At 37.1% G+C, this 216,387-nt stretch overlaps 9 protein-coding genes across 14 annotated transcripts in view; 5 read left to right on the top strand and 4 right to left on the bottom strand.

Annotated features, from left to right (window-relative positions):
• Window positions 1-30,879, bottom strand: part of LOC131427547 (protein neuralized) — a 96,065-nt gene extending 65,186 nt beyond the window's left edge. Inside the window, exon 1 of the mRNA XM_058590835.1 lies at window positions 30,506-30,879. Coding sequence (XP_058446818.1) covers window positions 30,506-30,530 — 25 coding nt within the window. The 5' untranslated portion in view covers window positions 30,531-30,879. The remainder of the gene's footprint in view (window positions 1-30,505) is intronic.
• Window positions 30,880-33,940: 3,061 nt separating this feature from the next.
• LOC131429536 (small ribosomal subunit protein uS10m) lies at window positions 33,941-34,929 on the top strand. Of its 2 annotated transcripts, none has more exons than XM_058593721.1 (3): window positions 33,941-34,052; window positions 34,106-34,350; window positions 34,634-34,929. In XM_058593721.1, exons 1-3 carry the CDS (start codon window positions 34,044-34,046, stop codon window positions 34,881-34,883), a joined length of 504 nt encoding a protein of 167 aa, XP_058449704.1. In that variant the 5' UTR covers window positions 33,941-34,043; the 3' UTR covers window positions 34,884-34,929. The 2 variants fall into 2 exon arrangements, with proteins under 2 accessions (XP_058449704.1, XP_058449705.1); XM_058593722.1 differs by having other exon boundaries at window positions 33,950-34,052; window positions 34,121-34,350.
• A 12,972-nt stretch (window positions 34,930-47,901) lies between these two features.
• On the top strand, window positions 47,902-49,485 carry LOC131430043 (interleukin enhancer-binding factor 2 homolog). Its single transcript, XM_058594661.1, has 2 exons — window positions 47,902-48,058; window positions 48,163-49,485. Exon 2 carries the CDS (start codon window positions 48,170-48,172, stop codon window positions 49,361-49,363), a length of 1,194 nt encoding a protein of 397 aa, XP_058450644.1. The 5' UTR covers window positions 47,902-48,058; window positions 48,163-48,169; the 3' UTR covers window positions 49,364-49,485.
• A 395-nt stretch (window positions 49,486-49,880) lies between these two features.
• Window positions 49,881-51,122, top strand: LOC131430044 (beta-sarcoglycan). The gene is made up of 3 exons (XM_058594662.1): window positions 49,881-49,983; window positions 50,039-50,330; window positions 50,388-51,122. Exons 1-3 carry the CDS (start codon window positions 49,978-49,980, stop codon window positions 50,957-50,959), a joined length of 870 nt encoding a protein of 289 aa, XP_058450645.1. The 5' UTR covers window positions 49,881-49,977; the 3' UTR covers window positions 50,960-51,122.
• A 96-nt stretch (window positions 51,123-51,218) lies between these two features.
• LOC131432264 (proteasome subunit alpha type-2) lies at window positions 51,219-52,248 on the bottom strand. The gene is made up of 3 exons (XM_058598426.1): window positions 52,087-52,248; window positions 51,694-52,026; window positions 51,219-51,625 (listed from the first exon to the last, which is right to left on the bottom strand). Exons 1-3 carry the CDS (start codon window positions 52,125-52,127, stop codon window positions 51,295-51,297), a joined length of 705 nt encoding a protein of 234 aa, XP_058454409.1. The 5' UTR covers window positions 52,128-52,248; the 3' UTR covers window positions 51,219-51,294.
• A 6,565-nt stretch (window positions 52,249-58,813) lies between these two features.
• LOC131428031 (RNA-binding protein Musashi homolog Rbp6) lies at window positions 58,814-178,098 on the top strand. Of its 4 annotated transcripts, none has more exons than XM_058591667.1 (8): window positions 58,814-59,330; window positions 78,601-78,829; window positions 79,344-79,667; window positions 124,649-124,669; window positions 168,810-169,308; window positions 169,457-170,109; window positions 170,176-170,484; window positions 172,984-178,098. In XM_058591667.1, exons 3-8 carry the CDS (start codon window positions 79,570-79,572, stop codon window positions 173,006-173,008), a joined length of 1,605 nt encoding a protein of 534 aa, XP_058447650.1. In that variant the 5' UTR covers window positions 58,814-59,330; window positions 78,601-78,829; window positions 79,344-79,569; the 3' UTR covers window positions 173,009-178,098. The 4 variants fall into 4 exon arrangements, with proteins under 4 accessions (XP_058447650.1, XP_058447649.1, XP_058447651.1 ...); XM_058591668.1 differs by lacking the exon at window positions 78,601-78,829 and having other exon boundaries at window positions 58,815-59,330; window positions 168,810-168,929; window positions 169,014-169,308; XM_058591666.1 differs by lacking the exon at window positions 78,601-78,829.
• LOC131428034 (uncharacterized) lies at window positions 68,284-73,275 on the bottom strand. 2 transcript variants are annotated; one of them, XR_009229333.1, is made up of 2 exons: window positions 72,920-73,275; window positions 68,284-68,933 (listed from the first exon to the last, which is right to left on the bottom strand). XR_009229333.1 is itself a non-coding variant. In XM_058591671.1 (2 exons), the coding sequence occupies exons 1-2, from the start codon at window positions 72,314-72,316 to the stop codon at window positions 68,887-68,889; spliced, it is 522 nt and encodes a 173-aa protein (XP_058447654.1). In that variant the 5' UTR covers window positions 72,317-72,637; the 3' UTR covers window positions 68,284-68,886. The 2 variants fall into 2 exon arrangements, 1 of the variants encoding a protein (XP_058447654.1); XM_058591671.1 differs by lacking the exon at window positions 72,920-73,275 and adding an exon at window positions 71,842-72,637.
• LOC131428035 (normal mucosa of esophagus-specific gene 1 protein-like) lies at window positions 137,533-211,400 on the bottom strand. Its single transcript, XM_058591672.1, has 6 exons — window positions 210,947-211,400; window positions 188,432-188,537; window positions 188,276-188,359; window positions 168,625-168,713; window positions 168,481-168,541; window positions 137,533-138,280 (listed from the first exon to the last, which is right to left on the bottom strand). Exons 2-6 carry the CDS (start codon window positions 188,492-188,494, stop codon window positions 138,182-138,184), a joined length of 396 nt encoding a protein of 131 aa, XP_058447655.1. The 5' UTR covers window positions 188,495-188,537; window positions 210,947-211,400; the 3' UTR covers window positions 137,533-138,181.
• Window positions 184,102-188,389, top strand: LOC131428032 (glycine receptor subunit alpha-2-like). The gene is made up of 2 exons (XM_058591670.1): window positions 184,102-185,354; window positions 187,722-188,389. Exons 1-2 carry the CDS (start codon window positions 185,081-185,083, stop codon window positions 188,087-188,089), a joined length of 642 nt encoding a protein of 213 aa, XP_058447653.1. The 5' UTR covers window positions 184,102-185,080; the 3' UTR covers window positions 188,090-188,389.
• Window positions 211,401-216,387: the final 4,987 nt, after the last annotated feature.

The raw sequence follows: 216,387 nt of genomic DNA, 5'->3' as shown, positions 1-216,387 counted from the left end.
ATACAAAACCCATTGAATTGTTTGTGCACAAACTTCCTAATTTACAAAATCGCATTAAATAAATGTTAGTTTCGTTTTTTTTTTTCCTTTTTGAATCATTTCTTCTTTGGACATAAGACTTTTTGGTTTCTTCTGTTCGAATACAAAATACGGAGAATAAAACCGTACAAACAAATTGGTCAAGTTTTAAATATCTACTGCTCAACCAGTTTGGTTCGGTTTTTCAACGACATTATACTCAATGCTTGGAAACATTTCTACGCATCCCTTCAAATTGATAAAATTATGTATTTTAGATCTTGGTGGTCGAAACGTCAGCACTTTCCGTCGCCAACAAAGTAAATGGCCCTTTTCAGGGCATTTAAAATTTTGAGAGAATTGTATCAAAACAAACCATTTCGCAAAGATATAAAACAGTTTAGGTAAAACACAAAAAATAACTGCTGCCTAAATATTCTAGACTAATTTCATTCGTGATTTTGATTTTGTGTAGTCATACAGTTCTAACAATCCTATGTCCTTTGTATTTTTTATTTAATTTTTACAGTTTATTTTTTTTTTTCTTAGAAAAACATTCAACATTTTTCCAGTCTGCATATTTTTATACAGACTATTCCTACGGTTTCCAAGTAACAACGATTTGAAGAAATCGGATGAAAAAAAATCACAAAAATCAAAGGCCTCTTTTAAAAATCAGCCTCTAATTCTACTTGTCATCCCCCAATATCAGCATCGGATATTGGAAGGAAACGCGTTATTTCTATCCACTATCCACATCGTTATTCTATCCACTCACTTTTCTTAAGCTGTCCAACGTTTCGGCCAGTTTTGAAGATTTTCTCCAAGGCAAATTTATTCCTGCCGTTTTCGTCTGAGACACTGATAGCCCATAATTCGATAGATTTAGACTGTGTACCTCCGTCATGTAGTCTTTAATACGAACTGGTATTCAAAGCTATGTTTCCAACAAAATATACCTCATTTGTCAAAATTATCGTTTGAATCTTAGTAAGAACTTACTTAGTAAAACAGAATGTTCACAAATGAAAAATGGATTGTAAAATAATCAGTCAAATTATGTAGGAATCAATTTCAACCTCTACATCAGGTAACCAAAGTTACCCCGTCTCACGGTTTCATGTTTCATGTTTCCCACGAACGATTTAGATTGGAAACTACATTTTACTGAACCGAAAAACATTCTCATGGGTAGGATGACGCTCACACTTTGAGATTAGTTTTGTGTTAGCACAAAAAGTGATTTTCAGTAGGACCATAAGTAAAAATCATAACATTAGTAATCAGAATGACTTCATCGATATCAAATCGCCAGTAAGATTTTTATTATAAAATTGCCCGCAAAAAAGCATACATTAAAACATGTGCCTATTTCAGTGCAAACCCATGCTTCCGTATCATCATCTGCTGCTGCTGCTGCATCCAGGTATCAAATTTTCATGTTTTTTGGCCTCTCTTTTCAGCTTCCTTCTGGTGTCCGACTTTTGTTCTGTTCGCACCCACGAGCATCCTTGTGGCATTCGATATCATCAGCTACAAACAAGCAGATATGCATATGCCAAAAAAGACACCATACGTAGATCCGCACTCGATCCTGCGATGCGATGATGAAAACCGTTTCCAATTCCTCCGATGCCCATCCCATGCCATCACAGCAGACGGACTCGGATGAGGTAGCAGCGTGAAAAACGAGTTCGACGAGCATACGGCAGAAGCGAATGGGAAGAAAAGAAACGCCAACTTCCGTTCCGTACGCGTGCCATCCGTTTATTTACGATCGCGTTTTGGGCTATATTCTTGTTGTTGTCATATACGTTATACATATACAGTTGCGCACTGCTACTGCTTTCCTACTGAAATGCCCGCTGAACCATATGCGGTTCCTTTTAGAGCTCAGCGTATTCCTGAAGGCAAAGAAGAAAAAACAGCAACAACAGATTGGGCCGCCAGAACAGAAGCGTGCCTGATGTCAGCTTTGTAGTTTGCGATGATCTGATCGCAGTGGTATACTGTCTTATACCCCGCCGTTGGCAGCTCCTCCTGGTTAGGATAGACAATTCTTTCTCCCCCTTCTTGGTAACTACGCGTTGTAGCATAGAACGTCACGGTCACGACAAACTGTGTGTTCCAGCGGAAATACTGAGCTGATTGCATCGCGATATGCTTTACCGGTAGTGCGTGACAAAGAAAAACATTATGAGTTTCATACACAGGAAAGACTTTTTTAATGGAAACGGAAAACTGTCTGCGGGGCAAAGATGTCTAAAACATCACTACCATGGTTAGGTGATCGTTACAGTCAGAGACTTTAATGGTTGGTAGAACAGTGTTCGGAGGAAACTCATTCATCATAATGTCCAGTAAGCATCATGAGCTCCACAAGTTTGTTCCATGAGGCCGCAGTTTTTTCCCTTTTCCTCCAATGACACTGATTCGTTATTCACTTTAGAGATTTCGCTAGAATTCTCTGAAGGTTCAATTCAATATCCAGAAATCCACTGAGTAAACATGCTTCTGATACAATGATCAAATAAGTGTTTTGATTAAAGTAAGTAAAATTTTACTTTCCAATCACATTTCTAGCTAATTGTGCGCTTCACCATTAACTCTAATCATACCAACACTAAATATATATTTGCCCGGTCAAATGACCGGACTTCGACCCTTATTAAATGTATGTTAGAGGTGAAATAATAAAAAAAGTTGTTATTGAAAAAACAGCATATTAATTATTTCAATTTTGAATCCACCTATTAGTGTGAACCTTTGTCATTTCATTCGAATAATCTCATAATTTCATATATTTTTATTTATCGAACCAATATTCAACACAAATTTGATAAGGAACAATAATTTCTATGTTGGTTTGTATAATGCACAAAATTGTGCTTTAACACTAAATATACAAACACTTAAGGGAGAACTCTAGTGTGACGGCCGTTTTCAAATGCTTTTGAGGATTTTTTTGTTTAAAAAAAAACGTGAGAACAAAAACAATTACTAAACAATCTTTGGAAAATTTTTAAAGCGTTCTCACGGGATATTTTCGGAGGTACACAGATCAACAGGAACAAATAGAAAAGTAGAGGTGCTTCACTGCTGTCATGCTCTGATTATCAGAAATACAAAAATAAACATACGTTATTTTATTCGCGACGCTTTAGTCTTTGCACAGAACTAAAAACGAGAAAAAGTTATTTTAATCCGCCTAGTTGTGTAATGATACCTTTCTCATTAATGTTTATATGATGAATCGATGCGATTTTCATTTCAATTTTTTTTTTCATCATTGGCTTCGGTACCTTCAAAACCAGAAATCGAGGCCCGATATAGTTGAAGTTGGTAGGTATGACCATCAACTAACAAGGTTGGAATTGGAATAATTTTGAGATCAGTTTTGAATATTTTTCCCATTTCTGGCATCGTTACTCTACAATACAGTTTGAAATTTTAAGCACTCATCCTTTAATCCCGGAACCGGTAGTAGGATCCGAATGAAATTAAATAGCAATATGTGAGACCTTAATACCTTCTATTCTAATCAACAAATTTGTGAAAATCGGCTTATCCGTCTCTGAAAAATCGATGTGAGCTCCGATTTGAAAGTTTTTGAACACTGTAGTCAGGAAGATCTAATAATTTCCATTCTGATTCGGGTAATTCACAGACCTGCTCTTTAACGCGAGTGCAGTTTGTGATCTCGTTAATTGGAGTGGAATTGTGTATAACACTAGGAAGCTTCTTGACTCCGATCGAAAGTCAGTTTTCGCAGTAAATCTATATTCTTTCTTAAGAGCAAGGCAAAAATATTCTTCCGGTCAAATGACCGGATGTGGTAAGAATCGGTATACGACATGTATTAATCAAAATATACAAATCACAAAAACATATAATAAAGAATATTAACTATTATATATTAATTAGTTAGAAAAGGTCAAGAAATAAAATTAGCGAAAACAGTTAGTTGATACGTGCATTTTCAATGCTGAACTTCAAACCCGGTCATGGTATGTTTAGTGTTAATAGTACCTGCAACAAATCTCAGCTCGAGAATAGTGACAAAAAGGAACCATAAGGATTGAAAACTAACAAAAATAATAATAATAATAAATTAATAACAATAATTAATTTATAATCATAAATTAAAAGAAAATGGTGCCATTCAATATCACTGTTCTTACTGATGACTTCCTAATAAATTGTAAAGCAATAATTCATTTCATTCCGTTTGTTGTGACTTGAAATCGTTATACTTTCATTTGAACTTCTAACCAATACTAAACTTACATAGAGATGAAATTGCGATTTAGGTTCCCCCGGAGGCTAATTTTAAATCTCGGAGCTTCTTCTAATTCGCGGGAATGCTTCACCATTGAACTACCCAGGAGATGCTGGATAACCACATCTCCGAAGTACACTGAGGTCTTTTTAATCGTTCTTTAAAGCGGTTTAATTCTACACTGTTTTTTAAGATTTCTGAAATTACGCGGATTTTTACGCGTATTTTCGAAGTTACGCGTTTTCATGGATTTTTTTCAAGTTCTGCGATCTATTTGCTTTGTCTTAGAAATGCATGAAGCGTTGTGATTTTATGTTATCCTGATCACTTTAGAAAAAATGGAAATTTTCCATTTTTTAAAATATTTTTTTTAGATTACACTTGATCTTGACGTTTCATGCATTTCTAAGACATTTGGCAGTACAAAAATTCAATCTCCGATATCTCAAAAAAATTTCAAGTTCCGAAGTCAATTTTTTTTCAAACAATTTTTTTGTTTCATGAAAAAATTTGGCAGTTAAATTTTTTTTCTATAATTTTGTTCTTTTTTTATTACGTGAACTTCCGAAGTTACACGCTTTTTTACGCGTATTTCCGTATTCGTATTTGTAATCCAAACGACCCGGACCGTGCGTGGTCAATAAAAATCATTTTTTTACCCGTCTACTGTCCTATTAACTATAAACAGCCTTAGATCCAAATTTTTCTTATTATTCACAAGAGAAGAAGCATGTATGATTTAGATTGTCTTCTATACTGCTTGAGTATTATCATATTCTTTAACTTGATAAGTAACAGATTGTTTACAATCTAGACGATGCCTAATAGAAAAACAAACCAACTGATTAACTGATAATTCCTAATTGAACAAATAGATGAATTACAAATTCATTATAATAGCTTCAACTACTTATTTTTACGATTCATCTTCGACTCACCAGTGCATTAGAAGTTTATGTACGCAAATTTAATTTTATTTAACTAAAACTCTCTATGCAGTCAAGTGCCATGTCTTCACTGAAGTGCCGAAAGAATGAAACTTAGCGACGACTTCGTGTTGTTCGTGGTGTTAAAAAAATAGCAATTATTGGGGAGTCTTGAAACTGCATGGGTGTCCCGGTGCACATAACATCAAATTTACGTCTGCTTGGCATTTTATGTTGGAAAATTAGTTAGCGTTGGCAGTTCAACATAAACTGCTAATGTACTGATGAGTCGAAGACGAAACGTAGAAAAAATAAAATAGTTATGTGCGTTTAGCCGGTACCCAAAACCCTTTGGGAAATTAAATACTTCTTAATGACTAAATTTTGTTACTGTTATCCAAGCTAAGAGAATAAATAAACGAATATATATATTTCAAGAAAGTATAAGAACATAAGAATGACCTCGAAATTATTTTCTATTGTGAAACTTGAACTTCTGCTTTCAACAGACGTAGAATGTTTGGTTCTGTTATTTTCTGTTCAGTTGTGGCATCGAAGTAAGAGGAGTATCTCATCAAAATTTTGCTCGCACACGTAAAAAATCCGAGCTACTTGCACATCCAGTTGATGAAACTATTGTACGTAGCCAAATCAACTGTCACCAATGTAAAAAAATTCGGAAAACGATTCTCAACAGCCTGGAATACGAAAGTCAGACTTCGCAAAAAAAACATCGTCCGAAATGTCATCGTGCATCAAGCTATAAAACGAACCGGACTAAACTCTCCAGGACTCGAATATAACACGGTAACTGGAAGAAGAAAGGTAGCGAAGATTTTTCGAAAACATTAGACAGTCGAAAATCACAAAGAAACACTTCGTGCGACAAAGTGGCTGGAAAGGGGGCATCATTGCCATCGTAACAGGTACTAGGGAACGCCTGGAAAAAAAACGTCTATTGCGTTTTCGAAATCTACTATCTATTCTTTTCTCAAAAATTGCTTTTACGAGCGGTTAGTGGAATGAACTAAAGCCAGAGATTTTTTAATATAGTGGAATTGAATAGAATTTATTTTCTTCTAAAGAGGTACTCTGTTCTGTTTTGGTTGAATTCGGCAATTTTCTTTTAGGAAAGTATACCATGAAATGGTATGCAGTATAGATGGGCAATTCGTTCGCGAACGGGTCAAAAGAACTAGTTCTTCGATAAGAAAGTGACGAGCTGTTAAAAAAAATGATAGTTTCTTATTCACATTTTTCATAGAATTTGGCATTGTAAACCTTTAAAAAGTAAGTTATTAACACGAATTAATGCAAATTAGTCACTGGAACAAAGTAAAGTACAGTGTAGTAATTCATGGCTCTCAAACTTTATTTTTCGAAGGAACATGCAAAATTGTAAAAGAACAAAAAAACTGCTGAACAGAAATAGTTCTTTTGGTAGAACTATCAAGTTCTGAGCGGTTCCTTAAAACGAGCGATTTGGCCTATCTCTGATATCAAGAACAATCTAACAGTTTATATGGAAGATAATTCTATAGAAGTGTGTGTGTGCATGATCTCATTTATCAGGCGCTAACGGAATGTTAGTAACACTTTGTCGCGGTACGGAGACATTCATGCTATCGAAAAGGAATTTTAGAAGAATTTTTCCCCAGGAATCTTCAATGGCTTACGGCTTACGCTTACGTTTATTACGCGTTTAAAGAAGACTATACCTTGTTATGTGACGTTCGGTCGAGACACAGATTATGTGTAAATCACTTGTCACCTACAACCATTAAGTGACCACATGTCAATATTGACCAAAACTATGGAGTACCGTTCACAATGGTAAGCATTGCGAGACACTGTACAAGAGATTATCTACACTCAATGACAACGGTACCTCTTCTACTCCGACCCCGAATTATCCGAACTATCTCGATATTTCCGGAACTCTGAATCTCTGTGGGAGTGGAACTAAAGTAAGTTTATATAGACATTTGTATTGGAAAAGTTTCAATAATATACATTTTATGCATTGGCAATCTACAATCTAGAATGTTATTGAATTTATTTGGTCTTCTACAAACTAGATAAATTTAATTTTACGGAAAACTATTACGATTTTAAGGAAAACTATTACGAATTTAAGGTCAGATTCAAATTAATTTCAGGGTTTTTATTAGATCTTAATTTCAATCATTTGAGTCTTAGGTTATGAAAATTGGTATAGTCATCTCGAGATAATTGAGTGCATATTTTTCTCATTTCATGTACACATCACCGCACAGTGATGCCAAGGTGGCAGAAATCCAAAAAATAAATTTATTTTTTTCCTGCACTGTATTATTTTTTCAGAATTCTCAGATAAGTGAAGGATTACAGTTTAAAGTATAAAAATTTTTGAATAAGAAATAATCTCTCCATATTCTCTCAAAGATTGGGTATTGTAAACTTTCTTTTCATCCTTCCATACAACATATATGGCGCAATGACGATGTTTTGCGATTAGAATTCTATATAGGTAGGAAAGGGCTGCCACTGTTCAAAAGTATTTGATTTTATAGCATTTTTTCTCTGCTTTTCATAAAACACTATGCGATCCTGCACATTTCTGCACCTTATAGGTTGTTTTCAATAGTTTGCGGGGTCGACAATAAAAATCACAGAAACAAGGGCCAGACTTTTGTAACTGAAGTCGGTGTCAGTAAAATTTAAATAAACGGCTTTATGATAAAAAAATCAGAATATTCATAACATACATAACATAAAACACCTATATAAATGTCGTTATATAAATCTATTTATAATATATCAGGCGTTGGAATAAACTATTAAAGTTTCATGATTTTTAGTGAGAGTATCATTGCAAAGTATAGTCCATCGTTATATACTACCACTAAGACTCGGATACCACGTTTGAAAAATTCCTTTTCCTCAGATTCGACAAATTACTCGATCCAATTTTTGGTAGTGTCGTAGCTTTTGAAGCTGACCTGACAAGTTATGCGCCATGGATTGGAGCAAATGGCAACCGTATGGAACAATGCCAGATAAAAAATGGCGGCTTGGGTAGAACTTTTCATTGAAGCGATTAAAAAAATAAGCTTTTACAACTTTCGAAGCATGGAGTCTTGCATTGTCATGAAGCAAAAATACTATGCTATTAAGATCTTCATATTGCGTCCGCTTTTCATGCAATGCTCTGTCCATGCTCATAATAAATAGCGCCCAGTTGATCCCACCACATTCTCTTTTTCTTTCGGAACTTTCTTGTAGTCCATATAAAAATTCCCAAATTCGAACCACGAAAACCACTTTACGCATGTTTGCTCAGCATAATTTTTTTCGTCATTTTTCATTTTACGTAGTTTAATAAGATACTTTAACATAATAAAAATCAATTATTATTAGTAAAGCGGTAGTGTTCAACCAAATTTTATTGTGTTTGTGTTCTTTCATAAAGTCGAAAAACTTAAAAAATGCCAAATGCAGAGAATTTTCCAAAAATTAATATTTTTGTTATAAATAAAAAAAACACTTTTTGATTGTTACTCTCCCATCTTCAATCACAGTGCAATAAACTACATCAGTCGTATGTTACAACATATCAGAAAATAAAAATATTAAGATATGCACCTCTGGAGAAAATTGATGTTTTCAAGATATAAGGAAAAGTTTTTTTTTCTCTGTGTATACATTTTCCACACAGGTTTAATCATTATTTGAAACATTAGTTAAAGCTCCTAATCAATCATAAAAATACGCAAGTTAATTTATTTAAAAAAGTCGTCATTTTCCGGTCCATAGCGAACGGTGCATCGTGTCACTTTTAGGTGAATCGAATATTTTTCATACATTATCAAGATGGAAATATATTCAGAGATTTCAAATTATTAATAAAAAATCATCCAGCTGACGTTTATCGACGTATTTTTCGTTTTTGCCAACTTTTGTATGGAGAGGCATCACTGTGCACCGTGTGCTTCCAGAACCAGAAGTCTAGATGGAAATCTTAAATACTCTTTGCGACATTCATACGAATCTAAGTTTATAGGAATCAAATCAGTCGTCTGTAGGAAAATTTGCGTTACACGTTGTACCTTGCCGTGGCTTCTCATCATTTTCCTGATGGAAAGGGAAGAATAAAAGGAATATGGAAGAAAAATGTAAAGTGGGTGAGATGAGAAAGCACAAAACAAAAAAAAAATAAATCGTTCTGCATCCAAGAAAGGATTCTGAACGATCTGCAGGTGCCAAAAGGCACATTTAATAAAACCTCCAACCTCTGAGAGGATTTTGAGATTTTTAAAAAGTGACACCATTTTGCTTTCCTGGAAGGATGCAGAACGATTCGCAATATGTATGAACAGAAGTGAATTCGGCACTCCATAAGTGATTCAAAACAATCTGCTAAAACCTTTTAGGGTAGAAACAGAAGGGATTCATTCACTCCAGGAAAAACGATGAACCCCTCTGACTATTGCTCCTTACCATATTGGATGAGAAACGAAGTAATATCCTTTAATTTTAACTCACTATACACAGATTCAACCATGTATGGAGAACCAATAACCCGGATACGTAGTTGTGTCAATGCGGGACAGTTACATATCATTCGCTCTGAAGTACGCAATCGCACTTCAACAAATCACAAAAAATATACTCAGCACGTTGAATAGTAGCCATGTGATAGATTGCAATGTCCAGTCAGGGCTTCGACCAGAATCCTGCAATGATGCTTGGAAAAATGCAATAGATATTTTGACAGTTTCAGATTCAAATCGGGTAAAAATGCTGTTGTCTAAGCGCAAGTTTGCAAGCTGCGCCAATAGCTGGCATGTTTGGATGCAGCCCAAGAAAGAATCCTATGCTCTATCCAACTAATTGATAGTGATAATGGAAGATCCATTCGTGGTACTGGCAAACTCGTCCGAGATAGTTGATGACTGACAATGTACAGCATCCGAATTTTCAACGGCGGGTGAAATCCCAACAGCATCATCCATCTTATGAGGTTCTGTCTCGTAGAATGAAGATGCATTAGTTACATCATCCCGTATTTGAAACTCAGATATTTGAGTGAATTACGCAGCCATCTCAACAAGCCTTACCAAAAACATTTTGTTATGCAGAACCAACAAACGACCCGTAATTGATAATAAAGATTATGTAGTATATCACACTTCGCTTGGTAGCGCGATGAACTAACACTATAAACAACTACGTATTGTATGAGAGCAAATAAATAGTAATGTGTTTACTATTGATGGCCCTAACTCCACTTGAATTCGTATAATATGAACAATATGAAGTCATCGCTCAGCGAAGACATATTTTCTGTCTATGCCTTCAATTAGTCAGTCTAACTGTGACACGGAGTTTTGAGCTCCTCGAGGGCAAAGCCCACAAATGTTTCGTTTACGACTGCCTTTTTTGGGCTTCTACAGTCATTCAGTCATCGGCACGAAAATACACCTTGACTTGCGAGCTCCCGTTTTAGTGGCATTTTACGACATGGAACAGGAAACCAGTAGATCAATTCTTGGTTAAAATAATTCCGCCAGATGCCACACGGCTTATCTGTTCGGTGGACTTATAACACCTTAGTTATTCTTAACCAGTTGAGGCCGACACTACACGGCTACCTTGGCTGCTCAGAAAGAGAAGTTGACATTGAAGATCAATTTCTATTGGTGGCGGAACAACCGGTGAAAAAAAAACACAAATAAACACACCCAGATATTATGCTATTTTGACGAACTGATTCGAAGAGTATATGACACTCGGCTCTGCAGGTCTCTGTTTAAAAGTCAGGTCTCAAAGTGAATGCAAGCGAAACTTAATATTTTTTATCGAATGTTCTGATGAACGAAAGAACGATTATTTCGTAAGGAGTATCTAGTTCGAAATAAACTGTTTCTAGTCTATCTCTATTATGCTGCGAACAACTAGTTGATGGCGCCCAAGAACATGGACCCTCGAACAAAAGTATTACAACAATTCTCTATTCAAAATTAATTTATTCGATGCGTTTGGCAACACGTTTGGGTACGAAAAGGACGAGTGTTAAATTTTCACACACAATTACAACTTTATACAAGATTTTAGTATTTCGACAATCCTTTAATGTTTCCAATAATGAATTAAATTTCACTACGCTTGAAAAAGCAAAATAAATCTAAAGCAATCTAAATGATAGAATTTGTACTATAAAAATATATCACCTAACAGTCACGTACCCAGAGGGGGGGCCCAAGGGGCCCGGGCCCCTCCCGAAATCAAAAACAGATATAGAATTATTAAGAAGGTCTCAGACAATAATGTAATTCAATAACAGTTCCAGTGGGGAGTTTAAAGTGTACGTTAAAAACACTCGTAAAAGGCACACTGAGAATTAGCTACAGAAGCAATCTTCAGTAACATTATTTTTTTATATTTGGGCCCCTCCCGAAACGAAATCCTGGGTACGGGCCTGTCACCTAAATCAATTAACCGTAGCTATGAAAACCAACTATATTCACACTGGTACAAACTATCATAGCTACCGAGTAATGGTAATATTAGACTATATTTTGAAATTTCTATAAATAAACTTTTGTACATTACGTTAAATCGCAATGCCAACGTCACTAATTTTGGCAAACGCCGTCATATCGATACGCCATCGCACGTTTTGAAAAACATCCCAATGATACCGATGTCAATATTTTAGATCGAAGCACAAATCCAGCGTCTTCAATCGCTCAATCAGTATGAAAAATAACCCCGTTAAGTCTTGATATACACAAATACCAAACAGCTGCATCTTTATTTATAGCGAAACTTATTCGAACAGCATGAATGTGTCGCAGCTGCGAATACTTAGTGGGACTCCTTTTTTCTGATTTTTTTTTGTATACTAAGGATCAGTTTGAGTTATTCCGACACAAAGAAAGTGTTGAAACAAATTTAGCAAACCGAGCACCCCACAGAGTTTCGCGCGTCTTTGAACAAAGTCAAATGTGGTACAAAAAAAACGCAACCAGCGAAACGCCGCGCCACGCGTGTGTTTCTTCTCGAGAATCGAATGTGTCATGTTTGGTCTTTATTTTTTTGCCGCCATTGTATACCCCACGTTGTGTGAAGCAATTCCGGGCAACGCGAGGTGGAGGAATGTTTTCAACTGTTGCACATGAGGAAACGTGCCCGTCGTCAGCCAACCATCAAATAAACTTCAAAAAAGTAATGAATGGTTAATTATTACCGTCTTACAACAAACGGAGGTAGTGCGTGCCTTCACCGGATGTTGCTGCAAACTGCTTTCGTTTAAAAGATAGTGTGTGGTTAGAATGCCGAATCCGTGAACTATGGGTTAAACAGTGGAATTGAAAAGCAGATTTGTTATTGTTCTGCCGCTTTAGCTGATCAAGTGTTTTCCATTGAAAAAAATATTGTTATCAAATAAACATTTCCGTCCACCCCTTTGTGTTAGCACAAGAGGGAACAATTGTTTGATAAAATGATTAGTTTAAAAAATCCGTGCACCTAATTTATCAAACAACTCATTTTCAGCATTCAGGGTGTTTTCTCAAAGAATGTTGAAATTTCCCTGAACTAAAGGAAACATCCGATTACACTACTTCCCATTCTACTGTCAAGTTTTGTCCGACCTATCCCAATTACGGCTGTCACTTGTCACAATTGACTTTAATTTGTCAACAAATACGCACCATCTGACCCACAGTGCTACGCGATGGGGGGAAACGGTTCCGAACACGTGCCATACGCCGGGACGCGGTTCTTGGCCCCGCGTGCCGTTTCGATTCAATGAATTCGGTAAGTACTCGCCGGCACGAGCTGATGAACTCGTCGATCGTCCATTCTGATGTGATTAATTAGTTTCTTTTATTGTCTTTATTGCCCATTGTGGAAGTTTTCAAAACAATTTTTTACAGATGTGTTGAGAAAAAAATGATTTGCATAATTACGAAATGATTTCATTATTCGGACAGGTAGTGTGGAAAATAGGAGAAATAGCTCATACACACTCATATTTAAGTTTTAAGCACTGTTCTTCACATAAGGTGTAGAATAATTATCCAATGTTTCGGTATGAAGACTCGTCAATTCAGCTCAAGTTTATCACGGGTCTAGCTTGGTAGTCAACTTGAGACTAACACGAATGAATCGTGTTACTTTATGGGGTTACATACCTTCCTGTGCGAGAAAAGGAGTCAATATTTTTCGTTTAATCTAGTAGACACTGATAAATAATGACTTTAAAAACTCTAAATCGATTTACAACAAAAAGCCATTTTTGATTTTGTCTCAACATAGATAATTATGTTCCTTGTCAACCTTCCGTATGTAGCAAGATGCGCATTTTCAAGGATAAAAAGTTTTTCTAACAAAAAACTTTTCATATTCAGCACTGATACTGTTTGCTGATATCGGGCAACTAGCAATAGGGTATTCGTTGTAATTTTCTCACAAACTTAGTTTCGTTGGATGAAAATGACTTTCTGTTGGATGAAAATGACTTTCTAGTTATCGATCAAAAAAACTTTTTTAATCCTCCTACTGGTGTAATGATGCCTTTCTTATATTACTTATATTTTCAGATAACACATGGATCAATAAGTCCCGAGACTAAAGCAGAGATGGCGCTCGTAGTAAACCAGTAACCACGTCTTTCTAGAGTACTAACCTTTGCTTGAAATGGGTCAAAATTTTAAGTCGATCCGACCAGAAACAGCTGAGTTATCGAGGTTGGAGCAAAGTCGTTTTCTAGTTTGTTTAAAAAATGAAAAAAAAAACGAGTTTCGTGTTTTGATAAAACATTGTTTTTTAATGGATAAAAACACCGTGCAAGCGAAACAATGGATTGAAAAATGTTATCCGGACTCTTGTCCATCAAAAGCCACGATTTATCGGTGGTTGGCCGAGTATAAACGTGGTCGTACCGACACAAATGACGCGGAACGCTCGGGTAGACCTGTGGAAGCCGTTACACCGGAAAATGTGAGTGAAGTGACAAAAATTATAATGAAAGATCGTGAAGTGAAGCTCCGTGAGATTTCTGAGATGACACAGATATCATATGGAAGTGTATTTACTATCCTTCATGAAAAATTGAGCATGAAAAAGGTTTTTTCCAAGTGGGTGCCGCGATTGCTTTCGATGGAACAAAAACAGCAACGAATCGATGATTCAGAAAGCAGTTTATCGCTATTTACTCGCAACAAAAAAGATTTCTTGCGTCGTTACGTGACCATGGACGAAACATGGATACATCACTACACTCCAGAGTCGTAGCGGCAGTCATCTGAGTGGCGCACAGCTGGCGAAAGCCGTCCGAAGCGTCCGAAAACGCAGCAGTCAGCTGGCAAAGTCATGGCGTCAGTTTTTACGCATGGCGTGATTTTCATTGACTACCTCGAAAAAGGTAAATCGATCAACAATGATTATTATAAAAAACGACCGCACATGCAGAGAAAAAAAATCCTTTTTCATCAAGCCAATGAACCCTGCCACAAGTCGATGAAAACAATGGCGAAATTTAACGAATTGGGCTTTGATCTGCTTCCCCACCCCCCATACTCGCCAGATTTAGCCCCCAGTGACTACTGGCTCTTTGCTGATCTTAAAAAAATGCTCCAGAGAAAAAGATTTGGCTCAAATGAGGAGGTCATCGCTGAAACTGAAGCTTATTTTGAAGTGAAAGATAATTTTTTTTATAAACATGGTATTGAAAAATTGGAAAAACGTTGGAACCATTGTATCACCCTAAAAGGTGATTATGTTGATGAATAAAAAAAATTTTGCAAAAAAAAAGTTGTTTCCATTGTTAGTCTCGGGACTTATTGATCCATGTGTTACATCTCTAGAAGATTCTGCCAAGATTTTTTCTTTCAAACTTGAATAAAATCAAAAAAAAATTCTTCGGGTATAAACTACCATAACCTTTTTCAATTTTCAACAGATATGTCAAGTTAATATAGGTTTAAATGTGGCAACCGTGCACGCTATACAAAATTGAAAAAAGCACGCTGTGTGATAGGCGGGTGCGTTTTCTTCTTCCGTACCAGCACGTACCGATTTTGTTTGACAGTTTGAAAGTTTTGATACTCATTGCCCTACAATTTCTCGGAACCGGAAGTCGGATCTGTATAAAATTGCACAGTATCTTTTAAGACAATGAGAGCTTTAATTTGAATCATGATTTGTGAAAATCGTTTTAACCGTTGCTGAGAAATCGAAGTGAGGTCCGTTTTTGGAGCTTTCCTTCACTATTACCGGTGCGTCCGAAAGCGGAAACCGGGCACTAGTAGTCCCTAAGTAGATTTATGTATCCACCAGCTAAAAAGGTCTGCCAACTAGATGAATTTACCAGTAAATTTTATGAAAATGTGCACCTCGTTTTGCCATCGCTTGTGAAAAAATTCTCATGAAATTGAAAATTTTCACTAATCTCACTGTAATACCGAAACCGGAAGAATCTTAAGACCTTTCATTTGCATCTTAGTTTGTAAAAATCGGTTGAGAAATTTCTGAGAAAATTGAATGCGCTTTTTCTCATAGATTTGCACATATTGCGTTGTAATTCCGGAACCGGAAGTCGGATAGAGATAAAATTAAATTGCGATCTATGGGACTATAAGGCCTTTCACTTGAATCTAAGTTTGTGAAAATCGGTCACGCAATCTCTGAGAAAAGTGAGTGACAATTTTGTTCATTTTTTTGGTACATATCACTCTGTAATTCCGGAACCGGAAGTCAGATCGGGATAGAATTCAATAGCGATCTATGGGATCGTAAGAACTTTCAATTGAATCTGAGTTTGTGAAAATCGGTTCTGCCATCTTTGAGAAAATCGAGTGACTTTATTTGTCACATACACATACAGACATTTTGTGATCTCAATTATTTGAGTCGACTGGTATATGGCGCTCGGCTCTCCAGGACTCAAAACAATTTGAATAAGAAATGGATTTTGTAAAAAAAATTCTTTGAAAGTTCTCATGTTTCAATGTATAAACGGTTGGTATGGAACATAATAGGTTTCTTGTTGTTGTAAATCGAATTTTAGATTTTTGAAGTCAATTTGTATCAGTGTAGGATACAAATTGACTTCAAATTTTTTTTTTTTCGAAGTATTTTTTTCATTATTTTTACTCGACTGATTTTGTGAAAATTACTAGTACAACACTTTTTTGTAGGATTCGACGCTTTTCCACACATAAATATCCTAAAAAAATAGGTTAAAATAAGTTTGACCCTGGTTCCTTGACTGGATTTTGGAATGGATTCATTTTCTGAATCTATATTCGAGATTCCAACAGAGAATTCTGATCTAGGATTTTATTCTCAAAACTCATGTACAAAATTCAGGATGTGAATCAATTAATCTCAGAATTCAGTTTCAGAGTTTAATTATTTTTTGTTTTATATCGTTTATTTAGACAATATTTAACTATTAAATTCAGTTTCAGAATCAATTTCCAAAATTCAGACTCTGCATTCTAGACCTAAGTTCAGAACATGGGTTTTGAAAATAAACTTTGGAATTGAATTCAGTTCCTTTATTTCGGTTCGGAATTCAAGTTTAGAGCTCAGTTCTAGAGCTAATTTCGGATTCTAAAAATGAGTTCAGTTCCATAATTCTATAACTAAATTTATGGCCAGATTTCTTGATCTGAATTTGAAACCTGTTTAAGTTTTCGAATTTAGGTGTCGAATCCAATTCCTGAATTCAAGAATCAAATAAAATGATTACAAAAAAGACTCAACAGTTGTAAACATTGAATAAATTCCGCGAATCGGTTCTTTTCAGAACCATTGAAATATTCCCAAACGGTTATGCGAAATTTACCTCGACTGTGTAAATCTACAAAAAAGTATTTGTTTCGTGTTATTTAATTGTTTGGTAGAATATGTTTGTCATCAATAAAGCATCCCTTAGACTAGATGCACCATTACAATTCTAGAAGCGATTTTGATTTTGAAGTTACTAAAACACTAATGGTTTAGAATGAAAACAATCAAACTACAAAAAAATGCTAAAGATTCAATTGCGTTTAGGAGTAATTATGCATTATGCATGTGACACTCAAAAATGAACTTGAACACCAGCCTTGCAGTCCCAATTCAACTGGTGAGTTGCAGTGACAATTAAACTTAAACAGCTAAACACGGAAGAGTTGAAGACGAAGGAAATGAAGGAAATTATTTTTATTTGGCATAAAACAGTTGCAATAAACCATTACCGCCAAATAATCATTGAAAATTTTAATAAGTTGTTTTGTGTTTTATGACGTTAAAACCGCCTCTTTTTACGTCTTACAACGGCCAATGAAAAATGATTATTCTTCTGCTAGTAGGATACAATTGAAGCCTGTGAAAAGTTTTACATGACTTCTAGGAAATGTTATCATTCTGTTAAAAAACCTGTTTTAATCCACCTAGTGGTGTAATGATGCCTTTCTCATATCAATCATACCATCATATATAATACTGTGGTAATCTTCAGAATAATTTTCTTCGATTCCTAAAAAGAATAACCGAAATCGGGTTGTTTGACCGTCTACTGATAAAAACTATTAATTGGAGAAAATTTGATCGATCGAGGTCGATTTAGAAAACTTTTTACGGTTTTTCGCCCTTTTCAGTGATAGTATACAATTTTTAACACACTTTACCTTATATTTCCGGATCCGGAAGTCGGATCCAGATGAAATTCGGGAATTGCGTATGGGACAGGACCTTTCATTTGAACCTAAGTTTATGAAAATCGGTCGCGCCATCTATGAGAAAAGCTAGAAAACATATTTTCATTTTTTGCACATTTTACCCCATAACTCCGGAACCGGAAGTCGGATCCAAACAATATTCAGGAATTTTGTATGGGACTAGAAGACCTTTCATTTGAACCCAAGTTTGTGAAAATCGGTTCAACCATCTCTGTGAAAAGTTAGTGCACTTATTTTCACATTTTTTTTTGCACATTTTACCCCATAATTCCAGAACCGGAAGTCGGATTCAAATAATTTTCAGGAATTTTGTATGGGACTACAAGACCTTTCATTTGAATCTAAGTTTGTGAAAATCGGTTCCGTCATCTCAGAGAAAAGTGAGTGACATTATTTTCACAATTTTGGTGCATATCACCCTGTAGATCCGGAACCGGAAGTCGGATCCAAATGAAATTCAGTAACTTTGTATGGAGCCAGGAGACCTTTCATTTGAATCTAAGCTTGTGAAAGTGGCAATATTTGCCACACACACACACACACACACACACACACACACACACACACACACACACACACACACACACACACACACACACACACACACACACACACACACACACACACACACACACACACACACACACACACACACACACCCACACACACACACACACACACACACACACACACACACACACACACACACACACACACACACACACACACACACACACACACACACACACACACACCAAACACACACACACAGGGAGGAGAGCGAGAGAGAGAAAGAGAGAAAGAGAGAGAAAGAAAGAAAGAGAGAGAAAGAGATATTTGCTCTGTTCGTCGAGCTGAGTCGAATGGTATATGACATTCGGCCCTCCGGGCCTCAGTTCAAAAGTCGGTTTTTGCAGTGATTGTATAGCCTTTCTGTATGAGAAAGGCGAACATTAATTAAATTTAAGTTACTGCTATTTGTTACAATCATCGAGAAATAATCTGTGATAAAAAAACATTTTAAGCAAGCATTAAATTAAAGCAGGGTTTGTCGAGGGAACGATAAACTGCGAACTCGTCAGAATTACTTGGAGGAAACAATTTCATATGTACCAATCTAGCTCAAGTTATTTGTTATAAATGCGACTACAGTAATAGTAAGTCATGTTTCAATTATGATTTTAATAAATCATTTTGATTGAAACTATCTTAAGAAATTCGTTCTAGATTGGTGATTCTGATCTCTCAACTGATGAATCAACTACGAAGTCTCTGGAACTAGAAGGTCAAGTGTCGCTTCGAAATTTAATAGCCTGGCATTAATTTTTAACATTTAGAATTTGAAAAAACTTTAAGAGTAGAAGTCAGTGTCCAGCCTTTTTTTTGCATGATACGAAAAAATAATGACATAATTTTTATTGTCATGAATGTCTTATCTTTGACGCATTAGTGTTTTATATTTATTTGTTTTTACTATAAGTATTCATGCTTTTTTCACAGAAAACCACTGATCACCACAGACTGAGTCAATCATTCATACGTAGGAATTACATTTTGTTTTTACTATTCATAGAACTCATATTATTCACATATGAAATCACGCGCTCAATAAATCCTTTTCAGATTTCCCAGGAAATCTTTCGCTGTCCCGCGTCAGCTCTAAAAACAAAAGCAACAATAAAACAGAGCCTCAGCAATGCTCTGCTAGTCCTGAAACACTACGATGACATCTGGTACCGATGGGATCACTGCTGGTCGAAGCATTAATTATTTTTGTTTTCCACTAGCTTTCTACTCAGCAAACGCTACCTGCCAGCATAGGAAAAAGTACACCTCGAAGAACGTACGGCAGTGTAGCAGCTTGCGCTTGCTCGGGATCCTTTGCAGCAAAGTGTATAACGTTTCAGCTGTTGTCTGCCGATAATGGACCCAAGGGTGCACAACAGCGGCAGCAGCATGGTGCACGGTTTCGAATCGTCTTTCGACGGGACCAAGCTTTACATATGCTCATTCGAGTTTTATGGTCAACTGGGCTATTGATGCGGTCAAGATGCACATGGCCCTGCACTGCCCGCTGGTCTTCTCTCCCTCTGATGGTCGAATGGTGATAAACGTTAACTGATAAACTTTATCAGTGCGAGCAAAAAAAAAACTGCAGTCTTGCTGGGTGCTGGATGGTGCACATGTTCCTGTGTCACCAAACGGAAGAACGGAAGAAGCGAAAATATTATTTTAATCACAACGGCGTTCTCATTTTGCTTTTTGGGACAATCTGCCTCTATTTACTTGCTACATCTTCTGAATGGTTTCTACATAGTGAAGTTTTCAGCTGTTAAATTTGGCGAACGCATTGTTTCATACTAACAACACGTTTTTGGACGACTATTATTTACATCCGAATACGCATATCAAGTAGCTATTAAAAATTACCAAAGTTCTAATCGAAGCAAAATTACGCTCAAGTGACTACCAAGTTACAAAGCAAAAGCAAAAAAAAACTAACTTCTATATAACGATTGAAATATTATACATTCACAAAAACCCGGTCAAATTTTTCAATTCTTCGGAGTTTTTAACGCTTTTGTACTAGTGATGGGCAGAACCGTTCATTTAAAAAAACCGTTCAGCCACTGTAGCACTTCTCCTATGTAGTGACTGAATGCCAAACAGGTCACAACTTGACAGGACCATTGTAAAGATTAATGTAGTGATGGGCAAAACCGTTCATTTTGAAAGAACCGTTCAGAACTAAACAGTTAAATCAAAAGAACTAGCGAAAAAACGAAAGAACTAGTTCTTTAGATTTAACTGTTTAGTTCTGAACGGTTCTTTCGAAATGAACGGTTTTGCCCATCACTACATTAATCCTTACAATGGTCCTGTCAAGTTGTGACCTGTTTGGCATTCAGTCACTACATAGGAGAAGTGCTACAGTGGCTGAACGGTTATTTTAAATGAACGGTTCTGCCCATCACTATTTTGTACAATCCTTCATAAGTTGTGGAATAGTTTTAATTTGCGGGTTGCAAATTTTATTCCTATCAAAGATGCCTCTCGGTACGTGACGCTTACGATTAAATTTTAATATCTACTTAGGGGAGTGCGGGGCAAACCAGAAAGTTGTCACGCACTACAGAGTTGTGGAACCATGATGCTAGTCTATACTAAATGCTTCGCTTGTTATTAAGGCATAGGTAAATTATCGCACTATTTATATGGTGTCGAAGTGAATTTCTCACAGGATAAATGTTACTTAAAACCGATCTGTTTATACTGAATCCTGATCAAATAATTTATATTTAAAACGCAGATATGCATTTGTGGCAAAGTGGGGAAGTTCAAAGCAAAGACAAAAATTCTGTGACAAATATTGTAACTTAACTTATCTAACCTAGAAACCTAACCTAAAGGGGGCCGAAACAGGTCAACACTCAATGCTCCGTTGGTTACCAAAAGAGATCTAAATAAACCTCCAAAATATCGCTCGTCAAATCTGATTCAGACTTAAGAATAAGTTTCTTTTTTTTCATCTATAACTACATCTTAATACCTACCATTCATTTGGAATCTAGAGAGACAACAGTAAATGACTTTTAACCACATTGTCCATGTTTTTTTTTTCAAAGACCCCACTTGGCCCCACCCTTAAGGCAATACGGGAAGAAATGCAAATTTAGTTCACGGTATGTAATATTAGGAGACTATCGAATTTTGCCCCCATTAAATTTTGTATTAATGAAGAGTAATACATTTTTAATGCCAAAAATCGACCCAACATTTGCTAAATACATGGGATATTTCAAAAGAACCGGTAACCTCGCTGATTCGGTTGTCTTTTTAGCAACACTGATTTTTTTCTGTGTTTTTTTTAAACCAAATCTTAAGATAATAAAACCATGAGCACTTTGGCGACGTGAGGCCGAGCATTGTCGTGTTGGAGGATGACTTTGTCATGTCGCTCTTGATATTGTGGCCGCTTTTCTTTTAGCGCGCGACTAAGGCGCATCAGTTGCGTTCGGTAGCGATCTTCTGTGATGGTTTCACCCGGTTTTAAGAGCTCGTAGTAAATCACACCGAGCAGATCCCACCAAATACAAATCATAACCTTGGCGCCGTGAATATTTGGTTTTGCCTTCGAAGAAGTAGCATACCCGAGCTTTCTCCATGATTTTCTGCGTTTAGGATTATCGTATCGAACCACCGGTTACGATTCGATGTGAAAACCCCTTACGATTTTGTCTTTGAAGCAGTTGCTCACATACAAACAGACGGCGTTCGATGTCCCTCGGTTTCGACTCGTACGGCACCCAGTTTCTTTCTTTCTGAATCATGTCCAGGGGCTTGAGACGTTTTGAAATCGCTTGCTGACTCACTCCCAACGATTCGGCAAGCTCTTCTTGGGTTTGGTACGAATCTTCATCAAGCAATGCTTCTAGTTGTTCATCTTCGAAGGTTTTTTCTCTTCCACCACCATGTTTGTCTTCGACATCGAAATCACCATTTTTAAAACGTTGAAACCACTCCCGACACGTTCTTTTACTCAGAGCAGAATCACAGTAATTTTCTGAGAGCATTCGATGCGCTTCAGCTGCATTTCTTTCGAATTGTAACAGAAAAGTAAAACTTCCCGCAAATGGCGAGAATTGGGCACATATACAGACATTTTCGAGCGTGAATAATACGAAAACAAGAACAACTGTCACTGAAACGGCGATGACAATTTGTTAGGCACTGTACACACTCACTTTGAAGGCATTATCATCTATGTATTTTGACCAGCCTCAGCCGGTACCGCCACCTATTAGAAAACGGCGGCAAAGTTGTACACCAGATATAATAAACGTTTTACTTAAATTTATAGTAAATCTGAATAAGTGATATAAAGTAGAATAATTAACAATAAAGGTATAAATATTTAGATACGTTTCAAGAATTTTTGAATGGATTTGATATCATGCCACTACACGAAATCGGCAATTTTAAAGGTAATCTAGGGGTTATAAAAATGTTTGAAGGGCAAGCTCCGGAAAACAGCAAATGCCTTAAAAAACTACAAGGATTTGAAGCAATAGTGGATGAAAGTGTGTTAAAAAGAAGGCGCAATTGTTACACAATATTAATTTGGTAGTCCAAGGTGTGGGCATTTACCCAACCATATTTATTCCCTGAGAGTGCCAAAAATATCCGACTGAAAATAAATTTTTGATATTTATTTTTATCTGTTGCATCGCGTCAGACAGTCTTCAAATGCGGTCTTATCGATAAAATTTGGTCCATATGGACACATAAAACTAAGCGAATTACATGACAATTTTATTTAGTTTGGTTAATTGATATTCTTGTAATAATTCCATCAAAATAATAAACCATTCTAAGCCTTAACAAAAAGTGGTGCATACATTTTTTAGAACTCATACTTATACAACTATTGAACATTTAGTTTTGAGTCCGAATTCGGAAATTCTTCGCCAAATCGTCAGATTTCAGATGAATTTAACGGTGAAAGCAAAATTGCGAAAATAAAAAGTATGAAATAAACAATAACCTGTTCGAAAGTTAAAAGAAAGCGTAGTTTGTCGGTTAGATCACTTATTCCATCAAACATTCAGAATTGTAAGTGTATGCCTTATGACTTGACTTGACAGAAGATTGCTAACGAGTCTAAGATTGTCAGTCTTCTCCAAGAAAAAAAGCAGATAGAAATACTGCAGTGTAATTCGAAATATTAGTAGAAATATTGAAACGGCATTGTGACATTGATAGTTCAGCATAAACTACTAATGCGCTGATTATTCGAAGACGAAATATAATTAAAAAATAAAATTAGTCATTAGTACCCTTAGCACAAAACCGAAGCGAATATGGGACGAAGCTCAACGGATCGGTTAGTTCAAATGAGCAGTTTTCTTCAGAAAAAAAATTATGATGTTATTATATTTCAATATTATTTGAAATATTTGAATTCTAATATGTGAAAAGTGGACCTAAAATGACGAATTGCAAATCATGATTGGTTTACCTGACGATCACAGAAATAGATATTTTTTCAGATATTGGAATAATTATTCTATCTTTGAAGTACCTTATTAGCAAATAAGGATTTCATTTTTTCGGTTCGAACAAGCAATGATATCTTTATCCACTACAGAGTTTAAAACCATTTGATAGTTTGATAAACAAAAATGTCGAATGAAACAATATTCAGTTCTCTACTGCTTGCTAGTCTAACTAGAAAAGCTTATAATAAACTTAAATAGCAACATTCAAATATAATTGCAAATATGGGTCACCATAAATGCATTTTCTGTATCGTTTTTTTTTCTCTGAACGACCCTGAATATATCGTCCTATGAAAAGTATACATGCTATTATAACACCAGTAGGACATATGCCAGCACTCGTTTTGCGTTTATTCCTCTTCCTTCATCTCGTCTTACGGTTTTTGATCTTAAAGACATTTGGAAAATCGATTTATCTACGCAATCTGCTATACATATTCTTGCTTACGAAACGACCTCTTGTTTCTCTGCTTCTTTCACCTTCGTCTTTACCGTTGCCCTCGGGAGTCCGATTGCTAGGACAGCTGGCACTCTTGACTAGTTCGTTTCGTACGTACGTAAACCATGGGATGTCAGACAGAGACCTGAGACCAGCAGAAGCGTGCCAAATAATGCGCAAAATCAATTCCACTCAGCTTCGTTTGGACCCGTACGGTGCATTATAGAGGAAAAGGAACCGCCAAAGGGTCCGGACTGAGCCTATTGTGACTGTCTAATGATGTCACCATACAGAAATCGTCACGGTTCGTAGTGTTGCGGGCATGCAAGTGAACAGTCGATGGGAAAATATCTCCGAAGATTTTTCTCCCCAAAGCGGACAGAGCGATATGCAGTGGCATGTGTTTAGCTTAACAATGGACGCCTGCATAGCCGGGTCTATTGTTGCGTTAGTTAGAGGTCCTGCTAGGTGGAAAATCCTGCAGGTTTTTTCCTCCTACATTCCTTTGAGGTGTGATGACCACGTGAAGTCACAGGTGAGTACGCCGGTTCCTAATGAAACCGAGATGGTAAAAAGCACGTTCCAGGTGTTCGGCATGAAGCAGGAATTTTTCGGTAATCGACATCCAAGGATGAATTGTTAGAAGCACATATGAACAGCATTTCAAGTGTCTGCTAAATTTAACAAATGCACCAAAGCACAATACCTGTTCTGATGGCTCGGACGGGACTTCTGACCATCTGAATCGGCCAGTATTAGCCGAAACTTGTTTTCGTCCGGCACGTCAGGAAAGACTTAGCACTTCGGTGCTTATTATAAGTGTGTTGCAAATAGCAATAACTTTACGTCTGCTTGTCAGTTCAAATTGAACTGTTTAAGTTTGCAGTAAGCAGTTCAATTTGAACTGCTCTGCACTGGCGAGTCTAAGACGAAACGTAAATATAGTGAAAGTGGTTATGTGCCCTAGCACAAAATAAGGTTAACCCTTAAAAGAATAAACAGGCTTACTATACAAACATTTTCGGGTCGGGGTACAGTATATTTTTACATCAGGGTTTTGAGAATTTGTGTAAAATACGTAAAAAGGGATTTTCAAAAATTAAGTATTTTAAAGGGGGGTTTTCAATGAAAAATTATTTGATCATCGTCAGTTGAAGCGATTGAGTGAGCATTGACCAACTTAAATGAGAACATGAAGTCAGTAGGAAAATATGTGCCCTAATCATTGAAGGGAAAGTGAATCTGAATCTAAATGAAAACAGTTCGTCCAGTGACATGGAATATTTCTTTTTAATTTCATATGAAACCTGCAATTAATGAAAATAAAGCTTTTTAAACAGATCAAATGCATATCAACGTGAAAAAGTGGCAGAAATTCAAATAAACCGAGCTAAAAACACTACATTATGTAGTTTTTCTTATGAGCACCATACAGTAAAATTCACCGCTTAAAACTATAATGTGTATATTGTGCGGCGAATGACCAGAAACGGTTAAAGTCGCTAAAAAAATAAAATAAACAAACAAACAATAATGTGTATAGTGTTGACCGTGAAAACACTAGATACGTGGTCCCAGTGTACGCCAAAGTGCCATTTGGCCTTCATTGTGACACCACTACTAAAAATACAAGGCATATTCGAAAAATAAGGGCAGATCGCTAATATTTCAAAATCCTTAAAATCGTAACACGATTAAACATGTGTACATTTGTATGTGCACTCGTGCAGCTTATTGAGATGTTCACCCTCATTCTTGTTTACGGCCGTATACGATACGTTCGAAAGTATGTCACATTTGTATTACCGTTTACGTTCGAATCAATCACACTGTCAAATATCGTACATGCATAAGAACAACGCCAAACTAACTTTAAACCATCAGTTCTGGTACAGACTTAAGTTGTAATGAAAAACGTTTGATATCATTTGTTATTTGGCTTTTTTTTGCTAATTTTGTATCATCATGCTTGTTCACGTCCGTCGACGTCCGACTATTCTGACACTAACGTTCGAATGAATGCGAACAAGCAATTCTTGTTTTCACTCGAATGTGTACGAACGAAATTCCTGTGCAAAAGAAGGATCGGCATCGCACGTATTTTTTAGGAAGATTCCAAGCATAAAAAAGTGACGAATGCTACATAATAAATAAATGTCGTACGCAAGAATAATTTTATTCAAGTCAGCAAATAAAAAATTGTAAATTTAATTTCGTGCAAAGTAAAAAAAAACATTGAAAATTGTCATATCTACATATTTATTACATTGGTGAAATCATGCATTTAATATAAAGAAAAACATGTTTACCCATGGCGTAGTTTCCATAAAGTACCAAATAAATATGGTAAAACTTGATTCGTAAAAACTTGGAACCGCCCATATATTCGAAGGCTCGCCAGGAAAAAAAACAAGCATTTTACTTTGACTGCTATGCTTTCCAAAGGTTTTATTCAAAAACGTTCTTAATCCACCTAGCAGTGAGATGATACTTTTTTATCAATCAACATGTGTTTTTCGCGTGAATATTTTTCGTTGTGTTTAGTTCTCAAGAAATTATTTAAATGACCGTCTTTTTTAAATGAATTGTAATTAAAATTTTGGAAATGCAAGACGAATCGAACACAGAAAATTTATGAAACCTTAAAATTATTCCTTTCAATCTAACCGTGTGACAATCGATTAAGCCTTCCATGAGTTGTAGAAGTGGGTTCCTCTTTAAAGTGTCATTATTTATGGTACTTCCAAAAACGGTATTTAGAGACCAGCATAACACAAAATAGTTCGTATGTCCATGAATTAGTATGACGAATAAATTGAAATAGTTTTGAGCCCAACTTTGAAGATTTTTTAGTATAGTCATCTTCTATGACGGTTTTAAAAACTCTTAACCCTGTAATTTCAAAATTGGAAGTCGTAACCGGATAAAATTCACCAATTTTGCATGGGACCATACATTCATTTTAATTTTAATTTTTGTTTTATAAATTCATTTCGGCTTAGCTTCTCTATTCTCGATACTTTCGGAAACCGGTGTTGCCGAGGTCAGTTGAATTATCCATTAGGCGAATTTGTTGTTAAGCATTTCATTAGACTCGAAATTTTTGAAAATCAGTGGTGCGCTCACATAAATTTTTTGGGTGCCGAATAACGTTAAAACTGAAATAAGTTTATTTGGTCATCGACTCTCCAAATCTGTGAACCCGATAAACCCGATAAATTTATGTGAAATTTTTACACTAATCACCCTGTATCTCGAACCGGAAGTCGACCCTGATTAAAAAACAAGCAGTTTTTATGGGACCTCAAGATCTTTTATTGGAATGTTAAATTGACGAAATCGGTTCAGCCATCTACTAGCAAAATGAGTGACATTGTTTTAATTTTATTACATATATCATCCTGTAGTTCCGGAACCAGAAGTTGGATCCAAATGAAATTCAGAAACCATATATGAGAGCATAGGGCTGTTCACATGATAAACAGGCTTGCATACGAACTGTGTGTGAAATATTGAATGAGATGCCTGGGAAGAACTTGCGAAATCAATTTTTAGTTAGATGACAGATTCAAACAACATGGGGAAACAATCAGAGTTCTACACTTGTAAAAATCGTGTGAAAAGCGTTCCAATAGTTTGAGTGGGAAAACTTCTGTGTGATTATAAGGTAACATATTCATGAGAAATAAGTAATAAAAATGAATTGAAATTAATAACGTAGAGAAATAAGAGATTAGTATCTCGATTTTGTTTTCGCGTTTCAATGTTAATAACTTATTTGCTGAATTTTCTTCCTGAGCGTAACAAATCTCATATATATGTGCTCAAGGGTTGTATCTTCATGACAGAGTAAACCGTTCATCAGAAAGTCTAACCAGAATTACTACAGAAATTCCGAAAGCAAAACTCGGCCAATGAACCCCGGCTATCGCCCAATGTTTTTTTACTTGGTATTACATTTCTTTTGTGAAATTTAACCTTCTGTTTCAACAAACTTCACAGCACAGAAAGAGAGTTAGAAACACACGGCCCTCTTCGAAACTTTTTGCAGGAATACAGATAATTCTGATTATTTTTGCTATTCTATAAGTCACATACACAGCCATTTCTGCGCAATCTGCTTACGGTGTCGAACGTTTTATTATGTAGGCAGCACAAATAAATAGCCGATGGATCTTTCAAGGATGATACATTTTCTCCAAGCAGAAAAACAACTCAAGTTACAAAAATCCTACACATTGAATGATGTTGGATTAAGTTACTTGAATCTTCGAAATTAATAATTGGTAATAATGAAACACAGATATTGAACATCTTAGTTTCGCGAAAAGTACGGAATTACTTTTCACACTAAACTTATACCATACTAATACATTGTGTTTACTGTCTTTAGAATAAATCAACCATCCTGCAGTTGCTAGCATTGCTCAACACTCGAAATACATGTATCAGCTGAGCAACACACAAGATGCAAGGTGTAAAGGCCGTTGCCGTTACTCCACTTCTCATTTCTGATCCTGAAGATCGGAACCTTTCGCCCGATGAAATGCACTTGTTTCGTGGTTTTACTTTTCATTTACCTCTGCTTCGCTTCCAACATTGTTCTTTCGACTTTCATGCCTATTGAAACAGGTGGAAAGTACATTAAACTGAACGAAACACGCAGGATGCTAAGGACAGCATGCGTAGATGGCCGATGCATCCTGCTTAAAACGATGGGATGATACAAAGAAAATCGATTAACCAATATCCTGCTAGTATTGATATGCAACTTCCGTTGAAAAATTTTGAAGAATAGTATCTATAGGAAAAAGGTTTATTTGATATTAATGTTGATAGCGATAACTTCTTCGAAATTTACTTTTTTGCTTACATATTACTAAAGATCCAATTTTCTAAAAATTATATTTTTGAAATAAATTCTAGTTGATCTAATTTTAACACACACCAAAAAAAAGGCAACCAAGAGTTTCATAAGACCAAGGTAAAAATCAATTATAGTAAGAGGTATAGATTAAAACCAACTGTTAAAATTTATTTTGGAATAGATTTTTTGCAAAGCCGTCATACACATTTCAGTAATTTTATTTTAATTAGGTCGAAAATATAGCTTGCATTTCTTAATCATAAGAACCAAGAGTTGTTCAAATCCCAAATATATGGGATGTGACTTGTTATTAGTTTGGGATTGATTTATACTGATCCTATTTTCAAAATGTTTTTTATCAGTTGAAACATGAAACGTTTGAAAAACAAGTTCCGATTTAGAATACGGAAATTAATTATATTACAAAATGATTACAATGAAGGTTACGACCTATGAAATTCATTCAAACAGTTTTTTGTGAATTTCATAAAACTATCTTACGAATATTTGAAGTCTATTTTGATCTGACTGGAGTAAAACGAAACATACAGAAAAATGAGAATAGTCGTGAGTCCTTAGTACAAACAGATTATCTATAACCAGAACCCCTAAATACCCACTATTTTTAATCCGTCAGCAGGAACAAACTTCAGGTCCTAATGTTATAATTGGAAAATAATACAACTGATTTTTGCTAAATCTAGGGAAAAATACAACGCTATCGTATACGTCTGCTCGATGGTTTAAGTGGAACGGCTAACTTTGTACTAGCAGTTCAATTTGAGCTGTCATCCGCTAATTTAAAGACGAAACGTAAGATGAAAAATTGCTTCTATGCTACCATGTTATAAAAAAATGATTTTCTACTTATTTTCTATATTATACATTTGCAATGTTGAACAAACATAGAAATCGCACAAATATCTCAACCACATTCCATTCCCCAAATTCTACCCAACACCCCAGGGGCAGTTTGACGTGTTAAAATGCGTTCGCTTAAAGCGTTCGATCTGAAGTGGATTAAAGCGCGCGTACGATAACATGTTTATACATTAAATCATTAAATGAGCATTGATTCCCATCAACTGGTGCCAGACATAAAAAATCAGAATTTCACCGCCCGGGATGCTGCACCATTATGTAAGCTACAGGCTATCAGCTGTCCGGGAGATTTTCCAATCAGAATGAGGCTACCACTTACCAGAATTGCTGATCGTCTGTCCCATGGTGTTCTCATCAGAATCGGCTAAATTTGAGCGGTTGCTGGCCAAGTGTAAACACGCCCAGCAAGAAAATACCTTTACTTTCACTCTTCAGACAGAACTGCATTCCATATACCACATTCCAGTTAGAACAATTCGCATTGGCTACACCGCGCACTACTCGTTATTTTTTTTATTGCTGCACTAAATCCCGTAAAATATTGCTCTAGCATTTGATACGAATCTTGCTGCGATTATTTAGTAATATCAGTGTTGTAAAATAGTTTAAGGATAATAGCGTTATACAAATCCACTTGATCCTTAGCTCATAGCGGTTGTCAAAGAATCAGAAATAAAACCAATAAGAAAAGCCAAAGAGCATGCAAAGCTTACTGTCATCTGATTCAGAAAAACAGGGGTTGGAATACAGGGTAACACAAAACATTGAACACGTGATTGCGATGTTTTATGTTACAGCTTTTTGTTCATACACTGAGAAATGATTGATAGTTGCAGACCCTACCAGCTAAGAAAGAAATCAGTCTTCAGTTATTAGCTGTTAGCAAATATGAGGCAATTTCGCTCGAGTCATAATCAAACTACAACAAGTCTTCAAATCAGCTACGCCATCGCACGGCTTCTAATTAAAAATATCATGTCAATTCTATGTGTGTGCATTATTGCTATTTTGGTGCGCAAGAATTTGACATTTCTCACACCTACAGCTTACGAATTGTTGATAACATGATGCTTTTAATAGTAGATAACGAATAGAATCGTAATATTTTTCAAAATCACCTTGGAGATCTCAAATTGTGGTAAACTTTTCATATTTTTCTCGAAAACTTTCAATAATGTTAACATTCAAAATCATTCAAAATTTATTGCCGCGAGGTTAATATCCATGTTCGTCCTTGTGCTCTCCGTAGCAACGCCTTTCTTCGACTAATTCTACGCCGCACCAACTATGGAATGACCAGTGCGTCAAAGGCTTGCAAAGATTCTTCAATCGAGTATCATCTCCAATAAGAATTCGTGGGCTATATAAAATAAATATTTTATATATTTAGACACCCGATCATAGAGAATTGTTATGACCGAATCTCAGCTTATACCGAAGCTTTATCTCCTTGCTGTACCTTAGTGTTGTTAAATTTTCTCTGGAAGGATCGTGGGTATCTTTCACAAATGACCTCAAGATCTACCATGTTATTCATAGCACAAAAGATTTCTTCAGTAACAATTAGTAATCTTTGCAGATTGGTACAAATTAAATCACATGACCGTAAATGCAGACGTATACACGATCAAAACGTTTAAGCGAAAAAAGTTTCTTTCAATTTCGAATACTATATTGCCAAGTCGTCTAGACACACTGCTATTAAGACGGAGGCTGTCGTGTGCTTTAATTATAGCAGATGTTTTGAACGACAGGGTCATCCTCGAGCGCTTTTTCAACCTATAACGCACCAAATACGAAATAAACGGTACCACTGTTTATTGGTTTTACAATTAATCAAACAAATAAATGAAATATTGAAAAAACGCGATCAATTTTCTCCTAAATGTTCTAGAAAAAAGCATGTATCGTAACGTCACAATTTTTCCAACAAATACACAGTCTGGTCCTAAATGTAAAAAATTTGATACCTACGTTTATATGCACTCGTGACATGGAATCTTGACGTTGTGGACGACGCATTTTTTTTTCTTTTTTCTAAAATTTCCGAAAATTTTACAATCGCATTACACTAAAACCCAAAGTCCGCATCGAAACTCACACATACAAGTTGGTGAGAGAAATGTCAAAATTATGTGCGTCGAAATAGCAGCACTGTGCACCCGTACAATTCGGTGTATTGTGCTGTAGGGGCTGTAGGCCTAAAAAGGCTGAAAGTAACGAAGAATAATGCTCATTACTCGAGTTACATATTGTGCATAGTTTCGTAGATTGGGTTTCTATCTACGAGATTATATTCACTAACATGTAGGCCTAAAAAGGCTGAAAGTAACGAAGAATAATGCTTATTACTCGAGTTACATATTGTGCATAGTTTCGTAGATTGGGTTTCTATCTACGAGATTATATCCACTAACATGTTAGTGCCGAATTGACATGATATGTTCAATGTAATAACGTACGATGGCGTAGCTGAACTGACGACTGATTTCTCTCTATAAGCTGACAGGATCTGCAAAATAATAATCATGTTATAGTTACGTGAAAAGTTATGTGAATATTTTCCACCCTACTTTTCATGTAGATTTTAATGGACTGACATTTAAAAGCTGTTTAATGCATAATCCAGTAAAAGTTACGTGTTTCATAGGTAAAATGTAATGGACTGCTCATATCACATTTACCTATCAGTTCATATCAAATTTAGATACCAGAGAATTATTATTTTATATATTGATTAAAGCAGACCCTGTCAGCTTGGCGCGATCTCAATCTTCAGTTCAGCAACGCCATCGCACGGCATCACATACAACATATCATGTCAATTGTATGGATGCGCAGTGCTGCTGTTTTGGCGCGCACGAATTTGACATCTCTCTCCCCTACTTCTATGTACGAGATTCGATGCGAACTCGCCTGAGGGCACCATGCTCACAAAAAAAGATGTTGCCAATGATTTGTTCGGGAAATGTGAGAGCTGGATATCTTGTTAATATAATGTCTTTGATTAAAGTCAAAAGGGAGATTTCAGATTCTTATATAAATCTAGGAAATGAAAAATAAAACATTTATTTCAGAAAATTAGCATAGAATTTTAATGGATGAAATAACGTGGGATCTCGAATCGGCAAGCCTTCAGAAATCGTATTGTCACTGCCATCCAACCGAAGCCGAAGTCGAGATACGAGAACTCCCACAACACTACCGATGCAGGTTGAAGTCGCAATACATGGCTCCAGTGTCTCTAGCTTCATACCGATTTTGAACTCGTTTTTCGGTGGACCAACGACATGTTTGAAGCATTCGTAAGGAGCGGCAAACTTCCGAACTCACGCAGGCACTCGGTCCAGTTAAACACATGGAAACTTTCATACTGGAATGGTCCGGTCGATGTAGTAAAAAATTGTAATTAGATAACATTTCTCGCAAATATTTACACTACTTACAATTTGAGAGCCACTGTTCGCCATTTTCAAAATCGAGTTTTTCACACTGGAAATTCACGTAGATTGTTTGACGTTTGGTCAATTCACGTAAACCTTATGTGATGACTGTATTCATTTTAGTGGATGTTCGTATAACATTCATTTTCGTCACGGAAAATATTCAATTTGACATTTGAAACCAATTTACGTGATTTTTTAAGTGAATCGAACGTGAATTTTTATTTGAGTGTACAACCCACCTTCTTCCCATTATTTTGCGCTTCGCCCTTTTGTCGAAAAAGCACCTGGAAAACATCGCTTAAAATGTCAAAGCTCTTCTGCTATGTTTCTTTTATTTCCATATGAGATTTTGTTTACATCATAGCTGTTAGCGGAACATTTTATGAGAATTTATTATTCGAATTAACCGGAATGCTACAGGTAAAAATTTAAAAAAAACTTTACATCATTGTTTAAATCTATTACATCCATAGACATTCAATTTGCAGAGACGTTTGGCATCGGTCGTGCCTACATGGGTAACCACTGCAAGGTTTTACTCGACCGACACTCCCACAGTTGCAAACAGTTCCAGTAGCATTGCATTAAATACGGTACCAGATAAATTGTACAGCCGAGTCGAACTAGAAATGAAAGGGATCGATCCGGAAGTGATGAAAAGCTATGCTTATTTTGCTCAAACTGCTGCCGGGCATTTGAACATTGAAGTCGGAAAACAGTAAGTTGAGCCACCTTCGCACACACAAAAAGTTATAAGCGTGAAATGACATGTTCCTGAAAGAGTAATATGTGTGATGAATAACCCTAAGGTCACAAACTATAATTTAGGCAAATAACGTCAGTGGTTCGTTTATGGTTTGGGCGTTTATAGACGATTATCGATTAGAAAAAATTTAAACATTCCGATCACCATAAAAATGTGTCACTTCACCTGAATAACTTGTATGCACATGACATTCCTTAATGTACCAAGTTAATCATCTAATGCAATTTATTTTCAGCTGGGCTCTGCGAAAGGCTATCAAGGATCGTTTAACACTACTGAAATCAGTTCACATCCACAAAAAGCATCGAGTACAATATGAAATTCGAAACTATTATCGATTTATGCACTTCCATAAACTGACCGGTTCAACTTTAGACACATTTTTGGAATACATTGAGCGAAATTTACCCGAAGGAGTAGCCCTAAAAGTTACCAAAGTAGAAATACAACAAATACCAGAGCATTTGAGATCAGCAGAAATGTAAACAATTTATATTGTTATAGTAATAAAAATTTTATAATGATATAAAAGCTGAGATGAACATTCAAACCGAAATATAAATCGACACTAACAAATACCGGTTGGTCGGTGTAATAAGATCTACAAATCGATTTCGGATCTAACGGTACCGGAAGAACCGGAAATAGTGGTCGAAAGCTCAAAAACGGATCTCTTCTTTTTCTCAGAAACAGCTGAGTCGATTTTCACAAGTTTAGACTCAAATAAAAGAGTCAACGTCTATAAAAATATACTAATTTTGTCCTATGTTCTGATCTCGATTCCGGTTCCGGAACAACAGGTTGAGATTTTTTTTTAAACCTAAACCATCATTTAGAGCGAAAATGCAAAAAAACGAAGAGTTCTTATTAACTTGGGTCAAAACTAATAAAAATTGAAAAGGTTATGCCCAAACAAACTTTTTTGTTCTTATTCAATATTTAAAGAAAGTCGTTTGAAGAATCTCTTAGTAATATTAATGAAAACATGAGTTATGTGAGAAAGGCAGTATAGCACCACTAGGTGGATTAAAACAGCTTTTTCAAATATCATATACTTAAGTTAAGTTCACAGGTAATGTTGAAAAATAAAATCACAGAGCTAAAGAAATAGAAAAAAATGTAAAACTGTTAACACTGCGTAATCAAGGATGTCAGGTCATTTTTTCAAATATCTGTGAATAGGGATGTCGCGTTTTTTGAAATACTCGATTAGTAAATAATCGAATACAACTTTTCAAACTAATCGATTTGCTTGATTAATCGTACAGAATTACTCGATTAATCGATTAGCTTGCGATTAAGCATGACTAAATTTGATGGGCGATCTAACGTTGTGTTTCACTGCTAGATGCGTACGTGTGCGAGGATAATGATTGCAATATTAGCTGTCAAAATACAAGGGAAAACCGAATTTTCACTTGTAAAATCCTTTATAACTTACATACAACGTCATTTTTTCAAGTGAAAAGTTAATTTTAGTGTGAGAAAAATCAATTTCTACCTATGTTATTGTAGCAGCACCCAAGATTCTGTTTTAAACCAGGCATATTTTCAGATCTGATCTTAGCATGCGAGAAAAGGTTATGTTGATAACTTGGAATGATTTTATTCGTTGCGTACATTATAAAATATTACTTGAAAGACCGCACAGATGCGCAAACCTAAGCGAATATGCGATATTATGATGAGGAATAGTTTTTTACTAAGAACTAATTCCGGATCTCGATATTGATCAACATATCATCTTATAAAAACAAAAATGATTACACGAAACGAAAGAAAATAAATTTTCTTACATTTTAAAATAAACAGTTCTTATAACAAGTTCTAGAATTCTACAAAATAATTGAAATTATATAAGAAAAAATCAATCTTAAGAAAGGTTCAAATAATGAAACATAGATGGCGGGTCAGGTGAAATTAGTTCTACGTTCGATTGTCAATTTTGTTTAAGTCGATTTGTTGTTTCAAGTGGTGACAGATTGTTTTCGAAACAACTTACTTATTTCACGCACAAAAATTAAACAAATGTCTAGTAATTAGAATGAATAGATATTCTAATTTGAATCAAATATTGGTCTCGTTTTTATAAACACCATTAAGTCACATGGCAAAATTTTCTTTGAAGAAATGCAGGCGAATTATTCAAAATAGAGCATATTTTTAACAACCAAAAAAAATTTTCTTCTTCGATTACTGTTATGATATACACTCAGCCAGTACATAACAGATCTTCAAGTAAGTGGCAGGGTGCTTAGTGACTTTAAAACAAACACGACATATTTTTGTAATAATCACAATTTGTTTGGAGCCACCATGAAGTAATAACATTCGAGTTTGAATCTATTGATTTGATGTTTGATGAGCAACTAACCGTTTCATCGTTTTCATTATACTGTTTTTTCTGAATGAAGTTTAAATTACTTAATTAAGCTCTCGGTCCTCGCACACTAAGATTACTAGAAATCAATAAATCAATTTGAGGTATATAAACTCAAAAACTAGTAATATAAACTAGTAAATATGTGTATAATAGCTTTTAATCAAAATATGTCTCTTTCAAACAAGAACAAGCTAAGAAAAACAAAAAATCACGCGAAACAATATACATTTGTTTGTTTGTTGCGAATGATATCCTATGTAGCAAACCTAATTTACTATTCTCATCGTTTGAATAGTAAAATACTGTTGAAATCATAGTAACGCAAAGGTTTATGTGACAAATCATAGCCTTCGAAAAGGTGAATGTGAGAGCATGGAACTAAAGCTTTCAGAATGTCAATTCAGGAAACTTGAATTATCTCAGGTTTAAAATTTTTAAGCAGACGATTTATAGGTAAAAGATTCAAAACAATTTTGGTTTAATTTTATTAAAAATATTGTGCGATTAGTAATATAAATAAAGAAATGTCAATATTTTTGATAGAAAAGCAGTGTAAATATTTTTGATGAACCAGAGATTATCTATTAGAATAAAAAAAAGGCGGGTGGGTAATGTCAGCGACATAACTGGATGTCGTGAATACGAGAACAACTGACATGTTCCTTAACACTTCCGAATATCAATTGTATGAATTATGCAAGTATTCCCCTTTTTCAAATTTTTCGCAAAAACAAAGAAGGCTTTACTTGATCTCGATTACTGTGAATTTCACACAGCGAAAAGTGCACAAATCTAACCAAATTGTTCTTGATTTGCACTAAACTGAGGATAATTACCTTCGATTTGCGAAAAACAAATCCTAATAGTTCTTTAGAAAACTTTTAGAGCCATTAGAACGGCTGATATTGTGTAATGCTCTCCACCGTTGTTTTTTTCCAATGCTAATGACTGGCAGCTGTGACGTAATCGCTCTTGTCGAAAGCGAAACTAGCTGTGCAGACGACAAAAAATACATCTGCTCGCAGTGGCGATAGAAACCAAACTGATTCAAATTTTGTTAAGAGATTCCCTTTTTTGTTATTTCGTTTGTAGCTTTTTCAATAATGGGCGGTCCTGACGGCTATAAAAATAGCCGCATACAGAATTTTAATGTCGATTATTTCATTTCGGATTTGCATAATTTATTGAAAGAAACTATCAATATGCTGTAGGGATTCGTTTCTAGCATTCAGAAGGACCAAATTGAGGAACTCACTACGATATTCACAACTTTTTGGAACCTTTTTTTAGAACGATTTGTTGTACAGCAGCAGATATTTTGTTCTCTTCCTCAGAACGCGTTCTGATTGGCTGGTGTTGACATGGGTCAAATGAGATAGGTTTTTCAATAGTGTACTATTGAAATACTTCAATGCTTTTGCTATACACGTTTAAGTTGAAAAATTTCGATTCTATTGGTAGTTAGATTATATAAATCCTTCCATAGATCACTGAGCTATGAGCTTTCAAAATACGAGAAAGGCAAACGCGCCTTATGAATTATCCTCTTTGATACTCGTTTATACCAAACATTATGCCACACAACTGAAAATTTTATCATAAAATTGTGATTATATTTCCGATGGCATGTAGCAAAAATTATGTTGATTCGTTAGATACAACAAGAGATATTCACGATCAAAAACTTATCACTCTCTCAGAGGGTAAATATTGAAAAGGCACCCCATAGTAAAGTAAGTCGTATTCACGACAAAATCAACAGAATTTTGTGCAGTTTTTGATAACATTGAAACTTCTCAACTCATTGACAAAATGAAACGAAACCAAATTTGAGGAATACAATTGAGAAGATTATAATGAACATAAGTGAAACTGGAGTCATTTCTTTCATTTTATTGTATTGTAATTTTCACTGGTGGTAAGATTACTGTCTGAAAAAACTTCGAAAACCTCTAAAAAGTCTGCAAAACTGCATAGTTTGCTAAAAAAGAAAATTCATCAAATTCACATAAAATCTGCAACTTGGTATCTGTGATTCTGACGCTCATTATTTCGCAATTCTGCGACGATTCCGTCGCATTCTATGCTAAGCTGAAATTCGCAATACTAATCGAACCAATAATCGTAGGAAATTATTCGATTACTGCGATTATCTGAAAGAATTCAATCGATTAAATTTCATTCGATTAACTGTGCCTTTACTCGATTATTCGATTAATCGATCGATATTACGACATCTCTATCTGTGAATCAACCAACAATCTGTCTGTGCAAAATCTGTGTACACTTCCCATAAAATCATCGCAGAGATCGAAATCATTTTGATAAAGTAAGTATAGAATTCGCTCGAACTAAAGAATAAAGTTTCTGAAGTGTATTCACGCCATCCAGTTATGTCTCCGACTTTATCCATCCGTTTTGCCTTTCTCATATAGAAAGGTTATACAATCACTGTGAAAACCGAGGTCCGAGTGTCATATACCATTCGACTCAGTTCGTCGAGTACAAAAAATGTCTGTATGTGTGTAAGTGTGTGTATGTATGTATGTAACATTTTTTAGCACTTACTTTTCTCAGAGATTAGATCCCAGTCGCTTTTCTCGAACCAACTTCGCTTATACCGGTTCCCAGATTCCGGTTTAGGAAGTACCTCTTTTTGTTTCCTCAGAGATGGCATAACCGACCTGAGTACTGTTTAATTCTGGTTATATAGTTTATGGACGAACCTTTTTTTTAAGAATCAAAGAAAATTACTTTGAAGAATACCGCACATTTATATATGAGAAAGGCATCATGACACCACTAGGTGGATTAAAACAGTTTCTTATTACATCATTATTATATCATGGCTTTATCATTGTGTTGTTCAAATATCTGAAATCAGCTGTTTTTCAAAGAAGGACGTATCTTACAAAAGTAAACAAATTGAGGTTCTCTCTCCTACCAATAAATGCTTCAAAATCCTACAATTTTGTCTGAAAATTCGCATTCTACAAAAATTTCAATCTTAGTAATACAAAGAACTATAAAAGGCGAAACTGTCATTCCATTTGTTTACGCAAGTTTCGCCCTCCGTGTTCCATGCCAACAAACAGGGCGATACTTCAATTGCTAGTAAGGAAGGGCGAAACTATTTATTTTCTTTATTTTAGATGGTTACCGAACCTTTTATTACTGGAAATAGTAAAAGAAACAATAAAACTACTCACAGATTTGTCTTAGTAGCGAAAACCAGCCAATTTCATGAAAAATGCGCAAGGGCGTATCTTCATAATTCACACAGGAAGTGTAAAAGTAAACAAATCGAAAAAGGGCGAAACTCTTTATGTTGATTTATTCAGTGGATATAGAAGGAAAGTGGTAACATTTGCGTGCCTTTTGAAGATAAACTAACAATTCATCGACTAATCATAAATTGATCAGAGAATATACGATAATTTCTAAACACGATTTGAAACCAAAGTCGAAACATTCATCGATGATTTTCTCCATTTGCTGTCAATGTTAGATTCGCCGTTCTTTGAAAAACAGCTGAAATACCTGCTTAAAATTATTCAAAAACATTCCCGCTCAGTATTTTGGCCACAGACTAACAGACATGACAGTATGAGTAAATTCTTATAAAAATAATTTTTCGTGATGCACTAGTTCCACCTATATTGTACTGCGCGAACTATTTACTATCTGTACACCCCTTGTGTTATGTACAAGTTTTTTTACTAGTTGGTTTCCCCTCGTTTGTCAACACCGATCAGCTGCTTGCAGGGATGCCTGATTTCATCCTAATATTTGAAAATGAATAGTCGCAATAAATTATTGGATTATGTTGATAATATATTCAACTTTTTCGCGATGTTGGAAGGTAACCATTTATTTGACTCAGCGTTGTTCATCTAGACTATTTTTTATTGTGTTGGTAGTTTTCACCCGAAATTAAGTGGCGGCAGACCAGAAGCAAGTAAATATTGTAACAAAACGGGTTCGATTTTGTATTGCGTTGGAGGATGAGAAGTAGGCACAATTATGTATATAGTTTTGGCAATATGTATTAAATCTGTATCCTGTATGAAATTCGCATGGACGTATACAAAACAATACATTACAGGTAATTTTGTATAATTGGCAACTCTGTTGTCTAGATGACAGACAGGATGTTTTTAATAGGGTAACGTGGCGCCATCATGACACATGTGAGCACTGTCCCAAATAAAGGAATATTCGAAATGACCGTTAAAATGATTGAAGAATCTAATTTGAGTGTCCTGTCTGTTAGTCTGTGTTTTGGCTACCTGATTGGCATATTGTCGCAAAACTGAAATGTAGAGGCGCTGCTTGTTTAGAGATGATACTTTCAGCAAGAGCTGTCAAGTCGGTAGGAAAATTTCTAATTACTACACCTTTTCAACGATTTCTTATGAATACGGGCAAATTCATTTGAAAAATCATAGTAGAAGTTGAAGAAAAAGTTTTTACTCTGAGATGGTTGATCTTAATTCATTGTGCGAAATCTACCGTTTATTCAGAATAGAGCATTAAACTTGGTATGATACCATTTTCCAAATGCCTGAAAATAACAAATAAAGTATCCAAACTAGATGGTACTCGATCGCTATACATTCTAGTACTCGAGAAAGTGAATACATTTCATCAACGTTACACTGGTTTCTGCTTAAAAAAATGTTGATCCGAAAAAACCTAACCTTACCCAATTTCACACATTTCTGAAGATTTTTCATGTTTAATCGTAGTTTACACTAAAAAAGGTAGTAGTAATCACTTTGAAATCGATTTTCTTCTACTCCGAGTGTACTTTTATTGCTAATATCTATTTGTACTCTTGAATAAACGATAAAAAATGTTGCAAATCACTACTGCCGATATGAAGATTTCCGAAAGAATCCTCCTTTTCTTGGTTCCATTTTTCATTGGCAGGTGTCGCTACCGGTAAATCAGCTTTGCGACAATTTGCCAATCAGCCTTGATCACCAGACGGCTACCAAAATTGTGTCAGTGACGGCTGTCAAATCCAATTTTGCAAAACATACTCGCCTGTATCTTAGTTAGCCGAGCGTTTTCATCTTTTCACCTTCACTGAAAATGTCAAAGATTTCGATGTGGAAAAATTCCGGTGGATACAGTTGTATCGTTCGAGGTGTATGTCTGGCAGCGGTGAGGCAGTCGGTAACCAGAATGTCTGCCAGCCATATTTTTCCCGCTGGCAGCGTTTAGTCTGCCATCTGGCAGCCATGCCCATGCGGGTTGTCGTTACAAACATATCCATCGATTTAATCACAGACTAACAGACAGGACCCTCAAATTAGATTCTTTAAACATTTTAACGGTCATTTCGAGTATTTCTTTAGTTGGGACTGTACTCGCATATGTCATGATGGCACCACATTATCCTATCAAAAACATCCAGTCTGTTATCTAGACTGTGTTTATTTTTCATTATTTACCAACAGAGTTGCCATTCATAGTATGAATTTCATACAGAATTATCTGTAATTTATTGAATTGTAGACGTCCATACGAATTCTATGCAGGATACAGATTTAATACATATTGCCAAAACTAAATACAGAATTGTGCCTACTTCTCATCCTCCAACCCAATACAAAATTGAACCCATGTTTTGTTACGATATTTACTTGCTTCTGGTCGGCCGCAACTTAATTTCGGGTGAAAATTACCAACCTAATCAAACATAGTACAGATGATTACAAGTTCATTTCCGTCGAGATCGATAATGAACTTTTTTAACATTCTGTACGAAAAACTAACTAAAAAAATGTTATATCTATGTATGTACCCCAAACCAATAATCGGTTCCACGTACCTGAGAAGTCATTTTTCTGAACAACGTTGAGAAAAATATATTGTTGCCTTCAAACATCGTTAAAAAAGACATCAGGTATCATTGCAAGCAGCTGATCTGCGTTGACAAACATTTTGTTGACTAATTCCTCTCCGTGATAGACATAAATCAATTTTTTAATTAGCGGCCCTTACACGATCATTCAAAGTGTCATTACTAAGTAATGACACTTCTGCTCAAACGCTCGTCATTACTGTACATCATTATTTTTAAGCATTACACGTTCATTATTATTGATGAGTATTTTTAACTACTCCAGCACGGGGCTTGTAACCAGAAAACATTCCATCAACAATTAAAGAATATTAGCAATATTCTTTATTTTCGTTTAGCTGAAAATAAATTTGATTTGCCATTGAAACGTTAAGGTTAATGAAACATTAATAATTTAAATCTACACTTTGCCATTTGCAGAATTTTTTTTCTCGCGTATAGTTCTGAAGAGAATGTTTACTTCATGGTTGTCAAATTTTCTCATCTAATACAACTGACGATATTTAGCACTTCCACAAAAAAATAAGAAGAAGAAGATGTTATGTTGGTAATGATGGAAAATCCGGAATTCCATCATTACTCGTGTCATTACTGAACTCGTAGACCTTACACGATCATTAAAAGTGTCATTATTTTTAGTAATGACACCTTTTAATTATCATGTAAGGGCCGCTATTGACCTTCTGCACACGTTTCACTACGTTCCAGAACGATAAAAAAAATTCTTCTACCTGTTATAGAAATGTTCCAACTGCAACCATTTGAACACTTCTCACATAATTTCTCTAAGAGTAAAAAACAATTTTATTTCGATGTCGTTTGAAAACAAAACAAAAAAAATGCGTGATGTGAATGTCGCACCCACAAAAATTGTGTCGTGATGCGAATACTGCACCTAAAATAGTCGTGTCGATGGTGGTGACATCTGCAAGTATTCGCAACATGCTTGAGCAAATTTCGTGTGAGAAGTGTTCAAATGGTTGCAGTTGGAATATTTCTTTAACAGGTAGAAGAATTTTGCTATCGTTCTGTAACGTAGTGGATCGTTTTGAAAGCTCGTGGCGAATAGTCGAGTAGGTGGCAGTAGTGTTTTTAACGTATAGAAAATAAAAGATTTACATAGAATTTCGAAAATTTCCCTGCATATCTGTTATCTGTGACACAATTCATACTCGAGCCTGTATATCTGTTTTCTGTTACTTCTGTTATGTAATTTTAAGCCAGCTTAATTGGCATATTGTCGCAAAATTGAAATGTAGAGGCGCTGCTTGTTTAGGGATGATTCTTTCAGCAAGAGCTGTCAAATCGGTAGGAAAATTTCTAAATACTCCACCTTTTAACGATTTATTATGAAAACGGGAAAATTCATTTGAAAAATCATAGTAAAAGTTGAAGAAAGAGTTTTTACTCTAAGGTGGTAATGTTGATCTTAGTTCATTGTGCGAAATCTGTTTATTCAGAATAGAGCATTATACTTGGTTTGATATCATTTTTCAAATGCTTGTAAATAACAAATAAAGTATCAAAAATAAATATTACTCAATCGCTATACATTCTAGTACTCGAGAAATCAACATTACACTGGTTTTTGTTTAAAAAAATGTTGATCCGAAAAAACCTAACCGACGACACGACCTGCCACTCGCTTTTAAAACTGTATCGTAAATTTAACTACCCCTTAGTAACTCGTAATGTCAAAATGAGATTTTGGTAAATATGTTTGGAACTGGCAACCCAGGTTGATAAACTGTTGATTCTAGAATAACAATATCCTTGGTTACGTTTGTTGTTCAATTGAAAAAAACTAAATAGAACAAAACAAATCAATAAGTATTTCACCATGGTTCTATTGTATGTCGCAAAGGAAGAAGACGAAATTGCAATTATAAATGTATTATGGGTTTAATTTAAATGGTTAGCTTATATTCCATCTAACGATTTTTGTAAAAACGGCTGCAAAATCGTTTGCTTATGCGCCTATGCTTAGAAATCCAAGTTTGTGGACAGCCGTCAAGATAGAAAAAGGATCAAAAGGAGAGGAAATATAATGCCGTTTTTTTGTTTTTAGCGCTGCACCGGTGTAGTGTATCTGTGACTATGTTCGCTCCAATTTGGGTGTAATCAAAGCATCTTTTTCTTCCCTACATTCGAAATTGATACTATCGAATATAATTACCAATTCGACAAAATATCAATAAAAACTCATACAGGGAAAATATGACGAAAAATTAAAACGATTAAGACGACTTAGATTAACTTCACCCAGATTCTTAGGGAAGAAGTATTTTCGATATGACAGAATTAAAAATTTTGCGAATCATACTTAAGATAATCCACCCGTATTCAAACACTCGGTACTTGTACAAACAGAACATCCCTGAACGAGATGTAAAGTAAAATGCAACAACTATTTTTAGTTTTTCATTGAAAAAAAAGAAAAGGCATTTTACTGCGGTCGGTCGTGTCATAGTAGAATCGATATTTATTCTATGAACAGATAACAATTGGAGTGAGTAACCGGCCGTATTCTTAAGCTGTTTTATACACGCTCTCTTAATTTCTTATCAGGAAACAATTAATTTTTTTTTTAAATTTCTTTATTCAGGCCAATTTGCGTACAAGCTTTACGTGGCCGAATAAGCCTTGTTTTTATTACATAAAATAATTTTTCTACCGTTGGATCTCGTTGTCACCCTTTTTCTAGGGGGAGAGGAGCTTCCATTTTTATCTTGCGATGAGTGAGGGGCACTTTGTTCGTAGCTCGTCTCGTCCTCCATTGCCGCATCGGTGGTATCGTTATTGGTTTCCGTTTTTTCTTCGTTTTCCTTGTAATTCGCATTCTTGGGTTGGTTGTTAGTTGCTGTAGACGCGCCTTGTTGTGCATTAATTGCAGTTGCTGGTGGGTTTGATGGTACAACAGGAGTACTGCGCTCACTAGTTTCCGTTGTTGGGCGGTTGTCCTTATTTTTGTATGAAGATGTCGTTTTTGCGGTTTCAGTGCAAGGTTTGCCGTGGTGTGCAGGTTGTTCACAAAATTGACATGTAACCAGTTGATTTTCATACGTAATCAGCGTTTTACACGGATGTTTCCCGTCTTGATTACAAATGATGTAAGATGGAATTGCTTTACGTAGTTGCATACGTACCACTCGCACGCCATTCCGGATACCCGGAAAAAAATTTCGCCATGCTTCCCTTTCGATGGAAAGAACTTCACCGTACTGCGACATACTTTCCCGAACATACTCATCGCTGGACTGCGGGGGAAGGTCATGCACGCGTACTTGTATGGCATTGTCCACCATGTGCACAGGAATTTTGTATTTAATGTTGTCACACTCAACGCTGTGCACCTCGTTGTTAACCGAAGCGAATGCAATTGAATCGCTTTCACGTTTAAACATAATGTACACACAGTTAGACGCCTTGTTGAATTGAATCTCACTTACATCAGTAACGTTTAGATGCATTCGTTCCTTAAGCAAGATTTCAATTTCGGTTGCTGCTGGTCTAACTTTGCATCGCTTGAAATCAATACAGATTGAATTTGGCCTTGTAGGCCAAGTTTCAGGCTTTGTTAAATCGTATTTGCTCATTTCGTACACTCTATTGTCAACTACACTGTATTGTCTTTGTTTTTATCGTCTCGACCTTAAGCAATTGTCGACTGTGTCTGATGAGATGCTAGCACGAACTGAAACAATTAATTAATTGATAGTGAAGTTCGCAGTCGAAGTTTATGTAGAACTCCACAGCGAAATCTGGTATATACACAGCTAGATTTCGTATATTTTCTGGAGATTCATATTTGAAAGCTTACTCGATTAAAAAGCTTGAAGGCTCTTCCAAAACACCACCATATGGTCAAACTGAAATTATAAATCTGTTATGAGAAATATTTTAAACAATCTTCAAAACTTGCTTCTGGGAAGTTTTGAAGATTGTTTAAAATATTTCTCATAACATATTGCGATATTCGAATTCAGACGAACTTTCTCAATTTATTTGTTTATTTTCATTTCTAGGGTACCGTGGTAACTATGTTGTAGCAACTAGAACAGTGTTGCTTAAGAATTTAATTTTTATCATTAACAAGGGGTCGCTATATTTGCGGTAACTGGCGGTAAATCGCTCACGAACACATTTTATTCCGATTTTTCTTCGGAGTGCCTGGTCGTGTCGTCGACCTAACCTTATCCAATTTCACACATTTCTGAAGATTTTCCATGCTTAATAGTAGCACAGACTAACAGACAGGACACTCAAATTAGATTCTTCAATCATCTTAACGGTCATTTCGAATATTCCTTTATTTGGGACAGTACTCACATGTGTCATGATGGCGCCACGTTACCCTATCAAAAACATCCTGTCTGTCATCTAAACTGTGTTTATTTTTTCATTTACCAACAGAGTTGCCGTTCATACAGAATTACCTGTAGTGTATTGATTTGTATATGTCCATGCGAATTTCATGCAGGATTCAGATTTAATACATATTGCCAAAACTATATACATAATTGTGCCTACTTCTCATCCTCCAACGCAATACAAAAACGAACCCTTTTTGTTACAATATTTACAATATTTTCTGGTCTGCCACCACTTAATTTCGAGTGAAAACTACCAACATAATAATATAAAAATAGTCTAGATGAACAACGTTGAGTCAAATAAACGGCTACCTTCCTACATTGCGAAAAAGTTAAATATATTATCAACGTAATCCAATAATTTATTGTGACGATTCATTTTCAAATATTTTGATGAAATCAGGCATCCCTGCAAGCAGCTGATCGGTGTTGACAAACGAGGGGAAACCAACTAGTAAAAAAACTTTTACATAACACAAGGGGTGTACAGATAGTAAATAGTTCGCGCAGTACAATATAGGTGGAACTAGTGCATCACGAAAAATGATTTTTATAAGAATTTACTCATACTGTCATGTCTGTTAGTCTGTGATAGTAGTTTACATTAACAAAGTAGTAGTAATCTCTTTAAAATCGATTTTTTTCTACTCCGAGTGTATTTTTATTGCTGATATCTATTTGTACTATTGAATAAACTATAAAAATCACTACTGCCGATATGAAAATTTCCGAAAGCATCCTCCTTTTCTTGGTTCTATTTTTCATCGGCAGGTGTCGCTACCGGTAAATCAGCTTTGCGACAACGTGCCAATTTTCTTTTGCGTGTAGATAACCTTTCACTGCTCCTCATCAGATGACGCACAGAAATTATCATTTTGTTTTGTGTGAGTTCGACTCTGTATAAACCGGCGTTCAGCCATGTTTTAGTTTACGATCCGTCACAGATTTTCATTGCAGTAAGACGAGAAATAAAAAGTTGCTCACTGGCTTTAACATAATAATAACAGTTTTTTCATAGCTTTATCCGGTTTGGTAAGTATTAATTGTTATAAATGTATTACAATTTAGTGAGGGTGCTCGAATTTTGAGCCTAAAATTGCTGACAAAAAATATTGATTTTTTTTTTACTGATTCAGCTTCACTATGGTTCGCACCGGAATGATACGTGGTCGTGGGGGCATGGGAATGGGTATGCGCGGAATGCGTGGTGCACCCTATCTAAACAAGAAAAGTTTCCTACCGCGACATCCGTTTGATTTAACTCTAGCCGAAATGGCTTTCGAGAGAGTCACGCCTGCCGCCGATGATAGTGTGCTGACAAATGCTTTATTAAAGCGCAGCCAAGATCTGACCCCGACCCCGCAGGAACAAACAGCAATATCAAATCTCGTTACTAAGGTGCAAGCCGTTCTTGACAACCTGGTTGTAGCCCCGGGTGACTTCAATAAATGCCAACTGGACGAAGTTCGTCAGGTAGGTTCGTTCAAGAAAGGAACCATGATGGCCGGTCACAATGTGGCCGATATTGTTATTATTCTGAAGACTCTGCCCACCAAAGACGTTGCCGAGGTGCTCGGTAAAAAAGTCGAGGAGGACATACAGAAATCGATGAAAACTGAGGTTGTTCCAAAAGCAGAGGCAATTTCGTTGGAGTACAACGAGAAAGGTTTTGAAATATCAAATGCACTAGCAAAGGTGCGTTGTTTGATTGCAACCTTGCCGCAGAATATTCGCAAACTAGACTCGGAGAAACATCTGGACTTCAAGGTGGTTCAAAGTCATCTAGCATCCATACGACACGCCCGTTGGTTCGAAGAAAATGCGCACCATTCCAGCATTAAGGTATTGATTCGGATCCTAAAGGATCTCGCATCCCGTTTCGATGGGTTTGCACCGTTGAATCCCTGGATCTGTGATCTGTTGGCCCACTCAGCCATTATGAACAATCCCAGTCGTCAGGCTTTGCCGGTTAATATGGCCTTCCGGCGGATATTTCAGCTGCTAGCATCCGGTCTGTTCGTTCCCGGCTCGGCTGGCATCACAGATCCGTGCGAAGTTGGTCACATCCGGGTACACACTTCGATGAGTCTAATCCAGCAAGATGAGTGCTGCATGACCGCGCAAACTTTGGTGCGCGTTTTGGCACATGGTGGCTACAAGCATATTCTCGGATTCGTTGAAAATACTACCGTGGCAAAAGAGATGTCGGTATGGGACGGTGTGGTAGTGTCACCGATGGAACCCGCTTATGAGAAACCATCCGAGAAGAAAGATGAAGAAGAAGAGGACATGGAGTGTGTCGAGGAGTCCGCTATGGAGGATGACAATGGCGAATAGAGATTACCGACCAATAACTTCTATGTGGAATAAATAACAATTGTGGAATTCGGTTTTTCTTCGAGCAATTTAAATCCCTCATATACTTCGGAAATACAAAACTAGATATTGTGTGAACTAAACTAACTTGAGCCGTTTATTAGAAAGAAAATTTCATTTGATCTTGGGTGGTAACATTAGAAATGATTGGAATATTTAAAAAGTAACATTCCATGCAATTACAAAGAGAATTAGCAGATCGTTCGGCACGCCAGAAAAGACATGGCACTTCGGTGCCAATTGAAAAACTGTTTTGCAAATAGCACGTCTGCTTAGCGGTTCAAATCAAAAGTTTGCACTAAGCAGTTCAATTAAAACTGCTCGGCACTGACGAGTTTAAGACGAAAAGTAAATAATAGTAACAGATTTTATTTTTCAACGGTAGAAAATTACACCATGTGAAAAATGCTCTCACAGCTCACCTCGAGAACTAATCTACACTTCACTTTCACAACACATCAACATGAGAAAAACGATGATTTTTCTCAGGAATGAGAAAATGTTATCTCACTCATCCTTCGTTTTTCATCTCCTAAATATTGACAATGGAAAATCAATAGCATCGGACTGAAAATATGGGGGTAAGTCGTTCTTGATATTCAATTCGATGGAAATGATGAATTTTCGCTTTTACAGAAAATGCATTTAGTCGATAGCAAGTACGATCTCGGCAAGTGCCAGATGTACAACGAGAAGAATTCGTTCGCATTTTGGATAGTGATTATCCTACTATTTTCATTAGCCTTGGGAAATCTATGTCTCACTTTGGCTATCACAGGGATACTCAAAATCTATAAGGGCATGGAGAACATTGAAGTCATTCAAAGCGAAGAAGCGGTTAAATTTTTTGGGAATATTGATTTCGACCGAGTATACAAACGTGACGGAAAACTCGAGGGATTCTACGACGAACCGATGGAGATAACAGGTAGGTGAAAAAGGAAATATCCTACGCGCTTCATCAATTTATTTTTTCACTATTCAGGTGAAAATGAACCGGTGTCGATCAATCTGGTCAATCGAAATGGCCATTCCCATAACAAGATACATCTATCCAAAAATGGTAGCGCCTTGAAAGGAATCAATCACTTCGAGGTGAAAGACGCAGCATCAGGAAAACAAATTTTCTCAACATCCCGACCCACTTATAACATGCCCTCGGGAGCCATCATGTTGCATACGAATCAGGTGAACGCGGGACGAATAGCTTCTCCAATCAACGATACCCTGAAGTTTCAAACGCGGAACAAATTTACCCTCAAAGGAACGGAAGGAGCACTGCTTGAGTCAAAAGAAATTATTTGGACGGCCGATCAAAATATTTTTCTCAAGTCAGACAACGGCAGTGTGGTCATCGTCGGAGGTGATGGAATATTCATCAATTTGAACAGTTTACCGGTTGTTCAACACGAGCATGGACTGCGAACCGGCTACAATCAATTCAAATTGTGCGTTTGTTATCCTACTGGAAAATTATTCCGTGTTCCGATTCCGAAGACACACAACATAAGAGTTAGCTGCGCCCATTTCAACAGCTGGAATGATCCTTGCGTTTGAAAATGCCATATCATTAATCAATAGTAAACATATCCTTCGTTCTTCTTTACAGCATCCATATGTAATAACAGAATACTTGTTAATTAGAGTAGAATGTATTTTAGTTGCATTGTTTAAAAAATCAATCTTTAATCTGGTAATAAAGTAGATGACAAACTCAAAACAGTGCGTTCTATTTTGATTGTATACAATTCACCTGTTTCATAAAGCGGAAAATCATGGAAAATTGTTTATCTAGTGATTGAAAAGACAAGACAACTAGTTTCAGACATATTTTATATTGAATACCAAAATTATCGCCCAGAAAAAAATGCGCATCCTTGAGGTTCCCATGCTTACGGAATATTAGCCAAATAATCCTTAACATCAGCAGGATCCAACCGCCGGAATCCGTTGGCATCACAGATGCCTACCTCGATATTGTCCGCGTTCATCTGACCCTCGAAACCTTCCTTCAACGTCAGAATAGCAGTATGAACGGCATCCTCCAGTTCCAGATCTTCGCTGTAGCGTTTCTCAAGGAAGGTCTTACCGTTGATAGCATTTTTACCCATGGCGGTGGCCTTCCAGGCAAAGTACGCTCCTGACGGATCGCACTGGAACAGATATGGACGGTCAGAGTCCCAGCCGCAGATCAGTAGCGACACTCCGAAAGGTCGAACGCCACTGAAAATTGAAAAAAAATGGAAATTAAAAAATGGTTACCCTGAAACCATTAACCTCATTTTACTAACCCAGACTGAGTGTATTCTTGCATTACGGTGGCTATCTTTTGAACTAACTGCGACGTCGGAATAGGTTCTCGGTAAGTTAAATAGTAATTCTGAGCAAGTTTGCGTGCTTGCTTCACCAGTAAACGGTAGTCCGGTCCCATTCCAGAATAGATCATACCGATGTGGTTGGTTACCATTTCTACTTTATGAACGCTATGTTCATCGTACAGAATCGACTTTTGCTTATTCTCGGTGGCAATCACGACACCATTCGAAGCCTTGATTCCCACTGAAGGAGCACCGGCGGAAACGGCTGCTAGAGCATATTCTATCTGTACTAATTTTCCGGATGGGCTGTTGATGACGAACAAAATAAAATATTATTTAATTGTACGTTTTATCTCTATATCATACCTGAAAGTGGTAAGTGAAAAACTGTAGCGTTCAGAGGCCATTGTAGACACTTTGAACGAATAATATAGCGTAAAAATCTATTAAATGGTTGAATATCACACCGCTTCCTTCACTATGTACCAAATAACCACGAAAACAGCTTATTCACGAACAATGACAGCTATGAACCTTTCCATTATGAATGGTGAGAAAGTGAGATCAACACGATGCCAGAAATTTACTCATATTAAATTCTTTTTGTCCAATTGAGCAATTCATACAACATGTTTCTCACTAGGTAGCGCAATTGTTCTCACTAGAAAAGCATCAAGAAAATATCTCGGAGAAAATTCACTTGATGGAAGTTTTACATGGATATATATCGATAGTCCCACGACAAAAGGACCCAAATGCAAGTAAGAGCCTCTCTTTGTTTACTTTCTTCTTTGATTATCACGGAGCCATTACTGCAATATACAAGGGGCAAATCACTCTAAACTCTAGACAACCTCATACTAATAAACTCATGTCATTCCAAAATAATTTTCTCTAATCTCATTTAATCCCAACTAGTCTAGATAAGTTTGGGTAATTTAAAACTATTCCAACCTAGTTTGTCCTAATCTTGTTTGAAGTGTATCTGTCATTCGAGCTCCCACGCAGAGATGCCATTTATACAGATTTATCTGTATTATACAGATTTTAACATGCGCATACGGATTTAATACAGAGTACAGATTTTATACAGATTTCTCAAATTAAATACAAATTTATACAGATACCACAAAAAGTAAGAAAGAAGTAATGAAACTTTTCCGTCAGAGCGTGTTTGATTGCCTATATTAAAATGAATTTTTTTTTCGTGCAGTTGAAAAGTTGTATGACCTGACTTGACGTTGCGTATTGGGCGTTTGAATTCCAAGTCATCATGTTCAAACGAAAAAAGTATATGGATTTACAATTCAATTGTGGTTGATAACAAAAACAATTAAATTTCGTCGTTGAATGTTCTTGTCAGTGCGGCAAGGACTTACGATATAAAAGAATGCCCCTTGCATCTGCCATTCTATAACAATAATCTAATGGAATAACATCTTTAAACATCATTTGATTTCCTAAATTTCCTTTCGTTAGTGAATACAGATAAATACAGATTTTTTATACAAAGCAATACTGATTTTCTATGAAAATATCGGGCATCTCTGCTTCCACGTTTACAGCTTCTTATGTCAAAATAATGCTTTTCCAGATCTCGGCTAAACTTCTCTAATCCCATTCTAATCCAGCGAAATCCCTGCTAAACTTTTTTACTCCCGGTAAAACTTTTTTGAGTTCAGACAAAGTTTAGAGTGATTTGCCCCTTGGCAATATATATGTGCACAGTTAGAAAATTTCGCAGAATTCGGTAATTTTTTACCGAATTTTCAACAGCTGAACGTTCGGTAATCAGTTCGGTAATTAAATTGATTACCGATCGTTCGGTAATTGCTGAACTGTCAAACAACTACCGTAAACTGTAAACCAAATCAATCTAACTGATTGTTCGATAATTTTGTGTTTCTTTGTTTTCCTTTGGTTAAAATTCTGGATTTTCGGATTTTAAAAAAACAACACAAATTCACAAAAACGAATGACGAAAATTCCAACCTGTTGTGGCTATGGTTTTATTCCACGAAAAAAAGGGTCAAATGTTCCGGCTGACCGGAATTATAAGCGCCTTCCCAAACACTGCACAATCCGTCGAGTCCACCAGAAATTACCCTCGAACGATTTGTGTAGGCAGCAAGTGGACAAGTGATCCAATATTTTTTTCTGCCTATAAATGAACAAAATGCTTTTAGTGGTTCAAATGTTTTAAAAATTTTAGGACCTGTATCTCAATCCATTCGATGAACTCCTCAAGATTTTTTTCGTTTTGTTGATAAAAAGACACTGAAAATTTTAATAACTGTTTGACAGTTAGTTTCACGACAATCAGTTTTCACAGAAGTTCGGTAATTGGAAGATAATTTTACCATAAGGACGGTATGATTTTTACCGTACTCGGCGACTATTCAGATGTACCGTATGAATTGTATATCTATTTACAGAATTCTGTAATGAAAACTTGCGAAAAACTGATCGTCCGGTAAAAATTTGCATAATTATTGTAAAATGAAGTTCATGTACCGAAATATCGGTAATTTCTATTGATTACCGAAAGTTTTCATCAAAAAAATTACCGAACAACGGAATCGAATCTTAGTGTGTGGTTTTAATTTGAAAGTTTTGCAAAGAGCAAGAGCAAATTCAGCAGCAGCGAGATTCATATGGGTGAGCTATAATATAACTGAAACTGAAACAAACTGGGATACGTGCAAGTCGTTTTAGTTCTATTTATTCGAACAGTTCTACCAAATACAAATAATAATACCCCCAAGTCCCATACAAACGAATCTCCAATGTTTGGTTCACAGCATGAACAAGCAAGTCTAGCCAATATCTCATTGTGATAGTTTGAAAATGTGAAAGGCGCTCGTTTCTGGCAACGCTTTATGCTAGTTGCTACGGTGCAAAACAAACTTGTTTGTTTATGTTTATCGTTGCTGTTCTCTATTTTTTAAACCTCGTATATTAACAATAACCTATCTCATTCCGTACATTATTAGAAAATCGATTAGCTCACTTACAGTTCATCATTTTTCTGAAACGTAGCACAACCGAGTAGTTATAAAACAGTATGCAGTTCATAATATCACCGTCTCGTCCTGCTCTTCCAACTTCTGTCAAATTTAAAACTGCTATACGCCGCCGTTCTATTTCTTCTATATTTGAATATAATTTAAATTATAAATTATAGATTATATTTTATTATAATTTAAATTATAAACTGACATAAATTATGCATCTAGAACTAGAACTGTCCTGAACATGCCCTAAGGCGTCAGATATAAAATCAATCCGGAAAATCGTGAAAGAAAAAGTAAACAAAGAGAAACTGTAATTTGCAGTTATGCATTTTTGTCCTGAGACTATCGATATAATAGAACTGATACTAAAACAAACGCCCAGCCTGTTCACTGTCAAAACTTCACATTCAACTGTAATTTGTGATTCGTTTTAATTACTGCTAAGCAATATTTATAGTTTGTTTATCGCCAACATATTTTTCAGATTGGAGTTGACACATGTCGTTTCATAAATAACCTATCTATACTCAGCACACTTCGTTGAGATTCACTGTTGAATTCCAAAATTGACTTAATTTTTCCAGAAGTATTTTTCCTTCGGATACCACTTTGTGCAGAGCTAATCACATATATTAAACATAATTCGAAAATCAATTAGTCCAATGCCACATGCTTTATTTTATTCGGGTATGTCAATTTAGTTACAAGAGTATACAATAAGACTGAACTTAATTTTCGTTATTGTCTGGAAAATCATTTCTGAATATTGAATGATGCCGCCTTTCATGTGAGACGGAAATGATTTTTTGTAACGCACAATTATTCTATTGAATGAACGCTGGCAATATACTAATAAAACAATTTGGTGCCATTTAAGTTGACATAAATTTCAGTTATCATTGATTTTTTCGATAATTTAATTTTTTTATTCATCAGGTTTTTTTATATAATAATGAAAATGTTAAGACTCATAATTATTTGTTTACAATAATTGTAGCTGAATTTATTGCAATCTTTTAGTTTGATTGACGTGGTTGTTAAGCGATGTGTTACCAATTTGTCCTTTAGTTTTCAATAAATCCAACATACGCTTTTTCACACCACTATGCTAACAAATACCCTGTACAATGGCGTACGGTTTGATAGTAGCTTTAGTTAGATCTCCGGAAAGGGTTTACCGATGATCGAACACGCAATGTGGGAATACCTGTCCACTTGTGTAGGATCTCAAATCAAGATCAGGGTTGATATACGGATTTTTTCTTAATCAGCTTTTTCAACCGACCCATTCTAATATGATATATTTATAAATAATGAACAGGCTATTCAGGGATGCCATCATTACCAATGAACCTTTAAACTGAGGGGAAAATCAATATATATTTTCGAACAGTTCATCGGTTCACGTACCGTTACCAAAAATCTTTGCTAAACGATTCATCGAAAAATATTGGTTTCTGTGGTGAACTTAGAACCGTTGAATCGTAGCACCAGCCATGCAATGATTCTGTACACTCTGAATCGGCTGCGAAGTCTGTTGAAACAGAAGGTCAAATTCCACTACAGGAATGTAATACCAAGGCTTTGCTTTGCTTTCATTAGACCGATTGTTCTCTATGGCCAAAAGACCTGGACTATGTTGACAGAGGACCTACGCGTAAAGAGAACTTATATTTGTATACATTTGAGAAAATGGTTTCACTGTAAATTTATTGAACATTATTGAACGAAAAGATGTAGAAGAGTTAATACCATAGTCAATGTTAATTCCACACCCATACTTGGCTGAGCGTGCAAAATGCATTGATGTCATTGTGAATTGGAGCTAGCCTAAGCTAGCCAATGTTCAAATAAACAAATTTTTTTATCCAGTATCTACCGCTTTAGAATAAATCCATACCATTTCGTATACCTGATCTATCAAGAGCAGTTGAAATAGACAAAAAATGATGAATACATATTTTAAGGAAAGTGTAATTTTATGTATGGTTTTTAAAACAACGACGAATTTTTTATTTATAAAAAAGTATTTATAATAATCAGTTCAATACTCGTTTCAAATAAAATATTGATTAACTACGGTAGTAATAACTTTACGTCTGCTTAGCGGTTCAAGTTGAACTGTTTAAGTTTGCAATAAGCAGTTCAATTTGAACTGCTCTGCACTGACGAGTCTAAGACGACACGTAAAGAACAGTAGAAAATTTTTTGTTTTGAAGTAAATATCAAATATATTTGAATCAAAGGGAAATGAAAATAGATCTTGATGAAAAAAATCTTTGAATTCAAAGCGCGATATATTTGAATTTAAGATATATTTTTCTGCGTGATCTGAATATGCAGCAAAATTCCTCAATATTGTTTATATTGTAACTGTACGCTATTTGAATATAAACAAATATTGCATTAGTTTCGACGCATGTAGCGTTAGGCAGCTTATTTTGCTGCAAAGAATTGTACACTGAGCTAAATTTTCTTTTTCACATTATATGATATTCTAATGATTTTGCACTATTAGCATTTCCAATAATAGTTACAAGATGTGTTCAACATCATGTCAAATATATGAGATAATCTTATGAAACATAAAACTCTTCTTAACATTATTTTTACAGGATTCCCATATAACGAATGAAATTCCCAGTCTGAGTCAAATTTATTGGCGCGTCTTTTAACCATTACTAGATATCCGCACAACATACATTGGAACAATTTATGAAGCGCATATTATATTCACTTCGAATTTATTTAGATAGGTTCATAAATACCATATGACTAGTTTAGTATAATAACTAGTAACAACAAGTAACTTTTATAATATATATAAAACTTTCAATGGAGGTCATACGAATAGTAGATAATTGCAAACTACTACTTTTCTTTGAGGATTCAAGCTATACTAGTATTCCGTTCGGTAAGGGAGCACCTCATGATATTTGCGAAAGAGAAGTGAGATCCCGAGACTGAAAATAAAAAAATGAATCTTACTAGACAGATAGAGTAATGAAACGTACCGGATATATATTTCATGGTCCGTTAACGCATATCCTTGAACGAAGTTGGATGAGCTGTTTTTTCAGCGATATAAAATTACATTGAGATGCGGAACTTCCTGAAAAAATATGGTCTGGAGCAGTTGACGAATATCGAGGACACAACTATTCCTTCAGCTTCAAGCAGTACGATTCACGACTTTCATCGGATTTCCATATAAATTATATGGGATATTTTTATAACTTTCATTATGATAACGTCCATTTAGATTTGACGTACACATTAAATATAGATTATAAGTTTCTATATAATTTCTATGAATTATATTCGGCATATGATTCATATGACAAATCTAATGAATATAAATAAGATTTTCATTTCAGTGTACTGAAACTGACGGTAAACCAAGTGCATCGAGATGTCCTATTTAAAGTATACATGAAAAATCGCAGTCCACTTTACCTTGAGTTTATCTTTGGTTTAGTGCTTGTAATAATTACAATAGATTAATTTGTCAATGAGTTTAAAAGTTTGTGGAAATTATGAATTGAACAACAATTTTTTTTGCATTGTAATATTGTACCTCCTAATATTTGTATTTGGTAATAAATTGATGTAAGACCCCTTGGTGAAAACATCGCTTGTTTTTTTCAAAGCCTTCACCACCATTATGATACAATATACCGTCAATGCACACATACTAAATAAGCATGGGATATAAAATACAAGAATGAAACAAGAAAGGAGAGCCGAGAGAACAGAATTCTCCAGCAACCATTACGTCCCAAGTTAAATGTAATTACAGGGTGGAGGTGTCCATGGTTTTAGAATACCATAAGGACGTTTATTTTCGATCAAAAGTTATACTGATCATTTATTTTAGAACACGTTTGTTTTTTTACATGTTTTACTAGATTTGCTAAAAGCATAGTATATTCATTTAGTCAGACAAAAATTGAACAGATCTTTGGTGCATACTTGCTTTGCCGTTACCTCTCGTAGTTATAATATTGTTTCCGTGTAGCGTTTATGTTTATGCTGTGTGTGCGATGCTTTTCCGCTGTTCGGTGTGTACTTTGGCTTTTCCGTCTCGCTAGATCAGAACGTCGCGTCCACTCGAGAAGATCGAATGTGTTTTTTCCGTTGTTCGTTGTCGCCGTCGTCGTCCGCCGTCACCGTTTCTTCTACATTTCATTCTTGTATTGTGTGCATATCTCCTATACACAAGAGCCTGTTTTTCCCTTTTATACTTTGTTGTGCAGTTTGTTAGAATATACACACGCGGCGTCAAGGATCGAATACAAAAGAACATTAGGAAGTGGATTCGTGGAGCGTGGAGACCATTGGGAAAAGTGCGAAGGAGTTTTCAAGATCCCCTGTTTCCGTATCCTGTGCGAATTGGACTTGTGTGAAAAAATTAAATAAAAAAAAACTCAGTGTTATTACGCTCATTTGTGAAGCATTAGATTCTCTAAAAAGAGTTGTTTTTTTTGTATTACTCGGTTGCCGCACAGTTCAACAGAATAAACGCCAAAAGTCGTAAGCAAGCTCAAGAGCTAACCCGAGGATCAACGTTTCGGATTAATTGTCTCGCTGGAATTGGTTCGTTATTTTTAATTTTCACCTTTAATCATGTGTAATAATAAGTTCATTAGATTAGGTATTTGACGAGCCCTTATGCGAAAAGATCTATGAAAACGAGAGTAGTCATGAAACAAGATAACATGATTTCTGAATTGAAATGCATGTCGAATTGATTTTTTCATTCCCAATCAGAATCCGCTTTCGTTTCTATGATACATAACTGGTTGGTAGTTTTTCCTGTTTCTCGCAATTTTTTCCCCAAACGGTGGTCGTCACCTACTATATTCTCTGGCCTGCTGGCTGGCTCAATGTTGTAACTGCCACATAACAGTGCTGCCGAGGACGTCAATTACTTTACCTCTGCGATAATTGAGTTCGTTTTCTCAATGATGTTAGCAAAAATAAAAATTAAAAATAGATTCAGCGGTATTAAATCACACACGGTGTCAGAATATTTTTGTCGGTTACTTGAGAAGTTATTTATCACACCGTTTAGTTACTCTATTTAGGCGGGCAGTTCGCCAACAATTCTCGGCTTAAGAAATCGACGAAACGTTGGTACTGTCAAACAATTACCAAGAGCATTATTAACCATTATTAACGTAATCCATCGCTGGTGTGATGTATATTAGCTATGTTTTGTGCAGGAAGAATAAACGGATTTGATAGGAAGTTCGAATGAAGTCCGGACGACACTTTGATCAAATATGGATTGTGTAATTTTTCAATCGATACTAAATGAGGATTTTAGCTAAATTTCATTCTCAGGCTTCACGGGTTAGATCACTTAACAGATGTACATTTAATTTGCAGCCAAATCGAATAAATACCAATTTCCGTTTTCACATTGACATTCTTGGTGAAAGAAGTGAATTGTACGTAGTATGCGCAGTAAATTAAATCCTAATTCGTAAGAGTGCATTTCATTCAATTTTGTGAGTATACAATATTGAATACGCCCCTTGATTTGGTTCATATTTGCTCGATTTTTTTCCCTTTATGGGCTACTCTGGCCGAGGGGGGAATTTGGTTCATATTTGCTCGATTTTCTTTAATATTCACTTATGTAAGATTGTTCGTCCGCTAAGATTTACTTTGGGAACAAAAAGTAAATCACTCTTGAATCCTGGATTTTAACGTTCGATTATAGATAGATTCAGCTGGACAACGCAATCTGGCAACACTGACATTCGCAGACGAAAGTGCGATTGTTATTCGCTGTAGAACACCAATACACAGTAACGTCAGCTGGAGGGAGCGGATTAATCTTATGCTGGCGCTCATCATGAAAGCCAGATGTGCGACATATTCCATAGGAAAAAATACAAAACCCATACATGCAAACGTGCGTCTCTGTTTTTTTTTTTCTTCCGTCTATAAAGACGCGAATCCCGCGGTGGCGATGAGAATAGTGCGGGCTCACGAATGCGAGTGAGAGCGAAACATGGAACGAGAGCGGAAAATGAATGGAAATGTTTGTTTTTGTTCCAAGCTAGGCGGTTCTCGTTACGGATTAATTCCGATGGGCCCGACTTGCATAACACTATACTGGACAACATTTCAAACAAAGATTCACAGCAGCAAGAAAGTTGTACGGTTCTTATCAGCAATTTTAGTGTGCTACATGTGGATTGTGAAAACTTTTTCTGCCTCAAGGTTACCTCGATTTCGTTTGAATATGAAAAGGATGAGTCTTCAATTACATTGATAATTGTTGCTTTGAACTGCATAAGTGTTTTTGCTTTATTTTGCACTGTGAAAAGTTCATCGATTTTTGTACCACTCAGTGACATTCTTGTTCGAGCAATAGGCTAAAAAATTTTTTTTTCGAAACCGAATAGTTCCTTTAATTCAATTCTCGATCTGCCTTCGATATCTCAGTTTACTTTTTTCTGTAATTTTCGCCTTTCTCGCCTTACAAATCACATTCGAAGAACAAATTTTACTACACTTTTTGAATCATAAAAAGTGATGGCTAAACCGATTCCATGTTTTTTTTTTAAATTTCATCTAGATCCGAATCTTCTATTTCGGAACAACAGGGTGAAATGTGCAATAAAAACAAAAAATATACCGTTCATTTTCACATTTCCAATTTTTACAAATGTTAAATTTTCCTAGTTCTCAGGTGTTATTAGTTGATGACCACTCAACCACACTTCGGATCGGAATCTTTAGTTTTGGGTCCCGGAACACCGGAATTAGCAGTTCAAAATCTCACATCGATATCTCAGATTAAAACGATTTTCTCAACCTTAGATTCTTGTGAAAAATTCGGGTTAGACTCCCGTGAACCGTTTCGGTCGATTTCTTTTTTTCAAGCTCAATCAGTGTAATCATGGAATTGTTCAAATCAGTCGCTTCGCTAAGAAAAAGTTAAGTTTTAAGGGTATTTTCTAGAGTATGCGTTCTAATGCAGCGAAACATCCAGAATCCACTTTCTAGAACACATAAAAATTGAAATTCCCAAAAGACAGATATGTACTATAGATACTCTAAAACTCGAAACGTAAAAACAGAAGAGCGATAGTGTCATTCTGCTTACTGTTTTCATTGGAGAAAATACAACGAACATTAAACAAAATCAACCCTTCTCTAAATGTCATCTGAAGAACTATAAAGATTACTTCTTTTCAAATCGGAGGTAAAAATCATCAGTTTAGCGCAAATCTAGAATAGTTAGATTAGCTTAGTGTACTTTTCGCAGTGCGAAATTCGCACCAAACGAGTGCAAATAAAGCTAGCATTTGGCTGCTTCGCGTTCGAGAAAAATACTCCGAACAGTGTTTAATATCGTAGAGAATTTCACAGTTTGGCCCTTCTGAAAGCCAGAAATGAATCCCGTACAGCATTTTGATAGATTCTTTCGTTGAAATATGAAAATCCAAATTAAATAACCAACAGAAAATTTCAGCATATTGATATTTTGCGAGCTGTTAGGATCGCCCTTTTGTGAAAAAGCTGCAAATGGAATCACGTAAAAGGAAATCTCTTTACAAAAATTTCATCAGTATCAGGAAGCAGTTCTGCTGTGGGACGTTCGCAGTGCAAGTTTTGGTTCAAACAAGATGATGAACATTCTACAAAATCAGCCCTTCTAAGGGCTTTAAACTATTTGAATGACTTATCTGTTCAAATATACAATTCGGAAGTGAAGATAATCAGTAAATAGTGTAAATAGTGAAGTTTTACAGTCTGATATATTCTAATTAGAAAATTTTCACATACTTTTCTCAGCACTTCTTTAATTGTACTTTTTGTGAATTCAATTTGTCACTCTTCAATCAAGGGGCTGGGGTCCACTAGGAGATTGATAGTACCTATTAGCTCTCTCCGGACTGTACCAGCCTAGATGCCGTGTGGAATCCGGCGGAAAAAAATGAACCAAGAATAGATCCACTGGGTTCCTGCTTCCATGTCGTAAAAGGCGAGAATTGCAGGAGTTTCTTTTTCCTTTCAGTTATCAGATATTTTCAATGTTTTACTTCTGATTACTCTATTTTACTAAATCATCTCTTTATTCAACCTATCAATTTCCGTCTAGCTTCGTAGAAAAGTTTTATTAGGAATGATTTCTTCTTCCATGTTATTGATTGTCTTTCAGGATTATAAAATGAATGATAAAAATCAACCATTGCGCAAATCCGTTTATATTACAAAGTTAATAACAGAGATGACATGTATCGGTATATTGAATACATAGTAAAAAACACTTGATATTAATATTTCAAACAGTAAATTAATATTTTTCTCGGTAGCCGGCTGCCCAGATCAACTAATATAACCAATTAATAATTTTAATAAATAATTAAAATAATAGAGCGGAAATAATAAAGAATCAAGACGCGTGTGAAATCTGTTGACCTTTGTTTGGTGATTTAAAATGATTTTATAATAACTGTTTAGAATATTTCAATGCAATTAATCAACCTTTTTGTCTAAATCCTATTCGCTCGTTTATTTTGTATCACGTAGTTTCATTTATAAAAACGTGCTTAATCCACCTAGCAGTGAGAAGATACCTTTTTTTTTTATCAATCCGAATGTGTTTTTTTGCATGACTAAAAAAAACGCGAAAGGTAGATGCATAAACGAGTGACTGCATACTCGACAGCCGGCTGTCCGGAGTTTTGTCAATTTCGCAGATTGACTGTTTCGTGCATTATATTGCCAGCACAAAGTAACACATAAAACGATAATACTTTAAAACATTCTTGGTAGCCGGCTACCCAGAGCAATAAACACATGATAACATTATTAAAACATTTACTAACAAAGTATCCTCTCCTGTGATGCATGTGGGAATGCAGAGGATTCCTCGGTTCTTAGTAGCAACATGCATCGAACTAACAATCCTTTCCCTCCCAAGTAGATCTGCATTCGGACGTGGCCGGCGTCGGTATTGATCAGCATGCATGGTTCAATACAGTTTGCACAGTGTGAAACAATGTGTTATTCCCAAACATGTTACTTCAAAAAATCATTTTGCAATCTCAATTGGTCCAGATCAATAACGGAGTAGCAACACACGGGCGGTCTCTAATGCTAATGCTAATGCTAATGCTAATTTGTCACTCTTCAATCTTCTGAGAACCACCATAATTTCATTATAAAGAACTGTACAAATTACAAGCTAACCGAATATTTGTGTTAAAAATTACCTTTGATTTGATGCGCTTGGCGCAGAAATCAGATGGACTAATAATCCGCAATCGTCGTTGCATAGATTCGAGCGTATTTTCCTTTGATGAAAAGAAACAGCTGAAAAATGCAGAAAAATTAATTTCTCAGTTACTCATCAGTTACTATCTTATACTGTTGGAAATTTTATCCAAATTTGCTGATCATATTCCCGATCGCATGGAGAAAAAAGGATTTTGTTACATTTAGTACAACTCGAAGTACTTGCGGTCAAAAACTTATCACTTTCTCGCATAGTAAATTTCACAGAAACCTTTCTCTGTTTCAAAATTTTATCTCTAATTGTCACATTATTGCGACGAGTGGAAAAATTGTGTCATAATTTTCTTCTCAGTGCGAATGATGTAAATTGATATCGATTCCGAGTATTTTTCTTGCGTTGTTATGCCATAAATTGTATCAATAAGTCGCTGTAAATAAGACACATATCCCATAGGATCGAAGCAGCATGTTTCATATTCTGCCTCTCTTATCATTCAGTGTACAATATAGAAACAAGAATCGGATGAATCTCATACGCCGGATGGCACACGGCCTCCAGGTCTGTTTGCTTTAAGAAAAAAGACCTGCATTCCATTTTCCGGATCATGCTAATGTTGGACGACTTTCCGCATCGCGTATGCTCAGACTCGTTCCAGTCCCATCCTACCGAAGCGGTTTTCATGAGGGTTATAAGTTTGAGTGCATGAATTCGTTCAAGTTTCCTTGAACTAACATTTTCGGGTATTTTCTACTCTATTGATAATCAAAAATCCTTCATTTCAAGTTTACTGATAAAGTTCTATAATCGGTTAACTGAAGATTGCATCGGGCTTAGAATTATAAAGAGGAATACGATAGTAAATCTGATTTAACGATTTGGTTTTTCGTACAATTAAATGTATTGAAGGTTCTTAAGTTGTAAAAAAATGCTATATTTGGAGTGTTTCGAAAAGCGGTTTCTCCTTCTTCTGAAGGCTCACGACAATCCGACAATCTTTTGGCCGAATTTGGAATCATGCCACTAGACGTAGGACGGGTTACAGTGGTATAAGGCGAATGATATCGATTTCGTACCGAAATATCTGAACTCCCCAAATATTCCGGTATTGTGTAACTGGACCACAGTGAAGGAGTATCTTCTAAAACCAAAACACATGGGTTAATATGCAAAAAACCCGTCGACTCTGATATCATGCAGAACCTTATGGCTGATATTATAGCCAATGGGTTCGCGCATTCTTGTATAAAGGCGAAATAAATTAAATGAATGATGCCAAATCTATCTTTAACTGTTTCTTTTTACTCCCTGAAATTTTTCTCGATTTTTATATAAAAATTCGAATTTTCGATCGCCAGAGAGCCATGGGAAAAATTTAAAAGATTAGCAAATGAGTTCCTCGCAAAGTGATCAAACGACAGTTGGAAGAAAGTTTTTTTTTTGTGTTTTTGTAACTGGCACGAAACATGGATATTAGGGTTCCAGTGTTTTGGGTTCATTTCTAATTTCGTTAAGCATTAGTGCTTAAAAGTTTAAGCACCTCAAGAAAAGTCCATATGCAAAATCTGAGCTAAACCAGATATGGGTAAGGGGTGCCGGCGGTCAAAGGGTGAAAATTTTCGATCCTGAAAAATAATGGATATATTTGAGAATCCGAAACGTGAAAAATCTATGACAACTATCAACATCGAGTGCAAGACCGAATCGTTTTTGAAGGAAAGGTGGGTGGGTTATGTCAGAGACATAACTGGATGACGTGAATACGAATAAAACTGGCACGCTTCCTTCACACTTCCGAATATCAGTTAGTTGATCGATTGTGTGAATTGAGCAACCTTTTCCCTACCTTTTTCTTACCTACCTATCAAGTACAGATTAGTAACATCAACCATTCGGACACACAATTAAATATTACGAAACAATCTGTATAGTTCTTTATAATAACGGTGGTTCTGAAATTTTGTTTGAAATATAATAAAATAACGGTGGATCTGAAAATTTTCTAGTTAGAATCTATCAGACTATAAATGTTCAATATTTACACTATTTAGTGATTATTTTCACTTCCGATTTACATCTTTCAACAGATAAGTAATTCTAATAGTTCTTTGAATTACATTCAGAGCCCTTAGAAGGGCTGATTTTGTAGAATGTTCGCCATCGTTGTTCATTTTGCGTTGTATTTTGCTCCTATGCAAACGAACAGCAGGTGGATGACGCAATCACCCTTGTTTGAAACGAAACTCGCACTGTAAACGTCCCACAGAAGAACTGCTTCCTGTGAGGATTGATTCAATACAATGATTTCATATTTGCAGCTTGTTCACAAATTTCCTAGCAGCTCGCAAAATATCAATATGCTGAATTTTTGTGTTGATTATGTCAGTTCGGATTTTCAAATTTCAACCAAAGAAACTTTCGAAATGCTGTACGGAATTCATTTCTGCCTTTCAGAAGGGTCAAATTGTGGAATTCTCTACGATATTAAACACTGTTCGTAGCATTTTTCTCGAACGCGAAGCACTCAAATGTTGGCTTTAGTTGCACTCGTTTGGTGAGAATTTCACCCTGAGAAAAAGGCACGAAGCTAATCTAATTATTCTAGATTTGCACTAAACTGATGATTTTCTATAGAAAACATTTAGAACATTTAGGAGGGCTGGTTTTGTATAATGTTCGCCATCGTTATCCACTTTTCGTTGTATTTTCTTCAATGCAAACGGCCAACCGTAAGCAGAATGACACAATCGCTCTTGTTTGAAGCGAATCTCGCATTGCGAACGTCTCGTAGCAGAACTACTCACAGTGCAGTTTGATTCAATACTGAACTGAATTTTTGATACCGGAACTGGAACTGAGCTTCGAATCAATCGGAATGATGCTTTACTTCCTGTTCAGTCAATGGCGAAGGATAGAATAAACGAAATATATCAAGCGTTAACCTTTTATACCTACCCAGTAGTAAACGCAGGCTCGGTATGAGAAAGGCGTCATGAGTGGATAATTTTGAAATTATTTGTGATTATGTCATTCAACTGAAAATGTTATCTTAAATTAATGATCATATTTCCGATGGCATGTAGTAAAATTTTTGTTGATACGTTAGATACAACAAGAGGTATTCACCATCATCACTTTCTCAGAGGGTAAATTATGAAAAGGTGCCCCACAATAAAGTAAGCCGTATTTACACCTCATTTGATATGACTTCCTTTTCACTGGACTACAAGCGAAAAAGTATGGATAAAAACTCTTTCTTTCTCGCGAAATACTCGAATTTTCACCGCACTAACACGATACAATGTGCTCACCCGTTGAGAGATTCACCGGAATTGTTCCAAAATTTTCAAAGGAGCGATTTCTACTACACCCGCCATATTCACTAGATCTGGCGCCTTCTGATTTTTACTTATTTCCATCGATGGACACACACTGGCTGAGTATTAGAGATGGTCGGAAAGAAAATTCTTAAACCGGAACTTTACCTGATTGAAAATGAAAAATCTTCACAAACCTGATTGGAATTCGAAAATAATTTTATTTCCTAACCCGAACTCGATAAGAAATAAAATTTTTTTGTCCGTACTAATCTCGAACCAAACCATTGCCTTTCTCTATAGAAAGGTAACATAATTGCTGGAGAATTGCGACTTTTGATCGGAGCTTTGGAGATCTCTAGTGTTATACGAGGTCTGTTCAAAAAGTTCCCGGAATTTTTTAATTGCGCGCGTCTGGAGAGTCCGTTGGTCAAAATTTTTTTTATTGTGTTGGTACATATGTCCCTAATGTATGGTGAAATTTTCAGCTGTATTCATTGTTTACATTCTGTCTTGTAGCAGCTGGTGTAGACGTGTTTTTTTGAGCTCGGCGATTTTTGTCTTGGTGACGTTGGGTACTTCCACGTGGACGATTGTGCTTTTGTTTCGACATCATAACCGTACACCCATGTTTCATCACCAGTTATGACCCTTTCAAGTAAATTTGGATCGTCGTTGACGTCGTTTATCAGCTCCTGAGCAATGGTAATGCGTTTGTTTTTTTGATTAAAACTCAGCAGTTTTGGAACGAATTTTGCTGCCACTCGTTTCATGCCCAAAACATTTGAAAAAATATGACGGCATGAGCCAACTGATATGCCAACTTCATCAGCAACTCTCTAAAGTATCCACTACTGAGCTAAATAGACTCCAGAACTATCCGAAACAGGTCCACTCCGAAATATATCCGAGAACTCATAAAACTTTGACGAAATAGAGCGTAAGGGTATTCTTCTTAATAAACAACACTAGATTTAAATCGTTCACAGTCAGCTGTCAGAAAGAGAACGGTCTTCTCTGCACGCTGATCATTTATTTAGAATTCTGCAAAACAGACTTAATTCAGATTAACTACTTTTTAGGGTAAAAGTTACCCTGTTGTACTAAATTCTTGTATACAACAAGTCCTTCCCATTTAGGAAGAGAATTAACCTAATTCGAGAATTCATAAAAATTATTTTACATTATTTCATAAAATTCTTCGACAACAAATCGACAAAATTATCATTTATTCAATACATAATCATCAAAACTTAAATTTTTCCGACGTCTTTTAGATCTTCTGAGGGGTGCTTCGATAGCATCCTTTGTAGCTTTGCGTTTCCTAGTCTTAGAATTCGTATCTAAGTTTTCTTCTGGGAATCCACGAAAACAAACTTCATCATCAATAGATTTTCTGTCCACCGGCCAACCAAGCCGCGGAATTCGGTTGGTTTGTTCATAGTTTGGCTCCTGTCGTTTCTCTTCTTCTTCTTCATCTTGCAATGTCGTTTCATGTTGTCCCTCCAATCTTCTTCGTGGTCTGACAGTTATCAGCGCGTTTGGCCGAACCACCGAGTCCGGATCTTTCGAAACTCTAAGTTGAGTACGATGGGCGAGAATTTGCGCGTTTCCAATTTGAACCTGGAAAGTATTAATTGAAAACCTTTTTAGAAATGTTGCCCGGACCCATCTTGCTTGATTGTGTGAATGATTATTCTTGTACCATAATTCATCTCCCGCGTTCAGATCATCTAAAGGCGTTACAGAACTTGCTGGGCCTAATTGCGTTAAATCATCATGTTGCGGGATTTCAGGAGAAGATAGATTATTTTGGTATTTGTTTTTGGGGTTGATTAAGTCAATCAACATCTTAGGTCGATAAACGAAGATTTTTTCAGATGGAAATTTACCATCCTTCGTCATACAATTTCTGAAATTTAACAGAAACAAATTTATCTGGTCCTCCAAATGCAATACTGCTATATCTGGGTCTAATAAGTATTTTTTTAAAACATCTTTTACTGTTTTCACTAATCTCTCCGCCTGGCCATTGCTAGCCGGGTTGTAAGGCGGAGTTTTTAAGACTTTTATTCCTTGTTTTTCTAAGAAATTTTTGAATGCAAATGAATTGAAAGGAGGGCCACCGTCCGTAACTAAAACATCCGGTAAACCAAATCTTGCCATAAAAGCAACTAAACATCTTAAAACTTTCTTGCAATCTGTGCCATATTTCATCCATTCCAGTTCCACCCATTTAGAAAAACTATCTACTATAAGCAGAAAAGTGCGATGCTCAAAATGGAAAAAATCTAAATGCACCCTGCTAAAAGGTCTAGTAGTTTCCTTCCATTTAGAAGTAGTTTTGGGTTTTGGTGTAATCATCATACTGTTGCAACTTTCACAGTTAGCAACAAATCTTTCAATTGCTTTATTTATCCCGTACCAATAAACGAAACGTCTTGCCATTTGCTTCATTTTTACAACTCCACCATGGTTGGTGTGTAAAAGTTTGAGAATCCCACTTTGCAAAGATTGCGGTACTATAACTCTGTCTTGGAACAATAAGCATTCATCAATAATTTCTAAATCATGCTTGTTAGAAAAAACATTGGCAAAGTGTTTGTCTACTTTGTCTGGCCAACCAAGCTGTACAAACTTCATAATTTGTTGTAAAAATTTGTCTGATTTTGTTTCTCTAGCAAAAAGTTTGAAATCCATCGGGAAATCATTGCTAAAATTTAAACTATGTATTACATCGTACTCTTTGGCAACAGTATCTTTTAGCGGAAACCTAGAACAGAAATCCGCATTACTGATTTTAGAGGATGGTCTATAGTTTATTTCAAAATCGTAAAAAGAAAGTTCTAAAATGTATCGTTGAATTCTTGTAACGTAAATGGAATGTTTTCCGGATTTGCCAAAAATAGCAACTAAAGGTTTGTGGTCTGTGTATACTAAAAATTTCTTTCCAAACAAATATTTGTGGAACTTCTTTATAGTGCATACCAGAGCAAGAGCCTCAAGATGGAGAATAGGATACTTTTGCTGTGCTTTATTAAGAGAAAAAGATGTAAAGCTGATTGGTTTTTCTACTCCTTATATCAAATGAGCGATTACTCCTCCCAAACCATATCCTGATGCATCAGACATTACAACTAAAGGTTTGTTTGGGTCGTAAAGTTCAAGAAATCCACTCGAAATTAATGATTTCTTCCCTGTCTGAAAAGCATCTTCACATTTTTCATCCCAATTAACTTAACGCCAGACTTCAACAAGTTGTATAGATGGTATAGTTTTGAAGACAATTGAGGTACAAATTTGTGATAATAGTTAAGTAGTCCTAGAAAAGATTTTAGCTCGGTAACATTGGTAGGGGTTTTTGCTTTCTGAATAGTTTCAATTTTACTTTGGCACGGCGAAAGACCTTTTTCCCCTATAATATGCCCTAAATAATTAAGTTCAGTAACAAAAAATTTGCATTTTTCAAAGTTTACTTTAATGTTTGCATCCGATAATCTGTTCAGAACCTCAAACAATCTCTTTTTACAATCCTCAATGTCTTTTCCTGCAATAAGAACATCATCCAAATAACAGACGACACCAGGTAAATCTTTCAGTACTTGATCCATGACTTGTTGAAAAATGGATGCACTGGTGGAAGCCCCTTGTGGAAGTCGATTGTATGTATACAATCCTTTAATAGTATTAATTACCATGAATTTTCTGGAACGGTAAGATAAGGAAAGTTGAGTATACGCGCCTTCCAAATCCAAGGTACAAAATATTTTGCATCTAGAGAGATTTGCGAATAAATCTTGGACTAAAGGTAATGGATAAGTGTTTGGGATTAACAGCTTATTTATTGACACCTTGCAATCAATTACTAACCTGATGTCATTATTTTTCTTTATAACCGCCACCACAGGAGAAGCCCACTCACTGTATTGTATTGGCGTAATAACTTTTTCTTTTTCTAATTTTTCCAGATAACTTATTACTTTTTCTTTCAATCTATAAGGTACTTCGTATGCTTTTTTAAATATGGGACAGCCTGTTTTGAGAACAAGTTCTGCCTCATAACCGCTAATAGGAGAAGTGAAATCTTTTACAAAAAGACTTCCAAATTTTTGTTTTATTTCTTCTACCAAGAAGTTTTTTCTTCCAATATTATTCACTTAAATATTTTCCGCAAAAAAATCCCTCCAGTTAGGAATGAAAACGTCTAACCAAGTTCTTCCAAAAAGCGGATAGAAATTGTTTTTGCAGTTTATAATCAACAATTTCAGATTCGCTTTTACATTCCTAAACTCCACTTTGACTACCACCTCCCCTATTAATTGCAATTCAGTCCCATTCACTACAATAAGTTTTGTCGAAGACTTACTCAAGGTTTTTGTAAAATGCGAAAAATATTGAGCTTTGCTTATCACTGATACAGAAGCTCCGCAATCTACCTCCATTTGAATCTCTTTCCTGTCAATTTTAACATTAATTAAACAAGGGCTATTAATTTTATTTATAGAGGAAACATGCATACAACACAATTCACCTGAATCAGAATCGCCGTCGTCATCAGAATCTTTAGTATTCAGACGATTAAGAAGATCAGACACACTGTCCTTGCTGCTACCAGGAACATCCACCAGATTGACCTCACGCTGTTTTTGAATCCGTCGTTTGTAACATTTCCTTGCTACATGTCCTTGTATTCCACAAAAATTGCAAACACGTCGATCCAACACTGGTTGTCTCCTAAAATCATTCCTCCACTCGGCAGGCTTCTGTCCCTTATAATCTCTAGCGTTCTCAAATTGCACTTTTTTGAATCGTCGATCGGTCAAATTCTTATAACCGAGCCTGTCTTTCACTGGGATACGTGTTTTATCTTCAAATTTACCACTGTTATTTTTATAAACATCAGCAAGATTTTGTAAAATTTTCCCTCTGCCCATAGCAGGAACAAATTTCAAAGCGAAAGCTTCGTCTTCTTTCTCAGTTATAGGTTTGGAGTTCGCACTTGCCATCTCCCAGGTTTCCAAAATTTTTTCTGCCGTAGCAAGATTCAATTTATTTTCGCTCAACAACTTTTTTTTTCAACTCAATATCTTTTACCCCGGCAACCATCCTATCCAGAATGGCCTGGTCTTTATAATCACCATAATTACAAAATTCGGCTTGTAACCTTAAAGACAAAGCAAAATCTTGTAAGGTTTCGTCGGGTTGTTGGACACGAGTATTAAAACGAAGTCGTTGGATTAAATCCGATTCGGTTCTATCCAAACGAGCTTTCAGTTTGCTAATTAGCTCTTCATAGGGAACATTTTCAAAATTGCCAGTCGGAAAAAGTAATTTTAATTGAGAAAATATTACTGGACCACCCATAGTTATGAAGTAGGCCCGTTTGTCGTTATAATCTTCAATTTTATTCACGATGAAAAAATATTTCAATCGTGTAGCCCAATCTCCGAAGGACGTGCCGTTCCAGAATGGTTCAATCGTGGCTGCAACTGTGGGCGCCATTTGAATATTAAAACTATTCAAAATTTCACTCTGAGGATCCTAACAAACGTTAGGGATATTCGCCAATTATTTATAAAATACCAAAAAAAGTATAAAATTTCACTCACCGCAATAATTAACGCTTACGTGTAATCGATCCTATGGATTTCCCGTCAAATTAAACGAAATTATCGCTGCGTCTTCGTCCAACAAATTAGCCGGAAACGTCCAGATAGAAACTCCTTATGAGACAGCGACCTAATAAAAGATCAAAAATAATATAAGAATTTTGCCTCGGATAGATTTATCTCACTATAAAACCAAAGCAAAACGAATAATGAATAACACGAAATAAAGTTTAATTTAATTTTTCATTAAAATATCGTCGAAGAAAATCTGGCACCACTGCTGCAATTTATCCTCACCTGAGAAAAAAAATTGACGCTATGCTAAAAAACAAAATGGCTTTTTATAAATTTCTTGGCGTCGGTATGAAAATTTAACACAATTTCTTTCGCTCTACTTCCCGTTAACTTACAGTTTTATCAATCCAGATGGTTTCTTAATTTTTAAAGATTTCCTTACTGCATCAGATAAAAGTCCGAACCGTGAAATCCTTTTCCTTCGGGTGCAATCTGCCGGGATCAAATAGCGGCCACCTTGCCGTCGCCGTCGTTTTCCTCGTCGCCAGTTAAAGTATCCACTACTGAGCTAAATAGACTCCAGAACTATCCGAAACAGGTCCACTCCGAAATATATCCGAGAACTCATAAAACTTTGACGAAATAGAGCGTAAGGGTATTCTTCTTAATAAACAACACTAGATTTAAATCGTTCACAGTCAGCTGTCAGAAAGAGAACGGTCTTCTCTGCACGCTGATCATTTATTTAGAATTCTGCAAAACAGACTTAATTCAGATTAACTACTTTTTAGGGTAAAAGTTACCCTGTTGTACTAAATTCTTGTATACAACACTCTCTAATAGTGATGCGGCGATCATCCATAATCATTTTTTCCACTTTTCCCACATTTTCATCGATTATTGACGTGCTGGGTCGACCGGAGCGTTCGTCGTCTTCAACGTCTTTGCGGCCATCTTGGAAACGCTTATACCACTCGTAAACACTTGTTTTTTTCATAGCAGACTCACCGTAGGCTCTCTGTAACATTTCGCACACTTGGTTACACTTTATTTCATTTTCACGCAAAATTTAATACAAATTTTTCAAATTTTTCCATTGTTTAAACTAACAAAAATCGCCGAGCTCAAAAAAACACGTCTACACCAGCCGCTACAAGACAGAATGTAAACAATGAATACAGCTGAAAATTTCACCATACATTAGAGACATATGTACAAACACAATAAAAAAAATTTGACCACCGGACTCTCCAGACGCGCGCAATTAAAAAATTCCGGGAACTTTTTGAACAGACCTCGTACATCATTCGACTCAGTAAAAAAGCAAAGTCCTGGCAGTACATTCCTTTTGTGGAATTTGGCCGTTCTGTTTTTCAATCGACCTCGCAGCCAATTTTTAGTGTACAAAATCATTGCATGGCTGGTATAACGATCCTACTGATACTAAGAATCCATCCAGTTCGGGACTCGAACATACGATACTGGCTTGTAAGACCAGCATCCTATGCACTGAACTGACTCAGCTCGACGAGATCGAAAAATGTCTGTGTGTGCACCTTTTTAAAGATTTTCTCCGCAACAATTTTCTTGGAGATAGTTGAACCGATTTTAACAACCCGGTGCTCACTTGAAAGCTACTTTTGTGTTGTACATCAAGCTCGAAGAGCAAGTGACAGTCACTTCTAATTCCGAAGATATATTTGTATAAGTCTTAGTGTACAGAATCATTGCATGGATAGTACTATGGATCCTACTGACACTAAGAATCCTTCCAGGTCGGGGCGAAACGACAAAACGCATTTTTTTCTCCGAACAATTTTTACGGAGATGACCGAGCCGATTTCTACAAGCTAAAGCTCGTTTGAAAGCTACTGTTGGGTTGTGAATCATGTTCGAAGATCAAGTAGTTTTCACTTCCAGTCCCGAAGATATGTTGGTATAAGTGACATAACCGAAAAAACGCATTTTTCTCCGTACTGAGCTCTGAAACAGAATTCTAGAACTGAATTCTAGATACGGATTGTTGAGCTGATCAATGAACCTGTGTTCTGGAACTGAATTCAAGACAAGGATTTTGGTTCGGAACTGAACATCGAACTCTAGATCAGGCTGCTGGTCTGCAGCAGAATTCCGGTACAGGATTTAGTTTCCAAATTCGGATCTAGAATTTAGTTCCGAAACTCAAACGGAATTTAGTTAAAAAATTCTCAGAATCCTGAGTTCAGTTAAATTTATAGAATTGTGAAACTGAATTTTGGAACCGAACTCTAGATCACCATTCTGGAACTGAATTATTAACCTGGATTCCGGAGTACATTCAAGAACTGAATTCTGGAATTACTACTGAATTTTGGATCGAAATTCCGGTCCTGAATTTTCGTCTGAGGTACCTCAACTTCAGGTTCAGAACTCAGTTTCAAAATTCTAAATCTAAATTCCGGTTAGGAATTTTGGAACCGAATTCAGAAAAATTTCCTAGATATAGAGTCAAAACCCTGGCTTAGAATCAAGTTCTGAAAAGCGATTTCAGTTCCAGAGTTCTGGAACTCGATTCTGTCTCTGGATTTTGGACGAGGTATTAAATTTCAGAGCTGGATTTGGGAAACCAGAAAAAAATCTGGTCTTGGATTCTAAAACAACATTTTAGAACTGAACTGTAGAATTGAACTCAGGACATGGATTCTGGTCTGAGCTGAACGAGTCAACTAAGCAATGAATGTAGCATAAAATTTTTATCTTCTTTACTTATCAAATAAATTAGAATTTTTGTTATTTTCGAGTTATTTGTGGTCGGGTCGTACTACTGAAAATTATATTGAGATATTCGCGATCGAAAACTTATAACTATGTGATAAATTTTGAATAGGCGCCCAATATTAAATTAACCTAATAATTGTATTCACTTCCGATTTGCATATGGTTACGCTAACGGATAGGTAATTCTAATAGTTTTTTTTATATCGTTTATTTATACCCGGCTTTAACCAAGTTGCGGTCGTTCGCCGGTCTAATAGTTCTTTAGATAACATTTGGAGTCATAAAAAGGGCTGATTTTGTATAATGTTCTCCGTCATTGTTCACTTTTCGTTGTATTTTGCTTCAATGCAAACGACCAGCAGCTGGATGACGCAATCGATCTTCTTTCAAGAGAAATTGACTCTGCGAACGCCCCGCAATTGATTCAATATTGAACTGAATTCTTGATACTGGAACTGGAACTGAGCTCTGGACCTGAACCAACCGGAATGATGCACTTGCTTCACTTCCTGCTCAGTCAACTGCGAGCTGCAACTGCAAATACAGAAGCCGCCATCTAACCTTTTTTTTGAACTAGCGGTTATTTCGACATTGGTAACTTTAATGTCACTTCTGATTTGACAGAAACTTAGTTTATCCTTCCGCTGAACGAAAATGGTTGTGTATAGCTTGTGGAACGCGTGAAAATAGTGCTGGGGGGCTTGCGAACAGCTTGAAGAAGACGCCGATTTTTGCCAAAAAAAAAAATCTTCTCAGATGAGGCACATTTTCATCTCGGCGGTCATGTTAATAAGCAAAATTGTCGCATCTGGGGGACGGAAAACCCGCACGTTATCATGGAGAAGCCGATGCATCCTCAGGGCGTGACGGTTTGGTGCGGACTTTGGTCTGGCGGCATCATTGGGCCTTTTTTCTTCGAAAATGGTCAATGGCAAGCGCTACCGCGCCATGATTCGCGATTGGTTTTTCCCGTTGCTTGAAGAGGAAGACTTGGACACCATTTGGTTCCAACAAGACGGCGCTCCGTGCCACACTGCAAACGCTACGATCGATCTTCTGCACACAGTCTTCGAATTATCAGTCGAAATTCGGATGTCGTTTGGCCGCCTCGGAGCTGTCATTTGACGCCGTTAGACTATTATCTTTGGGGGGCTGTCAAAGATAAGTGTTATGTGGACAAGCCAGAGACAATTCGAGTCTTGAAGCACAACATTCGTGCAGCCATAGCTGAAATAAAGCTGCATACAATCGAAAATGTACTAAAAAACGGGACCGACCGTATTGCGTACTGCAAGACCAGCCGAGGCAGCCATTTGAATGAAATTATATTCCACAATTAACCGGAAGGATTGTACTTTAATATGAAAAAAATAAATTTTGAAATCGGATGAACCGTTTGTGTTTCATTGCATGTTTTAAAAAAAAGTTACATGGCGTATCCTGTATATCAACCTTTTATATCTACACAGATACGAGAAAGGCGTATTGAGTTTTCTTCTTCGATACTCGATTTAAAAAAAAACTTCAATTTTCAACTATTCATGATTATGTCATACAACCGAAAATGTTATCGTAAATTGATGATCATAGTACTGATGGCATGTAGCAAAAGTTATGTTAATAAGTTAGATACAACAAGAGATACTCACGATCAAAAACTTATCACTCTCTCAGACGGTAAATTTTTAAAAGGCACCCCATAGTAAAAATACTTCGCCATCGTTCTTGAATACTAGAGTTATTCTGTTCCATAGAAAGTTTTTAAACACTTGGATTTTTTGTAAGGGACAACAAAGAATTGTATTAATGTTTACTGCTTGAAAGCAGTATATTCCACCAATAACTAACCATAATGATTACATTCGCAATAGATGGTCTATAGAACGCAAACCCATTTGCTCCCTCTCGATGTATTACTAACGTAGAAAACGATGGCACTCGGTAGATATAACCGAATTTTACCATGAATTCACGGAAAGGCATGTGATAGGAACTCACTCAAAAACTGTAGATATATTCCATTCAATTAATTGATTTATTGTTGAAATTGATTTTTTATGTTCGGTTTCTAAACTTTAGGATTATTATTTTCATTGTACATGATATCCGCTGGAAATCGATATAATCTTCCATTATTTATTCAATTTAAATAGGTACCGTTTCTTACTAGCAACCGAAACCACCTTGCTGCTCCAGAAAAAAAAGAAGTTACATTTCATGCAGAACAATGAAGCTAACCAAACACCATTCGTGACTTAACTCTTCCGATATTTGAAACTCTCGTTGTGAAGCCAGCAGAAAATAGTCGAGCGAAATCCAACGTAATTAAAAGTGACGTTGGGTTCTGCTACGATATCCAGCGATATTTTCACGTTCAACATTCGAGCTCTTTTCAGCTCAATCAAATCGCTGCGGATTACTGTGCTTGCGGGGTTTGGGGGCGGTGATCGAATAGTGGACCGGGGAACGCCAGGGGGGTTTCGATTGTGGTTTTTTCGGTGTGTGCAATTCCGTAACCACCTAGAAGCAAAGAGACGTTAATTAATAGGTATCTGGTGTGGTTTTAGTTGAGATCGAAGTGGCGAACACCGTGGCGCCAGCTGTGCTCTGTACGATTAACCTCTACGGTTGCTACAGTCGATAGCCGAGAGCAGCAGCAGCCGCAGCAGCAGCTAGGCCCGGTTCTTCGATCAGATTCAATCTAAAATCTAAATTAGCAAGAAACAGCAGCTCGTCTGACGAAACAAGAACGAACGACTACTACACCGTACCGCTTCAAAGACGAATCGTTAATGCATTAATTCAAAACAGTGGGAAGAAAATTTCAATACGCCTTTTGTTTTCATCGGATATTTTTTTGTCTCTCTCTCTCTCTCTCTCTCTCTCTCGTTTGCCTGTTTCGACCCAAGCCAGGTCAGATTACATTAAGATTTGTTCCTTATATTACTGCCCAACCGAACCACTTGTGCTCTGTACACATTCTGGACACAGCACGCATACATGGGAGAGATCATTTGCTGGAAAAATGTTACCCGTGGTTGGCGTTGGATATCGACATGTGTGTGAGTGTAGGATTTTGCAAAACCTGAGGGCCTAGTATGGGACCGGCTTCGATCGAATTGGAGAGAAAACAACAATGTAAGCGGTTCCTAAAATTGAAATATATGTATTTTAGTTCTAGTTAGAGTTAACTCTCCAAATTCACGATGACGGCTTACCCGGATAAACTTAGTTTGAACCTGCTATGATTTTACTAATTTTACCTTGTTTCGTGTAATTAAAGTAATCTAACGCGTCGTTTATTAGTGCTTCCGTAGATTGCATTGTTGGTATTGTGTACGGCTGTGTATTGACAACCACCCTTAGTTTGAAAAAAAAAATTCATTGTTAAGCCACCTTTTGTGTTGAAACACCGTTATCCAATGACTACTCCGTTTTGATACTCTCTAGCAAATGTTTATATCAACCGATGTTAGTGTATATGTTTTAGTATTAGTGTGTTTATAATCATAAGTAATTATCCGTCTCTTTCAGAACTACTAATAGCTATCCTCCATAGCAAATAATTCGTACTTGCAAAATCAAAATTAATCATAGAGGTTGTTTTCTAGTTACGTTTTATTTTTCTTTCTTTCTTTCTACTACCATCTAGAATACCGATACAGCAGAACCTAACTAGCGAGTAAACATATACTACCAAGAGATCGTTTAGTGTTTTATGTAGTGTTTGCGAACTGCGAGTAGTGTGAATACCAACCATACAGTAGTGGAAAAACCTGGCAACCAGTACATAGATATTTCACCAATCAAAAACAAATAAATAAAATCATCAAAAATCCTTAGAACAAAATAACTCCACAGTAGCTAAACAAGAAAAAATGCTGTTTGAAAGTCCTGTCGCTGCCGCAAAAATGTTTCCATACAGTGTGCCTCCGCCGATACAGGGTTCAGCTGCAGTTCCGGTGCAAAATTTAAGGTTTGTGATATATTCAAAATTACCATTTATTTTTTTTGGTTACTTTTTCCGTTCCTCGTTCTGCTAAAAATTCATTCAAATCAATTCTAACTCCGCGTTTGCTTTCACCAGGGCCTCCGTGTAGCCAACCAGCATGTGGGAACCCTCTAAACATAACGACCCCTATAACACAAACCACCATCATCACTCATACCGTTCTAAGATTAACCAAAAGGTGAATGGGAAAGGTTTTGGAAAATGGAAATTTTTGCGCTCCTTTAGCTCTGGGAAGGTGGTGTGCACTTGTACCTGAGAAACAAACAAAAGAAAAAAAAATACGTGAATGTTAGGTCGTTCTTCGCACAATCTTAATGAAACATAACCATTTTTTATTTGTTCAAATTTCGCATATTTATGTAACAGTCCCTCATACCAACCCAGATCTGGTCTCTTTTTTTTCCTGGATGGTTCTTCACCTTCAGCTCCAGCAAACGCTGGTGTGTTTCGCTTAGACACACAAAACTTATTTTCTCTCTGCGCACATATTCACTGTGATTCGACCCGACCAGGGGTGGTAAAACCGTCGTAAGCTTAGCTCCAGTCTAGTCCGACTCGTCTGCGGTGTGTCCTTATTTTAAGTTGGTCATTCAAAATCGACCTTCAGAGATGTTGGTGCAAAGATTTGCTACGTAGTTTTTGTGCTTTTTGTGTATAAATCCTGTTCGGATGTCGTCGTCGTAGCGAAAGGTACTTTCACACAGAGAGGAACAAAAAATGCATTAGCCAAGTAATTGCTAGCTTTAGTTGGAGTAGCGCATTTTCAATGATTTCACAGATTGTGTACTCTGGCAGTTTGTGTTTTCACACAAACTCTTCGGTTGAAATCTTACCGTTGCAGTAGTGTACTGCATGTTAGTGACGGTAGATGTTCATTAAAGCTGGTGAATTGACTATTTGGATCACCATTTCTACCACATTGTCTGTTTTTGTTTAATTTGACTTCCAGGTTTATTGTCGTTGGCTTTCAGTCCAGATTTGAAATATGTGCTACATACTTATGTTCTAGAGAAGATGCAATTGCTGTGCTCGTAAAACCATTAGTTGTCAAAGAGAACATTTGATCGGTTTATTTTTTAAACGGAATCAATGGTCAAAAAATTATAGCGAAACATCGTGACTACCTGATATCATGTCGTGGAATTCCAAAAATCTGTAGATGTAAATAACTAACCGTTTGATTTTTTTTTAATTTAACAATTATACAGGGTATTTCTTAATAGTACTTAAGACCAGAATAATTTCTTGAATCATAATGTTGTATTTGGTTCACATTTTAAGAACCGGTTCGGTGTTGCAACTGAGACAGCAATTTGTTTTCAACTGCCATAAGCATAAGCCACTGAAGCCTCTCCTGAATGTGTGCATACAAGTTCTCACAGAGCCTATTCGACCAGTTGTGCAGTGCACGAGGTGCACATGAGGACGAGACGCCACTGCATTTTGGTATGATCATCACCGCAACTCTGGGGGTGATGAAAATAGTACGTTAAAAAATACAAAACTTATCTCATTGATGATCCAATGACATGAGCCTATCGAGGCACCTCTCGCCGATGATAAGGCAAATAGATGAATAATTTGTTGCTAATTATTAATTCTGAATTTCTTGTTTGATTCCTTTTTATTTTTTTTTGAGTACTTCGCCAAGTTCATATGCAGTTAACGAAGCACCCCTCTCTAGTAAGCTTGAAAACTAACCAAAACCCAATGGTTAGTTTGTTGCTAATTAGTTGATAATTGGTTACGATAATTTTAAATTTGTTGCTCCATTTGATGAATATGAATCATATGAAGTTAACGTAGCATCCCTCCCAAATAAGCTTGAAAACGAATCGAAACCCAGTGGATAATTTGTTGCTTATTAGTTGCTAATTATTTACGGTAATTTTTAATTTGTTACTAAATTTATTTTCAATGTTCAATGTTTCGTCAAGTTTGCACTGGGTTCCGTTTTGTTTTCAAGCGTTTTTAGAAGGAGTGTTTCGTTAAATTTATATGAACTTAGCGAAAAAGTAATAAAAAAAGAGCAACAAATTCAAAATCATTGTTACTAATTAGCAACTTATTAGTAACAAATTATCCACGTGGTTTCGATATGCTTCGAAAGCTTCATTAACTTTATATGAATCTAGCGAATCACTCAAAAAAAAATGAGCAGCAAATTAGAAATCATCGTAACTAATTAGTTACTTATTAGTAACAAATTATCCACTTGGTTTCGATATGCTTTGAAAGTTATTTGGGAGGGGTGATTCGTTAACTTCATATGAACTTAGCGAATTATTAAAAAAATTGAGCAGCAAATTAAAAATCATTGTAACTAATTTACAACTTATTAGCAACAAATTATCCACTGGGTTTGGATATGTTTTAAAAGTTATGTGGGAGGAGTGCTTATTTAACTTCATATGAACTTAGCGAATTACTCAAAAAAATTGAGCAGCAAATTCAAAATAATCGTAATTAATTAGTAACTTTTTAGCAACAAATTATCCACTTGATTTTGATATGCTTTGAAAGTTATTTGGGAGGGGTGCTTTGTTATCCTCATATGAGCTCAGCAAATTACTTAGAAAAATTGAGCATCGAATTCAAAATCATGGTGACTAATTAGCAACTTATTAGCAACCAATTATCCACTTGGTTTTCATATGCTTTGAAAACTATTTGGGAGGGGTGCTTCATTAACTTCATATGAACTTAGCGAATAACTCAAAAAAATTGAGCTGCAATTTAAAAATAATCGTTACTAAATAGCAACTTATTATCACAAATTATTCACTAGGTTTTGAAAGTTTCAACAAATTATCAACTTGGTTTCGATAGGCTTTGAAAGTTATTTGAGGGGGGTGCTTTGTTAACTTCATATGAGCTTAGCGAATTACTCAAAAAAATAGAGCATCGAATTCAAAATCATTGTAACTAATTAGCAACTTATTAGCAACAAAGTATCCACTGGGTTTTGAAAGTTATTTGGGAGGGGTGCTTCGTTAACTTCATATGAATTTAGCGAATTACTCAAAAAAATTGAGCAACAAATTCAACGTTACCGTAACTAATTAGCAACTTTTTAGCAACAAACTATCCACTGGGTTTTAGTTTGTTTTGAAAGTTATTGGGGAGGGGTGCTTGGGTAACTTCATATGAACTTAGCAACAAACTATCCACTGGGTTTTAGTTTGTTTTGAAAGTTATTGGGGAGGGGTGCTTGGGTAACTTCATATGAACTTAGTGAATTACTAAAAAAAATAAGTAACAAATTCAATATTACCGCAACTAATTAGCAACAAATTATCTACTGGGTTTTAGTTTGTTTTGAAAGTTTTTGGGGAGGGGTGCTTCGTTAACGTCATATGACTTTAGCGAAGTATTAAAAAAATGAACAACAAATTTATAATTGCCGTAACTAATTAGCAACTAACTTTTCATTGGGTTTCGATATTTTTAAAGCATATTTGAGAGGGGTGCTTCGTTAACTTTATATGATTTCGTTAACGTTAGGGGTGCTTCGTTAACTTCATATAAATTCAAAACTACAGGAACTAATTAGCAACAAATTATTAACCTATTTGCGTTATCATCGGCGAGAGGTGCCTCGCTAAGTTCATGTTCATGATGTTTCGAAATGTCAAATTACACTCTGTTCCACATAAAAGGAGGTAACGTTTTTGATAGTGGGAATGAAAAAAAAACAAATTTACGTTCCTTTGTCAGATCGTATAATCAGTGCTGCTCGAAAATTAGAAAAGTGCAGTCGTTCTTTAAAATAAGTTATGCGTACGCCAAGTTCGACTGAGATAGTTTTTATGCACACTCAATCAAAAGAACCGTAATTTTGGTGTTAAATATTACTGATATTATGATAAAATTATTTGAATCGAAATACGTGGAAAGGTACAAAGAAACAGAACATGTTTATAATTCGCCTGAACGTGGAAAAACGAGTAATGTTCAGAAAACACTACAGAGTAATAGCGCAGAAAATGAGTTCTACAAGCCCTGGTTGTTGCAACGGATATGAAAAACATACGGGTGGGTAATGTTATAGACATAACTAACTGACGTGTATACGAATACAACTGACACGCTTCCTTGACACCTGAATATCAAAAAACAATTGTCTTACAAGCTTCCAGTTATTCTTTTCAAAAATTGTAACGGTGCACTTTTCCTGAAGTACGACTTATTTTCGTCAAACATTTTCTAACAAACAAATAAAGAGCAAGAGAATTTGTCAGTCGTAAAGCCTGCTCGTTATTGAACGATGCTTGAACCTGATAACAAAAGTTGGGTCCTTTAAAAAAAAACAATGACCCGAAGTATCGAAATCGTCTAGCAAGTGTAAGAGCAAAATGACACTGCCACCTTTGATTGGCTCTCCCAATCTCCCGACGCTATGCCTATCTAAAACATCAGGGCAATCATGAAGAGCAAGCTTGCAAGAATGCCTGAGCACAACTTGAACAAACTGCACTGGAAAACTTCGTCGAATGCGTGTCCCAGAGAAATCAGGTTATTTTCAATAAAGTTCGACTGTGCTTTGAATTATTGTGCCGATGTTTTTCCATGAACGATGCAAATAAGCACCTCGATTTCTTTCGAAATACTTGCAAAAAAAGGTGAGTGGGTAATTTCAGAGACACAATCGGATTGACGTGAATACGAATAACAATGGCTCGCTGAAAATGCAACTGTGTCCTTATAAAGTATGATATTAACTTCGGTGAAGGACAAATACTGGTTAAAATCGGGGCCATATAATAATAGTAAGTCCAATATTTATGTAAAATTTTTCTGAATCCATTGGTAGTTAAATTATTTAAATCCATCAACAAATGACTTAGTTAAAGGTGCGTAAAATTATGACAGAAAAAGTTTTGTTTCGATATTTTTAATTGATACCTGGCCGCGCATAGTTAAATGTAAGGCAGTTTTGATGCCAACAGTCATGGTTTTTAACCGTACATAATTTGTGCCTGTTTTACTAACGAACAAAACGTGTCGCAAGCCCACTGCACTTAATCACTAAAAATATTCCGTATTTCCAAGTTTCCGTTCTGCACGATACGCTTTGTGCGGTGGTTCGTTCAATTCATGCGGTTGAAATTTGGCGCGCCTTATTTTGGGACTGAATTTCACCTTAATGCTCGTTCATACCAAACTTCAATTTTGAGTTATTATTGGTTTTATCTCCTACTACTGAACATTTTATCCTAAATTGATTTTCGATGGTATGGAGAAAACATTATGTTGCTATCTTGAATATATGAAGAGATGTTTAAGATTGAGTACTGCCAATTCTTGCACATAGTGATTCTTGATAAGACCTTCTAGTAAAGTAAGACGTATTCACGTCAAAAGAAGGAAAGGCTTGTGGAATAGATTGTACTGAATTATTTCGTTCGTGATGACTGTTTTCATACTTCTGATAGAATCAATGCAATATCATTCAATGACCATGCAATTCCCAGTTTTCTTATTTTTCATTTCCGACGCAACCGCACACTTCCGGGGAAGCATGTTACAGGAGCTTGTAAGCAATATTGAAAAGTCGATTTTATGGGCTGGCTAACATAGGGTTAGAGATTTTTCCTGATTAGAAAGGTAAAGCAGAAATGATTTCGAAATATCAATTAATAATGTCAATTCAAATATGGTATGGGTTTAGTTATTTTTCGTTCATGAAAATATATTAGAGTGGAGTCAAAAGAAAACCAGAAATTGTACGTTCGAAGTAGAAAACTGAGTTTCTTTGAGAAGGAAGAAATAACATATTAGAAGAGTAAAATTTTCTAGTTTGTTCCTTCTGATCAAAATTGACCCGAAATGGTCCATTTAAACTGCGCGTGTAAACCCAATCTGTAATATTTTTTTTCTAAGTTGGTACAACCTTCTTGGGCATTCCTGTTTAGTTTGGTTGGGGTATGTCAATTAGTGTGTGGTTGGAAGCTTTTTGTTTACGACACGAAAAATTTGTTATTTTTTCACTATGGAAACAAAATTTAACAACGAGTTTGCTTGAAATTTTGTGCTTCACTTGGAATTTCGGATACGGAATCATTTGAAATGTTGCAGAAGTTTTTTTTGGGCAAGGATGGCTTTTATTGTGTCAAAGAATGCACTCTAGTAACTCTTCACACGATTCAATCAGTGCTATCAAAGAGAGACGGATATCATCGCAGCAACAAAAAGCCGGCATGGTTCATTTAACATAGTATGGACACCAGTGCGAGAGCGAATTTCACTCGATAACCTGCCTGAGAATCAAAGGTTAGCATGCTACTGTGCGGATTCTCTCTGAAGCAACAAACGGTCGCTTATTCTCGTTTCGTGATCGGATTCTACATGAGCGGTTGATAATGGCGATAGAATCATTTTACTATTGCCGGTTATTCCAATTATGTGCATATAACCTTTGTATAAGTTGTGTCTATGAAAATATATGTGAATGTTCCACACAAGGGTTTTGAAATATTGCAACCTAGTATGAGAATCATCAAGTCTGGGATTTTCTGCGATAATTGTCAACTTGCGATTCTCTCTTGGTAAATTCCACACAGCACCGATCATTTTCAGACTGTACATTTTTTTAAGGGCCGCGAAATACTCAGAGTATGAAGCGAAGCGAAGATATGTAGATAAATTCTCTCACGGTTCATGTATTGAGAGACACGAAGACTTGTAGCATCTTCTACCGGATTGAAAATGTTGTATACAGTATAGATAAATATCGAGCAGCTTCTGTCAAATTATCGGCAATCACCAACACTGGTTTTGGGTAGTCTACTCTATCGAGAACGCAAGTATTTGAGTGGCGTAAAACATTCAGTGGGGATCGTGAGATCGTAGAACATTTGCCTCGTGCTTCTAACCCGTCCACCTCTGTTAACGGCGATAACATTGAAAAGGTGAAGGAAATTGAGCTTGAAAATCGTCGTGTTAGCATTAGAGAGATAGTAGTAGATTTTGGCATCTATTATGGATCGACTCAGCACATTCTGGTTAATGTTTTGGTTTTGGTGAAATGCGTCGATGCCCAGCTCGTACCGAAAGAACTGAATGTTTTGCATGATTGTAACTGAGTTTTTGTCCAAATACGAAACGAAAGTCATCGCTCAGCCACCGTATTCGCCAGATTTGGCCCCCTGTGACTTTTTCCTATTTCCAAAACTGAAATATCCACTATGGGGAATGCGCCATGACTCGATCGAGGATATAAAAAGTAATTCGCGGAAGGAACTGAAGGCCGGTTGTTCACAAAACTGACATGTAATCAGCTGATTTTCATAGGTAATCAGTGTTTTACACGGACCACAACGACTCCTTCTTGACCACAAACGATGTATTGCATACGTACCACTCGCACGCCATTTCGGATACCGGGTAAAAAATTCCGCCATACTTTTCTTTCGATAGAAAGAACTTCACCGTACTGCGACATGTTTTCCCGAACGTACCGATCGCTGGTCTGCGGGGGAAGGTCATGCCCGCGTTTTTCTATGGCAATGTCCACCATTTACACATTTTATATTAAACATTGTCATGATCAACACTGTGCACCTCATTGTTAACCGAAGCGAACGCAATTGTACCTCTTTCACGTTTGAACATAATGTACACACAGTTAGACGCCTTGTTGAATTGAATCTCACTTACATTATTAGCGTCTAGATGCATTCGTTCTTTAAGTAAGATTTCAATTTCGTTTGCTGCTGGTCTAACTTTGCAGCGCTTGAAATCTATACAAATTGAATTTGGTCTTGTAGGCCAAGTTTCAGGCTTTGTTAAAGCGGATTTGCCCATTTCGTACACTCTATTGCTCACTGCACTCTATTGTCCTTGTTTCTATCGTCTCGGCCGTAAGCAATTTTCGACTGTGTCGGATGAGATGCGAGCACGAATTGAAAGTGTTAAACTTTTGTGTATAAAACACGACCTTAGAGTTATTTAAAATAACTCATTCTTTCAAGTGAAATATTCAGTTCAGTTTTAACTCCTGACACGCTTCTCGTTCCAGAAAGACTTTCTAATACTGTATGCGGGTTTTGAGAATCGATCATAAGTTTTTACTCAGGTTTCAAGAGTTATAGTGATAAAGAAGAAGAATTCGAAATTTTCATTTTGTTTGAAGATGGTATAAACTATCTCGTCTCTGCCTGAGAAATGCCAACATGTGTCTTCAATGTCGCCTCTTGACTTGTCAAAGCAAAGTCTTGGCATTATACATTCGTTTTGTGGAATTTGTCCTTTCTGTTTCGCATCAGACTTCGCAACCGATTCTTGGTGTACAGAATCATTGCATGGCTAGTACTACGATCCTACTGACACTAAGAATCCTCCCAGGTCGGGGTTCGAACATACGACAACTGGCATTAGAGTGATTATTGATATTTCATCCTTACAGTTACATGTCTTTGGACTAGAAAATCTTTCTGATTGTTTTAAGCATTGTCACTAAAATCCTACATGACACTTTAGAAAGAATTTTTTTGATTTCATATCGACGATATTTTGTCTTTTAATATAACTCACTCATTTCTTAAAAGGCCTACGCGGATAAGTTATACTGATGATCTAAGTTTTTGGATAATCTGCGTTCTACTGTGGTCTGGTTGAAATGATTCGAATATTTCAAAGCTTTGAATCATGTGAAACGGTTTTGAAATTGAAGAAATGGTTGTTTTTAGTTTCTTTTTTTTATTGCGTCTGACAGTATCTCATACAAACATTGATACCCGAAACACAAACGGAAACAAAACAGCCTAATAACTGCTGCTCCTTTTTAGTGTCCAATATCATGCAAACTGCACACTACCTATAACTGATACATATCGCATACTTTTTTCTTATTTATGTTTTGTTTTGCTCGGACAGTCTCAAGTAGAAGCTCGTATACCTTCTTGATCTATATTACCACTCACATCAGTTTACCTCCAAGAACAGGATCTTGAGCCACACATTAGGAACGTGCCCTGCCACATGTTCGTATTGAATCGTCACAAATATATTTATTTTTTTCGGTTATGTTGTTCTGTGTGCGTGTTACCCATCAGCAGGCCAAACGTTACCTCGAATGGAGTAACAGCTGCAGAATCGGTATCTGATGCCTTCCGTTGTTGTCTTGAATACTTTCTGTAAAGTTTTCGTCAGGCCACAAACAATGGCATGGTTGATACAGACAGTGAAGACAGCGGATAAGGAACTCACACGGGGGCATCCACACCGTCGCTCCTCTATCATTCTACCATTCTGTTCTGGAAAATGTACTACGAATGTGAAACATGGACAACACAGTACCAGCTTAGGTTGGTTTCCTATTGAGCTCATTTTCCATTAGCGAGTGAACGAACGACAGCAGCAGGCAAACAGGACGGAGGCGTTCCTTTGAAACCCTACGTACGGAATAAAATGTACAACATCTGCACGTGAGGTTTTGCTCTCCCCCTCCCCAAAACGACAAACAAGCTTTTCAGTTTTCAATGGCCTGCGTCGCATGAGGCCGTCACTCTAAAAAACCCACCGGCTGCGGCGATGTGGGGCTTCCATCCGTCTGTGTGAGAGCACCGACATTCTGAAAGCTGTTCGTATGTATAACAACCGTGTGCGCTTCACTTCACCCCTAAGTTGCTCGTTGGACCTCTCAACGCCAAAGTACAGTGACTTGACGTTTTAAAATAGTTTCCATCGCGCGAAGAAGCAGTGCAATATTTCGCAGGTTTGTACCGGGGGCTTAAACGAATAAAGACGGTTGGATGAGTTGCCAAATCCGCCTGTCGTATTCTAATCTTCCCTTGGCTCGGCTCGCTGTACCGGGGAAGCCGGGCTTCTGTTCGAAATAATTAACGGACGTGAAACATCGTCAGATTGTTTTTTCGATGTCAATGATTTCAAAGATTGAAATCTGGTAGTACAGAAGCCAACGCGCTCGTTGCATAAATAAACGAGTAGTTGTATGTTGGAGCTTCGATTAAAACGATGATTCATTGTGGTATTAGAAATTCAGCATCAGTTCAGAAATTTTTTCGTCCATTCATTGGCTACAACATTTTTTAAAAACTAATATTCGATCGAGCTCGTAAGAATCACTATACTGTGGATGAAATGATTCAAAACTGATTTCCTCACGTACATTGTAAAGAGTCAACCAGCAGTCTGAGTAGACAAAAGGTTTCTGCTCTTAGTTGTTTTACACGAATCAGAAGTAGAACTTTTAATTCAATTTATTTTTCCATTTTTCTTTCTGTTTCTACTTGGTTGATAATGAAACGGAAAAAATCACCAAGAAATACTGACTTGTACGGTTATACGGTCTACCTCAGAACTAACTTCTTAGTTAATTTAGTAGATATTGTCCTCATATCGGGCTTCTACTTCGAAGCAGTTTTGTCATTCTTTATAGAAAAGATAGAGTATGCTGGGAAAATCGACCATTGATCTCCGAAGACCCCTTTTCTCGGAGATGGTTGAACCGATTTCATCAATATTCGGCTCGTTTGAGACCTCAAATGATTAAATGACCGAAACTTCAGGTTGTTGAGATAGCATGGTATAAGTGACGTGACCGACAAACCGCATTTTTTTCTATCTGACCATTTTTTTTTAAATGGCTTAACCGATTCGATAATGTTATGCTCATCCGGAAGCCAATATTGAGTCATTGATAAAGTTCAGCGAACAAATGGCGGGACTTTCCGATTCCTGCATGAGTGTTGTAAACGACGAATCGAATTTTTAATAAGCTCAAATTTCTCGGCGATGACTGAACCACCCTCTGCTCGTTTGAATGCTACTATTAGGTCATGGACCAACTTTGAAAGGCTAATGGTGAACAGTTCTGGTTCCAGCGATATATTCGATTGAGTGACGTAACCAACAAACTGCACTTTTTCTCTATTTGTACAGTTTTCTCCTAGCTCTTTTTAAACCAACGATTTGGTCTCAGATCATGTTCAAATTGATTATTGTGAACACTTCCTGTTCTGTATGTATAATCTGTGAATGACGTAAACGACAAATCACACTACTTTCTCACAGAAAACTCAACGGATTTCGACATACTTGGGTTCGTTTAAAAGTTGCAAAAGAGTGAATTACTAGTTTCGAATTATTATTGTTGAAACTTTCAGTTTCAGCAATGTAACCGAATAAGTATCGTAAGCGTACCGAAAATTAATCTGAAAATGATTGGATCTGCCTAAATTTGTGTCAAAAAATTAGCTCGACAAAGCAATTATTGTGATGAAGTATTAGAATGACAACGGAACGGTATTATCACACCTCTCCGTGGATTAAGAAGCGATATTGAATTTAGAGCTGCTTAATTTCAAAAATTTTTTCAGAAAGAATTAAATTCACGCTATCATTTAAAACAAAAGTTTTATGAGAGTCGAGAAAACTAAGAACAGTTGGTAAAAGCAAAGGTCCGCATGATTGCTTGTAAAATACTACGAATTGACAGAAAGTCGTTTCCCCAAAATAGGATCTGGCAGTAATACTATTTCTTATTCTTAGCAATAGAATAGTTTTTCTTTACGTGTTTCGTCTTCGACTCGTCAGTGCATAAATGCTTATGTTCAACTGCTATGCATCCTAGCAGTGTGTAACGGAAAACGGATAAAAAACGTAAATCTCAAACTCTACTTAAGTGGCCACTTCATTAGATTGCACCGAAACGCAATGTCTTTGCTTACGTGCCGAACGAAAACCAGATTTTGGCTTATACTGCTCAATTCAGGAATGGTCCTAGCTTGCCAAAAAATACTTAATTTGGCAAGCGATTCAAAATTGTAGACTGTAGAGTAGAATTTACGCAACAAATGGTACTGTTATGCAGATGAATCGGAACTGCGACAAATCTAAAAGTCTTGCAAAATCTTAGCAATGAAGACAAACCTACCGTCACTACCCGTTAATTTACAATATTTTTACATCCAACTGCAATATTACATGTTATCGTGGTCATATTGACCCAAACCATCAGGAAATTTGAAAAAAAATTATCTTGATTTTTGAACTTGGATATAACGAAAAAAAAAACTGTTTGCATATGAGCAAGCACGGGGCATTTCACGTGGAATAGTTATGCTTCTAGTTGAAAGCAGCAATAATGTGGTTAATTAACTTTCTGAAATAAAAGGTTCTTATTTTTGCTGTAATATATTTTTAACAAAAGTTTTTCGGAGTTTGAATATTCTTGGACAAAATTTGTTGTGTGTTTTTGGGACTGAGTGTTTTCTTCACACTTTAAAACGGTTGTCGATCTTAACATGATAAAATTGATTGTTTAATAAACTATATGATTGATTCCTAGATTCAATAAAGGATTTTTTACTGAAGTTTTGCTTAATAATTTGGCGGAGTCATAAGTGTGAGAGTAATTATCGACGTAACGAATCGCATTTTCCTTTAAATTCCGCAAGATATTTCAGTTACACTAAGGTCTTTTTTATGCGGTCTTTTTTATGCGACTTTTTTATGCGAATTTTCAGAGTTATGCGGTTTTTTTATGCGAAGTTTCAGAGTATTGCGGTTTTTTATGTGAATTTTCAGAATTATGCGGTTTTCTTTAATTCGGTTATGTTTTATCCGAATTTTCAGAGTTATGCGTTTTTTTTAATGCGAATTTTCAGAGTTATGCGGTTTTCCGTCTTAAACTCATCATTGCATTAGCAGTTTATGCTGAAACACTGCTTGTGTCGCCACCTCGTGGTTCAATATGAACTGTTAAGCAAAATTAAAGCTTTTGCAACTTACAAAACAATTGGCCATTTTTTGAGAAATTTCGTTTCTGATGTGCCAAAAGAACGAAACTGATTGACAGCTTTCCAGTCGTCAACAGATAGTAGTCATTTAGGGGTATAGGTATCTCAAGAGTGGGGGATTTGTGCAAAGTGTACATGACTATTTTAGTTGTTTTTACGTTTCGTTTTAGTGTCATCAGTGCACTAGCAGTTTATGTTGAAATACTGCCAATGCCACCTCGTTGTTCAATATAAGCCGCTTGTTTTTGTTTTTACTATTCACCGACTAGAAACAATGTATAAGAATTCTTCACACTCTAGGGATAAAAGCCCAGTTGGCACCATATGCACTTTGCAAATTCATATTTTCCGTGATGACGTAAGCATTGTAGTGATGACGTAAGCATTGTAGTGGAACCTTCTGGTTCAACAGACTTCGTAGCCGGTTCAGAGTGTACAGAACCATTGCATGACTGGTGCTACGATCCTACTGACACTACGAATCCTTCCAGGTCGGGGCTCGAACATACGACAACTGGTTTGTAAGACCGCCAACCCGGGATGACGCACTACAATCGTAAACAAAATGTTCATTGGTAGCCCTAAAATCGTTAGACGATTTTACAGCTTGGAATTAATTTAAGGGGGGGGGGGTCTCCAACATGGGGGCAATGCGACGAAGCAAAGTGCTCGTACATGTACACTGTGTACAGATGGCGAGGATCTACCTTCAGTATTGCCCCACAAAAATATAGGTATAAGCAAGGATGGCTTTTATCGTATCAAAGAACGTTCTCTACCAACTCTTCACACGATTCAATCAGTGCCATCAAAGAGAGACGGATATCATCTCAGCAACAAAAAAAACTGGCATGGTTCATTTAACATAGAATGGACACCAGTGCGAAAGCGAATTTCTCTCGATGACCTGTCTGAGTATCACGAGTTAGCACGCTGCTGTGGGGATTCTCTCTGAAGCAACAAACGGTCGCTTATTCTCGTTTTGCGATCCGATTCTTTACGGGCTGTTGATAATTGCGATAGAATCGTTTTACTATTGCCACTTATTCTAACTATGTGCATATAATCTTTGTATAAGTTGTGACTATGAAAATGTATGTGAATGCTCTACACAAGGGTTTTGAAATATTGCAACTTAGTATGAGAATCATCAAGTCGAATAATCGGTTCGATTTTCTGCGATAATTTTTAACTTGCGATTCTCTCTTGGAAAAAACCACACAGCACCGATCATTTTCCGGCTATATTTTTGCCCGTGAAATACTCAGAGTATGAAGTGGAGCGAAGAAATGTAGAAAAATTGTAGATTGAGAGACATGAGTACTTGTAGCATCTTCTACCGGACTCAAAATGTTGTATACAATGTAGAGAAATATCGAGCAGCTTCTCTCAAATTATCGGCAATCACCAACACTGGGTATAAGTACATTTGAGATTTTTTATTTTGTCCTTTTAACAGGTATCAACTTCATAAGTTCAATTGATCTGCAATAGTGGTTCGTGAATTTTCGATATCTCAGTGACAAGTTTGACAATGACACAAGACACGATTCACGTGTGATCTGTCGAAAACAGTGTTGCTAAAAATGATACCAATAAAAAATCACCCTTTAAATATAAACTAAACAAAAGTTATGTTATGCTATGTTCTATGGTTGGGGTTGAAATGAAATTCTAAATTATAGGCGATAGAAGTTTCTACTCGACAAAAGTTTCTGTTACATGGTCTATGAGCAAAGTTCGGAAATTATGTTTCATTGGGGAAACTGACCCGTTTTTTTGGTTCATTTAACCCGAGGTTTTAGTCTGTGTTATAACATCGTGTATTGATATTTTTTACGATGATTCCGTTTTAAATGCTCGTTATGGAAGGAATAGTATAAGAGTGAATTAAGAAATACGAAGCTCTCATTATTTTGTTGAACCATAGGACGGTGGGTGATCTTCCTACCCAGAAGAACGAAGTCTTTTCCAAAATGTTATAATATTCAATGAGGCTAACGCATCGTAACTAGTGTTATATTCAATCAATAGTGTTTGCTATTGAAACTCGGGACGACTTCATTATAGTCCAAGTAATTTTACGTATATTGCTGATTCAAAAAGTTGAACTGGACAAATTGTAATCGAAGACGTTCTAATAAGGATTTACAAATGTGGAATAGGAGAAAAGTTTTGAACTCCAACCTGAAATGTAGTATGCAGTATGACTCTAATATCTGCTACATCTTACAAATGGAGCACATGAATCTAGATTCAACGGGAAATGAGCAATATTTTTGCTTTAGCTACTTTTGTTGATCTATCAAGAGAGAGTAGGCTAAACGAAAATCTAATGCACGTTCCATATATAGATAGAGTGCTCCCGGCGATGTAACGGAAGTCTTGACGTGTCGTGTAAATTGTACTTATAAATTAGCATGAACGGAATTGCTCGAGATTTCATTACGTGATACGTTGCAGAACAGAAATTGGCCGTGAAGATTCGAGTATCAACAAGTACGATTGGAACGGCGTTCGATAGCATTCGACCAAGTACTGTCGAAGTAATTTGCAAATCTTTGCTGCGTGTAAATCTTCCTGTCCGACCCTTAACACAGGCAATGAATGAGCACATTATAGCTGCTATCGCCGTCCCAAGAGTTCATGGCAATATGTTGATTTTTATTGTTATTATTCCTAGCAGTGCCTGTTGTCCGTTTGATTCCGTTTCTTGGATTCAACTCTTGCCATCGGGTGCTGATAGCTCCAAAGGAAAGGTCGCGTATCGTGCTAGCAACCGTGTTGTGTGTACAGATTTATGCAAAGCTATGTATTTCTTTGCGATACAATTGCACGCACACTGTTACTTGTTCGCTGCAAAGAAGCAGGGCGGTAGAGGGTCATTTCACCCCTTTTTTTTTAATAGGAAAAGTAAGAAATCGCCTAGCAACGATCGCAATGCGGCAATTATTTAGGCTCAGAAGTTACAACTGTACCGGTGCCAGTCCGGGGAACTATCGGCTGGACCGATGCAACTATAAATATCACCGTAGCTTGTCTCTGTCTCACAACTCTACTAGAGCGTTGATGTTACGATTGATCTTTCAGGCTTGCCTCGTGGCTTGAGGGATTTGGCCAGGAGAAGAAGGAAACTCACGTTTTCTTACCTGGGCTTTGCTCCTTCGCAGACCAGTTTATAAAATAATGTTTGCACCATACCATCATCACCACTCTCCCGAAAAGTTTCTTTCCTATTTCTCTGCAACGAACATATATATTTTTTTTGCTCAGCTGCTGGCTCGAAGCCATCGAGATGAAGCATTTGTCGGTTGTACAGCAAAGGTATACCTGTATGAGCACCACCAACCATCTGAGCCCCGATGGCAAGAAGGAAGGCTACGAACTTTAAGGGGTCACGTTATTGCCGGTGATTCTTACTGTGAGTGAAACAGAATCTTACTCAACCACACCGGGCCCGGCGAGAATGTTTTCAATTGATTCTTCAGGGGCTGACTTTTTGATGATGATGATGTTGATGATGATGACGATGATAAGTTCATGTAGTACAGGGAAAGAGCAGCAGAGGAAACTGGTTTCCTTGTCTATAAACTCATATCGAGCGCTGGAGCTGTGTCTGTGTTGTTGTTCGTCGTAAGGTCAATCACGTTTGCCTGCGGTACGTGCGATGTTCTTACGGTGTGCCCTCGGGAGTGAAACGGAGCTTTTATTTTTGCTAGTTTTACCTGTCAAGGATCTTGCTATTTTGCATGTTCGACTATTCGGGTATGACTGCGCTTTTCGAGTTTTTGTAGATCGCACACATTCACCACATTCCGAATATTTTTTACAATACAAAATGTTACAGAAAGAAGTTTTTTGTCTGGTATAGCTCCAGGCAATCATTGAACTAAGTATTTTGAAATCGAGAATTTCGTTTATTAGATGTTTACACATTACATTCATTATTTAAAACGATTTGGCCGAGGTGTTCTAAACAAAATTGTTACACTAGCATCATATTGACACAACTAATGCTCTATTATTATTTTTACGTTTCGCTTTCGACTTATCAGCGCGTTAGCAATTTATTTTGAATTGCTAGCTCGATTTAGCAGTACAACATTATACGCTAAGCAGACGTAAAGTTTAACCCTACTGTGAGTGGTATTTTAATTGAAAATTTATTGACCGAATTTTTTTTTTCATTTTATGAAATCATAAACATTATTCATGATTTCATGATGAAAAATATCGGTATCGTAAGCAAAACTTTGTCTTTCGTTAAACTCGATCATGGTCGTAATATGTGTTAGATGCAGAATGTTTTTTCATTTCACTCTAGTGTTTTCATCACTCTGAACCTTCCGATCCAAGTGATAGAAAGTAAGATCCGTTAATTTCTGGAAAAAAAGCAAAAAATAATTAGCAACAGATTGTCTTGTCTCTCATTTGCAGAATCGGAATCTTCGACGAAACAATTTGCGTGTTGCGCTTTGCTAAGGTTTTGATTATTTATGAATTTGCTCATAAAGTAGCCCAAATTAAGGCAAATTGCATATAACCTAATTTATTGTTTTTATTTACGTTTTGTCTTCGAAGAAAGCAGTTCATATTGAACTGCTAACACGAATTAGTAGTACAACTTACACCGCTATTGCTTTGCTGGTATTTTTTATTTGTGTCGCATGCAAACGTTTCATTGGAATTTCTTTTTCTTTGTCGGTAGATTTTGCTGCCACTCCTGTAATGTACGAAGGTTTTTAAAGTTAGATCCAACGGAAACGGAACCCTAGCTCTTGAAAACCAGCATAAAACAATACCGTGATGTTGACAAGTTGAATAATATGGAAATTTTGCCGTGATCCGAGATATACAGGGTCCGCCATGCACTTTTTTTAAACATGCAATAAAACATAAACGGTTTATCAAGATGCATTTGCTCTTTAAGCAAACCTTCAAGTTCTCGTATCGAAGGTCGAATTTTGCACTGCTTGAAGTCAACAATAATTGTATTCTTTCGTACCGGCGGTAGCTTTTGTTCGTTTGGTTCACTCATTTCGAGATCGTTTTATTGTTCACTACACAATACTGTACTTGGTTTCTTCCGTCCCGAAGCGGTTTTGTTTTATCGACTGACTTGGATGAGATGTGAAAGTGAACTGTCTTCGTTACATGTTGAACAGTGTAAATTTTGTATCCTTCGAAATTTAGAGGCACATTCGTAAAGGCCGTTTCGTTGAAACAAGATAAAAGATGCTTAGATCGCAGTTCTAAACCCTCCCCCTTCACCTTTGGTGGGAGCAACGATTATCGTGGGCATTGTTTACTGTACGCATGGATAGGCAAATGACTACTGAATCTGAACAAAACCGAGTGGTGTTGACTTGTCGATTTAGAAATATAAGCAAAAGGCCTTTACATTTCAAAGATTTTTAAAAGCGATCAAATATTCATTACCCGATTTCACTAATCCGCAACGGCTACTTTGAATACCTTATGATCGAAAAAGAACCGGAATTTTATTAAAAAACGCAAAATTTCAGTTTTTAAGAAATTTCTTTATTATCGCCTTCAAAGTATTCTCCTCCTGCGGCAATACATGCATGCCAACGCTTGATCCAATTTTACATACAAGTTTTATAGGCCGCCAAATGTATGGCCTTTAATTCACGCAGTGAATTCTCTTTTATGGTCTATTTGCAACACAAAATTTGATGCACGCACGTTTTTCTAAATTTTGATCCATTATAAAAAACGCCACACGAAAATTTTTCAACTTCTTTGTATGGACGCCAAACAAAAACTAATCGTACGATATGCGTCAAAATTTGACAGAATGTGTATAAAAGTGTTGCCAACGTTGAGAGAATAAAAGTTTACCGATTGGACAAGTGCGGGAAATTAAAAATAAAAATTCCGGCTTTTTTGATCATAAGGTATGTCTCTAATGTCTCCTTCCATTCTTATGAAACTTGTTTAAATTTCAATGCCGAGTTTCAATGCCATTGGACTGAAATTTGCGTTGGTTTCGAACATGATGGTTGATACCACCACTTTTTAGTAAAAAACCCAACTCACTTTCGTGATAATTGTTTATTTGAAGAAGCTAGCTTAGGACAGTTAAAGGTTTCTCAAAGGAAAACGTTATAAGTCATTTTATATGTAGGTATCTCTGAATGAAACTGCTATGTAAGTTGGGTACCCAAAAAGATGCGTCGAAATCGCAACTCAAAAGTAGATGGATTAAGTAAAGCGTAGTGCATGAACACCGCACATTCACATTCTTTTTATACTTTCATTTGACGGCTAAAGACATTTGAACGCAACCCAGGAATTGGAGAAGAGTGTCTGTTTCGTCTTTCTCTTTTTGTTTTTCGTTGTGTATTGAAAAAGGCTTCAACTTGAGCCATCATCTTAAAAAGTAGATTAAAAAGAGTTCAATTAAAACTAAAATCCACAGCTCGTTTACTTCGTAAAACACATTAAAATGTTGAACAAATATTTTTAGATTCAAAGCAATCAGCTCACGATTAATTTCCCAAAAATATCTTTTTTCTTGGAAACTCCGTTCGACTTTGATCGATTTGTCTCTGTGCTATGGTTTCGCCTGATTGCCAATGGATAATTTTTCCTGGAAGTAGTTCGTGAAAGCATTGGAAGCAACAATTCAACGAATCATCAAACAACCTAACCATAACTCGAGCTCGGACTTGTTAGCAGAAGCAACAAGAGTAATACAAATAATTCCATTGATAATCAGTACTGTCCACAGTCCCGGTCGCATCAGTCTGGTACTTGTGGTTGGCTAAATCTTAAAGGATGTTTTTTTTCTCCTACCGAGGACAAGTCCCTTCTGACTTGCTGATCAGTAAACTACTACTGTGTGGACTGAAAGAATTCTTGAGGAACCAACCAACCCAGAGGGACAGATGAAACGAATGGCAAATGATTGAAGTAGATAAGAAGGAGGAAACCGAAAGCTCCCTCCTCCACGGTGCAGTATGTATGTGTGCTTGCTGCCTTTTCTAGATCCCCAGCAGAGACAGAGAAACAAATCCAAAGCCCAAGCATCCAAGTCTATTCGTTTGTGTTGTTTTGCCACTGCAATCGACTGCCCATGATAGCTGCTCAGTGGTACAGGAGATAGGCAAGATGAGGAAACGGTGGTAGCCCATGGAAGGACGGCACGACGGGAGAAACGTTAAACACTACAGGGTTGTAGTTGAATCAAGAGTTTTAGTTATTTTACTAAAATATTCATTTGCAGAATGGAATATGGTGTTGAATTATCTGAAATTAAAGGCTATTCATTAGTTTCGACCATGAACAGTAATTGATTTGTTTATATGTAAACATTTTTACAGTCGGAGATCATCGTATAACGAGAAATGTTTACATCATAACTTTTAAACCGGCAATATAAATGATCAAAGAATTTCAATAGATCTTTGTGTTGATACGTTTTTCGTATTACTTATTTTACTCCAAAATCGATGCTACCCGCAGTAACCGCCGTTCGAACCCACCGTGCATGGATTGAGCGAATTATGGTAATAACAAAGATTCGAATCGCATTCTCTCCGTTTGATACACAAAGCGCTCTTTTGCTCTCTGTTCTTGCATTTATTGCTCCGCGCTGTCATCGCCCAGAGCTGAGGCGGTGGGGTTGTGAGTGACGTAAATGTACGTCGACAAAGAATGCCCCCTCAAGTCACGCGGTTCTGGTATTTCGAAGTCGAATGGCAGCAGAATGAAAAAGAGTGTTGGTGGGACGGGGGTATGGTGGCAGCTTTTCATCTCCATCTGCATCCCATCCTACCCGCACAAGCAGCTCGGATGGATGGTACAGTTGTTACTTGTGTTTTTGCTGGTAGAACTTTGTCTGCCGTACGCAGCAGACAAAGGCAAGCAAACGAACAGCACAAAGAGATCGAAAGTAAACGAAGAACTATGTGCAGTGCAGATTGGAATGGGAATTTACGTATATTCAATGAATGGTGGGTGCGGAGAAAGGCAAACGAGGAAACGAGAGACAGGAAGCGTTTAAGGAACTGCGAACGCAAAACGAAAGAGAAAAGCAAGGCTTATTCAGAGCAAGAACTGCAAAGAGTCAGAATTGGTAAGGTAAAACTGGAATCTGAGACAGATCAGCTACAAGCAGAAGAGTTAGGATCCCGAGGGGTTGTTGGATGGGTGGGATTCTCTATACAAATTATAGAAAGGGCTTGAATTAAGAGCTCAACGAAGCTTATGATGAGAACAAGCTTCAGAACGATAACAATCTTGCTTTCGTTTCGATTTTTAAGTTTGCCAAACTATTTTGGGCTGGGAATCGAATCCGGCACAAAACGAGTAGTCTTACATACACAGATTTATCAAAGCTTCTCGATCGATATTATTATTCCTAACGCTTCTGTATTATATAATCACTTTTTGTGTGATTTGGTGTAATTTTTAATAATGGTGGGACAAAATTTAGATACTTATGTTACTTTTGAGTCCCATCGAAATTATGTAAAGTTTAGGCTTGATCGGAGAAACTGTTTTTTCGCGTCCGCAGTTTAAAGTTTGTATGGAATTTCATAAGGGAAAACAGATTTTTTTAAGAAAAAAATATCTGGAGATCGTAGGAAATTTTACGAGTAAAAAACCTTTGACAGTTGCGAAACGATCATAAAGTTTTCCAGGGAATGCATTCAAGTTCCGATGCAAGTTCTGAACATTAAATGCATCAAGCTTCGGAGAGCCTTGGAGAAAGACGTAGGACCAAAAGGATCCTTTGAGTGATACTTTTTTTTATATTCTCGTGTTTCATTTTTTTACTGGTTGGTTAGCAATGAATGGTAACATCAAGTTGATGATGAATAACGGGTAAAAAGCAAAATTATTCATTTGTAATTGAAGGTGAACTACCATGCGGCAATAGCAGTTCAATTTGAAACTGTCGTGCACTGCTGAGTGAAAGTGGAAAAACGGAGAAAAAAGCAAATGACTGTGGCAATTTGCATCAAAGGTTATATTGTAAACAAAATACCTAAATGAACACAAAATATTGAATTGAAAACTACAGTTGCGGATTGCTTTCTCAAGTTGAGAATGGTATGAGCAGGGAGTATCAACAAATTGAGCTGCAACGCGTTTTTGCAGCTCGTCGCTAAAGTCGTGATAGCGTATAACTAGCAAAGCTTATAAAAGTCATTTTCATTGACTCAAAATAGATGGACATAACGAAAAATAAATGTCACTCTCAGCACCGCTTGCAAATTTTGATAACGACATCCATGTCCAGCTAATGACAAAAGCGGAATAGTAGTTTCAAAATTGTATTCTTTCTTTCATTAACCCTTTTAGTAATTTTCGATTTTCAGTGAGAATCGAGTACTGTCCAGTAGCGATGTTCAACCAATTTTTACCTGTTGGTGTTCGTATTTATAGCAGCTTTGGTCTTCAAAGAGGTTCAAGAAAGAAAGAAATTTGATTATTCATATTTTAGATTCTCTTTAAAGCCGAATTTCAAGAATTTTCAACACTTTGAAGAAAGTATGAGAGTTGAAATTCGATTAAATTTCCATGCAAATGATATTTTGGTTTCGGTATGTCGTAGAGAAACGAGTGACGTTGGCATTGATACTCTTTTTTATTGAAATTAAGGATGGAAAAGCTGCCTCTCTCTTCGTTTGATTTGAATGCGATCATTTACATTTACATAATTTTTAGCTTTGATCACAAGTCTTCCAAAATGTATGAATTAATCCTCAAACTCGTATCGTTCCGCATCAGTGCCTACCTTTTACATCTTAGAATACCTCGTTTTCTACTAGTATATAGACAAAATCGGTAGAGTTGATGATCAATCGTTTTCTCATTTGCATTTCCCTTTCATGAAATACTGGGGCCCCTTCCACAGTTCTATGATCAACGCCAGTAGTAATATTACTATTACTGAATCCTTCATTCATTGAAGAGCCATCTTGTAAGGTTTGATGGCATCAAATAACACCTAGTGCACTGCACAACCGTTCAAACTGATTCAAGGAATTGACCTTATCCCCAGCCGTATTTAATTATTTTTTAGATTTTTAACTCATTCCAAGAAAGCATGTGGGATGGTACCGAATATAACATAATGAGAGACTTTGTTTACAAATTCACCCTAAGCTACCAGCGCATGCTGGTCACTTTGCTTTGTGCACCGAAATTGCGTGTATTTACACACATCTCATCCAATTTAAAATTTCAAGTAACTCTTGGCGCTGTGTTAGTGTTTTTTCCGTGCACATGATTCAAGAAGAGAACGAATTACTCTGCTCAGCTCTGAGATCCGTTGTTCTCTCTGTCATGTTTGGGTCTGTGAGAATGTGTATGCACACCGTTTGGAGAGACCGCAGTGGCTTATGCTTATGGCAGTTGAAAACAAATTGCTGTCTCAGTTGCAACTTCGAAGCGGTTTTTTTTTTGATGAAGTTATTGACAGGTTTGCTCGACGTGCAGAGAACCGATACGAAATGTTTAATAAAAAAGTCTCATCCAGAAGTATATCGTCATTTCATTCTATTGGAAAACACAAGTGAATATCCATTACTCAATCGTTAGTTTTCACTTACTAGGAACTGTTACATCTGATATCATAATCATGATAAGCAGTGCACAAACCGTAAATTTTGTCACGAGACGCCACTGACTTTAGCCATAGTGGTGATTCTTTTGTTCTCTGGTCTGTAATAGAGGGCAGTGTGATAAAATTTCATTTCAATCGAATATTATTTGATGAATTTTATGATTATTCACTGTTAGCATGGCCTTTTTATTCAATTGAATTTTGATGTTTTTCGATTGTTCGAAATGTATTGAGATTTGTTTCAAATTATTAAAATTGAAAACCGAAAGAGGAATCAATTTATGTTTATTCTGAAATTCCGAATATTTCAGCTATCATGACTGGATTACCTTTTCATCTACTATCTTGAACCAATTCGAATGTTTACCTGAACTGCCATTTGAAGGGCACTCTCTCATTCAATTGAAAGAGATTTTTTGTTATTTCAAGAGATCGACTGACGATGGATTGAAAGATAACCGATCGAAGAACTGAATGCTGCCCATTCGGTACGTTAGCGAACGTTGTTTGTGTTAGAGTGTGAAGTTTACTGCAGTAGAGTGATCGACAGTGTGTGCCACATTCGGTTTCAATTGAATTGAATGAAGTTTCACTGCACTAATAGTGGGTCCCGCTTTTATCAACAGTAATCAATCAACGTCGAAAGTTCATCCGATTCCACACCAGCATGGCTAAATACGCTTCCAAAATGCGCTTGAGTTCGTGGTTTTGGTTCGGAGTTTGCATGCACGGCTTCCATAGGAAAGATGATTTTATATAAAGCTTGCATCAGATAGAATTGGAACAAAGACAATTGCCTGTATTTCAGTTATTTATTGTTGAATTCAAGATCTTTTTTACCTTTTTTTATAAATATAAAAAATAGGTATAGAATTCGCTCAAACTTTAGAAAAATTTTCCGAGGTCCGGAGGGCCGAATGTCATATACCAATCGATTCAGCTCGACGAACTGAGCAAATGTCCGTGTGTGTGTATGTGTGTGTGTGTCTGTATGTGTGTTGTCAACTAAGAGGTCGAGATCTCAGCGATGGCTGGACCGATTTTGATCAAACTAGTCGCAAATGAAAGGTCTCCCCGTCACCCAGAACGCTATTGAATGGTTTTGAGATCGGATGTTTACTTTTTGAGTTATACGAAGTTTTATGTCAAAATTTTCAGTTTTTTGACAGTAACTGTCACAATTGACCTTGAAAACAGAATCCAACAAGCCATAGATTGTTAAAATCCGTCCATTTTTAACTGAGATATCGAAATTTTTGTGAAAGCGACTTTTTCCTCTATTCCAGCAGTAGAAGTTTTGAGCGCTGTCTGGCAAAGAAATGCTTGGGAGCAACATAAAACACGATTTTTTATACTGTTACATACATTTATTTCTAAGTACCCAAAAGACTGTGTACAGCATGATATTTTGACTCGGTCCGATTTTAGCACGGTTCGTTTTTGGCAACATAACTGTTTGAATATGACATAAATAAACTAGATGATGGTAGAATTTTCGAGTTGAAAGCAATTCCATAATTATATTGATTTAAACTACTTACAACAATAAATGCAGCAAGAACATAACAGCCATATACCATGCGAATCAGTTCGTCGAGATCAGCAAATGCGTGTGTGACAAATAATTTGACTCAATTTTTTTCGGAGATGACTCAACCGTTTTCTACAAACTCAGATTCATATATGCTCCCAAACAAGGTTCCTGAATTATGTTTGGTTCCGACCTCTGGTTCAGGAGCTACAGGATGATATGTGAAACGAAATTCAAACTATGTAACTCATTTTTCTCGTAGATGGCTGAACCGATCTAAGATTAAAATAAATCTAAGAATCATCTAAGATTCAAATGAAAAGTTTTAAGATTCTATAAAACATCTTGTTTTTCAGTCAGATCCAACTTCCGGTTTCGGAGATACAGGGTGATTAGTATAAAAATGTCTATTTCACATAAATTAATCAGGTTTACCGGGTTAGCAGATTTGGATAATCGATAACCAAATAAACTTATTTCATTTTTGGTTGTATTCAGTTTTCGTTTCGGAAGGCACCCAAAAATTTAATTCGCACTACGATTCCTCAAAGATGTCTACATTGATTTTCAAACATTTTGAAACAAATGTAAACTTTACAGCTACTCAGGTGAATTTGTCTGACTTCGGTGTAGCCGAATTTCGAATTCCGGTTCCAGTATCGCATCGTTTCTCAAAGCTAAATCGTTTTCTCAAATAAAGCCAAGTCGAATATCAGAAACAAAAGTTCAAATTAAAATGAATCTAATTTTATCCAATTCTGACTTCCGATTCTGGAGTTGTAGGATGATGAATTTTTTGAATTCAAAGCGAAAAGCGATATAGAAGATGACAATCCCAAAAAGCCTTAAGATTGAACTCAAAAATATTGCAATTTATTCGTCATATGACCATACGAATCGGTTTGGGTTATGCTGGTTCCTGAATACCGGCTCTGGAAGTACCTTAAATTACCCTAAACTCTAAAGTGGAAATTACTTCGACATATCATGGAATATTTAATCGATTGTTACACTTTTAGATTCAAATTCGATCCGATTTGCAGTTTCGACATTACAGAGTAATGGGTGATTAAAATCTCAAATTGCCACTTAAAACGACGTACATTAGAATAATGTCATGAAAACTGAAACAACGAAGAACATTCATTCAAAAAACACATGCGGATTGATTAAAAATGGTATCATCTCATTGCTAGGTGGATTAAGCTCGTTTTTTATACAAATGTAGCGTTTTCTTCATACTTTTAAGAAAAAATACGGATAAAATTATTCGTCACGGTTTCGAAGGAATTCTCGAATTTTTCCTGTAACACGGCTTATTAGGCGGCGCACACCTTCTTCGTCCATCGTTTTAGCTATCTTATTCCACCAGGTCGTCATCTGATTGATGTCTTTGACAACCTTTCCTATTGCCTTGAGTCTCCTCTTCATGATTGCCCAGTATTTCTCAATAGGGCGGAACTGGGGGCAGTTGGGTGGGTTAAGGTTTTTCGGAACAAACTGGACCCCTTTCTCTGCATACCATTCTTGAACGACTTTGCTGTCATGACAGCTTGCCAAATCTGCCCAAAACATTACGGGATGGTCGTGGGATCGAATGAACGGCAAATTTTATTTTTGGAGACACTCTTTTTGTTGTAGTTCCGATGTCATTGTCTTATTTGTAACGAAAACTTTCGTTTTTTGTCACAGCTGAAAATGCCCTGCCAAATCATAGATTTTTTTGCAAATTTGTCGGCAAAAACAAATTTAAATTTTGCGGGAACATCCCCCCGAGCCGTTGCCAAGTAAAATTTTTGACCTGGGATTTGCCCGAAGTCAGCCTTGACATAGGTTTCATCGTCCATCAGAAGATACCCGTCGAATTTGGTCAGCACCTGGTCATATAGTTTCCGAACACGAATTTTGACCACACTATTCCAATTTGGCTGTTTGCTAGCTCGATACGACTTGATTCCTTGATCCCCCGGAGTCGAGTTCTCCTCACGGTACTATGGGCAGCACCGAATTTTCTCGTCAAATCGCGGTCCGACAGATTAGGATTCCTCTTAATCGTCTTCAAAATCTTACCACGCAGTTTCCGGTCGACAGTTCCACTCCGACGATTGGCTTGAGGCTTCCGAATCGTCGTCAATGTTTCCTAATACCGTTTGATAACGCGCCATACGGTATTTCTGGGCAATTTCAGCTGTTTAGCTAGCCTAGATGCAGACCACAATGGTTTTTCCGAATAACTGTGCACAATTTTTCCCTTCTTTCGGCTTCCATGTTGATTGTTTACAAAGTACAGTCGATTTGCGGAATGTCAAAAATCATATGTGAAACTGACAAAATGTGGGCGCCAAGATATTCCAAATCCATCCACCAGGAGGGGCCAAGAAATTCCAAATCCGTCCACCAGGAGTGCCACAATATGAGCAAAAGTTTGTGCCAATTCTAAATGAAGCAAGCTTTATTAAGGGGGACACAAAAATCTTATAACGATCCTTCCATCAGGAATCAGATCAAATTAGCTTAGGTGACTCGTTCTCCTGATTATTTCAAGATTTGTGGTTTACCTCTCGAATTTCTCGAAGATAATTAAACCTATTTCAACAAACTTGTGCTCCGGAAGCTACTTTTGGATTGAGAATCAAGTCCGACGGTCAAATGAATGACACTTCCGGTTCCGGTAATGAAGTAAACGAAAAATCGCATTTTTTTCTATCTGCCCAGTATTTTCAGAAAGTGAGCTATAATCAAGTTCAAATGTATTTGTATTATTATTATTTGGTTTCAAGAATTCTGTCGAATATGAGACGTTAGTCCAGAAGCACGCTTTTGTGTACGACTCGAATCAATCTGAATGAATTGTGTGAAAAATTAGCCCAAATTCGTGTCAAAACAAATTTCTGAATAGAAATATAAAAGTTTTAATGAGACTGTTTGAATAACAAGAGAAAAGCATTTACACAATACTAGGCGGATGAGGAGTAAGTGTTTTTGAAGGTGGTTTACCTCGTAAATTCAAAGTCAAAATCATTTGAATCTAAACTGACGACTCGGTCTAACAACGTTCAACGAGTTGTATTACTGTCATTAAGAACTTACGAACTAGCAACTTAATTTTAGCAGAGCTACAATTGGTCTGGGACTACTGACTAGCGAGTAACAATTAGTTAGTAATTGTAGGACATCAAAGCTTGCTCAGAGCTGCTGGTAGGAGGTTTTTAATGATAATGATTTTGGTTGTCTAACTCATTGTTCGAACATAAGTAGGATTTTCATTACAAGTGGTCAATCAAGTATTTCATTTGATATTCTTCTAGCCCTTATGCGTACTTTCTACAAAAAAAAACATCTGTTAAAATGTCTATATATAACCGGCTAGTTTGGGATTGACGACAATTAAAATTTAATTTCTATTGAATTTTGATCAAATGTCACTCGACCGAAGCGTGCAGACTTCAGAAGTACTCCGTATTTAAATCGTTTCATCGTTGAGTAGTTTTCGCTGGAAGAAAATTCAATTGACTGCCACTTGACGTGTCTATGCACTTACCTTGAACTTGAGTTGTGTCTTGTCTGTGTTCTTTCGGGTTCATTGAACTACTTTCGTCAAGTTCAGTCAGTTTGATTCATTCATAAATTATCTTTCGGAACAATTTGTCAACAGTGAAGTGGTAAGAAATGTAATCTCTTGTTTGTACAAAATAACAACACATGAAACATTTAATAACAAATCATTCCAATCCGGGGAAGTTCTTGTAGCTACCAAATCCCTGCAGCGCTAAATTATACTTCAGTGCGATTAAATTTCTCAATTTCCTACCCCTCGTTTTCCCAAGCCTATAATAAATTTGACCTAACCGCGCCGTCTCAAGGTGGTGGTGGTGGTGGTCGTTTGCTTCGCCGTGTTTGCAACGTCGGAAACGTTCGGGGTGGCATTGGCGACGGGAAGCGGACACAGTGCTGCTCCTGCAGTGCCCAAAGAACCGAACCTCCACACCGGACGAGACAGATGGAATACAAGAAGTTTCTGTTTTCTACTCTGCTCTGCTTTTTTCCGCCAATGTTGAGGAAAGGAAAAACGAATGTTGTTCCGAAGCCCTGTGTACACACGGTGCTGCATTAAACAGCCAGAGTTTATTGGCCGTTCATTTTTACTCTGTACACATCCCCGTTCCACCATATGAGCAGCAGGCACCACCACGGTGGAGAAAAGTCATTCCACTGTTGACTCTATTATTTCACAGTCCAACGTTCATTGGGACCGACGTGTTAAGTCTTCGTTAGAATACCATGGATAAATAGACAGAACATATTTTTCTTGTCACACTGCTCACTGTTAGCGGCGGGGGCGTTCTGGGAATCGATTTAGATATTCGAGAAGAGAAATTCCCCACATCCTCGCACCTGTTCGAACCCAACAACAAAAATATGCTGTACATTCCATTCAGTGGCAGGTACCGATCTGTTTTGTGTGCTAAAGTTTTACCGTAGAGTATAAATTTGCATAAAATGCGAATTTGTCTACACAGTTTGCTTCGAAATTCTGCAACCCAAAACAGGTCGTACTTTTGAGTTGTGTTTTGGATTATGTCGGAACGTGTTGTTTACAACCATCAATCTACAATGTAGTAAAAGTATGACGGTTTTTTTTTGCATACACGTTCCTCCTGCTTTACGTGAAATTTAGATGAATTAGGTTGTTTTTTTTTCTGCGCTACAGAGGATTCTGGACAGTCCGGACTAATTTATTTTGATGAGTGATAATTCAGTTGATTGTGATACTAATCGCTAAGTTCAAGTTCACTCTGCTTGAGGAACAACATGTACGAATGTTGTTTTTTCTCGTGTTGCTACCCATGGGCACTTATTTTGACGTAACCTAATCTCCACCACCGGCCGGCCACTGTGGAGATCCTTGGATTTGAGTGTTATTTCCATTGCTTCTCTGTTTCGCGTTTTGTTCTGCGGTCCATGGACGTGAGATTCATGGGTTGGTACTGCGGAGGGGGTGCCGGTAATGGTGCAGATGATGTTGATGGGGATGGAGATTGGTGCGACCCTGAATCGGATGGAAACGACGTGCAGCAACAATTTTCCGCTTTGCGGCGGATGTGCGTTCGTCGATGTGAAGAATGGTGTGTGCTCGTTGAATCACTGAGTTACTCACGCTTGTGAACCATTAAAATGATTTTCTTTGTCGAAATTGATATATGTTTTTTTTGTTCTTATTCTAAGTGCTTTATCGTTTTTGAATAGGTCGATAGTTATAAAAATCAGAATCATAAAACGTTTCTGAAGTTTGCAACACTTTCTTATTCTTTAAAAGTTTTTTTTAATTTCGAGCCATTAGAGTTGAGTTTCCATCCAAAAAAACCTGTTTTAATCCACCTAGTTGTGTAATGATCATATTACGTTCACTACATATCAAAAGAAGGTATGTAGTGAACGTAATATGATCATATGATCATCACTACATATCAAAAGAAGGTTCAGTTCAAACTTGAAAAAAAATTAGAAACTTTTTTTGATCATAGACGAACATAACCATTTCAATTTGTAAACAGCGTAGTTAAGTTACTAATAATTCTTCTTAATTCTGCATCGTTTGCACTAAGGCCGTGGACCATCTCGCGAAAAAATTTAACTTTTAATTAAAATTCGACAGTCGAGCAGTTATTTTTGGTCGAGTAGTTAAATTTAACTAATACTACGGCTCATTTCAAAATTTGACGGGTGGAAAGTTATTTGGGTTTATTTTGCACTGGAAATAAAATTATATCAAGTGGTATAATAATTGCAATCCACCGAATGTAAGAAGAACTTCGAGATAAACTTACTTTGTTTCACAATGTATTGGAATTTTGTGTTGGGGTACTTTCTAAGACTGAAAGTATAAAAAGAAATTATACAGACGAAATTTTTACTAATGTTCTGATATTAGCATTTTCTCGCAAGATTTTTTCCAGTTTCGGAAAATAACTATCGAGTTGTCAAAAATAACCATGCTTTCGAGCTGGATTATTTTTGGACAATGACAAAATAACTAGTCGTCTATCAAATTTTAACTAAAAGTTAAATTTATTCGCGAGATGGTCCACAGCCAAAATAACGGTTTGAAATTTTAAACACATTCCACTCTATAGTTCCGGAACCGGAAGTCAGACTCGGATGAAATTTAACATCAACCTATGAGACTACAAGACCTTTCATTTAATCTCTTAGAAAATTGAGTGAGTTTTTGACCACTATTTCCGGTACTTCCGGAACTGGGAACTGGGAACCGGTATAGCCGAAGTCGGTTCGTTTAGTAAGTAACTAATGTAGCCTATAAATTAAACCAGTTTTTGGCCAGATCTAGAAGAATTTTACCTTTTTTGCATCGTCGCTCCAAATGACGGTGTGCAATTTTAAACACACTTTACCATATGGAAGCATGATGAAATTCAATAGCAATAGAAATACAAAAAAGTATACTTTTATAGAATAGAAATGTATTTTTTGGTACTACTAACAATTGGGTACAAATTAAATAAAAGAGAGTATCAAGGATGGTAAACACTACATCTGCTAATGACGGTTTATCTAAATTAACTTTTCTTGAAATTATTTTAGCGAAATTCTTTGATTTCAAAAATTTCTTCTAATAAGATGGTGGCCATGGTCATAATGTAAGGCTGAAAAGTACCGGGCCTAACAAAGAGAACACATTTTTTTGGTTCAAAATTACCTTTATTCATTAACGTTAATCTCCATCAAAAGCAACGCAATCATTCCAGCGCCGCTCTAACATTTCAATACCACTTTTGTAGAACGATTTATCTTTTGCCTCTAAATAGGCCTCAGTTTCAGCGATAACCTCTTCATTCGTGCGAAATTTATTACCGGCGAGCATTTTTTCAGGTCTGCGAACAGTCATTAGTCGATGGGAGCCAAATCTGACGAATACGGTGGATGTGGGAGCAATTCGAAGATCAATTCATGTAATTTTTCCCTTGTTTTGATTGACTTGTGACACGGTGCGTTATCGTGATGAAACAATTTTTTTACTTTGCTATTTGCGGTCGTTTCTTTGCAATTCTGCCTTCAAACGCTCCAGAAGCGCTCTTTTCTCAAGATAGTCGATAAATGTTACACCACGCACATCCCAAAATACCGAGAGCATAATCTTTTCGGCTGATTGTTGTGCTTTCGCTTTGGACGACGTTCACCAGTTTCTGTCCACTCAGATGATGATCGTTTTGATTCCGGAGTGAAGTGATGAATCCATGTTTCATCCATTGTCACATATCGACTCAAAAATTTGTTACGTTTAATGGTCAAACACTGCTCAGAATCATCAACACGTTCTAGTTTTTAGTCAACAGTGATCAAATGCGGCATTTACTTTGAACAGAGCTGTCTTATAGTCAAATGCTCATGCAATATAAAACTAACACGTTCTTTTGATATCTTTACGATGTCAGCAAACTCACGCAACTTCACTTTTCGATCATTCAAAACGATTTTGTGGGAAAAAAAAATTAAAATACGAAATTGTTTTTGATCCATTGTTCTAAAAATAACAAAAGCAGTGTCACTCTTAGCACAATAACTCACAAACTAATGAATAGAATATCATGAAATTTTAATAGCTGTCTTTTGAAGGTTAGTATTAACTATAAAAATGTAGCTGCAATAAAACTAACACCATCTATGTGTTAGGCCTGGGACTTTTCTTCCCATTTTCTATACGAAATTGAACAACGGAGTAAAGGTGGTGGTGTTTACTTTTTCCGTACCAACACGTCTGATGCGTACCGGTTTTGCATCGTCATTTTATATGATGTTTTTAAAGTTTTGACACTCATCGCCACATGATTTCGGAACCGAAAGTCAGATCTGGATGAAATTGCACCGTATCTTTTAAGACAATGAGAACTTTAATTTGAATCATGATTTGTGAAAATCGGTTTAACCGCTGCTGAAAAATCGAAGTGACTTCCGATTTTGGAGCTTTTCTTCATCATTATCGGTGCCTTTGGAAGTGGAAACCGGGGACTAGTAGTCCCAAAGTAGGTTTTTATATCCATTAACTAACAATTCTGCTCACTAGATGAATATCAGTAAGCTTTATAAATATTCGCTTGTGAAAAAAATTCTCATGTAATTGAGAATTTTTCAGTTATTGCGCTGTAATACCGGAACCGGAAGTCGGATCTAGATCAACTTTTCGGGTACCATTTAAAGACCTTCTATTTGCATCTTAGATTGTGAAAATCGGTTTAGAAAATTCCAAGAAAATTGAGTGTCCATTTACTCATAGATTTGCACATATTACCATGTAATTCCGGAACCGGAAGTCCGATCGAGATAAAATCCAATAGCAGTCTATGGGGCTATAAGATCTTGCATTTGAATCTGAGTTTGTGAAAATCGGTTCAGCTATCTCTGAAAGAAACGAGTGATTATTATTTGTCACACACAGACTAACATACATACACACATATACGCAGACAACAAGAAAAAGAAAAGAAGTTTATAACGAAAAAAAATATATCTAATAAATCTCTGGTTCGACAAAATGTTCTTTTCTATCAAAACAAATTTGCAGCACTCAAGCTAACATTTCTAAGCATTATTTATTCGTGATAGCTACTGATTGCTGATGGTCATACCTTAGGACTAATTCAACCCTTGCCAAACTATAGAGAACAAACTGGTGGCAAGTTTCCAATAATTCGGTCTGTCTCGTTTATAACTGACAGATATGAAATTGTTTCACTGTTCAATGGCTTTCTTGCAATACATTTTGCGATATAGAATTTGGTTCAGCTTAGTTCGGGACACATGAAATTGGCTGCGCGTAGGAAATGCTTCCATGTGAAATAAATAGCACATCTCTATGTGTTGTATTAGAAAGTATAGTTTAGCAATATTAAACATTGATGTGCTTGATATGTACCTTATATATTTGACACATGCATGCTACCTATCTATTGATCACCGAGGAGTAGCTATATTTTCAGAGTTTTTTGCTATACGGTTTTCTTCGGCTCAATGGGTTTTGGAGATGTTTGAGAATCTGCGAAAGTTTCATTTTTCTATTGAACTTTCTCATAATAAATGCGTTGCCAATTTCACTCTTCTAAACGCATGACGAATTCACTGTCCATGGTTTTTGTTAGCTCTGTTTACGGAACCAGAAAAAATTATAAAGCATATCACATATATCTAGATCTCGAATATTTTTTTTTCATTTTTTCCTTTTCCATATAGAAAGGTTATGCAATCGGTTAAGAAAAGCCCTAAGGGCCAAGTGTATGTATGTGTCAAATAATGTGTCAAATAACTCATTTTCCTCTGAGATGGTTGTAATGATTTTCACAATCTCGGGCTCAAATAAAAGGTCTTATAGCTTGCTATTGAATTTCATCCGAATCCGACTCCTGGTTCCGTAGTTACAGGGTGAAATGTGTTTAAAATTGCAAAACGTCTTTTGGCGCGACGATGTCGAAAGCGGAAATTTTTTTCTAAATTTGTAGATTTTGCTACCTACTAGCTACACAAACCGACTTCGGTTATGCCGTTTCCCGGTTCCGAAAGTATCGGATATGGTGGTCAAAAACTTCAGAACGAAACTCACTTGGTGTTCTCAGAGATGACAAAACTGATTTTCACAAGCTTAGGCTCAAATGAAAGAACTTCTGGTGCCATAGGTTGTCATTGAAATTCAATCGAATCGATTTCCGGTTCCGGAATAACAGGGCGAAGTGTGTTCAAAATTACATAACGTCGTTTAGAACGACGATGCAAAAAAGGTACAAATTTTTCTAAATTTGGTTCAAAACTATTTCAATTTGTAGGTTATACAAATTGCTGGGCACACGAACCGACTTCGGTTGTACCAGTTCCCGGTTCCGGAACGTACCGGAAATTGTGGTCAAAACTCCAAAACGAAACTCACTCAATTTTCCCAGAGATGACATATCCGATTTTCCCTAACATAGACTCAAATGGAAGTCTTCCGGTTCCGGAACTACAACATGAAGTGCGTTAAAAACTGCGAAGAAAATTTCTTCTGAACGTGCGCTCAATACTTTTTCAATTCCTAGGTTATGCTAGTTTCTGACCACACGAACTGACTTCGGCTTTACCGATTCCCAGATCTCGGCTCCGGAAATAATAGTCAAAAAATTTAAAAACGCAACTCGCTTCATTTTCTCAGAGATACCTTAACCGATTTTCACAAACTACTACAGGTACTTTTTCGTACTAAAAATTACATCTCTATTGATCAGAATGGATTTATGCCAGGTCGTTCAGTCAGCACGAATCTCTTAGATTTCACTTCCAATTGTTTTTCGAGTTTGGAGAATAAAGTACAAATTGATGCAGTATACACTGATCTGAAAGCAGCTTTAGACCGAATTGACCACCGAATACTCTTGTTCAAGATGTTGCGGTTGGGCGCCACACAAGAGTTTACTGACTGGCTACGCTCTTACTTATGTGGTAGAGTCCTGCGAATTAAGCTCGGCTCTTGCGTATCATCTTCGTTCTCAAATTTATCAGGAGTTCCTCAAGGCAGCAATATAGGTCCACTTTTGTTTTTTCTGTTCTTCAACGATGCTGTTTCGGTGCTCGGAGTTGGCTGCAGATTAGTATATGCCGATGATTTGAAATTATATCTTGAAGTTCGCTCTATTGACGACTGCATCCGGCTTCAAAAACTTCTAGATACATTTGTCGCCTGGTGTCGTAGAAACTGGTTGATTGTCAGCATTTCAAAATGCCAGGTCATAACGTTTCACCGAATACTGAACCCAATTCGATTCGACTATGCAATTGATGGACAAACGCTCCAGAGAGTTGACCATGTTAATGACTCTGGTGTTTTGTTAGATGCCAAACTTACCTTCAATCTGCATGGTTCATCTGTAATTTCAAAAGCGACACGACAACTAGGTTTTATTGCAAAGATCCGTATTGTTTGAAGGCGTCATATTGCTCTTTGGTTCGTCCAATACTGGAAAATGCTAGCGTAATTTGGCGTCCTTATCAACTTACATGGAACTTACGGATTGAGCGCGTTCAATCGACTGTCGACTGATCGGACTCGACTCATTGGAACGACGCAGGAAAATTCAGCAAACTACTTTCGTGGCAAAACTGATCAACGGGGATATCGACTCACCGAAGATTTTGTCTCAACTCGATTTTCGTGCTTCACAACGATCACTGCGCTCTACCAGTTTATTTCAGCCGAGATTTCATCGAACGACGTTCGAGTATTACGAACCGATAACATCATGCTTAAGGACATTTGGCGCCGTTGAACACCTTTTTGAATTTGATGAACCATCACACTAATTCGCGCAGAAAGTACAGCGATCTACAATTTTATGACTTGACTAAACATATTCATTAAGACCATTTTATTGTCAGATGAATAAATTTAATAATAAATAAATAAATAATTAAATAAATAAATAAATAAATAAATAAATAAATAAATAAATAAATAAATAAATAAATAAATAAATAAATAAATAAATAAATAAATAAATAAATAAATAAATAAATAAATAAATAAATAAATAAATGATTAAATAAATAAATAAATAAATAAATAAATGATTAAATAAATAAATAAATAAATAAATAAACAAACCTAGGCTTAAATAAATGGTCTTATTTTCTCATAGGTTGCTATTGACTTTCATCCAGATTTGACTTTCGTTCCCGGAACTATAGGTGATGAAAAATAGTATTAAATACTTATCTACCTTTAACGTTTATATATTTTCAAAAACACTCATTACAATTCCGGATACGATAGTTGGATCCGGCTAACATTTCAAAACAGTATATGGGACCATAAGACTTTTCATTCGATGTGATTATGTATCGGTTAAGCGACTCATTAATAAATTTAGTTATTTAATTTTCTTTTGTACATATTACCCTATTACTTCGGAACCGGGAGTCAGATCCGAAAGAACGTCAAGATCCATGGAACCCTAGGAACTTTCACTTGAATCAAAGAATATAAAATCTTTTTTCGATTTCGACGTACATAATTGAATAGTATTGAACCGAGACCCCGATAGTCACTTGTAACAGTGATAATTTGATGTGAATACGTCTTACTTTACTACGGCGTACCTTTTCAAAATTAGATTTATGATAGATTGGGTAGAACTTAATCGTGAACATCTCCTGATGTACTAAATTATTCTGGTTCCGGAATAATGTTCAGCAAGTTCTGATTATGTTTTCTGTAGTATGTGACATTCATAAAAAACTTTAAATATATTTTTTCTAAGAATTTCAATATCATTGAGGTATCAATCAAAGAGAAAATCTCATGACACGCCTATTTCGTGTTTGGATGATAAGATACAAATGGTACTAATAGCGCTATATACGAACATGCCACTTGAGCCAATTAGTTCTGATTCCTGATAATTAGGCTGCATGAAAAAATTACGAACGTTTGAGTTTACTCCATCTATTCGCTGCGATCGATTTAGCTGCCTTTGTCCAGGATTCTCGAATATTTTCTATAGTTGTAGCTTTTTTTATGTTTAGTGAGTTCTATCTTTACGAGAGCCCAATACCGCACGTTAAATCACAGTGCTGTAGATTCGCCTCTTTCGGTACAACATGGACTTCATTCGCTTTATAGTATACAATTCCAAAACATCTTCGGCGTAGTGACAAGATTCCAAATCAGGCTAGAATAGCGAGGAAGCGTCATAGCTGCGTATGAATTGTAACAAACACTTATTTAGACAAAATTTAATTTCAAGCCAATTCAGTAGTCAAATTTTAAGCAAAAACGCAATATTTCAGAGATGAAGCCTTGCGTGAAAATTATCACTTCTGCCGTAACTTGAGACAGCTCGCTAATCGGGCTCCTTTTACAACACCATCAATTAAATCCAATTAGCATCATCAGTACAACATGATCGATTACTAAACGTTCCTTCTTGTTGGCCCCAGAGTTTATACTAGAAACAAAGCACGCTAATTGAAACGAAGTATCTCAGGGCCAAATAATGGATTACAACTAAGCTTTCCTGGTGTCGGCAAAGGGACTGGCAGATTTTTCCTACATACTGCATAACACATACCAAGCGTAGCGAGGTACCGAAACAAGAACGGTCCCATGCGATGTCAGTTGCCAATGCCGATGCCAATCGGCTGGGTTCCACTTTTTGTCGGCCTGGTCGACAGGGCAGGCACTACATTCATGTTAAACAACTACCGGACATGGTTGCGAGACCGGGAGTATCTAGGTAGCGGCTGCACTAATTGGTTTGCTTGACCAAAAAATAACTTCCTTATTATTATTCGGCATATTGAGTCCGAATTGGGTTCCAAAAGGTGCGCACCGTCATCATCCGGAGCAGGGGATGGACGCGGCCAATCCTCCAGAGGGAGGAAATTATTCCTGTCATGTGATATGCTCACCCAGATTGCCCATTTTCCAAGGGACAGAACGGTAAAGGTGTCAAGATATCGCAGTGTATATTGTGACTGGTGTTAATGCGGATACTCATTGACATAAGCGTGGGATCCTTCGGTTGGATTGGATTACTGTTATTACGATGAAATGGGTTCCGTGGGGTGTAATTTATGAAGCTTTAATAGATTTTTTTTTCCCGAAGGGTTTTGCTGTGCAAGGAATTGCTTTGACTTGCCTGATGCGGCTTTTGGAAACCATAACAATAGACAATGGAAGCGACGGAGGAATCATTGATTCGGTCTGAGATCCAATGCTGTATCATTAGCAATGGCTAAGAAAAGGAAGAAAGAAACTCCAAGGAAGTGATAACCGATAGCGTTCGCTAAACTTCTTTTCAACTTTTTCTTTTCCGTTATGATTTTCTTTCCTGCCGTATCTTCGTGAATTTAAAGAAGAATCATGAGTAATATTGAAGAATCCTATTTAAGCGAATAATGAGAGGTTTCAGCGGATCGAAAGCAAACGCATACTATTTTTATCGCTGAAAATATCGTTGTTTGATACAATTTTATTAGATCTTCCTAATGGAGACACCGCCAATGACCTTTAATTGTTCGAAGAAAATTGACTTTTTGCTGGTATTCTGTTATTAGATATTTTATGTGTCCTTTCCATGTGCATTTGAAATTGCATCAGATTCCTAGGTGTATGTAATACCCGAGCCGAACTAGACCCGAACCCGAACTCAACGGGTATTGGTCGGGTCTTTTTCTTCAGTTTTAGCACCCCATTACTTAATTTTAATCTAAGTTTGTGAAAATCGGTCCAACCATCTCCGAGAACATCGACTGCAAATTTTTGTTACATACACACATACACACACAGAAATTTTGCATACTCGACGAACTGAGTCGAATGATATGTGACACTCGGCCCTCCGGGCAGCTGATTAAATAATACTACCCATTTTAGCTTGAATATCATACGCAGAAGTATCAGGAGCGCAGATTATCGCTACGCCAATTCAAACGCTGCGCCTGCGGTGTATGTTTGAGACATGCAAAATTCTGCGCTCCTGTTCCTTCTAAAAATCACTTCATGCATAGCGTTTTATTGGATATAATCTAAATCAGAGATTCACAAAGTGGTCTCTACAGTCTACCAGTGGGCACTAGCTCATTTTTAGTGGGCAGTAAACTCAGAATTGTCAACAGGTGGAAAATGAGTCGTAAATAGTGGGCTTCGCTACTTATAAAAATCATCCTGAAGAAATGTATTCATGACAAGTTTATATCATTGTCATTGTTTATTAACAAGTCATTGTTAAATACAATCTAGGATCAAGCCAATCTGTTAGTTGCTCAAATGATATGGATAGTGAATGTTCTTCAATTCTCGTGAGATTTCTGGAAAATGAATTGAAAGTAAATGTTACACTCAAATAAGAGTGGGTGTAAATAGTTAAAACGTTTCATTAGAAATTTAAAATCATGTCTATATTCCAAATTCTGTATGGATTGAATTGCAGAAAAATATTCACTCATGCTTTTTTTTAAACTCACTCTCACCGACAACAGTCTATTGCTTTTTATAGAGTTTACGCTTGACAATGTTCCAATATATTTCTCTTTGGCGGAGCTATGACGTCTTGCGGATGGTGTCTGTAATCAAACTTTCTCAGCTTCTTGCGCTTACGACCGACTTGATTTGGTTATCGCACAACTCAACAAATTCTTGTAAGTCGACAGTCCTGCTAGATTTTTAAGTCCATGCACGATTGTAGACGACATTGTTTGACTGGAGAGATTGAGGTTCCGCTTTTAAAAGATGGCCACTCTTTTCGACTGTTTTTACGACATTCGGCTTTCGATTCTCTCCCAATCTGGACTTACTGGCTGTCGAGAAACAATCTCCTAATTTCTTCATTACATTAGTAACAGTTAATTTGGCTATTTCGAAGCCTCGAAAAAGTTCAAGCGAATAGTATGATTTTTCACGATGCACAAGCAAAATTATGACGGCCATTTCCACAATCTAGGAGCAAATACCAAAATCAAACAGTAGGCATAATACTTATTGAGGTTGAATGCTACTTAGCGTAATCAACATTTGCTACTCTAACATCAATAAATGCATTAAGACAACAACTTTTGAGCTTTGGTTGCAAATTTTTGAAGTTTAAACACAAAAAGAGAAGCCAAAAGTTTACATATCCTCCGTATCTCGCTCAACGACTGGCTAAAGATGATGATCTGTAGGAATGCTGCGCTCATTCAAAATTTCCTCCGAAGGTCTTAATTACGAAATTTTATGATATTTTATATTTTGATATCCATGTTTGGATTTGTTTACAAATTCGAAAAAACCAAATTCACAAGTTGATTGAGTGAATAAAAAATTCATGTGAAATTTTCTGGAGTTTTGAATTCAGCAGTTCATTCCCTAGCTCTATTCCGTTTTATGAAACATTATGGAAATAAATGGTATAGCGATTCCTTCTTCATATCCTGTCGATGAAAGATTCAATGTAGTTTTGGTTACCAAACTTAGATATCGCTTAATTATTACTGAGTGGGAGGATTTGCGAGTTTTTCCAACAATCATAGAACGAAATACTAATAAAATGATAAACACAATATGCACATATTTATCACCAAAACTTAATTTTGTCCAAACTTTCCCTTTTGGAAGACTGTAAGTCGCAAATATACTGTTTAATCTCAAATGTTTTTATGTTTTTGTTTCACACAAGAAGTAAAACCAAAACCAAAAATGACTCAAAAAGTGGCTTAAACTGCAAAAATGATAAATCGATTGGAAGAGAAATTTTAATTTTTTTCCATCTTGGTAGTCAGTAGAACGAAAAATATATTCAAAATGGGCATTCGATCAAATAATCTAAATAGTGCAATGTGGTCAATCATTAGAATTGAAATAGCCTTTCGTCGCTATAATCATTATTTGGAATGTGGAAAAATATTGTCCATATTGACCACCCTACGTGCATAAAAAATCAAGAAGTCATTATTTTTCAATTGCGATTCAGTTGTGAATTCGGTAGAGATTTTTCTATTGATGAATATATAATAAATAAATCTTGCATGAATAACTTCGGAACTGATGCATTGAAATATCATCGGAAATTTTTCTCCCTTCAGATTATCTCTTTAGCGAGATTTCTGTGGGTGAAAATCCGTCATCAAGTTTTACTGACACAAAAAATCACTTGTGAATTTCGAGGTTCAGGCTTTTGAGAATGCTTGTTTCATTAATAAATAATTCGGAAGTGCACCCTAATGTGCATAAATCTCCAAACAACTTGGGGAACGAGCCACTTGAGCCAATTAGTTTTGATGTTTGTTTGAAAGAACATCAATGAGAAAATAAGCACAACTATCCATTTATGTCTAAAAATAAAGTATTGTGATCAAAAGCTGATATTCCCAGATTTTGAATAATTTTCTCTTGTCTCCGATCAGGTGGATTTGTAATATTTTGCTTCAAATCCTTTTGAAGAATTTCAACAAGTGTCTTTTTGTATGCTTCACAAAGTGGAATTTGATTCCGTTCAACCCAGGAGCACTATTGTTACAAGACAGGAGTGCTATCGAAAATTGCATTCTGAAAAAGGGGCTCCCAATAGGATCATTATTTGAAGGAGACACGCGGATAAATCTTTTTGCGTAAGAAACAGAATCTGGGTAAACTTTTGTAGCAAAGTGAAATATCCATCGATACGAGGACTCTTCGTTCTCGCTACCAACGTTATGATTCCTCGTTCGTCTGGCCGTACACACCGAACAAACTTTCTAGACAAACCCTCTACAATAGCTACACTTTTTGGCACGAAGTAATTTCGAAGTTTTTAACAGTTTTGCTTCCAGATTATAGGAACGTTCAGCAAGCATTTTTAATCACCTGATTGGTATCTAAACGCTCTTTGTCTCACCGAAGGTTCGACGGGGAAATTAGAAATCAATGCATTTGTTAATGCTAATTGAGATAATGATTGGTAAATGATAACTATCGTGTAAATCAGGAAATACTTTGCAATCTCAATCAAATGCACTTGGACGTCCAGGAGCTCTTGGGAGAAAATGTTCAGCTAGCTATCGTTCTTTAACAAAACGAGGGCATACATAAAATATGTGCGTATGAAATTTTATCATACTCTGAAGATTTAAAAACATTACAATTAACATCTGTTGGTGTGACAAAAGGCGATATATTTGTGCACCTCAATATGTAACTGTAACTTACTTGATTAGACACTTACTAAGAAATCCAGTACTTGTTTCGGAGAACGTATAATCAGATAGAGAATGGAAGCTTTTGAACAAAGGTAAACAAGCCAGAATCAACTTTCATTTTCAAGCTAAATACTAAACAAATAACTAAATACTATTCCGTTTGTATGAGATGTTGCTGTTACTTTTTCGTTTGTCTCGTTCGATCGCGAGATCTTTCCAAAAGCGTTCTGAATTGACATGGTAATTGTACTGTATTTGTATTGTATTGTAAACTGTAATTGTAAAAAGCCGCATCAATATGTAAGAGGTTTTAATTGGTTTCATATTTTCCGATTATTAAAGTTTGAACATGCAGATTTGCATCGATTTTTCAGTATTAAACTATAGCATTATCTCGTGTTCGTACTAGCAATTCTCGGGGATTCCGTCATGACACGAGACTGGGTTCGTCATGCATTAATAGGAACGGTGCAGAAACATTGAAACCCATCAATAATACGCGGCTATGCAGTTACAATATTGCGTGGTGTTGGTTTGTTTTGAGGCGCAGTGTTCAACTGTTTCGATGGGATGAGTCATTCCTATATGGGAGAGAGCTGTTCTAGCTAGCACTCTATTTAGAATGGAATGTTTATTGGTGCATGCACTACTGTTACTAGGCACCTAAGAAACTAGTGTAGTGATTCAAATCTAGAACAAATTTCTCACATTAAACAGAGAAGTCATTCTTAAAGCTAAACTAAATTTTTCGGTATTACAAGCCCTTCGGCAGAATATCCTACGTCGAGAGAGATGCTAAATCTAAGCTTCTTTTCTATTCACTACCATACTCTTTGGGTTCAAAAGTTAAATTTCCATTTCGGCTGGTCGTAAATTGTGATAGCTCTAATTGAATTGCCATGTCGACACCATTTCTCCCATTTAGGCCCCTCATAAATAATGCATTGGAATTGCACCAAGCGTAGCTATACCACTAGCTATTGAGTGAAAACCCTACAATTCCCCCCCGAAAATGGGACCCAACATAATATTACCGATTTAAAAAGAACTAGGGTAGTGTTGAGAAAAGAGAGCCTGTTCCGTCAACCATTAAAAGCGATATTAACAAGTCTGCATTCTAAGTAGGCGTTTCCTTCAAAGTCGAACGTTGTCCCAGTTGTGTTCTCCGTCATTCAACACAAATTGTATGCATACATGTTGTGCAGAAATGCTCGGCATCCTACTTTCCGCTCTTCTGTGCAAACAAGGCAGAACATCATCCAATTCCACGTGGCTTACTTACACTGTTCCAGGTGTACATTCTTCATCCGGTTCGTTACAGAAAACTAATTCCGTGCTGGAGCTGAAAGCCAGTTATTAGGGTACCCTCATAAACAGTGTCCATAAGAGAGGAGATAATCCTGGACATGTTTACTATCATCAGCATCGAGGAATGCGTTCCTTTTCGTAATCAAAGCTGGGTCAAATCGAAATTCGAATGGGTTCGAAAGCATGAAAAACACCGATAAAAAACATTGGCGAATGTTATCGATTGCCAGATTGATGGCAGTGACGAAACTGGTATAATTTTTTTCAAGGTTTAATTCGGTAGGACAGTCACAATGTCCCTGAATGTAATGGCGTACCAGGAAACCTACTCATGACTAGCAATAATCATCGTTCCGGTAATTTATTATCGTTTTAACATATATTTATTTTATCTGCGGACGTTTAGTGAAGTAGTGTGCATGTGATAGAATCAAAACCTGTTCGAGTTTCGACGGCGAATTTTCACGAAAGCCTTGCAGGTTTGTTGGAAATACATAAATTCAAGTTCTGATGGTGGGAAAGATGTTAATGACATAACGCTAAGTTGATGTACAAGCTTCGGTTAGGATTTGAAAAAAAAAAATAAAAGATTCAAGCGTTGCACTTCAACGTGCGGATGCAAATACAAATTTTCACAGCTTCAATTAACACATCTCTGCTTTTTCACTGGTTGAAGGTAGTTTCAAACATGTTTATATATATGCATCATCATGCGCCTGTTGGTATACTCTTCCGGTGTAGAACCCGCAAAAGCAGTAATGAATTATTTCTTGTCTCGTGGTTTGTATATCTGGTGGTAGTGCAACACATGGTAGAAAACTTTGCACTGATAACTTTCCTATACTCTGACATGGTTTTCGTTGATTAGACATTAAGTGAAAATTCACCTTTTCTGAGAATCTATCCCGCTTGAACTCCCTAACTAACCAAACGAACTCTATATGTATGTAGCTCACACGAAAAAAAACTACTACTCGTACAAGCAGACACAATTATAAAACTTTGTCCTCTCTTGTTTTCTTTCTTTTTTCTCCGTTTGTCATCGATATAGATTGCATGGAACGACATTTAGGTAAGTAACATGCGTCGAAATGACGGTGCCTAGCAAGGGCGTTAAAATGGAACGGTTAGAGCAGGTTTGTGCTTTTGGACTGACTAGAGGAAGCTTAATGCTTAGTTTGAACTTAGCACAGGGTCGACAAAACAAACATATTAGGTATCTGCAACGGTTACAAGAATTTCACATTGGATGTCTGTTTGAAATATAAAGATTTTTCTAGAACTTCAATTGCGGATTGATAAAACGATCCTGTTGACATTTGAGGTGCTCGTTTGAACCAGAACTATCACATATGATGTGTGTGTACGATAAATGTTTTCTCATGACAAATTTCTCAATACAAAGAATAAGAAAAGATTCTTTTAATCAGTTAAATTCCGACGAATATCCAAAGAATTTTAGTACATTGAAAACGAAACTCAAACTCGAATGTTCCTACTCAAAAAAAAATTCAATTTTACTGGTGACTTAATCCCTCGTACAATATAATTTGTAATGACTTAATGTAATAACATGTAGAATCACAGGATTTTTTCGATGTGTGTACTTCCTCATAGACTAATTTTCAATTGAAATTAAGAACGAATATTGCGAATATTCGAGGTATTTAACCTATATTTTTTATATTGAGCTTGAGCGACCACCCCTGGTTGCTACTCCGTTACTGATCGGGATTAGCTGAAATTGTACAGGGAATTTCTAGATGATCTGACCAGGGACTGGTAAATCATCCTTGAATGTACATTTTCTGGTAATCCTAGAATTCATTGATCAGTACCGGCGCCGGCCAGGCCCGAACGTAGATCGTCTAAGGAATGGGAAGGAATGTTAGTCCAACACTTGTTGTTACTAGAGGCCGTATATACTACTGCGCACTCCACAGGTGTCACGGGAGAAGGATATTTGTTATTAAAATTCAGCATTGGTATTATTCGCGCGCGACTAAGTATGTCCCGGTTTCAAGATGCTCGGATGCACCACTAAACTCACTGACTTCCCGAGTGAACGTTTCAACAATATACTATATTGAAGTCCCGGGAAGTCTTGATTCACAGTTCTTATTCGAGGAAACTGAAGAAAAATTTGCAATACTATCGCGTAAGGAACTTAAAACTTCCCTATTTTTTATAAATGAAATTACGTGATACAAAATAAACGAGTAAATAGGATTTAGACAAAATAGTTGATTCATTGCATTGACATATTTTAAACAGTTGTTATAAAATCATTTTAAATCACCAAATAAAGGATAACAGATTGCACGCGCGTCTTGATTCCATACTATTTTCGCTTTATTATTTTAATTATTTATTAAAATTATCAATTGGTTATATTGATTGATCTGGGCAGCCGGCTACCGAGAAAATATAAATTTATTGTTTGAAATATTAATGTGAAGTGTTTTTTTACTATGTATTCAATATACCGATGTATGTTATCTCTGTTATTAACGTTGTAATATCAACTAATTTGCGCAATAGTTGATTTTTATCATTTAACTGATAATCCTGAAAGACAATCAAAAGCATGGAAGAAGAAAACATTCCAAATAAAATTTTTCTCCGAAGCTAGACGGAAATTGATAGGTTGAATGAAGAGATAATTTAGTAAAATAGAGTAATCAGAAGTGAAACATTGAAAATATCTGATAACTGAAAAGAAAAAGAAACTCCTGCAATTGTCGCCTTTTACGACATGGAAGCAGGAACCCAGTGGATCTATTCATGGTTTATTTTTTCCGCCGGATTCCGCACGGCATCTAGGCTGGTACTATCCGGAGAGAGTTAATAGATACTATCAATCTCCTAGTGGACCCCAGCCCCTTAACCTATATTTTTTATATTGAATCTATAATCTGTTGAATATGTGAATTATGCATATTATATACTCTGGCCGTAAAAAGCGTAAATATGGCTCAGGAAATGAGCCGTAGAACTGTGTGAGTCGATGCTCGATTAGACGAGTTGAATGTCAAAACTCTCAAACTCTAGCGAAAATGATTTCCATACATCGTGAACAGTGGAATTATTTTGAAATTTTCATCATTGTCAACGAGAAGAGTCAAATTGCGAAAAACTGAAAATCTACAAAAAACGAATCACCGAAAGTAGAACACGAACCCGCAACCATCTTCTCATTTTGGAGATGCTGTACCAACATGGTACATGCGGGAACGCGTTTCAGGAAGCGACCGGATTAATTAGCGCGAAACACGTGCATGATACTTTGTACGCACCGGTCAAAGTTCACACCGTATCACAAGTTTCGCTCTGACTATTTAAAACATCAATCTCCTTATACCTCTTGCTCCGTTTTCCGTATAGGCAGGATGATTTGAGATTTTGTTTTATTGGTTATCGTTTTATTAAACGGATATTCATTTTATTTTGCTTGTTGATTACACTGCTTACAACCAAGTGCGTTGCAATCGGTCGGTGTATATTTGCTACGATCATAAGCAGTTGCGTCTCGTGACAAAATTTACGGATTGTACACTGCTTATGTGAATATCAGATGTAACAGTTCGTTGCAAGTGGAAACTAATGATTGAAGAATGGATATTTGCTGGTGTTTTTCAATACAATGAAATAACGATATACTTTTGGATGGGGATTTTTTATTAAACTTATTTCGTATAATCGATACAATAGAAGAATTCGATGCTCTGCACGTCGAACAAATCTGTCAATAACTTTATCGATAAAACCATTTCGTCGTGGCAATTTGTTTTCAACTGCCATCAGCATCAGCCATGGAAGTCTCTCCTGAAGCTGTCCATACAAGTTCTCACAAAGCCAAACGTAACCAAACGTTCGAGATGAGCTGAGTTATTTCCTCTCTTCTTGAATCTGTGCAGTAACTCATGTGCACGGAAAAGACACTAACGCAGCGGCAAGAGATACTTGAAATTTTATGTTGGATGTAAATGAGATGTGTGTAAATACACGCCATTTCGGTACACAAGGCAAAGTGCTCGAGTTCAGAGCGACACGTATTGGAGTTGTTACGGCAATGCGATATGAAAAAATTGGCAGTCATTACCCAACAAGCGCAAGCAGGTTAGGGAAAATTTGTGCATACTGTGCTGTGCACAAAGTCGTTCCTTATTTTATATTGGTACCATCACATGCCTTCATCGAATAAATAGAGAATCTAAAAAAATAATTAAATGCTTCAATTTGACCGGTTGTGCAGTGCACGAGTTGCACCTGAGAACGAGACGGCACATAAGAAGATCATAAGAAGAAATATCACTGGAAAAATAAAGAGGATAATGTGCTTCTATTATAGTGACTCGAATGTTCGATGCGACTGCACCTCTATTAATTTCTTCTTTTGAGCCAATGTATTGAATGGCATATCTCACTCTAACTTATGGTTTTCTTACATGAGATGGATGATGGAGCTGAAATTATTAAGGGAACAGTTGTTCTAGTACCAGATTGAATAAGCTATGCGCATGAAAATGTTAAGGAGTTGTTTCATAAATAGTTTATCCTTGATTCAAAATTAGAACCGTCAAACCTTCTCCAATATATAGAACTGCACAGCGATTATGTTACTCCGGATATGTGCGGGAATCATATCTCAGAAGTAACTTGATAAAATAGAGTGCCGTACATGTATACTGTGTGCGGTCGGTCTCACTTCATTCTTGCCTATTGCTAGTGACTTTAACTCCATAATCGAATATCTGAGATAACTCTTTCTCAGAACCAAACAAAGTCCTAGCATTACATTTCTTTAGTGGAACTTATCCTTTCTGTATCAACAGTCTTCCCAGCCGATTATTAGCGTGCAGAATCGTTACATGGCCACAATCCATTCAGGTTAGGGCTCGAACATACGACAATTGGCTTATAAGATTAGCGCCCTATACATTGAATCGGAAATCCAGGACAGAACCAACTCACTGTGTACGGTTGGTCACGTTCTTTACATTGATGTCTATTGTTGTCCCAGGTAATTTTCGCAACAGTAGGCTGTATTTGTCCTCATTCTCTCTATCATTCGTCAGTTAGAGACATGTGAGACTTATTTTATTCATTTTAAGACTGTTTAGTGTTGGGATATTGATGAAAAGTTGAATTACGTTAGAATTGGCAATACATCCGTCCTCAATTAAACTATCTGTCCTAAAACTCAGCGAAACCTATTTTAAATCGGTCAAATAACGTGTTGGGCACTTTGAGATACGGACGAACCTTATCTTTGAATTGAAAGAAAAGGCATTTCTTTGTATTGGAAGGAAGGAAATTTCTATTGATATTCTATTATATTCACTCTAAAATAAGATTTTGAACTTTCTGTAGTTTCAATTGGCAAAGATTCTAAATCCTCAACATAACTGCCCTTAAAAGAGGTTTTTCTATTTGCTGCAACGATTTTATTACATCTATTGGTAATTAAAAGCATAAAATTATGAGCATGAGATGAGCATAGCGTGATGGGTAAGACCATAACTTTTCACGCAGACTACCTAGGTCAGCACTCAGCACCGTACATAGGAAATTTTTCTGATCCGAGTGGCCAATGTCAAGGTTTAAACTTTCATAATGTAAATTAAGAAAATTATATACTTTTGTCATCTAAATTAAAAAAATTATATACGTTTTGTCAATTAAACTACTCTGAATGTAAAAACCAACCAACAGAAAGCAGTCTATTTCAACATATCCTCCGTACATGTTCACACATTGCATGTCAACTGAGAGGTTCAAATCTCTATCCTTTCCCTATGGTATCATCTCGCAAGAGAAATTTCCTTACACAAGCACCAGTCTAATTTACTTTCGGTCCCCCAGCTGGATACATATATGTGAGATCAACACATTTCTCGCTAGGGTTGGTTTTAAAATACATGTGATATTACATGCAATGGACCCAATTGTGTGATATTCATTCAAATTCCGTTTTCTCAAATGATACACAATTTCTGAAAATAATTTTCTATTATTAGTCAACTTTTAGGAAAATTAGTTAATTTGTGTAACAATTACTACAAAATTTGGATGAAAAAAGATTTGAAACTTTTGAATGTGCTCTTTGAAAAAGTATTGAAATCTTCTCAGAACATAAAGCGGAAGAACGTTTAAGTAACGCCATCAAGAGACCAGTTTTGGGAAATCATGACTGGAAAAAAAATCATTTCATCATCACTCGTGAAAAAATCAGTTCAACAATCAGTTACTGAAACAATCACTTCCACTTACACAAAACTCAACCTCGAAGTTCATAAATGATTTTTTGTGTCAGCGAAACTTGATGACGAATTTTCACCCAAAGAAATTTTACTAAAAAGATAATCGAAAGGAAAAAGAGTTTCGGATCATTTTTCGATGCTGAATTTCCACAATGCTTCAGTTCGACTCCGAAGTGATTCATGCAAGTTTTAATTTTTTCATAAAAAAAAAATCTACCGAATAATACCGCAACTGAAACGCAACCGAGAAATAATGACTTTCGATGTTCCAAATAATGATTGTAGTGACGAACGGCTGTTTTAGTTTCTGCTGGTTGATTACACTGCACTGTTTAGATTAAAACCAAAAATTAGCATGAATTTGACTTGTAAAAGAAACAGGAGCGCAGCCTTTTGCATGTCTCGAACACACAGCAGGCGCAGCGTTTGAATGGCGCATTTGAATTGGCGTAGCGTTACTTCTGCGTAAGATATTCAAGCAAAGTAAAGTTTTGGCATTACATTCCTTTTGTGGAATTTGGCCTTTCTGTTTCAACAAACTTCGCTGTCGATTCTTGGCGTTCTACTGACACTAAGAATCCTTCCTAATCGGGGCTCGAACATACGAAAACTGGATTATAAGACCAGCGCCCATTGCTTTGAACCGCCAAGTCGTTCATCATGTACCTGCTCTCATGGGCTGAGATAATGAAAACTCATTTTCCAAAAATCTGCTATTCGAGAATTATATCAGATATGTTGAATGTGCGAAATTTTTCCTTAAATATTATCGAGGGGAATGTTCGCCTGTAAACTTTTTATAACTGATTTTTTGCCATGTGAGATCAGTTTCTGTGATATTCAGTTTTGCAGTAGTAAACTTTACTTCAGTGAGTTTTCTGATCGATGATTTTTCGTCTAAAAATCTCGATTTTCAAGATGTTAGAGTCTGTTAGAGTCAGGAAAAAATAAAAAATCAATAAGTCATGCCTAGTGTTTCAAATTAATCTGAACCAAATAAATACATAATTTTGCTCAATTGTAATCGTGGGGAATTAACCCTCTTGTTTATATAGATCACAGTAGAATTTCAGTATATAGTTTAATTAATGATAATTGATATTGAAGATTGGAAGATTAACTTACTGCTAATGAGTAAAATCTTAGTATATTAAAATTGAAATTCTATGTAATGAGTATTTCAATTACTTTCTAATCACATACAGTAAGTAAGAACATAAAGTTCGCTTTGTAATAACACCTTCGTCTTCGATTCTTCAGTGCATAAGCAATTCACAATGAGCTGCTAGTGTATATTAGCAGTTCATCCTAAGCCGCAACTTATGCAGCGATAAAAATTGCGATACATTTTTTCTCAATTATCAAGTCCTGAGGAATCAGAACAAATTGGTTCAAGGGGCCGTTACAAATTAACAGTTTAGCATGAATCATTTAGTAAACGTAATTTTTGCCCCGAATAGCCTCGTCTAACGTGATGGGCCGAACGTAAACGCAATGACGGCTTTCTGGTTGTCATCCGACAGTTATTTGCGGGTTTTTGTCACCCAAGTAGCTGATTTATATATAGGTTGCACTATTAGTTCAATATGATCTGCTAAAAACCGAGATGTTTGATTTAAATTTAGTCGTTTTATTATTTATCCCGGGGCCCTCATCTGAGCATCCTAATTAAAGCGAAGCTCGGTCAAGTCTGGATCGTTTTTCTTAAATAGGATAGCGATCATTCAAAAGCCACCACTCGGGTGATAAAACCTTTAGATTGTACAGTAGTACGACACGAAAGCGCGTTTAGCCAGCGGGATGGAAAAAAATAAAAGGCCTTCCAGCGCTAGCCGGTTTGCAACCGGATAGCGCTTTGTGCTTTTGTAGATAGAATCGTGACAGTGGTTTGTTTTTAATGATATTATCGTGAACTTCTCTGCCTCCGTTGCTTTGGTGAAGTATTTTTCTTATTGCAAAATGTGTTTTCATTTTACACACTTTTATTGCTGAAGATTTTAATGAATGTATCAATTGAGTGTGTTTTTCGAACGGCAAAAGATTGATAAAAAACTGTTTATATCGATGCAGTGCATCATTAGCAAATTAGTTATTAAACTGTTCTGGTTGAAGATGTTAGATGCTAATTTTTCCTTTTTTCAAGGGACGTATCATTGATTGTTTACCCTTGAGTACTCAATTCTATACATACATTTAAATTTTGATAATATGTTCTTTGTATCTTTTCTAATTTATGCTTTCCAGATATACTATTTTTGATTAAAGCAATTAATTCACGAGTTACTTCGCCGTAAATGTTTCTCAAACAATTGTTCTAAGCTCTATTTTACTGTCCAGCGAAACCAATTCGGATCTTTAGCAGATATCCAATTTTCAAAATATTTTGATGGGAATGCCGAAAATTAGGTTATCACAAAATTCGATTACATACTGCACGTATTTTGCAGCATGCTCATCACGTATTAATTTGCTTTGGTATGACCAGTTAATCATGATGCGATTGACTTCGATCCCAACGATCTGAACGTTTTGCATGGTACTTTCAAGGTGAAAGGGAGTGTAAAATAGCTTTTTGGTGGCCTCCGTGTGCAATTATGCTGCATCGTTTACTATCTGGAACACGTGTATGTTTACCACACGTAAAATCAAAGTTTAACATAATCTGAAAATGTCATGCCGTTCGGAAAATTAGTTTCGCAGCTTTTAAAACATATACATATCATTACTCTTCTTCCAAGAGCTCATTGATGTATGATGATGCATGCAAAAGTTTTCACGAGCTGTGGCTTCTTATTTCCTGTTTGACGGTTCTTTCTAAAGTTAAACACTTTTTTAACAGCAGTTTCAACAAACTCTTGGTACAGTGTTTCATTCTTCGCCCACTAAGTCTAATAGTAAAAGTTTCTATTTGGAAGAAAAGAGTTGCAGATTAATTAAAAATCATGGGTTAGCTTCCGGTCACAGGAGGAGTTCCGTTGTTCCTTTTTCTAAATTCTAAGCTTTTGTGTTTCGAAACATAATTAAATGGTACATCGATGTGACGTAAAAGGATCAACCCAATATAGGAAAGAATTTCTAAAGTTGGTCTACAGTTCTCTAAGAATCACAACGAAACGGATGAGTTCCGTGTTTGCAGCGTTTTTGTTTGGGTGACTTGAGTTATAAAGTAAGTATTATACAAACTTCACCCAACAAGATTTTATTTAATTAGAGTTCTTGTTAATTCTATGATTTTTTTCAACGGAATAAAATATTTTTCGATCCATATTTTTAAAAGGAAATATTCTTGGATCAAACAGAGCAGGGATGAGAGGATTCCGGCGCTTTATTCGGCTAATTTCCTAACAGATTTTAGCTGGTTTAACTTTTTTGCTATATTTGCGTTTTCGAGCTGCTGTAGAAATTCTATCCTTGGTACAGCTAAACTTTTCTAAACTCGCGAAATCTCGAAAGTTCAAACAAAGTTCAAAGTGACTTACCCCTTGAGTGTAACTGTTTGAAAGTAAGGCTATATCAGTCTTCTAGGAGTGCTCATATTATCATTACATACACTTTAACAGTAAAGCAAAACATTTGGTCATTTGTGTTTTCGCCAAAAGTTGTTTGGTTAAATTAGCAAATGTCATTGCGTTTATTGTGCCATTTCATCAAAAATTATTTCTAAGAATCTGTATTTCTGCTATATTGTGCACATCATAAAAAGATCCATCTCGGAAATACTGGAGTTGGTTGGAACATCTGTAGAAAAAAGTTACGTTGTCCTTGAGTGTGGATGATTTCTTGTTCAATTTCTCGTACTGGTCACAGATTTTTGCAATATTGATATGTGGGCAGTTGATGGTCGTAAGTGACACATGATTACCTTCTGTTCTGATAGAGAATCACATACGAAGGTATAGGCTTCTTTGAGAGCATGTGTAACGAACGTACGCCTTTGAGAATACCGGGGAAAATTTCTACCACACTTCCCTCTGGATGGAAAGATTTCGATTTCTTCGCCCTGCGACACGGTTTTTCGAACACATTAATGGTTAGGCGCCTGAGTGTAGGTCCACATACACTGTTATATTGTTTGTGATTTTTCTGCCAAGTTAAGTTGTTTCTGTTGGCGTCTTTAGCAAATTCAATTGCTTTGCATTTCTTACAATATTTTCTTACAATATTTTATTTCTTGGTACTGCTGCCATCTCGGTCGATAATTAGAATATGAATATTTTATGCAATGTACATATTTTTTTTTATATTTTGCATATTTCAGTGAGTTTTGTCTCAATTTTAATTTTTCATCATATTATGATATACAGTGATATTTTGAGTATCATGTTCGTTATAAACTGAAACAAAACTTTGCAATGTGAGTATATTCTTCAACAAAATTATGTTATTTTGCAGCATGCAATGTATCATATTTTATTTGCCAATGTGGCCAATTGGCATGAAATCGATTTTATAGGAATATGAAATAAAGTACAATAATTGTAGTCTTTTAATCGTCGTTTCTGTTTTTTTGAAATCACGATTCACTTAAAAATGGTTTTTCTTTGGGAAATAAAAAAAAAAATCATTCATAACAGTTCGGCTGAAAAGTTCGTATCGTTTAATAGAAACACACATTTTTTTGCCAAAATTCGTTTTTATTATTCAACATAATTGCCATCAGAGGCGATACAGCGATTATAGCGATCTTCCAACTTTTCGATACCATTTTTGTAGTACGATTTGTCCTTTGCCTCAAAATAGGCCTCAGTTTCAGCGATTACCTCTTCATTGCTTCTAAATTTTTTACCAGCGAGCATTCTGTTGAGGTCTGAGAGCAGGAAAAAGTCACTGGGGGCCAAATCTGGAGAATACGGTGGATGAGGGAGCAATTCGAAGCCCAATTCGTTCAATTTCAGCATGGTTTTCATCGACTTGTGACACGCTGCATTGTCTTGATGAAACAAAACTTTTTTCTTCTTCAAATGAGGCCGTTTTTTTGAAATTTCGTCCTTCAAACGCTCTAATAACGCTATATAATAGTCACTGTTGATGGTTTTTCCCTTTCCAAGGTAATCGATGAAAATTATACCATGCGAATCCTAAAATACAGACGCCATAACCTTACCGGCCGATTGTTGAGTCTTTCCACGCTTTGGGTTCGGTTCATCGCGTGCAGTCACAAACTAATAATTAGGCAGCTGTCAAATTTATACACGTATCTTCTGAAGGTTGGTACTAACTGAAAATGGAATGGATTTAATTCTAGTGGCGCCCTCTCATAGAAACGATACGAAACTTTTCAGCCGATCTGTTATAATGGTTAAGCAAAGTTACAATTTCTAGTACCGAGAGTCGAAACGAGTTTGTTTGAAGTCAACAATAACGAAATTTTTTTCATGATGCCAACGGTCCCTTTTGTTCGTCAGGTTTACTCATTTCGGAATCGTGTTATTGTTTATTAAACGATTTTATAGCGGGAATTTTAGTGTGATAGACAAAGAACGCACAGGCCAGTAGAACAAATTGGGGATACTGAATTGCAAGATTTGTCGCACGAAGACGATACCCAAAGTCAAAAACAAATGGCAAAAAGGTTCAACGTTAGATGCTAGACCAATTCTGATCGTCTACTCGTCGTGGAATAGATTCAGAAAGTGGGAAAACGGGATCTTCATTAGCTGAATGATAGATAGCAGAAAAAATGATAAATAGTGAGCAAAATTTTACTTTCCCGGCATGAGTTTCATGCACCGGATCATAAGAAATGGATTTATTCAATAAAATTCCAAACGCATAAAATCAGCCGAATGGAATCAAAATTAGAAAAACCTGTTCTAATCCACCTAGTGGTGTAATGATGCCTTTCTCATAAATAGTATTGTGGTATTCTATTCAAAATTTTTCTCTTCGATTTTTGAAGGAACCAAGAGATTGTTTGTGCATTAACTAGTATAACCTACAGAATGAAACAGTGCTTTGTTCGCGTAGGTCATTCTTAAGAAAACGAAGTGGGTTCACTATTATATGCATTTCCGGCACCGGAACCAGAGAACCGGTATAATCGAAGTCGAAACATGACGTACGAACTCTACTATTTTTTTTTAATTTTGAAGATTTTATACAATTTTGCCATCGTACTCTAGTCCCGGGTTGGCGGTTCAATGCATAGGACGCTGGTCTTAAAAGCCATTTGTTGTATCTTCGAGCCCCGACCTGGAAGGATTCTTAGTGTCAGTAGGATCCATAGTACTAGCCATGCAATGATTCTGTACACTAAGAAGTCTGTTGAAACAGAAAGGCCAAATTCCACAAAAGAAATGTAATGCCAGGACTTCGCTACTCTAGACGACGATTTATATTTTTGTTGTACCCGAAAACATGCAGTATTTTTTGGTATGCCCATAAGACCTTTCATTTGACCCTAAGATTGGGAATAGCGGTTTTGAGTCCAGTTTACAAATTTTTTTACGGTTTTTGTTTCGCCTGTTTAAGTGACGGTGTACAACATTTACCACACTTCACCCTATAACTCCGGAAACGGAAGTTGGATTCGTATGAAATTCAGGAATTCCGTATGGTACCATGAGACCTTGCATTTGAATCTAAGTTTGTACACACACACACACACAGACACACACACAGACATTACTAAGCTCGATGAACTGAGTCGAATGGTATATGACACTTTTTTGCTAGTCGGTTTTTCAAGCGATTGCATAACCTTTTTCTATATTAGAAAGGCAAAACGACTTGAATTCTTCACAATACATGAGAGAATCATTTTGCAGCTCGACAACGCCAAGGCATACACAGAGAAAGCGGATAAAAGCATTATTTCATATGAGAAACTTTTATCTTTCCCGCCATACTCACCGTACTTGGCCCCTTTCGTCTATCATTTGTTTTCATCGATTGTTCACGCACTTGCTGAGTAGCACTTCACTATTTATGAAGATGTAAGGATAAAAAATATGAACAGTTCTTTCGACGTGGTACTGTTGAGTTGGTCAATATATAGGAGAAATACATGGCTCTCGAAGGCAACTACTTTGAACAAAGGATCTTGAAACTATTACTTACCATCAGTTGGTTTTTTTTTTAATTCGAAAAGTCTCGTATTTTTGCTTGAAATCGCTATTCATGGTATTTGTTATGTTGATCACAGTATCATGAAACACTGTAATGATTTCATAAAATTCCAAAATGTTTTATGGTATAATTCAATCATCAGCCGCAATGTCGAATTTTCATTTAATGATTTTATCAGATAAGGATTGAGCATTGGGCCAAAACCTGACGTATTTCATTATTATTTTTATAGCTATGAGTACTGAAAATAGAGTTATGTTAAACCTTGAACACTGTAGGACAGGTGATTAACGTATTCGGCTGTCAAATATAGTTAAATATAGACTTAAATTTACGAATCCATTTGTTTTTGTTTCAAACTGAAAAGGATTACGTTTTCATAGTCAGTTTGCAGTCAATGCAATGATAACATTCGTTTGGAATGAATTATTCCGGTTTCGGAAACCTTCCGGCACCGGATCGGGATCACCGTTTGGTACTTGTTTTAATAACTTCCGAGTTGTTGGGAGAATGCTTACCGTGAGCCATTATTCAACTGGCAAAGCAATCCAATTAACCTTTTCCGGTAAATCATTAGGGGCTTCGTTTGCTGCGTGCTATCATAAAGTATCGATATCGATCGGAAGAAATTGGATTAGGACACGAAACGGTTGCATATTATCTAACCACACCAGCGGTGTCGCCATACAGCAAAACGGGGGGGAGCAGTCATCGTCGGTTTGGGTTGAATGCAGCTTCCTTCGTGCAGTAGACAATTCAGCACTTGTAGGACTTGGACGGGCGTTCGATTACTTCACTAATCTTTCCTATTATTTAGGTTACGACGGTTGGGTTGGGGTCACGAACAGAGACATGTTTTGCTGGATAATAGTTTTATTTGGTTGAACGACAACAATCGATAGTTTTAAGTGATGGATAATGCTGTGCATTTTTGCTCGGAAATTGGTTATTTATTTTTGGTGGCTCTAAGCTCAAGAGTGTTAATTGTCATTCACATTTAGAGGTAGTAGAGAAATGCTGATCCAAGCCGGAAATCATCATACTAATTACCTAATTCATGGGAATACATTAATAATCATAACGACACACTTCTACAATTGTACTAGCTGGTAGGGACAACATTCAGCAGGTCCTGTCCAGAATAGGATAACATGTCCAGGTTTAAGTTTCAACAATTAATTTCACATTTTTCCAGTGCCTAGTGGGTTGAACTCCTCCTGACCATCCTCTCCAATGATCGTTAGTACTATTTATTAGTGGTTTTCTGTCTCCAGTTTTTTATATTCCTCACGATACGACAAAGCTTCGCTCAGTTCTGGCATTGGCTTGGGTTCTACGTTGATAGCAAAAACCTGTGAAGCAGTAGAAAAAAACATTTTTCAGTATATTTTGTGAAATATTATGAATTTTTAATACTAAATCAGCGTTTGTTTGGGAGCGAGGCTGCACTTTTGCCAATGTGTTTATTTACTGATAGAAAACAAATAATTTTTCAACTTATTTAGTGTCATAAATTATAGAAAGTTTTGTGTTGCTACCAAAACCAGCTCGGTTAGTTTGTGTCTCTTCGTGAGCAGCAGTGATGCCATTACCGGCGAGCGAACGAGACAACACTTAGCGTCATATCAAAGTTTTATTACACTGTTTTGATTTTTACTGCACACTCTGTTTTGTCTGTCTCCAGCATGTATTTTTTTCCCCACTAGATTTTCCGCTCGGAAAGGATATATATATGGGCCTCCGGGGTAGCATTAGTGTACAATGAAAGCGAGAAATCCTACAAGGTGGAGGAATGGGTCGCTTTCGTTGGTCGGGAAGCTACACAAGTGTGTATCCACACGACACCTACATCTATCGATTAGGTAACAGGCCGCATCCAGCAACGTGCTTGTTGGATCTATATCGCCGTGGAGGTCTTGGCTTTAAATTGGATTGTTGCCCTCCTTCGGTACCGAGTTAGCCCGGCAACGTGACTGTTTGAAAGGCGAAGAACGGATTTAAAGTTGGCCGACGGGCACCGCGCTGGGTTGTACGAAGCGAACGAAGTTTTCTATTCACTGCAACATTAACCGTAAATATACCGGGGCAAAAATTTAATTACCAGTGCATTTGTTACCGACTGGTTCCTTGCTTCCAATCAACCAAAGCACTTCATGTGGAATATGGGGACCCGATGCGGAAAGAAGCTTTTCTACGGCTTTGTTTTCCATCAGTCTAAAAATAAAACCGTGTACCTGCAGTAGTACTTTGAAATTCTCCGGTAGTGTCGGGACGGGCACTTCATGCATCAGGCAAGATTAGTTCGGAGGAGCGAAAGCGTATGGCATTAATGTTAGCCGCCACACACTTTGTGACGACAGGATTTGTCAGTCATGGCCTCCCCCCCCCTCCCTTACGGTGGTGCGCAAGTTTCCCGATGAATGCTGCGGGTTATGGAAATCATGGTGGTATAGTATTACTATCATCGCCTAATCAACCTTTTCGATACAAATTTCACAGCAAGCTGGAGGTGAATGTCACTCCAGAAACATATCCTTCCGGAAACTGAACACGAAACACGATGTCATTATCCCCTGTTCAATACGGTTTGCGATATCGTATTACGCACGGGACGATGTTGACTCTACCAGGTTTCATTAATAGGGCTTCGATATCTTATAAATCAATTTAATATGTTTATCGTTGTGACGTGCCAATCGCCCTGCAGTAGCGGGGACCCAGGAATCGTTTTGTTTTCGGAGCTACCCACCGCAGCGACGACAGGCGAAATCAACCAGACCCCATCGCACCGTGAGATTCAATTAACAAAATTAATGATCGATTGAATCGTAAATGAATGAAAACGCTTGTTATATTTTTTGTCATACTTCTTGGTAAATGACGACGATTCCGTGCCGCAATAATTGTTGAGATTAATGTAATGCGGATAATATTTACGAATAAGACCGAGTGCGGAGCATGTTTGTTCAGCATTGCCCTGTGCATTGATTCATCTATAGAAACAAATTGTAACACATTAAGCCTGAAGCGAGTCGACCAGGGGTAGTATTTCTTGCGACATCTGCACGTTTACTAATTTGCCAACCATGAACCGCTGAATAAATAGATTGATTGTTGTTGGTGACGGCGTGCTTCGAGCGACTACGGAGCGACCGGATGGGCGCCGTACAGTGAAGTGATTTTTCTAATGCAGTAGTTCAAATGCAAGTCATTAGTGAACAGAGCTGGGATTTTATTTCGTGTGTGCGTTCCTGTTCACTGCTTGTACTATCTATGATTGCATGCACGGACCATTTTCTATAGGATATCATATTCCATTAGGGAAATGTGTAACCTTTGGGTGGGGTGATCATCACTATCAAGCTTCAAACCGTAGTTTTATTACACCCCAAGGATATGTTTCCTGTTAATTGAAATAGACTTCACTATTTACTTTAATATAAGTTCAAATCAAAAGCTGAAGATTTAGGCGTTCTTTTGAAAATAAATCCTAATACCTACTACTTAATGGCATAAATATCTTGAGACAAAATTTTGACATCAAACATCACGCAATTTTCTTATCGAAAATGAGATCAGAGGAATACTTTGGTTTTAAAACTACAATCAACCCTAGATCAATCACAATAAAGTAAAATTACTACCGCTCCCTTTCAATGGACATACTTAAACACCGATGAAGGTCATACGTCATAGTTGTTGAAATACGTATTTATATGTATGGAATGTGACCGTGGACTTATAGTATGAAAATCAACGTACCATACAAATACTTAGTTTATATTGTAAGGTTTGTTCGCGACAAAATCTGGACAGTTTAAATTTGAAATAAAATAAATTTGCTGTTAGTTCAATCCAAGATGCATTTTTTAGTCATTCAATTGTGCATTATTAGTCATCTTCTAACTAATTACAGTTATTTAAACAGTCTGTATGAAGAAACTACGAATTTTTGAGTTTACTCCAGACATCAGGGTCTGTGCTGACTTCTCATCAATCAATGAAGCTGCTTTTGTCCAAGATTTTCGATATTTTTCTATAATTGTAGCTTGTTGTTTATATTGAAAGATATAGTGCTCTCTTCACGAGTGCCCTAATACCACTCGATAGGTCCCAGATTCGGGCAGTTAGGTGGATTCGCCTTTTTCGGTACAATATATGGACTCCATTCGCTTCATAACATCCCAAAATATCTTTGGAGCTGTGGCGAGATGCCAAATCAGACCAAAATAGCGAGAGAGCTTCATTCCTGCGTAGGAATTGTAACAATCGCTTCTTCAGGCATTCTTCACGGGATATTTCCTTGTTGACCGTTTTAATTTATTTAGTGAAGTGATGATGCCTTTCTCAGATTGTTCATAAAGCTTGCTTCAGATAGAATTGGAACAAAGACAATTGCCTGTGTTTCAGTTATTTATTATTGAATTCAAGATCTTTTTTTATACAAATGTAGCGTTTTCTTCATATAGAAAAAATACAGATAAAATTATTCGTCACGGTTTCGAAGGAATTCTCGAATTTTTCCTGTAACACGACTCATTAGGCGGCGCACACCTTCTTCGTCCATCGTTTTAACTATCTTATTCCACCAGGTCGTCATCTGATTGACGTCTTTGACAACCTTTCCCTTTGCCTTGAGTCTCCTCTTCATGATTGCCCAGTATTTCTCAATAGGGCGGAACTGGGGGCGGCTGGGTGGGTTAAGGTTTTTCGGAACAAACTGGACCCCTTTCTCTGCATACCATTCTTGAACGACTTTGCTGTAATGACAGCTTGCCAAATCTGGGCAAATTTCATTTTTAGAGACACTCTTTTCGGTATAGTTCCGATGTCATTGTCTTATTTGTAACGAAAACTTTCGTTTTTTTGCCACAGCTGCAAATGCCCTGCCAAATCATAAATTTTCTTGCAAATTTGTCGGCAAAAACAAATTTAAATTTGGCTGGAACATCTCCCCGAGCCGTTGCCAAGTAAAATTTTCGACCTGGGATTTGCCCGAAGTCAGCCTTGACATAGGTTACATCCTCCATCAGAAGATACCCATCGAATTTGGTCAGCACCTGGTCATATTGTTTCCGAGCACGAATTTTGACCACACTATTCTGTTTTATGGTCCGATTTGGCTGTTTGCCTGCTCGATACGACTTGATTCCTTCCCTGAGTCGAGTTCTCCTCATGGTACTATGGGCAGCACCGAATTTTCTCGCCAAATCACGGTCCGACAGATTAGGATTCCTCTTAATCGTCTTCAAAATCTGGCTTAGGATTCCTCTTAATCGTCTTCAAAATTGGCTTGAGGCTTCCGAATCGTCGTCAATGTTTCCTTATACCGTTTGATAACGCGCCATACGGTATTTCTGGGCAATTTCAGCTGTTTATTATTATTTTGTTCCACAATGGATTTTCCGAATAACTGTGCACAATTTTTTTTCTCTTTTCTCGGCTTTCATGTTGATTGTTTACAAAGTACAGTCGATTTGCGGAATGTCAAAAATCATACGTGAAGCTGACAAAATTCCCGACACGTGGGCGCCAAGAACTTCCAAATCCGTCCACTATTATTTTACATCTTATAAGATGCGTCTTTTACACAAATTTACATTCAAGAACATGTAAAATTTTGTGATTTGAAAATTACATGGCTTGAAAAAGAAGAAAAAAAAACAGCGCGGCTTGAACCGAGAAACATTAGATCACAAAGCACGTTAGTTAGTCGACTGAGTCACAGAAGCACATATCTGCATGATGAATAATTGATACATATAAATTCCATACAGCGGCACACGAATGTATGCACAAAATTCTGTTCGAATGTAATACTTTGCGTCATTTGACAAGTTAAATTTGATTAATTGTATCAATTGTAGAATTATGTCACCTGCAAAATTCATTTTTTTCTTTGTAGGAACCGATATAGTCGAAATCGATTAGTTTAACTAGCAACTGACATTAACTACAATTTGCAAAACAGTTTTGAGATAAATTTAGAAGCAATTAAATGACAGTTTAAATTATTAAACACACTTGCCCCAGTGATTTCTTAACCGAAAGTAGGATCCGGATAAAATTCAACAACAGCTTATTGGACCGTAAAACCTTTTATTTGCGCTCAAGCTTGCGAAAATCGCTGCAGGTGCCTTTAAAAAATGAACTGAGTTCCGTTTTTAGAGTTTTGGTCCACGATTTCCTGTACTTCCGGAACTGGGCTCAGGGAACCGTGTTGGCGAAATCAGTTTATCTTAACATCCAGAGCCCTCGAGAGGGACCCGTGATAGGGGGGACTTTTTTCAGGGGGCCCGGAAATTCGAAGATTCTAAAATGGTTTTCATTCTTTATAATGAACAATATTAAAAATCCAAACTCATTTGGCATGCCCACAAATTTAAGAAATAGCTTCGAAGTTTCATTCGAGGTAAACGAAATTTTTCTAGAGGTTGGCGGCCATTTTGAGAGAGAAATTCACATCATAAGTTTCCAAAATATGTACTGAAGTAAAGGGTAACCCGCCTTGGTCGGTCAGATACGATTTCTCCGGCCCGAATTTTCCTTCGACGGTTCTGTGGCATTAATTACAATTTGAAACAGGTATGAGATTTTAAATACACTTCACCCTGTAATTAACAACAGCAATTTATGAGACCATGACACATTTCATTTGAGCTTAAGTTTGTGAGAATCGGCTTTGGAATTTCTCAAAAAATGAAGTGAGTTCTGTTTTAGAGTTCAACGCAATTATTTCTGGTACTTCCGGAGCCGATATATCGGAAATCATTTGTCACTTTGTTATACCGGAATCGAAAGCCGGAACTAAATATGATTCAATAGCGTTCTATGGTATTGTAGGACCTTTCATTTAAATTACGCTGGTTCAAAACGGTTCTGCTATCTTTGAAAAAATAGAGTGCATATTTTTCGCAAGTTTTCACCACAAATCGTCTTGTAATTTCGAAACCGGATATCGGATTCTGATTAAATTCAAAAGCGTTCTGTCGAAAAGTACAGGTCTTTCATTTTGCTTTATGAAAAAGGTAAAAATACAGTTTTATTCCACCTAGTGGTGTGGTGTTGTCTTTCTTATATAAATCATATTCTCGTATATAAAACTGTGGTATTCTTCAAAACACTTTACTTTGACTTTTTAAAGAAAACGAAAAATTGTTTGGATGTCGCCTAGTATGTAAATCGAAATATATAAAATTTGAAACACAATTCCTCCTATAGTTCTGAATCCGATACTCGGATGTAGATAGAATTCAATAACAGCTTATGAAACCATAAGACCAACGATTCCAAACTTAGTTTGTGAAAATCGGTTTAGCCATTTTGGGAGAAATAATTTTAGCACTCATCTGTCTGTCCTCCCCGGGTTGGCGGTTCAATGCATAGGGCGCTGGTCGTAGAAACCAGTTGTCGTATGTTCGAGCCCCGACCTGGAAGGATTCCTAGTGTCAGTAGGATCCATAGTACTAACCATGTAATGATTCTGTACACTAAGAATCGGCTGCGAAGTCTGTTGAAACAGAAAGGCCAAATTCCACTGCAGGAATGTAATGCCAAGACTTTACTCATCTGTCTGTAATTCCGAAATCGGATGTCGTATCCGAACAAAATTCAGGAGTTCTGTGTTGGGCTGTAAAACCTTTCATTTGAGTTCTCAGATTCTCCTATAAAAAGAGGGTGTTTTTTTTTTGGCCACTATTTTGGTTCTGTCAACTTGGAGTTCTGTCATCTCGGAGAAAAATGAATGTGTGGTTTGTGCAGTTTATTTTGCACATTTTTCAATGTAATTCCTGAATTAGATCAATATGAAATTTAAAAAAAATCGTTGGGACAAAGTCTTTGTATTTCATTAGAACCGTAATTTCTAAAAATCTGTTCAACCATTTCGGAGAAGATTGAGTGCATATTTTTGTCTCGGATACACAAAGAATTTTTTGGATCTCGACAAACTGATTCGAATGGTGTATGACACTTGGCCTGTTTATAAGAACCAAACTTTTGTACCAAATCCTTGTTAACGAAATTACAATATTGGGGTCAAATAAAGGTCATTTTTCGCACTTCAAAAGAAAAATATCGAACTTTACTTCAAACATCACTCGTCATACTCTAGATACTCAATTGGAAAACTCTAGTAGCCATTTTGTTTGACTATCTCATCATCTCTGTCCCATTCCAAGTCACCCGAGTTCCACTCTACCTGAATTCCTGTTTGAAAACTGTCCAATGTTTCTCAATTGAGCTGGATTGGATGGAGTAAGATCTTTTTCGGAGAAATCCACCCAGTTTTCTAGATACCATAGTAGCACTTCCCCGTTGTAGGGACAGCTTGTCAAACTAGACCAAAACTTTACAGGGCCTTCGTGAGTTTTAATTTACAGAAGAAAACGCTTTTTTCTACATTTTTTCTATATTTGGGAATCCATAGTCTTGTTTGGAAAAAAAATCTGGGTTTTTTTCTGCAGTTGCAAATACCTTGCCAGATCATACACTTTTTTTGCGAATTATCGGTAAAAACGAATATGAGTTTGCTAAGAAAATCATCTGGACGAATGGTTTAATAGAACTTTTGTCCGAGAAGTTGCCCATAAGCCATTTTCACGTACGTTTCGTAATCCATGAGGATGTATCCTTCGGATTTCATAAGAACCTCATTGGATAATTTCCGAGCTCGTCTTTTGGACACTGGATTCTGTTCTTTCGTTTCTCGTCGCGTGTTGCCTGCACTTTGGCTTCGTTCTGAGCCAATTTCAACGATTTCACGATTTTTTGAACCAGACCCCGTCAGGTTTTCAAAGAGAGTTTCCAAAATTAATTTTCGGTTCACGGTTTTCATCAAGTATGTATAGCTTCTTTGAAATAGCATGAGTGGTGTTGGAATTTTCAGCACTGATAGAGAAGGCATGCTACATCGTGCTACATCGAAATATACAGCAGTATGCCTGGATATTAAATGACTCAAGCTTCAAATGAAGTGTTTCCGGTACCAAAAAAAAATACTAGAAGAAAGCAACCTGAATGCGTCAAACAACTACCGTTCAATGCCATAACAATGCAATACATATCATGTCACTATTGAAATGTACCGAATTCTACCTATTTCTATCTCATTCGTTATTCTGATTGCAAATGCTGTCCTCTCGACCTATGTTCTGAGCTCATTGCCAATTTCGTTCTCATAAATTGGTCCGCTTCACTTGAGGACCGAAGATAGGACTTCCTGTCCCATCGTTATCGCTAGTGTCTGCTGCTATCATAGCCCGAGTCATTATTTACCTATTCTTTTTAGTGTAATTGTACGATTGTTGTATATTTTATTCATACTCCATGCCGTCTGGAGTACCAGTCAGTGTTGCCTTCTGCACGAACTGTTGTCATTGGGGCAGCATCGTCGCTCGGTCGGTCGGTCGGTTCGCCTGGACAGAAGTTCGTTTCTAGCTTTGTTTTCGTTTACTATTTTATATGTTGCTATTTAATAGCACACCGCCACGTTTTTTATTCGAAAAAATATGACGTGTACATAAAACTGCGGAAAGATATTATTCCAATAGCAATAGATATGAATCGATCAAACTTTATTGATTTTTTTGTTTCATTGTCCCTCTTCGGGCAGCACGGAATACGGAGTAGGATATTTTATTGCAGACATTTTTAAATCACGAGACCTTGCTCCTGTTGGTTGATAGCTTATTGTGCGGAGGTTGGGCTGATAGGCGGTTTGTAATTGTAGCGAATCGAATATTTTCAGATTCGCATGCGTTCATTTAAAGCTGTTTTCCAATTGCGAAACCCAAATACGTAGACGAAGCTCCTTTGAGACCTTTGGATCGAGGACGGTGGGACGAGCTTACGTCATGATTTTTCAATAGAATGTCATAATATCCTGATCGGGTATGGGAGGCCGGAAGGAAATACGGATAACGAGGTGGTTGGATTGCCAAAATAAAAAAAAAAAATGGATTCGATTCAATGTAACACAGTGATCCCTCCTTCAACAGTGCTTGATTGTTTGTTACTTCTCTTCTGCGTATCCAGGGAGCGTATCAAAGTTGAGTTGCTCTCTCAAAGCACGACGGAACATAAGACTGCTGATGATTTATGTGCAGTGCAGTGCACTTCGTTTACTCGATTTTTGTTCTTTTTTGGGGGAACCATTCTGTCAAGCACAATTCATCGAGGGATCATTCAAAAAGAACGTGAAAGTGTTTGGAAATCTGTGTAATCCAATGGTAGATCCCTAAACCGGGAGCTATAAAAAAGGGCAGGATTTCGCCATCTAAAGGATTTCGGTTGAAATTAATTATGAATGTAGTTTTTTTCTAGGTAGGATCTTCGCCTCCCACCGACTATGTTCGCGATATTTGACTCGTCCACTAACAAAATAAATAGCATTGTGGTTGCCACTGTCGCCCGCTTGGCTGTATCGATGCACGGAAAGGACTTCGGTCGTTCCGATAATAAAAACCAAGCCAACCAGAACGCCGTCTAAAAGGAACCGTCTCCCACCCGGTTCGCTGGCGTCCCGACGGAGTGGAGCCCCGCTCTTCTGGTAGTTCTTGTTAACCCCACTTTTTTTTTGGGTGGGAGTTTGATTTCCTTGCGATATTGCGACTTATATAGCTTTTCGAGATTTGCTAGTTTTTGCGCTCTTCTCAACACCAGCAACACCGTTACTCTCCCGCGTTACGCATTTTGGAAACAGCCAGCATACTGATTGGCAGAAACATAGGAATTCGCTCAGACTGAAATACCGCATGCAATCGATAAAACAGGACCTCCTCGGAAACGATGAGAATGCACCCTCACCGGAACTGATAAATTGATGTTATTATTTTGGAAACTAAAACTCAAACCAACCAAGTGGAAAAACGAATTTCCTTCAGTAGTTCCAGCTGTTGTTCACGCGGGCTATGCACCTGGAAAGAGTTTTTCGTTCTTGGTTGCTAGGGTAGTGTGTTACGTTACCGAATTCGGTTTTATCGCAACGGATGCCGTTTTCAGTAATCTCGAAAAAGTTATTCGGAAGTTACTAAACGTGTCCCAGGTTTAAGTTGTATCCCATTTTGCAATCCATCAGAAAATATTGCGCTCATTCCAAATTCCTTTTTTGTTGCGGCCTGATTGGATTGCCATGGCACGTAATTGCATTTTTTACTTCGAGCATATTTTTGGATCGACGTTTGGGAAATTTTAGTGTACTGCACTACCTTGAACCATCAGTTAGTTCCATCTGAATTTTCATCGATCTTGGGTTAGAGTTACTTTCAGATACATTTTGTTAATTTTCAATGTGAAAATGTTGAAAGCTGTATTATATAGCTGCAGCTTGTTCCATTATCAAAAGTAATCCCCTAAGTCAGTCTCCTAAGTATGTGCTTTTCAGAAGACAAAATTAGTACGTGAGTGTTTGAAGGAAAAAAAAATGTGGAGCATACAGAATGGGTCTTTCAATAGTCGTTTTACGATGATGTTCACTTTTTGGTATTTGAAGAAATGTTCAAAGGTCTGAGCAAAACATCCATACAAATCATTCTTTCAAAGAGAGATTCTCCTGTAAACGGGGTTTAAAACTCCTTCAATTCGAACTTGGATTTAAAAAAAGCGGTGGTTTCCATAATCTTTAATTTGTGAATTTCATGCACAAATATCGAGTTGTTAAGAATTTATATATGACATCGATCCCGTCATGTTTTGGAATTAAAATTATAATTTATTAAACATTTGGTGTAACTGAAATCTACTTCAACACAATGCTAAAAATTTAAGTTGTTAAGTAGAAAAAAGATTTCTCTCTATGGACATACAATTAGATACTAAGTTTGTAGAAAAATACAAAAGCTGTGATAGGTGTTTAGACTTTTCCTCTTCTACACATTTTAATTGCTATACTCTCAAATTTCCTCTGTAAAAACCGGTACACGTCGACTGGAAAACACGTTTGAAATAAAGATATCAACATGGAAAAAACTTTGTATCGCCTAACATGGGAACATTCGTTATTTGGCAAATCAGCAAAAAAGATTGCACACGAAGCAGTGTGAAAAATCCAAATTTCATCTCGTGCTTAGAACACAACAATCAAATCAGGTACAAATTCTCTTAAGTGCAATCTATCAATAAAACCGCATCGCATTTCCATTATCCTCATATGAAGCACACTGTATGCTCGCCAATATATAAATATTTGTAGCGCAACTAAACAACTACCATTTTTTTCTGAATGGTTTTTTTTTTTTCATAAATACGTTTATTTCATAGGCAATATACATAAGTTTTTCTTCGCCGTGGCATCCACAATACATAGTAGTTTAAACCTAATACATTTCGAATATCATATTAGTATGTTGGTACTCATTAGTTAATCTAAACACTGTTTTTATCAAGCGAGTTGCTATTTTAAATTACATTAAATAAAATACATTTATTTTGTACATGATCTTATAACTATTTCAGGATTGTTTGTATCAGTTCACCACTTATATTCAATATCCTATAGTTGGCTATTGGTTGAACTCATGGAAGAGAAAACAGTTTAACATAAAATAAAATTTAAATTGGAACTCCAATGGATTTAATGAAATGATAAAGAAGTTTCATGTATGGAAGGTCACGACAAGCAAGAATGTCGCGAACTGGGACATTGGATAGTCTACCTTGGGTACGCAAGGAATTTATTAGTTGAGATCTGACATCACGAAACTCCACGCATGTCCAAACAACATGGTCAATATCGCGGTAACCTTCGCCGCAAGCACAATGATTAGTCTCGGAAAGTCCAATTCGAAGGAGATGTGCATCTAACGTGTAGTGATTGGACATGAGTCTGGACATCACACGAATGAAATCTCTACTCACATCCAGTCCCCTGAACCATGCCTTTGTCGATATTTTAGGAATAATTGAGTGCATCCACCGACCCAGATCATCTTTATCCCAAGAAGCTTGCCAGCTGGCAAGTGTTCTTTGGCGAGACGCGCTATAGAATTCGTTGAAAGCAATCGGTCTCTCATAAATTTCACCCTCAATAGCACCACGTTTGGCTAAAATATCGGCTCTTTCATTGCCTGGAATGGAGCAATGAGCCGGAACCCAAACTATTGTGATTAGATAATTATTATTCAATATGTCGTTCAGACACTGTTTTATTTTACCCAAGAAAAACGGTTCATTTTTGCCAGCAGCGTTTGAGCGAATGGCTTCAATTGCACTCAGACTATCTGTGAAGAGGAAATAATGGTTTGGAGATAATGTGACGATTACATTCAAGCTATAATGAACTGCTGCTAACTCTGCTATATAAACAGATGCAGGTTCTTGAAGCTTGAATGAGGCCGAAACATTATTGTTGAACATACCAAACCCTGTCGCTTCTTCCATTCGCGATCCGTCCGTGTAAAACATTTTCTCAGAGTTAATATGCCTGAACTTACTTGAAAATATTTTTGGGATTTCCATAGAGCGTAGGTGGTCCGGGATTCCACGCACTTCGCGCTGCATGGATGTGTCGAAAAATAAAGTTGAGTCAGGTACATTTAGGAGGCTGACACGGATAGGAATATATCTTGAAGGGTTGATTTCCTGTGACATATGGTTAAAATATACTGTCATGAATTTTGTTTGAGATCGAAGCTCGACTAGTCGTTCGAAATTATTAATTACCATGGGATTCAGCACATCACATCTTATTAGCAGGCGTGATGAAAGCTCCCAAAATCGATCTTTTAATGGAAGAACTCCCGCCAGAACTTCAAGACTCATTGTATGTGTCGAATGCATGCAGCCTAAAGCAATTCGCAAACAACGGTACTGAATTCGCTCAAGTTTGATAATATGAGAATTTGCAGCGGAACGAAAACAAACGCATCCATATTCCATCACTGAAAGTATCGTTGTCTGATACAATTTTATTAGATCTTGCGGATGAGCACCCCACCAAGACCCTGTTATTGTTCGAAGAAAATTTACTCTTTGTTGGCATTTCGTTATCAGATACCTAATGTGTCCTCCCCACGTGCATTTGGAATCAAACCACACCCCGAGGTATTTGAAAGTCAAAACCTGTTCGATTATTCTTCCCATCATATGAAGCTGAAGTTGCGCGGGATCATGCTTTTTTGAAAAGACGACCAGCTCTGTTTTCTCCGCAGAGAATTCGATACCAAGATGAACAGCCCAAACGGACAATTTATCTAAGGTATCTTGCAATGGTTTTTGCAGATCAATAGCTTTGGATCCAGTAACTGAAACCACGCCATCATCTGCCAATTGTCTTAGTGTACATGGGGTTACTAGACAGCTGTCAATGTCATTCACGTAAAAATTATAGAGGAGCGGACTGAGGCATGAGCCTTGCGGGAGACCCATGTAGCTAATTCTGATTGTTGCCAAATCGCCATGTGAAAAATGCATGCGTTTCTCTGACAAAAGGTTGTGCAAATAATTATTTATAACCGCTGGGAGTCCATGTTGGTGGAGCTTGTCTGAAAGAACATCAATGGAAACTGAATCAAATGCTCCTTTAATGTCTAAAAATACAGATGCCATTTGTTGCTTTTGAGCGAAGGCAATTTGGATGTCAGACGAAAGTAATGCAAGGCAATCATTCGTCCCTTTATTTCTACGGAAGCCAAACTGAGTATCTGACAACAAACCGTTCGTCTCGACCCAAGTGTCGAGACGTCGTAGAATAATTTTTTCGAACAATTTTCTGATGCAGGACAACATCGCAATGGGTCTATATGAGTTGTGATTGGAAGCTGGTTTCCCCGGCTTTTGAATGGCGATAACTTTCACTTGTCTCCAGTCAGGTGGAACAATATAATTTTCTGAATGGTATATGAAGAAATAATGACCTAACTTGATATGATTGTTTTGCTATTATTTCGGTTTTCAGAGAATAAAAAGTTGATTTAGAAATAAAGAAACATTTTAGTGATGATTCGAAATAATGTAAAAAAAAGTTTTACACAGTGGCGTCTCGTGAAAAAAATTGACTAGTTGTGCACTGCTTATGTGGTATGATAGCAGCTGTAACAGTTCGTTGTAAGTGAAAAAGTGAAAACTAAAGATTGAGGAATGGAGATTCGCTTGTGTTTTTCAATACAATGAGATAACGATTTACTTTCGGATGGGATTTTTTATCAAACAAACAAATCTCAGAGCTGAGCTGAGTAACTCTTTCTCTTCTTGAATCTGTGCAGTAACTCATGTGCACGGAAAAGACACTAACACAGCGACAACAGATACTTGAAATTTCATGTCTAATGTATACAAAATGCGTGTAAATACACGCAATTTCGGTGCGATCCAACCTGCTTTCATCGAATAAATAAAGATTCCAAAAAAATTATTGAATTTGGATGGGTTTGGGGACGCAGTTCATTCCTTCAATTCAACCGGTTGTACAGTGCATGAGGTGTACATGAGGACGAGGTGCCACTGGCTTTATATCATCTAAATCTTGGAATATTTTGCTTACTTTCAGTTTGACGCTTCTATTTATTTTTATGGAATGAGAAATGATTTTTTACCGTGAAAGCTTTTGTATTCGTCAATATAATATCCGATACACTTGACCCATCGGTCATATTATAAAACTGAACAATGTTTATTCTACAATTAATCAAGAATAGTCGTTGTATTATTATTTAAATTTTGCTATGTTAGCTATCGCGAACAGCTTAAACTGCGTCCAGATAAAAATCTAAGCGATAGCGCAGATGTTAATGATTAACTGTGCACTCGCGTGAAAATAAGGTTATACTCGCTAGAAAAGACATTGGAACGCTCGGAAATGCATACCTCTACTTGTTCATCGAATATCTCGGCTTTGAAGGCTTGTATCATAAATCTACCGTGACAAAGTCTAGATAATTTAGTTTAGATGCGATCAGTACATAAAAACATATATGTTATCGCGATAAAAATAAAGTCTTGTATTTTTCTGTGAAACAAAGTCAGTTTTAATGCATCCGCCATTTTTTTCGCTTTGGTTTCCTGATATCATTCTGAAAAAGGAGAGAGAAATAAAATTGGCTCGACAAGGCTGCCAAACACACAGACATTTCATTGTATATAAACACATTTTTTGTTTCGCATTCAATCTTTGTGAAAGTTGAATATTTTTTCATTGATCATTGGAATCCATATAATGTACAATCCATACGATAGATTTATGTGATAAAACTTCTCATCAAATTAATAAAATGTATGCTGGCAACCCAGTACAGTTTGCTCATTACGAGAGAGTGCAAGTGAAATACGATGCGCAAAGGGAATTGAGCGAGCCACGTGGTCGATTTAAAACTCAACACGCGACCCTCTGTCCTCAGACCTTAAGGTCAGCCTCATTATGATGATGTGACATTTACAAAAAGTCAAACTGCAATACCATTCTACAAGCTTAAAACCTCTGTCTAACGCAATTGATATGTAAAAACGTCTGTGCTGGGTAGACAAACATAAGAAGCGTGAATTTAAATTTTGAAATTTCTGAAATTTATTTATTTATTCGACCGTCAACATTTCAAAAGGGCCTAACTGCAAATGACAGTTTTTCTTTTTTTACTTTTTCTTTCATGATTTACCGAACTGCTTTAATATTTGACGCTTTATTCTTTGCAAAACTTTCAAGGTAAAACTACAAGCTTTCGATTTGTATTGAAAACTTTAGAGAAATTGCAATAATGGCTCCGTAATAATCAAAAAGAGAAAGTAAACAAAGAGAGGCTCTCATTTGCAGTTAGGCCCTTTTGTCGTGGGACTATCGAATTGTCGAAAGCAATTTTCTCGGATTAAGCACATTTGTGGGCGTAGGTGATGCGTGTCTGGTTGGGAAACAGTAACGATTTCACGTAACACAGTCGCTTCTCAGAGCAAGGGTTTAATAGACTGGAATTTTACACATAAATTGGATCTTTTAAGAGTTAAAAAAACTTTTGTTAGTTCATTCCATCGAATTATTTTTTCAAATAATTGTGAAAAATTTCAAAAAAGCTCCTTTTTTCAGTGCTATTTTTGATAAGACTCGGAAAATCCTCCGAATTTTCCAGCCATTTTCACCCTGTAGATAGATGAAAGTATTTCAAAGGTGTGTATGTTTTTGGTTTTGTCAATTTTTTCAAAATTTCCATCGAAATTTTCCTAAAACCACCCGCGCGCATGGTACTTGGACGATGGCCTTAACTTGACATAACTGTTTACAAATTGAAAAGGTGATAGCAACTTACCAAAGAAAGTTTTTGATTTTATTCAAGTTTAAAAAAATTGCCAGAATCTTCTAGTGATGTTTTTGAAAATGTATGTAATATGAGAAAGGCTTCATTATCACTAGGTGAATTATTGAAGGTTTTTTTTTATACACATCACTACTAATGAGCAATGGACAGAGGGATAAAGTTAAAAATACATGAAACAGCGAAAAATTAAAATTTTGAGAAAAGAATATTTCCAACCGTATTTAGTTTATCCATAACCTTTTGTTTAAATTTATGTAACTTCTACGTCTGCATAGCGGTTCAAGTTGAAGTTGTTAAGTTGCACAAGCAGTTCAATTTAAGTTGCTTAGCTCTGATGAGCCGCAGACAAAACTCAGAAAGGAAACAATTTGGTAAGATTCCTGGCGGTCATGAAATTTGCTATTTCATTTTAAAAACACACTAGCACTCGAAACGAATTATGAAACAAAATTTGTTAGTTTCTTTTTCGAAGTCAATTTGATTGGTGATTTCACGAAAATTATCTGGATGTTTCGTTGACATAAACTGGTACTTCGATTGTTTTATTTTTCGATATTTGGATTTCTGCTGGATAATTATTAATTTCCTGAATCCCGAGTGTACGGAAATCGCTCGGAAATGTATATATTTTTCATAGCAAAATTGTTTGCTCACTCTCGCGAATTTCGCACTGTAGATATTAAATTGATAAATGGTAAATTCATGTTCTCTTTTGGGAACTGTCATGAATACTACAAATCAATGCTGTTATCGAAAGCTTTCTTTCTGTCGGGGTTATGAAAGCAAAATTATGCATAGAGAGATCCACGATGGTAGCAGTAGAAGCGAATATCATTACTGTGTTTCGTTAGGTTGCTAAGGAATAGCATAATTTGTCTTTCTGTGTGGCAGAAAAGTTAGCAGTCTGAACATTTTTTCTATGTATAATATTGAAACGTTCTCATTCCACGCGTTGTGAGATAGTAAAAGTTAGTAATGAATTAATTCAGAAACTTTATAGATCGCACAGTCAGTTTTATTCTTGTTACTTGAAATTTTCTTCAAACGTAAACAACGTTACTTCTTCGTTGCTGAGAACAGAGAAAGAGCGTAGTGTTTCGATTTGAGTAAAAAAAAACTCTTAATTCGAGTGGCTTAATTCCTATAGGCGTAGCTTCCACACTTCTCAGTCTCACCGAGAATTTCTTTCTTTCTTCAACATTTTTCATTCATAACTTTTTTTTCTGTTTTTACCAGAGGGGGCACTTTCGAATCAAATTAGACTCACAACGGGGCAAATTCGATCAGCGCAGTAAAATGCGAAAAGCACCACAATTCCCCGGGCTACACTTGAGAAATCGAAAACTCCACCGTTCCTACAATCGCACAGCTGATGGTTTAATGTTTATGACCATTTTTTTTTCTTGTACTTATTCTTCATCTCTACACAACTCTCCGCTGTCGTTTCTATGTCGACTGAACTGCACCAGAAACACCGTTAGCAAATTTAGCATATAGAGCCCGAAGAAGAAGGTATGAGCTAGCGCCATCCTTACAGCTGTGCTACTTCTCTTCGACAACGGGACTGGGACGTTTTATTGTCACTTCAAATTATCACCGTTGGTGAGGGCACACTCCGGTGCCAGATTCAATTTAGGTGGAATGCAAGTTGATTCACTTTATATTAAAAATTCTATAGCTTTAATAGCCGTAGAAGAAAGGTAGCCCGACAGTCGTTTACAAAGGTTTACGAACCTTTCTTTGTTTGGAAAACTTTTCCCCCATCTGGTTAAGATGGAAAGTACCTTTTTTGTTTATTTACGCACCAATTTTGTTTTGTTTTAATGTAACCCAGTGTGTTCCTGATCAGGCATTTCAAATTGCTTTCTTTGAGGCTCGGGAAACTTTTCGTGTTCCTAGAAGACACATCGTTTGTGCAGGTTACCATCCCGCAATTCGTTTCGGAATGAAATTATATTTTGGGTATACTCGGATCCAACTTTGCGGGAAATTTCGCACAGCGAGTAAGTCTATTGATTTGTTATCTAGCTACCACAGGGAGCGCTATTTGCCGCGCGAGCACGATTATGCCGTTTCCTAATTAAATTACCATCAATCCGATTAGGGTTCAAGTAAGCAATTATCCTGTACTGTACTGTGCATGCATTTTTTCCCGCTGTTGGACCGTCTGCACGCCACATTTGTTACAGAAAACCTCAGGGAAGCACGCAAGTCGAGGGGGATTTGAGATTTCTTTACATATGTACCAGATTGCTTGTTTCATGTTTGAAATCTTACTTGGCGGTTGCAATTGCTCTTGAACAACCGAGCTACCGCAACAAACGTTCCGATGTTCAATTACCTTCCCGGGTTCAAGTCGCGATGAAAACATCCGTTTTCGTGACCAATCATTCAACCAGGGCCCCACGCTTGGACGCCTCCTTCTCGTTCTGTTAAGTGGGAGGTTGTTCATGATGTTTTGCATGCGTTTTTTATACCCGGTCACAAGAACCTTGATTCGGTATACTGATTAGAGGTGCGCTTCTGGGTCGATGAGAAAAGTGAAAGTTTTCACTGTTGACATTGGGCAGGTGATTCAAGCCAGATGGAAAGCCGTTGGACTGTTTAGCCGGGGTGGAAAACGAGATTTGCCTACATCAATTCGACAGGAAGGAAATTTAAGGGATTTTTCTTCTTGTTACTGATATGAATACAGTTTGATTTGTATGAATTGAGCTACTAATATGAGATAGAGATCAGGGATATCATTTTTGTCGAATAAATGATGCTGAAGGTGTGACAAATTGGATTAGATAATAATCTCGTAAATTGAAGAAAACATATATTCGATCGTCGATCTGGAAGATTTTTTATAACCAGTAATCCAATTTCAAAAGTTGTATTTTGTTAGTTCAATATATATTGTTTACTTCTGCAGTCACATTGAGGTCTTGGTTTAGGAAAAGTATTCGTGGGGCAAATTCTTGTTTAAACGTCACCAAAACCAAAACAAACAATTTTAAATTTTTCTGCGAAGCTTTCCCTTACATCCAAAAAGCTGCATGTGGCTCGTGAGCTGCAAGTTCCCGACTCCTACAGTAACCGCTCAAAAAAGCAATTTTTAAATAACTTTTATCATTTTTAATCATTTAGAAAAGAAATTCATTCATGTGGTTCATTCATGCAAATGAATTAGTACAATTTAAATTTCAATTTTGTGATTCGGGAAATCGGTTCTTTTAAATGAAGGAATTAGATTTTGCGTCAATTGAAAGCTATTGGTATTTGGTTAGGCACTTCGACTTATTTTTAGTTGTAAATTAAACCTTTCAGCGGGTATATAATGCCTGACTATATACGAAACATTGCACTATTGGGTTGTATTCTGAATTTTAATTCATTACATTTCGGCTAAACAAAAAATTACTATATAAAACTTTTTTTTTCGGAATGATAAAAAGGCAGGCGGGTGGCTAATGTCACCGACATAACTAGAGGACGTGAATACGAATAAAACTGGCATGCTTCTCTTACACTTCCGCATATAGATAAATATTCGTGTTGGTGGAGTGTGAGAATTCTGAAACTTTTATTGTTTCGCTTCTAGAATTGCAACGGGATACTTAAGTACGACTTATTGTTATTATATTATTCTGGTTCAAAGTTCAGATTCATATCCTGAATTTTGTTAATGAATTCTGAAGTTGAAATAATCAAAATTCTGGATGCGAATCACGAACTTGAATAAAGGAACTAAATTCAGCTCCAAGATCTAATTAAGAACTAGTTTCAGAATTAGGATTCAGTTCCAGAGTCGTAGTTTTTGATTCTGAACCTGCAATTCTGAAACTAAATTTTGAACCTGAAATTAAGTTCAGAATTCAGTTCAAGAATTTAATCCAAAATTCAGTTCCCTGCTGCTAATGGTTGAAGGCGACTGCTCGCCACGACGCCCGAAATGCGAATGAAAGGCCTCAAAACCGTCGAGAAAGGCAAGCAAGCGTGGTGAGCTTTCCTCATTGTTTCCAAAAGTTTGAGAACACTTGTTTTTTGAGTTATTTATAAATATCTCTCGCTGTTGAAAATTTGATCATAGATTACTGGTCATATTTCTTTTTACATGGAGAAAGAATTATGTTGTTGCGTTTAGTACGACTCGAGATATACATGATTCAATTCACGTCAAAAATCACGTCAAAAATCGAATCCACGTCCCATATCTGGGTATAAGGAGTGTATCGAAAAGTAGTTAGCAACATTGATTATTGAATAAAAAAGCGAAAAAAAAAACATATTTTGACATCAGTTTTCGATATATTGTAGAAAAATTACATTTTTATGCATTTCACTGATTATATTGAAGAAAATCCTAGTTTCTGCGAAACACTCGCACTTTGGACTTGACATTCTTTTGTGACTGTCCTGGTGGCAGCTGTCCAGTTTTTTTGAACTCCTGCATGTTTTGGGACACTGTACCTTCCTTACGAAAGTGCCGCTTGACAATTGCCCAATACCTTTCAATTGGCCGAAGATCCGGGCAGTTCGGTGGGTTGATGTCCATTTCCACGAATTATACATTATTTTTTGACAACCACTGTAGAACGGAGTTGGCGTAGTGGACTGAAGCCAAATCCGGCCAGAAGAGAGGAGGATCCTTATGCTTTCTGTACAGTGGCAGCATTCTCTTCTTCGAACATTCTTCCTCGTAAACCTTGGCGTTAATTGTGCCCTTCGTGAAGAAAATCGACGACCGCGTCTCTTGTTTTGGCCTGAACTTGCTGTATCAGGGACTTTTTCGGCACCTTCTGTTTCTTGTACGTTTTCAGGGAGTTCCGAACTTTGATCCATTCAATCATCCCGATGCTGGTGTTGAACTGCTTGGCCAAATCCCGTGTCGACGCCGATGGGTTTTTCCTGATGTACTCAACCACTTTTAAGTCCCGGCCGGGCTGGCTGGGACCCGTTTTCCTACCAGATCGGGGCAAATCCTTCATGGAAAGGGTCTTACCGAATTTCTTGATAATATTTTTGACACTGGTGTGGTGCACTTTCACCCGTTTTGCTATTTCGTTGTACGTGACACCACTTTCTGAGCACCAAGTGTGCAGAATTTTCTTTCGCGTTTGGTTTGGTACTAAATGATGAAAAAATCATCATTTTTGTGAATTTTTTTCAGAACTATCGTTCAACAAAATAAATTCAAATATTTTTTATAAAAGCATCATTCGAACAACATTTTGTAATTTTTTCGTGAAAAATATTTAGAAATAAGTCGGTGAAGAGGCATTTTTGAGGACGCTTCTTAAAAATCATGATATGCGGTGTCCACTGTTTCTCAGCGCAGACTAATCAGAAGTGAACAAATCAAAGCAGCAATGTGAGAGTAGAAGTTTTTCTAGACCCTAACGTTTCTGTTTGATTTTTTTTAAATTTTCCTAATTTTTGGTGGTTGTTTAAATTCAAAAGTACGATTTTTCTCGAAAAAATCGGCCATTTTGTAGCTGTAAAACCTTCCCATAGTAACAACCAACGAACAGGAAAACGTTGGGGTCTGGTTTTTTATATGTAGAAAGTGTGTGCAAAATTTGGAAAAAAATGGTGCAGTAGTTTTTGAATGACGATGGACACGGACTTTCAAAACCTGATTTCGAGAAAAACGCGTTTAAAGTTTATTGTCTATAAAATCGAAGAAAACAATTTATTACTCAAGGGAGCACATAGGCTCTAACATTCTCAAAAAGTTATAATGGAACATTTCGAGAATAGTCAAGTTTTTAAATCAATCGAAGCAGAAATATTGGGCCTGTGTGCGCAGCTCTTATTTCTTCGTGGTATGAAATCGGTAAAGATAAAGGCCCATAACTTGCTGCGTTTTGTTCCGATAGGCTTCAAAGTTTCACAGAATATTCTTGAAATGTTTTACTATCAGAAAATAGAAAGAAAATAATAAATGATTTGTCAAAAGTGTTAGACACTACCCGCCCCTTAAACCAATGAGAAAAACTTCTCACAGTACACTGAGGTCGTATCGCACAAAAAAAACTAGGACGGCTATAGCGTGCTGGGTTAGTCGATGCCTTTCACGCAGCCTACCTGGGTTCGATTCCCGTTCCCGCACACACACGGTCAGAAGGTTTTTCTGGCCTGAAGAGGCGAATGATATTAAGGTTAAAATCTCTATAATTAAAACAAAAATAAAACGTAAACGCGTAACTTCGGAAATGCGCGTAACTTAGGCAATCCGCGTAAAAAAACGCAAAACGGCAGAATGTCTTTTGATGCATGAAACGTCCAGATCTGGTGTAAGCTCGAAAAAATTTTTTGAATTAAATCGACAAATGTCTTGGAAATGCATGAAACGTCGAGATCTGGTGTAATCTAAAAAAAATGTTTTCTGACTTTGAGACTTTAGGATTGCGTAACTTCAGAAATCCGTATAAAAATACCCAAAACTGAACAATTTTTGTTTATGCCAAATGTCCTTGAGATTCATGAATCGTTTAGATCTGGTTTAATATCAAAAATTAAAAAAAAAAAGACTTTGAAGAAATTTTGTAGTTCGTACTTTCGTTCGTCTTCGGAATTGATACATAAATAAATTTTAGCCCTTTCTCAAAGACCACTGAATAATAAATTGGTAACCAATAGGCAATGGTTTGTAATTATTCCAAATCGGGTCGAGGATTCATTCCATATGCATATATTTTATTCATATATATGCAATGACTGTGAAAATCAACTTTAAAGATGAGGCCCGGAAAGCCGAATGTAATATCAGTCTACTTAGATCGCAAAATGTCTGTGCGTGCATTTAACACGTAATGTCACTTGATTCTATCAAAGATAACATGATCGATTTTCGCCAACTTACACTCAATATTTTTTAAATTTTATCCAAAACCGACCTCCGGTTCCAGAATATGGTGATATGAAGTAAAAATTAGAAAATAATGTAACTTGCTTCTTTCCGAGATGGCTGAATCAATTTTTACAAACTCAAATTCCGATGAATAATTTTTATGGCACCATAAAATCTTTTGAATTATATTGAGATACGATTTCCGGTTCCGGAATCATGGGGTAATATAAGTTAAAAGCTCCTATTTCAAGTGTGTATTTTTGTATAAGCAATGGTGTAAATTGTAGCAAAAACCTAAAAATTGATTGCCAAATTCATCAGGTTTGCCGGGCTTTTTAGTTAATAATCAAAAAAATCTCACTACTGCTATATCGGTGTTCGATTTCTGGCTCTAGTTGCTCCGAAAATAGCGAGTGAAAAGAGTGCGGTTTTTTCCAAACCTAGGCCATGAAAGGCCATTCGGTCTTTTTGGCTGCAATTCAATTTTATCTGGAACTGACTTTCGGTGACGTAGGTTAAGGACGATGAGCGTTTAAAATTGCAAACCGTCATTGAAAACACAAAAATGGTACAAAACGTTCGAAATCGATCTTAGATTTATTCAAACTAGTTATTCTAAGATGATGGTCAATCAAACACACTCCAGTCCGTTATGGTTCTCCGTTTCCGATTTCGATATAGTCGCTAAAGTAGTGTTAAAAAAATGGGAATGTGAAAATTTATCGGATTGTCACTAGGTTAATTAAAATAGGTTTTTACTCATTGTCTTGCGGTAAATATAATTTCTTGCTACTAAATGGGATAAATAATATTGCTATGGCGATAAATTAGTTTTCTGCCTTAAGGTAATTTTAGTGTCTCATACATCCTTCTATCGCTGTTTAGCCCCAAACAAATTTTTATAAAAAGACATAAAGAGTAACTAATAATTGACCTCTTAAACCGTGCCTTTCCGTGCGACATTTACGAACGCAAGTTCAGTTTGCCTAACAACAAATTCATGTTAATCATCGAAATATATTCAACTGATAAAGCAACTTAAAAGATTCGTTCACCCCCTCCTAGAATCCATCGTTCGTCCCACTTTGCTCAGAAACCCGCTAATTATTGCGTGCTATGCGACCAAAGAGGGTCTAAAAGTTGAAGGAAAAAAAAAATCGCGTGACATCTCGAATGTATTCAAACCCTGGCTGGTATTCAAAACCCTGCTGGTATTCAATTCTAAACTAGTGTCCTCACCGGTGATTCGAGTTGATTTGCCTTCCAAATGGTGGAAAGTATACCGACGGCGATCCCTTTGACTGCCATAAACCGTGGGAAAGCGCCCGGGATATGTACGTCTGATTATTTATTCATAACCCACTTGTCACATAAACCGATTCAACAGATCGGTGGCCCAAACTTTGACACAAACATTGGAGCACACGTTCTGTTGTCATGAATTCGTCAACTAACGAACTAACTTGTGCTGCATGTCATACAGAAGCAAACATTCGCGTGGTATCGATCAAACCGTGTGCAATCCAAACAAATCACTTTGGTAAACATTTGTTTCGCCAAACTAGACAGAGTTGAAATGCCTCGATATCATTTTGTTGACTGGTTTCGGGAACAAGGATTAATCGATTTGGTTGCCACAACTGATTTGTGAAAAATCTCTAACAAGGATTCCCAGCTTCCATCTTCAAGGCAAAATTTATATTTTTTTTCTGTCATTCTGCAGATAATGTACTTCCTTGCTGTTACTGAAAATATTCTCCCTAACCCCCAAACCACACCACACATATCCGATGGGAAACAAGCACACAAAACCCGACTTATCAAGTCCACTGAAGAGAGCAGAGGGGGACCAAGGGTTGAAACCACCCACCCGGAAATCATCCGTATGCCGCCTCGTAGGTTGATTCCACTAGTGATCGTTTGGTGGCGCTTGTGGGAAACTTTCAGTGGAAGCTTTCTTATCATGGCTGCAGAGGCTCCTACCGGAAAGTCCTAATATCCCGAGCCAGCCATAGAAAGTCAAACTACCGAAAGCTTCGGTTTGTGTGTATGTGGGGGGGTCGGACATGCGCGTTCTTCCACTTCCGAGCCCATCGAGGAGGTCTTTGCGCGGACGAAAAAAAATGGCAGTATCATCACGTGAGTGCTAGGACCGGGAATTTTCGTACAACAATCAAGAACGATTACGTGCGAGGCGCATGTTCATATATACGGAGCGACAGGCCGCCGGCTGTCTGGGAGTATCCTCGCAGAGGGTTCCGTCCCTTTTCATAACTATTTTCTGCCGTACCATTGTGTTTAATCTATAAATAAAATCGGCTAGCAGCAGCAGAAGCAGGGGAATGAGGTCAGGATGACGGGATGTAAACGGGTTTTATGAGTCGTTACCGTTTATCGGACACACTAACACAAGTGCGTGGTGGCCCAATCGCAAGGACATGCATTCAGTTGAGTGACGTAAACGAGCGTGTACTATCATTCGACATAGGGTTATTGTTTTTTTTTTTGTTTCGCAAAGGGGGACAGTAGCTCTTGATGGCTCTTTAACAAATTATATGGAATGAAGGTTAGAGGCATGCAACGGCACACCAGCAGCAGCAGGAAGTCGTCATATCGCATTCTTGGACATTTTGTGTCGTCTTGCTACCATTGGTATGGTTGGTTGTGTGAGTGCGAGTGACTCAATTTGAATTTAATTAATCGAAAATAAAGTTTCTTCGTATTGTGCATTGAGGGGGGGTTGCGAAATTGCCCGTAGCAATTCCCAGATCGATAATTTGCTTGTATTGCGGTCGGTGATTCTGCGAAAAAAATTCACTTTTTTTAAAAACGTCCTTTTAGGATGGGCCACCTACCACCTAGCCGATGGTAGTTTCACTTAATCCAAGACAATATTGATAGTTTGGTTTATAAAAAAAAAACATTCCACGCCGAATTACAATCATTCCAGTCAATTATGCTTACGCTATGGATTAGAATTTGAGTTTTTATCAACTGGAACTTCAACATGATTGCTATATTGGCTGCCTACAAAATGGCGTGCTTCTGGTGGCGATTTCTAGGCTCGGCAAAAAAAATCGATATCCGGTGATCCATTGCTAGGTCAAGTTTGTTCCAAAACGATCATTCGCTGTAAGTTGTGCCTATATTGTAATTGGTAACGAAACTAACAGGTAACATGTGAATTTTGACATCTATGAACCGGTTGGGTACTGGGCTGTTCTCCCTAGAAGCAGTTGTCAAGTTTGCGAAGAATTTTCTTAGTACCGGTCGCCATCTTGAATCAATCACCACTATTCACAAGATTTTTTCTTTCCCCGGCGATGCCGACCCACTTCAATCCGCTTCAATGATAATCCATACTATCGAAAGACGGCTAAAATCGCTGAAAATTACTTAGAATAATTTATCCACAGTATTATCCCGTCAGGGGCGATCCTGGGGGGGTAGTTTTCTGCTGTAGCGGCTAGAATCAATGTAAATGTCCCGAAACAACAGTAAACTAAGAAAAGTACTGCTGTGACAGGACAATATAATCGTATTCTAGCAAAGTGATGAATCCGAATTGCGCTGGAACACGGGCCCCGTAGGTCCGGCCGCAACTGCGTTTGTCGTTTTCGAATATCGCACACTGCCCTCACGACCGACCGACAAGGAAATGACACTTTTGGCATCTAGGGCGTGACTAGAATCGATTTTATTATTTCTATTACTTCAGTTAGCACGAAACCACTGGTATGCTTCCGTGAGGAAGTTCAACTAGCTGTTTAGTACAGATATTTCCTACCGGAATTCTCTTTAAACAGTTAATTACATCAGACTCTGGAAGTCTGGCCTAGTCTTGAATGAGGCTCTGGAGCCAGAGTAGTTTAAGGCCGAGAGTGAGGTGCGAACGTATGAACACTTCAAGTCTACTGAAACGACTAGGGATGGTTCCCTTTATCCGGCTGATTTCCCGGTGGTGTCATGACAACACGTACAAAAGTGTATCTGAGACGCACACATACAGTGAAATGGCACTCCAAGGAGCATGCGCCATTAAAAAGGTACAGGATCGTTTCGGCTAGGACGGTGTCCTGTTTTTGAGATTGCACCCTCCGATATGCGTGCGTATTAAAGTTCTCTCGCTAGGGTTACCAGGGGTTGCCTGAACGGACGATGTCAGTTGCCCCGGCACAACTGGTTACCCTAGACAAGTGAATCATTAAATCGATCTGAGTCCTCATTCATCTCAGTTTCCGACAAGCAAACTTTCTCTCAAATAAATATACCCTTATGATGAATTAATACGGGGAATAGTGAGTAGCAAGAGCCGTATTACAGCCAGCACATAGTAAGACGGGCCTGAAAATCGATACCCGAAAGGATCGAAAGCGCACACTCGACCAGTGTGTCTGGCTGTAGTGGTTACACTCGCTTCGGCGCGGAGACAATGGGAAAATTCCCCGGTCGTTCAGCACACGTCGGAAACATCCTGTCGTGGTTGTTCAATGAGTTTACATGTAGCGCACTTACACGCGTGGATTCACCGAAAATTTGATTTTTTTCGGGAAAATTTGATTTTTTTCGGGAAAATCAGCCACTTGTTCCCTTGGAGTGGGTGTGTGAATACTGGATTTGTCAGAGATCGAGAATCAGTTCTAGCAGATCCCATACTAATGACGGAAACCCTCCGCTCCAGCGGTGATTCGCAGGGGATCGATTTCAAACACTCCCTGCGTCTAAACACGAGCAAAGTTCGATGTCCTATGTGTGGCGTGTGTGTGTGTATTCCGATAAGCACAAGACCTTGGCTCGTTGTTTGCCCCAAATCTAGCAATACTACAACCCGCAACAGTTTGCTCATACTTAGCATAGAAGCGAACGTTTTTGCCTCACCTATTCGAATCAATTATCCTTTCCCACAATTTGACGACAAAGTTCGAAAGTTGCACGCTAGTTTCGAAGCGCTGAGCTGACGGTTACGAACGATGGGCGCGGTGACCTTTGCTGCTTGTTGCGGCACCAAGCAACAGTGTGCTGCCACCTCTCCTTCGACCATAATGGACACGGTAGCATTAGTTTATGATTGCCTACGATTTGGCATGCGACGCCCAATGAGACGTTCGTTCTATCTGATTTCCCTTTCTTTTAATGAGTTTCTCTGGCGGTCGTCTCAAGTATCGCTACACTGAAGTGCTCGGAAACCAACCCGATGAATGTAGTAAACGTTGTTGTTTGTTATTAATTGCTGCGTAACGACCTAGTTTTGAATCAGTTGAATTTGTCTCCACTTTGAATCAATAAATGAATGGGGGAAATCAAGGAAGTTTGTCTTTCCGTTTTAGAGACATTTAAAATAATCATAGCACGTTTACTGTAATGTTTTACTTCTGTCGTGTGATGTTGAATTTTAGATAACCTTCGGGATCGATAACATTTTTAGAATGTATTGCATTGACTTTTTTTTGTAACTTTCAGATACTTACTGTTATGAAAAACAGTTAACGGACTTCTGATTCAGATCCGTAGAACTTCAATATACGTTACCCTGAACTGATAACAAAGCACAAACTTACAAACAATTAGACACGAAACCGAAACCGGGAGACAGTCAAAATCGCCGTTTTTCGATATGATTCGTCCGGGGAACAATGGTCGCAACAAATCGATTGTTAGTCGAGCTGTAGGACATGTGGCACCGTCCTGTGGGCATCACTAAATCATTTATCATGGCTCGATAACGATCGCCATTAACAGTTTTCGTTACTCCATCATCCATCTTCACACTGTTAACTTTTTGGTCGTATAGAGACTGTTCCTCAATTAATTGAGGATTTGCAGTGGCATAGAACCGAAAATTTTGCTTATTAACGCAGACGGCGACAATGTTTAATTAAGAGTGGCTCAAGTTGCATCATTTTCAAACAACTGTAGCTTTTTACCGATTAGGTATTTTGAATTAAAATTTTGAGTGAAACTAGTTTATTGTGTAATGTTTCCATTCCGTGAGTGACAGTGGTAGGTTTGCAATAGTTTGCAACCTAAAAATCCGAATTTCTCTCATCGTATCATCGGCAAGAAGCTGAGAACTGCATAATCTGGAGTATCTTGTGTTTTAAATCGGTACAACGAACGTTGATCGGAAGAGAAAAATGGCCTCCGTTTAATTAAAACTTTTCTGCAAGACGCAAATTACGTGAAGCGCTGTTTCGCAATTAACGACAGAATACGGTGGCAAATCACGGGCACGGAAACTAAACATTACGGATGACAAGACCCGGCACTTCCGTTTATCACTGCCCATTATAGGTTTGATGTCCCAGAAGACGTTAGAAAGCAGATGAAGTCAAAGTTTGTCAATAAAAAAATACATGATTTGGCAATCAATCTGCTCCATTTCTGACAACAATCAATAGGCACGTATACATGAAAGAATGCCTTCAAAAAGCGTCTATTTGCGTTTCTAAGATCATGGGCTTACGCTTTATTGGTCGATTTTGGCCTCGTACCATTTCTCGAAAGATGTTCTTGAGTGGTACAAGACTGATGAGGTGAACTTCGTGCCGAAGGACATCATTCCCCCGAGATAAGTAAAATCGGAGGAATATATAATTTTCTTAATCGTGCGGTTGCAAGCGAAGCACTCTCGAAAATACAATGTAAAATGAAAAATCACCTTCATCATCTACCTATTGATGTGATAATGTTTTCCTCTTGTCATTCCAATTGTCTCATTGTGAAATCTTCTCCTTTGAAATCAGTTGAATTTTCGGATTCGAAAGCATCAGCAATTGAACATTTAAACTTGATCATAGGCCCTTTTGCAGTTTTCAAACGGGCCCAAGCATGTCGAAATCGGTTGAGTCATCTTAGCGAAAATTTTGTGAGCAGAAAAGAGTGCGGTTTGCTCGGTTGCTTCACTTATTCTGTTATATTTCCGGTTCTGGAGATCCAAGGTCACATTTGAGCTAGCTTCTCAATTAGCCTAAGACTGATCTGTTGTGTCATGCGGTTTGTCGGTTCCGTCATTTATACGATTATTTCACCAGAACGAACTATTTGACAGTAATTTGTGACCAAACGAACTAAAGTTTGTGGGATAAGATAAGTCATCAAAATGTTGTTAAGTCAGTTAAAAATGTTGCGTGACATAATTTGTTCGTGACCATAAACGTAAAGTTTATTCCTTATCTTGTGATATAACTTTTAGTATTTAGATTTTACCGAAAATTATTGAAGAATCAGCATGTGATTGCAATCAAAATGATGGGTTCTGTTTTTAAAAGTTCGTATAATCTATCGAAAAATCACAAAAAATGTACAGTGAAAACGAAATCGATCAATCAAAAGTAAAATGAATTCGATGGGCGTGGTCAACACCACTTAGTGTGATCATTTATATTTGTTTAAGGAGTATTTGGATAAAAAAATTATTGATTTTGATTTTTATTATTATCTAAGTGTACTATTCTAATTGCTACAACTCTGCTCCTACCTTGAGCCGTTTTGGATTCATTACATCCATGGTGTCCCACTCGTAAACCTTCCTATTGAAGCTGTAAATGAACAAGAAACAGAACGAGCATTGAAATCAAAGCCTTAGGCAACACGCGAGTGCTACCAAGCAATCGACACCCACCTGACATCTGGACGTGTGTAGAACGAATACACGCTGAATCCACAGACACCTGCCACTGCAATCCCAATAATTACAACCAGTGGGATAACCTGAAAGCAAAAAAACGAAAGTATTGCATTAGAATCTAAACCGCAACCGATTGCTGCTTGTATCTAATTTACGCTTTTCTTTCATTTAATTTGCAGTACTGGAACCTTGGACGCGAGCGGTTTACTTGAGCATGACCTACACAACGCACTGGTACCGATCAAGACCACCAATCTTCTCACAGCACAGGCAGCCGATTTCGTTGCTCATCAAACCAGGCAAGTAGAAGAAAAAAAAATTCACCGAAAAACCCTCAAATTCCTAATGTCTTTTGGTCTCACATTTCGCCAACACCAAAACAGAGATCAACAGCAGCAACAGCAACAACAGCAATTGGAAAATTCGAAAGTTCTGCCTAATCAAATCACCCTCGTCAGTAATGCTGCCACGAATACCTGCACCAACATGACCAAGGCTAACTCCACCAACGGCAGCTCGTCGGGACGTTCAACACCGAATAGCAGTAGCGATCCGGCACCGGGTAAATTGTTTGTCGGAGGTCTCAGTTGGCAAACTTCGTCCGAAAAGCTTAGCGAGTACTTCGGCATGTTCGGCAAGGTTACCGATGTACTGATCATGAAGGATCCCATCACACAGGTAAGCGGATTATTGGTGCACTGTCACTTTCATTATATGCAGTCGGTTGTTCTGTTCAGTGGCATTACAGTACGATTGGCGAATGACCAGATTGAAAGCGGAATTTTATGATTATATTTTTTTCTCTCCGTATTTTGTAAATTTGCAGCGAAGCAGAGGATTCGGATTCATCACGTTTCAGGAGCCAAACAGCGTAGATAAGGTTCTCCAAGTGCCAATCCATACGTTGGATGGAAAAAAGATCGATCCGAAACATGCCACACCGAAGAACCGACCGAAAACGCAATCGAACAAAACCAAGAAAATTTTTGTGGGAGGAGTTTCGCAGGATACATCCGCGGATGAGGTGAAACAATATTTCAGTCAGTTCGGCAAGGTCGAGGAAACCGTAATGCTCATGGATCAGCAGACCAAACGCCACCGTGGCTTCGGATTTGTCACTTTCGAAAGTGAGGATGTGGTTGATCGAGTGTGCGAGATTCACTTTCATACGATTAAGAACAAGAAGGTCGAATGTAAGAAAGCACAGCCCAAAGAAGCTGTGACACCAACTGCCCAGCAGCTGCTGCAGAAACGGATCATACTGGGTAATTTGGGACTTCCGATGGCAAGCCCGGCAGCAGCTCGTTTGGTTGGTGCCGCGCAAGCAACGGGTCCCTTGGTAAGTCAGCTAGCTAATCCCCTGATGGTACAGGCACAAGCACAGGCCGCTCAGGCAGCCGCGGCGGCTGCCGCCATGCAAGTTCAGAATGGATTCGGAAAGGTCTTTACTACATATCCACCTACGCTACACAGCTTCAGGCAAGTTATCGATAGAAGCTCGTTTGGTTTTCGCACACTAACTTTACCCGTTTCGTTCGATCTCAGGTATGCGCCATATCCAATTCCTTCGGCTGCCCAGCATGCAGCAGCCGCTGCCTCGGCAGCAAGCCAGCTATCGAATGCACAAGCCGCCAGCCAAGCACATCAGCATGCTCCATCGTTGGCCGGAGCAGCTGGCCAGCAGGCACCTCAACAGGCTGCAGCTACGCCCCAGCAAGCGCAAGCCCCCACGCATCAGCTGGTTCCGGCGGGTCTGACTGCGAGTGGCAACCCGTACCAGGGCTACAGCTTAGCTAACGTTGACATGTCTAGCTTCCAGAACGTGGACTGGGGTTCGATGTACGGCATGGGAATGTATGTATAATTTTCTGCTTCCCTATTTTAGTATGTTCTTAGTGCTTTCTCACCGAGCAACTTAAAAGCAACTAGTAAACAATAATGGTTCATTGTTTTTATTATTATCGTGTGGGACGATTATAACACTTTGCAAAAGTGAGGCAAGTTTCAGTATCAGAAAGGTTCATCCCGTCACGCGTCTGCTATCAGTCTACTTACTCACGGCGCGTGATGTGTGTAACAGTAACTCAATTTATAACCACTTTCTGTTTCATTTTAACGCTTAGTCTAACGTTTGTTTGTAAAGAGTAGAATTGTTTTGTATCGGGAATGTCGGAGAGTCTGTATGAAACTGTTTAATGAATACTCCAAACACTAAGCTTCCGAATCAGCAGTAAACAAAAAAAAAAACACTATTTAAGAACTAGGTTTCGTATCGTAGCAATAATGGTTCCTCCCCAGATTGTATGTTTATTATACGCAAAAGCTCTTGTCCATTCCAAAATACTTAATACTTAATGAAACAGCCCTTTGATCTTTGATTAGCATCGCATACTCGTATGTTATTTTACCCTTTACCTGATTCTATTTGTGAATTGTTTCATGTACCGCTCAGTAGAACAAATGTTAAGTAATCGAAATATTGCGAAGCGGGAAAAATACTGCGAATGGATGTTGTTTGACAATACCGGCAGTGAATTTGATGGTTAAAAAGATATAATTATCACTAGCGCGTAGTACGTCGAGAAAGAGAGAGAGACGATATGCTTTACTTTTATTATAGTAGTTTCATTCGATGCTACATTTAGGTATAGTATACCTTTTTTAAAAGCAAAATACCATGTATATTCAATAGATGTTTCGTTCAGTTATTAATCTCGTCTCGAACGCGCCTAAGTCTGTCTTTCTATCTGTCTGCCTTTAGAAAGCATACATCCATTTGTTTATTTCCGTTGAATTTTACTATCGTCATTGAATGTCTTTTGATTGTTTTTTCTTCCTTTTTATTTTTCAAACGTTAATTCAACGACTTTTGACTAGATTCCCCGAAATTCCTAAATATTTGATCATACAAACGAGCATCTAATTATCGCAGTATTTCGAATAGAATAGTAGTATAACATGGTACAATGAGTACAAAACAAAACAGGATCAATTGAATTTAGTTTAGTTCTCATATCTGTGTATGTGATGGATGGTGTATTTATATATTATTGGTTTTTACGCGTAAATTATTCACAACTATGCATTTTCATCGACACGGTTGTCCACGCCATTTCCGTTCCAGTTGGTCTGATACTTAGGTAGATGCAGTTTAATTTGTATAATATCAATTCGATTTTAACTGTGCATTTCAATGACCATGTCATTATTGGCTTTTCATCGTAGTTCCATGTATTATTTGAATGAATTGTGTATTATAAGCAAATTGATATAATAATTACTTAAACTGACGTTTAGTTTAAAACGCTTTTATCTAATTTATGTTTAGTTTTAGTGTACTCACGTTTTATGTTTTATTGAAGTATCTCAATCTTTCTATTCTATGAATAAATAAGCAGAAAAATCCATCTTGTTTGTCTTTATTATTTGTTTTTTTTCTGGTATCTGAACTAACGTTTCGCTGCGATAGCTGCTAAACTAACCGAACGAACACTGATTGATTGCTGCATTTTGTTAGTCATCTTGCTCGCATCCCAGCGTGCAGAAGAGCTTATGCGATTCGACACCGACTAATCAGCTGTTTGTATCATTCACCGTCCACCAGTACACACATTGTTTTTCGCACATAATTAGCGCTTTTCAGTGGAAACGAACCGTGCGCCGCCACATTCCTACCAAGATGTCTCGTGAGTGGCACTGGTTCACTTGAGTCATCACAAATCGTATTCATTTCTCATATTTTTCGCTTGTTAGTTTTTAAGTCACCAACACGCTCGACTTCGGTGTGTTTTGTTGGGCGAGTTTGGCATTTACATCATCCATATGCTGGTAGAAGAGTAACTATTGACTGACCTGTCGGTACGTAGCGGTGGTACCGGTATTTGGCAATGCTGTGAGCTGCATCTAACTTTGGAAGACGGCTATTAATAGACGAGCGTCGGTTTGTCTCTGTTGGCTGCTGGGTTAGAACAGTATATTTATTTATAAATTAGTTTTCTCTTCGAGTCGTCAGCTCGTAGTTTTATAGCTCTACTTGTTGTCCATGAAAAATAAATCCATAAATACACAAACAGCTGATGCCTGAAATGGCAAGCCAAGGTCGAGGGCGTGGTTTAATCTTTGCATACCGCTAGATTCTTTCAGTTGCATAAAACATATAATCTTTCCTAATCTCTAATACGCATTAGTTGTTTCGCTACTAGACACGCTGTCGAATGAAGTGATAAACTAATTAGCTGTCACTAACCTAGGCCATTTTAAGGGGGATTCACACTAAACCCAAGCCTATCGTAGGCTAGTCGTTTGGAACAATACTTTACACGATTTTATTCTTTTACATCTCCGCTCTTGCAGATTGTTTTCCGAAGCACACTGTTGAGCGCCCCAATCTCCCCAGCATTTCTCGCTTAACGGGGACGATTCTTAAGGTACGATTGCAAGCGTATTGCGTTGTCGCCTGGATCTGTCCAGTCAGTGGAAATAGCCTCCCGGTTGTGTGATAATGCACGAAATTGCGTTAGTGTGATAAACTGCCCTCAAATAAGCGCCCGAACGTGAAAATCGCGGCTGGTGGGACTTCGTAAAAGACTGCTTTATTTTTTTTTTCTTGTTCGTCGAAAATAGTTTGATGCATTCATCGGAATGTTTTTTTTAAACGTAGTATTTTAGTAATGTGTTGCGATTTTTTGCTCGCATCGTTTGAGGGCAGTAACCGATGGTATTCGATATAGGTTTTACTTAGATTATTAGTTATTAGTTATTATTTTTTAAATCATTTTGCTTCCACGCGGATCTTAATTTGAACGTAGATTTGCCAGAAATTAAAGCGGAAACTTAAGCGTCGGAAAGACGAGAGTGTGATTTTGAAAGTTGTTTTGTGATTGCCATCCAAAAACCTTGATTATATTCTACAACTATAAAATTGTTCCTAAGGATGCTTAATGTAAGGTTACATTTTTGTTTAAGCTATTACTTTCATTTGCGTGTGACATTTAGGTAAATGTGTCTCGTTTTACTGTATTCGGAAGAACAGCTCCGAAAGCGCTTCCTTAATGATTATGGCATACACAACACTACATCTGTTTTATTTTACGTAACCAGAAAATTAGGGAATACTACAACTGATAGAATAATTAGACGCTCGTAAACATCCATTTTTGTTCTCATTTTGTGTGCACGTTTTGGTTTCCGTTTATCTACTAGTAAATTAGTAACTTGATAGCTGCCATATTTCCCGTTCGTTTATGTTATTTTCCGATGCTAGTCCGGTACGTCCGCGGTCGGTTGCTTTTAGTTAGCATTCCACCGTGCGCGGACCGGCCGGCCCATCCATTAGGAGTAAACTCGTTCAGTAGGTAGGTCTTGGTTGGTGTACACATTCCCGAAGGGAAGTGCAGTACCATTTGTTTCCCTGTCTGTCTTAGTATCGATTGCTTTTACGTTTAGTTCGTATTTATTCCGCACTCCGCCACGTTCGGTTGCCGGTTGCCAAACGGACACAGGCAACCAGTCGCGGTGGCAGTGGTGATACGGTAATCAGTCCCAGATCACAACTGTGCTAGTTGTTTGGAATCCAAATTTTTGGTTCTTGCTTTCCGATTGGAATATAAGTTTGTGCGGGATTGCATTATCAAGAAAAGAGGAAATACAAAAAAAAAATAATAATAAACGATTTGAAAAAGACACGACTAAAAAAAATAGTACTTTTTCGATTGTAGGTTTGAGTAGCGCATTTCTTTCCTTTGAATCTGTTCAATAAACAATCAAACTAGTAACAGTAGTTTTTCGTCTCCCAATTCCAACCAGTATCGACTAGGAAGCATGATTTCTACTTTTCACTGATAACTTTTAACTTTTGACGTTTAAACAATTTGTTGGAGTACATTTTTAAAAGTTATGAACAATTATAGTAGTTAGTGGATTTTAACTTGAAGTAATGATTGACTAATGCCCCACTCCCTCTGTATTATGACAATATCCACCGTTTTACTTTGTGTTTTAACTATAGCAAACGTTCACAATTTAACATAATGTTGTTAGTAGGAAGCCAACGTGTGAAGCTAAATTGAACATATCCCATAAACTAAGCATATAAAGAACCTAATCTAACGAAAAGAAAGAAAAAAACAAATAATTGAAAAGAGTTATATATTCAGAATTATTGAGATGAAAAAAGAAACCAACGTTCTTCCATAGGCAAGTAAAGTTCTTAAGTGATGCCAAGAATCAAATTAAATCAAATCTTAAATAAAAGTGTTTGTAGAAAGCATACTGAGGAATTCGATGAAATATTTTTTTTTCGATATGCAAATTTCAATGAGACGTAAAGTGCGTACGCGTTCTGTACGCGATGTGATTTAAAAGTACACTTTAGCCAGTAAATACCAGGACACAAAACACGAGGTAACTGCTAGTCGCATGCCAAAGTCGATAAACAATTGAATTACAATAAACTCGGAACTATTGAGACGCAAAACGCGTACAAACTTATATTCTGTTTACATATGAAACCGCAAAATTGCAGTATCTACAAAAAAAGAAGTGAGTGAGAACTTTGGTGAGTTTTTTTTAAATCCACATGCCAAAAAAACATGCAATATTTTTCAACTTTTCTAGTCTTTAAATGATACGATAAACAATTTCAAACGTGTGGTTGTGTTGTTATGGTGAATTGATTCCAGCTTCCCCACAGATGTGTGATACGGGGAACTGTTTGTTACTGGTCGTTGATGTAGAATCGCAATTACTCAAATACACACACACACACGGGCTCAAGAATAAACAAAAGCAGTTGCGTGGACCAAATCAAATAAAAAAACGCATAAGCAAACGATACGAGACAGAACAATCCCAAGTAGCTGATTACTCAAGTCTTTTGGAAAAAAAAGAAACAGAATTTAAAGCAAACACGGTATGACTACCGAATACAACAAAATAAAACCATACAAAAACAAAACAAGAGCTTTTGTGGCAAGGGCAAATGTAGTGCAGCCGATCATCACATTGTTTATTAAGGACAAATTAAAATATAAAGAGAAACTAAGGAAATTATCCCATCGAATTTTGAATTTTGCAGTTTTGATCGATTTTAAAAAGTAGTAAATACAAAATATCTGCTGATTAATAACACGTGTAAGTATAAAACATAAAGGATTAAAGTTATATGTCAACTGGAATCAAGCTTAAAATTAATCAAATCTGTTAGTTCTGTGGGTGCAATCTCATAGTGAAGCAGCACTTGAATGCAAACTAATCGAATAAAAGTGGCAATTTCAAATAAATTTGCAACATCTACAGAATTGTGAGCTATAAACAAGTACACAAAATAAAAAAAAAACATAAAAAATTACATTTTATCGATCGATCAATAATTGAGAATGGCGAATTGTTTCCGCTGCTCTAACCAATACAGAAAATGGCTAAAGCCAAGCCATACGGTGTACAGGAAAAAAAATGAAACGCCGGAATAACAATAAATAATTGGCAGTTTTTCTATTCACTTCGTTTTAAACTCCTATGAAGAAAAAAGAAAAAAAACATCACACGATATTTCACATTGCAAAGCACTCTAATCTACGAACACAGAACACAACTACGATAGGCCCATCTTTACCCGCTCTGAACAAAAGATGATGAAAATATGACGCTTTATCATACTATATTGAAAGAACAAAAAAAAACTATATTTTAGCTGGGAATCAAAATCCCAAAGTATCTTGAATTGATAATAAACACGGAAACTTTTACACAAGCAATCATTTGTGACGAATGGTCGAAAAGCTTTTACACTGAACAAAATATTCTAACGAAATTGCGTAGACGAAATTGTTACATTTGCGAAGCAATACCTAAAGTACTTTCACTTTTACGTTCAAATAAAATCAATCCACGAGACTACAAAAATCGATGTTTCCTCCCGAAATGATGAACGGTGTGTGGCTACCCGTCTTGCAGCTTTTGGGGTGCAACAATTTGCTCACTTTTGTTACGTTTAAGGAATTATTTTGTTATACGAACCAACCTTTGCCATCCGAGGAACGGTGTGTTATTAAATCTTTGCTCTTTGTCATGGATTTGATTCGGAATCAGACGCAACAATCCATTTGGAATCGCCCCAAATTCCGAATCAAACTTCAGACGATTTAACTGAGCTGCCGCTGTCCAATTAGTTGAATTCCTTACGAGTACAGAAATTTAGAGCAACTCTGCTCGTAGCATTGCTGAAATGATCCCAATGTTTCTGGCACTCAAGACTCAATAAACAACAGCAGATTTTTTCTTCCAATAGTTTCACAACATCGATAACTTCTTGTTTATTGCCTATGAAGCTAACAACGGAATAAGTTGCATTTTTATATCAATTTCCAACATCGTGCGAAAATAGAACACGTAAGAATAGCGAATAATAGAATGGTACTGATGAACCATAATCTATTCATATTTTCCCTGTTCTGTAACTTATTGAGCGACCACCTGTTTTCTCTTAATAATGTGAGTATTGTTTATCCACTTAAATTTTCCTAAGACAAATCAGTTTCACTGCGTCATGATGATTCTAAAAAAATAAAGATAATTTCGATCTTGAATGATACAAAATTAGGCAAACCGTTTAAAACAAAGAAAGAAAAAAAAACTCATCGACAATACTTGGTTTTTAGAATCAAATGATATTAAAAGAATAGTTGAAAATGAGAATTCCTAGGATATTGATTGTTCCGACACGGAGCAAATCGACCCAGATTTTTCCAATCCCTGAAGGCATATTTACCAGTGGCATGGGTATGAACTTGCATATACTCATACACATACACCTGAAACTATACCACATACACTGTGTAAAAAGAACCCAAATGAATTTCGAATACTCGAGGTGTAATAAAACACTCCCTAAGCGGTGTAATAAAAACTGATAAGCAATAAACTTAGTTTTTATATCAAAAGACAAAACAATGTGACGAACACAAACAATATGCATAATGACCACTACAAATGACAAACAAACAAAAATAACCTTATTATTATACACTTAAATATACATTTAATATTTAAAGTACGGCATAGAGCGTGTTATTGTCATTATTATGAACGAACAAATAAATGCAAAAAGTGCTAATGAAAATATAAGGAAACAAACTGGCAAAAGAAAAAAAGAATGCTACTTAGTCTGTTAAAAAACTTAAAAGTCAGAAAGAAAATAAAATACAAGCAAAAGTGTTGTGAGCGTCTAGTTTCGCCAATCCGATTGATCTTACGCTAGGCTAAGCTTGTTGTTGGGGGCTGTACGATTTGGTGTCTAGGACACACGGTTGGCGCGCGGTTTAGTCTTGCACTTGTGTACGAACAGAGGCACATCCTGCTAGCCAGCTCGCGATGTAATATGTTTACGATGTGGCACAGTACAGTCAGTAGTGCAAGCTTCCCGGTTAGTCATTATTGCCAACTTTTGCAGCAGCAAAAAAAAAAACAAAATCAGAAATAACAACAACAACAAAAAAACACAAGACATAACATTGAATGGTTAAGGCTGATTTGATGTGTGAGTGTGCAGAAATGTGAATTGTTCTACAACAAAGTTTGTGATGAATTATCAAACATACATATTACAGTACGGGTGTAGTGTGATCGAATTGTATTGATAGCTCCAGTCATGTATTTTACTGTTTAGATCTCCTGCCAGGTCGGTATCGGTTGGTTATACATCTGGCTGGTCCAAGATCGTGAGCCATTGCTAGTTTTTAGAGTTCGATCAATAAAAATAAAACGGTAGAGTTCAAAAACTTGCATCCATTGGCTTCGATTGATCTATGCTCCCAAACATCCTAAATTCTGTCAGTATTCGATAGGTTCCTTCCACAACAACTACAACAAAAAACTCAGAAACAGGTGGCCGAAGAAGAAAAGATCCAAGAGGTAATGTGATAAGTTTGTCTTTTACGTATAGGCTTTCGAGTGAGTGAACAGTAAAAGCAAAATGCGAAATAGCAACCACACGATCTACTTTCCTGAATCACACTCTCCTATGCTCTATTAGTCGTAGTGTTTTGAGGCAGTAGAATGCAGTAAGTAAATAACATACTATGCTACTTAAGCGTTCTCAATTTGACGAACAATAGAATTCGTAGAAGTATTGTTAGACTGTTTCACGTATATAAACTGAACAAAGTAATAAATACAAAACATATTGATAGAACCACACAAAAGTATTACTGACTATTTATATATATATACCTTAGAAATATAGCTACTATTATTATTATTATTATTATTATTATCATTATTATTATGATTATTATTAGTGCATCTGTTTGATTGCATATATATATGAAAGCCACTTAGTACTGTAATTATTGCCGAATAATTTGGCAGCAAATAACAAATAAACTGAACAAAATGTGTTAAAAGAAGATACATACTCGTATGTAGTAGTGATAGAGTACACCACTATTTATTATGTATTGTAATGCAGTAGTAGCAGTATGTATTTCTAACACCATTTCTCTATTGCTACCAAACTATTTGAATCTGCCAGTTTAAGATAATCATACACCAATCCATACATACCTACATACCTACATCCTCAACAACAAACAACCTGTAATAACGTAATAATTCCCACACACACAACACAACCACTCACGCATACATTTACACAAATGCTACTAAATCTTCATTTCACGCAACCCTTCACGGACACATAGCTTGTGTGGCGGCATCAGTTTGGGAACCTCTCTCCGGATGTTCCGTTTTAGACGAACATACTGCATATAAATAGCCAAACATTGTTATAAGTCTCAATGTGCTGTAATTTGGCAGTAGTAAATTAGATTAGTGTGTTGAACCATCACAGTTGACAACGGTAAACGTAGCATAAACCAGTGAGTGTATTGTTACACGTCGTTTGAAGTACTGTATGTTGAATGGAACCATCAACAGGAATCAATATATAGATATATACATACAAATAATGATTGCAAATAAAGACACTGTAGTAATAAACGAAAACTGAGAAATATTGCAATAACTGACTATTTTCATTTCAAAGTAGCTTAAACTTTTAGTAGGTTGTGTTTGTGTAAAACTATTCGGCTGCGATTTTTTTTTGGATCTCTATCTTTAGATTTGACTTTACTTAGTAGTTAGAAATCACCACGTTAACTTGATATAGTTTAGCTAAGCTAGTGCACTTTTAGTCGAACAAGTATTGTACCAATTATCTGTGTGTTTGTTTTCGTTTTCGATGATCGGACAGTTTCTTATTATAAGTATACTAATTCTCTATTTTGGAGGGCACAATTTACTTACAACTTAAACCGATCTTCCTGTATGTAGGTTTCCCAATTTCCGAGAGGGCATTACTTCAGCCTTTTTGATCACGCGTGTCAAACCTTTGATAATGTGGCAGTGTAGTGATTTTCAAATCTAGTAGTCGTGGACATGCTTTTATCAACCATTATCGATTCCAACGCATGCTGATTGAAGTAGTTCTTAGAATGATGTTGGGTTGTTTACATACTTTAGTATGCCCAACACAATGGACTAGAAAAATTTACTTAAGACTCGAACCTTCTCAAATCCGGGGAAATCGAGAAACCGTCTACTAAAGCTGAGCTAAAAAACTTCAAAAGGCGCATCCCGATTGATCTCTGCACACGTTTTATGCACATGTTTGTGGTATGAAATAGTTTTGTCTTTCTTATATAGAAAGCTTATACAATCACTGTGGAAACTTTGAGACTTGTGAAGTCGAGTGCCATATACCAATGTCGGTAAGTAAAATATCAGATGTCGGAGATACCTCCGCGTTGGTTAATCCGATTTCCACAAACTTAGTTTGGAATGAAGGGTCTTATGGTACCATACAATTTTTTCGATTGTCATCTGGATCCGACTTCCGGTTTCAGAGTTACACGGTGATATGTGCAAAAAATGGGAAAAATATCCATTCACTTCCATCTCAAAGATGGTTGAACTAATTTTCACTGACTTAGATTCAAGTAGTAGATTTCATGATCTTATTTGATAGTGTTGAATTTGATCTGGATTTAACTCTCGGCTCCGGAAATACAGGTTGATGTGTCCAAAAAAGGAAAATAATGTGTACACAATATTCTGGGAAATGGATTAACCGATTGTCACAAACTAAAATTCAAACAAAATGTCTCATGTTTTTATAAATTGATATCACATTTGATTCCAATCCAACTTCGGGTTTCGGAATTACAGGATGATAAATGATGAAAGAAAAACAATTTAAAGATTTTTTGCAAGCGTCAATATGAAGCGAATTCCTTAGAACTGATCAGTAAAATCTTCTAGTTTACGTAAGTTGTTATTTAATGGCAAAAAAACTCGCATAAGCTTTTCCGGTTCTAGATGCACCGGGGAAGTAGTTGTAAAATATCACCGAAATGGATGAGAATGTTACTTCGATCCGATTTTGAGTTCCGTAATTTACAAGGGGATGAGTGTTTAAAATCATATACCATCATTTAAAGTGACGATGCCAAAAATGCTAAACAATTTTTTTTGGCCAAACAGGTTTTTTGTAACGTACCAGTAATGTACCGGTACGGTACTGGAAATGCAGACTAAAAACTTCAAAACGGAATAACTTCGATTTTTCGGAAATGGCTAAACATTTTAGCATGTTAATGTGTTAAAAATTCTCTGAATTATGTTCAAAACTTTTTTAGTTTTGTAGGTTTTGAATTTACGTCATGGGTTTGTTTAATTTTTCCAATAGTGTATATGATTTCCAAATATTGTACCAATGAACAGCATTCGTAACATTATTTGATATGATGTAGTAGGCATTAGAAGTTTTTGAATAATGGCATGACCTTTCTAAACCAAAACCCTAAAACCAAAACATTATTGAACTTTACAGTGTTAAGCGCATATGTGATTTTACGTTCGAGTATGAAGTCTGTTACACTGACGGTTCACTGATGGAGTGACGAGCTGGCACGGATATCTACTGGTGTGAAATGGAATTGGAACAATCGCTGTGACTGGGTGTATACCGCACCGTTTTCAATGGAATACAATTGATCCTCTTATGAGATATATCTTGTATTCAGAAACTTGTCTTGGTACCTGGATATTTCAACACTTTCGGATTCGTTACAAAAGACACAAACAGAAAATTCAGATTTGAATGTTAATTGATGTGACATCAAGTCATCGCTTTACAAAATATGACATACTTTGATTAAAGTCATTAGCAATTTTCATTCTTTAAGAGTGTATTTTTTGGAATAAACATGTCAGGATTTGTAAGGGGTAAGGGCCTCTGCTGGTCATGGTTTTGCTGTGGGCACAAATCATATTTGTGGTGTCAACCATATCCTTGCCCTCTTTTCTGTAACTTCAGGAAGTCACTGAGTAATAGTAACGGCAAGAATGAATCCCCCTACCTCTAAACAAACGGAAAATATCCCAATTTTAGCCTATTTGATTTGATTTCTGATTTCGATACCGGCGCTGTACCGATGCTGTTCGATTGTGCTGTAATACATTTTACATCGAAACAATTTGAAGTCGAATCAATCGCCCGATGGTAAAAATGCAAAATGGTAAAAAGTAATGCAAAATTAATCTATACATGTTCCTCCAAATAACTCCTTATAATACCATCGACGAACAGTGTGTCACAAACTAAGGGTCAAAATGTAGTGTATGTGTAAATTTACATACCAAATTACGTAAATTCAAAATTCAAAGCAAGTAAAAATGAATCATATCATTATTTTCACTGCCATTTTTACTAAAGTGGAAATCGAAACAGACACAAAAATTATGTTTACACTTTAATAGTTATAAATCTCAACACAAGAAATTACGGCTCGCTTGAATTTATGTCAAGTTTAAGTTAATTTTTTTTCTAAGAGTGTAGATTGATTTGAGCTGATATTTATGAAGGCATTATGAAACTTTATTGTTAGAATTGACTTGATTGTGCTCAAATTGCATGTCAACTGTTTATTCCAATTGTTGATAAAAAATTACAAAAATAAAGTCCAAATATGTTTTTTTTCTCGTAAGAGTTGCAGTAAGATTTGATGATATGAAGAATGACTGATCATTGATTGTCACATTCTAGATCCATAATGTTCAATTCACTCAACAGCATTTCATAGTGAATAATTAAATCAGCCCGGTGGCAAGTATAAGGCGCTCAAGCAAGTGCCTTCGTAGCCAACATCTGGGGCATTTGGTGGGCAATCAGAGCGCTCAGAGTATGGTAAATAAACATTCGAGCATTTTAAATCGAATAAAATCTTAATTTCCTTATCGTAGTGATGATGTTCTGATCGATAATTTGTGGAGAAGTGCGATAATATCCAATTTTATGTTAGCCTTTCTTCTTCATTGTTTTGGTTTTTTTGCAGAATGGTGCTGGCCACAGTTACATGACGTCATAGCAGGGGGCTGAAGTAAATACAGCTAAATTCATTGTTTATCCAGGATTATACATTTTGCCTTTGAAAATATCTGGCATCTCTGGAGCTACAAAATATTGGGCACAATTGAGTCATGGCCTCCCTTGATTTTTTGCTAGAGGAATTGCAGAGAGTGCGCAGAGATCCTGAATGTACATTTGATTTAAATGGTTTTTATTCGAGTGTTCTTGCTGTGAAATGTATTTGACGTTTATCTGTTTATGTATTATGACGTTTGGTGGATCTATGATCACCGGAAGGATAACAAAAAATCGACAGCAAGCTCGGTTACGTTATGTCTAGAATTTTCCGTATTATCGAGCCCCCGCAAGTCTATCCTGCGAGCCGGGCGAGTTAAATTACGACAATACAACAACTACATCTAACACCACATATGAACTTATTCCCTCTCGACTAATCCACCTAGATGGCGACGTTGGCATATCATGAATAAATCATATAAGCAAAAAAAAACACTTTTATGTCCTCTGTCCTACCAACCAGTATGTGTACTCACTCTACCTATGATGTATCCTGCAATGTCAACTAACAGTACCAAATTGAAACTTGCGTGCATGACATAATACAGTAATAATACAGTAATAAAACAAAACAAGCAAAATAAAACCAAGGTATCGAGGTACAACTACCACACCGATATTTGAAAGGCAAATGAGATGTTGTAAAATAGTAAAAAATAACCGAACTGTGCAGAAATCACCTGTAGACTTAGATTTTAATGTGTAAACAAGTAGTATTAATGTCTTTATAATCGATACGAAACACAGCCGTGTTGTAGAAGTAGATGCAAATGTGATGTAATATGTAGTGTTGCTACTATGACAGTAAACACAGAAATTGCAAAATATGCAGTAGTAGAACTATGTAGATACTATTATCAGTTTAGTAACAATCCGAAAAAAAGAACAATATGAATAGCTCTTTTTCTCATTACGTCTAAGCAATTTTATCGAGTAATTATTTTAATCTGCAATGATCATTATGAGATTATTTTTAACCATATGTTATTTTACACTGTAGATTAGCTTACAGTAATTGGCAGTGGATTATATTTCATTTTCCACGTTTTTTTACGGAACTATACGTTTCGAGCATAATCTAACAAGTATTTCTTGTCACCCGTCGTAGCTAGTTCCCAGATATACCAGACAGTATTCATTGTAACTGGATGTAACAAGTTTCTTAATCCCACGTAATGTAAACAATGTAGGAAGCCTGAGTAGATTTTGCGTTCTAGCTAACTTTTACATAAAATACCGCATATTTAAATGATTCGAAATATGAATACTCGGAAAACAAAACAACAAAAAACAACAATAATTACAGGAACTCAATATTCACATAAAATGTTTGAAGTTGAAATAAAGTATTGGTAGATAACAAAAAAATAAGTAGTTAGTTATTTTCTTCCGCTTATCGTACACTATCGTGCATACATTCATGTACACATCCTACCTAGAATAACTGTCATCTTCCGCGTCCATCTTGTTTGAGTATCATTTTGAGCATCACTCGCACTGTTTGTGTTTCTCATTTTATTTTGTAACTATTCATCCTACCTGTAGCTTGCAACGTTCTGTAATGTACCATGTTATCATGTAAGTATAACAGTTTTCTACTACCGTAGATCGTAGTCTCGACTTTAGATGAAGTTTTTTTGTATTTTCTTTAGTTCAAATGTATTTGTCTAGAGAAATAAGCAGATACTAACATTTTTGTACATTTCTGTTATTGTAGATAACGAAAACGCACATTGCTGATTGAAGCGGATGCATGTTTAGCATTTCTAGAATCACCGTATACGAATCAAATATGGCAACCAACGACAATTATTCTTATATTATCTAACCTAATTTATAGCTAAACGAATCGATTGGACCACTTTTTACTGATAACTGGTTTTGCTTTCTACGTTATATCTCCAATTCCACTTCGTATCCGGGTACGTAGTATCGCACACTGTACAGGATCTGGTCTTTATCTGGAACATGACCGACCCACTGGTGGTGAATCCGGAAATTGAACTGCCCCAACTGGACGTGAGCAACAACTACACCACGGATTGTACGATCGAGTACTCGACGGGAAACTTCACCTGCCTGGCGGTGGTGTTCAATCTGCGGCGCCGACTCGGTTACCATCTGTTCCACACGTACATTCCGTCCGCACTGATTGTCGTCATGTCGTGGATATCGTTTTGGATCAAACCGGAAGCCATCCCGGCGCGGGTTACGCTCGGTGTGACTTCGCTGCTGACACTGGGTAAGCATTTCCGCCCACCGACCGTAATTTTGCTTGTTCAAGATAATCGTTGAACTGAATGCTTAGTATGTACGAGTTTGTAACAGAATTTGCTAGTCGAACTATGCTGATCCATTTTACATATAATCTGACAAGGTTTATTTTCAGATTTATCATCCAAATTGTTATTTATTATCTTGTTGTTCAATATTTTGAAGCAAGAAACTAATTTGTCTCGAAACTATTTTAATAATATAACAATGTTGAGTACTCTTTAAAGGGAAAAAAATCCATCTTGGTTTCGATGAAACCGTTATTTTTTTCGCAAAAAAACATTCATATTTTGGGCATACTATATGCTAACCTGAGCGGCTTTTTCTGCTACACCATCTCTTCATCTTTGTGAAATCCTTGAACACCATTCTCCACTCTACTTCAACTTCGGTTTGACAACTGTCTCAATTGGGCAATAAGTGACAGCATGCCAAATCAGGCTAAAACTTTACAGGTACATATTGAGCTTCAATGTACAAATGAATACACTTTTTCATTCACTTCTACTTGTACTTTTGGGAATTCATAGTTTCATTTGTCACGGAAACCTAGGGGTTTTGTCCGCAGTTGCAAATACATTGCCAGATCATAAGTTTTTTTTGTGAATTTATCAGCAAATCAAATTCGAACTGGTTAGGTACATCACCTCTGCCGATGGCTTTATAGCTGCCTATAATATTTCTTCTCGTGAGTTTCGTTGTCCATGAAGATGCATTCTTCGTATTTCGTCAACAGTTCATTACACAACCACCAGTTACATTTGTTGGCCTCTAACAGTGCTTGTTTGGTTGCTTACTAGTCCGAAAAGAACAAAATCCTTCAGCCGTTAGATAGAATGCTGCTCAAGAAAATGTTTGAGAACACTGCACACGGTAGATAATTCGAATTTCAAAGACTGCGATTTTTGAACCCGACCACTTTGGATATTTTCGGTCCGCGGCATCCGTTTAATATGAAGACTTTAAAACAAAATGAATCCTAACGAAATTTACTCACTGAAAGAAGAAACATCTCCTAAAAAGACATTCCAAATCAAACAACTAGAAGCGCTACAGTATGATGAACAGTGGGCCAATATTATATGAGTCTAGCTTTAGAGCTTTTAGTTAAAAGTTGGTATTTCGTAAGTTTATATAATTGAGTAGTGCAATTAAACTAAAACTATGAAGCAATCCAAAAATTCACCTGTGGATTTATTTTGAACTGAACCTAAAATTATAAAAAAGTAGCATAATAATTTTGCTTCTTTACGTTTCGTCTTCAAATCATCAGTGCATAAGCAGGTTTTGTAGAACTGCTAATGTCACCTCGCGACTCAACATAAATCCCTCAGCAGGTAATTTTATTAGTAAAATATTGATTATTAAAAGTACCCATCTTGCAATGTATGGACGGTTAGCAGGAAATATAATTATTTATCTTGAGATAAAATTTCTTCCAAATCCAAATGGCTATTTTTGTTTGTAAATCAACTAAATTTTTACAATCGGTTTTTTACAGTGTAGAAAACAATTTTGATTTTTTCAATATATTTAATCGAAAGCTAGACTAGATGCCAAAGTCCAGAAAGTTCGACTGATATTTGAGAGGGTGCTGGCGAAATTTGTTCGAGTTGGTTCAAAATTAATCTATAGTGCTTTCAAAATAGCAACAAAGATTTCCACAATTTATGATTTTCTGGTAAACACTAGCCCAAACAATCATCGTGCACTAGTTTCGCGAATAGTGTGAGAAGTGTCAGAGTTCCATAAGAGCTTGCTTGTGGATGGTGAAAGATAATGTGAAATGAACCCTCATATTTTGGGCCATGTGCACGCTGGGTTGACACATCTGATTGATTATTTCCAATATAAAACGGTAGCATTTCGAACCCTTCTCGTGGTTTATATTCAACTTTGCACAGGTGGAGAACTGACATCCAAGCAAGAAAAAACTGTCAATACAACGCTGTGTACAAGAGAAATTCCGTTAAAAATGTCTACGACTTTTCACGTATCAATTACTAAACGATCGTTGGGCTACTGGAAGTGCTTCTACAGGCCAGTTACTAGTTGGTGATCACTTTTCAAAACGGCATTTGAATTTCTATTCTGTCCATGGTTAGAATTGTTCTTGGTTGAAGTTTACTAAACAGAATTTGTGGAGCCATTTGGTTGAAAATTATCAAATTTATTGAACAATTCCATTGGAATGATTCGATTTAAAAAAAAAAATCCCTGTTGTTGATTTTAAAAAAAATTAGGGCAACCTGATTACCAAAGAAATCATAATGTTTAATTCTTTTAATTCTAGTTTGACTAATGGATTATTTCGTTTAATTTCTCTCTCCAACAGCTACCCAAAACACGCAGTCCCAACAGTCGCTTCCGCCCGTATCGTACGTGAAAGCCATTGACGTCTGGATGTCTTCCTGTTCGGTTTTTGTGTTTCTCTCCTTGATGGAGTTCGCCGTGGTCAACAACTACATGGGCCCGGTGGCAACCAAGGTCATGAAGGGCTACTCGGACGAAGATCTGACCGAGGCGATCGATTTTAACAACAAGAACGGGTTCAATAAGGCGCATAGAGCATCGGATCTGCCGCAGTACGATACGTTCTGTCACGGACGGGAGACGGCACTGTGCATCGACAAGTTTTCCCGCTTTTTCTTCCCGTTCTCATTCTTTATACTGAACGTCACCTATTGGACGACCTTTCTGTAGAGATAACGACGTCGACAACGACAACGAGGTTGATCTGTCTCTTTGCTATTACTAGCTTAAAACTAGGAACTAAGTAGCCCCAGTGCGTGTTAGTGTAATGCTTTAGCTCGTATATTGAATATTACTTTACGACCGAAATAAAGCACTCGTTGAATAGTTCAATTAAAAGTAAAGTGAAAAACTTACAGCTGGATTTTTTTTCATATCGGTGAAAGTGAAACCACGCGGATCCGAATAAGGTGAACGGGCCATGCCCCGCACTGGTACAACCTAAAACGAGCAAATAAAGTGATAATAGAGCTCATGATGTTTTATTTTGCGTATTGTATTGTGAATATTTACCGTTTCCCTTTTGGATAGCAGAAAACGACGAAAATATGGCGAGGATATCAGACGGAGAGACATGGTGGAGCTTTTAAACGGTTTACCGCAGACTAGTTATTGGTATCTGTAACAATAATAAAAACTGCTTTAAACATTTTCAACACTGTACTGTAAATTTCCGTTCATCCCAAGATCATCAATGATTCGTCTGTTTAACGCAATAACAGGCTCAGATTGAAATTTCTTCTACCTAACCTCGTCTATGGTTTTATAAGCAAAGCTTTAACAACACTTTTTTTCTGTGAATCTTCCGATTGCAATGATAATCAACCGAATAATCAGGAGTAGCTTAATCATTCTCATTTCCTACTTATACTAAACTACTGAAGCCCCATTCAACAGAACTAAACGCCTTGAAAGTTGAAGCCGTGATAAAATAAATTGATATAATAATAATAGCTCTACGCTGCCCTTGACACTCTGTTGTTATACAAATTTAGTTACGGAAAAAGTATTGGATCATGATTTCTCGACGTTTTTCAACAAAAGGTCAAGCAAAGTTTTGAACTGACAACAAGTCAAACTACTGGCTACGCTACTGAACTGGTTATCTCAACCGCGTATGAATCCCGGGAATCGTGGGATTTGTTTGATTCATCGATGTTTACCTGATAATGAATTATGTGCAGATAAATGTTACTATAAATAGAAAATTTATCGCTCGCACTTGCAATAAACCGTTATCTGCTGCAACAATTTTTTCGGTGACCTTGATAAAATAATATTGTGGTTTGCTACGCTGGGGATGCATGCATGTTTTAAAAAATTGTTTAACTACAGGTTACGTCACGGTGACCGGTTGTACTCATCTACATTTCTTTACGCCATGAGTAGGCAAAGTGCGGCTCCAGAGCCGCACGTGGCTCTTAGGCTCTTTAAGTGCTTAGCTCTTTAGGCTGTTTAAATATCTATGGAAGGCGCAATAATATATTCATTAAATTAAACCTGGTAAGAAGAAAATTACATCTTAAATTGGTAGCGTGTTTAATTAGTTAAAAGAATTGTAAAAATACGTAATGAGTAACGAGTTTAATTTTATTTGTTCTCGTAAACGTAAACACAAACCATGTGCAACCGAACTGCTGAAATTGTTCATACGTTTTCTCATATTTGGCTCTTTGGTTAATAAGTTTGCCAACTACTGCTGTATACTATACTCCATTTCCCAGTATGATTGTCCCATATGCTATGGGACAACTATGCGTTGAACGGCAGTATAGGTAGAGTTGAAAAGTTGATATATTAACCAAAATGATGAAACAGTTGCGAATTAATGAATGACCAAAGAAATATTAGCTAGAGTGGCACCTGGTGTCTCTGTTCGATAGATTAACTACAAGAGTAAAATGAAATTAGAAGCATTTGCTTCTAGTTTTTGCGTCACTATAACAGCAGTATTGAACAATTTTCGAACTACTTTTTCTGCGGTATTGCTTCTTAGAGCCGAAGCAGAGATATTGTATTCGATTTTATCACAATTCATTGATTGAATTGATTGAAAGTCAAGTAATGGGTAAAATAACATGGTGACTCTACCTATATACCACCCCTATCTTGAATTTCAACCGAATTGGAATATACCGATTCGATTGGTATACAGAAAAGGGGCGTTCATTTGATGAGATTATCAGCGTAGCTTGTTGAAAATGAGCGACAAAATATTCGCGGTATCCAGAATATCCGGTATGCTCGGAACAATCAATTCCCTGTTATGACATTTTACAGTGTACTATCGGTAACCGGAAATCAGCACTGTTTCTCAACCAGGCATGCAATACTCGAACCCACGCCCAAAAAGTTGCATCAATCGAGAAAATTGATACTAGAGCAAGATTATGCTACTAATTAAAATAGGAAATATTATGAATGCATGGCACTGGACGTGAAATTTATTAGTATTTCTTTTGAACGATTATTAAAAATATAACTATGTTCACAGACGCTATTACGAATCATCATTATTGTCATAATACTATTTTCACTGGTATCCTCGTTTTATGAAGTGTATTATTTTCTAACAAAATTGAAGATTTTAAACATGCATCATGTTTCTTTTTAGAATAATGATCAATTCATTATTATTATTATCTGATGAGAAAGTGTTAGAAATTTTAGCACGAATAAGTAACCTTCGCGAGAAATTGAATTGTTTGTAGTGCTCCAGATTTCAGTAAGCATTTGTATATTTTTGCCCTTTTTCTATAGAAAAAGGTAATGAAATTGCTGGAAAAACCAACTTCTGATAGGAACGCCGAACATTCCTAGTGTTATATACCATTCAACTCTGCTCGACGAGATCGGAAAATGTCTGTATGGTGTGAACTTTTCAATGATTTTTCTCCGCTCAATTTTGTCGGAGATGGCTGCACCGAACTTAACAACCTTAGCCTTGTTTGAAAACTACTTTTAAGTTGTGAATCAAGTACGAAGATCGATTGGCTGTCACTTCCGGTTTCGGCGAGATAATCACCCCGATTCTGTATTTCGTTCGAATCGGATTGTTTCGATCGAATTCAAAATTTGGCATTCTGTAGCTCGATCGATTCGAGTTTTCCATACAAAAACATCACTCGATCGAATTAGAGAATGCCAATTTTTACATTCGATCGAAACAATCCGATTCGAACGAAATACAGAATCGGGGTGAATGATATAAGTGACGTAACAAAAAAGAACTATTTATTTTACTCAGCTCAATTTTCTTAAAATTGGCTGAACCGATTTGGCTTGTTTGAAAAAACCAACCTTGTTATTGCATTACTTTTGTGGAATTTGACCTTTTGTTTCAACCATTACATCACTGGTGGTATGATCCTACTGACAATAAGAATCCTTCTAGGTCAGGGCTCGAACATACGACAATTGACTTTTAAGACCAGATCCTTACGTATTGAACCGTCAACCGGGGCTCGTTTTTAATCTACCCTTGAACTGTGAATCATGGTAGAAGATCAATAGGCTGTCACTTTCGGTTTTAGAGATATAATGGTATAAGTGACGTAACCGACAAAACGCTGTTTCCCTTACTCATAAAGAAAGGCTATGCAATCATTGTTAAAAGGATCCTTTCATTACCACCGTTATCGTAAAGAATTATTAATATTATTCCTTTTTCATATAGAAAGGTTATACAATCACTGTGAAAACCGACTTTCAAACCGATGTCATATACCATTGTGTGTGTGTATGTGACAAATAATGTCACTCGATTTTCTCAGAGATGGCTCAACCGATTTTCACAATCTCAGATTCAAATGAAAGGTTTATATGTGCAAATCTGTAAGAAAATGAGCACTTCATATTTTCGGAAATTTCTCAACCGATTTTTACAAACAAAGATGCACATGAAAGGTCATGAAATTATTTGAAAAGTCCCTGTTTAAATTTCATGAGTATTTTTTCACAAACGATGGCGAAACGAGGTGCACATTTTTATAAAAATTACTGATAAATTCATCTAGTTGGCAGACCTTGTTAATAGGTGGATATATAAATCTACTTTGGGGCTACTAGTGCACAGTTTCCGCTTCCGAACGCACCGGTAATAGTGAAGAAAAGCTCCAAAAAACGGAACTCACTTCGATTTCTCAGCAATCGTTAAACCGATTTTCACAAATCATGATTCAAATTAAAGGTCTCAGTGCCATAAAAGATACTGTGCAATTTCATCCAGATCCGACTTCCAATTCCGAAATTATTGGGCAATGAATATCAAAAATTTCAAACTGTCATACAAAATGATGCAAAATCGGTACGCATTGGTATGTGCTGGTACGGAAGAAGCTGAAAACGCACCCGCCTAGCACACAGCGTGCTTTGTTCAAGTTTGTATATCGTGCAGGGTTGTCACTTCAAAATTTATAGTAACTTGACATAACTGTTTACAAATTGAAAAGGTGATGGTAGTTTATAGTAGAGAAAGTTTTTGAAATGAAATTTTCGAAATCGAAAAAAAAATTTTGATGCCAAAAGTCTTAGAATTGCATAAAACGTCGAGATTTAGTGTCATCTCGAAAAAATTTTTTTTTGATAATATCGACTTTCTGGGAATCAAAAACCCAGTCATTTAAAAAAAAAATTTTTTTTGAGATAACACTAAATCTCGACGTTTCATGCAATTTTAAGATTATTGGCATCAAAAAAAATTTTCGATTTCGGAAATTTCATGTACTCCTCCCCCCTATGGTGCTTTTTCAAGATCGAAAATTTTCAAACCTTAACCGCCGGGCAGCACCCCATACGCATGTCCGATTTAGTTCAAATTTTGCATGAGGTCATTATTCGATGTGCTTAAACTTTTGAGCACTTGCGTTTTACGAAAATATTGGCACCCTTAACAGATCGGCTGAAAAGTTCGTATCGTTTCTATGAGAGGGCGCCACTAGAATCAAATCCATACCATTTTCAGTTAGTACCAACCTTCAAAAGATACGTGTATAAATTTGACAGCTGTCTGATTATTAGTTTGTGAGATATTGCATTTTGAGTGAAGCTACTTTGGTTATTGTGGAAAAAAAGGAAAAAAAAGGAATTTCGTGTGTTGATGAAACACTACTTTTTGATGAAAAAAAGTGCCGCCGATACCAAAAAATGGCTTGATGTGTGTTATCCAGACTCTGCACCGGGCGAAGCAACAATTCGTAAGTGGTTTGCAAAATTTCGTACTGGTCATGTGAGCACCGAAGACGATGAACGCAGTGGACGTCCAAAAGAGGCTGTTACCGATGAAAACGTGAAAAAAATCCACAAAATGATTTTCAATGACCGTAAAGTGAAGTTGATCGAAATAGCTGACACCCTAAAGATATCAAAGGAACGTGTTGGACATATTATTCACGAATATTTAAATATGAGCAAGCTTTGTGCAAAATGAGTGCCGCGTGAGCTCACAATCGATCAAAAACAACAACGAATTGATGATTCTGAGCAGTGTTTGGAGCTGTTATATCGAAAAAACCTATTTTAATCCACCTAGTGGTGTAATGATGCCTTTCTCATATCAATCATACTATCATATATAATACTGCGATTCTTGAAAGAATAACAGAAATCGGTTTGTTTGACCGTCTACTGATAAAAACTATCAATTGGAAAAGATTTGAGGTCGATTTAGAGAATTTTTTAAGGTTTTTCCCCATTTTCAGTGATGGTATACAATTTTTAACCCACTTTACCCTATATTTCCGGATCCGGAAGTCGGATCCGCATGAAATTCAGGAATTACGCATGGGACCACAGGACCTTTCAATTGAATCTAAGTTTGTGAAAATTGGTCTATGAGAAAATTTAGAACACATATTTTCTTTTTTTTTGCATATTTTACCCCATAACTTCCGAACCGGAAGTCGGATCCAAATAATATTCAGGAATTTTGTATGGGACTTCAAGACCTTTCATTTGAACCTAATTTTGTGAGAAAAGTTAGAACACATATTTTCTTATTTTTGCATATTTTACCCCATAACTCCCGAACCGGAGGTCGGATCCAAATAATATTCAGGAATTTTGTATGGGACTTCAAGACCTTTCATTTGAACCTAATTTTGTGAAAATCAGTTTCATCAGCCATCTCTGAGAAAAGTTAGTGCACTTATTTTCACTATTTTTTGCACATTTTACCCCATAATTCCGAAACCGGAAGTCGGATCCAAATAATATTCAGGAATTTTGTATGGGACCACAACACCTTTCATTTGAATCTAAGTTTGAGAAAATCGGTCGCGCCATCTATGAGAAAAGTTAGAACACATATTTTCTTTTTTTTTGCAAATTTTACCCCATAACTCCCGAACCGGAAGTCGGATCCAAATAATATTCAGGAATTTTGTATGGTAGTTCAAGACCTTTCATTTGAACCTAAGTTTGTGAAAATCGGTTGAGCCATCTCTGAGAAAAGTTAGTGCACTTATTTTCACTATTTTTTGCACATTTTACCCCATAATTCCGGAACCGGAAGTCGGATCCAAATAATATTCAGGAATTTTGTATGGGACCACAAGACCTTTCATTTGAATCTAAGTTTGTGAAAATCGGTTCAGCCAACTCCGAGAAAAGTTAGTGCAAAAAAACGTTACATACACACATACGCACATACACACACACACACATACACACAGGGTGCGGCAGGGACACCATACCGGAAAACCTGATCAAGAGAATGTGCCACTGCGTAGAGAACTGGAACGCAGTGTCGATCGCGGCATCCCAAATTGCGGGCATATTGCAGCGGAAATGGAGTGCGGATCAACAACAGATCAGCCGCGACCGCTAGCCGCGTGCAACCGTAGTAGGCTCAAGAGGGATCAGCGAATAAACGTCGGTCCGGGAGAACCTTCTTCGCCGGGAAGCTCTTCGTCGGAGTAGTCTAGATCCATCGCCGTGGACTAGACGAGTAGTACGTAAAACTGCTAGGATCGTCGGGGCGCCAGTGAACCGGAAGCTATCCTCCAACCGGAATCACTGGATTGACCCAGGCATCCTCTCGGTCGGGCGTTGACGGGTATCGAAAGCGTCGGTTTCGGGAGGGCCTCCTTCGTCGGGGAACTCTCCGTCGGTGTAGACTAGTGTTTTCGGCGGGGGCTAGTCGAGTAGCCGCCACAACACCGATTCGGGTCGTCGAGGCGCCAGCGAACCGGAAGCCAGGCTCCAACCGGAATCGCGGGACCGACCTCGGCACTCCATCGGGTGTCCCGTGTGGTGTAAGAGACTCGGTGTCGGGAGATTCTCCTTCGCCGGGGAACTCTCCGTCGGAGTAGTCTAGATCCTTTGTCGGGGACTAGACGAGTAAATCGTGGCGTAATACCGCTAGGATTGTCAGGGCGCCAGTGAACCGGAAGCTATCCCCCAACCGGAATCACTGGACCGACCCAGGCATCCTCTCGGTCGGGCGTTGACGGGAATCAAAAGCGTCGGTTTCGGGAGGGCCTCCTTCGTCGGGGAACTCTCCGTCGGTGTAGGCTAGATCCTTCGGCGGGGGCTAGTCGAGTAGCCGCCACAACACCGATTCGAGTCGTCGAGGCGCCAGCGAACCGGAAGCCAGGCTCCAACCGGAATCGCGGGACCGACCTCGGCACTCCATCGGGTGTCCCGTGTGGTGTAAGAGACTCGGTGTCGGGAGATTCTCCTTCGCCGGGGAACTCTCCGTCGGAGTAGTCTAGATCCTTTGTCGGGGACTAGATGAGTAGATCGCCGCGTGGTACCACTAGGATCGTCTGAGCGCCAGTGAACCGGAAGTCACGCTCCAACCGGAATCATTGGATCGACTTAGGCATCCTTTCGGTCGGGTCGTAGACGCGCACCGTAAGCGTCGGTTCGGGAGGACTTCCCTCGTCGGGGAACCCTCCGTCGGTGTAGACTAGATCTTTTGGTGGAGACTAGTCGAGTAGTTCCGCGACGTAGCATCAGTTCTGGGTCGTCGAAGCGCCAGTGAACCGGAAGTTACCCTCCAGCCGGAATCACTGGACCGACCTCGTCATCTAACTGATCGATCCCTCGAGAGCAGGATGCTGATCCCCATTCTGCATAAATCTGGGGAGGGTGCTGTGAGCACCAATAGCCTTCCACCCCGAAGTAATACCTAGCGGTGGTGCCGGGGAGGTAGGGTTGGAGATCCAAGGTGTTTTAGTGGGTAGTTCCAATCAACAGTTGGGTAGTCCTGTGGAGAGTCCCACACTCCGTGCGTAAATGCATTTCACCTTGTAAAAAAAAACCCACACACACAGACATTTTGCGTACTCGACGAACTGAGTCGAATGGTATATGACACTCGGCCCTCCGGGCCTCGGTTCAAAAGTCGGTTTTCACAGTGATTGCATAACCTTTCTATATGAGAAAGGCAAAAACCGATTTTTTTCGTCTATATATAACAATGGACGAAACATGGCTCCATCACTCCGGAGTCCAATCGACAGTCAGCTGAGTGGACTGCACGCGATGAACCGAACCCAAAGCGTGGAAAGACTCAACAATCGGCCGGTAAGGTTATGGCGTCTGTATTTTGGGATTCGCATGGTATAATTTTCATCGACTACCTTGAAAAGGGAAAAACCATCAACAGTGACTATTATAAACTCAAAAAAAACGGCCTCATTTGAAGAAGAAAAAAGTTTTGTTTCATCAAGACAATGCACCGTGTCACAAGTCGATGAAAACCATGCTGAAATTGAACGAATTGGGCTTCGAATTGCTCCCTCATCCACCGTATTCCCAAGATTTGGCCCCCAGTGACTTTTTCCTGTTCTCAGACCTCAAGAGAATGCTCACTGGTAAAAAATTTAAGAGCAATGAAGAGGTAATCGCTGAAACTGAGGCTTATTTTGAGGCAAAGGACAAATCGTACTACAAAAATGGTATCGAAAAGTTGGAAGATCGCTATAATCGCTGTTTCGCCTCTGATATAATTGCCATCAGAGGCGAAACAGCGATTATAGCGATCTTCCAACTTTTCGATACCATTTTTGTAGTACGATTTGTCCTTTGCCTCAAAATAAGCCTCAGTTTCAGCGATTACCTCTTCATTGCTTCTAAATTTTTTACCAGTGAGCATTCTCTTGAGGTCTGAGAACAGGAAAAAGTCACTGGGGGCCAAATCTTGGGAATACGGTGGATGAGGGAGCAATTCGAAGCCCAATTCGTTCAATTTCAGCATGGTTTTCATCGACTTGTGACACGGTGCATTGTTGAATAATAAAACGAATTTTGGCAAAAAAATGTGTGTTTCTATTAAACGATACGAACTTTTCAGACGAACTGTTATATGTATAATAGCGGTAAAAATCAACGTGTTTTGTCGGTTACGTCACTTATACCATCATATCTCTGGAAATAAAAGTCACAGCCGTTTGATCTTTGAACTTGATCAATGGCCCAACAGTAGCTTCCAAACGATCATAAGTTTGTTTAAATCGGCTCAGCCATCTCTGAGAAAATTGAGCGCGTATTGCCCTACTCTATAGTACACATTACAGATAGTTGACGATCCGAATCCGAACCCGGCGGGTATTTGTCGGGTTCGGGTACAGAAAAAATATGTTTGTCGGGTTCGGGTGCCGATTTTTTCATACGGGTCGGGTTCGGGTTAAAAACGTTGGTTGGGTCTCGGAACTTTTTTCGGGTTCCTGTCGGGTACGGGTAACGATTTTTATTTTTTATAGGGTCGGGTTCGGGTTTGGAAGTAGAATTCGATAGTCCCACGACAAAAGGGCCTAACTGCATATGGGAGCTTATATTTGTTTACTTTCTCTTTTGATTATTACGGAGCCATTATTGCAAATTTTCTAAAGTTTCCAATATAAATCGAAAGCTGGTAGTTTCACCTTGAAAGTTTTGCGAAGAGTAAAGCGTCAAATATAAAATCAGTTCGGTAAATTGTGAAAGTAAAAGTAAACAAAGAGAAACTGTCATTTGCAGTTAGACCCTTTTGTCGTGGGACGGTCGAATTTATCTCGGGTTGTCGGGTAAGGGTAAATATTTTTTATCTTCGATCGTGGACGACCATCTTATCCGACCATCTGTAGAAGACATATGTTTTATTATGTCCCAACTGAATGAAATTGTTGCGAATAACCCTGCTAAAACTACATCTCTGATAAAAATCAGAAAGAGAAATTTTGTAAAGACGAGCAGCTTTCACTGACATTTTTGGATCCACGAAATAGGATTTCATCCATGTTAGAAATATTCCATGGCAACCTATAAAATTGAGTTAATGTTAATTATGTTAATATATTGTAATTTTACACTTTGATTTATGCTCAGGTGTTCGCGAAAGTACCTAATTCGGTAATTCAACAATGAACTGTTTCCTAATATTCGAGATTTAGTCAGTCGTTACTTTATTGAATATAAAGGTTTTAAAAATCACATTATGATGATTCATGGGCAGTCTTACAATTAAGCCTGAGTCAATACTTAATGTTTAATGATTTTTTTTTCAAAATTCCAGAGATGAAAAAACGCAGCCACTAATAATCCTAATTGAATGCAACTATTAATATTTCTTAACATCTCAATTTAGTTGCCTCTCCACATAGTACTATAATCAACAGCCGCAAGTCCGAACACTTCAGCACCCCAAAAGACGTATCAATTAAGAAGAACTTAATTGAACAACTCAATTTGAGACAAATGCGTATGAAGTAAATACTGCGTTTCAAACTCACCGACTTAAGCGCGATGAAGGGCAAATATATAGGTCGAACATCAATGAGTCAATGAGAGATGATGCTACGATGCCTGACTATTCGAATATGATGTTATCATAAACCGTTTGGTATTCGAAAGCCAAAACATTCAAACTAAATATAGTTCCGTTCCGAACCAGCAACGTGGACCCAAGGTAGTAATCACAACCATTCACATAAACGTATTTCTAATTGGTAAATTTTTGTCGGGAATTGTTTAGAAATTTGACTCGCTGCTTCATATTTATATCAGTCGAATGCTAGCGATAAATTGTGCTAGGGCAGACTCGAAAGTACGTGTTTATTTAGGTTCACGGGCCTAAACCGGCAGTCTCATATATCGGTGTCTAGACTGAATCCGAATAGTGTTATTTTATTGCTATTATGAACTTGAAGAAGAGTGGGTAATCTGGTAATGTCATCTTGTTGGCACTATGATCCACCCTAAAAATTTTTCTTCGGCCTTAGGTAGACTGAAATGAGGTTGAATTTCCTACAAACCTCCCAATCAGGTGGTAATAACTGAATTATAACAACTGGAGTAATTTATTTCAAAACTATTTTGTAACAAATTTTTAAATATTTTTGCCTGGTAAGCTGTTAAAATAACAAAAATCATAACAAAAAAGACTAGCAGTATCAAAATCGTAACAGATTTTGAAACCTCTGTATCACAATTATTTTTGAATTTGAGTAGAAATGTTGAATTTGAAGAAGAAATTTATAACAATAGTTGTAATAAATTAGATAAAATAACGAATAGTCCTGAATAATATCATTTTAATGATTGATATCATTAATAAATGTATAAATTAGAAATAGGTTTTAGAAAACTATATTACAGCCAATTTTTAGCATTGTTCCAAACATAGATTGTAAAATGATTTTTTTTAATAAATGAATAATTTCTTCATTGATCTGGTGTATTCTTTTTGTTTTTTGATAGTTTTTTTATATCTCGATATAAAGCAACGGAAGAACTCATTTTGTCAATTAATGAACATTATTATGACTCTTGCAAATGGAAATAAAACATTATAATTGATTTTTTTATCATATTGACATCATAAGTTTTAACTTTCAACTGTTTTCATTTGGTAATTATCTCGAAATAACACAAATTGTTATACATATCAACCGTTGATATACTTGTGTAATGATTTTGTTATGTGCATCTGATCGGGTTTGAACCGCAGGCGCGAACATATAGTTTCACCGATCGAGGTCAAATTGTGCACAGGTATGGAACTCAAATGGAGCAAAAAAGTGATGGTTACCTTACATATTAGTCAAACTTTTCAACTCTTTTCGAAAACTAACATTCGGGAAACTGTCCTAAACACTTCCAAGCTGTCCGGAGTCTAATCATGGCGTCATTTTTCGTGAAAAGCAGAAAATTTGCTTCTAGACCCAAAAGCTTTTTCAAAACTAGTTTTGTTATAGGAAACATATTGTGTTGTCGAGTGTCTAATATCCTTCATTTTTTAGCCCAGGGGTCCATTATAGAGATGAGCAAACCGTTCGCGAACGGTTCAAAACTACTAGTTCTCTCAGAAGAATCAAATTTTACTAGAAAGGGTCTAGTTCTGCCTCTGAGTTGTTTCTTTTCGCATATTTGCACTTCCGCAATGCTAGATATTAACTTTTTTTGAATCTGTCTTGCCTAAGCTGATTAAGCATTATTCTGGCTGGGTTGATTGATTTACGTAATTTATTTTTAAAAATAAAAAAAAATGAGACTGCGTAAACTTTGCACAAACCCTCCCTCCCCCTCTTCTTCCTCGTAGACAAATGTAGACTTTCATTAAATCCCCTCCTCGCCCCAGACAGTTTACGTGATTTATGCATGACCCCCTTTAGATCATTATGACAAATCACAAAATTTTAGTACTATTGATTTATACGCCTCCTAGGCGAATTTTGAAAAAAAAATCTGAGTCTGATTCCTTTGGTATTAGGACACGTTATCAAATCAATATCAGCACCGCCTATGAGTATCTCATTCCATATTTTTAGGGATATTTGAGAATAATACGGGTTGAGTAAGTCGTTGCCGTTCACGCAGCCCATCTAGGATCGACACTCAACCCCTTACATATGTGGGCCTGAATTGCCTGAATTCTTGTGGTTTGGGGGCTAAATATGGTGAGTATGGGGGGTGGGGAAGCAAATCAAAGCCCAATTCGTTCAATTTCGCCATTGTTTTCATCGAATTGAGGCAGGCTGTTTTTGTTCCATCGAAAGCAATCGCGGCACCCACTTGTAAAAAACCTTTTTCATGCTCAATTTTTCATGAAGGACAGTAAATACACTTCCATATGATATCTGTGTCATCTCAGCAATCTCACGGAGCTTCACTTCACGATCTTTCATTATAATTTTTGTCACTTCACTCACATTTTCCGGTGTAACGGCTTCCACAGCGTTCTGCGTCATTTGTGTCGGTACGACCACGTTTAAACTCGGCGAACTACCGAGAAATCGTTGCTTTTGATGGACAAGAGTCCGGATAACATTTTTCAATCCATTGTTTCGCTTGCACGGCGTTTTTACCCATTAAAAAACAATGTTCTATCAAAACACGAAACTCGGTTTTTCCATTCTTTAAACAAACTACAAAATGACTTTACTCCAACCTCGATAACTCAACTGTTTCTGGTCGGATCGACTTAAAATTTTGACCCGTTTCAAGCAAAGGTTAGTACTCTAGAAAGACGTGGTTACTGGTTTACTACGAGCGCCATCTCTGCTTTAGTCTCGGGAATTATGGATCCATGTGTTATATCACGCCACACAATTTGATGACCTTCATACTAATCCCTGTATGACGAACATCTGGACCTAAGAGAACTGCATGTGTATTAAATGGACAAAAATAATAATGTTCCATATATAAAATTTTACAATCCATTGAATTAGTCAAAGATAACAACATCGTGCGTTTAGTGGAGCAGTATTTTTGAGTCTCAGAATTTACCAATGATAAAACCCTTTCATCAACGGTAACATCATTTGAAACCATTGTACGTCATGGGCCTCTCACAAAAAATACGTTAATAGTTTCGACCCGTGTATATTTTTGTATACTGACGAATAAAATAGTTTTCGCTGTAACAAATTTACTTTTTCTTTGTTAGGCCCAAAGACTACATTGACTTCTCATCCCATGTAGTCTTTGGGTCGGAAAACATTTTTTTACTTCTAAAAAGACGGAAAATTCATTACTAGCATTATTATGCACCCTTTCCAACTATTAGGAATAAATCATGTCTGTTTTGTGGTTTTCATTCTGGTAAGCAACATAACACATGAACTGAAAAGTCCCGGGCCTAACAAAGAGAACACAACTTTTTTGGTTCAAAATTAACTTTATTCATCAACGTAATCTCCATGAAGAGCAACTCAATCATTCCAGCGCCGCTCTAACATTTCAATACCACTTTTGAAGAACGATTTATCTTTTGCCTCAAAACAGGCCTCAGTTTCAGCGATAACCTCTTTATTCGTGCGAAATTTCTCACGAGCGAGCATTTTTTTCAGGTCTGCGAGCAGAAGACAGTAGTCGCTTGGAGCCAAGCCTGGCGAATACGGTGGATGTGGGAGCATTTCGAAGCTCAATTCATGTAGTTTTGCCATTGTTTTGATTGACTTGTGACTTGTGTGTTGTCTTGATGAAACAATTTTTTTTCTTTGCCATATGCAGTCGTTTCTTTGGAATTTCAGCCTTCAAACCCCACATATCGGCGCGAAAATTCCGGTTTGTTACGTTTAAACATAGCCAAACACTGCTCAGAATCAGCAACACGTTCTCGTTTTTGGGTTTTTGGAGTGAGCAAACGGCACCCACTTTGAACAGAGCTTTCTCATAGTCAAATGCTCATGCAATATAAAGCTAACACGTTCTTTTGATATCGTTACGATGTCACCTAACTCACGCAACTTCACTTTTCGATCATTGAAAACGGTTTTGTGAATTTTTTTTATGATTCTGCCTCATTTGGACGTCCATTGGGTTCTGCATCATCGGCGTCTCTACGAACACGTTTGAAGTCAGCAAACCAACGTTTTATTGTCGTTTCTAATGGAGCGGAGTCTCCATAACGTCATTGCTTTGTTTGAACGGTATTTTTTTCCTTTAAAAATTAAAACACGAAATTGTTTTTGATTGTTCTGAAAAATAATAAAAGTAGCGTCACTCTTAGCACAATTACTCACAAACTAATGAATAGAATATCATGAGATTTGAGCAGCTGTCTTTCAAAAGTTAGTATTAACTGTGCCTGCAATAAAACTAGCGCCATCTATGTGTTAGGTCTGGGACTTTTCAACCCATGTGTTAATACATTGTGATAACGATCTTGAAAAAAGTCATATTTCATAAGTAATACTTAAAAAAGCTTAGGTGGGTGCTAATCGCCACCTCTCCTCGACGATGATCGTTTGAAATGGGCAAAAATTTTCGATTTTCCATTGGTCCATACTCGCACTGACGAAAAAACCCATGCATCATCAATCATAGTAAACCATGAGTCAACAGACAAATTTTTAACAGCTCTCCCAGCCGAACTCTAACCATGATGGTAAAAACAGTGAAGCAACTCCGCTCAGAACTGTGCACGCTCAAAGAACGGCACCTCGCCGCGTCGAAAACGAACATCGCGGGGCACTTTGTGGACGCCGGATACGTCCTTTCCGTTATCTACGACGAGACCTATCTCACTCTGAATGGAAACGACTGGCACTTCGTATTTGACTTTCTCCACGAAGCAAGTGAGCTCCGAGGTGAAGCTCATTTCCCACAACAAGTTCCCCAAGAAGGTGTTGCTGTCGAAGGGAATGTCGAAGCAGCTCTTCTTTCGCTACGGACTGCCCGCTTTTATTCATCAATATGTTCTCCAATTGTTCCAATGGCGTCCCGACATTTCTACATAACTTTTATACTAGCGTAAAAATGCTGCAGTTTCACTAATGACCTTTTTTTTTCCCATAAATACGTTTATTTCTTAAGGCAGTTTACATAAGTTTTTCTTCGCCGTAGCATCACTTTTACATAATATTCTTATCCTAATTTAATTCTAACATAGTCACAACGTTTTGAATTTATTAAAACATATTCTCTTATAGCTTAAATATCATCTTAGGTAACTCGTCATTAATTATGAAATCTACTCGGAAATATTATTTGAACCAAACGATTAACTTCTATAAATTATAAAATAAGCTGTTATTTTCAGACATTTTGTTGATAATTTCATAAACTGTTTCGAGTTTGTTTGTATCATTACATAATTTTTATTCTAATTTAGCTATTGGTTGAACTCATGGACGCAGCTGGGATCAGAACTAAGTCTTAAAAGGGGCCTTTATTAAATTGAAACTCCAATTTTCTTTATGAAATGATAAATAAGTTTCATGTATGAAAGGTCACGACAAGCAAGAATGTCTCGAACTGGGATATTGGATAGTCTACCTTGGGTACGCAAAGAATTTATTAGTTGAGATCTGACATCACGATACTCCACGCATGTCCAAACGACATGATCAATATCCCGATAACCTTCTCCGCAAGCACAATGATTAGTCTCGGAGAGCCCAATTCGAAGGAGATGTGCATCTAACGTGTAGTGATTGGACATGAGTCTGGACATCACACGAATGAAATCCCTACTCACATCCAGTCCCCTGAACCATGCCTTTGTCGATATTTTCGGAATAATTGAGTGCATCCACCGGCCCAGATCATCTCTATTCCAAGATGCTTGCCAGCTGGCAAGTGTTCTTTGGCGAGACGAGCTATAGAATTCGTTGAAAGCAATCGGTCGCTCATAAATTTCACCCTCAATAGCACCACAATTGGCTAAAATATCGGCTCTTTCATTGCCTGGAATGGAGCAATGAGCCGGGACCCAGACTATAGTGATTAGATAATTATTGTTCAATATGTCGTTCAGGCACTGTTTTATTTTGCCCAGGAAAAACGGTTCATTTTTGCCAGCAGCGTTTGAGCGAATGGCTTCAATTGCACTCAGACTATCTGTGAAGAGGAAATAATGGTTTGGAGATAATGTGACGATTACACTCAAACTATAATGAACTGCTGCTAGCTCTGCTATATAAACAGATGCAGGTTCTTGAAGCCTAAATGAGGCCGAAACATTATTGTTGAACATACCAAACCCTGTCGCTTCTTCAACTCGCGATCCGTCCGTATAAAACATTTTCTCAGAGTCAATATGCCTGAACTTACTTGAAAATATTTTTGGGATTTCCACCGAGCGTAGATGATCCGGGATTCCACGCACTTCATGCTGCATGGATGTATCGAAAAATAAAGCTGAGTCAGGGGCATTTAGGATGCTGACACGGATAGGAATATATCTTGAAGGGTTGATTTCCTGTGACATATGGTTAAAATATACTGTCATAAATTTTGTTTGAGATCGAAGCTCGACTAGTCGTTCGAAATTATTAATTACCATGGGATTCAGCACCTCACATCTTATTAGCAGGCGTGATGAAAGCTCCCAAAATCGATCTTTTAATGGAAGAACTCCCGCCAGAACTTCAAGACTCATTGTATGTGTCGAATGCATGCAGCCTAAGGCAATTCGCAAACAACGGTACTGAATTCGCTCAAGTTTGATAATATGAGAGTTTGCAGCGGAACGAAAACAAACGCATCCATATTCCATCACTGAAAGTATCGTTGTTTGATACAATTTTATTAGATCTTGCGGATGAGAACCCCACCAAGATCCTGTTATTGTTCGAAGAAAATTTACTCTTTGTTGGCATTTCGTTATCAGATACCTAATGTGTCCTCCCCACGTGCATTTGGAATCGAACCACACCCCGAGGTATTTTAAAGTTAAAACCTCTTGGATCATTCTTCCCATCATATGGAGCTGAAGCTGCGCGGGATCATGCTTTCTTGAAAAGACGACTAACTCTGTTTTCTCCGCAGAGAATTCGATACCAAGATGAACAGCCCAAACGGACAAGTTATCTAAGGTATCTTGCAATGGTTTATGCAGATCAATAGCTTTGGGCCCAGTAACTGAAACCACGCCATCATCTGCCAATTGTCTTAGTGTACATGGGGTTACTAGACAGCTGTCAATGTCATTCACGTAAAAATTATAGAGGAGCGGACTGAGGCATGAGCCTTGCGGGAGACCCATGTAGCTAATTCTGAATGTTGCCAAATCGCCATGTGAAAAATACATGCACTTCTCTGACAAAAGGTTGTGCAAATAATTATTTATAACCGCTGGAAGTCCATGTTGGTGGAGCTTGTCTGAAAGAACATCAATGGAAACTGAATCAAATGCTCCTTTAATGTCTAAAAATACAGATGCCATTTGTTGCTTTTGAGCGAAGGCAATTTGGATGTCAGACGAAAGTAATGCAAGGCAATCATTCGTCCCTTTATTTCTACGGAAGCCAAACTGAGTATCTGACAACAAACCGTTCGTCTCGACCCAAGTGTCGAGACGTCGTAGAATAATTTTTTCGAACAATTTTCTGATGCAGGACAACATCGCAATGGGTCTATATGAGTTGTGATTGGAAGCTGGTTTCCCCGGCTTTTGAATGGCGATAACTTTCACTTGTCTCCAGTCAGGTGGAACAATATTTTGCTCAAGAAACTTGTTGAACAATTCCAACAAACGTCTTTTTGCGAGGTCGGGCAGATTCTTCACCAAGTTGAATTTAATTCTGTCCAACCCAGGGGCGTTATTGTTACGAGACAAGAGTGCTATAGAAAATTCCATCATTGAAAATGGGTTATTAATAAAACCATTATTTGGAGGAGATTCCCGTATAATGCTCTGCGTAGGAACAGAATCTGGGCAAACTTTCCTAGCAAAGTCAAATATTCATCGGTTCGAGTATTCATCACTCTCATTGCCCACGTTACGATTTCTCATTCGTCTGGCCGTGTTCCAAAGAGTGCTCATTGAGGTTTCTCTTGACAAACCTTCGACAAAATGTCTCCAATAGCTACATTTTTTGGCTCGAAGTATGCTCTTGTACTTGGTTTCTAAAACCATAAGTTTTTCAAAATTCTGAGGAGTTCCTTCTCCCCGTTTTAGAAACGTCTTGCAAGCATTTTGTTTTGCGAGTTTAGCCTCTGAGCACTCTTTGTCCCACCAGGGGTTGGGAGGCCTTCTGTTAGTCGTTGGCCCAGGAAAGCGTTTAGTTTGGGATTGTTCTGCGGCCTCCAGAATCGAACAAACGAGGAAGTCACATTCTTCAAGTGGAGGGAGCTCTTCCATTGAATTCAAAATACTAGAGATTCTACTTTGGTATTTAATCCAGTCGATATTTTTTGTCAAATCATATGGAATACTAGCTGAATTAGCAATACATTTGTTACAGCTAATTGAGATGCTGATTGGTAAATGATCGCTACCGTGTAAATCAGGCAATATTTTCCAGGTGCAATCTAGTCGAATTGATGTTGAGCAAAGAGATAGATCTAATGCACTTGGGCGTGCAGGAGGTCTTGGGATCCGTGTCATGCTACCCATATTTAATACCGTCATGCTAAAATTGTCACAAATGTTTTGTATTAAAGATGATCTGCTATCATTGTAAACGGAACCCCACATCATTCCGTGCGAATTTAAATCCCCCAGAATCAATCGTGGAGCAGGAAGGGCTTCAACCATTTCATTAAGCTGTCGCTGTCCAACTTGTGCTTTTGGAGGAATATAAACCGAAGCTATGCAAATATCTTTGCCTTTAAAGTTTATTTGGCATGCAACAACTTCTATACTAGAAGTTGAAGGGATGTTTAATCTATAAAAGGAACAGCATTTCTTAATTCCCAAAAGCACTCCACCATACGGAGAGTCTCTATCGAGACGTATAATGTTAAAATCATTAAAATTTAAAGCTATGTTTGAAGTAAGCCATGTTTCGCATAAAGCAAATACATCACATTTTTGACTATGCAATAAAATTTTAAATGAATCAAGTTTTGGCATGATGCTTCGACAATTCCACTGCAGGACAGTGATTGTATCATTTGCGACGGGTGATAAATTATCCATCAAAAGATACAAAACCTGAGATAATTGGCCATTGAGCTGATAACTGCTTCAAAAAATTTCTAGCTATTGGAAGGAATGCCATTATGAGGGTCTTTAAGGGTTCAGGTATATTGAATGCTGAGAAAATCCATTCAACAATTTCCGAAAACTTCAGTCATCCTGTTGGTGGCTGTGAAATGGAGCCCACAGGATTATTACCTTTATCTGTGCTAGATCCTGGATTGGTTTGTGAATTTGACAAACCAGGAGGCACAGTCTTTGGTTTTGACTTTTTTTTGTTTAACACGGGGATCTTTTTTTGAAGATGAAACTTTAGGTGTCTTTTTTGGTAATTTGGAAGAAGACTTCTTTCTCTTAACTGACCCTTGGGTAGTGATAAACGAATTACCTTCACTATTTTCGTCAGAGTCAGAGTCCTCTGGTTCCTCTAGATTTGAAAACCCGTTTTCGGTTTCCAAAGGGGGGACATCAATGACCGTTTTAAGCATTTCTGCATATGTGCGCTTAGACCGTGTTTTTAAAGAAAGCTTAATTTTGTCTTTGTGCACTTTAAATGCAGTGCATACTGAAATATCCTCATGAGGACTTTCCCCACAATAAATACATTTTTCAATTTCCTTGTTGCAATCATTATCTTTATGAGGTCCTTCACACTTAATACATTTTGGTTTATTGCTACAGTAAGTAGCTGTGTGTCCGAATTTTTTGCAGTTCGTACAATTCATTACATTTGGAACAAAAAGCCGAACAGGGAGGCGAATTTTATCGACATAGACATGGGACGGCAACGCAGATCCGGCAAATGTCACTCGAAACGAGTCTGATGGGCGATACACTTTTGTTCCCTCTTCATAAACTACTGAGTACAGTTGTTTGCACTCCAGTATTTTCACACCCTCAAGCATAGAGTTCTTGAAACGACCAACACCATGCTTGAGTAAATCATCTACCGAAAGACTCGCTTCGGTAACAACACCGTCAATTTCGACATCTTTGGAGGGTATGTAAACTTTATACTCTTTATTGAAATGTTCCGAAGAGACAATATCATTCGCGTGTTTCAAATTATTTACCACAACACGAATTTTATCGTTATTTACTTTTATGATCTCTTTGATTGAAGAGAATCGTGATGTCAAACCTTTAGAAATTTGGTAAATGTTTAATGGCTTTGATATACGTCTAAAAAAGACTATCCAAGGCCCAGAAGAGCTCTCCTGATATTTTTTCGTTCATGGGGGTATAGGATTCATGCTAGGATTTACGTCCATGGATTCATCCATCACATTAAAATTTTTAATCAAACTTTAAAATAAAAAATGAAACCAACACTACACAGTACTCAATCAAAAGAAAAAAAGAAAAAACTTCTACCTTGAAATTGTTGTCTATCTCCGTTGCACTGCCGTGTAGATCCTCGTTGCTCTAGATGTTCTTGTTGGATGCTGATTGTTGGATGTGATGCTACTGCTACCTGACATCCAGCACCACTCGATTTCCGATTTACTTTTGTCTTCGCCAGCTGCAACCAGCGCAGGTCACCGGTGTATACCTGCGTGTTGTATGGCAGTGGAAAGACCGAGTTGTCTTGTCTCCTTCTTCCTTGTGCTCCGCACCGATATGCTTCTGCACCGAAGTGTCTTCGCACCGGTGTGCCTTTGCACTCTCCTGCTTCTGTGTGCCTTTGCACTCTTCTTCTTCAATGTGCCTTTGCACTCTCCTGCTCAGCACTTGTGGCTGTATATTGTGGCCTGGGTAGAGCTTGGGAAACGCCCTTTGTTGTTTCCTTCACCAGCTTGGCCCAGCACTAGGGCTCTCTTATGCAGCACGACTATACGTTTTAACGGCTGCTGCCAACAGGTCTCTACCTGTAGTTCAACCGTTGTCGTATTTAACGCGTGTAAACCAACCAGCGTTATTAAACTGTACGCTTATATACACAACCTTCTCGGTTGAACGGCTATTACTGAATGATACTAATGACCTTATCGTACGATATAAATGTCTTTGCATCAAGCTACTTTTTTTTAATCAGTGAACATAAAATACTCGGTGGGGGCTCAGTCTGGCGAATGTGGTGGTTGCGATAGCGATTCGATTTTCAATACATGGAATTTAGCCATCGCAACGATAAATTGCTTCTCTTCAGCTGTGAGAAAACGCGATACCCACTTTGCAAACATTTTTTTTTGCATATTTAAGTGCTGTAATTGTTGATACACTTCCATATGATATTTTTACGAAGTCAGCTTTCCCTCAGTTTTCATAACGAAGAAATGAACTTTTGAAACGATTTCCGGGAAACTAGAGCGTGGTGCATTGTCGGTGCTTGCACGACCACGCTTGAATTCAGCATACCAGTCAAAAACGGTTGATTCGCTTATCAAGTCATATCTTTACTTGCACAGTCTTTTTTTTCACTTCAAAACAGTGTTTTAGCAACACACGAAATTCTTCATTCGTAATTATTTTTTTTTTATTTTCAAATGTAGCGTCACTGTAAGCACAATAATCAATGAAATCTCAAGAAATGTTGACGGATGACATCAGAAGAATATCTTCACTCTAGAGGGATTTTGAATTAGTGACCCTATCAAACCGGAGACCTATTGACCCGACGTATTGAGCTCAAATTTCCACAATAATTGCTTGGAAGAAAATACACTGCAATACGAGAGAATCATTTCAACATCAATCAAGATTACGAATAAAAATTCTCTTATCCGAATTATAATAAAAAAATCAACTAATCTGTTTTATTACAACTTCAATCATGTCAGCATAATGTAACCTAAATTTAATTTTAGTAACCATGCGAAACAAACAAGATTTATGTGCTTGCGATCAGAACGGCTTCACGGTTTACTGTATATTTTTGTTTACATTCCACCTCCAAATAAATGGCATAAGGTATAAACTTCAATAAATTTATTATGGCCGAGAACGTTTACACTTTCACTCCATAATAAATGTGTTATTAACCAGTTTCAGATCAGTTTGTTGTTTGAACTTTTTTAATTAGATACTCTCCAAATTCCAGAACCATCTACGCGGAGCGCAAAATCAGACGAGCATTTTTGCTTTGAAGAACACGATTAAAATTTTATTTCGACTAACTGATAAAATCGATCCAAATCACACCGGTTCATCACTTGCGAAGACCGGAATTGGTGATAGCTCGAGGGAACTATCTCCATCCGTGGAAGTCCTCTCAAACACACTGATGTACTCACCTTCGTAAGGAATCCTGGAGTGGAGTCACACACAAACTTTCCCTTTGATACGACCTTTCGGCTCGGTGTCGAAGTTGCAAACTAATCAGCCGGGTTTCACCGTAATAGCTAAAACACCACCGCAGAAATCCGTTGAAGTACGTAGATAACGAGCCTGCAAAACTCACGTAGACACTTTTCGGATCAACACAGCGAGGTGTTAACTCAAAATATCACTTCTAAACTGCGTTTTTTTGCACTGTAGCAAAATGTTTATCGATATTTACGAATGCCGTAAGCAAATCTGGGATTTTATCGGTCCCTGACTTAATGGGCTGAGTCACAAGAACACTGTGGTTTCCTGAATGTATTGAGGAATGGGTTTCTTCACACTTACTTTATTTACTGCAGATTGTATTAAAATATCAACAAATGCCGATTCGAGGAGCTTTGCTGAAGCGTCCGGTTGTTTTACCGTTTGCCTAACGAATGACGACGCCGGGTGGGTTGTAGATTTTTTCGGCAGATTTTGAGCGAGCCGGGTGATGGGTGGCTTTCATTCAAGGATGGGAAAAGCGCCTACCGACAGGGACCAATCGTTGAGGGGATCGGTTATGAAGACTTTCAGACTTTATTGCGTTGGTCGGAAATTTTCTTGATGAAATGTTTTGGTGAACATTTCTTTTTAAAGGAATCACGTTAATTTGTACTGAAACCAACTGATTGACTGATGTCTGGAAATATAAAGTATTCATTTGTTGATTTATATGCAATCATCCATCGAATCCAATTGATTTCACTCGATAAAAGATTCAAATGAGAGATCGTTCAATTTCATTTTTTTTTATTTTTATTAGGATCAGACTTGCGGTTACTGTAATGACGTACGTAGGGTGATGGGAGTATTTTTGTAAGATAATATAGAGGAACCATTTTCTGAACCATTTCATAATAAATTCTAGTTTATTGGTCTTGTTAGTTGATTACCACACATACGAGGTGTGACAATTAAGTAATGAGACAGATTCCATGAAAATCGCATATTTTAATTTTTTTTCACAACTCACTTTCGAAGTAGTCCATTTGGGTAACTATACAACGATTGCAGTGCGAGTTTCATGCTTCTTAACATTTCTGGAACGCTTCGATTGGGGTGTCAGTCGTGACGAAGGTTACAAACGATGGTTGAGCGCATCCTGTTGACTTGTTTCCGCAATCTTTCGAAAAAAAAACAACTTTTGTTAAGACACCAACTACACAAAACTAATATTTAATAATGAAATTATTTTTGTCACGATAATTTCTCGTTTCGGACCACTGTGCAAGCGCGGCTATAAAATCAGACGCTTCACTTATTTGTCACACCCCGTATAACTTCGGGGGAACGGGTCATTTCGCCGAAAGTCGTTTCGCCGAATACCATTTCGCCGAAAGTCGTTTCGCCGAATACCATTTCGCCGAAAGTCGTTTCGCCGAATACCATTTCGCTGAAAGTCGTTTCGCCGAATACCATTTCGCCGAAAATCGTTTCGCCGAAAGGGTTATTTCTCCGATAGGGCCATTTCGCCGAAAGGGTCATTTTTTACGAAAGGGTAATTTTGAATACGTAACATAATTTATTAGGAAACTGCAAATACTGGTTATTCATCAAAAATATCTATTTGTTTTTATATCTTCTGGATAACTGATGTGGCGCAGCCACATAACCGAAGCTAAGATGGCTCGGCGGCAGAAAGTTTTTTTTGGGAATTTCGTTCTGAGGATCATTAATAAACCTACAAAAATTATTCAAGTGTCTGGATCATTTCAGAAGTACGATTGTAGGTCAACAAAACGGGAGTAAAAATAATTGTTTTTTTTTGTCTTTATTTTATCCAATTCCAATCACGATATTAAGACTAATGAGGAATTCGGCGAAATTACTCTTTCGGCGAAATAGCATTTGGCGAAATAGCATTCGGCGGAATGGTTTTCGGTGAAATGACCTTGATCCTAACTTCGGCTATACTGGAGCCCAGTTTCCGATTCAGGAAGAACCGAGAGTAGTGGTCAAAAACTCTAAATTGAAATTCACGTCGAGTTCTCAGAGATAGCTATACCGATTTTCACAAACTAAGATTTAAAAAAAGGTCGCATACGATTCCATTCAATTGTCTTCGGATTTAATTCCCAGGAATACAGAGTGATAAGTGTTGAACATTTCAATCCATAATTAAAAAGGGTCAAGCAAAAAACGAAATCTTCAAACATAACCTCTGAGCTATTACAATCTTTTATTAGAAACCGAAATTTTTATGTTTTAATTCATTAGTCATGTAGGAGAACATTCGCTTATTGATTTAAACATTATTGTAAAAATAATTTTAGTTTGAATGTAGCAAAACATAATGTTTTAAACAAGTTGAAAGAAATATGCTTAAAAATCGCTAATATTTCACACAGACCTACACTGCCCATATTTGCATATCAGTCCCATATTAAAAATCGACAAGCTGAGAAAAAGATGAATACATATTTCGGTAATAATACACTTTTTCCGCTACTGTGATGATTATTCCGTGATACTACTGAATCACATACATCGATAGCATTACGAACTTTTCATCTGGAATGAAATATTGGATTTTTCATCATTCTAAAAAATCTGTTACGCAACAAGATGGGACCCATATGCAAGTACTTTTGTTAACGAACGAAAAGATACTCGCATACAGGGCCATCTTAGCATGCTATGATTCTCTCGCACGTGGCAAAACTTCATGTTTGACTTTCCATTCGTGTGAAGCTTTTAATCGTTCGATATAATTGAGTTTGTTATATCATGTCAGGTTTTGATGCAATTCAATTGTATGGTAATTGTATGGAGACTCTTCCACGGAAGACAGCTCAAACAGTGACTTTGTAGGTGTCTCTCGTTCAGCACAGTACACTCGAGATAATTCCAATCTAAAATATTCGCATATGCATACATCTGATTTTGATCACAGTTATGGTGAAAGAGCTGAATCTTTCCTAAAGTTGTTGATTCAGAAAATAAAATTGTGAGTATAAATGGAAGCAATACGTTTGATTCTGAAGGAAGCTATTTTGGCGAGGAACTGAGATCGAAACGCAAAATATCCAAGAAGAATCAGCTGTATCGAACGATCGATTCAAAGAAAGATTTATCTTACATTAACTAAATTTCTGGATGCACTGCCAGTGCTAAATATTAGTACAGTGGCCAGGAAAAAAATTAATGCATTCTGTACTTATTACTATATTGTGTTAATTTAGAAACCAGAATTTACAGCTGTTCCCTACCATTTATTTATCTACACCAAAATCTGTATTCTGCGGGTATTAGGGAACTGGAACTGGATTAAAGTACTAAATTCGGACCTTGGACTAGCTCCGTATTCAATTCAGGTTTGGAATCCAGTTCTCAAGAACTCACTTCTTGAAATTACTTTTAGAAAGCTGGAACTGAATTCATTTTTTTGATTCCAGACTCCGAATTCAACGTAAGAACTAAATTAAGGAACTAACTTCAGTTTTAGAACTCAAGTTCCGAGCTCAATTCCAGTATGCAGATTCTGAATTCTGAAACTGAGTTTTGAAATTCAATTATAAAACTGAATTCAAGAATTTAAATATAAAACTTTCAGGAATTAATTCATGGTTCAGAAGGCAGTTCCAAACTGTAGATTCATGTTCAGTTCCGATCTAAAATTTTGTTCTAGAATCCAGATTTAGAATTTATGTCTTGAATTTTGTTCAAAGATTCTGAGGCTGAATTCCTGAATCTGAATTTTTTAAATTGGGCTCAAATTAAGGCACTAAATTCAATTCCAAAATCCAAGGATTAATTTTCAGAGTCTTAGGTTTTACTTTTGATCCTGTATTCTGGAACTAAATTCTGAAACTGAAACCTGAAATTAAACTCTAAAACTCAAATAAATATCATAGTTTGGTGGACCAGAATGTAGGTTCTAAATTGAATTTTAACTGAACTGAATTCATTGTCCGAATCCAGGCTCCGACTTTAATGTAAGAACCAAATTCTTAACTTGGATTCCGCACCTAAATTTAGAAACTGAATTCAGTTCCAAAATCCAGTTCTCGAACCCAGGTTCCGAGCTCAATTACAGTATGCAGGATATGAATTCTGAATTTGAATTCTGGAACAGAATTCCTAAACTGAATTTTATAATTAAATTGAAATCGAATTCAAGAATTCAATTATAAAACTGAATTCAGGAATTAAATCATGGTTCAGAAATCAGTTCCAAAATGCAAAAAATGAATCCTAATTCTCGATTCAGATTCAGTTCAGATCTTGAATTTTGCAGAATTCCTGATCTAGAATTCATGTTTTCAATTTTAAAACGGACAAATGTTATGCATCAAGAACTATAGCACTAGTGAATATGCCCTAAGGTTTTTAACACGTGTTTACGTGCCATGATAAAAACGTGTTAAACGAAACCTTGTTCATTGCGAAAATCGCGGTAACCTTGGAATCTGTGTAAAAAATACCTTGCGAAAAAAATTCGTGCAAAAGGAAATTTCAGTGTACAACGAAAGAAATAGATGTACAATTCAATGTATCAAGTTTTTAGCGAGGTAACACAACTTATACAATGTTTTGAAAGTTTAAAAAAAGATCTTGATATGATTTTTTTATGATCACAGTAAACTTATATCCTATCATGAGCTGCTTCATTAAAACATACGGAAAAAATACCCTCGCAATTTATTTATTAATCCATATAGTTCTATTCGGCTTCGTTCGCTCGAACCCTCGAGTACAGCCCTGACAAAATGCGTAATTGTTACAACCAAAAACACATGTTTTCTTACGCTAGTCTGTTAGTAAACGAAAGAAGTCCAAACACATGCGCGAAAATGCACAACCTAGAGAGCACCGAGTTCAGCATCCCAATATGTACATTTCGTTTCACCAGGCCGCTGACCGAATCCGGGACCAAGTAACTTCCGGCAAGCGGCACACGGCATCAGCTGACACTGCCGTAGCGGTAGGGCCAATCATCACGTCAAAAAGGACGTTCCAATGTCACACGCAAGTGCGCTGGTGCGGGACGAGCGAAACAGGATCCCAGAATGACGTTGGTTTTATATACTTATGTTTCGGTTAAAATAGGGTAGCAACTTTTCGACCTTGCTACCGGGTCAAGTCGCTACGCATTTTATGAATGGCGGTATTAGCAGCTCCTGCTGCTTCAATCTGCTTAATTAGGTGGAGATCAGGTTTAAGTGATGACAACGGCTGGCACCGGGGGGATCCACTGTTGATGTCATCTTTGATGAAGGTCAAGATTGGTATTTTATTTTAGGAGGGTCTGTACGAACGCCAGCTCACTTGTAAGCTTGTAATTTTGTGATTGGGGCTCATCACATGAAAGTTAGATCGAATTTCGTTGCTTGGTTCTATTTTTAAACCAATCGATTCATTGAAGGGA

Source organism: Malaya genurostris, chromosome 2 (genome assembly GCF_030247185.1).
Source record: "Malaya genurostris strain Urasoe2022 chromosome 2, Malgen_1.1, whole genome shotgun sequence".
Taxonomy (NCBI): domain Eukaryota; kingdom Metazoa; phylum Arthropoda; class Insecta; order Diptera; family Culicidae; genus Malaya; species Malaya genurostris.
This window is presented reverse-complemented; position numbering and strand designations above follow the sequence as displayed.

Bases quoted from the DNA above. Each gene is read 5' to 3' on its own strand.
- LOC131432264 (XM_058598426.1), bottom strand. From the start codon at position 52,127: ATGGCCTCTGAACGCTACAGTTTTTCACTTACCACTTTCAG. The intron at 52,027-52,086 runs GTATGATATAGA...CGTCATCAACAG, and splicing joins TTTTCACTTACCACTTTCAG to CCCATCCGGAAAATTAGTAC. The intron at 51,626-51,693 runs GTTAGTAAAATG...TTCAATTTTCAG, and splicing joins CAAGAATACACTCAGTCTGG to TGGCGTTCGACCTTTCGGAG.
- LOC131429536 (XM_058593721.1), top strand. The intron at 34,351-34,633 runs GTAAGTTGAGCC...ATTTATTTTCAG, and splicing joins AACATTGAAGTCGGAAAACA to CTGGGCTCTGCGAAAGGCTA.
- LOC131428034 (XM_058591671.1), bottom strand. From the start codon at position 72,316: ATGGCAAGTGCGAACTCCAAACCTATAACTGAGAAAGAAGACGAAGCT. The intron at 68,934-71,841 runs GTGAATTGTGTT...AATACTTTCCAG, and splicing joins CGACGGCGATTCTGATTCAG to GTTCAAATTGGAAACGCGCA.
- LOC131430044 (XM_058594662.1), top strand. The intron at 50,331-50,387 runs GTAGGTGAAAAA...TTCACTATTCAG, and splicing joins CGAACCGATGGAGATAACAG to GTGAAAATGAACCGGTGTCG.
- LOC131430043 (XM_058594661.1), top strand. From the start codon at position 48,170: ATGGTTCGCACCGGAATGATACGTGGTCGTGGGGGCATGGGAATGGGT.
- LOC131428035 (XM_058591672.1), bottom strand. From the start codon at position 188,494: ATGTCTCTCCGTCTGATATCCTCGCCATATTTTCGTCGTTTTCTGCTA. The intron at 188,360-188,431 runs GTAAATATTCAC...TGCTCGTTTTAG, and splicing joins TGCTATCCAAAAGGGAAACG to GTTGTACCAGTGCGGGGCAT. The intron at 168,714-188,275 runs GTAAGTTTTTCA...TTTTGCTTTCAG, and splicing joins ATATGAAAAAAAATCCAGCT to GTTATCCCACTGGTTGTAAT.
- LOC131428031 (XM_058591666.1), top strand. From the start codon at position 79,570: ATGCTGTTTGAAAGTCCTGTCGCTGCCGCAAAAATGTTTCCATACAGT. The intron at 169,309-169,456 runs GTAAGCGGATTA...GTAAATTTGCAG, and splicing joins TGAAGGATCCCATCACACAG to CGAAGCAGAGGATTCGGATT. The intron at 170,485-172,983 runs GTATGTATAATT...CCGCTCTTGCAG, and splicing joins TCGATGTACGGCATGGGAAT to ATTGTTTTCCGAAGCACACT.
- LOC131428032 (XM_058591670.1), top strand. From the start codon at position 185,081: ATGACCGACCCACTGGTGGTGAATCCGGAAATTGAACTGCCCCAACTG. The intron at 185,355-187,721 runs GTAAGCATTTCC...TCTCTCCAACAG, and splicing joins GACTTCGCTGCTGACACTGG to CTACCCAAAACACGCAGTCC.